At 39.2% G+C, this 251,079-nt stretch overlaps 2 protein-coding genes and 1 long non-coding RNA gene across 5 annotated transcripts; 1 reads left to right on the top strand and 2 right to left on the bottom strand.

The window, feature by feature from the left end:
- Nucleotides 1–19,149: 19,149 nt before the first annotated feature.
- RNF2 (ring finger protein 2) lies at nucleotides 19,150–111,123 on the bottom strand. 3 transcript variants are annotated; one of them, XM_057507947.1, is made up of 7 exons: nucleotides 111,103–111,123; nucleotides 30,683–30,771; nucleotides 27,225–27,385; nucleotides 26,249–26,464; nucleotides 22,248–22,520; nucleotides 21,266–21,437; nucleotides 19,150–20,974 (listed from the first exon to the last, which is right to left on the bottom strand). In XM_057507947.1, exons 2-7 carry the CDS (start codon nucleotides 30,767–30,769, stop codon nucleotides 20,873–20,875), a joined length of 1,011 nt encoding a protein of 336 aa, XP_057363930.1. In that variant the 5' UTR covers nucleotides 30,770–30,771; nucleotides 111,103–111,123; the 3' UTR covers nucleotides 19,150–20,872. The 3 variants fall into 3 exon arrangements, with proteins under 3 accessions (XP_057363930.1, XP_036768453.1, XP_036768452.1); XM_036912558.2 differs by lacking the exon at nucleotides 111,103–111,123 and adding an exon at nucleotides 64,067–64,206; XM_036912557.2 differs by lacking the exon at nucleotides 111,103–111,123 and adding an exon at nucleotides 55,980–56,015.
- A 130-nt stretch (nucleotides 111,124–111,253) lies between these two features.
- NIBAN1 (niban apoptosis regulator 1) lies at nucleotides 111,254–249,113 on the top strand. Its single transcript, XM_036912556.2, has 14 exons — nucleotides 111,254–111,501; nucleotides 172,009–172,139; nucleotides 174,705–174,836; nucleotides 178,053–178,167; nucleotides 182,270–182,437; nucleotides 223,168–223,283; nucleotides 228,781–228,885; nucleotides 229,194–229,356; nucleotides 234,154–234,341; nucleotides 235,580–235,741; nucleotides 237,213–237,323; nucleotides 239,127–239,234; nucleotides 243,004–243,115; nucleotides 244,784–249,113. Exons 1-14 carry the CDS (start codon nucleotides 111,447–111,449, stop codon nucleotides 245,893–245,895), a joined length of 2,778 nt encoding a protein of 925 aa, XP_036768451.2. The 5' UTR covers nucleotides 111,254–111,446; the 3' UTR covers nucleotides 245,896–249,113.
- LOC118926068 (uncharacterized) lies at nucleotides 216,721–234,141 on the bottom strand. The gene is made up of 3 exons (XR_005030309.2): nucleotides 233,397–234,141; nucleotides 221,397–221,459; nucleotides 216,721–217,840 (listed from the first exon to the last, which is right to left on the bottom strand). It is a non-coding gene; the product is annotated as an uncharacterized LOC118926068 (long non-coding RNA).
- Nucleotides 249,114–251,079: the final 1,966 nt, after the last annotated feature.

The following is a 251,079-nucleotide window of genomic DNA, read 5'->3' as shown; positions in this document are numbered from 1 at the left end:
ATCTTAAGTTTTGATAAATGCTTATCAGCATAACATATTTTGATCAATGAGTTGGGTATTATGCCAGGAGCCTAATTTTATTTACAAAATGTAAATTAAAGTTATTTTAAATATTTATGTGTATTAATTTCAGTATACAGGCAAATTTTCTGAAGAAATTTGTAGGTGGGAAGTAGTTTGGAATTGCTACGGTTCTGTAGCAACCTAAAGAGGAAATACATTTAAAATTCCATCTAACTCTACATTAGTTACCTTGTTTCCAGAACAACAGTATTGATTTGAGACACTGCAAAGATTGACTGCATCATAAAATATCAGTCGTATCACTCCATTAAAATTTGGTAAACACAAAAACTGGTTCTTACTCCACCATCAGGACATCAGTGTGTTGACTCTGCTGCTTGCTTACATTAATACTCTCTAATCATATATTCAGGACACAGAAGAAGTAACCAAGAGATGGGTTTGGGGGCCCCTGTGGTAGATTTGGGTTAATGCTCCATTTATCACCTGACTTCCATGACTCCACCCTATCTGTATCCCAGAAATTAGAACTAACTTAAAACCAGTTCAGTAATCCCAAAAGACTTAAGAATTTCTTTTCCTCATTGCATAATTGCTATGGTAAATGACCACAGGTTACTTTGGAGACAGCTAAAAGGAAGCTACATAATACATACTTGTGATGTTATGGCAGGGTCCTTTCTCTGGAAATACGATTTAGGCCTAGGATTGGGTAAGAGATCATGACTACTGTAGTGGCTCAAGTCGGTCCATTGGTTTTCAGTTATATTAATCAAACAGACCCACTTTGGTCCTTTAGATCACATGATAAATTAGTGAAGGCCAAAAAATCCGTGTGTCAAGACTATACTGATGATCCTGTCAGTCCTGCTGCCTATTATAGTAGCTTTGCCCACCTATCAAGTCTACCAATTAAGGGAACTGCTTGGTTTTTGACACACTGCAGTCTAGGCAATGCCCATTGAATCAGGGAGTCCATTTCAACTGAAACATCTCCCACTGGGATCCCTGGCCCACAGACATAAAGATTTTCAGTGGTGTATATCAACAGAAAGGACGAAAACCACATGATCATCTCCATAGATGCTGAAAAAGTATTTGACAAAATTCAACATCCATTCATGATAAAAACTCTCAACAAAATGGGTATAGAGGGCAAGTATCTCAACATAATAAAGGCCATATATGACAAACCCATAGCCAACATTATACTTAACAGCGAAAAGCTGAAAGCTTTTCCTTTAAGATCAGGAACAAGACAAGGATTCCACTCTCTCCACTTTTATTCAACATAGTTCTGGAGGTCCTAGCCACGGCAATCAGACAACACAAAGAAATAAAAGGCATCCAGATTGGCAAGGAAGAAAAACTGTCACTGCTTGCAGATGACATACTGTACATAAAAAACCCTAAAGAATCCACTCCAAAACTACTAGATCTAAATATCTGAATTCGGCAAAGTTGCAGGATACAAAATTAATACACAGAAATCTGTGGCATTCCTATATACTAACAATGAACTAGCAGAGAGAGAAATCAGGAAAATAATTCCATTCACAATTGCATCAAAAAGAATAAAATACCTAGGAATAAACCTAACCAAGGAAGTGAGAGACCTATACTCTGAAAACCAGAAGACACTCATGAGAGAAATTAAGATACCAATAAGGGGAAACACATCCCATGCTCATGGATAGGAAGAATTAATATTGTCAAAATGGCCTTCCTGCCTACAGCAATCTATAGATTCAATGCAATTCTTACCAAAATACCAACAGCATTCTTCAACAAATGAGAAAATCGTTCTAAAATTCATATGGAACCATGAAAGACCTCAAATAACCAAAGCAATTCTGAGAAGGAAGAATAAAGCTGGGGGATTATGCTCCCCAACTTCAAGCTCTACTGCACAGCCACAGTAATCAAGACAATTTGGTACTGGCACAAGAACAGACCCATACACCAACGGAACAGACATAGAGAACCCTGATATAAACCCAACCATATATGGTCAATTAATATATGATAAAGGAGCCATGGACATACAATGGGGAAATGACAGCCTCTTCAACAGCTGGTGTTGGCAAAACTGGACAGCTACATTCAAGAGAATGAAACTGGATTATTGTTTAACCCCATACACAAAAGTAAACTCAAAATGGATTAAAAACTGGAATGTAAGTCATGAAACCATAAAACTCTTAGAAAACAACATAGGCAAACATCTCCTGCATATAAGCATGAGCAACTTCTTCCTGAACTCATCTCCTCAAGCAAGGGAAACAAAAGCAAAAATGAACTCATGGGTCTACATCAAACTAAAAAGTTTCTGTATGGCAAAGGACACCATCAACAGAACAAAAAGGGATCCTACAGTATGGGAGAATATATTTGTAAATGATATATCCAACAAGGGGTTAACATTCCAAATATATAAAGGACTTACATGCCTCAACACCCAAAAAGCAAACAGCCCGATTAACAAATGGGCAGAGGATATGAAGAGACAGTTCTCCAACGAAGAAATTCAGATGGCCAACAGGCACATGAAAAGATGCTCCACATCACTAATCATCAGGGAAATGCAAATTAAAACCACAGTGAGATATCACCTCACACCAAAAGGATGGCCAGCATCGAAAAGACTAAGAACAACAAATGCTGGTGAGGATGTGGAGAAAGGGGATCCCTCCTACACTGCTGGCGGGAATGTAAGCTAGTTCAGCCATTGTGGAAAGCAGTATGGAGGTTCCTCAAAAAACTAAAAATAGAAATACATTTGACCCGGGAATCCCACTCCTAGGAATTTATCCAAAGAATACAAGTTCTCAAGATTCAAAAAGACATATGCACCCCTATGTTTATCACAGCACTTTTTACAATTGCCAAGATATGGAAGCAACCTAAGTGTCCATCTGTAGATGAATGGATAAAGAAGATGTGGTACATATACACAAAGGAATATTATTCGGCCATAAGAAAGAAACAAATCCCACCACATGCAACAACATGGATGGAGCTGGAGGATATCATGCTCAGTGAATAAGCCAGGCGGAGAAAGACAAGTGCCAAATGATTTCCCTCATTTGTGGAGTATAATAACGAAGCAAAACTGAAAGAACAAAATAGCAGCAGACTCAGACTCCAAGAAGGAACTCGTGGTTACCAAAGGAGAGGGGTGTGGGCAGGTGGAGAGGGATGGAGAAGGGGATTGAGGGGTATTATGTTTAGTACATATGGTGTGGGGGATCATGGGGAGAACAGTGTAGCACAGAGAAGGCAAATAGTATATCTGTGGCATCATACTAAACTGATGGACAATGACTGCATTGGGTATGGGTGGGGAGTTGATAATATGGGTAAATGTAGTAAGCACAGTTTTTTCATGTGGAACCTTCATAAGAGGGAATATCAATAATACCTTAATAAAAAGTAAAAAGATTTTCAGTGATGTTAGTTCTCAAAGCCTTGGTAAAGAGTCAACAGGGCTCTCGTGAGGGATATAGTGAGACAAGTGAGCAGATCACACATAATAAATCCTCTGCAAAACTTCCCCTTCTAAGTCTTTGATTTCCTTTCTCTATATTAAGGAATTTCTTGCATCTCACCTCTTAATTTAGGTCAGTCACTGCTGAGTCAAAATTTCTTTCAACCAAGTAAACAGAACCACACCAGGCTGTTGAAGCTGACAAACAGAGTCACAATCTCTGGTCTAAGTGTACATTTATCAGTAACCCAATTTGAAATGATGTTCCTTCAAGATCCAACATACCCTGAATCTATTGCACAGGTATTCACCACATATATGATCAGAAAATCACTCTCTCAGGTCACACACTACTCCTGGGACACGCTGGGATCTGAATAATTATGTCCTAGAGACAATGAGGGAATAGGGATAGGGCAGAGAGGCTGCTCTTTGTAAGGTAACTAACTCCTTGAAGTGAGATAACTAAGGGGTCATCTACCAAGGCAGCAAGCATCTAAAGGCATTCTTCCGTTTCAAGTGAGGCTCAGTGGACTTAAGGATTTAGGATATTCATTCATTCACTTAAATCCAAAACTTTAACTCCAATTCTCAAAATATCACTCTTTCCTGATCAGTGTGTCTACTCTCACTTAAGAGACCCAGTAAGATAGTGAGTTCAGCCAGTTTATGGAATCACTGTCTTACCCACCTATCTCAGCCTTAAAGTTACATAGGACAAGGGGAAAGGGAACAACTCATAATTTTAGTCTCCATATGGGGATTGACTATCCCTCATTAGGGAAAGGAATTCACAGCCCTGGAGATTACAAAGGCTGAGCATGTAAAAAGAAAGACAACGTCCATATTTCTCTACAATGCCTTATCATCCATGCCTATATTATCCCTTTCTCTGCTGCCACCCTTTTCCTACTCTGCCGAAAGATCCTTTTCTAGCTTTCATGAGGGGTAAGTCTGTTAACTTTAAAATGTGAGTAATTTATAAATGAATTATCACAAAACTGCAAACTTCTTCAACCTATTTTATGCAATTGAAGTGAAATGATAAGAGAATTTTAGATCACAGAAGCAGGAGACTATAGCTTGCCAAGTAAAAACATTTCCTAGGAAGTGACATATTAATTGGACTAGCTTGTCTTTGTGTGAGATTTAGCACTACACACTGTTTTCTTTTTCTTACTATACAATTAATGTTGGCTGTTTTTATTTTTTCCTGTTTTATTAAGGTATTATTGATACACACTCTTATGAAGGTTTCACATGAAAAAACAATGTGGTTATTACATTTACCCATATTATCAACTCCCCACCCAGACCCCAATGCAGTCACTGTCCATCAGTGTAGCAAAATGACAGATTATTTGCATTCTCTGTGCGACACTGTCTTTTCCGTGACCCACCCACCATATATACTAAACATAATACCCCTCAATCCCCTTCATCAGCCCTTCGACACCCCTACCCTTTGGTAACCGCAAGTCACTTCTTGGAGTCTTGAGAGTCTGCTGCTATTTGTTCCTTTCAGTTTTGCTTCATTATTATACTCCACAAATGAGGGAAATCATTTGGCACTTGTCTTTCTCCACCTGGCTTATTCACTGAGCATGATATCCTCCAGCTCCATCCATGTTGTTGCAAATTGTGGGATTTGTTTCTTTCTTATGGCCAAATAGTATTCCATTGTGTATATGTACCACATCTTCTTTATCCATTCATCTACAGATGGACACTTAGGTTGCTTCCATATCTTGGCAATTGTAAAAAGTGCTGTGATAAACATAGGGGTGCATATGTCTTTTTGAATCTTGAGAACTTGTATTCTTTGGATAAATTCCAAGGGGTGGAATTCCCAGGTCAAATGGTATTTCTATTTTTAGGAACCTCCATATTGCTTTCCACAATGGTTGAACTAGCTTACATTCCCGCCAGCAGTGTAGGAGGGTTCTCCTTTCTCCGCATCCTCACCAGCATTTGTTGTTCTTAGTCTTTTCGATGCTGGCCATCCTTTTGGTGTGAGGTGATATCTCACTGTGGTTTTAATTTGCATTTTCCTGATGATTAGTGATGTAGAGCATCTTTTCATGTTTCTGTTAGCCATCTAAATTTCTTCTTTGGAGAATTGTCTCTTCATATCCTCCATCCATTTTTTAATCGGATTATTTGCTTTTTGGGTGTTGAGGCATATAAGTTCCTTATATATTTTTGGATGTTAACCCCTTGTCAGATATGTCATTTACAAATGTATTCTCCCATACTGTAGGATCCCTTTTTGTTCTGTTGATGGTGTCCTTTGCCATATAGAAGCTTTTAAGTTTGATGTGGTTCCATGTGTTCATTTTTGCTTTTGTTTCCCTTGCTCAAGAAGATGCGTTCAGGAAGAAGTTGCTCATGTTTATATTCAGGAGATGTTTGCCTATGTTGTCTTCTAAGAGTTTTATGGTTTCATGACTTACATACAGGTCTGTGATCCATTTCGAGTTTACTTTTTTGTATGGGGTTAAACAATAATCCAGTTTCATTCTCTTGAATGTAGCTGTCCAGTTTTGCCAACACCAGCAGTTGAAGAGGCTGTCATTTCCCCATTGTATATCCATGACTCCTTTATCATTTATTAATTGATGATATATGCTTGTGTTTGTATCTGAGCTCTCTAGTCTGTTCCATTGGTCTATTGGTCTGTTCTTGTGCCAGTACCAAATTGTCTTGATTACTGTGGCTGTGCAGTAGAGCTTGAAGTTGGGGAGCATAATCCCCCAGCTTTATTCTTCCTTCTCAGAATTGCTTTGGTTATTCGGGGTCTTTCATGGTTCCATATGAATTTTAGAACGATTTTCTCGTTTGTTGAAGAATGCTGTTTGTATTTTGATAGGAATCGCATTGAATCTGTAGATTGCTTTAGGCAGGATGGCCATTTTAAGAATATTAATTCTTCTTACCCATGAGCATGTAATGTGTTTCCATTTATTGGTATATTCTTTAATTTCTCTCATGATTGTCTTGTAGTTTTCAGAGTACAGGTCTTTCACTTCCTTGGTTAGGTTTATTCCTAGGTATTTTATTCTTTTTTATGCAATTGTGAATGGAATTGTTTTCCTTATTTCTCTTTCTGCTAGTTCATCATTAGTATGTAAGTATGCAACAGATTTCTGTGTATTAATTTTGTGTCCTACGATTTGCTGAATTCCATTATTAGATCTAGTAGTTTTGGAGTGGATTCTTTAGGGTTTTTTATGTACAATATCATGTCATCTGCAAACAGGGACAGTTTAACTTCTTTCTTCCTTGCCAATCTGGATGCCCTTTATTTCTATTTTGAATAAAAGTGGAGAGAGTGGGATCCTTGTCTTGTTCCCAATCTTAAAGGAAAGGCTTTCAGCTTCTCGCTCTTAAGTATGATATTGACTGTGGGTTTGTCATATATGGCCTTTATTATGTTGAGGTACGTGCCCTCTATACCCATTTTGTTGAGAGTTTTTGTCATGAATGGATGTTGAATTTTGTCAAATGCCTTTTCGGCATCTATGGAGATGATCATGTGGTTTTTGTCCTTCTTCTTGTTGATGTGAATGATGTTGATGGATTTTCTAATATTGTACCATCCTTACATCCCTGGGATAAATCCTACTTGATTATGGTGGATGATCTTTTTGATGTATTTTTGAATTCAATTTGCTAATATTTTGTTGAATGTGCATCTATGTTCATCAGGGATATTGGTCTGTAGTTTCCTTTGTAGTGTTTTTGCCTGGTTTTGGTATTAGAGTGATGTTGGCCTTGTAGTATGAATTTAGGAGTATTCCCTCCTCTTCCACTCTTTGGAAAACTTTAAGGAAGATGGGTATTAGGTCTTCACTAAATGTTTGATAAAATTCAGTGGTGAAACCATCTGGTCCCGGAATTTTGTTCTCACGTAGGTTTTTGATTACCAGTTCAATTTCGTTGCTGGTAATTGGTCTGTTCAGATTTTCTGTTTCTTTCTCGGTCAGCCTTGTAAGTTGTATTTTTATAGAAAGTTGTCCATTTCTTCTAGGTTATCCAGTTCATTAACATATAATTTTTCATAATATTCTCTAATAACTCTTTGCAATTTCTGGGGTGTCCATAGTGATTTTTCCTTTCTCATTTCTGATTCTGTGTATAGACTCCCTTTTTTTCTTGATAGTCTGGCTAGGGGTTTATCTGTTTTGTTCATTTTCTCGAAGAACCAGCTCTTTCTTTCATTGACTTTTTCTATTGTTCCATTCTTCTCGATTTTACTTCTGCTCTAATCTTTATTATATCCCTCCTTCTACTAACTTTGGGCCTCATTTGTTTTTCTTTTTCTAGTTTGGTTAATTGTGAGTTTAGACTGTTCATATGGGATCGTTCTTCTTTCCTCAGGTAGGGCTGTATTGCAATATTACTTCCCTCTTATCACGGCCTTCGCTGCATTCCTGATTTTGCGGTGTTGAATTATTTTTGTCATTTGTCTCCATATATTGTTTGATCTGTTTTTATTTGGTCAGTGATCCATTGATTAGGAGCATGTTATTAAGCCTCCATGTGTTTGTGGGCTTTTTCATTTTCTTGGTGTACTTTATTTCGTTTCATACCTTTGTGATCTGAGAAGCTGGTTGCTACAATATCAATCTTTTTTAATTTATCAAGGTCTTTTTGTCGCCTAGTATATGATCTGTTCTTGAAAATGTTCCATGTGCACTTGAGAAGAATGTGTTTTCTGCTGCTTTTGGGTGGAGAGTTTTGTAGATGTCTGTTAGGTCCATAGGTTCTAATGTGTTGTTCAGTGCCTCTGTGTCCTTATTTTCTGTCTCGTTGATCTGTCCTTTGGAGTGAGTGGAGTGTTGAAGTCTCCTAGAATGAATGCATTGCATTCTATTTCCCCTTCTAATTCTGTTAGCATTTGTTTCACGTATGTATGTACATGCTCCTGTGTTGGGTGCATAGATATTTATAATGGTTCTATCTTCTTGTTGGATTGACCCCTTTATCATTATGTAATATCCTTTTTTGTCTCTTTTGACTTTCTTTGTTTTGAGGTCTATTTTATCTGATACAAGTACTGCAACTCCTAATTTTTTCTCCCTATTAGTTAGATGAAATATCTTTTTCCATCCCTTCACTTTCAGTCTGTGTATGTCTTTGGGTTTAGAGTCTCTTGTAGGCAGCATATAGATGGATCTTGTTTTATACCCATTCAGTGACTCTGTGTCTTTTGATGGTGCATTCAGACCATTTACATTTAGGGTGATTATCAATACGTTATGTACTTATTGCCACTGTGGGCTTTAGATATGTGGTCTCCAAAGGTTCCAGGATAACTTCCTTGCTGTCTAAGTCTAACTTAAACTCCCTTAGTATGCTATTGCAAACACAATCTAAAGGTTCTTTGTCCCCTTTTTTCTTCCTCCTCCATTCTTTATATATTAGGCATTATATTCTTTATTCTTTTTCTATCCCTTGACTGACTTTGGGGGTAGTTGATTTAATTTTCCATTTGCTTAGTAATTAACTGTTCTACTTTCTTTATTATGGTTTTATTACCTCTGGCGACAGCTATTCAACCTTAGGAACACTTCCCTCTATAGCAGTCCCTCCAAAGTACACTGTAGAGATGGTTTGTGGGAGGTAAATTCTCTCAGCTTTTGCTTATCTGGTAATTGTTTAATCCCTCCTTCAAATTTAAATGATAATATTGCCAGATAACATACTTTTAGTTCAAGGCCCTTCTGCTTCACTGCATTAAATATATCGTGCCACTCCCTTCTGGCCTGTAACATTTCTGCTGTGAAGTCTGATGATAGCCTGATAGGCTTTCCTTTGTATGTGATCTTATTTCTCTCTCTGGCTGCTTTTAATAGTCTGTCCTTATCCTTGATCTTCACCATTTTAATTATTATATGTCTTGGTGTTGTCTTCCTTGGGTCTTTTGTGTTGGGAGATCTGTGCACCTCCATGGCCTGAGAGACTATGTCCTTCCCCAGACTGGAGAAGTTTTCAGCAATTACCTCCTCAAAGACACTTTCTATCCCTTTTTCTCTCTCTTCTTCTTCTGGTACCCCCTACGATACAAATGTTCCATTTGGATTGGTCACACAGTTCTCTCAATATTCTTTCATTCTTAGAGATCCTTTTTTCTCTCTGTGCCTCAGCTTCTTTGTATTCCTCTTCTCTCATTTCTATTTCACTTATCGTCTCCTCCACCATATCTAATCTTTTAAAACTTTCCATTGTATGTTTCATTTGATACTGTGTTCCATAACGATTGGATACCCAACTGGAATTCATTCCTGAGTTCTTGAATATTTTTCTGTACCTCCATGAGCATGTTTATGATTTTTATTTTGAAATCTCTTTCAGGAAGATTCATGAGATCGGTTTCATTTGACTCTTTGTTTGGAATATGTAGTATTTTGCTCTGAACCAGTTTCCTTTAAAGTTTCATATTTGTATGTGGCACCCTCAAGTGCCCAGATGCTCTACTCTCTGGAACTGCTCAGCCCCTGTAGCAATGTCGGGGGTTGTAAGGGAGCAGTGTTGGTGCCTGTCGGGGGGAAAGAGCTGTTTCCTGCTATGCCTGTCTCCACTGCCTGAACCAGTGGACCAAGCACACAGGTACAAGCCTCTATGCTTTGCATTTGTAGCTGCTGTAGGCAGGGCTTCCCTATGGCTGGCCTGACACCAGGGCAGGGTTTGCTGGTTTGTGAGCCAGGTGAGGGCTGGCAGGGAGGAAGGTGCAGCAGGCTGTGTATCATGGAAGGGGCCCTTGATGCTGCATAGCCAGCCAGGGGGCTGGAGAGCCTGAAGATCATGAAAGCTCCCAACCTGCTGGGCAGAGTGTACCCAAACAATTTTGTCTACCTGTCCTTTCTCCTGAGCAGTAAGCTCTGTGCAATCCTTGCCCCTTTAGCAGCCCTCTCACTGTTAGGAAGTCTCTCAGACTGCCTGCCTTTCTTTTGTCCCAGAGCAGCCAGATATGGATCCCTGTTTTCCACAAGGGGCTAGAATCTCATTCTCTCCAGGTATTCTGTCTTAGCTTTCCAACCCCCCTAATGACCAGAGCACCATGCAATGTAGGTTTGTGCTCCCAGAGTAGATCTCCAGAGCTAGGTATTCAGCAGTCCCAGTCCTCCACTCCCTCCCTGTTCTGCTTCTGCTCTGTTTCTCTACCTCCTGCCCGTGAGCTGGGGTGGGGGGAAGGGCTTGGTTCCCGCCAGATCATGGCTTTGGTACGTTACCCTGTTCCATGAGGTCTGCTCTTCTCTCCAGGTGTATGCAGTCTGGCACAGCCTTCTTTCCTGCTGCTTTCAGGATTTTGTATTAATTATATTTTCACATTATATGCGGTTTTAGGAGGAGGCCTCTGTCACCTCCCATGCCACCATCTTTAATCCTGCTCCACAGTGTTGTTTTTACATAGATTATATCATACAACCTATAGCCAGGCTAAACGAGATTATTAATTTATCCAATGCCACTCTAAAGCAGGCAAGTGGAAGCCAGGATCCAATCTCAGGTTTACTTGAGCACTCGTGCTTTCAGCCACTTGATGATCTACTTTCATTAAAGGAAATAAAGACATATGTAAAATAAGTTTCATTGTAAACTTTTGACCAAAGGCAGTATAGTAGAAAATTCTGGTAGATTACAAAAATGTAGCTCACCACTGGTACATTCTCCATGTCTGAAACCCTCTTAACCAGTATACATACATGTGTAAAGTCCACACATATGCAAAAAGCATTCTTTTCAGCTTCATTCCCATTTTCTATGACCAAAATTTCCCAGAACTTAGTTTTGACAGCCACTGAAAACTACAACCCTTTGATGGTAATAGGTAAAACTCATTGAACTCCCAGATCTCTCTCAATAATGTTGCAACTTGAAAATCTCGTATGTCTGATAGGAACCAAGTGTTTAAAAAAAAAGTCTTCATATTTTCATTTTAGAGAAGACACTGCTAACGGGGTTAAGGAACCAAGACACCTGGCCACGGTTATACCATATTCAGGTACAGAAAGGAAACCAGAATGCAAGTGTTTTATTTCCACCTTTTTGGGGGGTACAGGGGGGTTGCCAAAGTAGTACATATACATTTTCCACAAGTTAGATTAATTCTTAGTGGAAGGAGTAGGCCAAGGACCCACTTCTTACTTCTAAATATGTACCAATAGTCCTGTGATTTTTCAGTTTTGAATTTTCAATTCAATGAATTTTAGGCATCATCTATTAAATTCCTACTATAGAATATAACTTTCTTATACCATTTTCAAGCTATCTGGTACTATGGTTTATCTTTATGAATGTGTGCACATGCCTTTTCTCCTTTCTAGAACTTTTGGACCTGTGTTCCTATGCTTGGTTTGCATGTTTGTTCTTTGTGATAGGCATTCTCTGGGTCCTTTCAAACTGGAAACTCAGGTCCTTCTCTTCTAATCAGTTCATCATTATTACTTAGTAATTTCCTTTCCATTTCACCTCCTCTTTTCCTGAAACTAAATTTATAGTTATATTTTGGATCTTCTAGATAAAGATAATAGTAAAAATCTACTTTCTTGAATATTGTCTTTTAAAGATCTTTGTGAATGTGGTTCTCATACATTTTTAAAGTTTTGAAATATTTGTTTTTCAACTTTTAATCCTTCATCAGTTTGTGTTAGTCTCTTTTACATGTCAGAGGCTTTCTTTAAATGTGATTCACGTCAACTTTATTACTTATTTTAGTGGTTTTATGTGCAAAAGTATGGTCTACTGGTAGGCCTTACTGCAAGGTGACTGAGAAAGAACATACTGTTTGGTTACCTTCAAACATCTTTATAGGTTTCTCCAAGAGGAATCTTCCAATCTTCTACCTAGTGCTCATCAGTTCCAAGCCTAACTGCCAGCATTCTGGGGACTTATATAGGAAGGGAACAGGGCCACATCACCATTAAATAAAGAGGCCCCTCCTGCTATGCCTGGTGTCCAAGTGTCACACAGCCCTGGTTCATTTTCTGTAGAGAGCCAATTGCCCTTCTGCTGGGACACAGGGTACTGATCTGGCAGTGCAGGACAGGATCCAAATACAGGTGACCTCAAACAATGCGAGGATTAGGGGCGAACACATGCATGTAACCTTTGACTCCCCCAAAAATGTTACTAGAGGTCTGCTGACCAGAGCCTTATTGATGAGTCCATAAACAAATATTCTGTGTATCTAGTACATTGTATTCTTACAATAAAGCTAGAGAAAATGTTTTCTCAAATTTCAAACTTCCGGTATATTGAAAAAAATCTGCATATAAATGGACCTACACAGTACAAACAGGCATTTTCAAGTCAGCTGTACTCCCTAAACACCCCCATTTTCATGTGCACTTTGCATACCTGCCGTTCAGCAATCCATGTCCCCTATTATGCCTTTGGATTTTGTAAGCTTCCTTTATCTTCTAAATCAGTTGCCACTGATTGTTCACCATCTATGTGAAAACATCTGACTTCCCAATGTGTTGACATTTGTTATCTCCACAGGCCTTGTCTTTGACCTGTTTATTCATTTAAAAAAAAAATTCCTTTGGTACCATCTTAATGGAGTTTAGTTCAAACCAGGTAGTTTACATTTTAACCTACTAACTAAACAGAGAAAGTACATTTTTAGGAAACAACCTTTCTTGCCTACTGAGCAGTACTTTCAACGTACTTTTATTACTGGACACCAAATGAATAAAATTCAGTCTAAGACTTTAAGCATCTTTTATTTTTTGCCAGATTAATTTAGCATAATTTAGTAGTAAGCTTTCATTTTTATCTTAGGAATTGCCTGTTGTGTCTACACCCATCACAATAAGTACTAGCCACTGTTACAGGCCCCACTGTGTTGCCTCAACATTTGTATGTTGAAGTCCTAACCCTGAGTACCTCAGAATGTGACCATATTTGGAGTTAAGATATATTTAAAGGGGTTATACAGATTAAATAAGGTCACTGGAGATGGGCCCTAATCTGGTGTGACTGATATCCTTAGAAGAGACTACAACACACACAGAAGGAAAAGCGGGTGAAGAGAAAAGGCGGCGACCACGTATGTACAAGCCAGAGAGAGGCCTCAGAGCAAACAACTCTGCCAACACTTTTATCTTGGACTTCAGTCTCCAGAACAGTGAGAAAGTAAGTGTCTATTGTTTAAGCCACCCGGCCTGTGGTACTTTGCTCATTTTCTCTATTGCTTTCCTGTTATTTATTTCACTTCTTTCTGCTCCAATTTTTTAATCCTTATGCATGCTGTTAGTTTGCTTTTTACAGTATCTTAAGGTGGAAAATTAATCACTGAGATCTGTTGATATACATATCTATAGCTATATATTTCCAAGCACTGCTTTACCTTTTATCCCATAAATTCTATCATGTGGTCTTCATTTTCATTTACTTCAAAGTATTTTCTTTGACCTTTTTTTCTAGTACTGTTTACTTCCCACTTATTTGTGAATTAACCAAATTTCCTTCTATTATTTCTAGTTTCATTCCATTGTAGCCAGAACCCATACACTGTACTAATTGCTCTTTTTAATTTACTGAAACTTGTTTTATGACCTAGCTTTAGCTTATGACCCACCCTGGAGAATATTCCATGTTCACTTGAGAATATGTAATCTGCTATTCTTGGGTGAAATTTTATACACCTGTTAGGTCTACTTGGTTTACAGTGCGGTTCATGTCCTCTATTTCCCTGTTAATCTTCTGCCCACTTTAACTGTCCACTCTAACAATGGGGTACTGACATCTTCAACTACTATTATCTACTATTTTTCCCTTTAATCATGCTAATTTTTACCTTATCTGGTAATGTATTTTAGGGTCATATTGTTAAATTTCCTTGATGACTCTTTCATCATTATAGCTACTTTGATTCTCTTTTGGTTACTATTGGAATATGTTTTTCCATATTTTCACTTTCAACCAATTTGTTTCTTTGAAGTTAAAGTTATGTCTCTAATGAACAGTATATAGCTGTATTATGTTTTTAATCTATTCTGTCAATATTTACCTTTCATTGGAGTGTTTAGTTCATTCACATCTGAAGTAATTAATGGTAGCAAGATTCACACCTACCAGTTTACTATGTTTTCTCTGTATTATGTCTTATTTCCCTATACCTCCACTACAGCTGCCTTTTGTAACTTTCTTGTATATCATTTTAATTTCCTTGTTTCTTTTACCATATCTTTTGCACTTTTTTTCTTAGTGGTTCTGCTAGGTAGGGGAGATGATTAACATTTTTATTTATAATAATCTACTTCAGAATAATACCAACTTAATTTCAATGTAGCCTTTTCTCCAATATAGCTGCATTCCTTCCTTGATGCTTTATGCTACTGCCATACAAATTACATCTTTATGATAATGCATAATGCTTTTGTGGTTTTCTTTTAAATCAGAAAGAATACTGTTATGGATTTAATATTTATATCCCCCCAAATCCATTATATTGAAACCCTAACCCCTAATGTGATAGTATTTAAAAGTTGGGGCTTTAGGAGGTAATTAGGTTTACATGAGGTCATGAGGGTGAAGCCCCCATGATGGGATTAGTGTCCTTTTAAGAAACCAGAGCTCTCTCTGCCATGGGAGGAAAAAATGAGAAGGCAGCTGTCCACCAGCCAGGAAGAGGGCCCTCACCAGGAACCAAACCTACCCAGGCCTAAATCTTGGCCTTCTCAGCCTCCAGAACTATGAGAACTTGTTTTTTAAGCCACCCAGTTTATGGTATTTTGTTATAGCAGCCCAAGGTAACACAAACACATTTATACTTTTATATTCAATTATGTAGTTAACTTTACCAATGCTTTGTGTGGCTTCACACTACTATCTAATGTCCTTTCACTTCTGCCTAAAGGACTCCCTTTAAGTATTTCTTGTAGGGGGTGCTGGTCTGCTAGTGACAAATTCATTTTACTTTTATGTGGGAATGTCTTAATTTCATTTCTAAGGAATAATTTTGTTGCATAAAGAATATTTGGTGGTTTTTCTTTCAGCATTGTCATTCCCTACCTCCTGAACTTCATGACTTCTCATAAGAAACAAACTGTTAATCTTAATAAAGATCCCTTCTATGTAATGACTTCTCTCTTGCTGCTTCCAAGAGTCTCTCTGCCTTATTTAGCATTTGTTGAGCTTTTCAGATGTGCAGATAATATTTTTCATCAAAGTGTGAAGTTTCTGGCAATTATTTCTTCAAATACATTTTGTGCCCATTACCTCCTCTTCTTCTGGGATTCCCACTACGCATGTTTATACACTTGATGGTATCCCACAGGTCTCTGCAGCTTTTTCTTCATTCTTCTGTTTTGATAGGATACTCTCAATTGGCTTGTATTCAAGTTTGTTGCATTCACATCTGCTGTTGAGCATCTCAAATGAATTTTTTCCTTAATTGTGTTTTTTCAATCCAGAATTTCTATTTGGTTCTTGTATCATAGTTTCCATTTCTATTGTTATTCTTTATTGGGTGAAAAAATTGTTCTCACATTTAGAGACACGGTTTCTTTTAGTTCTTTGAACATGTCTTTAAAAGCTGACAAATTATTTGTTTAATAAGTTCAATATCTGGGCTTCCTCACAGACACTTCTGTTTCTGTGCATGTCTTGTAAATTTTTGTTGAAATATATAAATATAAATATATAATGTGGCAAATCTAGACCATAGAATCCCTCTACCTTCTCAGGGTTTGTTGTTTGCTGTTTGTTTAGCCACCTTCCTGGACTAATTCTATAGTCTGCATTCTTTTCTGAGTGTAACCAATATATTCAGCTTTGTTGGCTTAGAGAACAGCTAATGATTGCACAGAAATTTCCTTAAATGCCTTCAAACAGTAACTCTACCAGCCTTGATGAAGTGCTCTGTGAATGTGTAAGGATACACCTTCAGCAATGCAACATGCAGCTTACAACTCTGCTTTAGAATTCACTTTCTGCTTGCAGAGTCTCAAATTCTGCCACCAGTGAGATGAGTGCCTTCATTTTTTTTCTTGGATATACATATAGCCATACACATGCATGTGGCCTTGTAGATTCCCAGGCATATGCTGGAGCTTTTCAAAGCCCATGACACAATGTCATTCCTCAGCTTTCCCTTTTGTCCCTTGTTAGCCCAAATTGTTATCACTGCCTCAAGAAGCTGCTATGTTAAATAAATGCAGCTATTTTTGAGAAACAGATGAGGACAGGACTGTTTACATATAATGAGTCAAGTCAGGTCAAATCAAAGACAAGTTCTGAGAACAGAGCTTCACAGTGAGGTACCATATAGGCAAGATATTGACAGTTCTCTGGGGTGAACTTTTTGGGGAGCTTCAAGAACCTTCCACTGGCTACTAGGCTGCCAGACTTTACAGCCACCACAGCTGCAAAGCTACTCATTTTCAGGGCTACTCTAGAACTGGGTAAAGGGGAATAGGGCAATTTAAAATGCTACAAAACTAACGGTTACATTTTTATTGAATAAATGCTCTTTAGATCATTGGAAACCTTTAGTTAATTTTTAGAGGTCTGAAAAAGTTGATTTTGACAACTTTACATGTTTTCATTGCTTTTATGGAAGAGAAGATTTTCAGAGGCCCTTACTCATTAATTCAGAAGACTTTTCAAGGAAGTCATTTTTGTAGTTATAACAGTTGTACACTAATATTCCTTTGTTATAATTATGTTTCTAAGATTCAGAAAAGCAAGCATTTCTAAGTAGAAATGTGATGGGAATTTGAAAAAGACACTTTTTCTCATCTGCCATTTCAATTATTTCATGTTTAGGTATGTATGTAAGTCAGAATCCTGAGTCTCAGTTTTATCAAATGTACAAGATAAAAACTGTCTTCCTCAGAGGGTTCAGAGGATTTAAAATGATAATGTAAACCATATTATAAAGCTTTAGCAATCAAAAGAGTTATGGTATAGAAGAATGAAATGGACCAATGGAATACAGAGCCCAGAAATAAACCCTCAGATATATGAACAATTTTCAAATAAGTCTGCCAAGACAATTCAATGGAAAGAGAGCAGCAGTCTTTTCAACAAATGGTGCTGGGAAAACTGGATATCCAAATACATATGGCCAAAGCTTAATTCTTTCTTCATATACAAAATTCAAAATGGATCAGACTTAAATATGAAAGCTAAAACTGTAAAATTCTTATTAGGAAATAGAGCAACATCTCCATAACATTAGATTTGGCCATGCCTTCTTGGATAAGACATCAAAAGCACAGGCAACAAAAGAAAAAAAATAGGCAAACTGATTTCTTCAAAATGAAAACCTTTTGTGCGACCAAGGACAGACACTATCAAGAAGTGAAAAGCAACCCACAAAAATTGGAGGCAATATTTGCAAATCATGTATCTAAGAGCGGTTCAATATCCAGAATATATTATATAAAGAATTCCTACATATCAATAACAACCCAATTAAAATGGGCAAAATACTTGAATAAATTATTTCTCCACAGAAGATATACAAAGGGCCAACAAGCACATGAAAATATGCTTAGGTTAGCATCACAAACCATCAGGAAAATGTAAATCAAAACCACAATGAAATAAAACTTTATATTCATGAGGGTACGATTAAAAACAAAAACAAAATAAAATAAAAACAAGTGTTGATGAGGATGTGGAGACACTGAAGTCCTTGTATACTGCTAGTGGGAATGTAAAATAGTACAGCCACTGCGGAAAGCAATTTGAGATTCCTCACAAATTAACACAGAATTACCATAGAATACAGCAACTTCATTCCCAGGTACATACTCAAAAGAAGTTGAAGCAGAAACTCAGACACTTGCATAAAAATGTTCACAGCAGCATTATTCACAACAGCAAAATGTGTCCATCAATCCAAGTGTCCTTCATCACCACATGAATGCATAAACTAAATGTGGTACAAATAATGGAGTATTATTCAGATATAAAAAGGAATGAAATTCGGATACATCCTAGAATATGGATGAACCTTGAAAACATTATGTTATGTGAAATAAGACAGACACAAAGGACAAATATTGTAGAATTCCACTTAGGGTCAAATTTGAAGAGAAAGTAGAATAGAGGTAGGTCATCAGGGGCCGAGGGAAGGTGGTGTGGGGGGAGCTACTGTTTAATTGGCACGGAGTTTCTAGCTGGAATGATGAAAAAGTCCTGTAAATAGACAGTGGTGACAGTTAACAATGCTGTGAATGTACTTAATGTCAATGAATTATACACTTAAAAATGGCTAAAATGGAAATTTGGTTATGTATATTTTACCATAGTAAATTTTAAAATGATAATATATCCAAAGGCTACCACCACATTGGTAAGCCTTTTGTTCCTCAGTTGAGATGGTGGTTATAGAAGTTACTTAGATTAACACTTTATGAAAAATTTGGTAGGTAGTGATGGTGAACAGTACCCACCCACCAAAAAACACACACACATGCACACATACACACAATACTACACTCAATGCTCTATCAAATACCTGTAACTGTATTTTGCAAATGATTATATATCCAATGAACTCACTGATATGGTGAGTTTACGTCCTCCCATACTGACAGACAGAAACGCATACATTCTCTAAGCACAAAGCTTATATTAACAAGTAACTTTTTGCTTAAAGACAAAACTTCAATTAATCACAACAGGAATTTAGTTATTTAATGCAACCACTAAGCTAATGTCACCAATAAAATCTAAGCAGTTATATCACAAAACCAGGGTTATATTCAGTGGACATGCATTAATAATCTATACAACTTAACATTACACCAGAAAAGGAATTGAATACAAAATCTCCCTTTTTTCTTGGTGGTCTTCAAATTTCATGGCACAGATTACAAAAAAAACTGTAAAAACAGATTTTAAATATTTTCAGTAAAATGGTAAAAAATTGAGTAAGCCTTTAAATTTTCATCATACTGAGCTGAAGATTTAAAACACCAAGCTGGCTCCAATCTGTCAAAATGACAGATAAATATTTACAATGACTAGACAAGGTTTTAGTAACAATGGTATGGGAGGACTACTCCCCTCTAGAAAAAACTCTTTAGGATTAATTTCTCAATGCAAGCTCTTTGTAAATACTGTGATAATATAAACTTGGAAACATACCTAGAATCAGGACAGGGATGAAAAATAACACACATCAACCTTATTTCTGACTTGTCATCATAAAGCCTTCTGGCTCCAAAAGTCCAACACTGTCCCTCAATATAAAACTAAAAGAAGAGTAGTAGAATGACTTTACCCTACTGGCTGACATTCTTATGCAGAATTATCTTTCACTATATCAAGGCAGGGCTTGAGCTCCATTAATTTGTAATTAGCAGAGCTCCAAATTTATAAACTGATAGATGGCAACCAAAATGCTAAATAAACTTTTCAAAAAAAGGCAAACTGCCCCCCACCCCCCACTGTTAGTTCTATGTGCCATGTCATTCTTGAAATGTATGTGGTTACCAATAAGAAAAGAATTAGGGAAGCTTTGAGCATATCTTGTACTTTCATCAAGGCTAAAGTGCAAAATATCTCCATATCTCTGGTATTTTAATAGGCAAAAAAACATCAAACACATATAATAAAGGAACTTAAGTGACAGCAGAACTAATACAAAAAAGACCTCTTTAAATATACTCTTGAAGACTACATAAGACCAATTTAATTTTTCTCTCTTCAGTGAAATCTATAAATGAGTCAAGTTCTCACATAACTTGAGATTTTGTTTGATTCTCTTTCCTAGGATCAGAAATTCCAAAATCAGAGGGAAAAAAATGGAAAAAATAACATTGCATGACAATGGACACTAAGTTCATAGAGAACCTTTTTTAAAAAATGAGATTTTATGGAAGAAAATACCATGAAAATAATAATCCTATGAGAATTGTTTTTAAGCACAGTAAATTTGAGCCTTGGTCTTCATGAAGATACTACAGCTTATATAGAAAACTATAAATATACAAGACTCCAGGAAAAAAGTCAAAATACTTAATTTCAACATTCTGTAGACCTAAAAAACTTCTGAGAGAAGGGAAAAGGATGGCCAACTGAATTTCACTTATGAATACAGAACTATGAAAAATTCCTGGGTCAAAAGGGTGCTCCAAATTGGAACCATATTTTGTGAAAACATACAACTTAGATATATTTAAAAGGAAAGAAAAAGAACTGAGTAACTGCAGTCCCTTCCAAAAAGGAAATCTTAAATTAAGGGGAAAGATTCTAATAGTGTAAACAAGTCTGGCTCAGAAAGAAAACTGAACATATCCAAGATTCTGTCCATAAAAGTAATGACAGTACATATTTAATATTAAAGAAATAGGCTATAAAAAATTCACTCTCAGAACTGATTTTAGTAAAAGCTCATTTGTGTTCCTTTGTGGGTGCATAATACAGTTCCATGGGTTTGTTCACTTTCCAGTATTTCTCACTGACCAATTCCAAAGAAAAAGAGCCATTTAAAACCTAAAACAAAAAAAAGAAAGAAAGAATTATAAAAACTGCTCAAGGCACAGTAATCATGAGATGGAACAAACATAAAAGTCCATCATTTCAAAAAATGTATCTTGGGATAAACTTGTCACATAAACTCATAAACAAATAAACAAAATATAAAGTTAACTACCTGCTGCATCTTCTCTTTCTTTCAGAGTCTCAGAGTCCTGTACCATTTTATCAGGCCCCACCCCACTACTTGCCATTCTCAGATGGTCAAAACGCTCCCAGTTTCAACAGCCTATACTTTTAAATACTCACAGTGAACTGCCCACTGGCTGTTGCTATGTAAATGGTATACTGCTTCTCACTGGCTGTATCAAGGTTCATCTGGTTTGATTCGCCTTTGCTTCGAAGTTCTTCTAAAGCTAATCTCACAGCCAGATACTTGGATAAGTGATCAACAGTGGCATTACCTGAAGTCTTTATGTATCTGGAAAAGTGAATTATTAAAAATTTCATTTCCAGATTAATAAAAATGTTAGTATCATAGAATACTTATCTAAAAAACTATATGAAATATAAATGTCTCAGTTACTGACAAAGTAATACCAGAAATTTATTCCCATTATCTAAGAATTTCTTATTGGAAGGTACAGAAGAGGGGAAAGTACACATTCACTATTTATATACCAGGCCAGACAAAAGCTCTTCCCACCATGCCACCCATAAAATATGATGTATAATGACAAAATCAAACAGAAGTACACGTAGTAGTAAGGGGAAAAAAAGAATATGCCCTTAACCTCAGTAATCAGGGCTCTGCTCCCTATTGCACCAAGAGGAATAGTAAGAATATGAGCAAATTTATTATTGTCTAAGAATCTGTTTTCTGAGCATAGAAGTGCTAATCTTGGGATTTTTTTTTTAAAGCATACTATTCACTGCACAAATAGTTGATGCTTATATGTACTCAATGGCAGACAGTATGCTGGAGATAAGAGTAGTAAAGTAGCAATCCTTGCCAGCATGAATTTTATAGTCTAGTATCCTTGTTAAGAACTTTAAATCATCCTTTTTTCTACTCTACCAAGGAGGATCATTCCTTTCAGATATGTAACTGTGGGTGAGAAATACATGAGGAAGAAAGAAAACAACAATTTAGGCAACCGGAGTACCCCAATGAATCCCAGCAATTCATGGAGATGACAAATATTGCCCTTGCTTCTTATGCAAAATTGCCCTTTAACCTCATATTAAACATTCTCAACTCAGATAATCTGAAACTAACCCACACACTTACCTTGTCTGTGCACTGTCATCCTTTTCCATAAGTGTGGGATGAGGCCTGAAGACTAACTCAATTTCACTGGCACCATCCATTACTGGATCAATTGCCACTGTTGCATTGTTATTATCAAGGTCAAGCCCAGAATCATCAGATGTTTTGGTCCGTTTGTTACTCGGTCCTGCTTCCTGATTGCTATGTGTGGATGCATTACTGCAGTGAGAACTGTCACCATTGTCTTCTGCTCCACTACCATTTTCAATCTGTTGTTTCTTGCCTCGCTGTAATCTAGTTAAGAAAAAAAAGGGGGGTTGTATGAAGTTTACATTTAGGCCTTTTCAATTCATCAGTTTTGAAACATGTTTACTGAACTTTAGAATTCTAAAAAAAACTTGATAACTGAATTTTCTCCAAATTAGGTAACAATATTTATTTCTCATACATCCCTGAAAGGTCTAGGTAACTCACTCACACACAGGCAAATATCTGTATGACTTAGCAAATGTTTATATTCACTTAATAATTTTCTTTATTAACTGTAGGAATTATTGACAAACCCTTATATTTTGATAATTTTTCTAGTAGTAAGATTTTAAATCTAAACAAAGGCATGATTCAGATAGGAAAACTTGAAAGTTCTAAGGGAAGATATTTATGCCTCTTTGATTAGAATTTCTTAAGGAAACAAGATTTAAGAGGAGCAGTACAAGCACTCCTCCATACCAACTTCACCAAAAGTCTGCTAATGCAATGCAAAATTATTTTAATAAGGAAAATGATATGGTATCTAAATACAAGCATAGATATAGGAGCAGCTCTCTAACAAGCTCAAATACCAGTAACTAGGCAAGGCGAATTGTGTATATATTTTATTTACTCATCAAAACAACTGTCAAGGCAGCTGACATTATCATTCTTTTATAGTTGAGAAGACCAAAGAAACTGGGGTTCAAGGCCCCAGGTTATAAGCTAGGAAGCACCAGAACTAGGATGTGATACACATTCTTTCTACCACATTGCCTCTCTCTCTACCTATATATTCAAGGAAAAAGGAGAGATACAGATGAAAAAGAAACATGAAAGAATGACTTGCACTTTTATGAACAATACCATCATTACGTGTTTATTGCCAGGACAAGGAAATAATAGCCCACTACTTAAGAAAGATGCTCAGGAACTAGTTTGCTTAAAAAAAAAAAACCTCATGAAATCTGTATCTCATTTCAAACTGAAGAGGGGATGAATAATATGTTAAATAGTAAAACTGATTCAAAAGGATATGAACACAGACAATGTATAATTATTCAGTCTTAAAAAGGAAGGAAATCCTGCACATGCTGCAACACAAATGAACTCTGAAGACCTACTAAGTGAACAAGCCAGTCACAAAGACAAACCCTGTATGATTCCCCTACACGAGATATTAAAAGTAATCAGAAAGTAGAATGGTAGCTACCAGAAGTGAGGAGAGGGGGAGGAAATGAAGAACTACCAGAATGTCAGCATCAGGAGATGAAAAGAAGTTTCCAGAAGGAAACCAGTCACACAACAGTGTGGCTACAACTCACAATATTGAACTGTTACTTAAAAATGGTTAAGATGGTTAAGTTCTGTGTTACACAACTTTTTTATCACAACTTAAAGAAGAAAAAAAAAGAAACGAACTGGCCAAATTAATGAAACGAAAAAACCTCAGCAGTGAAAATATAAGGACTATGTATTTCCTAAAATCCACAAATAAAGCAAAAGAAAAGTTGTTCTAATGTAACAGGGTTACGTCTGAATGCATTTATTTTTATCCCATACTTCTTTCTAAAAAAGGTGTGAGATGACACAGCTAGATTGATTCATTTCAGGCAGCGATCACAGAATGTTTGGATAATGGAAACCAATAACCTATTATATCTTCCTTTATCAAATCATATTTATAATACTACATATGATTCTAGAAGTAGCATTTCACGAATTACACCAAGAGACATGAGTGTTGTATGAGGAACAATAAAAGAAATAAGGAATGTGAATATTTAGCCTTTATTATTTGAAGAACTAGTAGAATCAGAATATGGAGTGTAGAATCCAACATAAGTATTCTGACAAAGACATGCCAAGACTGCCACATACAAGAGACTAATTTTAATTCAATATAAAGGAAGAACTTTAAAAAAAAATTCATGCATTCAAAAATATTTACTGAGCAGCTACCTTAAGCCAGACACAGTTCTATGTACTGGTGTGACAGGAATCAATTATACTGACACAATCTCTACCCTCATAGGAATTATATTATCCTAGCACAGTGGACAACAAAAACATTGTCAGAGAATAGTAGGTGCTGTGGTGAAAAATGCAGCACAGAGGGAAAGAAAGCATGGAGTTCCAAGGCAAAAGACAGAAACATAGCAGACACATGAAGAGAGAATGTGTGCCATGTGGATTATCTGGATAAAGAGGGTTCCTAAAAGAACATGAAGTACAAAGGCCCTGAAGCAGAAGCATGCTTGATGACTTTGAAAAATAGAAAGGAAGCTATAATACAGTTGTCAAATGAAAGGAGCTCCTCTCCTATCACATATTCCCTACCACTTAGAAATGTCAACCCAAAGGACTATCAGTAAAGGATTCTGCAAAGGGGATTCTTCTCCTGGTAAAAGATTAAACTGAACAACCATTAAAGTCTCTCCAACTCTTGGAAATGTATAACTCCTTTAAAATAAATACATTCAATATTTAACACTTTATTTTACTTTGTTTAGTGGTAGTTCAGTTTAACACAGTGAGAATGGAATAAGCCAATGGTTTAAGGTTGCACTTAGGAACCACTTCTGGAACTTTAAGAAAAACAATGCATGAATTCCAATCAAAGATTCGAATTGACTTTGTCAGGGATGATACCTAAGGCCCTGGAATTTAAAGGCTTTGCAAGTACTTCTGATGTTTTAGCCAAGGTGAGAATTACTAGATTAGAATGCCATCTCCTATTTTGCCATCTCCTTGAGGTCTGAATATATTAGGAGATGTCAGAAAGGAAGAGAGAATGGGAGTAACAAAGTGCCCACATTATGTAGGTTCTTGGAAGCCATCATTAGGGTCTTTTAATCTGAATGCGAACAGAAGATATTAGAGGCTCTGGAGTAAAGGAGAACCCAGATGTGACTTTTATTTTAACAGAATCACTCTGGCTGCTGTGCTGAGAATAGACCATGTCAGGGTAAACATGGAAAGTACAAAGGCCAATTAGGAGATTATTTCAATACTTCAAATGAAAGATAGTGGTGGCCTAGAGCAATCTGAATGTATTATGAAGAAAGCTAAAAACATATTTATTCACAGAATGTGAGAAAAATTAGAGATGTTAAGGGTGACTCCAAAATTTTTTGTTAAAGCAAGTGGTATTATGGACTTGCCATCAACTGAAGTGAACAACAATGAAAAGAAGTAGGGATAAGAATAAAAAATTCAGTATGGGACATGTCAAGTTTGAGCAAATGACATACAAAGGGAACCAAGACAATATGGTCTCCTGAAAGCCAGGTAAAGAAAACTATTCAAAGAAAATCCTTCTCAAATGCTGCTATGTAAGATGGGCTCTGAGAATCAGCAATTAGATTTCACAATGTGGAGGTCACTGGTAACTCCAATAGCGTGATTTGGGAGTTAAGGGTGAGGATGAAAACCTAACTAGCGGGAGTTCAAAATGGAACGGGAGAACCGGATAAAGTAAGCATAGACAAGTCTTCCAAGGATCTTTGCTATAAAGGGAAGAGGAGATATAGAACAGTAAGTGGAGGGAGAAGCATGTACTAAGAAGGGTGTTTAAAGACTCTACTGTTTAAAGTCGAACACCCTACTATGCCTGGAGGCATATATTATACCTGCATAAAAAGATAACCATGCAAAACTACTATTTGTTATTGCATGTTACCTTTTTCAAAATGGAGGCTGTTCAGTAAATTCAGTATTTTATAAAGTATTCAGAAAAATGGCCACTCTCTCTGGCCTGTTTTCCCACATACCTGTTCATGGCCTGTATCTTCAGTCCTTCCTCAATGCTGTGACTGAGTGCTTGCTGATTATTGTGTTTGTTGATCCTGGCTAATACTCTCTCTTGATGAGCTTCATATTCATCACGACTTGGATAAATTTTGCTGATGAGTGCATCAAAGTTTGGGTCTGGCCTTAGTGATCTTTTAGAAACTAACTTTTTCCGACATGTAGGACATTCTTTATTGCTAAATAAAAAGAGGGGAAGGAAGATGTAAATGATACCAGTATCTTTGGGCTTAAGACAAATACCTAGATTCTGGATCTTTTTTTTTTTTTCTGGTATCACTAATATACAATCACATGAGCAACATTGTGGTTACTAGATTTCCCCCATTATCAAGTCCCCACCACATACCCCATTACAGTCACTGCTTCTGGATCATTTTTATCATTCTAATATTTCACTAAAACAAAGGAATTTAAACTGATTAACCTGAATTTCCTTGGAAATCTTACTAGTGGTTAAGCATGAATCTGGTAACCTCACTCTATATCACTAGCCAACAGAGAAAAATGTGAATACTTCCCTTTGATCAGTTACATATAACCATTTTAGAAATAAAAACCTATTCTTCTCAAATATAAATTGCTCCTTTCTGATATCCATGCCATATAAGGAAAAACTACCCACTAATATATATATTAATTTGTATGCTATGAATTCCTAATTAAAATAGCATTCATAAGAATATTATTTTATGTGCTTCAGAAATAGAAAAACCATGGTTTCATCCTTTGTAATTTCCTCAAAATATTCATCCTATAAAGCTTCTAAAATTGTATAAAATCAACTGTTTCAAAACAAAGATTCTCCAACAATTAAAACCCAGACTTTAAAAAATTTCCAGTTCTCAAATGAACACTTACAGAGAACGTATTTCCCAAAACCCAGAGAGCACTGTTCTGATACAACTTAGGTACCTAGTGTAACTCATTTCAACATACCCACTTCTGAGGGCTGTGATAATGCAGTCTGCACAAAAACGATGTAAACACTCTTTAGTAGTCATGGTGTTCTTCAACATGTCCAAACAAATTGGGCACATTAATTCACTGTGTAGACTTCGAGGTGAAACCACAATTTCCAAGCCATCTGTTATTGCCTCCTATGGAAGAGTTACTCTAAAATTAATGCTATTTGTTTATTACAGACAAGTTCAACATGCAAAAGTATTGAAAATGACAAAAATGAACATCTATGTACCCATCACCCAGCCACCATCATTGTCGACTCACAGCTAATCTTGTTTTGGCAATTATCTCCCTCAATTCCCCTCCCTCAATTCCCCTCCCTCCTCCACCACTGCATTATAGAAATGCTATTGTTTTAATGCTGAAGATAACCTATTAATGTATTTGAAAGATAAATCAGCCCGGTATAATAAAAAAAAAAAAACATTGTGCAATCAGATGCCTTTGGTTCCAGTTCTTGGCATATTAACTGGCTTTGACTCTAAATGATTATTTTCATTGTTTCCTTACCTAAAAAATGAGAAATTAGGAGTAAGTGAACTCTAAGAATTCCTTTATCTTTAAAAAGCATACCATTTTGATAATAAATTATACATTTCATGCCATCCATTAAGAGATTTTAAGATTGTGATACAAGTATTATCTAAATAGAGTTTAACAGGATTTTTTTTAACCTGAAAAGGTCTTGGTCCACAGAAACGATTATACCAAGTGGTCAGGTGCTCAGGCAAACCTACAAACTGATTTAAAGTAGAATACATCTGAAGTATAACAATTATTAGTATTTCTAATTATGTCTAAAAAATGTGTCAGTGTGAAAATGCACTCGTTTCAATAGAATCCCAAGACACATCTCCAGCTGCAGAGAGATTAGTGACTTCTCCTTTCTTCACCACCACTACCCACCTTTCCCACAAGGTGGCCTTGAGAATAAAGACTACTGAGTTCTAAAGCCACCAACACTGGCTCCTATGGATTGTGGAAAAAGGTCTAGTTGGTGGCTACTGTAAAGGAAAAAAGAGGAAAAGAAAGAAGAAAAAGAAAAGGAAGAAATGAAGGGCTTCCCTCCTATATGTTAATGACATTTCCTGCTTCCACTGGCTCTCCATTATAATTGTGTTTTCTCTATAGGTACATAAATTGATGATCTCACAGAGAAAGACATAGAAACTATAGATACTGTCCATAAAGGACTCAAGTAAAATATATTTACATTTACAATAACTACCACTATTATAGAGTGTCTGTTTCAGCCTCTCTATATAATGTACTTCTAAGTATTTTATTTTACAGTAGTCTCCCCTTATCCACAAAGGGTAAGTTCCAAGACCCCCACTGGATGCTTGAAACAGTGGATAGTACTGAACCCTATATATACATTAAGTTTTTTGCTATCCATACATACCTATGATAAAGTTTAATTTATAAAACAGGCATAGTAAGAGATTAACAATAACTAGTAATAAAATAGAACAACTGTAACAATATATAATAATAAAAGCTATGTGAATATGGTCTTTCTCTCAAAGTATCTTCTTATACTGTACCCAAACTTCCTCCTTTTGTGATGATGTGAGATAAGATGCTTATGTGATGAGATGAAAAGAGATGAATGACATAGGCATTGTGATGCAGTGTTAGGTTACTATTGACCTTCTGACCAGAAGTCAAAAGGAGGATCATATGTTTCCAGACCATGGTTGACTGTCAGACCGTGATCAACCATAGGTACTGAAAATGTGGAAAGCAAAGCCACAGATAAAAGAGGACTACTGTACCTAATATAATACATACACAAACTTTTTATATAGTAATTATAACCTCATTTTATAGATGAGGAAACTATCACTCAGAAAATATGATTGACTTAGCTAGTAACCAAGTTTGTCCCTCTTCTTCTTCTTTATAACTTGCCTATCAAAATCCCAACCCTGGATAAACTCAACATCCACATTCTCCTGTGTGGGTATATGGCACTGTGGGGAAAGAAACGGGGAAACACACACGACTGCCAGAATTTCACCAGCCTCAAAGAAGTGTTTGACACTACTCAGCAACTGGTTTCTCTAACAACTCGTTTTTCCTTTCAGTACACTATTTTACCCCTTGTCTTCTACCTGCAGGCCTTCCTCCACCTGGATGTTCAACAGATTACCTTGCCTCAAATTTCATTAAGAAAGCTCTCTTTTTCTATGAAATCTTGATAAATCTGCATCTTTCTTGCTACAAGGAGAAAGCATGCCTCTTCATATCAAAGGTGTATTCCTTCTACCTTCTCAAGTATATCCTTCTTGATTATTATATTCACTCTCCGACTTTGCAATCTCTCCCTCTCCACTAAATTAGCCTAGATTAGTACCTCCACAGGTTGCTGAATAGTTAAATGTGAATGAAGCACTTTAGAGTTGGGGGCAAGGACAGTAGAGTGTCACTGCAGCTCTATGTCCCATCTTATAAACAAAATTTAAAACTTCCCAATTTCAAGTTCCCCTTTAGTTTGTATTCGATTTCTCTGCTCCTCTGCATAGCCAAACTTCTCTCAAGAACTACCTACATATTTTCACTTTTCCCTCCCTTCAACATAGCACAATCTACTGAAGTGCCTCTACTCTTGTCAAGGTCACCACCTATCTGATGACAAATTTAAGTACACTTTTGTAGTCATCCTATTCATCCCCTCAGTAATGCTGAATACGATTACTACAACATCCTTCCTCTTAGGTTTTGATCCCTCTCTCCAGCTCCCATTTTTCCTTACTTTTCTCTGGCTGTTCCTTCTCTGTCTTCATTGATGGTTCCTTTCCATTACTTAATTTCTAAATGTTGAAGCTCCTCTGGATGCAGCTCTAAGACCTCTGCTCATCTCTCTCTGGGTTATCTTATCCATTCTAATTGTTTAAAATGTACTGACAACACCTAAATTTTATATTTGGTCCAGACCCCAAAGTTAGCATCTCTGCCTGCCTGTCATATAGGCATCTCAACCTTAAAATGAATTCAATTTTAAGCATGTTTATCTCTTTCAAATCTGGCTCCTCCTCAGTCCTTCCCATCATTAGCTCAAAACAGTTTTCCCTAGCTCTCCCAGGCTATTATTTATTATAACAGTGGGGACTTTCCCTTTACACAACTTCTCAACCGTGTAATTCTATGGGTATTTACTTGTTTAATGTCTATTAAACTCCATTGGCTGGTGCTACATCTGTTTTATTCACTTTGCTTAGTACTTAGATTAGGACCTGGTACAGAGTGTACACTCAAATCATTTGTTCAATGAATGAATGAATGGTCAGACAAACATACACAAGTCAGGACCGCTTGTATATAAATTTATTATTACTGTTATGTTCTTTCAAGATTTGATTTTCTAAAAATGTATCCCAGTTTACATATGTCCCGTATTTCCCCTAAGTTACCTTAGTCTAACTTACCTGAGGTGTTCGTTGTAATTCATATAAACTGAGTTCCCATGTTTTGCTTAATGGTTGAGTTCCATTTGTCTGCACAGCCTGAGACATTGCTAGGAATACAAAGGATCAAAAAACTATTTTAGTATTTGACAGGGAAGTAAATCTCAAAACTGATTTTTAGGAACTGTGAATCCTGAGAATAATAAAAATAGAAATAACACTGGCTTCTCAAAAATTAAAAAGAAGTAAAGCTCAAGAATCTTTCCATTTATAAATACAAGCTATTTGACAGCAAGAGACTATCACTGATCTCTGAATGCTCAACAGCTGGCACATGGAAAGTACTTACTACTAAATGTATAGAAAATTATCTTAACCCAAAACAAGAAATATGTTCCCAAAATTCATGATCATGGAACTCAGAACTAAATCAGGAAAATTTCAGACTCCAGCATGGCCATCTAGTCCAACTTTTACCAAAGATACAAAATCTAACTCTTAGCACTAAACCACAGGTCATTCTGCCTCTACTCATAGTTCCCCTCATGAAAAATTCCCTAATAAATTAGCTTGTAATGTTCAGAAAGCTCTTCCTAGTAACACTAAGGCCAAAACTGCTTCCTATTCCTACCACTGCCCTCTGGAGGCACTCTAATTAAGTTTAATAATTTTTCCACAGTCTTTCAAATATCTGAACACTTATCATACCCCAGCTAATTTTTTTTTTCCATTTTGATTAAATGCTTGCCACTTAATCCTCCCACTGCTTGCCATTTGACATAATTTCAAGGTCTCCTCACCACCCTGACTCACTATTTCTGCCTTACCTTTTGTTACGAATGAACTGAACAGTGTAAGGCTAAATCCTCTGCTTGTCTTTGAGAAGGGGGATGGAATCTAGTATATACATGTGAGTAAGATGGTCTTAGGAACTAACTCTTCTAGAGCACAGGAAAAAGAAGGGCCTTCAGTTATTCAACTATGTAGTGTAGGTATCTATTATTAGCCAAGCAGAACTGCTCTAGGTCCTTGCCTCAGAATACATAACCTAAAAAGAAAGATCTGCATGTAAACAGCTCAACTACAATCTGACAAGATAACTTCTAAGCAGCAGTATGTAAAAAGCAGTATGGAATTACAAAAAAAAATCAGGAAATTTGAGGATTCAGGGAAGGAATTCAGCAGAAATGAAATAAGCCTTAAAAAATGAGAAACTACTACACTGGGATAGGGTACAAAAGAAAGAAAGAGGGTTCTATTTTAAGGCAGAGTAGACAGCAACAGGTATGCTTGTGTTTGGAGGCTACTGGAAGTTTTAATGAACAAGAAAGTAACAAAATCAAGTCATTTCACAGAAATTCAAGTATTAGGGTAGAAGGCAGAAGAATAGAAATCAGCTATCAGTAAGACCCATGAGGAAGTTGTTGCAAAAACCTGGGTGATATGAACTCTGAACAAAGCAGTTAAGCATGGACAGAAAGACAAAATTAGACCACTAAGTGATACATTCAACACTGGTGTAAGAAAGAAGGGTCAAACACATCTTTGAGAAAGCAACCATCCTTTACTGAGACAGAGCATTAGAAGAGAAATAGAATTGTTACACATACTGAGTTCCAGTATTATTGATGGAGCACTGAGGCAGAGTGGTCCAGCAGAGAGTGAGAAAGAAAAAAACCACACCTGCCCAAGGACACAACCTGCACATTCACAGGAGGGCATATATTCTACACTGGCATATACACAATAAAGCACATGATCTATATGTATCCAGGCAACTGAATTTCCCACTTTCAGCAGACACCATTTGAACAGACCAACTATCAAGAACCACCCAATCAGTAATTGGCTCAATTTTGCTTTGATAAATACATTTCATTGAAATTTTAGCCCCCTGTAAAATTCTACATACATTGTCTCTTTTTTAACAAAAAAACTACCTTTCCATATGAAGTTTCTCCCTTGCTCAAGGAGATTTTTGAAATAAATATGTTTAAACTTTTCAGATTTGAATGAGTGGTGATTTTTGTTTACAATTTTTACAATGTCCACTGCCATGAGGACTCACTCATTCTGGTCATTAGAAGTAGTGGATTACCAAACAAGCAAACATTCCTTGAGCCCCTTATACTTTAAATACAATTGCCTTTCAGCTTTATTATGATCCCTTATCAGTGTCTCCAATTAATCTGCAACCTGAATAATTTTTCACAGAGCTATGGCCACTAATCTGACCTCAGTTTACCTGTTAATCCTAGGATTAGTAGCCTTTGGCTCTTTTAGCATCTCTGAGTGCTTTGATTCCATTCTCTGAGAATCATAAATGGAAAAACATTTGTGGTAGAAACTTCCTGGTGAAATGGTGTCTTTTCATTCAGTCTTCATGAGGATTTAAAGATGGCACAGACTCTACACATTGTTATCTAGTTGACTTTTAGAGCTAATGGATACAAGAGTCCCATTAGACCGGACTCTTCTCTCTGAAGCAACAAACTTTGTTGTGAGTCTCTTTAGAAACCTTCATGAAGAGATTCTCTGAGAAAGAACACTTTATTTTAAGTAGGAGGCCTTTGTCCTTCATTTACGCGTTCTGGGGCTAAAGGTAACAGACATTAAATCATAGGCCCTAACCATCATTTTATAAGTACCACTAAATCCTACTGTAGTGACCCCTTCTCTATTGTGTATCGAAGTGGGTTTCTCTGTATTTAAGATGCAAACTTCTCCTGGCAGAACTCCTGCCCCTTATATATACACTCTTACAATAACCCTTAATAATTACTGTGCTAAGCTTGATGGCACAGTTTTGCCAAAGATAATTTTTAACTCCCTAAACTATTATTGGGATTTGTGGACATAGCTAAGAGAATATATCTAAGATAAGTTCTAAAAAAGAAAGGAGAAAAAGTACCAAGTATACAAGGGCCAGACTTTTTGACTGGTATACCAAGGCCTCAAAACAAAACTCTAACTGCAAAATAGCAACCCTTTTAAGATTCTCTAGCAAACGCTAAAGAATAGAAACCACTCAAAATATCTGAAACCTACCCTCCTTATGCATCCAGCACGATCATGTTTTAGCATCATTACCTGACATATATTCCCTCTGTTCCCCTCTAGTTCCTCTCCTAAAATCCTAAATAAACTATCCTTTTCTCAAGGTCTTCCCTAGAAAACAGCCAAATTATCCAATACCCGCTAAAATTACTATAATGATGGTAAAACCAAAGAAAACTAAATGAAGGCCCAGTTTAGGGCTGAACTAACAGTCCTAATGGAAGACTTTCTCAAACTGTAAGGCAGACAGACTAAGAGCTGTTACTGGATTTCACACGCTCTTAGACACTGGTTGTCCAGGCTTATATTAATGAATCCATTTATTTGTAGTCCCTCAGATGGATAAAAGTGGTTCAGAGCTGACAAATGACTGGAAAACGATTTTTTTTAAACTTGCTAAACATTCATCAGGGACTAGAGAGAGCAAGAAAAACAAGGCTGTACACAAAGGATGGAACAATAAAGAGGAAACATGAGAAACTGTACTTCAAAGAGTTCAATGTGTGTTATGGGACAGACCCAAGAGATAATGCAAAACTACCTTTTCTTCTCATTAATAGGCTAAGACCTAAAACAGAGACTTAAAAAAAACAAAAAGGAATGGAAAACTGCAAATTTTGATTATCTTCAACATGGAGCTGAACATAATAGAAGAGCTTTAGAAAACTGACAAACTACAAACTAAAACAAACATAGAACCTTCAGATAAAGTTTTCAAAAACAAAATCAAGAGGTCCTTCAGCCCCTAAGTATGAAGGACCTATTCACAGAGATACTGGCAGATTCAGCGATCAGAAAAATAACTGGAAGAGGCATTGTTCTATATTAGCAAATAAAGGGTGCGTGCTCACATGTGTGTGTGTGTACATATGTATGAACGAAGAGAACAATGGCCCCAAACCTTCCCAATAATGCTGCTCTGAAGATTACTATGGAATCTCATTTCCTGTCACTGAATTTAAGATGAACTACCTACAATAAATGGTCAGCTTCCTAGTAACTACCCATGCCATTATTTCCACCATAAATCCTACTATAACACAATGAATTTCTCAAAGAACCAGAACTACTCAGAGGGAATTTCTAAGCATTCCAAATCCTAACTGTGTCCCCAACTTATGACTGCTACCCTGGGGCCAACTATAAACAGGACACTCCTTTCTTCTGTCTCCAGAAAGTTCCTCCAGCAAATAATAGGAAATGTCAAATAAAATATTCTGCTGAAGTCTTGTTCCGCACATCAACAAATTATATCTGATTTGGGCATTTGTATTCCTGTGGCAAACAAGATTCAGGAAGTAATTCACAAGTTAGTTGTAGTTCCAGAACTTCCTGATAACATTTGGAAAAACTTAGGACCTCCATGGCTTTGAAAGTTTTCTAGTCTCTCTGTTTATATCTGTATTACAATCACATGTTCCTTTATATCTAGAGTCTTAAATGCTACTGATAGAGCAGGTAATCCTGAGATCAAAAAAGGGACAAAATCTTGTTGATAGCCAAAAATCACTCTCTCAATTTTTAAGAACATGTTAGCAGTGTAAATCTGAACGATAACGTTAGTAGCCTCTCCTGTGGCCTGGGCAAGGAGGGCCAAAAGATGATCTGAGAATGAAAAATTCCATTTTTTGTGTCAAGACACAATCCATATATACAGAAGAAACTGCCTAAAGGACACAATCCATGTGTATATAGGAAGCTCAAATTTCCACTTCTGACAGCTGCTGACAGATAAGCTCTTGAGAACTAGTCCCTTTGTGCTTTAGGTCAATACACAGTTTTATTTAAATTTAACCTAAATTCTACCTTTCCCCAAAATCATATACAACCTCTCCAGTTTTTTCTGAGAAGTTGTATTTCTGCCTATAGCTCCCCCTTGCCCAAGCCAAAAATGTGAAATACATTTACCTTCTGTTCTTCAGATGGGAATGAACTATGATTTTGATGAATAGTACTTGGGAGTCATCTCTGTATGGTTTTTACTAACATATAGATAGAGCAAAGGAAGAGGAAAGGAACAAGAATGGACAGTTTAGGTAATAAATACAACTTGAAATGCTGTTAAGTAGATCTGAAGTCAGTGAAGATGGGACATGAGTTGTCTAAGTAATCTTAAGGATTCTTTCCAGCAACAGCGATGTGCTTCCAGTAGACCACTGCCTGAAGACCCCTGCATCACAACATAAGGAAATCTAGGTCCATCTGGGGCCCAATCCCCAGTTATTAACACCTCAGTTATACTTTTGAATAAAAGAGATACCTGTGCCGCCCCCCAAGCCCCCACCAAAAACAGAAATGTTTCTTGCACAAAGTAGGTGCTCAGGTGTGGAGAGAATGTATTAATGAAAAGTTAGCATTAGTTTGGACAAGACAACTTCAGTAGTAGTGACAGAAACAGAAAATAAATCCCAGAAAAGATCTAGACATAAGCAGACTTTGAAAGCTTGCAGCTTCAATAACCAAAGGGGATATAGCAATAGGATATTCAAAATGCACCTTTAGGGACTAGAAATACCTGGCATTCATGCTGACTCTCCACGTCTTTACATTTACAGAAGATCACACAGTTCTTTTTACAGAGGCCAAGGGTGATCGCAAAAACTTTTTCAATGCAGTTCCTCCAAGAAGTGATTACCCACATAGCAAAGAGCAGAGGAGGCAAAAGAGATGAAAACTTTCTATGTATTAAACCCAAAAAGATTTAGTAAGTATATTTTCTTTAAACAAGAAAAAAGTTAGACGTCTGGTTTCTGGTTCCACATGTAAGTCGCCACTCCATCTTGACAACTACAAAGCTGACCAGTCTGCAAAGCAACTCTTCTTGGATCCACCCACAAGAGGAGGACACAAGGCACGCCACTGCCCTCAAGGTGCAGAGACAAAATACAGGGAGGCTCAGTTCACCACAGCAGACTTAGGAGCGAAAACTACAGTAAGAACCAAGTGACAAGTAGGGAAATCTGAACTGTAATTGAAAAACTGCTGGAGGCTCAGTACCGACAGGTCTGAGAGTAAAAAACTCCCAAGAGGACCCAGTCATAAGGAGTCCCCATAATATTGTAAAATTTACCTCCTGAAACTTGACCAGATTCCCATAATAAATATCAGGAAAAAATCCTCTCCTGCTTCCAGGAGAGGGAGGGGAAAAGGAATCATTTTTAAATATGCCAGAGCACTCTATTCTTACAAGGCCTGTCCTCCAGAAAAAGTAATTAGCCAGAACCTAACCTGACCTGGGGAGGGGAAATACCCAACTCGGCCCATTCTAGTCATCCTGTCCCACCTAAGGGAGTTGGGAAAAAAACTGAGAACCACTTGTGGAGTTCACAGTCCAGTGGCACTGGCTAATAACTAAAAGATGGAGACCTGACTATAGGACTACAGAGTCTTTCCCCTTGCCCCACACCTCACCGCATTACTAAGGGTGTATTTACAGCAGTTCCTTTTACCCAGTACATCACGTCTGCTATCTAAAAAAAATTACAAGGCATACCAAAAGGCAAAAAAGATAATTTGAATAGACAGAGCAAGCATCAGAACCAGCCACGGCAGGGATGCTGGAATTACCAGACCGGGGATTTTAAACAACTATGATGAATATGCTAAGGGTTCTAATGAATAAAACAGCGTGAACAAACAGATGTGCAATGTAAGCAAAGACACGGAAATCCTAAGAAAGATCCAAAAAGAAATGCTAGAGATCAAAAACACTAGCAGACACAAAGAATGCCTTTGAAGGGCTTATTAGTAGTCTGGATATGGCTAAGGAAAGAATATCTGTGCTAGACAATATATAAGTAGAATCCTCAAAAACTGAAAAAGCAAAAAGAACAAAGATGGAAAAAAGCAAAACACAATGAGCAAGTACTATGGGGTAAGTACAGAGATTTAACAGATGTGTAATGGGAATACCAGCAGGAGAAGAAAGAGAGAAAGGAATAGAAGAAATATCTGAAGCAACAATGACTGAGGATTTCCCCAAATTAATGTCAGACACCAAACCACAGATCCAGTAAGCTCTAGAGAACACCAAGCAGAAAAAAACAAAACAAACACAAACACAACTACCTCAGCATATCATTTTCAAACTGATTTCGAACAGCATATCATTTTGAACAGAAATTCAAAAATAAAAAATCTTGAAAGAAGGCAGAGGAAAAAGGTTCTCCTTGAGTAGAAAAAAATCGGTGCAAAGTACAAAGTATGCCCTGTGCTATGTATAAGAAAATAGTAATTCATCCTCCATTTGCCCCATGGTCCCAAGCACATAAGCCGTTGAGAATCATGCCTGGGCTTGCCTGGAGCCTGCTTGGGCTTACCCCACCTTATCTCTAAACATCCCTCTAAACATCCCACTAAACATCCCAACCCTCCCCCAACGCAAGAAGCCGAGCGGATCTGCCACAATAAAAAGCACAATGCTCTGCACCACGCTGCTGCCCTCTCTCTGTCTCTCTCTCTCTGTTCCCCGGCTCTCTCCCCCTCCCCTCTCTCTCCCCCCGCCCCAGTCTTCCCCCACCCCACCCCATCCCCCTCTCTCCCCCCCTCCCTCTGGGGCAGCCACTTTCTCTTTCAGATAATAAAATCTCCTGCGGGGCCGTGTCTCCTGAGTCGTTCTGGGTAAGGAGGGTCGCAGCGAGATACCCTTTCACTATGGACTTTTTACTGCATTACAGTTGCTTACATGTCTACCCCACTGACATTAAGTACCCTAACACATCTTACTACTTTCTGCTGCAGTTAGAAATGAGACTGCTTTGTAATGAGTCTACTTTCCAGTAAGTTAAATAAGTGAGGGAAGGCATTTAGAAAAAAAAAGAACCTTAAACGATACACCAAGGGAAAGAACTACTGCTAACTAATAAGGATCTTACATGATTTAACTAGAGATCTTTAAATTAGATAGAGACATGTACTCAGGAACTACGTAATAGCTTTCCAGGGGGCTATTCAGAGCTTGGATAATTCTAAAACACTTTAATTTCCAGAAAATCAATTTTCCTTAAGTATTTTTACACAAATTGATCTGCCTGAAAACAGGCCTATGTATCTGGGTAGGTCACTCTCTCCCTGTCCCAATCTTTTCAAGATTACATACCATTCATACACTCATTCAAATGCTGATCATCTAAGGGTACCAATGCACTGAACAAGGTGCTAGGAATAAGAGCAGTAAACAAAAGAGTACATACCATAACTTTTTTAAGTGCTGTTTTACAAAAAAGGGCATTGGGATAGATAATCAAGAGAAGAAAAGGAGCTATTTAAAAAAGAAGGGAGGGAGAGAGGTCGATCTGGAAGTAAAGGGGAAAATATACGAGAGGTTACAGAGTTGAAGAGAGGCCATATAAAGACCTTCCAAAGAATCAAATGTGGTTGAGTGGAGGCAAAAGCCACAGTGGAATAAGTTAAAAAAGGAAATCAAAATTGAAATTTTATGTCCTTTACAAATTGATACAATGAAAATACTACTTTATTGAAACACATGAGATATGTAATGAGAGAAATCTTTTTCAGGAAAATTTATAACCTTCAATTTTTAAATAATTAAACCATAAAGACTGAAAAAAATGAACTAAGCATTAGAAATCAGAATATGAACTTAAAGTAAAAGGGAAAAATCACTGTAGAAGTATACATCAAACAGAAACAACAGCTAAGAAACAAGAACTTGTTCATTAAAACAAACTTTACTTATGTGATACAGGCAATACTATAGCTAAGTTTCTGACAAAATCAAAAGGCAAAAAGTTAAGAAAATGCATATAGATATGAAATAGATTTTAAAATGACATTACTGGAGAGTGTTACATTCAACTTTACATGAATAAATAAATAAAACTACTACTAGTTAATGGTCTTACTAAGTTGGAAATAGATGGAACTACCCTTATGCTATACCAGAAGCCCCAGTGTTAAAAACTTTAGAAGATTCCTATTTAAAAGGTTAGGAGCAAAACAGCCTGCTCTACAATTCTGCTAATGTCCTAAATAATTCCACCAGAGGAGAGAGGAACATTGGAAAAGGAAGTGACAAAAGTATCAGCTGCAAATATGATTAACTATCTCATGAATCAAATGAGAAACTATTAGAACTAAAAAAAAAAAAAATGAAGAACTATTAAAACTAAAAAAAGAAAGCAGTAACATGGTGGCTTGAAAAGAGAAAAGCATGCCACAGAAGCCATAGATTGCCTATAAACCAGGAAAAAAACATTTAGAAATGTATTATTTTTCAAGAACGCATTTACAACCATCCACAACAGCAACTAAAGCCATAAAATATTTAAGAGTAAGTTTTATGAAAAACAGAGAAAACTCTACAACTTAACTGAAGGACATAGGTGAATTAGATAAGCATGCACATGAACATATAAATCCAATATAATAAGCTGCTAATCAAAATATCAACAGACAAACTGATTCTAAGGATCACCTGGAAAATGCACAAGAACACTTGGATATTTTGAAAAACTATTATCAAATATTAAAGCTTAATAAAAAGTAAGACTATGTATAGGCACAGACCTGATCATCTACATTTGCCTTCTTACAGCACTAAATTATGTTTTCTACCTTTATCTTGCATCTACCTACCACTTCAGCATTTTATTAAAAAATAATAATAATAAGGGAGAAATATGGGATTCACATATAAATCAAGTATAAAAATCAAACGAATAATCATTTCTGACTTGATTGTTTATAGTTCATGATGCGTGATCAAAACCGAAAGTTTCTGTGATATGACTGCCCTTGCACTGTTCACCACGTAAGAACTTATTCACTATGTAAGAACTTGTTCACCATGTAAGAACTTGTTCATTATGCTTCAGAAGATTGAACACTGTTGAGAAATAGGCTTGGGGTTGATTAATGACTGTGCATTGAGTCCCCTATACAGAACTTTATTGTTGTTAACAACCATTTGATCAATAAATATGAAAGATGCCCTCTCAAAAAAAAAAAAAGTAAGACTATGGTCTGAAGACAAATAGACTGATAAAACAAAATAAGGGGTTCAAAAACAGACATGAATTTACATAATTTAGGATACTTTAAATAAGAGGGATAACAAATTTCAAAAAATCTTTTTAATTAAATCAGATGTATCTAAATAAATGAGAAAAAATCCAGAAGGATTAAGCATTTTTTATAAACCTATACAAGATCTAAAAACAAGACGAAAAACAGATACCTTAAACTGTAAAATAATTCACTTACTTATCCTTTTAAAAAATTCAATAAATAAATCCTATGAATCAAGACAATATCTGAAAAATAGACACCAATGAAAAAGAATACACCAAAAGAACTGTCTCTGCTCTTTGACGAAGTCAAAAAATTAACTCACTGTACCATACTGGCTGAATCCTCACCTCTCAGAGCAGCCTGTATCTGTTAAAATTTTCAAAGCACTTCATGATGACTCTCTTAAGGAAATCTACCATAAGAATGGCCCATCACAGCACTGTTCATAATAGCAAAAATGTGTAAAAGCCTATATATGTCTGTCAATAAGAATATGGCTAATTAGGATATATCCCTAGTATAGAATACTATATAGCTGTATACACTGATATGGACTTCAACATATGTATACACCACACATTAAGTTTTTTAAAAATGTGTATGATCCTACCTTAGCAATTAAAAAAGAAATCCAAACACTTAAATGTGCATTTGTCATTCTGAGTCTGTTCAACTTGTTTCAGCCATATTTCCCATCTCTTATCAATCTTACAAAGCTCATTCTCATTAGAATCTTTTCACTAGCCCATTCCTCTACCTGGAACAGAATGCTCTCTTCCCCTAAGACTGTCCCATAGCTAGCTTCTTTATGCATTCTAACATAATTCTAACTTTGTCATTTTCTTATGTCTTCCCCCCTTTTTCTCCCACCATAGCACTTTCATAGCCTCTAAGCTCCTTAAAAGCAGGCTAGTTATCTACCTTATTCACCACAATATCCTCAGTACCTTGAACTGTGCTCAGCAGTAGTTATTCACTAAATATTTGCTGAAGAACTCAACAACGGTGATGAATAAAGAGAGGAGCTCAAATTAGGCAACCTTAACATTTCATACTTTCGTGACTAAGAAAAGTCACTTCAAATTAACATGGGAAAGGGTATGATAAAAGGAAGATTTATCAGTTGGTTTATTTTCTAGGTATAGAGAAAATACTATTTCTTCATGGCTAGGGTTTTCTGAACAAAGCAATCTGTCCTTCTAGGGACAAGTCTTAAAACTGAAAAAAAAGTGAATAGGTAAGTGAGAGATTTACCTCTCTAGAAGTATGTGTTTGTATCTCAGAGGGGATGAAACTATAAGATATGAGACTATGGAGACATTCCTGGGGTTGTAAATTCTACGACTTGTCTGCTCCCACCCCCATGACCCTGTACAAAACATTCATTTACAATCCAAAGATTAGGAACCTAGGCTTCCCCTACTACAACCAAGGAAAATTTATTCATCTAAGGGAGCAAAGGTCTCTCTCCCTCTGCCAGGAGGAGAGGTGGGCAACATGTAAACAAACCTCCTAGAGTCACAATTTTTGGGTTCCTCTCCTACAAACAAACATCAGGCTCTCACTGCATTACTCTGAGGGGAAGAACTGGGGCAAGGAGGAGCTGATGCAGTTATTTCGGTAATAATTAATCCATCCGTGTCCCAAAATTTTGTGTTTACTCATAGGATAATAAGAATACATATACCTACTAAAATATATCATTCTAACATACAGAATTTGGATCCTAAAACTTATCCTGGAAATTCAAGCTTTAACAAATTTTTGAAAATGCACATAAAAATTATTTTTTCAGGACAAAAGTACATTAATGCCTCACCTTAGAAACTAAAATTTCCATTCTAAGTTTTTTCATTAAAAACATTATACCTAAGTAATGTGTCTGAAATACTGGAAAATGTCTAGTTGCATACTAGTTCAATTACATTATGTATTAATCTTTTGAAGACTAGTCTAGGGACCTAACCTCTAAACATAACATTGTTTCTACTTAAAAATCCATTTACTAGTGCTTCGGAAACAAAATAATGTAGAGGCTCCCTGAAGTGGCATTGTTATCCACCCCAAACCTACAATCCTTAAATTGGTTGATAGGAGCATTAAAAAAATACATGGTTAAGTCTCTAGAGCTGAGATGTGGCAAAGAGCAAGTTTCATGTGAAAAAATCTTGAAGACACTAACACGGGTTCCCATTCAACTCTCAACCCCCAAAGAACCTCAAATCCCCTGACTAGGCCACACATCTGCTCCCAAGACCATTCTCTAGCTCCTCTAGCAGGAAAAACATATGCACTAAACCACAAATTCCTCAAGAATAAAAGCAGAGCATTTCATATTTTAGGGATGTCCTTATGGTTTGGTTTGGTACAAATGAGGTAACTAGGAAGAACAGTAAGTGATTTTTGGAACTAGACCAGCTTGAGTCTTCATCCTAATGCTGGCAGTTACTGTATGGATCCACAAACAAATCTCTGTCTCTCAAGGTTCATTTTTTTCCCTTTATCTGCAAAGTGACAAACATTTTCAGGGTCATTGGCAAAGCTGAATGAAATATTCCATACATAATAAGCCATGAAACTGAGAGGATATAATTTCCTTTACTATGTCAATAAACAAGCATTCTTTGTAAGCCTCCCAAAATGTAAAAGACTAGGAAAAAACTTACATACCCACTCCCTAACTTAAGAACATTTTTACATCAATCTTTCAAAAAGATTAAAAATTAAATTATTTTAGAAAGGAACTTAAGAATGTTCAGTTGTGCCTCATGTGGTTAAAAAAAAAAAATCAAGCAACAGGCTAATAATCCAAGACCACTTATTTAAGGCCTTTTCTTTTTTCTTTTTTTCTGCATGCATTTTTTATATCGTTAATGTACAACTACTTGAACAACATTTTGATTACTAGACTCCCCCTATTATCAAGTCCCCCCACAGACCCCATTACAGTCACTGTCCATCAGCGTAGTAAGATGCTATAGAATCATTACTTGTCTTATCTGTATATACTGTATTTAAGGCCTTTTCTATAACAAACAAAAATCGCCAGAAATGGTAGACTTGTCAGTTGCCTACTGCTAATAATTTGTACGTGGCTGAATATTAAGTGTAGTTCCTGGAAGTTTACGGGAAAAACAGAAACACTGGGTACAGACATTTCAGTCTCAAATGCCATTAGAAACTTGTGCATTCTTTATAAAAGGGGAATTAGATGACATAGAGGGCATCTTGAATACCAGCTTTGCAAAACATTCAGAGACATCAGATGGATATTTCTTGGATTACCCCTCCCCAAAAATATACACAATCTTTGAGGAGATTAAGATAATACAGGCCAGGTACTCTGCTCTCTGATCATTAAGGAAAAGGGTTAAAGCACAGAGAACCTATTAACTGCCTTTTACTTTTCTTTTTTTTAGGTAGACTATCAATAATCCAGGCTCAGGGAGACCCTAGTACATGCTGGGTCATAGTGAACTCAATCTAATTCTCATTAAAAGATTTAAAGTGTATATTTTCTATAGTATGGGTGAAAAAGTCATCCAAAAGGGCTGACATTATATTGTAAAATTTTAAGAAACTAAATTGTACTCTTACCAGAGTGTAGCTATAAACAAGCAGCCATGAGGAAGCTTCCAGACTAGATAAAAAATTTTCCCCAAAAAGGGGGGAGCTTTAAATATAACTTATTTTGAGTTAAGAAAACAGAGTTTTGTGCCTAAAACTGTTTATCCATTGTTTTAATCATAAAAACTGTCTAGTTTTTAGAGTATTTGAAATAGAACTACAGTCTAATATGAGAGATAGATAAATTATACTCCCCTCAAAAGGAGAAATTATTTAGGCAAATTGGGTTATTTAAAAATGCACATTTACAGTTTGAAGAATAATTGTTGCTGTGTTAGTTTATTACAACTGCTGTAACAACCACACATTTGGTGATTTAAAACAACAGAAATTTCTCTTATTTCTGGGAGGCAAAAATCCTAAATCAATTACCACTGGGCCAAAATCAAGGTATTTCCTCCAGATGTTTTATGATTTCCTTGCCTCTCCCAGGTTAGATAGAGTAACTGCTAGCATTCCTTGGCTTACAGCCACATCAATCTCTACCTCTGTGGTCACAATGCCTCCTCTACTTCTGTGCAGATAATCATCCCCTCTGCCTCTCATATAAGGGCACATGTAATAACATTTATAGCCCACCCAGATAATCCATGATAATCTCCTAATATCAAGAGCTTTAACTTAATGACATCTACAAAGACCTGCCCACCCCCCAAAGTAAAGTATTACAGACCACATGTGGATATATTTTAGGGACCCATTTTTCAGTCTACCACAATTGAAAAAGGTGAGGGTAACTATCAAACCAACTCCTCAGAGCCAACACTTCCTTAGGTCTTTATCCCTAAAACACAACTCAGAGATATTGCAGGTTCTGTTTCAGATGCCCACAAAAAAGTGAGTATCACAAAAAAGGGAGTCAAATGAATTTTTTGGTTTCTTAGTACATATAAGTTATATTTACACTATAGTCAATATTAAGTGTGCAATAGCATTATGTCTAAAAAAAACAATGTATACACCTTCATCAAAAAACACTTGATTGCTAATAAATGGTAACCATCACCTGAGCTTTCAGTAAGTTGTGATTTTTTTGCTGGTGGAAGATGCTGCCTTGATGGTTGATGGCTCCTTCACTGTAAGAGTGGTAGTTGCTAAAGGCTGCTGTGGCTGTGGCAATTTCTTAAAATCAAACAACAATAAATTCTGCCACATCACTTGACTCTTCCTTTCACAAAATATTTCCCTGTAGCACACAATGCTGTTTGATACCATTTTTTTTTATTTTGGTATCATTAATATACAATGACATGAGCAACACTGTGGTTACTAGATCCCCCCCATTATCAAGTCCCCACCATATGCCCCATTACAGTCACTGTCCATCAGCGTAGTAAGATGCCATAGAATCACTACTCGTCTTCTCTGTGCTGTACCGCCTTCCCCGTGCCCCCCCACTACATTATGTGTGCTAATCGTAATGCCCCTTACAACCCTTCTCCCCCCCTTCCCACTCCTACCCTGAGTCCCTTTCCCTTTGGCAACTGTTAGTCCATTCTTGGGTTCTGTGAGTCTGCTGCTGTTTTGTTCCTTCAGTTTTTGCTTTGTTCTTACGCTCCACAGATGAGTGAAATCATTTGGTACTTGTCTTTCTCCACCTGGCTTATTTCAGTGAGGATAATACCCTCTAGCTCCATCCATGTTGTTGCAAATGGTAGGATTTGTTTTCTTCTTATAGCTGAATAATATTCCATTGTGTATATGTACCACATCTTCTTTATCCATTCATCTACCGATGGACACTTAGGTTGCTTCCATTTCTTGGCTATTGTAAATAGTGCTGCAATAAACATAGGGGTGCATCTGTCTTTTTCAAACTGGGCTGCTGCATTCTTAGGGTAAATTCCTAGAAGTGGAATTTCTGGGTCAAAAGGTATTTCTATTTTGAGCATTTTGAGGAACCTCCATATTGCTTTCCACAATGGTTGAACTAGTTTACATTCCCACCAGCAGTGTGGACAGTTCCCCTTTCTCCACATCCTCGCCAGCATTTGTTGTTCCTATTCTTTTCTATGCTGGCCATCCTAACTGACATGAGGTGGTATCTCATTGTGGTTTTAGTTTGCATTTCCCTGATAATTAGTGATGTGGAACATCTTCTCATGTGCCTGTTGGCCATCTGAAATTCTACTTTGGAGAATTGTCTGTTCATATCCTCAGGCCATTTTTTAATAGGGTTATTTGCTTTTTGGGTGTTGAGGCGTATGAGTTAATATATTTTGGTGTTTGATAGCATTTTACCCAAAATAGAACTTCTTTCAAAACAGGAGCCAATCCTCTCAAACCCTGTCATTGCTTTATCAACTAAGGTGATGTAGTATTACAAATCCTTTATTGTAATTTTAAGTCTTCCTAGCATTTTCACCAGGAGTAGATTCCAACTCAAGAAACCACTTCCTTTGCTCATCCATAAAAGCAATTCCTCATCCATTCAAGTTTCATCATGAGACTGAACAATTCAGTCCAACTTTCAGGCTCCACTTGTAATTCTAGTTTTCTTGCTCTTCCCACATCTACAGTTACTTTCTCCAGTGACATCTTGAACCTCTCTCAGTCATCCATGAGGGCTGTAATCATCTTCTACCAATCTTCCGTGAATATCGATATTTTGACCTCTTCCCATGAACAGCAAATTTTCTGAATGGCATCTAGAATGGTGAATCCTTTCCTGTATGTTTTCAACTGACTCCCTAGATCCATCAGAGAAATCACTTATCTATGGCAGCTATAGCCTTACGAGATGTATTTCTTAAGAAGACCTGCAAGTCAAAATGAACTTTTTGATGAACAACAGAATGGATATTGTGTTAGCATAAAAACTGCATTAATATCATTGTGTGTCTCCATCAGAGCACTTAGATGACAGGTGCATCAATGAGCAATAATATTGTGAAAGGAATCTTTTTTTTCTGAGCAGTAGGTCTCAACACTGGGCTTTAAATATGCAGTAAACCATGTTGTAAACAGATGTGCTGTCATCCAGGCTTTGTTGTTCCATTTCTAGAGCACAGACAGGGTAGATTTAGTGTAATTCTAAAGGGCCCTAGGATTTCCAGAATGCTCAGTGAGCAACGACTTCAATTTAAAGTCACCAGCTGTATTAGCCCCTAGCAGGAGTCAGTCTGTCCTTTGAAGCTTTGAAGCCAGGTATTGACTTCTCTTCTTTACCTATAAAATTCCTGGATGCCATCTTCATCTAACAGAAGGCTGTTTCATCTCCACCTATGGTTTAACATAGCCACCTTCATTAATTATCTTAGCTAACATCTTCTGGATAACTTGCTATAGCTTCTACATCAGCACTTGCTGCTTCACCTTGCACTTTTATGTCATGCAGACAGCTTTTTTCCTTAAACCTCATGAACCAATCTCTGCTATCTTTAAACTTATCTTCTGCAGCTTCCTCACCTCTCTCAGCCTTCACAGAATTGAAGGGAGACAGGTCCTTGCTCTGGATTTAGGCTTTGGTTTAAGGGAATTTTGTGGCTGGTTTGATCTTCCTATCCAGGCACTAAAACGTTCTCTGTTACCAATAAGGCTGTTTAGCTTTCTTATCACTCATGGATCCACTAGAGTAGCACTTTTAATTCCCTTCAAGAACTTTTCCTTTGCATTCACAACTTGGCTAACTACTGCAACAGCCTAGCTTTCAGCCTATCTAGGCTTTTTGACACGCCTTCCTCACTAAGCTTAATCATTTCTAGCTTTTAATTTGAAGTGAGGTATGACTCTTCTTTTCACTTGAATACTCAGAAGCTATTGTAAAGTTACTAAATGGGCTAATTTCAATATTGTTGTGTCTCAGGGACTAGGGAGGCCTAAGGAGAGGGAGTGAGACAGAAGAGCTGGAGAAGAGCTGATTGGTGAAGCAGTCAGAACACACACTTGTTGCTTAATTTCACCATCTTACATGGGCATGATTCATGGTACCCCAAAACAATTACAATAGTAACATCAAAGATCACTGATCACATATTACCATAACAAATACAGTAATTTCAAAAGTTTGCAATATTTCAAGAATTACCAAAATGTGACACAGAGACAAGTGACCAGGTGCTGTTGGAAAAGTGCTGACAGACCTGCTTGATGCAGGGCTACCATAAAATATATCTACAAAGTGCAATAAAGCAAAGTAAAATTAAATGTGGTATGCCTGTATATGATATATTTCCTTAATTTATTTTAAACTGAAATATATCAGAAAATGCAATCATTTTAAATTACTTAGATTATCTCATTTTCCTATAAAACATTTTTTTCATGTTTCAGATTTGTTTCCATAAAGCCCTATTAAACAAAACTAAGAAACTCTCCCTCTTTTTTATTTTTGTGTAAGAAATGTACCTTTTTATTCTATGGTCATTGTCCCCTCTGAATGTAAAATAAACAAAGGTCACATCAAATCAACTCTCCTTATCTTTTGCATTTTTCTTTTTCCTCTTTCATTATATCATGCAAAATACAAATAAGCAAACAATTTGTTTCATAATTAAAAACACCACTTGCTTACAGGATACAGGTACTGGATTTTAGAAATTTACTGAAGACTAGACAAACCAAGGAGCAGTAATAAATTCTGAGTAAGCAATCCAACTGCCATTGTAACACTGCCTGCATTAAGTATCACCCCATAAAAACCACTTGCAGCAGTTTAATCTAAATCTACAACTGTAAAACAGACACTAATTTGTGTAAGCTACTAAAGACACAAAGTGTTCTTTATTGAAAAAGTTGTCATTGTACTAAACATCTGGAATACTCATCTAAATTACTTTTGGTAACCTAATACCTTCACTTAAAAAGGTATTTTAAAAGGTAATACAATCAATTTCTAGTTGGATGGTATCTTTCCACATTGTGGAACACAGAATAGACTTTCAAGGTTGATTCACCAAATCATTATTCAGTCCTAAGTTTCTGAGTACTGATAACAGACTTAATGTTTTTTAGTCTTTATATAATTAAGTATTGTTACAGGGAAAATAAATGCTTTAAGAATTTTTAAAGCACCATTTAAAATGGAGCTCCAGACAATGTAGTGTGATCTGTGTCATCCTACCACACTTCTCATCACTTGTCACTCCTCTAACACTACTCACACACACACACACACACACACACACACACACACACAGAGAGAGAGAGAGAGAGAGAGAGAGAGAGAGAGAGAGAGGAACTTTTGTAATGGACGAATTCAGCCTTTCCCCAAGGCCTCAGAATGCACCTATCAAGGTCTAATATTAGTCAGCACCAGTTTTAGCAGCAGTAGCCTTGTTTTCTTTCTGTCCCTTTGCCTATAAATCTTAGAAGCCAATAAGCTAATGAAACACAGTTGAGTTCAACAGTTTAGTAAACATTTGAGAGTTATGTAGGACATGAGACCCTCCAAAAGTTTATGAAATAAAGGGCCCTGAACATGTTTCAGAAGAACAATGCTGCAAGAGCAGAGAGGCAATAAAATGCCACAAGAACATCAAGAGGCAGTCAAACGGAGCAGAAATCAGAAAAGGTTTCCTAGAGAAAGAGACTCCGTGGAAGGAGAGTTGAAGGTCATGAAGTTAACCAACTGAGGAAAGGAAAGCAGTCCAATGTATGAACGTAATGTAAATAAAGACATAATTCAGCATGGTGTGTCTGGGAAACTCCATGTAGTTCACTATTAAATGAGTGAAAAGAAGGAGAGAGGGAGTAGCACAAAGTTAGACTGAAGAATTAAACTGTGGACCAGATGTGTCAGGATAAATCCACACTGGAATGACAAAGTCAGACAGGCATTTGACACAAGCAGATAAACTTTGACCTGAGGGAGGTAAGAATACGAGTTAGGGCTTGTGCAATAATCCAAATAAGAAATGCCTGCAAATGGGGCTTTGAATAATAAGGATGAACCAGCAGCAGAGCTGAAAAATAGGAGGTAAAATATATGGGATAAAGGAAATGAGAAAGAGGAAAAAGTAAAGTCATGAGCTCTCAAGCTTGTGGCTGTTTTAGATGATGCTAAAAAAGTGAGATAGCAAAACAGAAAACAGTATTTTTGCCACCTCTATTCAACATATTATTTAACATCCTAGCCTGATTAGGCAAGAAAAATAATTAAAATAAAAGGCATTCAAATTGGATGAATAAGTATTTGCTTACAGATGACATGCTTTTTTTTTTTAAAAATAATTATTTTTTATTGAAGGGTAGTTGACGCACAGTATTACATTACATTAGTTTCAAGTGTACAACACAGTGATAAAACATTTATATACATAATTCTAGGTTCCAGCTATCACCCTACCAAGCTGTTACAATATCTTGACTATATTCCTTATGCTATACATTACATCCGGGTTACTTATTTATTTTACAATTGGAAGTCTGTCCTTTTTTTTTTTTTTTTTTGTGAGGGCATCTCTCATATTTATTGATCAAATGGTTGTTAACAACAATAAAATTCTGTATAGGGGAGTCAATGCTCAATGCACAATCATTAATACACCCCAAGCCTAATTTTCGTCAGTCTCCAATCTTCTGAGGCATAACAAACAAGTTCTTACATGTAGAACAAATTCTTACATAATGAATAAGTTACATAGTGAACAGTACAAGGGCAGCCATCACAGAAACTTTCGGTTTTGCTCATGCATTATGAACTATAAACACTCAGTTCAAATATGAATACTCATTTGGTTTTTATACTTGATTTATATGTGGATACCACATTTCTCTCTTTATTATTATAATTTTTAATAAAATGCTGAAGTGGTAGGTAGATACAAGATAAAGGTAGAAAACATAGTTTAGTGTTGTAAGAGAGCAAATGTAGTTGATCAGGTCTGTGCCTGTAGACTGACTATGTGTTAATCCAAGCTAGACAAGGGCATGACATGCTTTTTTATGTAGAAAAACGTAGAGTCCAGTCACAAAAAACGGAATGCATAAATGAACTCAGCGAAGTTGCAGGGGGAAAAAATTATTAACACACAAAAATCAGTTGCACTTCTATATACTAACAATGAAAAGGATATCAAGAAAATAATTCCATTTATAAAAGCATTGAGAAGAATAATACTTAGAAATACATTTAACCAAGGATGCAAACAACTTGTACACTGAAAATTATAAAATGCTACTGAAAGAAATTAAAGACATAAATAAATGGAAAGATATCCCATCCCACATTCATGGATAACAAGACTTAATACTGTTAAAATGATAATATCACCCAAAGCTATCTACAGATCTACAGATTAAAGGTCATGAAATCCCTATCAAATTCCCAAAAATATTTTTCACAGAAACAGAAAATCCATTCTAAAACTCATATAGCATCTGAAGGGACTCCAAATAATCAAAATAATCTTGAAAATGAGTAAGTTGGAGGACTCGTACTTCCTGATTTCAAAACTTATTACAAAACTACAATAATCAAAATAATGATACTGGCATAAAGACAGACATAGACCAACCAATGAAATAGAATAAAACGCCCCAAAATAAGTCATCACATATACGTTAATTATTTCAACAAGGGTGCCAAAACCATTCAATGAATGGGTAACAAACGGTTCTGGGAACCCTGATATCCACATGCAAAAGACTGAAGTTAGATAGACCCTGACCTAATATATAAAAATTAAAATGGTTCAAAGATCTAAATATAAGAGCCAAAACTATAAAATTCTTAGAAGAAAAGAGGGGAAATTGTTCATGACATTGGATTTAGCAATAATTTTTTGGCTATGACACCAAAAGCACAGGCAATGAAAGAAAGAAAATCAATAAATAAGACTTTTTTTTTAATTAAAACTTTTGTACATCAAAGGACACTGTCAAGATAGTGAAAAGGCAACCCACAGAATGAGAGAAAATAGCTGCAAATCATGTATCTAATAAAGGATTAATCTCTAGAATATATAAAGTACTACAACTCAACAAAAACAAAATATAAAAAATATTTCTCCATAGAAGCTACACAGGATGGCCAATAAGCACATGAAAAAATGCTCAATAGCACTCATCATCAGGAAGATGCAAATCAAAACCACAATTAAATTCTGCTTCAAATCTGTTAGGATGGCTAAAAAGCAAAATTACTGTATTAAAAGGCAGGCAAATCTTTTTCAATTATGATGAATGCCGCCAAACTGCTATAGCAATTTACTCTTCCAGCCATTAAGGTCTGACATTTTTTTTTTAATCTTGCCCAATCTGATAGGTGGAAAATTGTATTTCATTGCTGTTTTAATTTGCAAAGCTACAATTATGACTGAAGCTGAGTATCTTTACACTGCCTTATTGGCCATTTTTTGGTCTGTCCATTACTTACTCATATCCATTTCTACTAGTTTTTTTTCTAAGTTAACTTATAAAAACTTTTTCTGTTAAGGAAATGGACCTTTGTCTGTCATGAGTGTTAATTATTTTCCCCCCATTTGCTTTGTCTTTTGTCTTTGACTACTTTAGGTCATAAATTTTATTTTTTATATATTTTTAACATATTTACCCTTTCTTCTATTGTTTCCTTGGAAAGTTAATCCACACTCTAAAACTAAAAACATCCACTATCAACCCACACTTCCTTCTAATACTTTCAGAGTTTCCTTTTATATATTTAAGAGGTTGGGGTTTGCCCCACTCTAGGTAACTGGCAATTGTCCCAACATCATTCATTGTTTAGTTCATCTCCTCTCCACTGATGAAGTTACCTTTAACTCATGGCAAAAATAGGAAAAGAGAAAAAAACAACTTATTCGTGTGAATATATACATTTATGCTTATACATGTGTGTATATGAAAACTCTCAAATGGAAGCTTAACACACTAATTTCTTAACACTGTCAATAAATGGGCTGCCTAACTCAGGTATACAGAGTTTACAAATCTCTTAATAAGGTTTTGGACTATGAAAGTAAATATTAGGCACAGTGTCCTCTTCTCCCTCTGCAACAGTAACAAAACGGTCACTAGGCTGCCTCTTCCTCAAAAGTGACGATGAATAAAGTTCCCCCTAGCAGTTTTTTCCCATGTTTGTACTCAGTCTCGCAAAATATTTGTCACCACTAGGTGGAGACAATTTGATAAAAGAATACTGGTCACGGAATAGGAGAAGCTGCAAATTTTCTACAAATATGCTCTAATGGTAAAGAAGCTCTGCTGCTAAATTCTTGGGTGAACTAGCGCTAGTCACTTTGGCTGAGGATCCAGTTTCCGTACTTGTAAATTTAAGAACTTTTATTAAATAGCATCAAAAGCCCTCTTAACTCCAATATTTTGTGTAATAAAAAGCTTACTTAAATGACCTTATATATAAGCCCACTGCCTAAAGACAGCCCTGTCCTCTTGAGCTAAGGTATTCTATCTTCAGAAACTTCCTTTGACTTGAATACCTCAAACAACCACAACCAGTAGTCTCTTCCAATCTTTTCTTTTCAAAACAGGTTCAAAAGAGACATACTGTGTATCAAGTTCACACATCTAGCATTCCAAGTCATAGCCAAGGCTTTCTGAACTTTTTCCTTGTTTTAAAGAAAACAACTGATATACTTCTCTAGGTCCATCTGGCATGTCTGCATATACATTTTAAACAACTGAGCTAGTATAGATTTTCCTCTGAATTGGTATCTTTTGTGCTAGAGGTTTGTGCATTTGGGCAGTTTGTTTTTTTCTGTTGTGTTGTGTCATGTATGTATGTATGTATGTATGTATGTATGCATTTTGCTCCATTTGGTTAGAACATTCCATTTTTGTTGATTTCCTAAATTCTTATTGTCTGTCCTAACAAGAGGTTCCTTACACTGGGACTTTACCTCCTGGTTCTCATCTGCCAGTCTGTATTTTGTAACTCTTTTAAGTATGATTCAGCCTCTGGATGCCTAAGGGTTTCCAGTCTACTGCTTCATCCAATTATGTGAATCTAATGATCTACTGCCAAACTACTGACTCACTAGTAGTTTAGACGTCAGCCTTTGGCATAAGAGACTCTCAGCCCTGAATGCACCTGACCTCTTTATCACAAACTAACCACACTCTTAGATAGGGACTACTTTTAATTCTCCCAGCGCCCTAAGACCACGATACACAAGGGATATTGATAATTTCCATAGGAGACAAAAATTCTGAGTTCCAAAGTAGAGCAAGGGAGGCTTCCAACTTCATTTCACATCCCTACCCAGATTGCAGGAAACTCAATAAGACAGCATATTGAGCTGGTAGCAGGAACCAACTTCCTATTGACTGTGGACTGCTGCTCTATGCCATCAGCACACATGCTTGGCCCCAATATCTGCAGCTTTAATGGCATAGGGAGATCAGTATCTCTCTCTTTGAGAGGAAGATGTGACACACAACTAAGGCATAAGGGAAAGCTTAAAGACTTACACAGGCTTATCATTAGTGACAAAGCTAAAAAGAGAAATCTAGTAGCTATCAAGTCTTTAATCCAAGCTTCGTATCCCGAATAGAAGTTAACAACTTTTGAAAAGTGGTACACGAAGGTTGTTAACCTTTCCTGGGAGGAGAAATGGCCATCGAGTACAGATTCCTGCTAAAATCAGCAAGGCACTGATGAAAAAACGAGTTTTAGCAAGCAGCAATGTGGGAGGTCACAGCAACATGGCCTTGTGTTGCTGAAAATATACCAACAGGGTCTACATTCCTGGGAAGGGCATCATCTGCTGAAAAATTAAACCGGTGGTGAGGTAGCAACACAGGAAAGAAAATTTGATAAAGTAGGATAAGAGAGAAAGATGAAGGCTGATTCCTTCACATTCTCCTAACAGTGACTGGAATACCCTTTCAGAAAGCAGCAAGGCAATTCAACTCCAGGCACACAAGGACATTCCTATTCTTTAACCCAGTAATCCCAGACCTGGGAAATAAGGCTATTAACAATAATAGGCAACATTTACAGTGTTTACTTAATCCTGCTTAATCCTAGCAACTCTATGAAGTGGCTACTATTATTGTCCCCATTTAATAAAAAAGGAAATCAAGCCAAATCATAAATAATTAAATAAATAAGCAAGCAAGCAATTTACTTAAAGGTCTCATAGTAAGTATCAAAAGCAAAACTCAAACCCCAGTCTACTAAGAAGGCCATGCATGCCCCTAACCACCACACCAAACATACTATTCTCACTACTACTACAATACTAACACTATCAGCAGAGATACATTCATCAGGAAATTCCCATTAGTAAAAATAACAACTATTAACACCATATGCAATGACTAATATTACTTGTAAAGTGATGAGAGAGGCCACTGATTTGCAATTGTGCTATAGTTACAGCTATGTAGAAGTTACATTCTACAAGGTAATAAGGAGTTGTTAGTTTGTGGAGAGGGTTTCCCCTCCATTTTTCAACCCTCATTATCATCATATTTCAATAAGCACAAATTTTAACAGTTTTAAAGCAACAACAGATAAGAACAGAGGAGTGAAAAATGTATTTCTGGTCTCCTACATAGGATAGATTTTCTCATGTGGAAAAAGAAAATGACTATTTTGGGGAATGACAGAAGTTGGACTCAGATTCAGGAGACAGTTCTCATTTTGGAGTGTTGAAACTTCCAAAAGGTAAAATGATTTAGCCCTTCTCTTCTGGCTTACCTCCTGGTTTCTGCAACTTGCATCAAATGGAAAAGAAAACAAACTTTAAGGATAGAAAGAAGTCCTACAGCTTAAATGTAAAGATTAACATACTTTTTGAGTTTCATGAAATCCACAAAAATTTGGCATAGCTAATATATACTGGAAATCGACATGACTTCGAGTGCATGGGTGGTGGTGGTGGCGGTGGTGGTGGCGGCGGCGGCGGCAGAGTGTGTGTGTGTGTGGTGTGTGTGTGTGTGTGTGTGTGTGTGTGTGTGTGTGTGTGTGTGTGTGTGTGTGTGTGTGTGTGTGTGTGTGTGTGTGTGTGTGTGATATCCATTAGGGCAGAGCTCTTTATAAGCAATTTAAAAATACATATTTAAACATGTATATTTATTTTTTAAAATTCTAAAACTACTTACTAGCAATTAGCTTTGATAATCTCAATGTGAGTTCTTCAAATAATGTTAGAAAAGTGGAAAACCATAATACCATACTAAAGAAAAACTTACGTAGCAAATCCGTTTTCTCCTAAGCAAAACTAATCTTACTGAACAATAAACAGAAAGAAAAACTGACATTAAGTTGATATAACAAATACTGCTTTCAAGCACTTTTTATACAGTTTTCCACCTATCTCTACTTTTTAACAAAATCCTGTAAGTGCATGTTCAACTTTTCTGAGTCCATACCGCCCCTGCCTTGACAATCTAATGAAATATAGAACTCTCACCACAGGGGGTAAAACATCACACAAGAGAACATAGACCCAAAATCTTAAGAGTATTCACGGACCCTTAAAAGATCCCTGGAGTGAAGGTCTACAACACTTGATCCACACTGTCTAAATAAGCATTCCAAAGCTTAAACAGGGAAACCAGAGGCTATCTATCTTCTCTAATTTCTTCTCAGTTTTTTCAGCTGTACTGCACAAGCTACTGCCATCAAAGACAATTACAGATTCATTCTTGAAAAGATAAAACTTATGGAGACAACCGGTACTGCTTGTTAATTACTTCAGTCTAGCTGCCACAATGAATGTTACAACTCCCTATAAACATAAACACAAAGCTGTAAAGAACCTTAGGATCCAGCCACAAGGAAATGATTAAATACACTATGGTATATCCACTTGAAATACTATACAATCATCAATAATGTTACCAAATTGGTTATGGCATAGAAAATGTGTGTGAAATCTAGAATTAGATTTTAAAATACCCATAAATTTAGGTCTCTATATAGAACACAGTTAAAACTAAGTTTAAACAAAATGAAAACCAAAAGCTAATATTTATTTCCAAAGGAAATACATAAAATTTAAGAGTAATTAAAATTGAATGTTGAGAGCATAGATCACTTTTTTTCTTTCTACTTATTTGAATTATCCAAAATAAAATAAATTTTAAAAAATTAATGACAACTGAAGATTATTATAATATTTGATACTCAACAATCAATATTTGAAAGCCTTTAACAACATATTTCCATTACTTCATAGGGAGATGGGGAAATGCTCCTAGAACAGTACCTCATAAAAACTAAAAAGCTATAAAAAAGGAGTCTTTCCACTAATTTAATGAGGCATGTTTTCTTCACAAATATGCCAATTACAACTTTTAAGATTACGGATAAGAGGATAAATTCATTAAAACTTCTAAATGGCTAATCTTGCTAAGTGTATTTTTTTTAATTAAGGTATCATTGATATACAATCTTATGAAGGTTTCACATGAGCCAACATTGTGGTTTCAACACTCACCCATATTATCAAGTTCCCCCCACGTACCCCATTGCAATCACTGTCCACCAGCACAGTAAGATGCTATACAGTCATTACACCTTTGTGCTATACTGCCTTCTCCCATGACCTACCAATATTGTGTGTGCTAATCATAATGACCCTTAATCCCCTTCTTCCTCCCTCCCCAACCCCCATCCCCCATCCCCTTGCCTTTGGGAACCGCTGATCCCTTCTTGGAGTCTGTGAGTCTGGTGTTTTGTTCCTTCAGTTTTGCTTTGTTGTTATACTCCACAAATTGAGTGAAATCATTTGGTACTTGTCTTTTAAATGTATTTTTTAAAATTTCTTATTGTTTCACTGTTGCTAATTTTTTTATTGAGGTACATACAACAAAATGCACAAACCTTAGTGGCTAAATGTATTTTTTAAAGCACAGATTTTTCTGTAATTGATATTGTAAAGTAACATATAAATACAAGACAATAGGTAACTTCAGTCAAAATAATAACAGCATCTGTTTCCCCTACTCCCTCAGGCCCTTGTCATTTAAACAATCTGCAAAGTGATACCTTGTTCCTACCTGTAAAACTGGGGTCTCATGATATAAGCAAAGTACTTAATCCTGGTGAAAAGAAATGAGGCATGCCATCCTTCAAAGACAATTATTTAAGGAGAAGGGAATAATACATCATCAGCCAGACTTGGAAAAAGCAGGGTTATAGGGCATCCACAACTCCTATAACACCAATTTTCACTTCACCCTAACAAGTTTCTTCTAAATATGGAAATTTATTTCAAAGTAGACACAGAACAATCCCCAGGGTCCATGCCACAGGTAACTGCTTTCTGTGTCTCTTCACATACATACATCCCTTATATTACAATGTGCTTTGCTGTTTACAAAACCCCTTTCTACCTACATTACCTCTTATGTATGATTTTACAAATAACCTATTTTTTTCAAGGATGCTATTTTTTTTTTCAATAGAAAGAAAACAGAGAGAATCCAGACCTAGAGGCCAAGTCTCCTGCCTTCACTTCTGAAGCTCCATCTATACACAACAGTACCCCTTCTGTAATACAGTAAGCCTCCTATAAAACATTTGGTTGGCTTCCAAGACAGACACCCCAGACTGAATTATACTCTATATATAGTAAATAGTGTAAACAGTGAGGGTTCGATGCAATTACTGGCATGGAGGCATTTAAAAAAACGCCTTTTTAAAAGTGAAAATCAATTGGTTAAGTTAAATCAACATAGTGTGTGCATGGTGGGGAGCGCTCTTCTAAAAAGTCAAAATGAAGTACTGCAGATTTGCACATTTTGTAATAGCTAACAGGTAGCGGTAATCAATAGGGAATAGAAAAAAGAGACAGAGTGGACAGTAAAAAGAACAATGTAAAAAGAAACTGCAGGATATTTTTATTTTTAGTAGATAAAAATACAGACTTCTATCTTTTCTTTTGCCCAGAAATAACTGTAAGACTTTAGAACATTAAACTATAAAATAATAAAAGAGTTAAAAGAGTATTTTATTCAGCCATCAAAAGGACTCTGCCCAAATTGCTGGCTCTACAGTGCATGAGAAATCCAAACTCCTTTTTCGAGATCAGCTATTGGTACTACACATTTAGATTAACCCATTATTTTAACCTTTTAATTCTCACATCTGTAAAATCAAACAGCACTCTACTCAAACTATTTCCTAATGACCTTGAAAGGAAGAACAATGATCAATATTTTAATCCCCATTATCTACTGCAAAAACAAGTATTTCTTGAGCAACATCTACATGTGCAGACTAGGCTAGACTAAAAGTGCACAGAAAGTGATGGTCTTTATAATCTAGATGAATAAAGCACAAAGAAATACTTATAATAATGATCAGAACTACAAGAGAACATTGAGGGATCTCAGACAAACAGCTTCCAAAGGAGTTGGGCTGAACACAGCAATCAGAGAGAATGAAGTTGGATTTGATCAAGATAAAAAAATTAAAATAGTTGTCATTAAGTTATCTAGGCAGAGAACAGGCAAATAGGTTGCTGTGTCATTTGGGTTCCCAGAGCACATTACTCATCTGTTAATTGCACTTAACACACTGCACAGTAGTTTGTCATCCCTACTTAGACTGTAAATTTCTCATGGACAGAGATCCTGTCCAATTCATTTTTGTATCCCTAATTCCCAGCTTAGTGTTTGGCACACAGAAGATAATCAATAAATGCTTTTTTTTCAACAAGCAAGGTGAGGACACGTGTCCTTATTTACTTTATTTTAATCTACACTATTTGTGCAGGTTAGTCACTGATTGTCTCTCAACTCCAAAATCATCACTCTAGAGACTACCCTATGGTGCTGGGGCTGAGACTTTGCAAGTGTATTTCACTGGCTCTCTTGTCTGTTAGAAGGCTCTGTGTTAGGCTTTGCCAATGAAGACAGTAAATGGAGACTGGAAAGCAGGAAGGGGTTGAGGAGACTTCCTTCCAGTTCCTGGCAGCAGAAATTGGTTCCAGACTCCAGTTTCCATTTGGTACTCTCAGAACTAGCCTTAGCAGCTGAACACACCTCCTCAAAGGTTCACAACCAGCCCAATGGAACTTCTCTGAGCTCTTAAATTGATTACTGTAATGTTTTCTTTTTGCTCTTATACCCATCTAACCAACTCTCTATATTAAATCCCCTCTATTGAAATTCTGAATACTAATACATTATTAAAAACAGTGATTCTCACTGTTCTTCGCTGAAGGGGAAAGTAAATAAAGTTTGGGGTTATTCTTATAGATAAAATGTATTTTATAAAGGGTAACTTAAAAACCTTTAAATTGTATATGTTAAGCTGCAGCATAAAAATCATTTAACTTTTGTGATTTAAACTATCCAGCTTGGAAAGGAAAAAGAGAGGAAATGAGATATATTTAAACAGTGCAGACCATCCAAGCACACCCACCTACCTCCTTCTACTAGAATACAAATCATAGAGAATATGTGAGATGGGGGAGCTCATCTGCAGTTCCTCAGTACTCTGAATTCCCACAAGCCTTTCCTAGTGTGAGAATAAGGCTATGCTTAATATGATTCTTATATATAAAGGCTTTTTTTTTTTTGCTGTTGTTTAGCATGGCTCCTAAATGCAAGCTATTTCATCTAGTGTTCAACAGAAGAAACGGCAATCTGTTCCAACCCTAAAGCTGAGCTGAACTTATTGGTATGTGCTTCTCCCTCCCTAAGGGATTTTCAAGCATAATTTTTCCCTACATGTGATTTTCATTTTATGTACTGACTTTAGAATCCAACCTCTTTGTAAAATACAACTCCACAGTATAGCAGAGAAACAAACCCCCCTTGCAGGAGAACCCATAATCAACACATGTGTTGAAAACAAATGACCAAAATGCTATGATATTTTCATATGGTCTGTTACTTCACTTAATAAGATGCCCTCATGAGACAATTTAATATGAGGTTAGTTCCAAAAATAATTTTTCACTATTGTACTTAATAAACTTTTTTTGGAAAAATTTTGACAAAATAGCAGATAGACAGAACATGCTAATCTATTCTCTGAAATGGGAGAAGGCAAACTCAAGCAACAGGAATCTTTCTCAGAATTTTCAGTAATGTATACAGCTGCTGGGCATGCAACAAGAGTATCACTAGGCCCAGACACACTAGTACACTTCAGCTGCCTAACAGCTCTAAGACAAAAGTGAGAAGAATTTTAAATCTCAAAGTCTCAGGTCTAGTTCCACTGGAGCTCCTTCCTCTGCACAGCATAGATAGTAGACCACCTACCATCTTAGCATCTATAATGTCAGCAATTCATCACCTACTTCCTGCCTAAAGACATACTAACACCAGCTTCTACTTAAGTGCCAAGAATGCCATTACCAATGTCAGTATGTTCACGTAAAGTCAACCAAACTGTACTCCTTACAGCAAAAGACATTAGAGGACCCATTTGACACAGCAGGTAGCAAAGGTGAAAGACTAGCAGGGAATCAATAGGATTATCTGAATTTACAGGGTAAATGGTACTTTGTACCCCAAATCATATGGGAATTTAGTCAATTAAATGCAAATAAACATTCAATAAGTTACTACCATAACTAAGATTTCAGAAAAGTGAAAAAAAAGTTAATTAAATAAACTGGTGTCTTTAGACAATGTCTTTCTTCCACAGTGTATATAATAAATGCTAATAAAATATCAAGTGTAAATCTGTGAGCAGAATTTACATTATCTCACAGTATTTTCCTTTTTTAACAAACTGCACACTCTAATGCATTGTTTAGTTCCTCCAACTTTAATAAGTCACTACAAAACTATGAGGTGCTTTAAGTCATACTAGAAATGCTGCCACGATTTTAATGAAGTGTACTTTAATGTAAACTCACTTCTCCTGCGGGAAGGCATTAGGATTCTTTACTAATGTATAGAAATGAAATTGTCACTGGAACATCTGGTTATATATTATTCATTAGACATGTATCACCTTTACTACACAGACTGGTTAATATAAACACAAATCATGAATAAATCAGAGTAAAGAGACAGACCTGACACCACAAACTGAAGGTCAGTAATAGGCAAATGAAATTCCAAAGATGTTTGCTGACCTGCTCTATATTTCTATCCACATGAACCTGGGAGCTACCGGTCTAAAAGCTACACACAGGCAGAGAAAAACTCAAAATTCTCTGTATTTTTAATGTTTGCATTGTCTACATTACCTTAGTGGTTCTAATCTGAAAATTTTCTATGCAGCATATTTGAGCCTATTTTTCAAGTACTCAAACAGGCTGGCCTAGTCAGGCAGTTTTCCTTCATAAATTCTCCATTTCACTCTGGCACCTACGATAATTAACCTCAAATGTGGATTCCACAAGGGCATCCGAAGGAAATAACTCAAACCTTAGAAAAAGTGAGGGGCCATATTTGCTCTGCTATCCCTGGAAAATGGAGTCTTATAAAACTACCCATTATTTTACTAAACAGTACGTTAAACGTGCAATCAAGATTTTAAAAGATACCTGTTGATTGTGACAAGTAGAAATTTCAGACGAAAAAGGGAAATGCAAGAGTCACGTTGCCGTTTAAATTCTTTATAAATCAAAGGATCAAATACTCAGTTTAAGAACCAAGATCTAACATCAATCTAAGTTACTAAAATATTCAACAACTACACCCTAATGCACATGGGGAAAGCAGATTATCCACCAATTACACTAAGTATCCCCGCTTATCATCTTGGAACTATCAAAAGATTATGTAAAGCAAATCACTCGTACGTTAGTTTTAAACATAATTCTCAGTCCAAACACTGAAACCGCGTCTTTTATTATTTTTGATTTTTATAAGAAATAAAGCAGCAAACCTATCCTTTTCATCCCAAATTTCTTTACACACATCAAGGAAACCTGACATTTTCTGACCTTTTTACTACGTAAAGGCCCACATTCTCTAAAACTTCTGATAGCGAAGCAGTAGATACCAAAAAAGACATCAAGTAAATAAACCGTTACGGTCTTAGCGGCCAAATAATCACAACGAACCTCGAAGTTTGAGAGACCAATTCTTACCAACAGCGTCTGCGGGAGCCGGGAGGCTACTTCAGCAGGAGGGAAAAGCCCGTGACAACCAGGACGAGGGCTCCCGGGCGACACGGGGTACCGAAGATCTCAGCGTAAACGACAGGATTCAAAATGCTAAGCTTCCATCGGAAATAAACCCAGACACCCCCTCCCCCCACGACTCCTCCCGGGCAACCTCGCGGTTTTAAAAAGCAGCAACTGGTAAGTCCTGAGCAGGCCGGTGGCACTCCAGGAATGTCTCAACCAGGAGGGGTCTCTCCGCAGCCTACGAGAACCCCGACTCCAGCACCCGCGGGGAAAGGGGGGCTGCGCACAAAGCGCCCCTGCCCCACCCCCACGGCGCAGGCACACACACCCCCGGCTGCAGGGAGGAAGCCTGGAGAGAACCCCGCATCCCTCGCTGCTCGCCCCGGAGGAGGGTTGCGGAGGTTGGCGACCGCGCCCGGGGCCGAGGGGCTCGCCGCAGCCCTTGGCCTCCGCGCCGAGCGGGCAGCGAAGGACGCTTCGCCCAGCGGTTCTCCGTGCACGAGGCAGACCCACCACCCCCGCCGAGACCCTCGAGGAAACGGGAACAATGAGAAGCCGCCTCCCCGCCTTCCCCGCCCCGAGAGCGGCTGGGGGCGGCAGCGCCATCTCCCCTCACACCCCCGCGAACACACACACCCCCCGGCCCCGGGGCCGCCGCCAGCCGCCCGCAGCCCGGCCGAGCCGACGCGCGTCCCGGCCCGCCGCTCCCGCGCCCTTCGCCCCCGCCAGCCCCACTCACCGGCGCCTGTCCCGGACCCGGACTCCGCTGGCCGCGGCCGGAGCGAGACTTAGGGAGAAGCCGCCGCGGCCGCCGGCGCCGCCACACAATATGGCGAGCTCCGCTTCCGCAATGGAGCTCGGGAAATACAACAGGGGCCGCTCAATATTCATGAGAGACCGAGGAGAAGCCGACTCGGCCAGCGCTGCGGGGAGGGCGGGAAGGAGCGAGCGAGCGAGCGAGGGGGAGGAGGCGCGGGCCGGGGACGTGCACGGCGCGGGGAGCCCGCGGCGTGAGGGGAGGCGGCGCCGCCGCGCGCCGGCCGGGAGGCCCCACCGCCGCCCTCCCCGGGCCGGCAGCCCCGCCCCCGGCGACGGCCGGATGACGGCCGCGCCGCCGCCTCCGCTCCGCCGTGCTCGTCGGCCCTCCCGCTACGCCTGCCCGGCCGGCTGCGGACTTTGGGCTCAGAGTCCTGCTCTCCGTGACCGCGTCCCGTGCTCGCCCAGACCCCGTCCGGTGGAAGTCCTCCCCAGGCAGTCACCTCCAGAACTTCACCCGAACTTCAGCGCTCTGCCTGCCGCCCCCGTTCAACACACACACACGCACACACGCTTTCCAGCCTTGCGGACCGAACCAGCAAGACCTAATTATTCCAGGGAAAATGACCTTCAGTTCTGGAGACGCCCGTAAGCATGCTAATGGTTTTCATCGCTTGCTGCTGTTTTATTCTTACCTTCTTGGTCCCTTCCAGTATTATCTTCTGGAGAATATAAGAATAGATTAAATAGATGATACTATTACCTAAAACACAACCAATTCGTCTACAAAAAAATTGTGTAAAATGCGCTTAAGTTGGGCTATACACTGAAGAAGTAACAAGTGAGAGCCTCCTGACTGCCGATGTACCGTTGGTGAGATGTCATGTTCTCCTGAATAGATAGTCAACCTTACCAGACAGTAAATGTGAAGGCACTTGTGGCATAAAGGACTAGACTGCCCGGGGAATTGGGTAAACCAGGTTTACGGTCTCCAATATGTCTCTTAATGACGCGACTTAAGTAAATTACGTAACTCCTCTGGACTTTCTGTTCCTCATTTACAAACTGAGGATAGCGTTGAATGATTCGTCCGTCCTTTCCAGCTTCTCAACTCCCTGAAACTCTACAAGCAAGGCCAAATAAATGGTACGAATTTACATAGGATTTTGGAAAACAAAGGGATGGATTCCACTTGGTGTGGTCTTGAGGACCTAGAATTTGAGTGACAGATAGCTTTGGATAGTAAAAGAACAGGCATTAAAGTATTAAAGACAGCACATTATGTACCCTACCTAACAATCCATTAAACAAGAGCAAAGCATTATTCTTTTTCACTGACTTGAAAACTTTCAGCCACCATCTATAAATAAGAAATGATAATTCTCAGACTCTATGAGCCCTTCAAGGTTAAGCTCTTCCAACACTGAAAAAAAGAAAACCAAAATACAGATGGTCCCCAATTTATGATGGTTCTGTATACCAATTTTTTTTACTTTACCCTAGTTCAAAAGCGATATGCATTCTGTAGGAAGCATACCTCAAATTCTGAATTTGGATCTTTTCCTGGTGCAAGAAGTATGCCATGTAATCCTCTTTCATAATGCTGGGGAGCGGCCTCACTGCAGTTCACAGTGAGCCATGTGATCACGGGGGTAATCACATCAATATGCTTACAACCATTCTGTACTCATATAGCCACTGTTTTTCACTTCCAGTACACTATTCAATCAATTACATGAGATGCTCAACACTTCATATAAACAAGCTTTGTGTTAGATAATTTTGCCCAAATGTTGGCTAATGTAAGTGTTCTGAGCATGTTTAAGGTAGGCTAGGCTAAGCTATATTTGGTGAGTTAAGTGGATTAAATGCATTTTCAATTTATGATATTTTCCATTTAAGATGCGTTTAGCGGGATGTAACCCCATCGTAAATCAGGAAGATCTGAAATCAGGGATGCTTCTACTGCTTTCTTCCTATAAGTGTCCCCATTCTAGAGATAGTGTAGTTGCAGAAACATCTCCCTTCTTAATTCATGATGACTGCATGTGTAGTTCCATTAAAGATGTTCATAATTCAGAACCTTTTGCTCTGGTTATGTTTATGAAAATAATGATGTGTGGTGAGATTAAGATCTTCCATGGATATTGAGAAAAACGATCATTTGTAGAAAGCACAGGAACTTTATGGATGAAAGTTAAATATAATTCTTAAAAATGATTCACAGGAGAATTAGTGGAAAAATGGAAAATTTATGGGATATCTAGATTAAATGTGATTAAAAAGCTAGACCTCAGGCTAGCATCCTTAGTAGGAAAGACAAATTAATGGAACTCATCTATTTTATCTCTCACTCAAAAACTTGGTGCTGAGAGTACTATGGGCGTTCCCTGACTAGTACCTGAAAGATTATGTTATGCTGTAGTAACAAACATCTCCAAAACATTCATGCCTTAACACAATAAATTTTATTGCTTGCTCATGCTTCATGTGGATTTATTTCCTGTTCCAGTTACTCCAGAAGCCACATTGACAGAGGGTCCACTATCTTATAGCTGTATTACCTAGAACACAGCAAGTGAGTCTCAGTGGCAAAGGAAGAAAGTGACTAAAGAGTCCCCATGCACTTTTCAGAGCCTCATCTTGGAAAGGAAATATATACCATCATATTTCATTGGCCAAAATTTGTTACATAGCCTATCCCATCTGCAAGGGGACCGAGTCCTTGAACAAAGTTCAGGGGGAGAACTGGGGATACTGGTGATTAATATTAATGTCAACCACTCTGATCCCATGAATAAGCTCTTATATATTATGAAAAACTCCAAGAAGTTTTATTCCATACACTGGCTCCTTTGAGTAGCTTCAAGAAAGTTATGCTTTCAAAACTAAATTCTATGTACTTGTTAAGAGTTGAGTATCGTGTAAACAGAATGGTTTTTTCATTTCCTTCCCCTTTGTTTTAATTGTGTATTAAGTCAGTGTCAAGTCCATAGTCTATTAATAGTGATTTGACATATCCAGCCTATATTCTTTTCGCTAATTTTTTGATCCAACATAAAAGATACCACCCTGAAAAACATTTCTACTAACATCCTGCCCCCCATGTTAAATATACTAATTGGAAGTGATAATCATATTTTAAGTAGGAAAACATTAATACTACATAATACAAGCATCATATAGGTGGATGACTAGATAAACTCTACTTACAAAGATTCTTTTCCCTCAAAACTTGAGTAGTACCCTGTTAATCACATGGTAAGTTGGGTAGGCATCTCTGATCACAAAAATCACCTCTTTACTGGTTTTCTGCTATGGTAACGTTACAAAATTAGGGATGAGTTCAGCTCAACAAACTTTTATTGAGTATCTACTATGTGTTGATATGTTGGCACATATAGTAGATGTTCAACAAATAGGTGTTAAGTGAATGAGAGACTGGGAGTCTTTTATTCCAATGTGTATATGAAATGTAATACTACATATGAGTTTGGCTTGTCTCACTTGCATCACTTATGAGCAGAAATTCCTCTCAAGATTGCATTTAGTCCCTCCAGAGGCTTTCCCTATTTAGGCAGTATGTCTTAAATGAAAATTCATGCCTGCCTATCTATATCCACCACATGAATATCTTTTCAGCAGTGCTCTAAATATCTGTTCTGAGATGAAGATTACAGGCCACCTGTACCCTGTTAATAATATACTATGTATGTATCAGCTTATAGAGTGCCATTATTTTTACTCCCATTTACATCCATTATTTCACTGAATCTTCAGTACAATCCTACAAAGGTAGGGCTTCTAATTTATAGACAAGGGAAATATGACTTTTGTAATTAACTAACTCTCCAAAACATTGTGCTCCTAAGTGGCAGAGCTGAGGCTCAGACCTAGGTCATCCAAGTCCAAGGGCAGGATACTTCCCATTATGCCTCTTGTACCTTCCACTGTGTGTTGCACACACAAATCCAGCTTTTTAATCCTTTCTAATTGGTAAGCAATATATGAGACAAACATCTCCACATCTGCTTCTCAACACTAGTATTTATTCCAATCCTCAATGTGGTCTGTATTTAAGAAGCTAGAGATGATGCTAAATAAAATATTATATGAACCTGATCCATTGACCAGGTTATGTTTTTATTTTCTTAGAAAACTGGCTTTAAAAAAACAAAATGAAATTAAAGCTAACAGGTTAAAAGACTGAAATAGCTTGAGATTTAATCACCATCTATCTATCTGCATATATGTGTGTGTGTGTGTATCTATATACATATATATGTATATATATATATATATATATATGCTTTTGTCAAAATATATCTTCTACCAAAATCTTTGTCATCTTTTAGATGTGTTTTCTTTGAAAGGGTCAAGTTAAGTAGGGACGTTGTAGAAAGGCCTAGAGAGACCTATAATTCAAGGTGGCTTCAGGAAGCAGGCAACTCAAGATTTACAACCTCTTCAGCTGAAAAAATATAGCTCTAACCACAAGCTTTAGTGAAGTTTTATTTGTATTTCAGTATACTGCATTTTGTGACATTTCCTTTGGTGTTTTAGTTCATTGTTCCTTTTTATATTCCCAAGACAACAGAAATGATTGGTGCTACTCTTTTAACTATTCAACTTAAAGGCGTTAAACAGATTAAATGAGACGAGCTACTTAGACTTTTGGAGAGAACCAAACAATGTTGCTATTTCTCTCCTATGGAGACGTGGAATGGTATTTTATATGTCCCAGATGTGGCTGCATTCTGCCTAACATCTGTTAGTGCATTTTATTAAAATAAAGAGCTAGCATGTGCTTGAAAAGTCAAAAGAATGAATAAAAGTTTTCATTCTGATGCAGCATGAATAGCTAGCTGTTCCTTTGTAGTTAATAATGGAGAACATAAATGGGAGATATTATTGTGACATCCAACTTCAACTATAAAATAAAGTGTGATTTAATAACTATTAGCTTTTAGTTTTCCAATATGAAGACGTTTGTTCCATTTAAACAAACTTTGTAGGTTTTTCCTTTCAAAATGTTTACGGCAAGAGATCAGATTTGTGCCTTGACACTGATCAAGGAACACCAAGAATCATCATGGAAACTAACAAGGAATAGATCAGTAAGATTGAAACTGAGAACTAAAATGGAAATTTCTCTGGAAAAGAAGGCTGGAACATCCCAGATAGGGAAGTACAAATGAAGAGTGCAAAATATTTAAATCAATTGACAGGTTGCTCAAACTGCCTTTGTGGACATTTAAATTTTTCACGCTTAAAACAAGCACAGTGCTAGAATGGTTTTATGTGGGGTGCGAGAATAGAGGATAAAGACATCTTACCTAACACATTTCTTGGAAATGTTTCTTTAGTGGAGAATTTAAAAGAACTGCCAAATCCCACCCATACAAAGAAAATTTTGTTTTAGACTGCATCAAGATCTGGAAACTGCTGCAGTATCCATCTGCTGAGACATTACCATTCTACAGTGTGCAAAAGCAAGCCACTTAAATATACATTGAATAACATACTGAAGTAGGTTTTAATTCAGGTAAATCTGAAAATCATCCTAGGTCAACCTAGAATACTGAAGTTTCATGAGTTATGTCCAGGAAGAGAGATTTCTTAAGGATTTTTGTCTGTAGGAAATTGTTTTATCATTTTTTAAATAAACATATTTCATTAATCATGCTTATTAGATCAAAATTGACTGTGGTTCCTTGAGAATTACAAAGTCTTCTACATATGGAAAAATATGAAATAAAGGTAGCTGCAAATGAACCTTCTCATCGTTGTATCCTATTATGGATGTATGGGTGGCCTAACTCTCCTTATTGTGTCTGTCTTTGACACTCACTCCTTCTCTGATACAATTAGTTCTTGTTCTAGGACAGTACTGATGTGCATTGTTAGTGGATTTCCAATTCCTTGACTTCTTGGCAGTTACACATTTTTAGCTTCCAGTCTTCACTCTTGGACTTCATCACATTAGCTGCCCTGATTTGACCCTTTCCTAAAATATGTAAGACTACTGTGGGCCTGACCTCAACACAGCTGTCCTTTCTTCCACATGATCCAGTTCTTAGCCGTTTGCCAACCTTTTCATTTCCTGACTTGGCTCTTTAATTAGGCTTGGCGTTATTCTCATCCCAGCCTTTAGCTTGGAACTTGACACACAGTGAATGCAAACTGCATTACAAGAAGTTGTCGCAACATAATCCGTAGACACTGTATCATTCATGGTACAGAAAAAGGGCCATCTCCATCAACAAATACAGAAAATACTGAGTTCTTGAGTGGGAAGAACAGAGATGGAATGAAGTTACTATAGGAACAACTACTCCAGAAACGATCTTGGGTCAGGAGAACTCATGTTAGAAATGTCATGTGATATTGTTGCAGATACCCAAAGAAGTCATGACCAAACGGAACGTTTATTATTGGTTGACTTTCAAGTAGAGGGTGTTGACTTTTAAAAGTCCTGTCAAAACACAGTAACATTTCAGACCAAGAGAAGTTTAAAATGCTATACATTAATCCTAACATTCCAGTTGGAACTCGAAATTGGACTAGTTCTCAAACCACACTTAGCATCTCTCTTCTGCATTCACTTGCTTAGATCAATAGTGTGCAAGTATATGCCCTGATGCCAACCACCCACCAGAGTAAGAGTAGCATGAAGGAAACATGTTATTATTCACCTTTCCATACCAGTCACTATTCATCTTTATGTGGGTCTCAGCACTTGACACAATGTAATATATATGTAATAAATATATACCTACATATATATGCCTAGCTCCTAAAATACATTTGGTATGCCTTTAAATAATAATAATTACAAAAGTCAGAAGTTACTAAAAATACTTGCTTTATATATTTTGCAAATAGCATCTAGTTTAATCATTACAATAAATTGAGAAATGCACATTTGAATAGATATAACTTTCTACCTGCCATGTTCATGCAATTATAATACTCATTTTTGGTTAGTATTTATGAACACAAATATTACATAGATTATTGATGTGCATGAAAAATGACACAGCCTCTTAAGAAGGTTATTTGGTAGTTATCTCTCAAAACTTTAAATATGTATATCTTTTAGCCTAAGAAATCCAATTCTAGGAATGTATCCTACAGAGATACACAAGTGTGGAAAGAAATATATACATGGATGTTAATTTTTGCATTTGTAAGAAACTAAATATAACCCTCATTTTTGGCTATGTATATTTTGGCATATCCATATAGTATTATATCATATAGTCATTAAAAAGAATGAGATAAAGCTACAAAAACTAATGTAAAAAACATATCAAAAGATATATTATCACTTAAAAAATCAAGTTTCTCAGCAATATGCAATAAGTACCATATATCTCATTTTTGTATACAAAAACATTCAAAAGAATATAAACCAAACTACTAAGAGGGATTACATTTCAGAAACCACAACTTTTAAGGACTTTTAGTTTCTAAATTATTTTTTAATTTCTGTGTTGTTTGAATATTTCATATTGGAATAAAATGTGTTTTATCATGAAAGTGGTAAAGATACAATTACATATAAAAAGTAAACTTATATAATGAAAATGAGAAAAATCACAGCATACAGCTACCTATTGTTAGCCAGAGGACTGAGGTAAAGGAAACAACTGCTCTAGATCATCACCAGCCAAAACAAATAGCAAAACTAGAACTTGGTAATTCTTTACTGTGTTTCTAGAGATCTAGTTGTGTAGTGGCCTTGAAAATCAGAGATTCAAATGACTTATTACTAAACCTCACTCTCCATTACCTTAAACATTCCTAACAGTGCATAGTAAGTATTTAGGCTAAACAGGGACCAACCAATGATTATAGATCCCTCAAATAGCAACCCTTTAAAAGAGTTCTAGGATCTATATAATTATCTTGGGATTCGATTCTATTCTCCTCCCACTAATTTATGTCCCCAGTCTCTGGGAGAAATATCAGGTGTTGCTTTCTAATTAGACTCCTTAGTACTGCCTCAAGAAATTCCTACTGATTTAGCATGTGATTGCTGGAAGAAAGTACAAATTTTAAGTTGAGAATCAAATATTTGAATTTCCCATCTTATATACCTCCATTCTGGGGAATTTTTATTTTCCAAACTCTTTGAGATCACCATGTGGTAAAAAGCTTGAGCAATATATTAGGCTGGGTACAGAAGACTTGACCTCCCTCCAAATCGGGCTCAAATGACCTGAGGGGTCACAGCAGGAACACTTGCCACTGCAGTCTGGGTACAGTGGGGGTGGGGCTATGCAGAGACAGCGGATCTCAGGGACTGTCTGAAAAGGACAGGTTGTTTGTCCAAAGTGGCCAAATGCTGAAGCAAGAATACAATACACAGACAAGGAAGAAGTCCAAGAGAGGAGGACTCAAGGTAAGGTTAAGGGCATGCACGACACCTACATGAAAGATGAATCAGGGGGTCTGAATCCAGGAACATCACAGTAGCTATCTTTCCTTCTCCTCCAATGGAGAGGGTGATAAGTCAGATGAGGAGAAGGGGTGAGGTACAACACGACTGCTGTGAGCTGAGGCTGGCAAAGGGACACCTCTGACGTTGACTCGAGGTCCTAAATTTGCAGTTGGGTCAAATCTGATGACACAGGCAGAACAGAATTGTTGAATGACAGCTGTGAGAAGCAGAGAATTGGTTAGGAAAATTAGAGATGCGGATCCAAAGAGCACACCATTACTGAGAAGAGCTCCTGAGATAGATGTGAGGACTCAGTGAGATGAGAAGAGTCAGGGACAGTGAGAGCTGAACATATGATGTTGGGCTTTCTCTAGGCTCTCTTATATTTTTCTGACCCTCTGACCCACTCCAGCTCAGTCTCTCTTGTGGCTTCTCATCATCACCCCAAATCCTATGTTTTAGGATGTCCCAGGGTTTAGTCTTAGGACCTTTTTTCCTAATTTATATCCTCTCTTTGGGTGATCCTGTGTACTCATGTGGCTCTAAATACTACCCATATGTTGACAACTCCCAATCTTCTCCAAACTTATGAACTTCTGTAAGTTTCTGGAAACTTAAGGATCTCTCTCCAAATTTATGTCCAACTCCCTATTCAGTCCCTCTATTTGGATGTCTAATACATGTCTCAAATAAAAAACGCCTAAACTGGGCCTCCTCTTTGAAATGTAAAGAACAATATATGGTTTTTTACTGCCCTTTTATTTTATTATTTGCTATAATATCTATATTGCTTCACTTAAACCCAAGGGGGTTAAAAGAATTACTATTTATAATTACATAAAACCACATAAATAACCCAAATGAAAAATTAATGTTTTAAGTGTATTTGCATACATGTATCTGCATAAATGTATTTGCATATATTTATACATTCCGTTAGCAAGAATCTACCATTAGCAAGACTCAATAATTCAAAGGACAGAAGACACAGACCCTCTCTTCCAAGAACCCAGCATCTAGTAGAGGACATAGGCACACACAAACTCTGATGAGGCTGATAAAAAAAAGTAATAGGAATAACTCTCTCCTGAGGCCCATTATTAATTATACCCTATGGAGCAGCATTTCTCATTTCTCGTAGGGTTCCAGTCTTGGCAATATTAGCTTTAATCCTGGAAATTAGAAGAGTTGTAGGTAAATTCACAACTGTGTTAATAGCCAACATCCTCATACACTCTGTATGTGTCAGGTACAGTGCTAAGTATTTTAGAAGCATCATCCCATATCATCTCTATAACAAGCCTGTGAGGAAGTTGCCATCTTTATTACCATTTTCTGGATTAGAAATATTCTAAACATTTAATATTTGTCCAATTACCTCAAGTAATAGGGTGGACAAAAGCATATCCTTAACCAGTCCTCTAAACTGCCTTCTCACAATTGGTGACCCTGGTTTAACTAATATAAAAGGCATTAGGTATTTTTAATATTTGAACTAAAATAAAGGAATAAATGTATGAATAATGCAAATAGTGAAATCTATTATGCTTTAGTAATAATCCCCAATTACTAAACATAATTGGATAAAAAGACTATAATATAAGAAGTCATGACATGGTGGGTTCAGTTTTTCAAAACTCATAAAGACACAGGAGCAGAAAGGATTGATCATTTCAGGTTTCCTGCTGTTTGCCTTTGGAGCTAAGCTCCTCGTTCTAAAGTACATTCTGTGTTTTGGGCCTTATTACTGAAACATAGAAAAGCTAAGATGGAAAAATCATTAGATTTGCAAAAGCTAAGAGAATAGAAATCAAAGCCTGTAGGAGTAGAGTCTTACAAATTTATTACTGGTTATGCATTGATTTATCACATATGGTGGGAATTTAAACCAGATGTATGTTTAATGGAGGTGGCCATCCCATGACAGACAGGGGAGAGGAATGTGACCTCAGTTTCAAAGTAGAGAATCAGAACTTATTGGTGGTTTAGAAATTTCCTTTTATGCTAGTTATATAATAGAGTTAAAGTTCTCCAATCATCTTTTCAAATTAACTGGGACTTCATTTCTTAATCTGGAAATTGTTGAGACTTAAGACTTTTGAAATGCAATTATTTTCATTTTGAGACAGACCTAAGATATTTCTGAGTAACTTTCACTTAATCTGAAGAAAAACATTCTTGGAAAATACAGCTCTGATATGTAAATATTTTACACATCCCCATTTGTTCCATCTCATCTGGAATTCAGACATCACATTTTAATAGCACATCTTTGTCTGCCATCTGCTTTTTAAAAACTGAAGCTTTAAAAAAATCTATTCTTTCAAGTCACATTTAAGTATTGAAATTAATTTCATTTTAAAGATATACATCTAAGAAAATTATTAAAAGATCTTTCTCTGCATTAGCTTAATATCTATCTATAATTATATAATCTCTATTTTTCAAGTCTTTAAAATTATTAGTGGAGAAAACATTTTTCATAATAAATGCTTTAATTGGAAATGGTCTTGGAACAAAAAAATATACAATATGGAATGACTTTATAGTCATTCCTCTATTTTGAGGGGAAACTTTTGAAATCACTGGCAAAGATGTCTTTCTCAAGATGAAATTGTGACTTAGTTTTTAGTTTAATCTTATAATACATTTATGTGATAATTAAAAAAAATAATTAGTCAGTTTAGACAGTTTCTATCACAGGAGACCAACCCAAGACAATTGATTATACTAAGGAGACATACACAATACACATATACATGTATATTGACTGCCAAAGATCATTAATTTGCTCAAAGCTAGAGTGATGATCATTGACAGTCTAAAAAAAGCCGTGAAGGAAAGTCTCTCTCTCTCTATGGAGTTACCAAGTAGAAAGTGAAACATGCCTAAAATAAGCTACCTCGGTGTCTCATCATATGTCTATAAACTGCCAAAACAATTTGTTCATTTGTTTAACTTTCCTCAAACATGCATTGAGCACTCATTATGTTCTGGACACTCTTATAGGCATTAAGTATTCTCTTGTGTCTGATTCTTTTACTCTATGCAAAGTTTTAGAGATTACCCATATTGTATGTTCATTCTACTTTATCACTGAGTAATAGTCCTTTGTATACACATGCAACATTTAAAAAAATCCATAAACCTGCTAATGGACACTTGTATTTACTTTCAGTTTTTTGCTATTAGGAATAAAGCTGCCATTAACATTCTTGGTCCTGTTTTTGTGAATGGGTATTTTCTTTTACTTGGATAAAATACCCAGGGGTTGAATTGCTGTATCATTAGGTGGGTATATATATTTTACAAGAAGCTCCTAAACAGTTGTCCAAAGAGTCTATGTTATTTTACACTTCCATCAGCAGTGAATGAGAGTTCCATTTGTACAACATGCTTGACAACAATTGATGTTGTGAGTCTTTTTAGTTTCAGCCATTTTAGTGGGTGGGAAGTGAAATTTTAATATGGTTTTAGTTAATATTCCCCAGATGACTACTGATGTTCCTTAAGTATCTTTTCATGTGCTTATTGCTCACTTGTATGTCTACCTTTGTGAAATGTCTATTCTTTGCCTATTTTTTAATTGGGTATCTTTTATTTGTAGGAGTACTTTATATAAGTTCTTTCTGAGATATATGTATTAAGAATGTTTTCTTTCATTTTGTGGCTTGCATTTTTTAATAGACTTTATTTTTTAGAGCAGTTTTAGGTTAACAGCAAGACTGAGCAAAAGGTATAGAGAATTCCCATATACCTCTACCCCTACATATGCATAGCCTCCCCCACTATCACTAACATGAAGAGAGTAGAATATTTGCTGCAATCAATGAACACATCATTATCAATTGACATGTCACTATCACCCAAAGTCCGTAGTTTATATTATGGTTCACTCTTGGTGTTGTACATTCAAGGGGTTTGGACAAATGTATAATGACATGTATCCATCATTATAGGTATCATACAGAGTGGTTTCATGCCCTAAAATACCCTTGTGCTCTGCCTAGTCATCCCTCCTTCCCCACCATTCCCGAACAACCACTAATCTTTCTACTGTCTCTGTAGTTTTGCCTTTTCCAGAATGTCATGTAGTTGGAATCATATAGTACGTAACCTTTGGAGATTGGCTTCTTTAACTTAGTCAAATGCATTTAAGATTCCTCCATATCTTTTTGTGGCTTGATAGCTCATTTCTTTTTAGCACCAAATAATATTCCATTGTCTGGATATAGCACATTTTATTTATCCATTCACCTATTGAAGGAAATCTTGGTTGCTTCCAAGTTTGTAGGATCTGAGAGCAGCAATTATCTAATATCCTAAGATGGGTTACTTTTAGTGTTGCATTTTCACTGTATTATCCCTGGACCTACAGGAAGGTTTTGTTAAATATTATGACCCTGATTTAGTTGGTTTATGGAGAAAATACTTTTATCAGTCAGGTTTTTTGGTTGTAAGCAACAGAAGTGACTTTGGCTGATTGAGTGGAAAAGTTTCACTAAAGGGTATTAAGTAGTTCACAGAATGGTTGGGAGGGTTGGAACATTACACTCAAGGCTGAGCTTGTAGGAAGAAGGCCCAAAAACATAGCCTATGAGCAAATCTAATGAGGAAAATGGTGCCAGCACCAGGCTCCAGAAGTTACGGTTTACCCCATTGCAGTTCTGTGCCAGGAAAGCAGCTGGACTGTTAACTACTCTAGTCATTAGCCCCAAGGTATTATTTGTGCCAAGAATTCAGTCTTGCAGCCCCTGTACTGCTAATGAAAAGTGAGAGACTGAATGTTACATCAATAATTATATAAAAACATTTTGCCGCATATAAGGCCAACCAAAATATCTGAAAAGCAGAAAGTCAGGAGAATAAGGAATTCTCAATTTCTCCAGCAAACAAAAATACCACATAATATATATCCTCAAGGAGCTCACGGATTTCTAAAAGAGTTAAATATATACACAAGTACTAGTAAAGCCATTCTCCTGTATAATATCAATGAAATGCTTTGGGAGGAGGGTGTAGGAGGCAATTTCAAACAAGGAGCATTTTGAGCTTTGGATCCTAAAGAACAAGCAGGATTTGGGCACGCAGAGAATGGAGCACTCTAGGATAGAGGGAACCAAGTGGCCAGAAAAGCAGAGTTAAATTGCACATTGTATTTGAGGAACTTATAATAAATGATCTACTGTGAATAGTGGAAAGGCTGTGGTAAGATACTGAACACTATTAGACCGTGTGACCCTTACTTAAATATGAGATTGGGTTCAGATTTTACTCATAAAACCTACTAGAGGTTTTTGAGGAAAGAGAGTAATGTGGTACTCAACTTCATCGCTGTGCTTGAGATGGATTAATTAGCCCAGGTTAGAGGAACACTAAGAGAAACTGGACAAATGATACAAGAGTTAGTTAGATTTTGCTAGCTTCTTCAGGGTCCTTTCTGTCCACAAGACTTGATCACTGGAGGCAGGAAGACCATTGATAAACAGATCAGGAATTGGCCAAAGTGCTTTAGGAATAAGGTAATAAGGACCTGGACCTGATGGTGGTAGAGGGAGTGTAAAGAATATACACACACTATAGAGACATAGTAGAGAAAGACAGTCTGAGCTGGTGTCAGACTGATTATGATAAGTGAGGAAGGGAAAGAAGTCAAAGAAATCTCCAGGGTGCCTGAGTACATCAGAACCTTCAGAACTAAAATTCAAGGGGCAATGGCCCTGAAGTCAGTGAATTGGCCTGGATGCTTCTGAAAAGAAAAACCCTTGGGCTCTGTTTTATTAAAATAGCTTTTATTAACTAGTGGAAAGAGCTCTAGCCCACCAGGAAGCTTGTCCCTCCCCAACACATGGAGTTAAAGAGCTTTCATTTGGTCTGGGGCAACTCTGTTCCATAGCAACTAAACCTAGCAGGACACACAGCCATGAATCAGGAATGCAACCCATAAGCCCTGATGTTCTGTTTCGTTCTCTCTAAAGATTCTGTCCTAGCTCTGCTGATTTGTCCCATCGTTCCTAATGCTCTTCTTGCCCCTAAAATCCCAAATTCTCTCATTTAAAAAGGCCACAACTTTTCAAGACTTGGGCCTCGGATAATGCTAGTACCAATAAGGGAAGGTCAGAGGGAGTGTTAGTTTATGAAAAGGATACAGAATTTTATTTTAGATGAGTGTGAATTAAAGGCAAAAATGTAAATTTTTAGCAGCAGATAGAAAACGAAGAAAAAGGAAATTAGAAATAGAGATACAGACTAGAAAGTCTTGATCAAAAGATGACAGTTGAAGTTATTGAGGATTTCAATGGAGAGAGGATACAGAGACACCTGAAAGGCTCTGCTCTGAACCTAGGGTCCCCTTTATGTGACACAGGGAGGAAGAAAGAGCAAGAGGGTCAGAGAACAGAAGAGTCAGTGAACACAGATGAAAGAAAATCCAGGAGACTGTAGCCTCATGAAAGCAAGCAGTTTCTAAAAAGGAAGAGGACAGTCAATATTGGTTAAAGCTTTTTAAGTTCAAGGGGTTTGCCTATAAAAGGGATGTCAAAAGAAAGACAAGAAAATAATACAGAAACCAATCAGGCAGACAGGGGATTCTTATCAAGTTACACTAGACAATTAAGGTTATAAAATAGGTTGCTTGTTTAAAAGAAAAAAAGGGTCTGAAGACATATCCTGTAACAAACATAGCTACTAACAAAGAAGCCTTAAATTTTAGGCCAAGTAAGATGGAAAATATGTTAACTTTTGTTGGATAAGTGATTCTGCAATGATGGGAATGTATAGAAAATGATAATATAGTCAAATGCATAGAATGCCCACTTTTGTATTTGTTTAGGGATATGCTTTGCCATTATTTTGATAACCTGTGTGTGTCTGTTGGTAATTCAAGTATTTACCTAAATTATGCTTTGTAGGTTTGAAAGTATTCTGTCAGATTTTTTAAGTATTTGAAGATTATGTAGAACTTGAAAACAGGTTGAAAATGTTTTAGGGGAATGTAATCATTTTAAACTTATAATTAATTGAATATTACCCTAATAACAAATAAAAATATGTTGAACTTAAAACTGAGGTTTTACTGTTAGAAAACACAGGGTAAAATCTTCATAACACTGGATATGGTAATGATTTCTTTGATATGACACCAAAAGTACAGGCAACAAAAGAATTAGATAAATTGAACTTCACCAAAAATTTTTAACTTTTGTGCATCAAAGGATAATACCAAGAGAGTGAAAAGACAGACTGGGAGAAAAATATTTTTATATTATATATCTGATTAGGGATGAATACCTAGAATATATAAAGAATTCCTACAACTCAACAACAAAACAAACCACCCAATTAAAAAATGTAAAGATGTTTCAGTAGTGGAAAGGATTTGAACAGATATTTCTCCAAACATGGCCAATAAGCACATGAAAAGACTTTCAACATCACTAGTCATTAAGGAAATGCAAATTAAAACCACAATGAGATACCACTTAAACGCAGTAGGATGGCATTTATCAAGAAACAAGAAATATCAGATGTTAGTGGGAATGTGGAGGAGCTAGAGCCCTTGCACACTGCTGGCAGAAATGTAAAGTGGCGCAGCCCCTGAGGAAAAGGGTTTGGCAGTTCCTCAAAATGCTGAATATAGTACTACTGTATGATCCAGCAATTCCACTCCAAGGTATACATCCCCAAACGTTGAAGCAGGGACTCAAACAGATAAAGGGATTCTGTTTGAGATGATTAAAAAGTCCTCGAAGTACATAGTGACCACAGTTGCACATCATGAATGTACTTACTGCCACTGAAATATATAGTTAAAATGGTTAAAAGGCAAATTTCATGTTGCATATATTTTATCATTTAAAAAATTAAATTAAAAAAAACCCCAGAGTTTTAGAATTTACAAGCTTACCTAGTTGAATACTGAGTTTAATAGAAGCAATTACAGATGGGTATTCCTTTCCAAGTCCATCTTCCCTGGACAGAAATAATCGCCAATTGACAGAGTTGTGAACGGGGTAAAGGTGCAGTTTGATTTCAGGAATCAAGAGATCAGTTTAAGTTGTCTGAAGGGAGCAGGAGGCAGAAATCAGAGGCTAAAATGAGTAACTCTGGGGAGGATATTGAAAGTATAAAATGGAAGAAATAGCTTATAATGAGAAGAAACATTTAAATTAAGTGATGATGGTGTTTTTAATTTAGAAAAAAACCTCTCCATTTCTGAAGAGGCAGAATGGGAAGAGACTGTAGATGATGGACAAAAGGGTAAATGAAGCAGAGGAGGAAAAGCAGAAGACACTGGAAGGAGGAACACTTATTTATCTAAGATGTGAAGGAAAAGAGAAAACGGAAAGATGTTTTAGAAATGGGAAGGAAGAAAGGTTCAAGAGCTCTCTTACTGATAACTTTGATCTCAGTAGAACAGGAGATTAAAGGTTAAACCATCTTTGGATAATTAGGAGTTCCAAGCATGTAAGCCTTTGCATGGCCTGTTCCCTCTGTCCTGAATGCTCTTCCCCAGCACATGGCTCACCCCTCAACTTCTTCAAGTTACCTTCTCAATGAGCCCAACCCTCACATCACATCTAAAATCTTCACTTGCTCCCTGCAATCCTGAACTCCCTTACTGCCTCCTTTTTCTTTCTTCAATAGCACTTAACAGCTTTAAACATACTACATAATTTACTTACTGTAAGCATTTTCTATTATCTGTCACTTTCCACTAGCTATAAGTCCACAAAGGCAGGAATTTTTGTCTCCTTTGGTTACTTAGAGTACTACCTGGTTTTGTGCTGAATAAATATTTGTTGAATAAATAAATAGAAAGGATATTGAATGGAGGCAAGAAAAAAGGAGAGAGTTTTTGGAAAAGTCATACCTGAAAGCAAGACTGATACTCAGGTGGTTCAAATCATACAACTGTACCAGCTGTTTGAAATACTGACATACTTTTCCATCATTTGGCAAGTATCTGTTTCCCATGAAACACTGGCTTCTCCCCCAGGCCCCTCAGTCAGCAATTACAGGATAAATACAGGGTGCCCTAGGAGCCTCTCTCAGATCCTGTGATACTATTCAAGGCTGATGCCTCTGCTAGACTTGTTAAAATTTTTGAATATTATTTCCAATATAGACAATGTCAATGAATCAGTAAGAGATGATGGAAAGGATTCCTGGGCAGTATAGGCCCTGATGAGGTGAAAAGTGTGAATTTAGAGGAAGACATGATAACAGAGTTCCATGACTTCCTCTAGCATCACTCATCAGCCTGGAGTCCATCACACATCAAGTGACAATAAAGGTGATCCAGAAAGGTCACATGTGATCGCAGGAGCACAGGGGCTAAAGATGGAAGGTGTTAGGAGGGAACTTCTTGGGGTCAGTTGTAATGTGATAACAGAATCCAGGTAAAGAGTTAAATATCATTGGGAGATAAATGGGTTATAGGAGTTGGGAGGGTTCCATGGGTGAGTTCCAGTCCAGAATGGTAGTCATCCTACTACCCAACTCATTTGAACTTTGGGGCTATAAGGGGAGAGAGACACTGCCAACCTCAATGATTCTATTTTCCACAATAATGTTAGATCATAGGGCCTTGTCATTTCCATATTAAGTTGTGACAGTTTATTATATCACAAAGGACGACGCCTGTGAGTGAGAACTGATCAGCAGGAGCTGAGCAACACTTGAGCAACAGAGATTCTATTTTCTTACAAATATCTCTAATTATAATAAGCTGAGGAAGAAATATTCTCTCCCTTTCTGCCCCCCACCCCATACAATCAGAGCTATCACTACATGGTTTCTCACAAAAATATGGTCCTTTCAACCAGTATACACTGTGGAGGTGATTATGGTCATGGACTGTCTTGAGCATTATAAGAAATAGCATCATCATATAAGACAAGGTAACTGCCCTCAAGATGTTGCTCATCTATTGGGAAAGACAAGATTGGTGTTCTTCAAACAATGCATGTCACTTATAAGATAGTGTGTTATAAATATGACTTGGCTTTAAATTCCATAAAACCCATGTAAAAACAGTGGGTAGTGCCTGCTAAGCATCCGCTGTCCAACTGGACTCTATCACCAGAAGGCACTACGGTTTCAGTTTCCCTAGAGCATTCTGCCTGCGGTATGTTCCCTTGCCATTGTGTTGTAAAGTGTTCAAACCTATTTCAAATTGAATGCACGTTACCATTGCTGTGATTAGCATCCACACAAGCTCCTGACCATACCACTCCTATTCCAAACTCCCTCTTTGGAAAGAGAGGCTCTGGTAATACATATCCCTTGGCCAAATAACCATTTCTGTACCTTTCCTTTCACCTTTAAAGAGGTTTTGGTTTGTTGTGTGTTTGAAATTTATTAGCAATCTGTAAGGCACAGTTCCACCTTTGATTTCTACTCTTAAATCATGCAGCAATCTGTGAGATTTTAATTTAATTTGTGCCTGCTTCTCAGTCTAGACACAGGTTTGCCTGCCTTGCATTAACAGGTGATACCATCTCTACATGAGAATATGCTCTTATTAAATTCATCTGTGGCTGAAAGTACCGTATTTCTGTGAGAAACTATGTAGTGATAGCTCTGATTGTATGGGGTGGGGGGCAGAAAGGGAGAGAATGATATATTTCTTCCTCAACTTATTATAATTAGAGATATTTGTAAGAAAATAGAACCTCTGTTGCTCAAGTGTTGCTCAGCTGATCAGTTCTCACTCACAGGCGTCGTCCTTTGTGATATAATAGTTGGTTGCTGTGGAGATGATTATCCTGTCATGGAGAAAAGAGAATTATGAATTTCAATGAAGAATGAGAAACAGGGGCAAAAGAAGTATGCCAAAAGCCAAGCATTTCATCCAGTTTAATTATCTCTTGCCTTTTTAATACATGTTACATCATAAAGCTGGATGTTGGGTCAGCTTAAATAATATAACTTCAGGGGTAATGACGAATAATGACAAAAGGAAAAATATTTTTTTTTTGCCTTTTTAAAAGAAAAGGCAAGATATAATGCTGACATTCTATACCGCGACAAGAATGAGTTCAAGTCAAAGGAAAGTCAACAGTACTAAATATGTTCTGTTGGGCCATACCATCGTGGTTTAGGTAAACAGTTAGGCTATTTGGACAGTTTCTAGTTCACATGAGCTGTTGAGCTGTTGAGCTGTTGAGGTAACATAGGCATCATTCAACAAGTAACACAGTATGCTGAGATAGAAAGAAAGAAAGGACTTTGCGTCAGAGCTGGACTGAATGTTGCTTACAAATCACAGATTTTAGGCAGGCCACCTGACCTTCTTTGAACTTCAATATCATCAACTATAAAATGGGGATAAATTTCTAGAATTGTTTTCTGGGCTATTCAACTAGTACGGACTCATGCAGCCACACTGCCTGTTTAGAGCCAGTGTCGGTTCTGATTGGTCATTGTTCTCATTCTGATAGGGTGGTGCCTGCTCTGTACTAGCTGTTAAATATCACCAGTGTTAGGACAGGATAGGGTATGCTGCAGCATCAAATTGTGAAATCCTAGTGGTGTAACACACTGAAATTGTATTTTTTGCTTCATAGATTCCAATGTGGATCCAGCAGCTGCCCTCCCTCTTGTAACTAATGGCTTCCAATCCAACATCATTACAGCGGAAGAGGAATGGGGGAGGCACACTGGCTTTTAACTTCCTTGGCCCCACAGAGACATACATTATTTCTACTCAATCCATTGGCCAGAACTAGTCACATGGCCCCAACCTATCTGCAAGGTAGGCTGGGAAATGTAGAGAAGGTTATGGAGTCATTGGTTAGCACTGTCTGCCCCATCACCCCTTGTTTTCTGAGGCTTAGATGAGATCATGTATATAAAGGATTAACAATTGTACCTGATGAACTAGATCAGACCACAAAGGCTGATCCAAGTTTTAGGCTTGGTGTGAAAGATGAGTTGATTGAGATCATTTTCATTTTCACCCAAAACCAGCAAAATATCTGAAGAACTGATACACAAGAAGTTGACCAAGGATACAGGGTAGTGCATGGTGAACGCAGCACCCCGGTGCCGCCATCTACACCTTGTTCCTTATGGAAGCATTTCTTAGGTTCAGCAGCTTCAGCAGTCCATGTCAGAAAAGAATTTGCCAGTCAGAGGAGCCCAGGCCAGAGGCTGTAAGTGGGGCTGGATAGAGGTAGTGCGGGGAAAGAGGAGAGAATTAACACATAAGGGTCCACACTATCAGCATAAAAGAATTTTTTGCTGAGCCACAGCTTCCTATTACATGGTTTATTCCTTACTCCATTCTTGCAACTGCATTAATAAGAACTTCCCGAGTTCATACTTTGTGGTAGAATTATACTGGGTGCTCTAGGAGGATGCTATAGAAAAAGAAAACCCAGCCTCTCCTCCTAAGGAATCTAGAATCTAGTTAGAGAAATTAAGTCACAGTCAGCAAACAAGTCAATCAATACATGGCAAAACTATACCAATGAAAGAAAGACAATTTAAAAGTTGGACAACATATAATAGGATGTTGATTTTGTGGCACAAATGGCAAAAAAAGAAAAAGGAAAAGGAAATGAATGAAGGAGAGAAAAATTACTAGGATATTTAGTATAAGTCAGGCAGCATTAATTCCCCACAGACAGTTAAAGAATATTTCATTTAGGTTCAGGTTACCAAAGCCAACAAATGCAGAGAATTTCAGATCACATTTAACAGGACTGGATTGGAGGAGGATTGGAGACTACTACAGACTTTTCAGCCCGGTTGCTCTGGACAAGGTAAATACTATGAATAGCCTGAATGCTTGTGGGAATGGAATGCACATGAGAATACCATGGGGCTTCCCAGAAATGTCTGGGGGAGGCTGGGAAGACAGAGCTGAAGTCGTGCAGGTACCCAGCTAGGGGCTAATGAGAAAGAAAAGCTAGGCATTAATGTATTCGTACAAACAGGTTATAGGACAATATATCTGAATTACACAACAATTGTAATCATTATGTGTTTATAGTTAAAATCTTAATATTATAAGCATTTTCAGAAATGACAAAACATATATGTAATGGACAGAAAAGAATTTCTCAAGTGTAGATAATGTGTGTTTCAAACCATACATTCTTTCAGTTAATTTTTATAGTATCTGTGTGAAGTAGGCACTGCTTTGCAGATGAAAATTCTGAGGCTAGGAGATATTAAAGTCACATAGCAAGTATCTCACTGAGTTGGAAAGAACCCTTAGTTTGTCTGATTTGAAGATCTGTTCTCTAACTAGTGTATTATATTGCCTTTCCAATTGTATGCCATCTATCCATGCTTAACCGGTTAATAAACTGATCCACTATTGTTGAATATTTAAGTTGTTTCAAAGTTTTTTGGGGATATCAATAATCTGTGATAATAAACATCCTTACACATAAATCTTGTACATAAGCTTTATGTACATCCTTATATATGACTTCACTCTAACAGTACATATTTCGGAAGGATGAACTCCTTAAAGAGGAAATACTAGTCATCAAAGAATTTAAACATTTTAAAGCTTTTGGTAACATTACCATCAAATGTTCTAACTGAAAAATTATATTAACTGTACAATATAATAAGTTCACCTATAATATGAGAGGGATGGTTTCCCTGAAACTACCCCCACCGGGGACTCTGTAACTTTAATTTTTTTTTGTCAGTAACAGCGAAACCTCAAAAATTCAGAGTTCCAACTATTGCCTAGATTTGTGTTCTTTTAGCAGCCCAAATTCCTCATTTGGTATTAGTCTTTCATACAATAAGAAATGTTGCATTAATTAGTTGTAATTCATTGCATACTTAGTGTTAGTCCCTCCTGAACAACAAAAACAAATTTATATTAAATTTTTCATGTTAAGTTCCTGAAATGTATTTAATTCAGGCCAGCAGCATTACTCAGTAGAAAACAGTTAATTCTCCAGGTCAGGACACTTTTGACTAATTCATATCTGGAATTCCTTCTACAAAGGAGGGAGAGGGAAAACAAGCTTTTAACTTCTTTGTAAGCATTAATTCATCAGGGACTCTTGTATTTGTGAGCCTGGGTATGAGTTTTATACATATGGACAGGAGCAAAAGACATCAGTGCTATTATGCAGTATGAATGGGATGTAGGAAAGTGAAGGAGTAATGGTGAGAAGTGACAAATTTTTAAATAATAATTAAGAAATGAGTTTTTAAAAATTTTGTATATTTCATTATGTCTTGGGAGAAATGAAAATCTGCCAGGATTCAGTAAATAATGTCTAGAAAATTTGCATAGCTCATCAACTAAAACAGAAATAAGGTTTTTACTGAAAAATAAATATTTCTTGGAAGTATTAAAATTGCTTAAAACTAGTGGCATGTTTGTTTTAGTAGTCTAATGTTATTTTCACTGTATCTGTTCAGCTGACTGAGCCACAGCACCAACAAGCTGCCTTAATTCATAATTTCAGATAAAGATACCCAGATTGCAAATGTGTATATTAAAGTGAAAAGCAATAGTGCATGACAAAAATCTCACTGCACAGGCTTTTAAGTCAGGAAAAATACCTGAGTTTATATCAAGTTCCATCACTTCCTAGCTGTGTACTCTGTGGGCACCGGGCAGTTGGGTAACCTTGAGCCTCATTTCCTAAACTGTAAAATAGGAATGCTTATTCTCACCTACAGCCAGGTTTTAAGGCTTAAAGGAACGAAGTGACAACATAACAGGTGGCTAAGAAGTGAAACCTATTTCAATGTTCATCATGTTCTTGATAGACTAGTGACCCTGATCTGTAATTAGCTAGCTATCCTGGACTCATCATAATTGAACTTCACAGTCATTTAATCTGCTTAGTTATAACAAGTTGTCATTCTTATGGTAAGGACTATTAGATGTGAAGTAAACAATCTGTGGTTTGTTAACAGTAAGCCAAGTCAGGTTCCAGAAGATAAAAAAAAGAAAATGGAGACAAAAGGTCCAGGAACACTAGAATAAAAAGTAACTCTTGGAAGAAAACAAGTTTCAGATTCAAAGACATATGCACCCCTGTTTATTGCAGCACTATTTGCAATAGCCAAGATAAGGAAGCAACCTAAGTGTCCATTAGTAGATGAATGGATAAAGATGTGGTACATACACACAATGGAATACTATTCAGCCATAAGAAGAAAAGAAATCCTACCATTTGCAACAACATGGATGGAGCTAGAGGGTATTATGCTCAGTGAAAAAAGCCAGGCGAAGAAAGACAAGTACCAAATTATTTCCCTCATTTGTGGAGTGTAACAATGAAGCAAAACCTAAGCAACAAAACAGCAGCAGACTCACAGACTCCAAGAATGGTCTATAGCGGTTACCAAAGGGGAGGGGTAGGGGAGGGCAGGTGGGGAGAGAGGGAAGGGAATTGAGGGGTATTATGATTAGTACATCTGGTGTGGGGCGGTCTCACCGGGAAGACAGTGTAGCACAGAGAAGACAAATAGTGACTGTGGCATCTTATTACACTGATTAACAGTGACTTCAGGGGGGCATGGGGTACTTGATAATATGGGTGAATGTAATAACCACAATATTTTTCATGTGAACCTTCCTAAGAGTATATATCAATACATTTATTAAAAAATTATAAAGAAAAAGCAACTCTTGGATAATTTTGAGAAAATGAGTTGTTTCAAGGCTGACATTTATTTGAAAGTGAGAAATAGCATTAGATATGTGCAGTGAATTTTGTGTTTTGAGCACACAAGGTTTAGTGCTAAAGCTTTTAATATACTTCATTTAATAGCCTCATAATCTGTTAAATAGCTAAGTGATTTTTATTTTTATGTATTTTATGCAAAATAAATAGCTATTTAAGTGCTTTTTGATGTGTGAAGTAATGTATTTTTTAACTGCTACTTGTAAGTGTCCTTAATTTAGTGAAATCTCCCCCTTGATGGTTGACGATTTTACCTCTCTGGTAAGGCAGAAAGTATTTTGTTTGTTTGCTGGTATCTATGGGTATTATGATGATCTTGTAAAAGCATGGTGATAAGGGATTCAATGATACACAAATACTTAAGATGAAGATTTATATTAATTGTTGTGAGGGGAAGAAAATTCTCTTTGTAAGTGGCACCAGAATTTATCTTAGGGAGGGACTTGTACTTTCAGAAATACTTTAACCAGCTGCTTGGGGTGGAAAGTAAGAATCTCAGCATGGTCAGCAGGAGACATGGGAACGAAAGAGGTAACATTGCTTGGTTCAAGAAAGGAACAGAGTCCAGATAAGCTAAGAGGGGAGAAAGAGAGGAAGCAGAGAGGGTAGCTGAACAATCTAACAGAGAGGTAAAGGATTTGCTAGAAGGAACTCATATTCTATTTTAAGCCATTCCTTTTCTGTGACTTAAACTCCCTCTGCCTCCTAGAATGTCCAGTAAAATTGGCTGTTCACACTTATTATTTGTGGAAGTTTTGTTTTTAAGGAAATTAGGGAAAGAGTTTGGGTTTTGCAACAGCCAAATGGTATGGAGCAAAAATGGCACATGTGGAACAGTGAGACCTTCTATTACCTGAATTAATTCATCAGAAGCAAAAATTCAAAGCAAAAAAAAAAAATTATTGCATCAGACAGTTGTTAAAAAAAGCAAGACATATTTTGTTCAGGATGACTGCAGTAGGAAAGAGACCTCAGTATATCCTGAGCTCAACTTCACCAAAACAAAATGTAAGAGGCTTTTTTTAAATATTAAATGAAACTTTATTTGAAAAATACTCTTAAAATTAAAATGCTATCCTTACTTGGATAAGGGAATTGTAGTATCAGTTAAAAAACAAGCTAAATCTAAAAAAGATAAATCAAAATTAGTTTAAAGACAGAAACATCTGGAGAGCTGTGCCATGGCAGTGGATGGTCAGGATGCGGCTGCTGTGAGCTGAGTCACACCTGCAGGTCACCCCTGCCCCTGGGCCCTCACAGTGACACCCTCCTCCTTCCTGGAAGGCCTGAGGATTCAGGGGATCCTGGGACAGGTTGTGGTCTTCATGGGCTGCAGGTGGAGCAACAGGAGCAGAAGGGCCACTTGGGGAAAGGCTGCAGGTGGGTCTGGGCGTCAGCCAGCATTTGTTTGATGGGGTCGCCTTCTCTTCTTAGCTTCATGAGGTTTCTCTTCTCTTCTCAGCTTCATAAGGTTTCTCTCAGTCAGTACGGCTGCCTTCCAGCTTTTCTCTGCCCTTTTCGAATGCAAGAGGAACTCCCTTTGGTAGAAGGACCTGATTCTCTCCAATTCTTTGTCCATGTCTTCAGCTATCTTGTGCAGCTGGAGAATCTGAAACTCGGAGTTCCAGTTACTGCAGAAGTTGATGAGTTTCTTCTCGATTTCTGCACACCTCTTTTCCTCCTTAGCAATTTTGCTCTCAAGTTGCATGGTACGTTCTTGGTGTAGTTCAAGCAGACTCTGGAGCTTCAGCTGAAGTAGTCAACTTTTCAGCTGTAGGATTTCACACCTCAGAGATGATTCCTCTGCCTGGAGGGCGGCTCTTTGTTTTCTCAGCTCTTCATTCACTTGCTTTTGTTCCCTCAATGATCTGGCTCTCTCAGGGCTTTGAGGGGACACAGGGGAGTCAGCATCATGCATGTCAGCCTTCAGTGCCACTTCTTCTGACCCGGGGACGGGGTGTTTGCAGTTTCCTGCTTCCCACTTTTGCTTGACTTCCAGGCTCCCGCCAGCCAGATGTCTTGGGGGTGGCAAGTGCAGGGACCGCGTGGAGCAGGGTTTCAGCCGCTGACAGCATCGGCTGACTCCTTCTTTCAGATCCTGCTCTGCACGTGCGTTCGACCCCAACAGTCCTTCCTTCTCCTCCTTTTCCCTCAGCTTCTGTCTGTATCTTGCAATGTACTGGGTGAGCACTTCTGCCCTCTCTGGAAAAGCAGTGTTTCCATTCCAATCATCCAGCGTTTTCTCTCCAAGTTGTTCTCCATCCTTCTGTGATGCCCTGAGGGTCCGTTTCTCATCAGTGGCCTTGGGAAGTGTAGGAGGCTGGCTCCCCCATCCCTTTGCCAGAAGGCCCAGAGTGATCTGAAGGGACAGCGTCAGGTGTGTGGCCTCCTTTGCCAAGCTCAGGCTCTGTAGGGTGGGAGGACTGGCCTCCCCTGCAGGTGGCCTGCAGGTGTCATCAGTTGGAGTCATTCATTCTGCAGTGTCACCACGGTTTCCAGGTACTTCAGGGTGGGCAGAACAGCTTCTGCCCTGAGCCTTGGTGCGTCGTGAATTCCATGCTCTCCTTGCCATCAAAAGCATCTTCACACAACCTGCCAGGGTCCCCCAGGGAACTCCAAGGAGTCCTGTGAGGCATCCCCAGCTCTCAGCAATCGCCAGGAGAGCCCCCCACAGGCGCTCCAGGATCAGCTGGCCCATGAGTCCGGCGGCAGGCAGCAGGCCCTCCATGGCTGCAGGGGCTCCCCAGCTCTGCCTCCAAGTGCCAGTGTCTGTGGTCAGAGGAGACTGAAAAGTACCCTGCAGAGTTTTGTCGCTAAGGTCAACAGGGGCCCTACCAACAGGGCAGGTCACTTAGGTGGGGGAGGGGAGGCGTGCCAGGTTCTAGAGCACTGCTCTCCCTTCCTGCTCTGACAGAGGAAGTGATGTCACCTGTACAGGCACACGTGCAGGAGGGAAAGGCCAATCCCAGCCAGGAGCTCTGACACTCCAGGCCCACCTGGCCCTGCAGCCGACCTGGGTGACAACAGAGCCAGGCCTGGCCCCTCTCTGCGTATGAGGGCCACTCAGGGCAGAGCTGCTGGGACCCATCCCGCTCAGGCCCTATCTCTTGATTTAACATTTTCTTTTGCCTCAGGGATGCCCACTGCTGCCCACCAGGGCCTGGGCATCTCCCTCCTCTGAGGCTCCCTCTCTCCGTATGTTTTTGTCCCTGTGGGTGTCATGTGAATGTGTTTCTAGACCCTCCTTTACAGGATCCTAGGAACATGATTGGGGCATGATTTCTAAAAGGCAAATATTAGGAAACAAGGCGAGTTAGGGGCTGACCACAGATGACAGTTACAGAATTTCACGTAACTTAGTGGCCTCCAGTTCATTAGACTCTCACACAGCCATCTTGAATCTCTCATTCGTAGGAGGCTTTTTAAATGCTTGGATGCACTAAAGGAAAAGTACTGAAGGACATATGTGGGAGTTTAGTCAATACGATTAGGCTGTGTTTGTCAACTGGTGCCCATTGGAGCTAAGCTCCTACCCTCCAACAGGGACTGGGAAACAGAGGTCATATCTGTCCTGATGGCTACATTTTAAAGGACTGGCTCCCAGGTTTGAGAAAGACATTCCTGGGTTGTAGAAGATAAATCTCAAAGAGACAGAGGAAGGGTTTACAACTGCAAACTTTTTAAAGTAAATGCTCTAAGAAAAGGGTAGTCAGGGGCCTATCATCAGTTTTTGGCAAGAACAAACAGTAAATTCTTTTGGCAGCATTAAGCTTCCTCAGGAAGGAACTTAAAGGAGATGGAGTTGTTACCCTAGGGATACAGGCCTGAGTTATTAGAAACTATGCTATTATTTCTTCAGGTCTTTTAGGGTAGAGGGTGGTTAAAGTCCTTAGAGTAGGGGGGTAAAAGTTGCAGTTCTTAAAGGCCAAGATTGAGCCCTAGTTTGCTCAAATTTTGTCAGAACCATATTACCACATGGGTAATAATCTCCCCCAAGTTTTCAGGAATCTTGGGGGAGATATTGGACTTTGAACTAGTGTAATTAATATCTGAGCTGATCAAATCTGTATTTCAATGGACAGGATGATCCCAGCTAACATCTCATGTACATGTAAAGTATTCCTGGTGTTGATTAAGCTTCATAGGTATACTTTATGAGCTTTGTAAATATACTACAGCTCCTTTAAAGAGTTATTAGGAGAAATAATCCTCTTAAATTAGTATGCTTTCATAATTAAATTTTGTTTGTTTTCATCCTCTACTATTTTAGGGCTTTGCCCATTTCATCTGAATTTACAAATTTTTGGCATAAAGTTGTTCATAATATTTATTTTACTGTTTTTTTATTATTTACAATTTCACAGGTGGTCTTTATTTCACAACATTTATATCCATTAAAATTGTTTTTGATACGACTTTTACTGTATGGTGCTATTTAAATGAAAAACAATTGGCAGATCCACAAATTGTGTTTTGTAATTTCTTCTACTTTGAGGAAATGTCAGTGTAGGAAAGTATTTGTTCCCAAGCCTGGGTCAGGGAATTTATATTGCCTAAACTTGCATTCTCACTTTAGGTTGGTTACATAATACAAACAAAGGGAGCTTCTGAATCACCTGTTGCCTTGCTCTCTAGAAGCTTAGATTTTGCACGTTTGCAAGTACACTTACTTTCCTTAGCCCTTTACTAAATCAATAAAATAAGCCAGTAAAAACAATGACCTAGATGTGGGGGGATCATGGGAAAGACAGTGTAGAACAGAGAAGACAAGTAGGGACTCGTACTATGGCATCTTACTATACTGATGTAGGACAGTAACTGCAATGGGGTACAGGGGGAACTCGATAATATGGGTGAATGTAGTAACCATATTGTTTTTCATGTGAAACCTTCATAAGAGTGTATATCAATGATGCCTTAATAAAAAAACAACAACAATGACCTAGATTAATGAATTCTATTATCATTAGGAAGGATAGGAAGATAAAGAAGCCAAGCAAGATTTTTTAGGAAATAAGGTAAATAAAAGGGATATTTCTACATGAGGCCTAAACAGTTCTAATAGTTTGGAGAGCTGCAAACACAATTTCTTTTAGGGGAAAACCAAGTCTATGTGGCAAACTACATTTTTAAAGAAAACACACTGATTGAGATATGTATTAATTTCTGGACTGACATAACAAACTACCACAGACTGGGTGGCATCAACAACAGAAATTAATCTTCTCACAGTTCTGGGGGATAAAATGTCAAGATCAAGGTGTCAGTGGCTAGAGTTTCTTCCTAGGGCCCTCTTCCTGGCTTGCAGAGAGCCACCTGCTTGCCGTGTCTGCACGTGGTCTTCCCTCTGTGCCCCTCATCCCTGGGGCACCCAGATCTCCTCTTCTGCTGAGCCCACCAGTCATATTGGATTAGGGTGTATCCTAACAACCCATTTTAATGTAAATACTTCTTTAAAGGCCCTGTCTCCAAATAAAGTTGTTAGGTACTAGGAGTTAAGGCTTCAACATACGAATTTTGGGGAGACATGATTTAGCCCATCACAAGATATAGTCACATACTATAAAATTCATCCATTTAAAGCATGAAATTCAATTTTTTAAGTATATTTACAGTTATACAACTATACCATACTCTAAGTTTAGAACATTTCCACCATCCCCCAAAGAAACCCTGTATCATTAGCAGTCACTCCTTATTAACCACCACCACCCACCCCTTCACCCCAGCCTTAGGCAACCACAGATCTACTTTCCTGTTTCTATAGATTTAGGCAAATCTGGGATTTTCATATGAATGGAATCATATAATTATGTCGTTTTTGTGATTGGCTTCTTTCACTTAGTATAGCGTTTTGTGGTTCATTCATGTTAGCAAATATCAATACTTCATTATTCCTTTTTATTGCAAAATAATGTTCCATAGTATTTCACTCATTGCATCTGAATGCTCCTCTTCTATCATCTGGGTTGAGCCTGCCCTTCAGCTACTATCTCCCCTTGCCTGATGACCTGTTTTTGATGTGCTTCTCTGGTTGCTTATGCTTTTTATTCTCCTTTCAACTATAACTGTGTGTAGAGGTACCCTTGTGACACTCCTGGGCCTGTCCAAATGTTCGGACAGACCTGTTTCCCACCAGGCTTTCCCATCAGAACAGAGGAATATTGTGTTTGGTTCACCCATCAGGCTGCTCTCTGGTTCTCAGATAAAGATTTGCCCAAGTGATCTCTAGCTCACAGATGCCTGTCTGCTCTACAGAGGTCTTAGCTAACAGATGATGGTTTCTGCACTCAGTTCTCAGCTCCGGTTTCCCAGTGGATTTCATTTCCTAGCTTCCTCTCTCTGGCAAGTTTCCAGCACATGAGCCTTAACAATAGTCCTAGTCACCCACAACTGCTGTTCTCCTTGCTTCTATTCCCTGATTACAAAAAGGCACACTACGTAAAAAGGAAGGACATTCTGATATATGCTATAATGTGGATAAAGACATTATTCTAAGGGAAATAATCCAGACACAAAAGGACAAATACTGTGTGATTCTACTGATAGGAGGTTCCTAGAATAAGCAAAATCATAAAGACAGAAGGTAGATTAGAATTCACCAGGGGTTTGAGTTAGGGGCAATGGGAAGCTAATGCTTAATGGTTATAGGGTTTCTGTTTAGTGCAATACAAAAATTTTGGAATTAGATAGTGGTTATGGTTGTATAACATGGTGAGTGCAATTAATGCCCCTGAGTTGTACACTTAACAGTAGTTAAAACGGTAGCTTTCATGTCATGTATAATTTGCCACAGTTAAAAAACCCAGCACAATAATACCTTTGTGCCCTTTTCCAGTGTCCTTTAGGGCTTCTCTGTTTTCATCTGTCTCTTAAATATTAGGGTTCAGCAGTTTGTGGTCCTGGGTTCTCTCCTTTATTATCCTGCCCTCTTCCTCTGGGGAATCTCGTCCAGTTTGCTAAATGATGACTCAACCTGTATGTTTAGCTCAACTCTCTCCCATGGAGCAGACCCAGGTTACAAAGTGATGACTTGAAATCTCCACCAGCTCGTCAATCTCATTATCCTCAACTGAACCCATTCTCTTGCTCCCAAAGGCAGTTGTTCCTTCCACACGTCTTTAGCCTTCTGTTCTCCACCAGCCAGTTTCCCAAACCAGACTGTCAGGCATGTCCCTGCTTCCCCACACCCAGCCTTCTCACAAAGCACTGTCTTACTCACTTCACCTTGTGCAACGCCCCACAACATACCCGACAGCAAAGCCAAGCTGCCAGTCAGCCCTGTATTTGACTCTGTGCCTTTGGAAACCTCTCTGTGCCTGGGATATCTTGGAATGGCTTTCTCTGCTTTGGTGTCTCTTCTCTTTACTCTCAAACTCTCTGCCTTCCTCAACTTCAAGAACTGGTTGAAAGTCCACCTTTTTCCTATGGCTGTTCATTACCTTCCTTTGCCACCCCCTTTTTTCTAGCAGAATAATCTGTCTTTCCTGCCTAGGGAAGGTGTTCTTGCAAATCATTGTAAATGGAATGGTTTTATAAAACATGTTGCAATTCACTCTAAATGCTTGTTTACTTGTGAGAGGGTCTTCCTCACTAGACTCTAAGATGTGGGGGCTGTGTCCAGCTCCTAGCAGGTGCCCTGGACTGGGGTAGGTGCTCCTGAAAGAGCTACCTGTCTGACTATATAAGCTTTCAAGAACTAGACATGTTTTCAACACCTGAGGTTCATGTACTTTTCAGCAAAGTCAATTCATTTTATGTTTTATTCTCTATTTACTTTTAGATATTGCTGAATGGCTGTCACCCAGCCCCTCAGAGCACTGGAACTACAGTGCCCTCCAGCTTTTTATGGCTGTTTCAGATGCTTTCTTGAGAGTTCTAACTTCATATATTAGTGGTTTTAAACCTACTGGGGCACCCTTAAACATGAATATTGCAACACAAGAAGAATATAAGCTAAGGGCTGAAAAAGATCTAGGGGATGCCTGAAATCAGTTCTTCAGTGCTTAAAAATGGCATCACTTTCTCATTGTCTGATTTAATGTCAACCTCAGCACTTTCTCAAAACAATAAATTACATGTGTTTTTAAAATTAAAATGATTTGCAATTAATTTTATCTCTTTAAATGTTGGACCTTTTTGTATTCTAATTGGAGATTGTAGGATTCTAAACCAGATTTGGAATTTTTGTTCCTGAATTATTTCAACCTTCTTAAAACTAGTTTATTTTTGATCTGTTGCAAATAGCATAGCTACTGTATCAGTAATGGTTCTCCTGAGAAACAGAACGAATTATATATCATTCTATAAAACTTAAATAAATATATTTGTATAAGGTTTGTGTGAACTGCCCTCAAATTCAGTGCAAGCATTCTGTCCTCAGTCCTCAAAATGACATTATAATCCTCATCTTGGGAAATGGGAAAACTAAGACACGGAGAGGTTGCCTAAATTCTCTGGTCAGATCAGAGTTTGAAGCCAGGAAGCTTGATGCCAGAACCTCTTCACTACCACGTTATGGGGAAATTTTTTCAACTGTCCTAAAATGCTGAGAGAATATCACTATTAGTAAATATGTAGTCAAATTTTATTTCATTAAAAAAAATAAGCAATAATACTCTTATGTAATTCAAAATTGAAAAGGTGTAAAAGGGTATGTAGTAAAAATCTTGCTCCATACCTCATCTGTCAACTGCCTGTTGTCCTTCCCACAGGCAACCAATAAACTTTTACGTACATATTAATTTCTCCCTCTGGTTTCACAAATGGTAGGCTACTATAAGACCCATTCCAATCTTGCTTTCCCCCTTAAAAATGTATCCTACAGATCTTTCTACATTTTTACAAGAAGTGCTTCCCCATTCTCTTTAAATGTTTGTCTAGATTTTATTGTATGGATATCCCATAATTTGTTTAATCTGTCCACTATTAATGGACATTTAAGGTTTTCTCCAAATATTTGTTTCTATAAAAATAATTTTCTACTTCTCAAATTTCCTGTTTTTATATTTAATATTTAGTTTGTCTAATCCACATTGTTTTAAAATTCATTTTTAAGTATATATAATACATTTATATGCTTTAAAATTTATACACATAAAAGAGTATATTGTAAAAGGTCTTTTCCCCTTCTTGTCTATCCCTGACCTTCTTGCCATAGTAACTTCCCATAGTATACTCTTCCAGAGATACTTGATGCATATACAAATAAGTATGTACAGATATTTCTCCGTATCCTCATTTTATATAAATGGTAGCATATACACATAACGTACCTTGCGGTGGTTGTTTCTTCTTTAACATAACATAGTTTGTGAATATCTTTCCATGCTAGAATTTAAAGGAAATTCTTTTTCTTACTGCTATAACAGTGTTTCAATTTTATTACTGCTCCAATATTTATTTAACTGGATCCTTGATGGACCTTTACCTGGTCTTCAAATCTTTTGTTTTTACAAATAATGCTACAGAGAATAACCTTGCACAAATGTCATTTTACAAGTGTACTAGCAATTTTACAGGACACATTCCTAGACTGGACGACAACCTCAAGGAATATGCACATTTGTAGTGTTGATGGATAATGCCAAATTACTCTTCAACGGTATAAATTTACGCTCTGGCCAGCAGTGTCTCAGAGGTCCCACACTTTCCACAAGAGATATGATCCAAGAAATAGTATCTCAGTGTAGTTTAAATGTGAAGTTCTTGGTAATTTGAACATCTTTTCTTATATTTAAGAGCCATGTGTTTGTCAACACACCCTATTAATAGCCTTTATCATTTTCTATATTGTCAGTGCTGTTTTTTTTAACATACTTAATGGAACTCTTTATATGTGAAGGAAATTAGCCTTTCATCTCTGTTCAAACTGCAAGTTTTCCAATTAGTTTGCAGTTTGAACAGAGCCATGTTTTCATCTGTTTTTTGACTTGTAATGTTTTTTTTAAGTGTAGAATTTTTAATGTTTGTATGGATTTATCATCCTTTCCTTGTATGGCCTCTAGGGTTTTTTTTAATGACACATTTATTTGATAATTAAATCAACATCTTTAAAACAAATGAGAAATTGAAGAAACTTTATAGTAATACAAAAAAAAGAACCCGATGGACATAGATTTATATTCTTATACAAGGTGTATGTAATGTGTACTTGTGTATTCTGTTTTATTTTCACATAGTCATTGCAACTTGCCTTACATTGGTTTATTCAACAATTACTCCAGCCATGTAGGGCCTCTAGGTTTTGCGTCAGACTTGGAAAGGGTTTGGCTAATCCAATATTGGAGAAAAATTCTCCCATAGCTTTGTTCAGTGATTTTAAAATGATATTTTCATCTATCTGGAATCTATTTTTGTGCAAAGTTAGAGCTTTATTATTTTTTCCAGATGGTTACCAGCTAATCCAGTGAAATCATATGCCAGTTAAAATGTTGTCAGCTATTAGTGACAATACCAATAGAAAACAGCTTAAACAATCAGTACATTTATTAGCTCACATAACAAGAAATTTGGGGGAAGGTCATTCCAGAGTTGGTTAATTCAGCAGTTCAATCATGACTTCAAGGACCCAGGTTTTTTCCACTTCTCAGTGTGTTGACTTTATCCCTTTATTAAAACTAAAAACGAGGGCTATGTCTCTTTTACATTGTACACAAATTAAGCTTATGGAATAAACATTCATTTCATTAGGTAACAAAATTTATGTAGAGTATCAAGTTTGCCAAATATTTTCCCGCTACAAATCAACTGCAGAAGGAATCTCATCTTCCAAAAGTTTCAGTCATTGCTTCCAATACAACAAATGTGGCTTTATTATCCCAACGGTGATATGTGGCTACACTTTGGAGTAGCATTTGGGTAAACTGGATACAACTCTGATGCAAATGGCCAAGAACTGCCTCAGCTCCTTAGAAGCCCTGCAGTTCATTTGTATCTGAAGCTGGGCCCCAGCGTCTCCCTGAGTTACGGTAGAAGCAGCGTCTCTGCTCTCCCCACAGGCCAGTCCACCCGGCTGTGCATCTTCGCTCTCCTGCATCATCAGATTCTTTCCTTCTACCGGATCGTTTCCATTAACAGGCTAACTTCTCTCTCGGCTCTCCATCCCCCTGCACCCACCAGTTCTCTTCCTCAGTCCGCACAAACATTTCTGGAAGCCATGTTTAACTCGCTAGTTTTTTGTCCTCGCTTCCCATTCTCACCTCAGTACACTTCAGCCAGGGTTTCATCCCCTCTCCCCCCTTCTCCACACTGATAAGGAGCAGTTCTCGCTGAGGCTGCCTGTGTAGACTTCCCTGAAACCAGACTCTGCCGATTTCTCTCTGACTTGCCAGGCAGCCCTTTCTCAGCCCCTTTCCAGCTCGTCCTCCCCCAGTGGCCTTCCTGCGGTGCTCCAGGCGCTCAGTTCTCCTCTCTTCTCTACTTGCACTCTCACCGGTGCCCCGGCTTCAAAATCAGCTGTTTATCAATGACAAGCAAATCCATACCTCCTCAAATGACCTCTGACTTAGTTCTCCAACTACCTTTTGGCATTTCCACTTGAGTGTTTAATAAAACGTGTCAAACTTAACATGTCCAAAGCAGAACTGATCATATCCCCATCCTTCAGATTCATTCTTCCCCATCACTGTAAGTGGCGTCTTCATTTGCCTGACTGCCCACATGCATTTATCAGCAAGTCCTGTAGGTAGGTGAAAATACATCTTGAGTGCAGCTACTGCTCCCCTGCTCCACTGCTGCACCCTAGTCTAGGGGACCGCCACCTGCCTGGATTGTTAGCACAGCTTCCAATCAGTCTAAGAGAAGCTCTTCTTTCTCACCCCAGTCCATTCTTCATCCAGTAGTGTGAGTGATTTTCTAAAATCGAAACTAGTTTATATGACTCCTCTCCTCAAAACCTTTCAAATGGTGTCTTATCATCCTGTGTAATAAAACCCAACTGCTTTTCCTGATGGGCAGGGCCCTCCAGGGTGCGGTATCTGCCCATCTAGCCTCACCTCCGTCCATTTTCACCCTCTTCACTCCAGTTGAAGCACTATGGCTAGTTTTCTTTCTACCACGCACCCCAAGCTTGCTCCCATCGCAGGACCTTTGCACTTGTACTTGGAATACTCTTCCTCGGTGCATTTTGCATGGATGTGTCCTCATCACTTAGGGCTCAGCTCACACGAGAGTTCCTGCAGGGTCCTGTGCTGAGTAATCTACTAAAATTGGTTACATTTCTGTCCATTCTCCATCACTCACCACCGCAATATTCTACATGAGTATTTTCATGGCAGCATTGACATTTAGTCATCATCCCCTACTGGAATACAAGCTCTTTGGAAGGCCGAGGCTCTGGCTGTCTTATGCTCTGCTGTATCCCTTTATCTGAAACAGTGCCAAACATTTATCCAGTAGTGGGTACTCCATAAATGTTTGTTAACTGATTTATTGCCCCTAACTCTGGGGCAGTCACTTCACCTTTTCTGATCTCATTTCCTTCAATATTAAGACGAAGAAGCTTTAAAAAAGGACATGTGACATTCTTCCTGGTTCAGTCCACAATGAGTAGGTCTTATAATGAATAGCAGTCACAGGAAATACCTTGTTGCACCAAAGATCTATATCAATTGCAGGACATTCACTCATTCATTCAACAAGCCTTTACTAAGTGCTGATCATAAGCCTGGTACTGTTCTAGGCATTGACAGCCACGTAATAGCCATCAAGTTTATAGTGTATCAGTTTCAACAAACATACAAACAGGAAACCCAGAAGGCTGATGTTACCCTTGTTCTGCAACTGGTTTTTTGTTACACTTCTTCCATGACAGCTTCCTCAATATTCCTTAGTTTATACTGGGCTCCCTCTAAGTTAAAGTTATTATTGCTCTGTATAGTTGTTTATTTCCAAGAATTCTAGCATTAAGTGATATGTTATGTGGCTTTAAAGCATCATGTAAAACATAGCCATTAAGGCTGCACAATTTCTGCCAAAATGATTGAGTACTAATTCAAATCCTGCCATGCTTCCTAATTTAATTGCACCATGATTTGAGCTTAAAGTTTGAACTTTATGAATCTAATTTGTTAGAAATGATAAAATGAGAGTAACAAATGACTACATTTTTATATATTCAGGTCATGATGTGCAGAGGGACTGCTAATTCTCTTGCCAAAATTTGAGGCAGCTGATTTTCAATCTGAATTGGAACTAGTGTATATGTAGAGCCAGTGATTAATCAAATGTCTAGAAGGGAAATAAATCACTTCCAAAACTGACTAGAGAGAATGAAAAATGACTAAGAAAAGAAAAGTGAATTGTTATATATTGCACTAACTGCCTTTTGCTGGCATATGCTGCAAATCACTCATAGAGAGCAACATGTACTTAAATTTGCTTTAATCAATTATATAAAGGGATAAAGTAGTACAGCTATGGAGTGTTTTAATTTTGCACATAAGCACTATATTTAAAGCTTTATATTGGTCAAAATGCTTTTGGTTGGGAACAAAAACAGAAATCCAGTTTAAACTGGCTTAACAAACAAAAAATGGGGATGATTTATTGTTTCATGTAACTGGGGACGCCAGGACTCAATGTGATGTCACTAGAGAATTCTTTTCTTTCTCCCCTTCTGGGAGACAAATGCCTATTAGCAGCCCAGGATTCATAACCTACCAGTTTATCAACCCCAGGAGCCACAACAGAGCAGTCCTAGGCAAGAAGTGATTGGCCCTGTTCGGAAACCAACTATTTTAAAGGCTCTCACATTTGCAGGTTACTCTTTTCTCCTTCAAAGCTGTTATTCCTACAATGAGCTGGTCTTAGCTAAATTTTAGGAGAATGTAATCTGATTAAGTGGATTCACCTTAAGGTTTTTAATGTGTAACCTAAATGAAAGGATAATTGATACAATGTCAAAATACAAAAAAAAAATTTAAGGAAGTATGGATGAAGACAGTTTTAATCAGGTACAATAAATCATGCCAACATAGAAGAGGGTATATTATTCTCATATATTAGTTATATAAATCTGGACATCTCTACCCACAGTATTTGAAGGTACAAGTATTTGGAAAGTCATTGGGCAAACACTTTGGGGTGGTCTGCCCTTGGTTCAGGTAGTAAAGAGGGCATTGTATGTATAGAACAGATAAGCAATAATAAAATTAAGCCAGCTTACATTTTTAAAAACATCCATGTACATAAATACTAAAAACTATTAGTGATATGATATCCTTCCTCACCTTGATGGACCAGTCTTACTTTTCCTGCACCCCCTTAGGGTTCCTTGCCTGTATGTCCTGCCATCTCCTCATTCAAGCACATCAGAATAAGACTAAGAGCCCTAGCATATTATTTTTCACAACTATTGAGACCTGACTAGGAAAATTAATGTGCTGGTGACTTGCACTATAAAGAAAAGGATGAACTGTGACCTCAAGAGGAAATAAGCAAAAGTCTGTACTTTACAAAATGGATTACAATTAATGTCAAAATGTGTGTTATGAACAGTAAGTATAACCTTTTATAAAATAGTACAATTCGCTCCCAAAATAAATTCAACAAGAAAAGTCTTTTCTGGAAGGGTAATTCATTTGTCAGCTGAGCAAAGGAGGCCTGTAAGAAATAGCTGAATAATGCCAAGTGATTATTAAACTAATTTAAGTGCAAGCATATGAATTTGATTTGGGCTAGAGTCGGCATCATTTCCCTTTATGCCATGTACCCTGGCCCCTCACAGAGTATCACGGCTGGTCCAGCAGGTGGCACTCTTCCCTTTGTGCACTGGTACTAACAAGTGGCCCAAATACAAGGTAGTTTAGAGCCTCACCTTCAGAAGAACCCGTAGAATCTGTTTATCTATGGCAATAATATGGTTACAACTTTTTACAAGGGCAACTGTGGTGGTCTGGTCTTTGTTATATTTGAAGATTGGTACTTACACATCTAATGCTCCTTTGGTTCTAGAGTTTGTAATCCTTCGCTGTAGGCCTTTATCGGTTTCTGTTAAGATACTTGGACTTCTGCTCTGTGCCTAAGGTCTTATGCAATGCTAGAGGCCTATATAAAATTGTGATGATTCATATTTGAAAAGCATGTTGAGCAAAAGCATTGTTTCTCAACTAAAAAAAGAAAAAACTTTTTCTAATAAAAATTCCACATACACTGCAGCTCCTGGAACGTCCCCTCAAAAATCACTGATGAGCAGAAGTTGGATTCTATCTTCTACATAGTGTCTCTAGAAAAGATTTTATATAACTTAGTTTTCTATAGTTTGTATTATGAAAACAGTTTTTTATGTTTTTCAAATATGCTGTCAAAATATAAATAGTATGTCTTTTCCCTTTTGAAATTGGTCCTAGTGCTCTGCCTGCTGGGAAATGTGATTTGCTGATCACAACACAAAGGTACTATAATAAGCATAAGAATAAAATGAACTAACACTGGTATGTTAATAAAACAGTTGATAAACAAAGAGTCAACAAAACACTTTTTCATTTATTACTTCTTGTCATGCTAGCTTTATTTGGAAAATGCTAAATATGTGCTAAGAATATTAATATGTATTAAGTGTGCTATATATATGATCTCATTTAATCTTCACAGATACCCATTTTGAAAACAAAGAATATAAAGCTTAGAAAATTTAAGTTATTTACCCCAAATCATGAGGCAAATCAGTATCAGAATGAAGACTGGAACTTCTAAACCCTTGAGACAGATAATATATTAAGTTATTGCAACAATCTTGCTAGCTAGTAAAGGAGTTTCATTTAAAGAAAAGCATAAAATGACTTTTGATATTTCATCTCCTTTGTACAACAATCTATAAGAGATGTTGTGGATAAGGTTAAACTTTCTGTCAAAATTGTACAGAGAAAAGAGGGGAAGGGAGTGTTAAGGAACAATGGGAGGGTGACAGAGACAAATTTAATTGATTTTGCAATTTGCCTGTGGTTAGCCCAGTCTTCAAAGAAGACTGTCCAACAAAGAACATAGAGAAATATGTTTTAATTAGCAAAATCTGTTTAATTTGTAACATGCATTACAGTAAACAGGTCAATGTTTTTAATATATATAAAGCTCTTTCAAGTCAAAATAAAAAAATCAATAGAAAAATGGAAAAGTACAAGAACAATCTATTTATAAAGGAACATACATAGCCAGAAAGTCCATGGAAAAAAAATAATCTTTCTTATTTAAGAGTTTCCAAATTAGAAGAGGGGTCCAAGATGGCAGCGTGGGAAGACCCTGAAATCACCTCCTCCCGCAGACACACCAACTCTACATAGAGAACATTCCTCCTGAAGAAGAACTGAGTAGTGAAAAACTTCTGCACAATAAGGGATAGAGACCACATACAGAACGGCAGGAGAGATGGAGACATGACAACCCTGGAAACCCCACCTCCAGTGTGATGACCTGTAGTAGAGTGTGATATCACTGAGGCATTTGAGATTTGCCCACCCTGGGTACAGAAAAAATAAAACCCCACTACGGTTTAAAGGACAACTAGAATATAAGTGAAGAAAAACCATTTACTAACCCTAGAATGTCTCCAAATGAGGGAATGTTGGAACTCTCTATGGCGTTAGAGGTGCTAGCAGGTGCCATTGTTTTTATTTACTGTAAAAAACAAACATGTACCAAAAAGATGAGAGATCCCCTTAACACCTGGCTTTGAAAATCTGCAGGACTTAATTCTGGGAGAGTCAAAGGGCTATAGGGAACCAAGACTCCACTCTTGAAAGGCCCAAGCACAAACTCACATGCTCCAAGACACAGCACAGATGCAGCAGTTTGAAAGGCACATGGTTCATCTATGAAGATTTAGTAACTAGTTTTATGTATGCCAGAGGGGCAGAGATCTGTAGGAGATTCTTCCAAGAAGAACTGGTGGGGGCTGTTTTACTTACTCTCCTTATAATTAGCTGGCCTGGTGCTGGTGGGCATTACTTCTGACACTCCACCTACCTTGGAAATACTGCTTGCCCTGCCCCAGCCATCGCTGTAGACCTGCCTCACCCAACTTGCCCGCCCCAGCAGGTGCCTTGGCAAAGCAACTTCCACCCTGCCATGTAGCCTCAGCTTGCAGCCCCCCAAAATGGCTCCTGTCTGGGCACAGGGATGAAGCCAGCCCTGCCCACCAGTATGCCCACAGCAGTCAGAGGAGGCACTGTAGCCAGTTGGGCAGGGAATCAGCCCCACCCACCAGCATACTGCAGCAGTTTTGGCCCAGCCATAACAGGAGGGCCCCTCTGGAGCACCTGGTTCTGATTACCAGGGAGGATTGTGATTCCGGGCCACACAGGACACCTTCTATCTAGGGACACTCCTTCAAGACCAGAAGACACAGCTGACCTACCTAATACATAGAAACAACATATATGCAATCACAAACCAAAAAGCCATAATAGATACACAAAAAATACCCTGATATCAAAGCCAGACAAAGATACTACAAAAAAAGAAAGTTACAGATCAATATCCTTGATGAACATAGCTGTAAAACTTCTCAATGAAATATTAGCAAAAAAATTAAAAATACATTAAAAGGACAATTCACCACAACCAAGTGGGATTTATTCTAGGGATGCAAGGATGGTTCAAAACCCAAAGATCCATCAGTGTGATACACCACATTAATAAAAGGAAGACTGAAAACCATATGATCATCTCATTAGATGCTGAAAAAGCATTTGACAAAATTCAACATCTATACATGGCGAAACTTCTCAATAAAGTGAGTGTAGAGGGAATATACCTCAACATACTGAAGGCCATAAAAGACAAACCAACAGCTAACAGCATGCTCAATGGTGAAATGCTGAAAGCTTTTCCTCTAAGATCAGGAAAAACGCAGGATGTCCATACTCACCACTTCTATTCAACAAAGTGCTGGAAGTCCTATAGCTACAGCAGTCAAACAAGACAAAGAAAAAGCATCCAAACTGGTAAGGAAGAAGTAAGATTGTGACTATTTGCAGATGACATGATATAATATATTTAGAAAACCCTAAATGCTCCACCAAAAACTATTAGAACCATAAATGAATTCTGTAAAGCTGCAGGATACAAAATCAATATACAGAAATTTGGTGCATTTCTACACACTAATAATAAACTATTAGAAACAGAAATTAAGAAAACAATCCCATTTAAAACTGCATCAAAGGGATAAAATACCCAGAAAAAAAATCTAACCAAGAAGGTGAAAGACCTGTATTCTGAGAACTATAAGACATTGATGAAAGAAATTGAAGATGACATAAATAATTGGAAAGATACACCATGCTCATGGATTGGAGGAATTAATATTGCTAAAATGTCCATACTACCGAAAGCAATCTGCAAATTCAGTGCAATATCTGTTAAAATTCCAATGGCATTTTTTCATAGAACTAGAATAAATAATCCTATAATTTGCATGTAACCATAAAAAAGCCCAAGTAGTCAAAGCAATTTGAGAAAGAACAAAGCTATGGGCATCACACTCCCTCATTTCAAACTATAATACAAGGTACCATAATCAAAATAGTACTGGCACATGCACACATGTACACACACAAACATAGATCAATGGAATCAATAAATGTAAGACTTGAAATTCCATCATAAAACTCCTGGAAGGAAATACAGGCAATAAACTCTTAGACATTGGTCTTAGCAGTTTTTTTCTGGATTTGTCTCCCCAAGTGAGGGAAACAAAAGCAAAAACTAACTAAAAAGCTCCTGCACAATGTAGGAAACCATCAGGAAAATATAAAGGCAACTTAAAGAATGGAAGAATATGTTTGCACATGGTATTTCCTATAAAGGGCTAATATCCAAAATATATAAAGAACTCATGCAACTCAACACCAAAAAGAACAAATAATCCAATTTTAAAAAATGGGCAGAGAACCTGGCTAGACATTTTTCCAGAGGAGACATATAAACATATAGACAGATGAAAAGATGCTCAACATCACTAACCATCAGGGAAATGCCAGTGAAAACCAAAATGAAATAGTACCTTACACCAGTCGGAATTGGTAGTATCATAAAGACTAGAAACAATGAGTGTTGGAGGAGAGGTGGAGAAAAGGGATCCCATATGCAGTATTGGTAGGAATGTAAATTGGTGTAGTAACTATGGGAAATATTATTGAAGTTCCTCAAAAAATTACAAATATCCTAAGACCCAGTGATCCACTACTGCGTATTTACCAGAAGAAAACAAAAACACTAATTTAAAAAGATATATGCACCCTCTGCTTATTGCAGCATTAGCCAAAACATGGGAGCAACCTACTGTCCATCAATAGATGAATGGATAAAGAAGAAGTGGTATGTATATACAATGGAATATTACACCACCACAATAAGAATGAAATCTTGACATTTGGGCCAACTGGATGGACCTAGAGGGTATTATGCTAAGTGAAATAAGTCAGATAGAGAAAGACAAATACTGTATGCTCTCACTTATATGTGGAATCTGAAAAACAAATGAACAAATAAGAAAAACAGAAATAGGCTCATAAATAGACAACAAACTGGTGGTTACTAGCGGGGAAGGGGATGAGGGAATGGATGAAATAGGTGAAAGTGATAAAGAGTTATAAATTTCCAATTACAAAATAAATAAATCACAGGGATGAAAAGTACAGCATAGAGGATATAGTCAATAATAGTGTAATAATGTGATAGATGGTAAGTACACTTATTGGGGTGACTATATTGAGGTGTTAGCATTTAAACGGAAACTTGAATGACGTGAGAGACCTAGAGAGACATTTTGTAATATAATTGTTACATTATTTGTATATAATTACATTTGTATATAATTGTTAAATCACTATGCTGTACACCTGAAACTAATATATATTGTATGTCAACCATATTTCAATAAAAAGAGAACTTCAAAATTAAATAATAGGATGTGATACCTATCTCAACTCACAAATTGTGGAATATTAAAAGGAATAATGAAATATTCTTTAATTCCTTAATATGTCAAAAGGAATAATGAGAATGATACTAATAAAAACAATGAAAGATATGAAAATATCCAACCTGATTGAGAGTAGGGAAAAAGGCATGCATACATTAGACAGGCGAATTGAGTTACATTTACACAATGAACTATCATTTACATATTCCAAATGGAAAATTACAGAAAATAGAGCATCAGCTCATTTTGGTAAATAAGTAATTATAAATAAGTTTATATATACTTATAAATTATAACTGTGCATATACTGGTGTGTAAATCTAGAGGAATCTACACCAAACTGGTAATTTGGATTACCTAAAGTTACACTTGCCAAGATCTGGGTGATTTTTATGATTTGTGAATTTTATCTTAATTCAGATTTTGAAAAGCTAATCATTTTAGTATGTGATATTTACATAAAAAGGTCTTAAGAACATTTTAATATAAAATACAGTGACACAGTACAAAAACTGAAGTTGGATAGGAAATTTTTAAACTAGCTGATTGGAATCATAGGGAGTTGAATTTGCTTCATAAAGTTATTGAATTGCATGGAGACTCATTGTTAGTGTGTGATTAATAAAATGATGCCCACAAAGGATTTGCAAATGTTAAATACTATAACAAAAAAATGAATTCCTTAATTTTTGCTGTAAACTGATTGGGGAAACTGAACTTTATTTGGGGAAAAAAGGGAGCAGAAGTTCTTTCTTAATGTAATATCAATGATTTTCAAGGTCCAATTAAAATTCTACTTTCTTTAGAATATTGTTTCCTTGACCACTCCCATTCTCACTGATAACAAAAATCCTAGGTTCCACATATTTAACACTTGCTATGCTCCTGGGAATATGTTAAGTGTTTCACAGACCTGTTCAAATGTAATTTTGACAAAGCCAGAGAGGTAAGTGTAATTAGCTCTATTTAACAGATAAGGAGACAGAGACAGGTAAGTTTAGCAACTTGATCAGGTCACATGGCTATCCCCAGGTTAGGATTTGAAGCTGGAACTGACGTGTTGCAAAGCCTGTTAATACTACACTATACAAATCCTCCCCTATACCTTGTTCCATTTGTGAATGCTAGAAATGAACAAAGAATAATATACCATAATAATCAGTCTTTTCTAACTATTGCCAAACAAGAGATGAGAAGCCAAAACTATACTGTAGCAGGAGATCCAAATTAGTTTTCTTCAATAACAAAGACAGTATTCTAAGGCACAATTATAGCAATTCATATAATGAAAGGAATTACTACTCTGAGAAGATACATACAGTTCTAAGAGCCAACTAGAATATTGAGAAAAGAGTGGAACATGTAATAGTTTAAATCAATGAGTAGTTATCTAGATAAGTTCTTTATTCATTGAGATCACGGCTTTCACTGAATCTGGATTCTCATGTTTTATATTTCATTCATTCATTTAGTCAGTAGTTATTTATTGAGCACCTACTATGTGCCAGTTGCTGTTCTAAGCATTTGAGATACATCAGAGAACATACTGGACAAAAATCCCTGCCCTTAAAAAATAATAATAACAACAATAAGGAATATACATACTAAAAAGAAAAACAAAACAAGAAATATCACCGAAAGAAATCCTTGACCTTATGGAGTTTATATTTCAGTCGGGAAAGACAGACAAATAATCATCAGGTGAGGTTAAGTGCTGTGAAAAGAAATAAGAAAGGCAGAGAGGAATGAGGGCTGGTGTTTAAATGGGGGCCAAGTAAAGCGTCTTTGAGATACTAGTATTTAAATGGAGATTTGAATGAAGGGAGAGACCTAGAGAATGAATCATGTGACTATCTGAGGGGAGAGCAACCTAGACAAAGGAAGAGCAGGTGCAAAGACCCTTAACTTGATTCGTCCTAGAAGAGCAAAAACACCAGTGAAAAGGCTGGTTGGGGGGAGATAGCAAGGGGAGAGCCGTACCCTACATGAAAGCAGAGAGGAAGTGGAACCTAATATCAGTCTTAGATTTTGTGGCTTTTTCTCTAAAGAAGGGAGACCAATTAGGAAGCTACTGTAATTATCCAGGTGAGAAATGATGGATTGAGAACAGTAGAGGGGAGGAGAAAGAGTTGGGTTCTGGATGTATTTTGAAAGTGGGACTGGGAGGATTTACTGATGGATTGGGAAGTAGGGTGTGAGATTGGTGTGAGGTGTGAGAAATCTTTGTGTTAAAATGCTAGCTCATTAACTTTGGAGGGAAAAGCCTTCAAAGTCCTCTGTGGGCTTGGCTCTTGTGTGTACAAACTATTTGCCCTTGGAGGTTAAGTCAATAGGAGTCACTAAAAATCTGACTACTAAGAATAGGAAGAAATGAGTGACGAGCCTTCTGTTCAAGCTGGTTCTTGTTTGGGAGAGGTTGCCAAGTTAAACAGTGGTTGTGGGAAAAGAACAAATGCCCTTTCTAATGAACTATTTCAAGTTTGTCAAGGAGAGGTGAAAGAATAGATTTTGATCAAGTGTTAAGAAGTTTCAGGGCTGGGCGCATATTGTAGGGCCCAGCCGAGGTTTCTCCTGAGGTTTTCAATTTCTTGTTATTTTTTCCTTTCGTTCCCCACCCTCTCCTTGGCCCAACTTCTAGGCTGCAGGAAGGTACAATTTTCCATTGGTTCTCGAACTTGGAAGGCATCTGAATTACCCAGAACGTGCCTGTGACACAGATTGCTGGGGCCCCCCTCAAGTTTTCAGTTGGGGTGCAGCGTGTGTGTGTGGTGGTGGGGGGTATAGGTAGAGAGGAAGGGAGCTGAAAAGTTGCATTTCTAACAAGTTCTTAGGTGATGCTTGAGAAGAACTGTTGCTTTGGGGACCGGAGGGTGTTAAAAGCCATGGGATCTTGGACCCCTCGTGGGATGCGAGGGGGCAAAGCTCCAGCTCCCAGAGCTTTCCAGTCACCAGGGAAACTGCCCGCTTACCCCAAGGCCTTTCTCAGCTGCTTGCCACGGGTGAAGATGAGAAGCCACAGCCGGCGCAGGGAAGGGGCGGGAGGGCCTTCCAGGCTGGCCGTCCCCTCGGAGCTGCCCGGGGCCGCGAGGGCGGGGAGACAGCCGGGGGCCAGCCCACAGATCCTCCGAGGGCGCGGGCCTGGAGGAGGCGCCCCAGGGGGCGGTGCCTCTCGGAGGAAGTTTGCGCTCGGGCTGCGGAGCTCAGTCCTCCGTCTCCGCCGCCTCCAGGAGCGAGCGGCGTGCGCCCACGGGAGCTGTCCGGCCGCGCGCGGTGCGGGCCTGGCCGCCGCGCTCAGCCTCGCCGCACCGGCGCCATGGGCGGCGCAGCCTCCAGCCAGCTGGACGAGGGCAAGTGCGCCTACATCCGAGGTACGCGCGCCGACCCGGGGCCGCGCGGCCCGGCAGGGGGACCACGTCGGGGCGGCGGCGGCGCGCCCCGGCCCTCCCCTCCCCGCTCGCCACCTGCCCGCGTTCTCCCGGCGGGGAGCCGCCCGCCCGCTAAGGCCGGGGTGGGGCTGCGCCGCCGTCGGCAGCGAGCGGCCCGGGGCTTTGGGGAAGCGCCGCAGCGGGAGAGGCAGGTGCGGGCCGCCGGGCGGGGCAGCAGCACCCCTGGCCCACGCCGCGCCCGCCGGGGGTCTGTTCTGCCGCCCCCACGCCCCGCCCCGCGGCCCCCACACTCCTCGCCCTCCTGTACCTGGCGCAGCACTTAGTTCCGAGCTCTTTGTGAACTGGCCGCAAAAACAAGAGCGGGGATATCCCTCGTTTCTAGAGATTCCCCTGGGGATTCCCGGCCTATAAAGCAGAATTTCCCTGCCGGTAACGTTGGCCTGGTTTTGAAAAACGCGGCGACGGCCCCGGCTTCACTGGAACTTGGTATCACTTGTGGGATGATTTCATCAGAGCAGAAAGGACCGTGTCACTGCGCTCCCAGGTTCTACGGTTCCCTTCCCTCTCCTGAGAAGGGAGAAGGCAAAAGAGGAACATTGGCATGTTTTGTAACAGTTGCTAAAGTTATAAATGGGGAAAAACTTATTTTGGGAGACTTGCAGACATATAGTAACTCAGTAAAGATGTGAGGCAGAAGAAAAGAAACCCAAACTGAACTGAAACTGCAGATAATCAAGGCTCTTTATCTCCTGGGTGTAGCTGATCTCTCCTTCCCAGCAACCATGCCCTCCCGCCACTACCTAGCGTTTGGTTATCTTGTGAAGTTAGTGATTTGTTTTCTGGCTTTAGAAATACCGTCTAAACCAAGCATTAAACTCGAGGCATAAAACCCTAGTTCTGTAAAGACATGGTTAAGTTCTTCAAAAGCGACCTCTTTCTGGTCCCTGAATCTTTTCATCTGAGAAGAGCATTTATTTAGTGTCCTTTTTCCCTAGTTGTTTACAGCCCCCACAACATTTAAAACTATTTCAAAAGGATATCAAATCAGGGCACTTGAGAGCAATGTAACTGCTTTTCCAGATTCCTGCTCTGGTGCTTTCAGAGGTAGAAGATGAACAACCCATCCTGTCGGGATAAAACTTGGTCAAGTATCCCTTTGCTTCTGTTTACTTGAAATGGGAAAAAGATGGATGGCTTATTTATGTTAGTAAAAGAGCTAAGCTAAGCCTGTCTTCGTTTTACGAAGTTGGCTATAAGGTTGTCATTTTCACCAGTGCGTAGGGGATTGAAAGAGCAATGTAGTAGAACATAGCCAGAAGGGGCTTGCATTTAGTTAAAAGCGAAATATGTTTATGGCATTTATTTTGTAAGACTTTATTTCACTGAAAGGCTTAGAAGCACCATGAAGTTGAAGCATGGCCATCTACAGTAATTACTGGAAGCCAGCCATGGGAGGGATTCATTTGCTTGCAGAAGACTATACGGTCATGACAGTTGTTGATGATGCAAGCATCGTACTCCTGTGTACGATGAGGAAACGTGTTACCGTTTTTATTCTGAATTTCAATTATTACACATGCAAAAGCATGAGATAGCTAGTGTACAGGAAGGACTTGTAATGAATGCATTCTGAATGAATAAAATGATAGCAGATTGTGTGACCCTGTCTAGTCTTGTTCAGTTTTATCTCCTTTATTTGGGAGGGAACTTTCAAGGTAGGGAGGGGTGGAGGGATGAGAAGGGTTAAAGTTTGAATACCTCCAGAGAAAATGAGACGTTGCCTCATTTGAGAATACTAGTCTTGCCAAAAGAGAAAAGAGCATTGGAAAAATTCATGGTGTTGTGAATTGTTAGTGCATGAGCAAATGAAGGTCATAAGGCTGTGATTTCCTGATGGTTTCGAAGCCCCAGATCTTTGGGAAAAAAAAACTATAGCCATATCTTCACTGCTTTGCCCATCCATTAGCCCATAAATATTTTCATGATTTGATTGTAAACAGAACAATTAAAAGTGTGATGGTAAAGTTTAAATCAATTTTTGATCTGTTTCTCATAAAGTAGGTGCCAGTGAAATATTATAGATTTCAGAGCTCCTGTAGCTGACAATAACTTAGATAAACTTCACTAACATATGGAGAATAGCTAGTCAGTATTTGGAGTAAGTTTTGTTAATTTTGTGTGTAGTTATAAGCAGCTGTACTTCTTGTATGCTAATGACTCTGAGGCAGCATTTATAACAACTGCCATTCAGTTTGTGTACCCCAAAACTTTGTGTTAATAGTGATCTTCATCACATGGATGTTTTGAAAGTGCATTGCTTTTTAGGATTTAGTACATCTCCAAGTAAAAGGATATCAAAAGTGTTAAGGAGTTGCTTCATTTCTTAACATGTTAGCTTTGAAAACTGCTACCACACTCATGTTTCTTACAACAGACTAAACTTTTAGGATTGTTTCTAGAAGACTTTTAGTAACTTCCCTTGATAAGATAGACATTTCTATTAATACATAATCCTGAGACCAACTTGTAATCACATGGCCTGTGTCATCTGTTAGCCTTCCTTTAATGAGAAGCAAAGCTCATATAATAATCCAAGCATCAGTGGTCAATTTAGGGCACATTTTTCTTTTTTATGCCTTGTTTCCATTTTCTTCTTTAAGCTTTTTATATACCTAAAAGTGAACTACAGCTTCAAAAATGTTATAGCTTTACAATGTGAACTATAGCCTACAGTGTTTTCCTGTTTAAGCAATCATTTTATTTCCTTTTCAAAATTAACATTGAATGGTTAGTGAATCAAAAGAAAACAAACCTGGAAACTCTCCCACATGAATCCTGTGGAAGGCCAGGAAAGTATTGGAAAATCAGTGGTGTGGCTGAGACCTGTGGGGTACACAGGTCCAGGGTGGGGGGCTGGTGGACACCTCTAAGCCTAGTAGCAGCAAATAGCAGTTAGGAAAACTTTCTTTCCCTAGATTTACTTTTGCATAATCAGTCACAGCCTGTAAAAGGTCCAGTGGCTCTTCTGAAGTGATGATTATCAGTGATCTGATGCTTATAAAGTGAAGAAATGAGTTTTGATTTAAAAACATGTATTTCTCTCAGGAGAATTTCCTCATATTTATACTGGAAGGCTTAACTTATGTGACTAACTGTGAAATTTCTGCTAGTAAGTGTCTGGAGTGAAGTTTCCATAGACAAGGTTCGTGGAGGATATGTTGGCAGCCTGCTCAACCTAGATATGTACTAACCAGTCCACACATTTGCTTATTCTTCAGTCATAAATTTGCTGGGTGTAGGAGATGGGCATAAGAACTGGTCTGATTTATCTCAATCATGATGTGTGATTTTAGACTACAATTTATCTGGCTATCAGTGGCAGGGTATTAGGTAGGATATGGAGTGTGGTAGACACTGTTGGAAGCCAACCTAACATGCTCTCCCCATTCCTCTTTCATAACAGACCCCCTGTTTTGTTTGAGTACTGAACCTTTTCCACGTAGCCCTCTGTTTTGGAGAAGCGAGCCCCGCCTGTGGCTTCTCGGGGGTGGGTGCTGATGATGGCCATGCCTATCTCCGTGGTGTGTTCTTGCTATTGATTGTGATGCAGGCTAGCCAGCGGAGCTTGGAGGGAAGTATCCGGGCTGCCTCTAAGAAAGTTTTCTTCCTTTTTAAAAAAGAGTCAAAGCAAAGAGATGAATCTTTCCCCCTTCCTTCTTTTGCACTTCGTTGCATCTGAATGTGATGCCTCAAACTGCAGTTTTTATCTTGATGAGGAGGAGGGGAGCCAGCTTAAGGACAGAGCCAACGCTTGGAACACTGCCAGGCTGGGTGGTCTCTGAGGAGAGGAGTTGGACCCTGACATACCTGGCTGATCTCCCTTCCCTGCTCCTGAGCACTTCTTATTATGTGACCTACCAAATCCATTTTGAGTTGGGCTGGTAGAGACTGCTGGTTATCCTGCAATATCATTCTCCCCTGCTTTAAAAAATAATAGAACCTCCAGATATTAGCTGGCCACACAAATAAAGGTATTTCTCAGCCTCCTTTACAACTAGATGGGGTCATATCATTGTGTTTTGGTTAATGGGACATAGGTCAAAGTGTTGTATGCTATTTCCATAAAGTGGTCTTAAAGAGAAAGGGTGTGTGCCCTCCTTTGTCCCCTACTCCACACTGCTGGCGAGACTGTGAACATGGCTGGAGCAGCCATCTTGGGCCATGAGGTGTCCTTTTTAAAGAGCTCACATACAGTTGAGGAAGAGCACAAAGAGCCTAGGTTCCTGGGGACTCCATGTAGTAGGATCTCCATACTGGCCCTGGACTACTTACCTCTGGACCTTTTAACAAGGGATAAAATTATCTCTTATTTAAGCCAGTGTTGTCTGTGGTATTACTGTCATCTACAGACAAATCTTATCTTGACTAATGTAATTGTCTTCTGTTACTTGTGCCTCAAAGCATCATAACTTCTAATAGGAATGCTGTCCTATTAGGGCTCCTGTAAGAAAAATTAATCCAAAGAAAGTAGGAAGTGGATAAAGATGATGCCATTAGTAATTGTCTCAGTTCCTAATTTGTACAAACGAATGGATTCTCCAAAGGAGAGAGAAAATGCAGCTCCCCAGGTGGGACTAGCAGGGATGGGAGAAAGAAAAAGGAGAGGGCCCTGTGTAAATAATGCACAAATGTATATTGATCACATCATATTTTGATGCAAAACTACCAAAGAAACTAGTAGGAGTTTCAAATTAGGAAAACTGTTATTGCAGATTGGAAATTTCTAGGGCACCAATTACTTTCTATTTCCTTCAGTCTGTGTGAAAGGATATGAAGACTTTGGGAAAATTAATGTGAATTCAGAGTTCCTTAGATACATCAAAAATAAAGACACCAGACTTGAGACAAAAATACATTTTCTCCTGTACTTTTGGAAGGAAAGTGACCTTCCTTCTTAGGTCCCTTAATGAACCTCTTGGAGTCATGCTAAATCACGATCTGGTCTTGAAGAAACACTCCTTTCTTTCTTTCTTTTGATTTTTTTTTAAATTGTAGTATCATTTGATATACAATCTAATGCTGGTTTCAAGTATACAGAACAGTGGTTCAACTGTTGCCCACATTATTAAATCCTCACCCCTGCTAGTGCGGTTACTATCTGTCAACATAGGAAGATGTTACAGGACTCATTGGCTACATTCTCCATGTGGTACTACCATCCCCATGACCAACTTATAATAGAGAATGTACCCCTTTTATCCCCCACAACCCCACAACCTCTCCCACCCCAACTCCTCCCCCATTGTAACCACCAGTCGTTTCTCAGTGTCTCTGAGTCTACTGCTATTTTATACATTTGGAACACTTCTTTTTTTTCTATGGGCATTGGCTACAGGGGGACCACATGCTCAAGTAATAGTAATTGCTTTATTAATAGTAATTCCTAAAATGACAGTAACCATTTTTTTCATTTTACTCATTTTTGCTGAGGACTACTGGACTGATTGTGGTTTTCCGCCACTGTAATCTTTGGGAAGGTCTGACCTGGGCTCCCAGGTGGAATACGGCAGCGGGAGCTCAATTTGTAATAGTAGTTTCTAATTCAATTAAAATAAACGTACTGTGGAAGTTTTACAAAATATACCGTGAGAGTTACAGCAGTAAATTTTAATCTAATTAGACATTTTATATTTTTTGGTCAGTAAAGTTAGGTAACACCATGATAAGAAATTTGCATTGTGAAAATGCAAACTGAAGTCAGCAGTGAAGATAAAAGAATAATAGCAAAGAAGGCAAAACAATAAAAGCCCACAATTTATCTGCTGCAGTCTGTTTAAAGCACTTCAGTAAAACATAGGACATGAAAGCTAAAATTCTAAGTTCCAAACTAAAACACATACACACAATCAAACAAAACCCCAAATGTAATACAGATATTTCTCCTTTTAAACTGGAAAATTCACTTAAAAAAGCAACGAGCAAGTCCCTGCCAATAAGAAAATGCAAGCCAGCTTATAAAAGTGCCTTTTTTTTGTACTGAATGTTTTTTCTCATTTAAAGAAACAAAGATTTAGAGGTAGAAAGCAGTTGATTCAGTTTTACAAATTGCAAGGCCTAGGACCCAAAGAAGTATATTTCTATGCTTGATATTGTTTGGATAATGATGTCTGTAGAATTAGAATACATTACTACTTTTTTCTAGGAGCCCTGAAGTGAGTTAAAAGAAGTCCATAGTCTGAAGGAATTTTGGAAGAGTAAATGTCTCTATGCCAAACCATTGGGTTTTTTTTTTGTATTGTTTTTTTATTTTTTATATTATTTATTTATTTATTTATTTTGGTATCATTAATTTACAATTACATGAGGAACATTATGTTTACTAGACTCCCCCCATCACCAAGTCCCCCCAACACACCCCATTACAGTCACTGTCCATCAGCATAGTAAGATGCTATAGAATCACTACTTGTCTTCTCTGTGTTGTACAGCCCTTCGCATGCCCCCCCTACATTATGTCTGCTAATAGTAATGCTCCCCCCTTTTTTTTCCCCCTTATCCCTCCCTTCCCACCCATCCTCCCCAGTCCCTTTCCCTTTGGTAACTGTTAGTCCATTCTTGGGTTCTGTGATTCTGCTGCTGTTTTGTTCCTTCAGTTTTTTTCTTTGTTCTTATAGTCCACAGATGAGTGAAATCATTTGGTATTTGTCTTTCTCCGCCTGGCTTATTTCACTGAGCAAAATACCCTCTAGCTTCATCCATGTTGTGGCAAATGGTCGGATTTGTTTTCTTCTTATGGCTGAATAATATTCCATTGTGTATATGTACCACATCTTCTTTATCCATTCATCTACTGATGGACACTTAGGTTGCTTCCATATCTTGGCTATTGTAAATAGTGCTGCGATAAACATAGGGGTGCATCTGTCTTTTTCAAACTGGGCTGCTGCATTCTTAGGGTAAATTCCTAGGAGAGGAATTCCTGGGAAACCATTGGTTTTTTAAAACCAATTTTATTTTAAAGTGAAACATAGGTTCAGTAAACCACCCAAAACAAATAGATAGCTTAATGAATCATTATAAGGCAAATATCCTTGTCACCATCACCCAGGTCTAGAAAATGAAAGAACTTCCCTAGCCATCCCAGAAGCCTCCATGTACAACATCTCAACCCCAACTCTCTTTGGTCTCCCAAAATAACCACTATTTTCAGTTATCTATTGCTGCCTAACAAACTACCACTGAAAGATACTGGTTCTTAAAAGAACTCATCATTTGCTTACAGTTCTCCTGCCTACCCTAAGGTTCAACTGGGTGGTTCTACATTTTATATTTCACAAGTGGTCATTCCTGTGGCTCTGTTCAACTGGCAGATTGGCTGGTAGCCTCACTGGGTAGCCTTTCTGCATGGTCTCTCTGGTAGAGTACCAGACTTTTTAAATGATGGGTCAGGGTTTGTAAGAGTGCAAACACGTCTAGAAGCTGCCAGTGCTCCTTATGGCTTAGTCCTGCAACAGCATAGCATTACTACGCTACATGCTATCATTTAGAAAGTCTCTGGGCCCACCCAGATTCAGGAGGAGGGGACTACCTGAAGCCATGGACACCATGAGTTATGCTTCATTAGGAAGCTACTACTGTACCAGAGTGCCACACCACTAGTGGTAGATTTTAAAGGACTGGCTCCCTTATATTTCCTTATGGTTTTATCACCCAACAATGCATTTTTAAACACTTCCCCTTACATCTCTGCTTTTTATATTATCTGTTGAAGAATCTGGGTTATTTGACATGTAGACTTTTCCAGAGTCTGGAATTGGCTCATGGTGCAGTTCCACACATGTCTCCTGTATTTTCTACAAATTGACAGAGTGATAGTGAGACTTGATCAGATTCAGGATTAATACTTTTGTCAAGACTATAGGTGGTGCTGTGTTCTTCATTTGGAGGCGTATAACATCTTGTCTCTTTGTGATGTTAGCAGCCATTGATGCTCATTCTCAGGACCCGTTAATGCCCTGGGGTTGAAAAATGTTGATATTCTAATTATATCATTTTTTTTTCACTTATTAGCTGGAATAATTTTATAGAGTTATACTTTCCCTATCGACAATTTTGTTACTTCGTAGTTCATATAGGAAAGGCAGGATAAAATCTTGATCTTTTCCTTTTATTTACCAGTTTTCAAGATAATTCACAGACTTCCTGTCATTCCCCAAGATGATCAATTAACTTAAAAAATATCATTATGAACTGATGAATTCCATTGTAATTCTTTATTGAAGCTCAAATTTCCCATCATTGTCAATGAAAGCCTCTTCAGCTGGCTGTTGAGTCCTCCTGAAAACATCCTAGTAGTATTTGATAAGCTTACCTGCCATCTGGTAAGTCAAGATATTCTAGATTCATCTTGTTTATTTTTTAATCTGTACTTGGAACAAACAATATCTTTATGACATCCTTTCAGTGAGAAATGGTATTTGAAGATGATAATTTGGGGCCAGGGAGGCTCATGGTCAAGACTGGATTGGGCGTTGTTTCTTGACCTTTTCCTTGGATAGAACTAGGAAAAAGTGCGTATTTTCTGTATTATATTTATATCTCCTTTCTCTTCATTCTCAAAACAAGGTGATAGAATTAAGTATCCTCAAATTCTCATTTGCTTTATATTCTAATACATACAACAGTCTCAGATACAATATGAATACAGCTACCATCAATTATGATTGTAGAAAACTATTGAACAAAATGTTTTAAGATCATTAACAAAATTTTTGTTTATGCTATCCCAATTCCAATTGTATTTTATTATTTTACTATGTCCTAGCATATAACCATTATATTATATTCTTTTTTCTCATTTGATCTTTATTTTCTTTAAAAGTAAGTATTATTTAATGCATCAGTCTTTATGTTGATGTCTCTCTAGTGTTTAAAGTTCATTATCTAATAGATTCCTCCCAAAATGCTCTTGGGGACATAAGTATAATGATAGACTAATTTTGTGTCTTAATGGTAACACTAAAGGTGAGTTTATTTTCATCTTTCTACTCTCGTGGGCTAGCTCTTTATGGTTGAAGGAGGACTAGGGCTGCAAAAGGTATTATAATCTTAGGTAAATCAATGTCTCAGAGGCTGAAAAAGAGGATTATCTCTTCTTTGATTCTCTTTATAAGAGCAAAGCTTTCCCAGATGCCTTACTGGCAGAGTCATCCTTACATCCCATTGATCAGAACTGGGTCACCCATTCCTTCCTCATTCATCACTGGCAAGAGTATGAAATTACCATGATCTGGTAAGACCAGTCCAGATTCACCCCTGAGCTGGGGCTAGGGCTAACATTCTTTGAAGCACATGAATATAGAGAATCATGGTTATCTGAACAAAGTCAGGTTCAGTTAGCAAGGAAGAAGCATGAATGCCTGTTGGTTGGTAGCCAACATTATAAATTTGATAAATGTCATGAAGGGAAAAACAAGGGTGCTGAGACAGAAAACTTATGGTCATGATGGGGCAAAGGGATGAGATATCTTGAGATGTGGTAATCAGGAGGAGAATAAGTTGCTATCCATGTGAAGAACCAGAAGAATATTTTGAGTAGAGAGAACAGCATATGGGAGGAAGGAAAGGAAGGGACTTAAATGAACTAAAGAAAGTGTGGCATGGCTGGAGTGTAGTGAGCAAGAGGGAGAGAGGTATAATGGGGCAGAATCTCTCATAGCACTTTTTCTGACAGGTGTATGTATGTTCATTTGTTAATTTTTATTGCCTGCCTACCACCACTAGAATGTAAGCTCCATGAAAGCAGGATCTTTGTTTTGATTCACTGCTATATTCTCAGAGCATAGATCAGTGTCTGGTACATAGTTTGTTGGCAATAAATATTTGTTAAATAAATGAATAAAAGCAGAAAACAATTTAAAGACTGTAATGAGCATCTTAAAATATAAGAGAATACTGATATAAAACAAGTTCAGGATGTATAGTGAAGAAATGACAATAATAGAATAAAAAATAGCTCTTGAAAATTAAAAATGTGATGATGAAAAAAATTTTAAATCCAATTGTTTTGGAAAATAAAGTTCAGGAAGTCTTGCAGAAAATAGAACAAAAAAATCAAAGAATAGAAGAGGCAGAATTTAAAAAAATAGTCAATCAAAACCCTTCAATATCTGATTCACAGTAGTCCCAGAAAATAGAGAGCAAAGAAAATGAAGGGGAGAAAATTATCAAAGAAATAATACGAGATCATTTTCTAGAATAAAAGATCATGTGTCCCTGGATTTATAGAGCCAAACAATTCCTGGAGCTCATCTAGAGCTGGGAATAGTTCACGTTCCGATTATCCAAAATAGAAAGAGCTTTTAATACAAAGGACTTTTTATAGTGCCCTCAGTAGTAGTAAGCAGAAATTAGCTCCAGTCTTCAAGGCTACTGGACCTGCTCTAATAAAAAAATGTAAAAGCAAACCTCAAAAGGATCAAACTGATCCTAAGTAACTTGATTGCATGCCTGAACACAGTCTAACATTCTTTACAGAAATACAGCAATGCACATATTCAACAATGTAAAGTTCACAATATCTAGCATCTAATCAAAAATTACCAGCCAAATGAAGAAGCAGATAAATCTCCATAACTCTGAGTAAAAAAAATCAAGAGACTTAGGAATTACAGACATAATAAAATTAGTAGACAAGGGGGAGGGGCGGAAGATGGCGGCGTGAGTAGAGCAGCGGAAATCTCCTCCCAAAACAACATATATCTATGAAAATATAACAAAGACAACCCTTCCTAGAATAAAGACCAGAGGACACAGGACAATATCCAGACCACATCTGCACCTGAGAGAACCCAGCGCCTCGCGAAGGGGGTAAGATACAAGCCCCGGCCCCGCGGGAGCCGAGCGCCCCTCCCCCCAGCTCCCGGCGGGAGAAGAGCAGGCAGAGCGGGAGGGAGACGGAGCCCAGGACTGCCGAACACCCAGCCCCAGCCATCCCGGCCAGAGTGCAGGGCGCTCGATACTAGGAAAACAGGGCAGCAAGAACAGTGAGCAGGCACTGGAGGCTGGGAGACAGAGGGCATAAGAAAAGCGCGCGACCATTTTTTTTTTTTTTTTTTTTTGCTTTTTTGCTGTTTTGTTTTGGTGAGCGCTTTGGAAGTCTTAAAGGGATAGGGACCCCAATACTAGGGAAACAGGGCAGCAAGAACAGTGAGCAGGCACTGGAGGCTGGGCGACAGAGGACATAAGAAAAGCGCGCGACCATTTTTTTTTTTTTGCTTTTTTGCTGTTTTGTTTTGGCGAGCGCTTTTTGGAAGTCTTAAAGGGATAGGGACCCCAATACTAGGGAAACAGGGCAGCAAGAACAGTGAGCGGGCACTGGAGGCTGGGCGACAGAGGACATAAGAAAAGCGCGCGACCATTTTTTTTTTTTGCTTTTTTGCTGTTTTGTTTTGGCGAGCGCTTTTTGGAAGTCTTAAAGGGATAGGGACCCCAATACTAGGGAAACAGGGCAGAAAGACCGGTGAGCAGAGGCCTGAGGATGGCACCGGAGAATAAAGAAAAACGAACGACCACCCCCTTTTTTTTTTTTTTTTTTTATTAAAAACTTTTTTTTTTTTTAATTAAAAAATTTATTATTATTATTATTATTATTATTTTTTTTGTGGTCGTTGTTTTGTTTTGGCGGGTGCTTTTTGGAAGTCTTAAAGGGGCAGGGCGGGTCACTTAATCCAGAGGTAGGGAATCCGGGATCTCTGGGCACCCTAACCCCTGGGCTGCAGGGAGCAGGCAGGCCCCTTACGGAGATAAATAGCCTCCCAGCAGCTCTTGCTCCAACGCGACTCCACCATTTTGGAATAGCTGCCCGAGCCAGGCCACGCCCACGGCAACAGCGGAGATTAACTCCATAGCAGCCGGGCAGGAAGCAGAAACCCTGTCTGCACGCAGCTGCGCAGCACAAGCCACTAGAGGTCGCTGTTCTCCCAGGAGAGGAGGGCCACAAACCAACAAGAAAGGAAGTCCTTCCAGCCGTCACTCGTCCCAGTTCTGCAGACTATTCCTATCACCATGAAAAGGCAAAGCTACAGGCAGACAAAGATCACAGAGACAACACCAGAGAAGGAGACAGACCTAACCAGTCTTCCTGACAAAGAATTCAAAATAAGAATCATAAACATGCTGACAGAGATGCAGAGAAATACGCAAGAGAAATGGGATGAAGTCCGGAGGGAGATCACAGATGCCAGAAAGGAGATCACAGAAATGAAACAAACTCTGGAAGGGTTTATAAGCAGAATGGATAGAATGCAAGAGGCCATTGATGGAATTGAAATCAGAGAACAGGAACGCATAGAAGCTGACATAGAGAGAGACAAAAGGATCTCCAGGAATGAAACAATGTTAAGAGAACTGTGTGACCAATCCAAAAGGAACAATATCCGTATTATAGGGGTCCCAGAAGAAGAAGAGAGAGGCAAAGAGATGGAAAGTATCTTAGAAGAAATAATTGCTGAAAACTTCCCCACACTGGGGGAGGAAGTAATCGAACAGACCACGGAAATACACAGAACCCCCAACAGAAAGGATCCAAGAAGGACAACACCAAGACACATAATAATTAAAATGGCAAAGATCAAGGACAAGGAAAGAGTGTTAAAGGCAGCTAGAGAGAAAAAGGTCACCTATAAAGGGAAACCCATCAGGCTAACGTCAGATTTCTCAACAGAAACTTTACATGCCAGAAGAGAATGGCATGATATATTTAATACAATGAAACAGAAGGGCCTTGAACCAAGGATACTGTATCCAGCACGACTATCATTCAAATATGACGGTGGGATTAAACAATTCCCAGACAAACAAAAGCTGAGGGAATTTGCTTTCCACAAACCACCACTACAGAACATCTTACAGGGACTGCTCTAGATGGGAGCACTCCTAGAAAGAGCACAGCACAAAACACCCAACATATGAAGAATCGAGGAGGAGGAACAAGAAGGGAGAGAAGAAAAGAATCTCCAGATAGTGTATATAACAGCTCAATAAGCGAGCTAAGTTAGGCAGTAAGATACTAAAGAGGCTAACCTTGAACCTTTGATAACCACGAATTTAAAGCCTGCAATGGCAATAAGTACATATCTTTCAATAGTCACCCTAAATGTTAGTGGGTTGAATGCACCAATCAAAAGACACAGAGTAACAGAATGGATAAAAAAGCAAGACCCATCTATATGCTGCTTACAAGAAACTCACCTCAAACCCAAAGACATGTACAGACTAAAAGTCAAGGGATGGAAAAACATATTTCAAGCAAACAACAGTGAGAAGAAAGCAGGGGTTGCAGTACTAATATCAGACAAAATAGACTTCAAAACAAAGAAAGTAACAAGAGATAAAGAAGGACACTACATAATGATAAAGGGCTCAGTCAAACAAGAGGATATAACCATTCTAAATATATATGCACCCAACACAGGAGCACCAGCATATGTGAAACAAATACTAACAGAACTAAAGGGGGATATAGACTGCAATGCATTCATTCTAGGAGACTTCAACACACCACTCACCCCAAAGGATAGATCCACTGGGCAGAAAATAAGTAAGGACACGGAAGCACTGAACAACACAGTAGAGCAGATGGACCTAATAGACATCTATAGAACTCTACATCCAAAAGCAGCGGGATATACATTCTTCTCAAGTGCACATGGAACATTCTCCAGAATAGACCACATACTAGGCCACAAAAAGAGCCTCAGAAAATTCCAAAAGATTGAAATCCTACCAACCAACTTTTCAGACCACAAAGGCATAAAACTAGAAATAAACTGTACAAAGAAAGCAAAGAGGCTCACAAACACATGGAGGCTTAACAACACGCTCCTAAATAATCAATGGATCAATGACCAAATCAAAATGGAGATCCAGCAATACATGGAATCAAATGACAACAACAACACTAAGCCCCAACTTCTGTGGGACACAGCAAAAGCGGTCTTAAGAGGAAAGTATATAGCAATCCAAGCATATTTAAAAAAGGAAGAGCAATTAGAATGGTCTAATGTCACAATTATCGAAATTGGAAAAAGAAGAACAGATGAGGCCTAAGGTCAGCAGAAGGAGGGACATAATAAAGATCAGAGAAGAAATAAATAAAATTGAGAAGAATAAAACAATAGCAAAAATCAATGAAACCAAGAGCTGGTTCTTTGAGAAAATAAACAAAATAGATAAGCCTCTAGCCAGACTTATTAAGAAGAAAAGAGAGTCAACACAAATCAACAGTATCAGAAACGAGAAAGGAAAAATCACGACGGACCCCACAGAAATGCAAAGAATTATTGGAGAATACTATGAAAACCTATATGCTAACAAGCTGGGAAACCTAGGAGAAATGGACAACTTCCTAGAAAAATATAACCTTCCAAGATTGACCCAGGAAGAAACAGAAAATCTAAACAGACCAATTACCAGCAACGAAATTGAAGCGGTAATCAAAAAACTACCAAAGAACAAAACTCCCGGGCCAGATGGATTTACCTCGGAATTTTATCAGACATACAGGGAAGACATAATACCCATTCTCCTTAGAGTTTTCCAAAAAATAGAGGAGGAGGGGATACTCCCAAACTCATTCTATGAAGCTAACATCACCCTAATACCAAAACCAGGCAAAGACCCCCCCAAAAAAGAAAACTACAGACCAATATCCCTGATGAACGTAGATGCAAAAATACTCAACAAAATATTAGCAAACCGAATTCAAAAATACATCAAAAGGATCATACACCATGACCAAGTGGGATTCATCCCAGGGATGCAAGGATGGTACAACATTCGAAAGTCCATCAACATCATCCACCACATCAACAAAAAGAAAGACAAAAACCACATGATCATCTCCATAGATGCTGAAAAAGCATTTGACAAAGTTCAACATCCATTCATGTTAAAAACTCTCAGCAAAATGGGAATAGAGGGCAAGTACCTCAACATAATAAAGGCCATCTATGAAAAACCCACAGCCAACATTATATTGAACAGCGAGAAGCTGAAAGCATTTCCTCTGAGATCGCGAACTAGACAGGGATGCCCACTCTCTCCACTGTTATTTAACATAGTACTGGAGGTCCTAGCCACGGCAATCAGACAAAATAAAGAAATACAAGGAATCCAGATTGGTAAAGAAGAAGTTAAACTGTCACTATTTGCAGATGACATGATACTGTACATAAAAAACCCTAAAGACTCCACCCCAAAACTACTAGAACTGATATCGGAATACAGCAAAGTTGCAGGATACAAAATCAACACACAGAAATCTGTGGCTTTCCTGTATACTAACAATGAACCAACAGAAAGAGAAATCAGGAAAACAACTCCATTCACAATTGCATCAAAAAAAATAAAATACCTAGGAATAAACCTAACCAAAGAAGTGAAAGACTTATACTCTGAAAACTACAAGTCACTCTTAAGAGAAATTAAAGGGGACACTAACAGATGGAAACTCATCCCATGCTCGTGGCTAGGAAGAATTAATATCGTCAAAATGGCCATCCTGCCCAAAGCAATATACAGATTTGATGCAATCCCTATGAAACTACCAGCAACATTCTTCAATGAACTGGAACAAATAATTCAAAAATTCATATGGAAACACAAAAGACCCCGAATAGCCAAAGCAATCCTGAGAAAGAAGAATAAAGTAGGGGGGATCTCACTCCCCAACTTCAAGCTCTACTATAAAGCCATAGTAATCAAGACAATTTGGTACTGGCACAAGAGCAGAGCCACAGACCAATGGAACAGACTAGAGAATCCAGACATTAACCCAGACATATATGGTCAATTAATATTTGATAAAGGAGGCATGGACATACAATGGCGAAATGACAGTCTCTTCAACAGGTGGTGCTGGCAAAACTGGACAGCTACATGTAGGAGAATGAAACTGGACCATTGTCTAACCCCATATACAAAAGTAAACTCAAAATGGATCAAAGACCTGAATGTAAGCCATGAAACCATTAAACTCTTGGAAGAAAACATAGGCAAAAACCTCTTAGACATAAACATGAGTGACCTCTTCTTGAACATATCTCCCCGGGCAAGGAAAACAACAGCAAAAATGAGTAAGTGGGACTATATTAAGCTGAAAAGCTTTTGCACAGCAAAAGACACCATCAATAGAACAAGAAGGATCCCTACAGTATGGGAGAATATATTTGAAAATGACACATCCGATAAAGGCTTGACGTCCAGAATATATAAGGAGCTCACACGCCTCAACAAACAAAAAACAAATAACCCAATTAAAAAATGGGCAGAGGAACTGAACAGACAGTTCTCCAAAAAAGAAATACAGATGGCCAACAGACACATGAAAAGATGCTCCACATCGCTAATTATCAGAGAAATGCAAATTAAAACTACAATGAGGTATCACCTCACACCAGTAAGGATGGCTGCCATCCAAAAGACAAACAACAACAAATGTTGGCGAGGCTGTGGAGAAAGGGGAACCCTCCTACACTGCTGGTGGGAATGTAAGTTAGTTCAACCATTGTGGAAAGCAGTATGGAGGTACATCAAAATGCTCAAAACAGACTTACCATTTGACCCAGGAATTGCACTCCTAGGAATTTACCCTAAGAACGCAGCAATCAAGTTTGAGAAAGACAGATGCACCCCTATGTTTATTGCAGCACTATTTACAATAGCCAAGAATTGGAAGCAACCAAAATGTCCATCAATAGATGAATGGATAAAGAAGATGTGGTACATATACACAATGGAATACTACTCAGCCATAAGAAAAGGGCAAATCCAATCATTTGCAGCAACATGGATGGAGCTGGAGGGTATTATGCTCAGTGAAACAAGCCAAGCGGAGAAAGAGAAATACCAAATGATTTCACTTATCTGTGGAATATAAGAACAAAGGAAAAACTGAAGGAACAAAACAGCAGCAGAATCACAGAACTCACGAATGGACTAACAGGTACCAAAGGGAAAGGGACTGGGGAGGATGGGTGGGTAGGGAGGGATAAGGGGGGGAGAAGTAGGGGGGTATTAAGATTAACATGCAAGGGGGGGTAGGAGAAAAGGGAGGGCTGTACAACACAGAGAAGGCAAGTAGTGATTCTACAACATTTTGCTATGCTGATGGACAATGACTGTAAAGGGGTTTATAGGGGAGACCTGGTATAGGGGAGAGCCTAGTAAGCATAATATTCGTCATGTAAGTGTAGATTAGTGATACCAAAAACAAAGAAAAAAAAAAAAAAGGGCAGTTCCTGTGTGGTAACCTCCAACGAGTTCTACACAAGGGTATAAAGGGCATATAAAAGTGTAGGCAAAGGGTCTGTTTGTGTTTATACAGAGGATCAAAGCCTAATTGGGCTACCCCAAAAATGAACTAAGATATGATATGAAAAAGAACTTCCAACATCAGCACTCTCTGGAAGACTCATGCCAGAAGATGATCATCAAAAAACCCCAACAAAGATCCACGCACTGCTACAGCTGTAGATGCACTCATCCCGCCCGTTCCTGGACTTGCCATGGGAATGAGGAAGGAGATATCTAAACTGGCCTGTGCATACAGTAAAACAACAAATTTGACTGGATCTATACTGTTGGAACTCAACCAAGAATTTGGAGAAGTGCAAATTGTAGCGCTCCAAAGTCTTACAACTACAGACTATTTACTGTTAAAAGAACATATGGCATGTGAACAGTCCCCAGGAATGGGTTGTTTTAATTTGTCTGATTTCTCTCAGACTGTTCAAGTTCAGTTGGACAATATCCACCATGTCATAGATAAGTTTTCACAAATGCCTAAGGTGCCTAACTGGTTTTCTTGGTTTCACTGGAGATGGCTGGTAATTACAGATATGCTTTGGTTATGTAACTATACTCCTATTATGTTAATGTGTGTGCGCAATTTAAGTAGTAGCTTAAAACCTATACATGCTGAAGTTACTCTACAAGAAGATATGCCAAAGAAATAATCAATCTTCCCATGTTTTCTTCCGCCTGCTACTTCTATAGCTTTTCTTCTTCCTTCCTAATTACAACCCTTAAATAGAATTCGTGCCTCGTATCAAATTTACCGAGTATCATAATTCTTCCAAGTGGTAAAGATACCTCAAGACAAATGCTGGGCATAGAAGCCACAGGGCATAAATATGCAAAGAAATAAAAAGCTAACCTTTTCAAACAATAAGGCTTCCCTCTCACTTACCAACTTCACATTTCCCTGTATGGCCCCGGAAGATGACTGGTTAGCCAGAGACGGGTAAGATTCCTCAAGGGAGGAACAACCTAAGACAGGCACAGTCGCAGGGGGGCCATCAGGTGAGAAATTGGGGATCAACAGAGGTGAGGCTTAGAACCTCACCCCCCCGTTCTGAGAGAAATCTTCTGCATACGTGGATGTTTTATTGCCCTGGTCTAGCTTGGATTAACACATAGTCTACAGGCACACACCTGATCATCTACATTTGCTCTCTTACAACACTAAACTATGTTTTCTACCTTGATCTTGTATCTACCTACCACTTCAGCATTTTATTAAAAATAATAATAATAAAGAGAGAAATGTAGTATCCACACATAAATCAAGTATAAAAACCAAATGAGTATTCATATTTGAACTGACTGTTTAGAGTTCATAATGCATGAGCAAAACTGAAAGTTTCTGTGATGACTGCCCTTGTACTGTTCACTATGTAACTTATTCATTATGTAAGAATTTGTTCTCCATGTAAGAACTTGTTTGTTATGCCTCAGAAGATTGGAGACTGACGAAAATTAGGCTTGGGGTGGATTAATGATTGTGCATTGAGCATTGACTCCCCTATACAGAATTTTATTGTCGTTAACAATCATTTGATCAATAAATATGAGAGATGCCCTCACAAAAAAAAAAAAAAAAAAAGGACAGACTTCCAATGGTAAAATAAATAAGTAACCGGGATGTAATGTATAGCATAAGGAATATAGTCAAAATAATGTAACAGCTTGGTAGGGTGATAGGCGGAACCTCGAATTATGTATATAAATGTTCTACCACTGTGTTGTACACTTGAAACTAATGTAATGTAATACTGTGCGTCAACTACCCTTCAATAAAGAAATAACAATTAAAAAAAAAAATTAGTAGACAAGGATGGTAAGACAGTTTTTATAACTATGTTCCATATGCTAAAGGAAAGGAAACATGGACATGATGAGGAGAGAAATGGAAAAATAAAAAAATTCTTGTCTCTAATCTGTAAGAAAGAGCAATATGACTACTGTGTTTTTGAAGTCTGTTGAAACATCCGTTGGAGAATGTAGCCGTACCATGGCTACCATTCTCACTAGATCTGGGAGAGGAACAGAGCAGTTTGCGTGAGGAGCTGCTGATGTGGGGCTGGCCTGCAGCCAGGACAGATGAGCAGGGTCAGCTCAGAAATGAAGGCACACTGTGGATGATCTTTTAAAGAGGACGTTGTTAGTAGTGCTTCTGTACCGTTACCTCTGGAACTCACAGAGAGGGCAAGTGACAATTTCTATATTTAGCTAATAAGAATCCAGAGGTTTTCCAATTTAGATTAAACGTACTTGTTTAAAAAGTTATTTCCTATTAAGTCATGCTGAGTGAGTGAGATAGATATGTCTGAATAATTGCCTAAACAAAACAGACACAGGCTCGGAGTAGAATAAAGATAAGTTTTTTTTTTATTAGCAACAATGGCAAATATGTAATATTTGGAGTATAAATATTTAAAATGGTTTCATTGGAAAGGATTCAAGTAGTAACATTAATTGAAGTGTATTGCTTAAATTTAAAGTAAGAATTTTAAAGCATGCTTAAGACTTTATATATGCATATCAACTGGGTTGTTAATTTTTTTTTTTATAGACAAGGATTTTATTTCATGGATTTTTTCCTTGTTTGTTTTTTTATTAAAGTATCATTGATATACACTCTTATGAAGGTTTCACAAGAAAAACAGTGTGGTTATTACATTCACCCATATTATCAAGTCCCCCCCATGCCCTATTGCAGTCACTGTCCATCAACGCAGCAAGATGTCACAGAGTCACTATTTGTCTTCTCTGAGCTACATTGTCTTCCCCATGACTCCACACACACCATGTGCACCAATCATGATGCCCCACAATCCCCTTCTCCCTCTCTCCCCACCTGCCCTCCCATCCCCCTCCCCTTTGGTAACCGCTAATCCCTTCCTGGAGTCTGTGAGTCTGCTGCTATTTTGTTCCTTCAATTTTACTTCATTGTTATACTCCACAAAAGGGAAATCATTTGGTACTTGTCTTTCTCTGCCTGACTTATTTCACTGAGCATAATACCCTCTAGCTTCATCCATGTTGTTGCAAATGGTAGGATTTCTTTTCTTCTTATGGCTGAATAGTATTCCATTGTGTATTTGTACCACGTCTTCTTTATCCATTCATCTACTGATGGACACTTAGGTTGCTTCCATATCTTGGCTATTGTAAATAGTGCAGCTATAAACATAGGGGTGCATATGTCTTTTTGAATCTGAAAAGTTGTTTCCTTTGGGTAAATTTCTAGGAGTGGAATTCCCGGGTCAAATGGTATTTCTATTTTCAGTTTTTTGAGGAACCTCCATACTTCTTTCCACAATGGTGGAACTAGTTTACATTCCCACCAGCAGTGTAGGAGGGTTCCCCTTTCTCCACATCCTCGCCAGCATTTGTTGTTCCTAGTCTTTTCTATGTTGGCCATCCTAACTGGTGTGAAGTGATATCTCGTTGTTTTAATTTGCATTTCCCTGATGATTAGCAATGTGGAGCATCTTTTCATGTGTCTATTGGCCATCTGAATTTCTTCTTTGGAGAACTATCTGTTCATATCCTCCGCCCATTTTTTAATAGGGTTATTTGCTTTTTGGGTGTTGAGGCGTGTGAGTTCTTTATATATTTTGGATGTTAACCCATTATAAGATATATCATTTACAAATATATTCTCCCATACTGTAGGATGCCTTTTTGTTCTGCTGATGGTGTCCTTTGCTGTACAGAAGCTTTTTAGCATGATGTAGTCCCATTTGTTCATTTTTTATTTTGTTTCCCTTGCCTGAGGAGATTCGTTCAGGAAAAAGTTGCTCATGTTTATATTCAAGAGATTTTTGCCTATGTTGTCTTCTAAGAGTTTTATGGTTTCATGACTTACATTCAGGTCTTTGATCCATTTTGAGCTTACTTTTGTGTATGGGGTTAGATAATAATCCAGTTTCACTCTCGTGCATGTAGCAGTGCAGTTTTGCCAACACCAGTTGTTGAAGAGGCTGTCATTTCCCCATTGTATATCCATAGCTCCTTTATCATATATTAATTGACCATACATGCTTGGGTTTATATCTGGGCTATGGGTTAATTCTTAACTAAAAATGGTAACTCCTGGTCTGAGGAATGATAATAATAATAATAATAATAACAAATGTCAACATTCATTGAGTGTCTGCTATGTGCCAGGCAAGTAAATGTCTCAGAGAAAAACTAACAGGATATCAAATGTTCTTCCAGAAATTCCAAGTCTTATCTCATAGCTTTTTCTTTAAGCAAAAGGAGTAGCAACTTGATAGTATTTGAACAGTGATGTATCCACTTTAAATGAGCTAAACCAGTAATTTATCCCTTGGTATAAAGTGAAACACTTACTAAACCCTTAATTCCATGTCTTATTCTAAATGATTTGACTATTTTTCGATGTGAATATTTTCAGTGGATGAGATGATAAATAACTTAGTCCAGAAATTAAAATTCATCTACATGTTAGCAAAGCATAGTATGGAATTTACAAATAAGTGAAAACAGGCATGCTAGGTCACTTTAAATTAACTTTAAGTAAAATGGTACCTTCAAGCATCTTTATTATAAGAGAATATGTTTATATTTGGGAATCAAGGCACAGAAGACTCATAACTGGAGCTCTCAAATTTGAAAAACAGCATGAGAATCTCCTGAGGACTTGATGAATCTGAAGCTGGATTCTCTATAGATTCTGGATCTGCCAACAGGTTGTCTTCAGTTTCCCATATGAAAGATGGGGGCAGTAGCAATGGCCAGTGAGATCTAAGGTCAGAAGTGAAGGTATAATTCTCTGATTTCCCAGTCCTCCTACTATGCTGATCAATTTGTTTTTACTGTCAGTAATGGTATCAGGCATTCCCAGAGTAAATAATTGGCTTTCAGACACTGCTGAATAATACCTATCTCACACATTTGTTCTGCAGACTAATTAATGTTTCAGAGTGTTTAAATACAATGCCTCTACAGAAGCAATGGCATTATAATTTGTTGGGACACTCTAGTATTGTAATTAGTACTAATTAGATTCTTTTCCACAGCTTGTTGGATTTACAAATTACTACAGCTAAGGTATTTTGCTTTATTCATTATGAAAGAGTCAGACACAATGGTTTAAACAGGAGCCTTTAAACGCTATTCTCAAGAGTCTTCACATGCCCCTCCCTTCAAACCAGAAGAGGACAATAGCAAGACATCTTTCTAAGCATTGTCCTGGGTGGGGGAGCAGTCCCTGTGGTGTGCCAGGAGCCAGCTCACTCTGAATGCCAAGAGCTGAATTGGGCATCCCTTCCTCACGCAAGAGTTTAGTGGCATCAAATTGGTAGCTTGAAATTAGCCATGGTTTGTTTTTGTTTTTGTTTTTTTGAGACTCGGTTTACCAGCACATGATTTCCAGTGTCCTTCTCTTCAGAGCATGGCATCTGGCCACAGCTGTAACCAATGGGCGGTAGCCTAACGCCAGATTTCAGTTGTACATTGGTCAGAATGGGCTAACTGCAGAAACCAACACCCCGTAAGTCTCAGTGGCTTGACCTGATGACACTGACTGTATCTCAGTCATGCACGGTCCAGTGGGACCCAGTGCGGAGTAGGGAAGGCGGGTGTGTTCATACAGGGATCCAGAGTCTTCCCATCTTGTGCACTGTACCACGGACGCATTTGGTAGTCTGGTAAAACCTAAGGACCTCATCTCAGAATAACAATTTTAAATGAAAAAAAAAAAATCATATATATATATATATATATATATATATATATATATATACACACACACACACACACACACATACAGGATTACAAAAGAAATCAACTTTGTTGAAATGCAGATACCAAAGCATATAGAAAATCTGTGATATAATAATATGTGTGTTTCTTTATTAATGCATTTAATGACAAGTTATCTCATGGCTGGTCAAATAACTGCTGTCACTTTGATGAAGTGCTACTCTGATATGCATCAAATGAAATGTGCTAGAAAAACACCTGTGATCTCTACTGATGACAGAGTCACAAGTACTTTAAATTCTACTGTGGCATTGGCTACATTTATGCTTGAAGGAAATGCTGAATTTTAGTTGGAAGTTAATGAAAATAAAAATATGTCCCCCTCTTCAACTTTTGTACCCCCTAGATTCTATCTGCAGATCCCATAAAGGTCCACAGACCCCAGATAAGGAACCTTTCTTTTCTAGAGCCACAAAGACCTTAGTTGGATACCCTGCATGTATTTGTAGATAAGAAAAAAGAGACAATGGCCGATTAGGTGCAAACATTTTATCAACCAGGCCTAGAGATAGCATACATCAGTTCTGTCCAACCTTTGAATCTCCACACATCTCAGAGTCCATCTGTATCTTTTCATTTGGCAATTCCAATAAAAAAAGTCCCATCCTTTGTTGGATGGTAGTACAGAATGGAGAATATAGTCAATGATTCTGTAACATCTTACTACATTGATAGATAGTAACCGCACTAGAGGGGGTGAAGATTCAATAATATGGGTAACTGTTGAACCATTGTGTTGTATATTTGAAACAAAAACAAGATTGTATATCAACAATATTTTAATTTAAAAACATCCCATCCCTCTGTTGGTCACCTCTTCCCTTACATCCCCTCAATATGTTGACCCTAACATTTTAATGAATAGCTTTTCTACTTTTAAGTGTATTCTCACTTTGAAGGGAGGCTGTATCTTTATCTTTAGGTAAGAAAAGTTCAAGTCCTCTAAACTTGACTACTGAGCACTTGAAATGTGGCTAGTCAGAATAAAGATTCAATACAAGTGTAAAATACACATTGAGTTTTGAAGACAGTACAAAGAAACGGATGTAAAATATCTCATAGTAATATCATTTAATAGCAGTTACATATTGAAGTGATACTGTTTTGGTTCTACTGATTCTATAATTTATTTATATACAAATGAAATATATTAAACAGAAAAAATGCATTAAAATTAACAATCTGTTAAAAATGTCAGTGTGCTATTAGGAAACTTAAAATTACATTTGAGGCTTATGTCTGTGGCTCACATGATATTTATTTTAAACTCCTGCTCTTGAAATAAAGATTCATAAAGCTGCAGAAGGGAATTTAGACATAAGCATCTAATCAGCCCCTTTATTGTAATCTGCGAGGCTGAGTTGTTCCTGTCTGCACAGTTAATAGCAAATATAGGAGTGGAATTTAGGTCTCCACACTCCTGATAACAGAGCTCTGTTCCTATTTCAACCAAACCAAATCAAACCAAACCAAACCAAACCAAACCAAACCCAAAATCTCCAAGCTTTTAGTTTTCAGTCAAACCTAATATGCTGTCATTCAGAGTCAGTACATAAAAATCCTGAAAATGGTAGGTCTTTTTTCAATCCAATGTATTATTGTACCCTAGATTTAAAACTTTTAAAACTTAAATATAGCTTCCCCTTGCTACTGAAGAATTACAGGCATAGGTGGGCAGTCATATTGGCTGATACTCAACTCTCTGATGAACCCTAAGAAGAGAAGCCCTGAGGTCACTCTCCCCTGGTCTCCTGCATTTTCCTGTGTTGAATATTTAAACTCATAAGGAAATGTTAAGCTATTCTTACCTCTTCTAGATTTTGTCTTAAAGGGTTGAAAACATGTGGAACCCAGTACTTAATATGACTACCCCTTGCTCCCAGCTGGGCAGTGGCAAAGTGGATAGCATTTAAAAGAAATAAATGATAGGCTTCATTTTCTTTTCTCCATTTTCTCTTCTTCTTGGCACCCACTCTGGACTCGATAGCTAAATTTAAGAGGATGCCTGAATGCTGATTGACCTTTTTGTTCCAGAATTTTCCTTCCCACAGGTTTTCCCCTGCTTCAACTCATTTTCCCTCTCTAAGACACCAATTTTCATAGAATCACATTTAGGCCATTGTGAACTTAAATAATATTAAAAATAAGAATTTAGATTTAAAAATCTTATCTTAATATATTGCCAATACATCCTTTCTTCTCCTTTTAAGGTATTTTAAATAATGTAAGTACTTCTTCAATCATACATTTGCTGTTGAAATTAAAATAACATAGTTACCTTCCTCCATGTTCTTTGGAAAATGTCACCTACATTCTGGAATGTTCCATCTTCTCTGAACTTGCGTTTCTCTGCAATTTCTGTGGTCTATAGAATTCTACATTCTGAGAAGAGCCATAAGGAGTGCATCCTGACCCATGGCAATTTTAGTGGCCCACTTACCAACATGTTTCATGTTTTGGCATTTCCTGTCTTTGATATTGTTATCTGGCATTTTCATAAGAAACTGTTGAGGCGTACCATAACCGGCTACTTGGCTTATTGCAGATCATTACAGATACTGACATCCACAGATGTCTGAGAAAGGCAGCACAAACTCTTACTTGTCTCTATATGGTTTTTAAGAAAATCTATGATGCCTTGAGTTGTGTTGATAACCCAATTCAGCAGTTCTTCAGGGATATTTTTTTAAAACGTTGCATTGTTAATTAAATGGCGAAATCTATGCATATGACATACTTTGCAAATGACTGTAAGACTGATTAAGATTTGTAATAACAACTTTCAAAATGGTATTTGTCATACTTGTCTGTTCATACATTTTCAGAAAAGTAGACAAAATGAGTTTACAAAGCAGATACGTCCTTCTAAAGCATTCATCATAAAATGCTAACTCCGCAGCTTTCTTGGTCCAACAGAACATCGCCTCTACGCGTAGAGCAGTCAAGTTCAGATTCCGGCCCGTCACTTGCTGGCTGTACAACCATCTGCAAGTTCTCTAACCTCCTCTAATCTTGATTTCTTCCACTGTTAAATGTGTATAATAGTACTGTCCCAGAAAGTGGTGGTAACCATTGTGCTAATTCTTAAGTACTTACTGCTGTGATAGGGAAACGGACTCTCAACAACTTTGAGCTGCTCTATCATTTACAATAATATAGCATGCTCATTCTAAAACCAAAGTAAAATATTTAAAATAAACTGTACATCAAATAAAACTTTTCCCTCAAGATCCTTCATCAACCAGTTGGAACCAGAATTGAAGATACATACAGCTTGTATAATTTGTAGAATTGAGATTCAATTAAAAAAGTACAGAAACTTGGTGCAGAATTTAAATTTGGGTCCTGGTTCAAATGCTCACCATGTGACTTTGAGCTTGTCTCTAGACCTCAGCTTTCTCATTAGTGAGAAAAGCCATTTAATTAAGTCTCCCCCAAAAATCTTTTTCAGGCTGAACTTAGAAAACTTCATGGAACATTTTTTTCCTTACAGTGAGGCATTCATTGAATCTCTTTCATGCTAGTCATCAAAATGTACCCTTTTCTGTCATCTAAGATAAAACAGACAAAACTACTCTTGAGGGACTTCATCATGGAGGTGGTGGTGGAGAGGAATAAAGTAAATAATAAAATGGCACGTGTAATAAGTATTATGAAGAAATAAAAAAGTGGGGAGGAGGGCAAAGGGTTATTCAGACAGGGTCAGGGAGGCCCTCTCTAGTACTGAAGGAAGGACCCAGGGATATCCGGGGGAAGCACAGCACAGGCAGAGGAAATAGCCAGTTCAAAGCCTCTGAATTTGGAAAGGAGCTTGTTTTGTCTTAGCAGAAAGCGTGGTTAGAAAGAAATGAGGAACAGGTACTATGGGAAGAGGGAGGGCAGGGAGGTAAGTGGGGTTCCATCACAGAAGGATTTATAGGCTATTGTACAGACTTGGGGTTTTACTCTGAATGAGAAGAGAAACCAAGGGGAGCTTTGAGCTGAGGAGTGACACAATCTGATTTCTCTCACTACTGTGTAGAGAATGTAAGAGGGACCCAGGAGGAGCGGGGGTCAGCTAGGAAGCAGAGTGACAGTCCACGTCAGGGAAGGCTCAGGCTAGAGGGAAGGTGGAGGTGGTGAGAAGTGGTTGGGTCATACGTACATTTTGAAGGTGCTGCTGACAGGATTTGCTGATATGGCCTGTGGCATAGGAGGAAAGAAGTGACTCCAAGGACGACTCTAAGATTTCATACCTGAGCAGCACGAAGAATGGGGCTGCTACTTATTGAAACAGGGAAGTCTGAGGGAATACAATTTGAAGGTGACAATGAAGAGTTCATTTTTGGACAGGCTAGATTTGAGATCCAAGTGGAGATACCAGATAGGCAGATGGATTAACAACAATAACAACTAATAATAATAACAACAATTGTCATTTGTTAAGTGAGGCCTTTAATTACCTGCCTGGAACTGTGTTAAGAACGTCATACACATTACCTTATTTAAATCCTCACAAGACCCCTTTGAGATGGGTACTACTGTCATGCTCATTTTGCACATGGCAAGACTGAGGCCAGGGAGATTAATTCTGAGGTTAGGGCCATATGTCTAATATTTATTTGATGGAGTTCTCCCTGAACCAAAGCTCTGTCTTGCAGTGTCACCATATCGGCACCACAGGAAGAGTCTGGGCCTTCGAACAACTGAGCTGAGCTCTTGCTCCCAAAACAAGTTTGCTATAGGGATTCATATCAATTGCCTCAACTTCTTTTTGTCTTAATTCTCATGAACACCTTGAAGGTTGTAGAATTCAGATCAGAAATATCATTTATTATTTAAAAGCAGAAGATGCTGATGACATACATTTAAAACATATTTTGCTTCTGAGGATTACAAATAATTTTTAGTGCCAAATACTGTAATTCAGGAGAGCCATAAGAACTGTCACCTGCTGAAATTATTGTTTTCAAAGGAAATAAGCTTGGATGCTGATCTATGTCCACTATTGTCCTCTTTTATAGCTGAATTAGGCATTTGGCCATGAATTCTCATTTCTCGCATGTCCTAACCTGAGAGTAGCTTCTTATTTGCAATGCAACGGAGCAAGTGAAGTTTTTCCATCTATAATATATCATGATAGCCTTTAGGTGCACAAGAACAGTATAATCATGATGTTCTCATTTACATAAGCATCTCCCTGACAGGTCATCAGATATCTTTATTGTTCTTGGGTACATTTCATGGGCTGCTGAAGGCATGCATAATCATCTCTAGCAATTTATCTTCTTACCTAGTTTAATGGCCCCTATTACAAATCAGGAGAATGATGGAGTGAAAAGGCAGTTTGTCCAGGGCCTGCCTGCTTAAGAATGTGGATTGAATTACAGTGGGGGAATACATTACATTAGCTGCTTCTCATTATTCAGTTACCTTTTGCAAATGTCATCTCCCTGGACTAAACAATCTAGGGTGGCCTGGGGAATAAAAATCTCACACCTTCTCACCAACAGGCTCAGATTCCTTGTTCAGCGTCAAGCTAGTAGGTGATGAACCTGAAACCATCAACTTCTAAATTAATGAAGACTCCTCTGCACTACCAGTGAGGCTAATACAGTCACTTGGGTGGGAAGGGGGGTCCTTATCTAAATAAAGGTTATAGATAATCCTTGATTTTAAATAACTATTTTGCAGATAGAGTGGATAAAAAATTATCTTGATTGGGTTATTTTAAATAGACAGTCCATTGAATTATCTCTTTATTGCTCCTTTCTTGGCCTCCACTCAATAATAATGATGGCAGTAGAGATAGTGATAGTTGCTTTCTGCCTGTTGGTGCAAGAGCCCTATTTATGGCTGGCAGAGCAGGAAGCCAAACCCAATTCGACATGATTTCCTATTAATATTATCATCTGTAATTTCCAGATGAAGAACTATGACTTAAATTCAAGCTTGTGATTTTTATGTGCAACTCAAGCCCCTTGGCATTGTCCTAGTTCAGTTTGACAGCTGCTCTGAAGGAGAGAATGATCACAAGATTAACAATTATTTTGTTTTGAGAAGGAAGTACAGTGTACTGTCTCCTTGGGTCATATTTTGTATAAAAAATCTATCTACTGCTACTCCACATTACACCATGAATAATTCCCTTATCACTAAGTATTCTAAAGCATGAGCTTTATTGGCTGTGAGGATGCTAGCTTCTATACATCCTATAATTTATTTGATCATTCTCCTCTTGTTGGACATGGAGGTCATTTTCAATTTTTCATTATTATAAATAATATTTTAGTAAGCATTATAATGCATAAATATTGATGTGCATTTCTGATTATTTTCTTAGAAGAACTTAGGTGTCAAAGATATGAACAATTAAAAAAATTATAGCTTGAAAATGAAAGACATACTAGATGTGGCATATATCAGCCACACTGAATTTCTGCATCTTCTGTAACACAGTAACTAATCTGACCTCTTGGTAGTAGAAATTTTCTTATGCATTTTCCTGCCCACTTTGTATTCCATTATCTGTCCCCAATGCTTGTTTGTTGAATGAATGGCTAAATGAATACACATTTGCTTTGAACTGGTATTAATTCAACCTAGAGTGCTTTTAGACAGAAATGTAACTGAATTAGCCCTTTCTAATTACTATATATACCGAAGGGTCTCTTGAAAAAAATTTCATGAGCCTATTTAATAATGATTATTGTATTTGACAATTCTTAAGGATCTTTTATTCCTAAGGATCTTTTCCTCTTGCTTCATATTCTTGAATATCTGAATTGTGCTTTTTTGGGAGTAGGTTGAATCAATCAATCAGAGAGTTCTTTTTCCATCCCCAGTATTTTTTTCTACACTACCACTATTTGGGGGCATTACTGTATATGTGACATAGTTAAAGGAGATTATGGAAAAGAAATAAGCATCACCTACTTACCCCTTTGGAGGAGAATTTAAAGGTCATTAAAACTCACCTTAAGCTTCTTTGCCCTTATAAGCCCGTGAGCAGCTATCAATTGCCCACTGGTAACGGGAAGTTCATTCTCTCCTAAAGCCAATCTACCCATTTTAGACTGTTATTTTGTTTGTGATCTACGCTGGAACTGAATTCTTCCTAGGTTTCCACTCCTGCCTGTCAGCTCACACTTAGCTCCTGGCCCAGGCTCCCTGCCCCCTCCTCTTGCCCAACCCCATCCAGTCCTCCCTTGTCTCTGGCCCTTGGTCTGCACCCAAACTCCTGTGTGCGAAAAAAGGGAGCTCAGTCTATAAGAATCTGGGATTCAAACCCAGGCCTGCCTGGTCAAAGCCAGACCTCTTTTATTTTTTCATTGTGGTAAAATATACGTAACATAATATTTATCATTTTAACCATTTGTAAGTGTACAATTCAGTGGCATTAAATGCATTCACAATGTTGTGTAACTATCACCACTATCTATACCCAGAACTTTTCCATCATCCCCAACATAAACTCTGAACCCATTAAATAATAACCTTTATTTTACTTTCTGTCTATGAATTTGCTTATTCTGGGCACCTCATTAAGCGGAAACATACAATGTTTGTCTTTCTGTATCTAAAGCCAGACCTCTTTTTACTACAGAGCTTCATTTTCTTTCTTCATTAAACTTAGCTTCAGAGCATCATTTTCCACTGCAAATGCATTTTGTCTGTTTGAACTTCTTGAATTCAATCAGTTCCAAGAGCTGCCACACTTTTTCAAAGATCTTGAAGGCTTGGATTGCATGTTAGTTGCTTCAAAAGAAAGCAAGGCAGGAGAAATGATGCATTTCTTTGTCTTAACTCTAAACTCCTCTGTAGGCAATTTCTCCTTCCTGTTGTACCAGATTCCCTTTTATGAAAATATGAGGAGTGGAGACTAAGTGTCCTTTACCCCAGATAGCAGGTATTGATCCTGCTTTTTAAAAGAAATGCCCCTATTCTTTCTCTAGTAAATTTGATAGTTTCTTTTAATTTGAAACATATGCTATTTACTATCTCTTTTTTTTTTTATTTTGAAATTTCAAACCATTCTATGTCAATTCTATTATCTCTCCTGGTATTAAAATGAAGCTCAAAGACCTGTAGCTTGTAAAATCTGCGTTCTTTCTTCCTCTTTTCTGTTTTTGAGAATCAGATCTACTCTTCCAGCACCTTTGCTAGTTGGCAAAAGCTTAGCAATTTTATTTGTGAATTTTCTTAGTATATTGAATTGTAGTTATTTTACAGTGTCCCGCTGCTCACTTTAAATCGCTTTACCAGTCTTGGTTGGCCTTTTTCTCTTTCATAGTTGATCTACTATTTTAAGTCCCAAAATCATTCTTTTTGGAAGAGGAGATGGGAACAAAAATAATAGTAGAGCAGTTCTTTCTCTTTGTTATCCAACAACATCATGTCATTGGTGCCAAACATCTGTTTTATCCTTTGTGGTTTTCCTTTTGCTCCTAACATAACTAAAAGAACACTTTTTGTTTTTATAAATTATAGGTATCCAATCTATTGGTCATTTTTTGAGGGGAGCGCCAGGCCTCCCTGAATTTTGTTTTGGGGAGGCCCTGTTTCAATTATTTATCCTAGTCCTATCGAAATCAGAGGTCATTGTGGACCCTTGTAGGAATGCCCATTATATCTCCCTTGGTGGAATCACCATCTGCGATTGTGTAGACAGAACTATAGGCTGTGTAGACAGATGGATGTCACTCAACATTCTTTCAGAGTCTCTTGCCACAGAGTCATTGTTCTGTTTCTGTTGAGCCTTTTGAAGTCTGCCTTCCTGAAGTCCAGGTTATTGTCTTACATCTTCAAGCACAACCTACCTGGCTATCAGACATGCCAGAATAGAAGTCTTTTATCTGTCACTGTTGGAATGCAGTTGGACAGTTAATCAAAAAGACAATCAAAGTAGCAAATCATAAAAAGATACATGTGCCTTGATTATCTTTTTAACTGAAACTATATTAATGAAACACATATATTCATTGTAACTGTGGGGGTGGGAAATAAGTTCCCAGCCCAGGGGCAAATTACCTTTGAAGTAGAAATCAGTCAAAGGGAGAAATAAAGTGGAAGAAACCCATTTGTTGCTTAGGAGTAGTCATCTATTTCTGCTCGCCTGTGTCTCTCCCCACCTGGCTGCAAAAAGGGACCCCACCAAACCTCTCCAGTCCAGATATACCCTCGCTCCCTCCACCCTTGTAATCACCTATTGATATGGAGATTCACTAAGGCCAGGTGAGATATCTGGAAATACTGCAACTTTACCCACATTCATTCATCAATCTTTTAACATAGGGCAAAGGTCTTTTTTCTAATTGGTTAGAGTTCCACATTGTCATTTTTGTATCATCTATAATTTTCAGTTTTGGAAGTTGAACAAGGTCTTGAAAAGCAATCTAATAACAGAATCCATCTAGATCCATTTTTTTTTTGTTTGGTTTTTAAGTTTTCAAATGGCATTTACTGTTGAACTGCTTACACTTATAAAACAACAGTATTTTTTAGAACTCTTCATCAAAACTTTCCAAAACATTCAACTTAGTTAACAGTTCTTTTCTTTTTGAATTAATATTTAGTTTGTTTGTATAATAAAATTTATTTTAAACTACTTGTCCACAATATCCAGTACAACTGGTGTGGATAGATTCAGAAGGAAACCCAATAGGTGTTTGACGAGCACACAGCCTGGCAGGGGGAGCAGAGGTATTAGTAGTCTATTGAACTTGAGCTCTAGATGCCTGTGCATCAGCAAGTATGTTTTGCAGACAATGAAAGCCTTTGGTGAGCAGAGGATGGCTGAGAGGGCTCTACCATATGCTATAATGACATCATTACTTTCACCCAAGGTTCATTATTTCACTTCACTAGCTGATATCTTCGTGGTTTAGAATTAGATCCAAATATCAGTTCCCCTAGTTATTTCTTGCTATAGAGTGATAAAATTGCTATCCAGTTCAGCGAGGACCTTGTAAGACATTCTGCTTTTAGTTTAGAGTCTCCATTCAAGTGTTTGGGTTGTTGAAGTTTCCCATCCCAAGTGTTTTGGGCCTCTGTGCCGGCATTGTAAACTAAATTAGGAACATATCATCCATTTCTCCCATTCAGCCAGATAGTCTGTTAATATCAAATTCATCAACAATATATCTTTTCCTCTAATTTAATCCTCATTTGAATGTCTCTTTATCATCGTTACCACCTGGGTTCATGGATTTTTGGACAGATGGTAAGTGATATTTCTTTACCTCCTTTCCTTACAGATAATTCTTTGGAATACTACCACTGGCAAGCAGTTACCATGAGATTGTATTTACCATCTTATTCTCAAATTCCCATGCTCTGGACTGGTTCCATGCAACTACAAGACCCTTGAGAGTATAATTTTGGGAACTTTTTCCTATTGTTTCCTTATAGGAGTCTCACAGCTCCTCCTGAATTACTCTTTTCCCCATGACATGACTGCAAACCTTTCTGGTATCTGGTTCCAGGGTTTTACATGAACATTGTTTTCTTTTTCTTCTATGTTCAATTTAAAGACCACCTGATAGTCTCCAAGACTTTTATCCCCTGTTCTCAGGAGCTGGATGCCAGCCCTACCCAAAGTCCATCACTGCAGTACATAAAGGCATCAAACAGAAAATGGCATCCTATTCACTGATCCTATTCCCCAATTGTCTCACTTTTCCAAAGTCCTAACTGTTGAAAGAAGAGGTACAGAAGTTCCACTTGTGCTCCTGGGTCTTTAAGTCTCCAGCCTGTGATTTCTTAGATGGTAGTGACCCCCTTTATCTCCTAGCAATCTGACTCATTCTCATGGAGATTCAAGGGCTGAATAGTGGATGAGTGGGGCTAATGTTTCAGTAGACTATTAGAGTCCAGAACTAATCCAAGAAAGATGGACAGGAAGCATGATTCACCATATCTTATCTAAACAGAGCCCTCAATACCCACAGCAAGAGTGGTGCCCATCACTCACCCTTTCTCTCCCAGGGCCATAGCAGGCTTCTTTATTCTAGTGGTGCTTGAATATCTCCTGGAGGTGAATCCTGACGCTCCACATACATAAAGACAGCAATCGGCAGTGTCTCTAAAGGTAACTGAGTAGCGGTTGCTGTACAATGTGACAGGTATAAACACAGTACCTGACTTTTCCACATTTGTTTTTGGAAGATCCTCCTACCCACTCTACCTCTGTTTTTGTGTTTTGCTTCAAATCCTGAGCCTTCTTTTTCTCCCTTTGGGTCATGTTCTCTCACAGTGGGCTACACTCTTTTGTATCAGCCACAGTGTCCAGTACAGTGTGCTAAAAAATTTCACTCTTAATAAAGATGTTTAAAGTTAATTGATTTGTATAAGATACCACTAACTATATGAGCAATGGTTTTTGAATAGTTATCTGCATTGTTGACTTACTGACTTGCTACACTACATTTCCTTAACAAGTTGCAAATATTCAAGCAGCAGGGTATGTGGTCAACTTCTAAATAGCATGGTTGGTTTTTTTTATGTATCATTTAGCATTAACATTTGCTAGCTTCATTAATAAACCCTAAATACAACCACTCTGCTTCTATTAAGAAAATAGAAATTTCTCTCCAAGAAATGGCACTGATGCACTAGTATATTAAATTTTCAGTGATCAGGGACCTATATTAATTCCAAACAGTCACCATTTTAAAAATTGAGTTTAAATGTGAATTAAAACATTAATAAAATTTAGATGTAGTCTCTTCTTTTCCTCTACTCTTTAGGACAAGCCCATTGTTTTTGCATTTTTTGGCCAAGGCAGGCTTCCCACAGAACTCATTCTGATCTAATTTTGTTGCTGGACTATTAGTCATGCTAATTTTGGAGGGATTCTTCACAGACATCTAAATCAAAATGTCTTGACTCAGGGTCAGGGAGTTTGAAGTGGCAGAATTTTGTGGCTATATACAATTTTCTGGTATCCAAAACTTACAGCACTATTATTAAAGGGCCTCCTAACCCCTTTCTCCCCCCAGAAAAGCCGAGCCATTTTTCTTGACATCTTAGATTACAAGAAAAAGTATCACTTTCTCTCCAAAATAAGCAAATCACTTAGGTCATGTTCGTATTGATGTTCTTACCCTCACATGTTCCTTTTTCATATTCTGGTTTAAGGATTTTCTGAAACATTGATTTTCAAGTTACATCGAGGTGCCCTTCTCACATTCTATGTGACATGTCACAGGTGCCGGCTGTATTGTTAGGGCTCAGAGTTACAGGGTTTGGGTGTGAGTGACAGCCTCCCACCAGTCATCACCCCGGTGCTAAATGTGGGCTTTTACTCAGGCACGTGGGAGAGATGTGATTCTTTAAAAATGGCAGCTCTTTGCATATGCTTACTGCACCTTTGTCTAAGATTAAAGTTTACCCATCAAGTATATTTGTAAAGATTTCTTGAAACAGGTGATGAAATCCAAGCCTTCTGTCTGTTTCATTTATGTTCTTCCTGCAGTGTTCCAGATTTGCCCTAAAGCTCAGTGGTTTTGTATTTTATTACCTACACAATGCATCTCCTCTCTTAAACTGAACACACATAAATGGTCTTTAAAAAAAAGCATAATTTACATGCATTCAGGAGGTGGAAAGATGCAGTAATTACTATGTTCTCTTTCTGATAGGTTATTGTATTTCTTGGCCTACGCAGCTTTCATTATGAACTCTGTTGGCTTCTTGAGAAATTGTTCAACAGGTCAATAATTTTTGTGCATTTGAGTCAGTGATAACTCAGGGACCTCAAGAAACTTTAAGTTGTACCACTTAATTTGTCTTTAAACTGCAGGCCCTTTTTAGGTACTATGCATTATACATGTAGTTTCTCTTGTTGGACTGTGAGCTGCGGGAAGAGAAGATTGGTCCGATTGGTCCTCTATTTCAACATAACCTCTCTTTGAGCTGTCTCCATATCCTTCCCTATGGTTAAAAGCTTCCCTCTTCTCCTGAGAACTGTGAACATCCTTCTTATAGGAGACTCACTTGCTCTCTGCACTTCTCTGTTGGAGCAGCTGACCCCATCAACCCAGCTATAACTGCAAATAGTTCAATTACAAAGTTGCCCATCATCTCCAACACTATTGTACATCTTTCCAGGTTCTAGAGACACAACTCATGATAGGAATAATAACTTCATGCAACTTGTTTCTTAAAGAGAAGCGGGGAGACCAGACCTGAAGTAGTTGTGAGGAGGTTAGAGAGCTGCAGAATGCATGGTTGGAGAATATGCTACAAATTAAGACAGATATGGTTTCCTCCATCTCCCACCAGCTGACCTGATGCATAAGCCCAGTTACAGATGCATCTCTGAGACTGTTTCAGGAACATAACAACAGACACCAAACTGTAATGTCACTTCGCATGGGACACATGGAGGCACTTGGTTTTTACTAACCGGAATAAAGTAATTGGTATTGTATATGTGTTACTGCCCCCGCCCATCAATTCAGAGCCATAGATTATGTCCCAGATTCTTTAATTAAAAGTGTTGACATTTTAGGTTTTTAAGTTTCCTAATTTAGGGCAAGACTTGTTGAAGTTGAGAGGGAAAGGACTGCCCAAGAGGTTCAGCTGGTTTTGGGTTACCTGCCTCAATTTCTTCTCTCCTTTCTTTAACCTCTCCCCTTAAATTTTCCTTCTTCTGTTTGCTAAATCTGAGGGAATTGTTCTAAGTGATGTCCAGAGTCTATGAAGTTCTCCAATGATATGAACCAGCAGATAATTGGGATATAAGAAATGGTAGACTGGGGTGGGTCCGCATGCCTTTCCACTTGTATCTATGTTTACAGTATATTTCCCCCTTTAACCAACCAGGAGATATAGGAGATCAACCCATTCAACCCATATCAAGCAGAATGAAAAAATGTTGATTTTACTATATCTTCTCCATCCAGAAATAGAAAGTGCCCTTTCACATTTTCACAAAGATTATTCTATTAACTGAGAATGCAGAATGTGCCTAAGCATTTTAACTCATGGAACTGAGAATAAGAGTCTTTTTTTTTTTTAAGTTTGTTATACAAACGTTTTGCTTAACTTCCCTTCAAATGCCTGCTTTAGTATCAAATTAATATGAATCATATTGTTGGAAGGTTTTAAGACAATACTAGTCCTCTCACTAGTCACCCACCAAAATAAATTAGGGTATACTAATTTGTTCTAATTAGGATCCTATATATTTATCAGGTGCTTTCATCAGAAAAGCATTTAAGTGCAACAAATCATAAATTGTTTTCTGTCCTATATTTTTAAGTCACTTGCCACTGAGTGGTGTAGGGGGAGTTTGTGGCATTACCTGAGTTGAGGAATTTCAATGCCAAGCCTGCAAAAGCACTTTGGGGAAATCTATTTGCTATACTGCTTCCTTACTACTACTCACAACTGCCAGTTTCTTCAAAACTGGGCATCTTACCGTGGATACGGAAATTCTTGGTTAGCCAGTGAGGTCCAGCCACAGTTCCGAAGGACCAGGAGGAGCTGCTCTGGCAATCTGGGGTGTGGCTGCTGGGGCCTCTTGCCACACTGGTCTCTGAATGGCCACTTACCCACCCAGTCCTTTCTCAGGGCAAGGGGTATCTCCCCATACTCCCAGGTTAGTGCAGGAGCTGGCCGCCCCAGCCATCCCCTTACTCTCTGTCTGCGGTCTTTGCCTCCTCACTGGTTTCTTCTCCTCCTCTGGGGAGAGGGTGAAGTCTGTCCTCTCTCACAAACACCATCATCACCATCTCTACCCTCACTACCAAGAAATCACTTCCTTTGAACTTCTGTGTCGCATTCCCTTGAATTGCCAGCCCAGCTCTCTCCTTTCCTTCACCACCAGCCTTTTCTCAAGAGTAGGAATTTATATGCTTACTGTCCTTATCACCCTATATTCCTGTCTCCACTCCACTATTTTTCATACTACCAGTGACCTCTAGCTATGAGATTCATTTGTCTCAGTCTTTCTTTTCCTCTTCTCCGCTATTGAGATAACTGCTTTCATTTGAATCTTTTTATAATTAAAAATTTTTTAAATCAAAATGCAGTTTGTATACAATATTATAGTGATTATAGATGAACAAGTTAGTGATTCATCAGTTATATACATTACTAAATGCTCGCCATGCTAAGTGTAGTTACCATCTGTCACCACCCAAAGATGTTACAATAGTATGAGCTACATTCCCCGTGGTGTATTTCTACTTTGAATCTCTTTTTTTTTACCTTGGTTTCCATGAATATGGGTATCCTATAGTTTTCTTTCTCCCTAGCTGGTCCCCCTCTTGTACCATCCCTGTTTTTTGTATTTCCTCTCCAAATTGGGAAATCCAAGATTATTCTAGGCTCTATCCTTTCATTTTCTTTTCTTCTTCTTGTTCCATCTCTTGGTATTGTGTATGTAACTCTCAAAGCTACACACCGATGAAGCTGATTTTCTTCTGAGCACTAAGTCTGAATCAGCATCTCTTTTCAGATTTTTTTTCTCTTGAAGATCTTCTCAGAGACACTCTCAGGACCTGATGCTGGCCACTGAAAGTTTTAATGTATTGAGCATTTTCCAGTGTGTTAAGAGTCTGGAGATACAAAGATGAATAGGGTATGTCTCTACCCCCCAGAGATTTATCTAGTGTGGGAGACAGAGATCTAAGTATGTGATAATAACAGTGGCCAGCACTGATTAAGCATCATCCTCGGTAGGTTTGGCGCTAAGCCCTTGAAGTAATCTACCCCAGGTCATCCTAGCCAGTCCTGTAGGTATCAGTATCTCCATTTCATAGATGAGGAAATCAATCGTGGGCAGAGAACCACATAAAACAAAAAGAGAGCGATAACCTCAAGGCTTCTCCCCCAGCCTCTCAGTTCTCCTAGTAAAACATGAGCCTTCTCGCCGAGGCTTCTTTTGTGGGATATATTTTACCTCACAAGATCCTTTCTACCTTCCTCTCTGCCTTCAGGTATTTCCCCTGGAAGCCTAACTCTCCTCCAATCTCTGAGAGGCTCGTCATAGCACTTAATGTGGTGCCAGCGCCTCCGGCCTTGGACCAAGCATGCTGCATCTCCGCTCTGCTTGGCCCCAGAGTGTCGTCTTCCTTATAGTTCTCTGGCTTCTTACACAGTTGCCTGTGAGAGCAACTCAATATCCCTGTGTTGAATATTGAATGAATGTTAATCAGGGCAAAAGATGTAAAAATTGTTGGAAAACTAAAGTCAAAATAATCCATAATCTTAGCCAGATGAAATGGTAATCAATTTACTTCAGGAGTAAATAAGCCAGCAGATGTTTGGTAATGTAACCTACTCCAAGTAACTTGACTTAGCTGCTGACTTTTAAAGATACAGTTTATCTGCTGGTCATGGATTGTTGGCCATGGCTTCTTGGGTAATCACTGGGGTGAACCCTAAAATTCTACCTTTAAATTTGTATTTCTATTTGACATCTAGGGCCTGTCAACCCTCTATAATTTCTTATCAGTAAAAAGAATGCTGTAACTTTAGAACTCCATCAAGATCATTAAATTTACTGAAGAGAGAGCTTAACAGGATTTAAAAATGTTAAAAATTCAAAAATCCTGGCTTTGTGCTGTCACCACTTGAAAGTTGAAAAATATATTCAACATGCTTTTGTATTTTTGTCCCAGTTGGAATTTCTTTTTTGATTCAGAAAGGAAGATCTCACTGGAAAGAAAAAAAAAATCAGAGAAACAGAGTGAGAAAGGAAGAAGGAAATGGATTCTTAGTTGATTTGACGTGGTGCAGGTGTAACTTGACACTCTCGGAGACATCCTGATCTCCTTAGCTCCATTACCTGCCACACACAATCCCCATGTTTCTGTGTCTGTCACAAGAATAAGATTAGATTTTAGCTGTGGTTCCTTCCTACTCTGAAGTCCTGTCACTCTCTCACTAGTCTGCATTTGCTTTCGACCGTGACCCCGTAAGCCCTTTCTCACAGTGTAGTTTCTTCTCCCTCTCAAGTTCTCTCTCAGCTATGTAAGAATTGTTTTTCATTCTGGATCCTAGGCCCAGATCAAAGCTTTAAAAAAAAACCCTTAGCTTTAGACTAATTTGGTGTTCCTGAATTCAGACTTTGGAATTTCCCCAACTAGTCTTTCTTTAGTCCCAGGAACCTATATTTCACCCACCCAGCAGCTGTGAACAGAGCTTGATCAAACCAGACTGAATTCTTACAAGCGTTTATTCTCTTTCTCACATTTTTCTCTTTAAATGCATTCCTAGCATTCCTTTTAATACATTACTTTAGACATTCCAGCCTCAGCCGGGTCAGCATAGATTATCTCCCCTTGTGTGAGCCAGTGATTTCCCCATGTACATTCTGAGGTCCTTCACGATTCTTCCCTTTCTCTTATCGTGACTTCTGGTAAGGATGGTATGTCCCAACTATTGACAATGTCAGGGAGGCCAGGTGGTTTCAGACCCTCTTCTCTGCATGTTATGCACAAGCACTAGCATTCACTAGGACATTTAGAACACAGTTTTGCTTGTAATCACATTTTGAATACCTCCTATAAGTCAGGTAGTTCCCATAGTTAGTGTTCAAACTATATGGTAGCATGAGTAAGATTTAACTCTTGTGTTCAGATGTCATTATAATACAGAAGGTACAATAACCACACAAATAATAAGAACAAGTGAATGCTCCTGAAATATTGATGAAAATATCCCCATATACAAAAGTCAAGTTCTGCTCCCTAACAGGCACTTGTGCTGAACATGAATTTATGATCAGTTTTTTCATATGCCCAGGGGTTCCGTGGAGACTCTAGTTAATGAAGCTGTTGTACAGATTAAATGATGTAGATGCATGTGAAAGTGCCCAGTATTATCTCCGGTATATGTAGGAGATCGGTAAGAGATTCTTCAATTGAAGTAATACAAGAGAAGAGGACTTGAAGGAGGGAGAGATCTGGTGGGTAGGTAGATCTGACAGGGCTTTGTGGAAGATACAGTGGTTAAGGGAGGTCAGACTGGTAACTCCTCAGGGCAGCAATCTTCCAAATTACTTTTTCTATCACTAGTATTCTACCCACTGACTGTGCTTACTATATTTTGAATGAATGAACTTTGAAGGATGGTTAGGATTCGGAAAGATTGGCTTGGATCTGGAGAAAAGGCATGCTAGGAAAAGAACACAGCATGAACATGGTCCAGTGCAGGCCGTGCTGGCAGAACAATAGTGTAGTTTGATCAGAGTGTAAAGAAGTAGATGTAAGAGTTAAATACAAGCTGAGAAGATTATGTGGGTATTTTAAGGGTTCCCAAGGTTAGACTGGGGAATTTGTGGTAAATTCAGTAGTAGTTATTCTCTCATTTCTCTTGTCTACAGCCAAATTTTGGGGGGAGACTTTTTTTTACCATGCTTTACCAGGGTTATTGAGAGTTTATCATTATAAATGTCATCTGTTGCATTTCTATTTTTTGTTGGAAGGGGTACAGGCAGTCCTTGATAGGGATAAGATATGCTAAGGAAAACAAATATGTAGACACAGGTAATAAGAAGGAATAAAGAGGCAGATAAATTTTTCTTTAATTATGCCCAAACTTTGTCTTTCTTACATACTATGCTAAACATTAATAGCTTTCAACCTTTTTTTAAAAAATTGTAAAATTCAAGACAAACCAAATATACAAAAGGGAAGAATTCATGATTTCTGAGTGAACTGGCATCAAAGAGGAGTTCAATATATTTGAACCTATGATTTTCCATATATTCTAGATTGTTTCAAATAATGCAGTATGGCTTTACAATTTGAGCCAGCCTTGTGCATATTCATCTCATAATTATGTGTTTTGTTTCAAATATGAGTATTCCTGAGCAAGGTAATACTACCATGCAAAAACAGCTGTCTAAAGGAGGGGAGAACCATGGAGAGAGTGCTGAAGACAAACTTGGCTGTGGTATTTCACTGACTTCTATGACCTCATTTCATAAGTGCCCCACTCTTTGATGTACCATTAAGAAAAAAGAAAGTGCTCCCAGTTGTGTAATGATCATCCTGCACTACACCTGGACTGGCCATTGTGGCTTATCATTGCTTTGACATTTCCTGCGTCTCTCCTGAGATAGTTGGCACCTGCGTCTACTTATAGTTGTATCACTTGGCATGAGGTACACCATCCTTTGCATGGATCTTTGTAACAAAGGGCAACTCAAGTTCCTCTATGTCTTGTTAAGGTCCCATAAAACAATGGATTGTTGTTTTGCAATAAAAAAAAGGAATTGTGGTAATTTTTCCAAAGATAAATATTTATTCCACTAATAACAAATTTATCCTGCAACTCCATTTCTAGGCCTTTCTATTTACACAGTAATTTTTGTTTTGATGTTGAATCAGTATAACCTTTTAAAGACATATAAAAATGGAAATTAAGTTTCAACACTAACCATAAACAAAGCTCAGTTATAGTGACAGCAGTACAAACAGCTTTGACTAAATTGGTGCCCACGCAACCAGGTCAGGATAGCAACTTCATGAAAGACAATTATAAGACCCCACTGATTATAAGATGTACTCTCAACTTAGAGATGTTAAAATGTGAAGAAAATGTGCATTTTAGGAGCAAGAGCATATGCATTTCCTTTAAAACATGCCGAGGAACCAAACTACCTCTTGCTGAAATATTGCTTCCATCACTAAAGACTGAAATGGTCGGGCTGCATCCCTTTGGGGTTCTGGTTTCTTGACGTGCACTGACATGTGTCCTAAAACCGGAGTGCACATTTGGTGATCACAGTCATCTTACCAAAGGGCTCTGCCAGGAGGGAGGCTGAAGCACTGAGCATCCATACTACTAAATTCTGTTTCCCAAGCTGGTGGGTTTATGTGTACAGGCATCTGAGGTCTACTTACCCTGCTTCCTTCCACCCATACCATGCACCAGTTAGGAGTTTATTTAATGGATAATTTTGTGCTTCTCTTGTCTGATTTAATTCTTGATGATCCTTATTTAGGAAAACATATAACTTATCTTTCTTCAGCCACTTTCATTCTTATCACTGAGCATGCTCATTTCATAGAATATGCCCCGCAAATAGAGATGTGGGAAGCTTGCCAAAAGAGATCACACTGTCAGTCTCTATCTTCCAGGCTGATGGCTGATAGATGCATCTATATAGTTTGTCAGGTTTCACTCTAAATTGAATTAATTTCAACCTTTCCTCCCAGGAGTCTACCTAGAGTTCAGTCCCTGAAGACATTCACTTAATTGCTGATCATTTGAAAGATGAATAGATTTGAGGCTTACCTCATTTTTCTATAGTCACTTACCAGTTAAAAAAAGAAAAGAAAACACTGAGTAGGATGTTGTGAAAGAGGATAAAGAAAAGCCCAGCAAACTGGATAGTCCTGAAAAGTCTGTAAGAGATGACATGCAAGGGACACATAGAGGTGGTTTTGGTTTCTGGTAGCCAAGGTCACTGGCACATGAAGAGGACAACTTCAGCTTGGAGCTGGGTGTCCCAATCCTTTGAATATCCTTTGGATATTCTTTTTGGAGTAGGAGGGTTCTTGGTTCCTGTTTTTGATCTGACCATATTACTCTCTGGAGGGTTGCTTCTGCTCTAATCGGCTAGGTACAGACTTATAGTTGGTTAGATGATGAAATGTGATCATGTTTAAAGCACCATGTACAATGTTTAGTAAAAGATAAATCTTCCTCTTAACATTTCATGATAATCTAATCTATCAGGTAAACTATTTAGCATTTCGAACTAAGCATTAGTGGAGCTGGCACAATTAGCCAGCACTTGTTTTATTGTATTAAGCAAAAAAACAAAACTTAAATTTATACTTTCAGAGGGTAGTTCTTGTGCAAATGAGTTTTATTTCTTAAAAAACTAAATGAATGCCTTAAAACTTACAATTTCTCCTCTTTTTGAGGTTAAAAGAATATTCCAGAAGTTGTTATTTACAACAACAAAAATAAGTGGCATAAACCTTCCTTTCAAACTTTTAGAAATCAGATCTAATTTCATTTAGTAAGTCAAAGGACAACACTATTTGGAAGCATTTATTTTAAATATTATGATTGTAGGCCACTTGACCATTTAGATGGGAATAAAAGTAATTATTTGTTAGATAGCCTGAATTTTTTTTTAATGGGATTTTCAAGGTGATAAAAACATTTTATATCATGAACATGTGATGGTTGTAAAACTACAAACATTTATCGAAACTCACTGAACTGCATTCTTAAAATTGGTGAATTTTATTTTATGTAAATGATATTTCAATAACAGTGACAAAAAGTAAAGTATTTTGTGATTTAGGAAAGGACTGGTTGGACAAACTGATACCAAGGTCATAGATGGGAACAGAAATTAATATTTTTACCAGAAGACAAATGTAATGAACTATTAAGAAAAGTGATTTGGTGTCACTGTATTTTACATGCTTATTAAAATTCCCAGTGTATCTGTATTCTTTCCACAGTGACATTATAATCATCTGTATGTGTGGGGGTAGATGAGACAGGGGTGAGGGGCTTAGGAGTGGGTGTGCCTCACACAAAAATGAAGGGAATGAAGAAGGTAACCAGTGAGCGCAGAGAATGGCGACAATCATTCCTTCCACTCCCATCAATTCACTTACTACACTTATGTGTGTATTTTAATAATATGTGCATATTTTAATTAACATTTAATATATTTTGAAGGAATCATGTTAAAATTGTTATATAGAAGCAAAAAAACAAGAAAAGAAACAGTCAAACCAAAATTGGAACTACCATATAATTACTTGTTTTTAAAAACTGGGACTACACACTTAAAATAACCAGAGCACAGAATCACAGTTTAGGTAAATCAGTTGTTTTTTCAACTGTTTTGAATGTTCCAGAAAATGATGCCAGAATTGATGCTGTGTTGGAGATTACTATTGATTATTACTACTCTTACAATGTTTGGATTGATTATACCACACTTTGGCAGTTAAAGGGACACCCAGTCGCCTTGATTTTTACATGCTAATTTAATGATATATAATGGCTTTATTTGGGCAATTGTGTGCTCTCTTAAACAGGTTTTTAGACCTATACTAAGCAGGATATTATTTTGTACTGTTTCTCTGGAGAAAGTTTCTTTCTTATATAAAATACATCTACAAAGCATAGCCTTATATAAAAAAAGAAGGAAAAAAATTCATCAGTGGATCCATTAGTCAATGATGAACACAGTTCTTGTTTAGTATACATTTGACCCTTGAGCAGATGGGTTTGAACTGCAGGGGTCCACTTATACAAGGACTTTTTTCAATAAATATGCAGAATCTGTGAATAAATATAAATTTCTTTTTCAAATTATCCTGTCATTTTTGATGTCTAGCATTAGTAATATGTAAAACATCTACAGTGTTTTGTATTATAGAAGACAATGTTGGTGTAGGTCCTGACAGACAATTCATCTTATAAGCAATGTAAACTTCCAGTATCAATAAATGCAGTACAGTACTGTAAATGTATTTTCTCTTCCTTTTGATTTGCTTAATAGCATTTTTTTCTAGCTTACTTTATTGTAAGAATAAGCATATAATACATGTAACATAGAAAATATGTAGTCATCAACTATTTCTGTTCTTGGTAAGATTTCCAGTCCACAATAGGCTGTTAGTAGTTAAGTTTTAGGGGAGTCAAAAGTGATCTGTGGATATTCAACTATGTGAAGAGTCTGTGTCCTTAACCCCTGTGTTGTTCAAGGGTCAACTGTAGTTCCTTCCAGTCTTTTTTTCTCTGCCCAGCTGGTTTTGTGACTTTGTTTATAATCTCTATAAAAGTCTATGTTCACTTTTTGTTGGTAACTTTTGACATGTAATACATATTAGCTCCCTTTCACAAATACATTTAACAGTCTCATTTCATTTAAAATATACCATACTCTACTTCTCTGATCTGATTAGTTTCTTATACTTTATTAGGTACATAATTAGATTAGGAAATACACTGCTTTTTTGATGGAAGAAAATTTTTCAAAATTTTTTGACTTCATTGTTAATAAGGGTGAATGTAATAACCACATTGTTTCTCTTGTGAAACCTTCATAAGAGTGTATGTCAATGATACCTTAATAAAAAAAAATTTATTGGCTTCAACTTTCATGTTATAACTTTAAAACAGTAGATAAACTATCAAATTTTGACAGTTAAGATATCTAAAGTCCAACTATTGACTTTTAAATCATTCCAGATGACTATATAATAGAAAAAAAAAAGGTGTTCTTATTCTACATTTAAAATGTTTCCTTTGGATTTTTAATGGCTTACATATGTTTTGGTGATTTGGGAGGTTTTATATATAATACACCTTTCTTCTCATCTCTCTTAATTATCTTCCTAGAGCCTCTTCAAATTGCCATAGAAGACTAATTGACTGTATTATGCATCTTTGCAATAATCTAGTGATAAGCTCTGAGTTTCCTTCTTAAGGCCCTTGATTTTCCATTTTTACACATCTTGTGGGTTTTCTGCTCCTCAATCCCCTCTTGTCGACAGCTTAAAACCACTTCCTCTTCTAAAAGTTTGCCTTATTTCCTGTCCATTCATTTCCCTGGCTTTGCTCGGCAGGTCTTATTTATTTAAAACCGTAACAACCAAGTTACATACATACTTTTTCCTTTTTATCTCTGGGTAACTGAATGAGGCGAGACTTTTCATCTCTTTCCCTTTTAAGAGAAGGCCTTCCCTCTGGAGATTATTTTTGAGTATGTATGGTTTGAAAAAAAGTTTTTTTGGTTATGGTTTAGTGTTTTGTTTATTCTTTATCTGGAGATCATTAAAGAACCTGTGACTCATAAAAGGCATTGTGTGTTCAGATATATTTTGTTCTCATTACCTAGAATGTTTACAGAATTTACCCTCCCCCAGGGAGTAAATGTGCAGCTGCTTTTTATTCCTCACCTGTTACCACCATTACCCAAATATAGACAAGTTCAAAGCATCAGAGAAACCCTTCACGGAAAACAGCAAAACAGATGACAAAGTAGTTCACTTCTTTTCTTCTTAAGGATCTTTCGAAATTATTTCTAGCATAAATTCGGATCTGTTTTGTTTTTCTAGTTAGTGGCAAATTTCTCATACTCAGGCTGTTTAAAACTGATTCTTTTTCCCTTCATTCCGAATTGGATTAAGTCAACCAAGTATTTTCCTGCTGCATAAACATGGTATTTATCTAAAATTTTCACCTCACAAGTTTCTTTGTAAATGTGTAGTTCTGATGATTTGCTCTCAGTGGAGCGGTAAAGTTCAGCTGAGATTTGGAGAAAAAGAATAAAATGCTCCCTCAGTGAGCAACTGCTGGAGCCCCGGGCTGCTGGGAGCTGGTCAGCCTGATTCATCCACAGGTCAGGACAGTCCAGTTTGTACCAGATATTGAAACACTTAAGACTGCTGATTATTATTAGTAGTAGTAGTAGTAGTAACATGTCTTATACTAAATCACTACATAGCTAAACCTATTGCTTTCGATGAATCTTTCTGACAAACCATTACTGATTTGAAGCCTTTCTGGTTCTCTAATGAAGGGAAAATGAACTCACAGTATATAAGAAACAGCAGTTGTGGAATGGAGTTTTCTAAAGAATTATAGAAGTCCTTCCAAGTTTAAATGCTGGTCTAAATGTTCCATTTGTCTGACAAATTAATTTTCCATTTGCTTTCCTCTTTTATCGGGGAGGTTGGGAAGAGAGCAGGGAAAATGCATTTCATATAGAGCTGATATTTCCAATACCAATTCAAATAGTTACTGAGGCATACTATACTCGGTCCTTGATGTCTCTAGGCTCTCAGGAGTCAAAGAGGAGAAATGAACTTTGAATGCACCACTGCGCTGGTGAGAAGAGCCATGTAAACAAATCATTATGCTAATATGGCAAGGGGCAACCTGGGCTTTCAGGTAAAGGCTGGTAAAAATACAAAAAAGAGCAATCGATTCTGACTGAGGTGGTGGGTGCAGGAAGTCAGGAGAAGCTTCAGGGTAGATTTTCAATTTGGCCTTGAAGATGAATAGGAGTTTGGATCTGTGGTTTCTGGGAAGAGTGAGTGGTAGAGACAAGGGTCAGAGATGTGCTGTGCTCACCAGCAGTGAGGAATGTGGCATAGCCAGGGCACACCATGCTCTGTGGATACAGGAGATGCTAGAGAAGTGAGTTTGGGACAAGATGAGTAGGACTGAAGAATCCTAGATGGCTTTTATCAGGGGAGGAAACTGATCAGTTATGCACTTCACAACGTTAATTTGCTGGTGGTGTGAAGAACAGATTTGCAAAGGGAGAGGTTAGAGGCAGGAGACAAGTTAGCTCACTGCAGCAATTGTTCTTGCAGGAGAGGAGGGTCTGAACAATCATTGGCAGCGGGGCTGCATTTGAGAGAGATTCCTGAGGTCAAATGGGCAGGATTTGGTGCATGTGGCACCAAAAGGAGGAAGAGAGCAAAGGATCACTCTGAGATTCTTATCGTCGGCACCCAGGTGGCAGTGACTCTGTTAACAGAGATAGAAGAGCAAGTTTGAAGAGCCTCTAAGGACTTCCACATGGATTTATTTAGCAAGAGACAGTCACAAATATATGGCAGTGTTCAGGAGAGGTTGGGGTGGCAGACACACATGGGAGTCACCTGGATATATAGCCTGCGCAGTGGGGTTGTGTTTCTAAGGGGGAGAGTGACTGATTAAGAAGTAGGTAGGAGGTGATAGATGCAGGAACAGATACCTTTTCCTAGTTTGTTCATAAGTGCTATGTGGGCTACCAGCAGTCTTAGATGGGGAGATTATATTAGAAAGCTTTCAGTTAGCCTCATAATAATCACAAATTCATTGTTATTCCAATCAAAATCCCAACATTGTTTTTCCGTGGGTCTTGATGTAATTCACCCTACATTCATGTGGAAGAGCATTAGATGAAGAATATCTAAGAAAATTTGAAGAACCAAATGGGAAGACTTTACTCTTCAGATACGAGAAATCATTTAAACACTATAGTAATTAAGACAGAATGGTACTCATGGCATAGGAATAGACAACAGACCGATGGGACAGAATAGGGAGCTCGAACACAACCCATTCAAATATAGAAGCTTGATATGTATCAGGAGTGGCTACACATACTGTGAGAAATGTGGACTACTCAATAAATAGTGTCAGAATGATTAATTATTACAGAAAAGTATGGATTGCTAAACCATGTTCTACACAAAAATTAATTGAAGGTTGTAAAAAGCCTTAATGCTAAAGCACTTTTAGAAGAAAATATAGAACATCCTTATGGAGAAAATAATAAGGATTTACTAAGCCAGACACTAAAATCACAAAGTAGAGGAAATAGGATAGTTAAATCTGACTCCATTAAACTTTAAAACTTTTGCTCAACATGATAATCAATGGGGAAAGACAAGCCACACATTGGGAAAAGACAACTGCAATGTTTAAATCTGAGAAGGATTCATACCTAAAGTTAATAAATAATCCTACATATCATTAAGGGGTAGACGTAGGGAGAGAGGATATGAATTCACAGAGTAAGAAACATGAGTGGTCAATAAATATATGAGAAGATGCTTGACTCACTAGTAATCTGATAAATGTAAATGAAGGCACCATTTTTCATCTACTAAAATAGATAAAAATGTGTAAGTGGGACAAACCTAGGGTTTTTAAGGATTCATGCTCTGCTGGTGGTATGTGAAATTTATAGCCACTTTGGAGAAAAATTTGGCAAAATCAAGTGCAGGTGAAGATGCTCACACTTCGCTACAGTATTATAGACACACAGCTCTAGAGAAAGTCGCGTATGCGCCATGTAAGTTCACACCAGCATTGCCTATAACAACAAAAAGAGAGGTAACAAATGAGATGTCCATCAACAAGGAAAGAAATAGATTGCAGTGTAAGAAGTACAGATAGCAGTTAAAATGAATAGACTAGAATAAATATCTCATATATGTATTATATATGATATCTATCTATCCACCATTGGTGGGTGGAAAAAAACAAGCTGTGGAATGACAGGTAGAATTTCAAAAATATACATAGCAATGCTTTAATTATGTATGGATACATACAAATATTCTAAGAGTCTAAAATAACTTACAGGAATAATAAACATCACTTTGAGCATAGTGGTGCCTTGTGTTGTGGGGCCAGGTAGAGGGGCTACAAATGTAGCTGTACTTTTGTTTAAATATATTTTGAGGCAAATATGGCGTATGCAGCTGCATAGTGGGATATATCTGTTTATTCTGTATCTTTAAAACAGTCCATAATTAAAGAAAACACAGACATTCACAAACTCTTGTGTTTAGTGTTCCATAATTCAATTTAGCTCTTGGCTCATATAAAGTGGAGACCAGAGAAATTTTGCTGAGGACATTTCAAATATTATGGAGATGAGGGAGCTCATCCATAGCAGTACCTTTAACCTTGACTTGGTGCAAAACATATTCCTAATAAGTAGATAAGAACATCTACTTAATTAGTGCACTTCCCAGGGAGCCTTATGGTATTAGCCAGCCAAGACTGCAGCTTTAATTGAGACAATGCCACTTAATTGGAACACCCGAATGAGATTAAGGGCTACTCAGATAAGGTCATCTCATTTCCCCTGCGCCCAGAGCTTTGCTGGGTCTCTGCCTTCTTGCTGGCAACCTCTGCCAACCGGGACAAAGCTGAGCCAAATGCTTTTACTGGCCTTCATAAATCACTTAATGGGATGTTTTAAATACAGATTCTACGTATTTCAAAATGTATCCTGAATCACACTGGCATGCTGATAAATTTAGAACTCATTACATTGAAGCACAAAACATTTGCCTTGCTTTTAACTTGTTGACCCCAAAAGTTTAATATGTGTACACCAAATAAAATAAACTGGTAATTGTGTTGGGACTCAATAATGTATTTAATTCATTATATCTGTATTAGGGTTCTCCAGAGAATCACAACCAATAAAAGGGAGGGAGGAATGCCGGGAAGGAAGGAGGGGGAGAGAAAGATTTAAAATAAAGAATTGGTGGTTGTGATTTGCCCAGCACTTTACAGTTCACAGAGCACTTCCACAGACACACATAATTAAAAAAAAGAACTGGTGGTTGTGGCTATAGAAGCAACAAATTCCAAGATCTAAGGTCAGTAAGCTGGAGAGCCAGGAATGTCCATGGCATAGTTCCAATCTGAAAATCAGCAGACGAGAGACCCACGAAGAGCTGGTGTTTCAGACCAGGTCCGAAGACCAGAAAAGACCCTCGTCCCAGCTCAAGGCAGGCAGGCAGGAGGAAATTCCATTTTAGTCTTTTTGTTCTAGTCGGGCTTTCAAATGCTTGGATGAGGTCCACTCACACTGAGGCGGGCAGTCTTCATTACTCAGTTTACCTATTGAAAAGCTAACCTCATCCAGAAAAAGCTTCACAGACACATTCAGAGCATCGGGCATCCCATGGCCCAGAAAAATAAACACATAAAATTAACCATCACAACATCTTTTTATCCAAATGTAAGATCATTTCACAATGCTTCTTGACAATGTGGCTTTTATTACCAAAGAGTACTTATATCCCTCCTTTAATATAAAAGAAGTGCTTTGAATTCCTCCAAAAAAAAAAATAATTGTAGTATTAGTAAAGAGAAAAACTCTATTAAAAACATTGACACTGATTTTTTTTCATAAATGTTCTCTTACTAATTAGTTTTGTGACTGTAGGCCAATTAATTTCTTGAATTAATGTCTGAAAATAGGAAGGGGTTGGTAATGAACATTATGATCCCATCCAGCTCTAGTGGCCTGTAATCTTTCATCTTAACATCAGTATATGAAAGTTGGGATGTGATTGGCATTGGCATGTCTGTGCTACAGTCCAGATTAACTCAAGTCACTTTCTTAGGTGTATTGTGGGAGGTAGTCTCAGTTTTTTACAGTTCTAACTTCATATTTAATTTCCTTCCTGCATTTTCCTTCCTACTAGTTTAGAGTAAATAAATCTTACTTGTGTGACTTGGACTCCAAGCAGAGCTCATCTTATGAGGTTCCAGTGCATTAATTGAGTGCCATGTGAACTCACTTTATAGAAGAGCAATTCCCATAGAAGAAAAGGGTGGTTTTAAAGAACGTGGTGCCATCTAAACAGTTAGTAGTATTGGGATTTGGGGTGGGTTTTTTTTAGAGCATCACATACAATAGCTTTTGGATCATTTTTCACTGTTGTATGTCACTAAAATTTAAAAATTTAGTAATTAACTGGTTCATGGACTGGCAATCATTAGATCATCAAAAAAGCAAATTTTGACTATGTGATGAGCTGTATTTTGCACTGTACTAGGTCAGACTTTATTACTGGAGACATTTGGGTTGTTATCAAGACAACTGTGTTGAGAGGAGATGGTGCCTAACCAAGTCAAGGGGACAGGAGTCAGAATCATTTCGGCAGTTCTTAAATTCTTGTGAGGATAAGTTAGAGCATGCTAAAATAATTTTCACTAATGAGTCCTTTATCTGCCTTGTAAATCATTTCAAAAAGTCAGCTGGCCTACAGAAATGTTGGATAGTTAATGAAGTTTTCTCTGGACCCTCCCAAGCCTAGCAAGGCCACCTTCCTTTTCCTAGCCAACTGTTTCCTTGTTACCTGTCACCCCAGACTAACAAAACATGAGCATACCTGGGTCCCAAGCACAGTTCTCTAGAAATGCATTACTTTTTCTTTTACATTAATGGCATAGATTTTTAAGAGGGAAGTATAAACTGTAATAATAGATAGCATTTCAAACAAATGCTTCTTCATGGCAAAAGAAAAGTGGAAAAGTGAAATAAAGAAAAAAGAAAGCAAGTAGGTAGGAAAATAAAAGAGAAACTTGGAGGAGGCACCAGAACCTATTATTTTGGAAGAAGAATCACTTAGTAAAATTCCTAGGCTTGTTTGCCTGCTTTAAATCTGGCCTGATTTCTTTTAATGTTCATGTTGTGTTCATTTGCACGGCTGCAATCTAAAAGCAAAGAATTCTTGCAGGATTTTGAAAAAATCTGAGAGCCTTTGATAAAATAGGTGCAGAAAAATAATTAACAACTATAATTAGACTAAGAAGAGCAAAGGGAATCTCATTTCAGTTTCTGAATTTCAGCTATGTATTTCCTTCAAAACTAAAAAGAATTGTCTACTGGACAAAAATATTATTATTTCTCCTGAATTCATAATTCTGGTGGTGCTTTCTGAAAAAGTAGCTGCATCAGATTGGTTTAATTTTCTTTTTTCACACTCTTTCCATCTCATTTTCGTAAAGAAAAAAAATTGGCCAAAACTGCAGGTTCCTTGGAGGGCGTTAGACAAAGTGGCAAAGTAAAGAAGATTTATTCTCATTAGATGTGTCATGAGAAAATTGGAGGCATGCTGTGAGGTAATGGCAAAATAATTTTGAGAGTTTCCAAGCACTTTGTCCAAATGAAGTAGAAAATTTAAGTTATGGCTTCCATCTGATTATGGCTAAGGAAAGATTTGTGCATAAAAGTATGCTCATATGTTTTTCTAACAGTACTACAGTATTGGTTTCTTACTCTAAAAATAAGGACGCCAGACTTAAATTCTGAAAGTTCTAGAAAGTTCTTCTTGAATGGCCAACCCGCAGTGGGGTTTTTATTTTTCCATAGAATAATAGGAATCGTTAACATGGAATGGTAGTGTATTTTTCCTCTCGTAATGTCGCCTCCCATTTCATTATATTAACCAATGAAGGTATAGTTCTGCTAAATATATAGTGCAGATGAGAGCCTTAATTTATTTCAGTGCTGTGGTTGTGTGTAGAAAACATTGTTTTTGTTTCTGCTAACCCGCTGGAGTTTGTTCCTAGCCCCTTATGTAGCATCTGTAAACACACATGGATTCATTGAATGTCCTTAGTGGGCCAAGCTTTATGGCCATACTAAAGATACTGAGCCTGCTTTTAGAATAGGGGCTGGGGAAAATTGATGGTCTCAAGTCCAAGGGCAAGTACACTGGAAGCCAAACTCAGAGTTTAGATCTGTATGAGTGTGCATTTTGAAAATGGGAAAACTGTTCATTGTTTGTCCCTAAGCATGTCTGCTTTCTATCCAGATGCTTTATGAATCTGAAGAAAGTCCTGGCATGACATCGATATATTTAATATAAGCTCTTGGGAGTGTTTGTGTGTGTTTCTTCTGTAGATTAATATTTGGAGGAAATCACAGAGAATGTAAATGGACTTATGTCTGTTATTTTTAACTCAAAGTAGAGTTTCTGCCAGGAAGGATGCAGGGACTTGCTGGCATCAAGGCAGCTCACGGAGAGTTTTTTACTTTTCCTAGTAGAGTCTGTTCAAAAACCTCTCACTCCAGCACCAATAATAGCTGTGCTTAAAAACACACACACACCATTTAGTTCAATTATGGAGAATCCAATTTGTCCCTATTCTCTAAGGCATTTACTAGAAGAAAGAGAGAGTCCTTGGGCATTATTCTGTGTAATTAGATTTTCACACCTTTGTATTGTGAATTGGGATTTCTGATTTCTCCACCCTAAGGTGCACAGTGATGGTGCTTAGAAACCTGAGACTAAAGCTGATGTTATAATCCGTCAAGGCTTTTAAGCTTTGATAATGTGAGGAACTCTGGAGAAAATATACTCTATTTTATAAGTACTAAAATATTTTATTTTTTATAGCCACTTCTCTTGTTCCCCCAACAGTTTTTAAGGAATTGTATCAAAGTCCTAGTTAACCCTCTCCTTATGTTTGGGTTTGCCTCAGTTTCCAGGAAATAACCACTTTTTATTTTATTTAAAAAATAAAGCTATTTTTTTAAATTCTGTATTTTTCTCTTTCATAGTAACAAAAATACTTCTAAAAAGAGTAATTTTCCCCCCTCTAGTAATGTCATAGAAAAAAACCAGAGGTAAAATGTTAAGTAAATAAAATGGATACAAAATATAATAATCTCAACTACTTCAAAAAATAATTGTATCAAAGATCAGAAGGAAATATAGCAAAAATAGTGTTTGGACTTTTTAAAATCACCTTTCTCTACTTATGAACTGCTTTTCCAAAAGTGATTGAAATGGAAGGAATTTGCGTATTTCAGAGATTTTAGAATACATCATAGTTGTATTGACACTGGAACGATGGGAGAACTGGGAGTAATCTATTCTGAACAGTATCTTTCAAGGAAGAAAAATAATGATAAACACTGCATTTGAACTGTAATGGGGTATGTGGTGGGGACTTGATAATGGGGGGGAATCTACTAACCACAGTGTTGTTCATGTAAGTGTATATTAATGGTACCAAAAAAATAAATTAATTTAAAAAATCTATTTCTGACTTAATTGCATGGTGCTTTAAACCTATGGTCCTGTAGGATAACAACCATTTCAATTTGTTAAGACTTGTTTTATGTTCTAATCCACAGTTATTATTTGCTAAAAAAAAAAAAAAGACTGTATTTGAGATGAACTACTACAGAACTGGAAAGTTAACAAAAACCTTCTCTAATGAGAAAATATACAAATCTTTCAGGCTTTTCAGGCTTCATGTAATTTCTACCTAGACCCTTATATATTTTCCATGTTTATACATCCATCAAGAAAAACAAAGAAGGCTTTTGTTTGTAAATAATTCCTCACATATACTTTCATGGACAAATTCATCTAAAAGCTTAAAAGGAATTAACCAGTAAGAGTCTTAATTTCAGAAAATGAACTGAGCTTCAAGAACATATATTTTTAATAATAAATATTCAATCTGAGGACTATGCCTTTCTCCTTTGTCGGGACATTTGGCATGGGTTCCTGATTATGATGCATTGTACTTTGCTTTACTTTTAAATATTTACTTAGCCATCCATTCAGTCAACAAATATTTGCTGATACTACAGTATACCCTGAGAGGAAAGATAAGCTATATTTAAACAGCTGTAGCAAATGTGGTGCACAGTTTTGGTAGAACACAAAAGGCAGGATTGTGTCTCACTGGAGAGAACCCAAAAGGCTTCTTCTTGGATTAGGATTGTCATCTGGTTTGAAGGGTCTGACAGTGGCTGGCAAGACATTTAGTGGGGAGAAAGAAGGGGTGAAGGCATGGACACATACAAGGGACTGGAGGTTTAGTTTGAGCAGAAATGGGAAATAAGGGCCATTGGGGCCAGATCATAAGGCCTTTGGTGCTAGACTAAGCGGTTTCTGCTCTGGGCGGTGGGGAACTGTTGAAGCAGTTTATGAAGGTAGTGACATGATCTTGCAGCAACATGTTAAATGTGATTCATCAGCCAGGATGCAGAGGACTGTGCTTCTGTGGCTTTGAAAAGAGTTTCATGGCAAGACTTGGTTCTGAAGGATGGTTCCCCCTCCAACACCTGGGCCTTGGTAACTTGTGCCAGCTTTCTCTTGAGTGGAGCCACGGTGGCCAGCTTGGATTCAGCCTCTCCTCTTCTGTCCCGTTAGCCCTGAACTCACTCCGGCCACTTCCCAGAATCTGTATCCACCACACAGACCAGGTTTTGGCTTATTTCCCATCATCCTCCAGGATCTGTGTATCAGCTTGGACACTCCCCAAGTGTCCTTTGTTCCTTTTTTAAACCTGAGAGTTACTAAGTTTTTTGCTCTGCTGTGATACTGGTGTAGGGCAGATTAGGAGACTTTTACAATGTCGTTAAAGAGATAATAAAGAATTGATTGAAGGCATCGTGGTTGGGATGGGAAAATAGGGGATGTATTCGAGAAATAATATTGAAATAGAAGTGGCAGGATCTGATGATTAAATATGGGCCTTGGGGAGAAGGAATCAAATGATAGTTTGTAGCCTGTATGAGTTCAAATGGTTTTAAAAGGCCAGAGATACTTTTCTTACTTTGCAGAATTGAACTGAAGCGAAGTGTTGGGACAGAAAGTTCTGAGAGATTCTTTTAGCTTTAGTTATGCACAGCCTGGTTAAGTTGGTTGTACCAACAACAATGCCCAGCACAGGCTTCAATAATTGTGTAGGCTTAGAAGAAATATGTTGGTATACCAAAATGTGGAAAAAGTCCTTCCTTTGGTTCTAGTCTTTCTATTACTGAGTAATAACCTCTTTTGAGTGAAAGTCATGGCACCATGTTTTACAAACAATTTAGGATAAGGAATGTGATACTAAACTTCACCGGCAGGGGACTGAAGGCAATTCTATACTCAATCCTGAAAGCTGTGGAAAACAAGCTGGTTTTAGCTGATGTTATTTTATGCAGCGCCTGTGGATTGATCCACTTATCTGAATGTTCTCACAGCAGAATATTAAATAATAATAGTCACATGTTACTGAGCAACTAAAGTGTCAAGCACTGATATAGGCACTCTTTTACCTGTAGAATATCTCAATCTTCACAAAAGGCTGTGAAAATGGGAATCTTATTTTCCCCATTTTACCAGTGAGAAAATTGAGTCTCAGAGAGAAGCTCAGTGTTAACACAGCTACTAACTCATGCTTTTTGATTTGGCTCATTATAGATAATGTTTTATTTACTTGGCTTTAATTCAGGAATGCACTGAGGGTCTTTAATGTGCTGATAAGTGTTCCTGAAACATCTGTGAAAATGTGGGCTGTTTGCTTCAAGCGTGCAATGAGTGAGTGGGACAGCTGTCCTGTATGCAGCAGGGCAGGATGGCTCCAGTTAAAATGATAGAAAACAACCTGCTTTTGGCTTCTCCTTGATTTCTTAGTTCAGCTCACAGACCTTCCTCTGCTGGTTGGCTTGTGTGCTCCATCATCACCATTATCATCACTGATATAACTACAATGGATTATTGAATATTTTCTATGTGTCAGCTATAGTGCTGAGCACTTTTCTGCATTATTTAATATAATTACACGATAACACTATGAGATTACTCCTCTTGCTGTCTTCCCTTTTTATGAAGTAACTCACAGGATGTCCCACTGTTAGTAAGTTGTAGAGATGGGACTCAAACTCACCTATTTGACTCCAATGTCCATCTTCCTAACCCAGTGGTATTTTGCCTAACACCAAGCTTTGCTCTACTTGTCAAGATCTCTTCCTTGGACATTCCTTTATTTGGTTTAGATAGACTTAATCTAAAATGTATATATGTTGTAGGCATCACTTTAGGTTCTTTTCCCCTAGAAATTGTGATGTCATTAGTTGTTTTAGTCATATTTTGAACCAGTCATTAGGTTAATTTAGGTTACCTACCCAAAGAAGCTGTAATCTCTTTTTTAATAAATGCTGCCTGGTGGATGCTGTGTTCATGGAGCCATTTGCAGACATTCAAATCACAGGAGCATTTTACTCATTCATTGGGAGTGGCAGCATCATGGAACCTCAGTAGAAGGAGGGCAACCTAGAGGGAGGCTTTGTGATGTGGCAAGAAGTCAGCTTTCAAAGCTGTGTAGAGCTCCTCATAAAATGACATCCACCTCCTTTCATTTACATCCAGGTGCTTGCAAGATTGCAAAAATTAGCATCAAAAATTAATAGGCTTCTCTTCTGCTAAACACAATAATGATCAGTCAGACTGAAAGGGCAAATCTTGTTAATTGTTTATATGTTTCAGTGAGGTGAGACTCAGTCTCATTGTGGGAATTCTCAAAGATGTCCCACCCCTATATAAGAAAATAATAGATAAGGATATACAATTTTATTTCTTATGTGCTGTGTAAAAGCTAATAAAAATAATAACCAATTAGATAGCTATAAAGCCTGCATGGATTAAAGTATTATGCAAATACTGATTAATAGTAATACCATAAACTCACAGAGCAAGTAAAAGCATGCCTGATTCAAATTATAAGTGCTTTTATTTGCATTTCTACAGAAGCTATTATTAGTGGGTCTCAAAGCACTTTACAATTAATAATTATTAAGGCCCATAAATATGACCAGAAAATGGCATTTTATCAAGGGAATAAGCAAGAATTCCCCTCTACCTCTACATATCATGGAACCTGAATGCCTTGAGCTAAAGTAGGAATCTTCATCTGCAGAGTGTTCATGTCCTAAGGGTGTTTTGGGCTATGATTCCATACCTATAGAGGCTGATAGCTAAGGATTCAAAGTTCTTATCTATGTGGTTAGAACTCTTCACTTATTTTTGAAATTTTACATGCATAATAGTTCTAAACCAATCTTGCCAGTATGTTACATATTAATATTTCTCCATGAATATATCAAATTTAAAAAACAAAAATTATGCCAAGCTCATATGAAAGTATTTAAAAATATTGTGGAATGTTATGTCAAGTTAATTTTTTTCTCAACCTACTATCTCATTCCAAGGACTGTAAGCTTGTACACCCAGTCAGTGGACCTGTATTTATTTCTAGACTCTGTAGCAAGTCCTTGAGAGGTTGTGAAGATTTCTAATCTGCTTCAGAACATGCCTTGCCCTTTCTTCCTGTTTCTCCTTCTCCTTTCTCTCCTTTGCAATTTCCCTCTTCTCTGAAAAGCTAAGCATAGGCTGGAAAAGCTCAAGAATATCCCCAGTGCCTGACACCCCCTCTCTCCTCCCATCTCGAGTCCTCATGCTCCCACCACGTGGCTGGTCGTCAGTTTAATTTTCTTCTGATGCTGAAAGATCGTAGTGCAGTTGTTGGTTGTTATGGTGAGGCAGCTGTGGACATCCACAGTTACACCTCAGCATCAGGGAGGCTCTAAGAAGAGTGTGAACTTGTGAGCACCTTCCTTTATAGTTGGGGACTCCGGACTCCTGGAGAGAATGAGTGATGACTGAGCTCGTACAACTGGCTTCTGTCTCACCAGAGTTGGGATCAGACTCGACCAGAACCAGACCCGTTTCTAGACTCTTAAACCAAAGCTTTTCCCTCTACCTCATTGTAATTAAATGATGCTTTGGATCACACACAAAAATTTTTTAACCAGAAACATGGGAGTAGAACTAGCAGAAACAATGTTGTTGATTTTATTCAGTTCTATGGATCAGCATGACTAGAGGTGGAGCCGCAGGGATTTGAAAAAAAAAAAACTGGAGTGATTTTTTTGGAGTTGAAACGGTAGGTCCTGGGATTATTGTTAATGTAGTTGAATGACCGGAGGTAGAGAGGAATGAAGAGCAAGTTGAAGTGGAGAGCAGGGTGGATGGTTGAGTTTATGACCATGGCAATGAGTTGTTGATTTAAAATGAAGAAACATTCTATTGGTTATCGGACGGATGGTCTTAGGGATGACAGTATCTCTCAGGATGATGTCAGAAGGGGACAGAGATGAGGCATATGCAGCATGTATCGAAGGTCTCAGGGAATGTGATGTGGCCAACAGCAGATCCCTGGGGAACAGTCGTGCAAGGGAGACAGGAGGAGAGTTTGTAGAATTATGTGGTTATGCGTTTATTCTGTGAGAGATGCTAACTTTTCTAAATCTTGATTTTCCTATTTTTCCAGGGAAAACTGAGGCTACTATCAAAAACTTCAGTCCCTACTACAGTCGCCAGTACTCGGTGGCTTTCTGCAACCATGTTCGCAGTGAAGTAGAACAGCAAAGGGATTTCACATCACAGCTTCTGAAGACCAAGGTAACCCTTAGACATTTGGCTTACAAATTTCTCCCACTGAAGAGGAAGTCATAATGTTTCTGAAGTAAACAGTCCTTTGAATGGCAGTTAAGAAAAAATCTGTTCTCAAATGATTGCATGCTCAAAAAACTCTTGTTTGCCTGAAAGTTAGAATATATGGCTTCTTATTGATGGTGGTATTCATATAAAAGGAAAGCTAGCATGATCCACTTTTATTATTAGTTTTTCCCACATTGATACTTTGATCTGCTGTAAGTGAAGTTCAATAAAAAAACTCATAATTTCAGTGCCTCATACAATGGGTATTTTTATTTTGATTATTGATGAAATATGATTTTTTTCTCTTAATCCCCTAACTTCTTCTTCCCCTTTGCTCCATTATAATAACTACAATCTCAACAAATACTTATTGATATTACTATGTGCCAGGCCTTATTCTAAGAACTGGGGAGTAAGACAAATTCTTTGCATTTTTGTTATATTTAGAAGTAGCAAACAGACAATAAGAAGGTAAACAAATAAATATCTGGTGACAATAAATGCTACAAAGAAAAATAAAGTAGAAGTCTTATTTTAGCGATGCCATCTGTGCAGATGACATTTGAGCAGAAACTGGAGTGAAATAGAGCAGGCTGTGCAAATATCTGTGGGAAGCGTGTTCCAGGCAGATGGAACAGCAAGTGCAAAGTCCTCGAAGCAGTCATAAGCACACCAGGAAGGCGAGTGTGGTGAGAGCGGTTTGAGCAAGGGAGAAGGGATGAGAAATGACTGCAGAGTGACAGGCAGAACAGACCATGTGCGACCCATAAGCCACAATAAGGGTTTTTACTTTAAGAACAATGGGAAGTTACTGGAGAATGATTTATAATTTTAAGTGATCTTCCTGACTTCTCTACAAATAGGCTATGGGGAGGGACAAGAGGGGAAAATGGGGACTGGAAGGAGAATGTAGTAGCAGCCCAAGAAAAGGATGATGGCAAATTGGACCACGGAGGTGATGGTAGAGGTTGTGAGGAAGGGTCCCAGTCAGGATGTACTTGAGGTAGAGTGGGCAGAACTCACTGATGGATTAGGAAGGACATGACAGAAGAAGAGAAAAATCAATGATGAGTTCTTGGTTTTTAGCCAAAGCAAGTAAGTGAATGGAATTGCCTTTTACTCAGAGGAAGAGTCAAAGGTGCTTAGGAATCACAAGTTCACCTTTGCCCATGTAAGTTTGAAATGTTTGTTTGACATACACCTGTGGGAACACTGAATAGGGAGTGTGTGCTTGGATCTGGAGCTCAATGGAGAGGCTGGGGCTGCAGAATAGAAATATGGGAGTCGATTAGCATATAAGTGGTATGAAAGCCATGGGGCATAATGGAGGTAAAACACAGAGAAGAAAAGAGGTTCCATAATCAAGCTCTGGCCCCTCCAACCTTTGGAGACCAGTGAAAGGAGAAGGATCCAGAAAAATGGGCTAAGAAGAAATAGCTGTGGAAGAGGAGAAAAATCAGGAAAGGATGATGTGCCAGAAGGCAAATAAAAAAGGAGTTTCAAGAAGGAGGGAGTGATAAGGAAGGCAAGTAAAACCTCTGCTAAGAGGTCGAGTTGAGCTGCAATTTAGCAGCATGGGTGTATAGGGACAATGGATTGTTGTCCCCATAAAAGTGATTCTCAAAATTTAGGGAGCTTGTTAAAAATGCAACATTTGACCTGCACCCCCAGAGATTTGGATATAGTAAGTCTAGGGTAAGGCCACATTTTTAACAAATATATCAGTTGATTTAAGTGGCCCCAGTTCAAGAAATGCTGCAATAAGAACTAGAAAGTCAGCTTATCTATGGTTTCATCTCATTTAAAGAGAAGGGTGAGATTCCCCTCTTACCTGTTAAGATAGGAGATGGTCTTATTGTCTGTCAGGAAAGAATAATTCAGGAGGGAATTTATTTCATCCCTTTGCCAGTTCTTAAAAAGATCAGCATATCCATCGCCTCTGCATGGTTCCTGTAAGTTTTGCTTGAAAGAGGAAAGATGAGTTTCTAAAGGCACTGTGATTTTTTAATAAAGGAAAAATAGATGTAAATTCAGCAACCTATGAAAGACAAGAGGCCCATTCCTATGTTTTAAGATAATAAGGGAATTGAAACATGAGGCAGGATGGGAATTATCCCTCACACAGTTAGCCCAAGGGGAGACCCGACTAGGAATCTAGCAGAGACTCCCCTACAGCACTCATACCACCAGGGTTGGTGAGAAATCTTCAGGCTTGTAAGTAGAGAGGTGGGTTTGCTGGCTGGCCTGCTTGTTCTACCAGAGAGCAAACACGGTTTCCAGCGTGGGTTCCCAGAGTGTTGGGGCCTGGGAAACCACTGAACACTGGCTCCTGGGACTGCACCTGAGCAGTTGACGTGGGAAGAAAGGGCAGCATGCAGGGAGGCGGGCGAAGCTGCAGTTTCCCCAGGATCTCAGCCCAAGAGATATTCCTAAAATACTCCTTGAAATACCATGGATGGACTCAGTGGTAGCTCAGTGGTATGTTATCTTTTATTGTGATAATTAATTGTATTCATCTTCTTTAAGCCACCATTGGAGCCTGGAACCGTTTTGTATGAAGGAGAGTTGTCACAGTTTGTGGAAGACATAAAGAAATGGAAGGAGCGATACATTGTTGTTAAAACTGATTTTGCTGTGGAGAGCTATGAGAACAAAGAGGTAAGATGTTTCCTTGTTACTACTGGTTCTTGCAATATTCTTAAACATTGAGTTGATTGGCATGCCCTCTCCTTCAAGACAGATTTGTTCAGTAAGCCCTGACTCATGTAGGCACTCATTTCAGTTAACAGATGCTTATGGAATGCCTGTTACATGCCAACTGTTATCTAAAGTTCTGAGCATGTAGCAGTAGATAAGATACACACTTGCCCTCTAATGGGCAAGGTAGACTTTGAACAAGTAACTGGAAGTGAGTGTGAACATAAGTTATTCTGAATGACCAGTGCAGAAGCTGTCCTAATGATCATTCACCCTCCAGGTCTTTTTCAGTCATTACCCTGATATCGCTTCCTCTCTGCTCTGTGTCTCCATGTCTTCGTACTCATAAACCTACATGACAGGTTGCCAAGAAGTTAGTTAATAAAATAGATCATGATTTAATTTGCATGGGTTCCTCGGAATTCAGAATATTTCACATACTTTATTCCACTTATACCTACAGATATTTTTTCTTTTAACGTTTTCCTATTTCTCTCATTATTTTTCTTATCTTTAAAATGTGGAAGAAAATGAAGCAATATATGTAAAGTGCTTTTTACCTGGGAGGACTTCAGTTTTTATTGGTTCCCATTTCTTTTCCCATGTAAGCAGGAATAGAGGAAAAGAACTCTGGGCAGAGAATTTGGCAAGCTAAATTTTAGGTGGGGCCTCCACTAGAGAGTTATGATCCCATTGGATCCTTCCAGATCTCATACTGCACACATTTTTAGTCTACATAGATTCTGAAGCTCCCTTTGAAATGAATAGCTGCTACTTATCTGGCAGAGGTAGTAACATATTTAAAACTCTGCTCTCTTGACTCCAAGTTCAAGAGCAGTCAGGACAACCTTCATGGATATTCTGAGCAATACCCCTGATGCTAAACCATTAGGAAGAGGCTTCAGGCTGACAGACCAGTAAGTTCCCTTCACATTTCTGATGGAAAAAAGAATTAAATACAGGACAAACTTAGTCCACAGGCTACCAGGCAGTGCTCCAGTATTCTCTTGCATAGTTTTATTTTTTTCAGCATTCATTAAGCTAATATTTTCTCTGCTTATTGACTTTAGGATTTTATTCAACACTTGCCTTGCTCTCAGAAGGAAATTATCAGCACACTACAAATAATAACAAATCACCTTATGTTTTGTATGACAACATTACAGTGCTCTCTCAGGGAAGTTTGAGAGGAGACAGTATAGCATAATGGTTAATATTAATCACACCTTTACTAGTTACTGTATATGTGTCCTTATGGAAGTCATAATCCCTTTGAACCTCAGTTTTCTCATCTATAAAATGGTGAGCTTGATCCCTTTGTTACAATGTTTTGTAAGCATTGCACAAATGAATGCACTGATGCTCTTAGCATCTGGCCAAGCCCCAGCAGAGCCTAATCTAGAGCAGTTGTGATTGCTACTAGCTAATCAGGAGGAAACACTCCTAGAGCTTGCTCTTAAACTTATTAAGATTCTTACCACATTTAGCACTAACTGGAGTTTCATTCTGAGTCAAATTTTGGTGTTTTTTTTTTTTAACTCTTCTCATTTTTTTAAAGCTTGCTCTCTCAACTTGCTATTTATGGGCTATACTGCTTTCTTTACTTTGCTCATCATTTTCAAATGAACTTGTTCAGTTGTTCAGATAGGATGGCTGAATTGGGTGATAACCAATTTTTTTTTTAAACCTTAGAAATTAAAAAAAAAGTGTCCCATGCAGTTTGCCGTAATTCCTCAGTTTTCGTAATATTCATTCTCTCTTTAAAAATGTATAGGAGGGTGATTTTTAAAAATTACATCTTAGAGTTGCACATTAAGTACCTATAAATTGCCTATTATTTTATTGAGAGTCCAGTTTTGGCTGGTACCTAAGCAGGAACAAATGAAGCATTCTCATTGGATAATCACTTCCTACTTCCTGTTGGCTTGCACTGGGGCTGCACAGACCCAGGTATGAATCCTGAAGTTGCCATGTACTCACCAGTGGGTCATTGGCAAATTATTTAACCTCTTTGAGCTTCATTTCTCTCATTTACAAAGTGGAGATAATAACTAGCTCATTGTGCTGTTTTGAGGATTAAATAATACAATGTTTATGAAATCCCAGATTGGGGCTTATAAACACAATTCATATTGGAGGCCAGTCTGAATGGAACTGCTCCTAGACATTCTCAAAACCACACCAGGTGATATTCTCTCTGATGTGCTTAAGCAGCTATTTAGTGGTTTTTATAAGTATGAAAACAACCTTCTTAGATGTGCAAGAGTTTGCTTTGTTTGGGCCACTTCAGTCACTATCTTACTGATGCAGAATGTGTTACGTTATTCTGATTTTGTTTTTCTGATCAACGTTGCTTTAATTATTCTAGATTTTGGAGCCCACCATTTCTTGGTTTCAATTCTCAACTTGCTTTTAGATTATTTTCGATATTTTTCCTTAAGCAACCACCCTCCCCCCACCCCAATCAGATGTACGTCCTTAAATTTTATCTTCTTTGTTTGGCCTTGTGGGTGTATCTGCTTAACACACTGCTTTGGGGCTTTAACATTTACGTTTCTCATACAGCAGCGCCTTCTGTCTGCTGGCCAGGATTTGTTCTGATATCACGATATCGCACTTCCATCACAGATCATTTTACTGCAAAACAGTCCCACGTCTGAGAGCAAAGTGGCAGCATATATTATCATGGCAACGTTTTTATGTTTTGATGAAAATCTATGGCAACCATTATTGCAGTTAATGTCCCACAGTCTCATGAGTCATCAAAGTCCAAGCATTTGGGGCAGAAAATGTCTGTGTGCTTCATCACCCTATGGTTATCAGGATGATTAAGGGGCCAGCATCAAAAATGGTAAATGTGGTGCAGAATTTTTAGAAGTTGCTGAGGTTATGTTTGGCCCATTTGAGAAACATACCCTACGGTAAATGTCTCTGAGATTAGAAACCTTGACATACGATGTTGTGATCATCACACAAAAGTAGTCAAGTAATACTTTGTAAGTAGCAAGTATGCAAAACATGTATTAATGAATAAATGGCTCTTACTCGGTGACACAGTATGGGAATTGCTATCTCTGAGTGTATGTGTCTGGGTCTGTCTATTTCTAATGTTCCTGATATTTTCCGAAAGTCCAAATAGGGGAGAAAAATTGCTTATTTATGCCTTTCCTTTTCCAGGCCTATCAGAAAGGAGCTGCTCCTAAAAGCCGAATTCTTCCAGCTGGTGGCAAGGTGTTGACCTCAGAAGATGAATACAATTTATTGTCTGATCGGCTTTTCCCAGACCCTATTGGTGAGTGCTGCATTCTTTCCCAAGGCAAAATTCATTAAAGTGTTTTGTTTCAGGAGACTGGTGGGTCTTACTGGGAGAGGGTGATCTCACTGTCTAGGGACATTTGTCTGAAGACATTTCTGTTTGTCACACAACCTGGGAGGGTGGCACTACAGGCATTTAGTGGATAGAGGCCAGCAATGCTGTTAAACATCAGAATGCCCAGGACAGGCCCTGACAATGAAGAATTACCCAGCATGAAATATCAGTTTGCCAACGGTGAGAAAACCTGGGCTAGAGAGACCTGCATTATCCAACAAAAGATGTAATTTATCTTATTTAGGTAAACATTTTCCCAATTCTGTAATACACAAGTCAGTTACTATGTTTCTGGCACATACATAATGTACCACTGACTGGGCATCTTGAGGCTTTGAAATATATTACAAGATTAAGCAGCACTACATAGAACAGCAGAAATAAATAGACGGGGCCTAGGCTGTGAAATGTACAGTCCCATCTTTCAGTAAGCAAGCTTGGACCTGTCAGGTCCAAATTTTAGGATGATATGCAAATAAATTATCCTAAATCAACAGAATACTTTTAATGAGCGTCATAGTAACTTATAGCTACTGGGTAAAAAAAAAGCATTGCATTAATTAGCATATCTGTAAATAATAGCTGAATGATGCCATGGAAAGAGCATAGCATTGCACTGAGAATTTGGAGGCTGGATTTTTATCTAGTTCAAACTGTGACATTTACCAAGTGTTCTCCTCAGCTCTTGCTGACCCTCTCTGGTTTCTGTTTCTCCAACTTTAGGGCCTTCAATTTAAAAATCTAGAAGGATTTTCCCAGTTCTAACATACTTTGCTTCTCATTCATTCCATTTCCTCCACGTAGAGAAAGTGATGGTCAGGATATAGACTAAACACATTTCATGGAGATTCATGAGCTGTGGGAAATGTAGTAACTCCATCTGGCTTTGTGTAAATCATACTACACAGTAATTACTTGGTTTTTTTAAAGAGAGCTGTGGTTCTTATTAATTAATGGGTATAATCATTTCATTAGAATTTGTGGAGAAGATAATCATTTTATCAATTGATGTTTTGGCACAGAATGCTTAGTATAGTGTTTTTAATACTATTATAGGATTAGTACATGGACCATAAACCTAGATTAACAAACTATTACTCAGTAATTCAAGCTAAAATAGTACTTTATGTGCACTATACATATTATTATATTTTCTTTCAACATCTACTTCTATAATTTCTTGATTTTGGAGCCATTGCTAGAAATGGGAATACCAATATGTTGACTCTTGAGAATCTCTCCAAAAGAACTTTCCAATGAAATTAGCCAAAACAGACAATAAATTTATTGATTTATTGATGAAATCATATCAGAAGGAATGAAAAGGGCTGTATGACTAATGGCATTTGGCCCAAGGCTTCACAGTGGGGTATTTCAATGACCCCTTTTATTGTATGGTGTGGCCTTCTGAGTTTTAAAAATAGAATACTCTACAGTGGGCCATTTGTGGTATCTTTGTCACTCAACTCAGAAAAATGCAAATTAATAGCATCTGGAAAATTGTAAAAGTTACATGGGAGATAACTACAAGCTAATAGGAGTAAATTTTATGGGTCTTACTTTTTAATGCAGAGGGTTGATGTTACTTTCACTTGTCTGTACAAAATTGTGACATCATGGAAAGGGTGAGGAGAATTGACTCATGAAGCCCTGCTAATCTGGAGAACTCACTGTATAATACTAATTCTACTTGAAAGAATAAAGACACAGTAAAGATGGGAGGAATTTAGCCTTATCTAAAAAAAAATTCTAGAGGGTAATGAATAACTATGTCTTCTTCACATAGTATTCTGCTACAAAAATGTTTCAATAATGCCCCCGTGTTTTGCTTAAGTGATTCACTGATTTGGCATTTTGTTCATTAGAACCCAGTTTGCTGCATACAACCTAAAACTCAAATTAAATACATGAGGTTTTATTATCTTGCTGAAAATATCTGGGTATCACAAGCCCAGGTCTGGTGTGGCAGTTCTGTAAATACCAGGGACTCTTTCTAGTTTCTCCCCCTTTACCTCTAGGTGGTGGCCTTTACTGACATAGTCCAACGTGGCTGCTGGAGGACCAGCCAAGGCTTTCTCTCCCCAGACAGTAAGGACAAAAGGGGAAGAGGCAGGGACATTCCCTCTTTAAAGGATATTTCCAGGACGTTTTATTGCCACTTCAGTTCACATCCCGTTGGCCAGAACTTAGTGGTTACGGCACACCAAATTGCAGTGGAGACCAGAAATGTAGTCTTTATTCTCTGCAGTCACTCAGTCAACTAAAAATCAGGGGTTTTGTTACTGGGAAAGAAGGGGAGAATAAATAATATGTTATAACCTGAGGTCTCTGCTACAGCATTCAGTCATTCATTCATTTGTCCATTCATATGTTGATTTGTTCTTATGTTCTTATGCCCCAGGAAGTCTATTCTTTATCTAAGCCAATCTCGATTTATTTATTTGCCAGCAGCAAAACTCAGTTCTGGAGCCTCCTTTATGGTTATGATCGATTTCTTGGTAACCTCAGTGCTTTCCGTGGCCCCTTAGAGGGTCCTTCCTCCCTTCGTTTCCCCAAGATTGGTGCTCATTATGTAGGCAGGGAGCACAGAGCCAATTTTTTCTGCTGCTTTTCTCCATGAGTCTGGAAATAAGCTGGACTCATTTAACCAAGTGCAATATCTTATGACTGGAATGCATGGAGGGGAGTAAAGTTTAGGTAGGAGATCTGAATAGTAGCATGTTTAGTAGGTTTAACATGAGTTTCTTGGAATTGGTTTTGAGGGAAATGGTAAAAAGTCCATTGTTAAAAGCTTTTAAATTTTCCTAGGGCAACATATCGCATGTGTTCATTCAATAAACTGCAGTTGAATGTCTACAGGCTCCATGACTGCACCATAGGCTGAGCCTACGGAGACACGTAGGTGCAGTTGCCACCCTCTGGGAGCTCCGGGGCCGTGGTTCTGCTTCCTCATGAGGGGAAGCACGTGAGAGCCAGTGGGGGAGCCTACATCACTCCTTGTCCCCCACCCTGAGTGCGGGTGTCAGCATGTGGTGCCAGATCGCTACAGTATTTCGGGAGAACGAGGGAGGGACACCCAGCTGCCTCTGCTGGCAGGGGGAGGTGCGAACAAAGCCCCTCCAGAAGCTTTTAATTGACTTTTGAAGGATCAACTAGAATTTTCTATGAGAAAACATGAAGGACAAGAAGAAAGAAAAGGTAATATGAACTGCAGAAACAATAGACAATATTGAGCAGAGACTGAGGGCGGGAAACCAGCTCAGAAGAAGACAAACACTAGTGCTTGACAGGGGAGGGGAGAGAAGGGGCTGCGGAACCACAGAGGTGACAAAGAAGAAACACTTTTTAAAAAGCATCAAGGACACCAGGAGAGAAGTGATCCTGGAAGTCAAGGGAAGAGAATGTTTTCAAAAGAAGGGGTGGTTTGCAGCAACACATGTTTCAGATCAGGTTAAAAGGACAGAGAATGAAAAAGAAGCCACAGGCTGGCAGTTTGGACGATATTAATGACCTCCATCCACAATTGGCCTTTGGGACTGGCGAGGCAGGAACAAGAGTGAGGTGAGAATAGGGGGTGAGTCGTGCAGACATCCAGTGCCAGTCTGCAGTGACAAGGAGGAGGGAGAGGGCGCAGGGCAGGGAACGGAGCTGGTGGAATGGGAGCTGATGGGGAAGGAGGGTGAGTGTCTGCCCAGGAGGACAGGCTAGCTTGAAGAGGGCCAGGGGGAAGCACAAGCCCTGACTGTGGGTCATTTGCCAATGTGAGGAAGTTGAGAAAGGCTGTCTGGTGGCCTTGGCTGTCACTGAGGAGTAGGAGGTGAGGCCACCTGCTGGAGGGAGACAGGAAGCTGGTGGAGGGAGCACGTGGAGCCTGAGCTCGTTTTCCATCACCCTGTGAAGCCATCTCACACCACCTTCCCATCCCATGGCCTGCCGCATCCCAGTTACCCTCACAGCCTCAAATAAGAACTTAAATAAAAGATGCACGTTTTAACACATCTTTGTGTCTTCAATATTTCCTTAGTGTCCAGTGAGAAGGAGAACGCCCAGCCCTTCGTGGTCCTGCCAAAGGAATTCCCAGTGTACCTGTGGCAGCCGTTCCTCAGACACGGCTACTTCTGCTTCCAGGAGGCCGCCGACCAGAGGAGGTTCAGCGCTCTGCTGAGTGACTGCATCCGGCACCTGAACCGCGGTAAGGCTGCCCGCTCTCCCCCCTGCGCTGCCTTTCCGCAGGTGGCCTGTCTGTTAGAATGGCCTGGGAAGAGCCGCAGGTGGCGCTGCCCCCGGGAAGGAGAGGGAAATCAAGTGAACCAGGGCTCCATCCACAAGGAGCGTGGCCGCCGTGCCGGTTGTTCAGCCAGGTCTGGGAGCCTCAGGCACAGGATGCGGAGCGGTTATCTGGTGGCCCGCGTCCACCTGCATGCAGAGTGCCATATTCATGCATATAATTTTGCATATAAATCATGCTCTTCCTCTTGCCTGATTTTTTTTTTTTTTTAATCCAAATGACAACAAAAATGTGCCAGTTGTTCCTGGCAAAATCCTAGTCTTTGTGACCTTTCTTGTTTATTCTCACTTTTATTTCTGAGTAACAGTTACTCAAACTTTAGGTCACATAAGAATCACCTAGAGAGCTCATTAAATGTGGATTCTGGGGCTCTGCCCTCCGGTATTCTGGTTCGCTGGGTCTGTGGCAGAGCCCTGGTTTGCCTTTCTAACCAAGTGCCAAATGCCGCTGAAGGTGCCAGGCCCGGGGCACACCTGGAGAGGTGCTGCTTCGGGCCACTTTGCCTCTAGGTATGGGTTTAATTCATACCGTTTCTATTTTCATTTCCTATATGATGTGTTTGATGAATTGGTGTGAGTGCTGTTTTTTCTAGACTCTGTGAAGCTTTCAGTTACAGATAATTGAGCTCTTTGTCCTTTAGCAACTGGAAAGGCTGCTAGTCAAATATTATCGTGGGCTCGCTCTGTACCAGCCTTGAAGCTTTGAGGAACAGAATGATGAACCAGGCCCAGTTCCTCTGTCTGGGGTCTACACTCAAACAGGGAGGAGGGGCAAACACGGGTACAAATTCAGAAGGTAACTTAATAGTTATCAAAGGTAAGGTGTTGCAGAGTAACTAGAGGCCACTACATGGGGAAGAAGGGCGTGCAGGGCTTCAGGCTTGTCAAAGGAGGCCTCCTTGAGCAGCTGGCATTTGAGCTGAGACACCTCATCCATCTACTCCTGTATTTCCAAAATAGGCTAATTTCATTATTGGCTTCAAGTTCTGAGGTTTCCCTGAGGGTGTCAGTCGCACTGAGCAAAAGTCAGTAGAGATGCATGTCAGCCTGCTCTGGATTTTAGCTGTGTATTGACAGAAGCTACTGGAAAAAGATACTGTCACTCTATTTTGCTATAGCGACTCTGAGTAACACTGGTCTAATAGTGGCTCATAACTAGTTAAGGACTTTATAACAATGATACCTTATTAATCTTGCCTTGTGGTTTTGATGTTTTGGAAACAAAGAATTGCCCGGCACTGGCTGCTCCATCTAGCTCATTTTTCAGTACACTTGCACCTCTGTGTGCAGGGCCTGGGTCCAGTACGAACATGCAGTTGGCACTAAACACAAGAAACATGAAGTTTCACTAAGCAGAGAATGTTCTCTCCCCAGCCAGATGGGACTTGCTTCATTCCCCCCCTTCCATGTACATAATAGGAAATTCTCTGGGGAGTTTTTGGATGTTGTGTAGCCTGCTTTTAGACTCCATTTATGGAAGATTCCAGTTAATTCAGATCCCAGCTCTGCTCTCCAGTATGTTATCAAAGGCACTAGGAAAATGAGGTCTAGTCACATTGCCTTGTTCTCCATCACATTCCTGTGTCCTGAAATACCAGTCTTCCTCACTGAGGCTTCATGCAGGCTTGATGTGATTTGGCGTCATTTCCAGGAGTTCTACTAGAACCACACAGGAAACAGTCCTTGACTGCTGTGGGCCCAAGATGCACCACCCGTCTTTACTGAATCGCTATTTTTGTCTCAGTCTCAGATCTGTTATTCACTGCAATCTTGAATAAGCCGACAAGAGGTTCCCCAAAGTCCCAGCTAACCATTATTTTTTCCTTAATTACTAGGAAGGCATAGGAAGAGGTGTAAAATTAGGGCTGTGATAAGGGCCAGAAACCCTGAGGGGGCTGCAGGGAGGTTCTGCTCTCCGCCTGCTGTTCTCGCTTTACGGGCTCTCAGGCCGCCAGGCACCTCCGTTGGAAACAGGATCTGAGACATTCTAGCAGCCGATGCTGGGCCACTATTGATCCCATTCACTCACAAGTCCTCAGGGATCTTTTCCCTCAGTTTTACTGATATATAATTGACACATAACATTCGGTTGGTCCGAGGTGTTGCATAGTGATTAGATATACGCATGTATTACAAAATGATCACCACAGTAAGTTTAGTTGACATCCATTACCTCACAGAGTTTTTTCTTGTGATATTTTTTTTGGGATGGGAACTTTTAAGATCTATTGTCTTAGCCACTTCCAAATGTACAATACAGTAATATTAACTATAGTCACCAAGCTATACATTAATTATATCCCAGAATTTACAACTGGAAGTTTCTGCCTTTTGACCACCTTCACCCATTTCCCGCACCCACTCTGCCCCCTGCCTTTGGCAACCACCCATCTGATCTCTGCTTTTATGAGTTAGTTTTTTTAGATTTCACATATAAATAAGATGGTACACATATTTGTCTTTCTCTGTCTGATGTATTTCACTTAGCATAATGCCCTCAGGGATCTATGAGGGAAGATAGTTTCAGTGCCTTTCTGGTAAGTTCCACCAGGGATGTCTGTCACTTGGAGTTCCAGGATACCTTCCTTAGTGCCCAAATCCCAGCACAACCCAGCCCACTTGCCCCAGGAGTTATGGGTTCAAATTGGTCTGGGTATCTGTGTCCATTCATTCTGCACCTGGAGCCACTTTTCCTGTTCCTCCCTGTGGGGTGGGTGGTTTCTTGTTTAACCCTGACAAAGGTCCTAATTATACCCTGTTCTTGGACAATAAGGCTGTGTCCTAAGGCAGGTATGAGCAAGCAGAGGGCTCTCTCTGTTCCTTCCTTCAAGAGAGGGTACTGCCTCTGGACAGGTATTTGAAAGATTATCTCCACTCCTTAAGGTGCTAAAGATGTTTGTGTTTGTGTGTGTGAGTGTGTGTGTGTTTTGTTTCTGGCACCTCTTCACTGAGCAGGCCTGAGAAAACTACCAGACTCATAGCCAGTGAAACACTCCACCCCAGAACACTGGACCAAATATCAAGCTCCTTGTGTGGCGTGTGCCTAGAGCACCTGCTGTCCTCTGTCTTTGGGAATCATACCACAGTCCCTTATCCCAGTGAGGACAAGCCACAAAATGGCCTGTTATAAAGCCAAGATTCTCCAAGATGGTCCTGTTTTAGACCAGTTTTTATTGTCCAAAATTCAGTCCTATTCTTCAGAGTTTTAGTTTGCAAAATACAATCATTGTAGTTACAGGGATTGGTTAAAACTTAACAAATATGGAGAGTCGTACACATGCAATATGGAATAATGATCATTATCAATGTGGCTCTGTCTTTTCAACTCAGGATACTCATTTCTTGGCATGGGAATTTGCAAGAAGGGGAAAAAGTGTTCCTGGTGGGAGGAACAGGATGTGTGGGGGCCAGGAAGAGAGTCAGAGATGGGCCTTCAGAGGAACTGAAAGAATTGTGTGGCTCATGCTTCGAGAGGAGAGGAGCCATGTGAGGATGGGGAGACAGGTAGGATCCAGGCTATAAAGGGCTTTGTGATGCCTCATAAGGGCGATAGGAGACCATTAGGGGTTTTTAAGCACATCAGTGACTCAGTCGTATATTCACTTTAGAAAGGTCACACTGGCTGCTGCCCGGGCAGGGGATGGGAGGGTGGCCTGCTGGGAGGCCAGGAGGAGCTTTGGCAGGCAAAGTGGTAGCCTGCTCCAGAGGTAACGATGCAGATGACTAGAGTGGCTGCAGAGGACAGATACTCAGGAAGCAGAAGCAGCAGAACTGGAGGACAGACGGATTAGGTGGGCAGTGGGGCAGAGGGTGCAGTCCCAGGTTCTGCCATCCAATGAGATGGGAACCTTGTGCAAGGAGGAGCACATTCCAGGGAAAGGAGACAACGTGTCCGGTGCTGCAGATACTGAGTTGGAGAACCCCGTGGACACTGGGTGAGGAAGCCTCATGTACAGATGTCTGGACAAGGCTGGAGAGCAGGTGCACATCTGGAGTGGAGACACAGGTGGGAGGTCAGCAGCCTGTGTGTGGCTATTAAAGCTATGGCTGACTGTGTAGGAAGGATGTAGCTTGAGTGCCCCTCAAAGGCAGACGCTGTGGTTTTTCTCTCTATCCCCAGCAACTGGCTGAAGGCCTGGTGCCTGGTGCCTGGTACAGGCTCTCTTAATATCTCCACCCTCCATCCTGAGGCATAGTTGCACATATGCCCATGTGTGAAAAAGCATGGAGCATGTATGTTGGTGCAACTCAAAGATGTTTGTACTCAAAATCAGTAAAACATTAGAATAAAATGGGTTGGTGCTTTGATGTTAAGTAAGTCCTCAATTAGTCACTCACTACGTGATTCTGTGATTTTACCATTGAACTGTTAGGCAACATGTTCATCAAGAATATAAATCCCTTGTGAAATTGAGTGACTGTTAGGCTCTCTGACCCACCCTCTCCATACAGATAGCTACTCAACTGCCAGTGTCTCTTCTGTATTTTATTCCAAGTTCACTGCTACCAACCTGCTTTGGGACTCACATAAAAGCATTCCCAGAGGCTTATGGTAGATCTTACTTTTTCCAATTATTGTCCTCTCCTTCTACATGTAACAGTCAGATAAATCACCTTTGAACAGTTTTTCATTAAAATCCTTCAGCAGCACTGCCATTGCTGAAAATGAAACACTTCATTCCAAAGAGACCAACTGTGTCTGCTTTCTTACTGTTTTTGAGCACAGACCTCTTTCCCCCAACCTTGCTGCCCTATCCCTCCCGCCTTCTCTGAGTGGGAATTTTACTTGGACACCTTTGGCCTTTGCACATGCCTGCAACACCCACTCCCCCTTTCCACCTATTCAAATTCTCTTTTGCTTCTTGAAGACAAGCATCCATCTGACCTCCGCCACGAAGACTACAGGGTAACTTCACTAGGGCCTGTCGTCTGTCCCACTGATTGGATTCTCACCGCATTCTGCCTTACACGATTCATGTTCATGTCTAGTTGTCCTGCTGCTCTAACTCTATCTCAAGTTCCTCGAGGGAAATCTCGTGTTCCCCTTTGTGTCCCCCTGTGCTGCTCACATGAGTGTCTAGTGTTTCATAAAATGGCTCGAAGACACTAATGAATTAATAGCAATACTCAAGGAAAGCTGATTTCAGAGTTTAAGTGCAATTTCAGAGATGACAATTATAAACGTGCTTTGGCCTAATGTGTTAAACAAATTGACATGAACGAGTAAAGGAATTTGTCACTATAAAGCCCAAAGGGTTTGGGGGAACAAAGGAGTTGGATGTTAGCGGGCAGCCATCGCTGGGCGGATGGTGATTCTGGAAAAGAGGTGGAATGCTGGCACAGCTGTGCTACATTAGCTTGAAGGACAGCCAGGACTGCCACCGAACAAGTGCCAGTTGTCCCCATTATCAGGATCACTAAAGTGGGGACAGTAGAATATCTGGGAAGCCTGAGGGCACCTGGGTTGAAAAAGATAGTATAAAAGAGCCTAAGGGATTTTGATGAAAAGAACACGATGCTCTAAAGATACTGCAAGCCTCTGCTTCTGTACAACAGTTCCATGCCCTCCGACAACTCAGACAGCCACTGGTGCTGGTGGTGGTGACTTAGGCTGATTGTGGAGCTGTAACAGTAATTGAACTTTGGAATTGGTTGCTGTCAGGGCTGTATACCATGAGCTCTTCTTCCAGAAAACCCGTACCAAATCAAACGCCTTCTTTGGATTTGGTTTTGATACCCGCACATTTTAGGTATTCAATAAATGTACTGAACTGAATTTTGAAATGGGAAAGAATCTTATGAATCAAAGTCGATTGAGCACATCCATTTTTTGGTGTGTTTATGTGAACATGTTTTATCCTCTCTACTACTCAATAGCAGATCTCAGATCTATTTTGACTCATCTTCTACTGGGAACAGTATCTCCTCAGCACATTATCACCTGGAAGCAAGTTCATTACTTGAGGGACTAGGTGTCTAATGTGGACATCAATTGATTTTACCTAAACTATACAATGAATTTTATTTTGTTATATATGAAAATGTACTTCTGAATTTGTGGCACCTGCTTGTATTTATAGATGCACAAATCTATGAGTTAGAAAATTCCAACTATGGTATCTTCTGGCTACTTTACTACAAATGAATAATGTTGACTGGACTAGATAAATAAAAGTACAACATCATTTTGTATGCTTTTCCTTATTAAAAAGTATTCTGTAGTGTACTTTTGTTGCAATGCATAAAAGCTTCTATGCATTGTAAACAAAAATGCTTGCTAAATGACTGTTTAATAAACAACTAGCTATCAATTTCCAGTTTTCATAGGAGTGTCCCAAACACCATTCTTTAACAGAATTCTTTCTGCTTAGAGATTACATTCTCTCCTCAAGTTGAATCTGTGCTTTCAGTCTCATATAGTTAGTTAATATTACAAGTTATAAATATTTCTCTCTGTCCCTTTGTGAATAAGTCATTTTCTCTTAAGACGTTATCACTCACATTCCCCTCTCTGATCCTTGCTTACTGTTTGTAAAATTCTAACTTTGGAAGGGACATTAGCGGTCACCTATTCCAACCCCTCAGCATTTGTTTGTGACAAGACTAGCATAGTGACTTGTCCAAGGTCACGGCTCATTAGTGGTAGAGGACCAGTTGTCCTGACACCCAGTAACATCTGCTTCAGTTAAACATACTTATTATCTTTTCAGCATTACTTTTTAAAAGACTCATTCATCTCCTGGTCATTTAAAACACACTTGTATTAAATCAAAGTACTCTCAAGATACATTTGCATGATCCAAAGAGAGGTAAACCCAGAGTAATTCACTTGAGGTCATCTGAGATCTGGGATTTTTCTGGTTTCTTGATAGGTAATACTTGTCTGAGTTTAACTTGATATTCTGTCCACCAGCTAAACAGGACTGTATCTTTTAGTTTAGATATGCTAAAATAATTGATAATGTAGTTTGTCTATTGGTTAAATTTGTGTAGTATAAAATGCAAACCATAAATGGTTTTGCACAGTTTAAATTATGAACAATTTGTAAAGGAAGTTTATACTGCTTTGAAGACATGAGTTAGAATACTTTAAAAAAATAGATCTAAAATAAACCAGACAGAAAAAGACAAATACTGCTTGGTATCACTTATACGTAGAATCTTAAAACAACAAAAGTCAAACTCATAGAAACAGAGTAGAAAAGTGGTTGCTAAGGCTGGGGGAAAACGGGAAATAGGGAGAGATTAGTAAAAGGTATAGTGCTTCAGCTGTAAGATGAGTTAAGGTCTGAGGATATAATGTAAAACATGGTGACTATAGTTAATAACATTGTATAATTGAAATTTGCTAAAAGAGTAGAACTTAGAAGATCTCACCCTCCCAAAAAAGATAAATATGTGAGGTGACAAGTATGTTAATTAACTAATGGGGGGAGTCCCTTCAAAATGTATATGCATATCACCATGATGTTCACTTTAAATATCCTATAATTTTATTGGTTAATTATACCTCAATAAAACTGAAATGCAAAGCTGAAATAACAGGTCTAAAGATGTTCATATTATTTATAATTACAGATTTACTTCAATTACTTGAAACTTTCACAACAATCTAAGAGTTAGAACTGAGAGACCAGGCCAGAGACTAGAATAAATAGAACTCCTGTCTCTCAGCCATTTAGCCTTTATCAGCAGAATATTAACATACATATATATTCTTAGGTTCATTTGTTGCCTAAAGCTATGTTGGCACTGAACTACTTCTGAATACTTCTTTAGACCTGTCAAACTCGCATTACCATTTCAGCGAAACCACTGATTCCTGCGTACCAGCACTGCACCCCCACTCCTACCATCACGTCCAGTGAACCAAGTAGCTCTTTTGGTATGAAGGTCTAAAAGTTGTACCATTATGGCAGTCAAGGGAAACAAATCAGAACAATAATAAAAAAGATTCAACAAGCAAGGAGTTGAAGTTAATGCAAGCAAATTTTTTTGTGCATTTTCGATTGGGCAAATTCTGGACAGTTTTTGATGTTATGACTGACCTTGGCAAACCTTGAATAAAGTTTTTTTCTTGTGGATGGAATATAGGTAGATTGAAACGTACTTACTAAAATGACAGAGCACATGGGATGGCTGCATTAAAATGTGGCTAGATCATCAAAATTACAAAAGAACTCTATTTGGCATATATTCCTGGACTTCTTCCAAAAATCAACAGTCAGGAGAGTTTGGAGAAAATTCTCACCAATTGTTACGAGGTGAGCCACAGTCCTTCTTACACTGTGAACAAATTTAGAGCATGTGAAATAGAAGAGAACTGTGCTGGGAGCTGTCTGTTGTGCATTGTATGAATTGTTTGTGGTTTTTAAAATTAAATATTGAGTTGCTATAAAAGAAAGCTTATGATGGATGTAGAAAGTGTAGAGAATCTTACCATTACCTCTCTTCTTATCTGCCCTTCCCTGATCCTTGTCTTCTCCTTTTGAGACAGTACCAACCTGAATTTTGTATTTTGCTTTTCTTCATAGCTTTATCATGTACGTTTAATCATTTTTCATGTTTTTACACTTTATCCTTTGGAATTTTATCCCATGTCTTCTTTCATGGCTTCCTTTTTCAATATTATTTATACTCCAGTGATTCACCCATGTTATGGCTTGTGGTTATATTTCATTGACTTTCATTACTGAACATACAGTGTTAAATAAATATCCCCTAATTTCTAATACCCATTTTCCTGTTGGAAAGCATTTGGGTTGTTTCCATTATTTATTACTAACAGTGTTACTCTGGACACTTGCTGTTGTTGCTCTTCCGTAGATATTTAAGTTTGATTTGGTTTACTAATATCTTAGGGAATGATCACATCTGTGTTGAGGGTATTTGCCCTGTAATTTCCCGATTTTGTATTGACATTTTTAGATTTTGCTTTCAAGGTTATTCTTACTTCATAAAATGAATTAAAACAGGTTCCCCCTCCTCTCTTTAACCTTTTCTATAATTTGGAATACTTTGTATAAGACTAGAATTTACTTTTGCTTTTGATATTTGATGGAGCTTGACTGTTCTTTTTGAGGGAAGATTTTAAACTACTAACTTAGGTTTTTAAACTGTTGTAGGATTATTCAGTTTTTCTACTCAAGTCAGTGTTAGTAGGTTACATTTTTCTAGAAGTTTACCCAGTTTGTTTATCTTTTAAAATTTTGTAGCATACCCGGAAGATGACTGGTTAGCCAGAGACAGGTAAGATTCCTCAAGGGAGGAACAACCTAAGACAGGCACAGTTGCAGGGGGGCCATCAGGTGAGAAATTGGGGATCAACAGAGGTGAGGCTTAGAACCTCACCCCCCTTGTTTTGAGAGAAATCTTCTGCATCTGTGGATGTTTTGTTGCCCTTGTGTAGCTTGGATTAATACTTAGTCTATAGGCATAGACCTGATCATCTACAATTGCCCTCTTACAGCACTAAACTATGTTTTCTACCTTTATCTTGCATCTACCTACCACTTCAGCATTTTATTTAAAAAATAATAATAATAATAAAGGAGAAATGTGGGATTCACATATAAATCAAATATAAAAATCAAATGAATAATCATATCTGACTTGATTGTTTATAGTTCATGATGCGTGATCAAAACTGAAAGTTTCTGTGATGACTGCCCTTGCACTGTTCACCATGTAAGAACTTATTCACGATGTAAGAACTTGTTCATCATGTAAGAACTTGTTCGTTATGCTTCAGAAGATTGGAGACTGTTGAGAATTAGGCTTGGGGTTGATTAATGATTGTACATTGAGTCCCCTATACAGAATTTTATTGTTGTTAACAACCATTTGATCAATAAATATGAGAGATGCCTTCTCAAAAAAAAAAAAATTTAGTGGCATAAAGTTATGCATAATATCCTCTTATTTTTTAAGAATGCAATTATGATACTCATTATTTTCTATCACATCTGTAGTTGTTCCCTATTTATTTCTAATATTGTTTGTACCTCCCCTTTATTTTTCTTGGTCAGTCGTACTGTCGATTTTGTCAACCCTTTCAGAAAATGCGCCCTTTACAGATCATTGCCTATTTGTTTTCTTATGCTAATTTCTGAAGTTATCTTTTTAATTGCCTTTCTTCTATTTCCTTAGGCTTTATTTTGCCGTTTTCTCTTTTTTCTCACCTCTTCAAGTACATGCTTAGCTCCTTGTGATTGTTTTAAAATGCTTGCAAATTCTTTGACCCTCTTTCCTTCAGAAAAATGGAGCCTAATTTTCCTCCTCTTGAAGTAGGCCAGACTTCGTGACTCATTTCTTACGGGTAGAGGGTGCAGAAGTGATGGTATGTGACTTTCAAGGATAGGTCACACAAAAAAAGAAGCTTCTGCCTGCCTTCTCTCTTTTAGGTCAGTCACTTCAGAGAACCTAGGCACTGTCTAGTGGGAACCCACAGCAGCCCTCTGTGGAGGACCCTGCAGAGAGAAACTGGGGCCTCCTGCCAACAGCCAGCCCCAACTTGCTAGTCATGTGGGTGAATTTCTTTGGGAGTGGATGCTCCTGTTCCAGTGGAGGCTTCAAATGATTATAGATTTGGCCAGCAACGTGTGACTGCAACCCTGTGAAACACCTCGAGCCAGAACCACCCAGCCGTGAGGCTTTTGAATTCCTGATCCACAAAAACTAGGAGAGAAGATAAATATTTATTGCTGTTTTAAACCTTTACCTTTTGGGATAATTTGTTTTGTTGGAATAGAAAACTAATAGACTCCATCAGCCTTTCTTTTGCTCTAATTTAAGTATTTATTATTGCTGTTGCTAAATACATATGTGCTATTTCTCTTTTGTTAGCCTGCGTAACAACTTCTCAAAGTAAAAAATTAGCCAACGCCCTTAACTTTCTCTCAAAAAAATACAGATAACTTAGAACACTTAACTTTAACACCACCCCTCTTACCCATAGGCTCTTGTTGACTTGACTTTTAATGATATCTTTTTATTTAACTCCAATATATTATTTTTGCTGTTTTATACCATTTTAATGTTTACCAAATCTTTACCACTCTCTGTGCTTGTTAATTTTTCTTGCATTCAGATTTTACATCTGGGAGCATTTTCTTACTTCCTGAGGTATATCCTGTAGAATTTTCTTTAGTTTGCATTCCCACTTTCTCAGTTTTTGTTTATGAGAAAATGTCTGTATCTTATTTTTCTTCTTAAAAGATATTTTACTGCATATGAAATTCTGGGGTAGCAGTTATTTTTCTATCACTACATTGAGTATTTTATTCCACTATCTTCTGGCTTCCATCATTAAAGTTGAGAAATTTACTATCAACCTATAATTGTTGTTCTTTTGAAAGTAATTTGATTTCTTTCTCATTCTTTTTTTTTAAAAATCTCTTTGTCTTTGGTACTCTGTAGTTTCATAAGAATGTGTCTTAGCTGTGGATTTCTTATTTATTTATACTGCTTGAGATTTGTTGGTCGTCCAGAGTCTGTGGGTTATTGTTTAATCAATTTCAGAAAATTCTTAGCCATTATCTCTTCTTCTCCCTCATTCTCTGTCTCATCTTTGGGAAATCTGATTAGATGTTTATTATATATTCTTAGTCTACCTTCTGCATCCTTTAATGTCTTATTTTATATTTTCATCTTTTTTTTTCTTTCTGAATTGTTTCTACAGATCTCTATTCTCAGCTGTATTTAACCTGCTTTTAAACTCATCCACTGAGTTTTAATTTTCTTACATTTATCACTTCTAGTCATTATTTTGGTTCTTTCTCTAATCTGAATAGCCATTTAAAACAATCTCATGCTTTTTACTCTCATTTTTCATTCCTTCCTTTATTTTCTAAACATGTTAAGCTTAATATGTTTTATATTCTGTGTTTGCTAGTTCCAATATCCAAAATCCTTGTGGGTTGTATCCTGTTATTATTTTTGCTGATTCTTGCATGGTATCTTATTAACTTGTGTACCTTGTAATTTTTTTCATTGCTTTAAGAAACTTAGTTTTTATTTTTCTTAAATTACATTCCTGGTAGTTTGGATTTTTATAATATGAAATAAGTGTTTGAAGCGATAGTCAATAAAATAGTTAAAAGGTAGAAAATGGTCACAATACACTTAGCAATTATATGATACAATTGAACCATTGATACTATTTTAGTTAGGGCACCACAACTATTTTTTTGAAAATAATCTTAAATATAATAGCAAATTCAACTGAGATATATTTTATTTATTGACTGAGTTTTGCATTTCCAATGTAAGCCTTTTTCTTTTCTACTGTATTATCTAACGAGCTCACTCTGACAAGCTCTACCTTGAGTATATGTGTATGGGTGATCTCCTCTAGTAAAGGTGAAATACTTCTCAACCCTTCTGCCTGTGTCCTTCCCTTCTGACTATTGTAGGGGAGGAAAAAGGTTTTGCTCAAGCCTCTTAGGGTCCCTGGCTGGGTCTGAAAATTAGACTGGCACAGACAGATTAACAGGAGAAAATCAACCACGTTCACCTGATGTAAGTTTTGTGTGACATGGGAGCCTTCGTAAGGAAACAAAGAAATGATTAAACCTGAGTGTTTTTTAGGCTGGATTTGATGAAGAAGGATAAGTCGTGGACAGGTAAATAGGCCACCGAGTTTGAGCTAAGTGTAGTGACTGGAGAAGCTCAGCAAGGCCTGTATGGATCCTCTCAGGGTCCCCCTGTCTCGGGAACAAGGCTGCCCGTCTCCTCCAGGTGCAGGGAGGGCACCTCTCACAGAGGCCTGATGACCTGCTTCCCGGGGAAGGTCAGAGAGACTTTCGTACTTCTGCTCTTCTCAAACACCTTCAGCTTAAGGCGCTCAATATGCCAAGGTGCCACATTTTGGGGTACCGTGTTCTGAACATTACTGTCTTCCACCTCTAACTTAGAGAGGCTATAAAATCCCAGAGGGAAACAATGCTTCTAACAGTTATTGAGTCTGATCCCCCTGCAGACAGCTGTCTTGGAGGCTGTGCTTAATGAGTAGGAACCTTGTGCTGCCTTTCAGGGTTACATAGATCAGTAACAGCACTTGGCAGTCAGTGATCATCAGAATCTCCTGGAGGGCCTTGTAGAATGCAGATTGCTGGGCCTTATCCCCAGAGTTTCTGAATCAGCGGTCTAGGTTGGGTCCTAAGGATTTGTATTTCTAACATATTCTCCGGTGATGCTGATCCTGATCCTCCTGCTCTGCTGATCCTACTTGGAAAACCACTGTGTCAACTCATTTAATCCGCAGAGCAGTCCTGTGAGGTGGGCACCGTTATTCTCATCATCCCCACTCTACAGATGAGGATTCTGAGGCAGCTGGGAAGATCGCTGGTGATGAGCACAAGACTTTAAACCGAGGCAGTCTGACACTGCAGAGCCCATGCTCTGTCTAACCCACCGTACCATGTGGCTTCTCGGTCAGCAAGTGCTCATTAAGAATCTAGTGTGTGCCCATTATTTGATTACCTGCTCTTTAAAAAAAATCTAATCCAATTCCTTAATCAGGCCTAGATGATTTGAGGCTACTCACTTCTTCCTGAACTTGAGACCAGTATGGTTAATTTCATAGTATCTGTCTGAGAGGGAAGTGAGCTGCTGTACGTTTGTTGAAATTCAGGTGGCGATTGAAATACAGAAGTTGTCTTTTCTCTGCTTTCAAACATGAATTGAGCCTTAACCCAGATGGGTGTTCCTGTGGTAAATCGTTTACTGTAAAAGTGCTCTCCAAAGTCAGAATTTTCTTGGCTTGTGTAAATATATAGCTGAGAATAATTTTGTGGGACATGTTGCAGGCGTGGGATTGAAAATTCATTGTACTTATATGTTACCATCTTCTGATGTTTTAAGTATTTAGCCTTCCCCCCCCGCCACCCTTTCAACATTTTCTTATGGTAGCTGGATTTCTATTCTTTATTGCTGGGGGTTAAGTCCTGACTTGACCTGATTTTTTTTTTTGGTGTTTTCTTGTGGACTGAACAAATTATGCTTCATGTGACCACCATCTGGCTGTTAGTAGGATGTTCCTATTTTAAGGGGCTTAGAAAGGGAGGTAAACGAGAAGGAAGTTGGGGGGAGCAATGACATCATAACACCCACTTTCAGACTAATCTACTCCCTACCAAGTTCCCTTTCCTGCGGGAGATCAGGGCATGGTCTCTGCAAGTACCAGCTAAGAAAAGAACTGAGACTTCTCTTCATCTGTACTTCCCTGTTCCTTCCCCGGCTTTCCATAGAAAGTAGAGGGCTGCCCAGAACAGCAAATGCCTAGGTCATTGGAAATCATTTTTCTTCTAGTTTTGTGCACCTATGTCAGGGATAAATGACACCTTAAGTTACAAGGTAGGCAAGAATTGGAATAAAAGAACCTTTATTAAGTATCTACCATCTCCAGAACACTATCTTAGATGATGGGTAGGGAGACACAAAGAACATAGAGCCACTCGCTGCTGGAAAAGAAGACTCAGTTGTAAGACTAGCCTGTTTGATTGGTCATGGAGAGCTTCGGCAATTATTTTCTGCTGATTTTCAAGGAGAGGTAGAATCACAGAACTGGAAAGTAGACCAGGAGCATCATTTTTTACTTCATTCCATCTCACATTAAGTCAACTCTTGCCCAGCCTTAGGTGGTTCTGTTCTAGAGAATATGGCCATTCAGGCCAAATGCATTCCTGTAACGCATGCTAACCTTGTCCTTCCTTCTTCGGTTCCTGGTGAGGAGATAATAGCTGAAGGCCTCCCCTCTTTCTTTCTTCTCCACTTTTTAAAACATCAAATTTGATCTTTACAAGTTTTGAGAACAAAAAGCCTGCCCACAAGGTTGTAGGCTCCTTCTGGCAATAGTGATGAGTCATTCTTGCTGAGAATGTAGGCAGTTTGCATTCGTCTAGCACCCATTGTCAGAAGAAGCTTAACATACACAGTGAGCTGTACTTCCTGGCACTATGTGCCCTAGTCACAGCCACAGAATTTTGCAACAAGGCTGTTTATTAAGAGCTCCCTGGCTGGCCTCACTGACGTTCCAGCCTTAGTACAGGTGCTACACTTTGTCTCTTTTGTGCAGATCCTGGTTAGCTAGTGACTTTAAACTGACCCAATTTACCCACATGTGTTCTGATGAAGGAGCAACAATATGGCAAAAAAGAAATATTGAATTATGGTTGATTGAAACAACTGCAAATCTTTCATTATTTTTAATACAGATACTTTGCAAGCAAAAGCTTCTTAGGATGGCTGGGAAGTTCTAAATAGCAATAATATCATTAATTTTAAGATAGGTTGATTGACATTGACAGTTGGGTTTGGTCATGATGAAGTAAAGGGAAATTCCCAGCGTAGGTGAGTAAGTTGCCATGGGACTGAGAAGGTGGTCTAAAATTTTTTCCATCTCTGGTTTCTCTTCTGATTTCTAGTTCCATATTTTTCAGTGTTCCATATTTGCTGGTTTTAAATGAACATGGTACCACTCTGTTCATACCATTTATCCTTTTACCAGTTGAGGAATAGAAGTTGCTTACGGTCTAGTTAAGATGTTCCTGGAAATGTAAATTTCCAAACAGAAGAGAAGGGAGCAGATTTAAAATGGAAATATTGTAATAGGCAGCTAACAATTGGGGTAGAATGGGCTGTTTTACATTATAATCTTGAAATTATATTTGTCTTCTTAATTTTCCTCCAGAGAATGCATTCTAGAGTGTGATTTTCACAGCCTTTTGCTTCTTTCTGCCCTAGAAATAAATCCTGCACCAGGAGCAGCTTACTTGGGACTCTGTAGTTTGATCTTCTGAAGACCTTAGCTTAGATGTCCTTCCCCTAGACAGCCTCCCTTAATTTATCAAGGCCGCCAGACAAAAACTCCTCTGATTTCCTTCCTTCCAGTCTGTCCTTCCTTCTCTCCTCCCTGTTCTTAATTCCAACACAGTACGAACCACATTATATCATCACTGATGATTGACTTACCTGACTCCTAAAACCAAAAGTTCCTCCAGGTGGGACCCATGCCTACCTACTGTTGCCTTGCAGGCCCTGGCACCAGACAGAACACAGTGAGCATGTGCACATTTTCTTTTCTTTAACTGAGTGCATGAGCATAGGGAGGAGGCCACTATTTGAAATTGTGTCTGGGAAGGATAAGAATAGCTCATAAAGCCATCCAGAGTGTATCAGAAGAGGGCCCATTGTACTTGAATTACCAGCAAAGTCAATTTCCTTGGAAGACTCAGCTTGCTTCCCTGACAATCCATGCGGTCAGTTACTGGCTGATTTTCCTTTACTCCAAAAATGCATCAACTTTGTAGCTTTTTTTCCTGCTCTTTATTGCTTCCTATCATTCCTGCTTAGTGTTTCTTCCTGATATAAAACAGTACATTTGGCTTATTATTTGATAAATCAGGAAAATCAATTTTACTAGTCAGGCTGACTAGTAAGACTAGCCAATCAAAGTCAATTTGTTGCATTGCACTATTATTTAAATTAATTGTTTTGCTGGCTGTGCCCCATTAAACATACTTTACTTTGTTTAAAAAATTCTTTAGTATTTTTAATACATCGGTTTTCATTTACATATAATTCTTTAGAGTCACATTGGTTTAACTGTAACTTTACTGTCACTTTTGAGTAAGTAACTTAACAAAAGAAGAACACAAACAACAATTCTTCCTGTCTGCAGACTTTTCCTCTAAGTTGAAGTAGCCAGGGGAGACAATAGCTCCCACCAGCCCTACCCTATTCAAACATGCAACTCACACTTGTTCACTAACTAAAATAATGCATATATAAAGTGTTTATTATAATAGAGCTCATAGAAGAAGAAAATGGAAATGAAATGTTTTGTATATTACAGCTTGTCAGATACGATTGCCAATTGTAATGGTAAAACATTAGCTATAATTGCTAATATTTATTGAGCACTTACTCTGTGTCAAGCACTGTACTGAGGCTGACAGCAGTTGTAGAGTTTGTATTATTATCTGGAGGACACTGAGTCCTGGACCAGTTAAGGAGACTGCCAAGAGGTAGAACTGTTATCAAGTGGTGGACTCAGAATTCAATCCTGAATATTTGACTCTGGAACTCATGCTTTTAACTGCTATGAAGTTAAGAGCTCAGGACCTGAAGGATTATATTCAGTCTTCCACATTTCAAGAGGGATTTTATAAAGCAATAAAATTAGCAACCAACTATCGCTTGTCTACTATTCCAGATAAAGTCCTGGGTGCTTGGTATATACCCTTTCAACCCCCATGACAATACTGAGGAGAATTAATTTTTAGCCCCATTTTGCAGATGAAGAACCAGAGACTTAGGGAACTTAAGAAATTTGTTTAAGACCACAAAACTATTGGAAAAAGCAAGCCAAGTCCAATTTGTATGTAGATCTGTGTTCTTGCTGCCTCAATATTAGAATGCATTCAGAGAGGTGTTGAGTAGAATGAGGTTAGGAAACCAGGTTGTATACACAGAAAGCTGGTTTTGTGTAGTCTCACAATGATTGAGGAGAGGAAACATCTTAAATATTTTCTGTCACAAAGAAGAAGGATCAGGCATGTTTTGTTTTGCTCCAAAAAGCAAAAGTATTCTTTGTAAATGCAGGCAGTTCAGATCCTGAAACTCCAATTGCAGTTACTTGCTTCTGGAAGTTTTATTTAATGAAAAGTAGAAATTGAATCTATAATTCAAAATTGTGAAAATTAAATTTGTGCTCACTTAAAGCCCCTGAGTGACATCTATTACATGCACCATCTAAATATGCCATCACAAATACCTAGGAATAAACCTAACAAAGGAAGTGAAAGACCTATACCCTGAAAACTATAAGACACTCTTAAGAGAAATTAAAGAGGTCACTAACAAATGGAAACTCATCCCATGCTCCTGGCTAGGAAGAATTAATATCGTCAAAATGGCCATCCTGCCCAAAGCAATATACAGATTCGATGCAATCTCTATCAAACTACCAACAGCATTCTTCAATGAACTGGAACAAATAGTTCAAAAATTCATGTGGAAACACCAAAGACCCTGAATAGCTAAAGCAATCCTGAGAAGGAAGAATAAAGTGGGGGGGATCTCACTCCCCAACTTCAAGCTCTACTGCAAAGCCACAGTAATCAAGACAATTTGGTACTGGCACAAGAACAGAGCCACAGACCAATGGAACAGAATAGAGACTCCAAACATTAACCCAAACATATATGGTCAACTAATATTCGATAAAGGGGCCATGAACATACAATGGGGAAATGACAGTCTCTTCAACAGATGGTGCTGGCAAAACTGGACAGCTACATGTAAGAGAATGAAACTGGATCACTGTCTAACCCCATACACAAAAGTAAATTCTAAATGGATCAAAGACTTGAATGTAAGTCATGAAACCATAAAACTCTTAGAAAAAAACATAGGCAAAAATCTCTTAGACATAAACATGAGTGACCTCTTCTTGAACATATCTCCCCGGGCAAGGGAAACAAATGCAAAAATGAACAAATGGGACTATATCAAGCTGAAAAGCTTCTGTACAGCAAAGGACACCATCAATAGAACAAAAACGTATCCTACAGTATGGGAGAATATACTCGTAAATGACAGATCCGATAAAGGATTGACATCCAAAATATATAAAGAGCTCACACGCCTCAACAAACAAAAAGCAAATAATCCAATTTAAAAAATGGGCAGAGGAGCTGAACAGACAGTTCTCTAAAGAAGAAATTCAGATGGCCAACAGACACATGAAAAGATGCTCCACATCGCTTGTCATCAGAGAAATGCAAATTAAAACCACAATGAGGTATCACCTCACACCAGTAAGGATGGCTACCAACCAAAAGACAAACAACAACAAATGTTGGTGAGGTTGTGGAGAAAGGAGAACCCTCCTACACTGCTGGTGGGAATGTAAATTAGTTCAGCCATTGTGGAAAGCAGTATGGAGGTTCCTCAAAATGCTCAAAATATAAATACCATTTGACCTAGGAATTCCACTTCTAGGAATTTACCCCAAGAATGCAGCACTCCAGTTTGAAAAAGACAGATGCACCCCTATGTTTATCGCTGCACTATTTACAATAGCCAAGATATGGAAGCAACCTAAATGTCCATCAGTAGATGAATCGATAAAGAAGATGTGGTATATATACACAATGGAATATTACTCAGCCATAAGAAAAAACCAAATCCTACCATTTGCAACAACATGGATGGAGCTAGAGGGTATTATGCTCAGTGAAATAAGCCAGGCAGAGAAAGACAAGTACCAAATGATTTCACTCATATGTGGAGTATAAGAACAAAAGAAAACTGAAGGAACAAAACAGCAGCAGAAGCACAGAACCCAAGAATGGATTAATAGTTACCAAAGGGAAAGGGACTGGGGAGGATGGGTGGGAAGGGAGGGATAAGGGCAGGAAAAAAGAAAGGGGGCATTATGGTTAGCATGTATAGTGCATGGGGGGCACGGGGAGGGCTGTGCAACACAGAGAAGACAAGTAGTGATTTTACAGCATCTTACTATGTTGATGGACAGTGACTGTGAACGGGGATGTGGGGGATACTTGGTGAAGGGGGGAACCTAATAAACATAATGTCCTTCTTGTAATTGTAGATTAATGATACCAAAATAAAATTTTAAATAAATAAATATGCCATCACATTTTGTTGTGTTAGAAGGACGAACTCCTCCAATCTGCTCCCTATCTGGCAGAATGAAAACAAAAATGATCTCATCTTCTTATTTCTGTCCTTCTAAGAATAAAGTGTCAGTATGTCCAAAGGAAGATAAAGTCAATTGATCAGATGGGAGAGGGGAATTGTCTTCGTGTTCAAAGCCTTCATAAAACAGAGGATATTGGACAAGTCAACTCATAAGACCAGCCACACACTGTGGTAATGGAGTGAGGGAGTCATCTGTAAACATCTATAAACAAAAAGTTGTTGGAGCTCCTTAGAGGAGGCATGTAAATGTTAAGTAAAACCTGGGGAGAGATTGAGCCTGATTAGGAAGTGATGTGAGGGGGATCAAGAGACCCAGGATTAGCTAGCCCAACGGCTGGCTCATCGCTTCCCATTACAGTCCTGTGGCTGAGGTTAACTGGGCAGGGGGCGCATTTAAGGTTAAACAGGCAGCACAAAGGTGTGCAGGCGATTTTCTAATTTGGGCTGTGGCATGGTCTGATGACTTGGTGCAAGAAAAGACCAAGTGACTCTTGTCATTCTTAACTCTCCTTGAATGGTGGACTAACTGGGGGTGCCCTTGGACCTGGGGAGAAAAGGGTGAAAAATTTGTTTTTCTTCCACATCAAAGGACATTAGGGCACTTGGTTTGTAATGGTACCAGAAGACTGCACAGTACTTGTCACAGAGGTGCCAGGGAAGGTGTCTTTGCAGGGCACACAAATTCCAGTCCAGAACACAGAGCCAGGTTAAGTATGTTGGACTGCCGTTGTCCATCCTTCCTTCCTTCCTTATAGCCAACAAATACTCACTGAGCACTTTTGTGTATTAAGCATGGGCTAGGTGCTAGGAATCCAGTGAAATACAAAGCCAGTAGGATCCCTGCCTACCTAGAGCTTACAAACTAGTAATAATAAAGAAAAAATTAATGACAAATATTGAGATCTGTGTGTAAAAGATGCACCACAAAATTATAACACAAGGACTTGATTTAGGTTGGTTCAAGGGAAGGTTTATGTGAAGTAACATGGTGAATTAGCTCTGAAGAATGTATGGTCTAGAGCATGAGTTGGCAAAGGGTCTGCATAGCCCTTGCTCTCAGTCTCTGAGTGTATGTGTATGTGTGTATATATGTTATCTATGAAAGCCAAATCTGGCCACCACCTGTTTTTGTGTGGAACACAGCCACACCATTCACCTGGGTTTTTTAGAGCTGTTTTTGTGATCCAGTGGCAGAGCTGAATAGTTATAACAGAGACCCTATGGTCTGCAAAGCCTAAAATATTTACTATTTTGCCTTTTATAGAAAGAGCCTGCTGACTGCTGGTGTAGAACATACTTGAAAATAAGAGCTACGGAATGTAGTTTGACCTATGCATTTTCAGGCAATGTGGGCCCTAGACCTTCATGACAGAAACATGTGTGGGCACAAACTGTTTGTACAGGATAGTATGTCTCTTCGCGAAGAAGGCTTTCAGCAGACAAGAAGCTTTCTCCAAAACTTGACATGGCGTATTTCAAATGAATTTTCTGCTGTTTTCTGTTTGTGGAGAGAGTTATGGCAATGCGTTCATAAGCTTTTTGATTGGAATCAGATGACTTTGGTTTGAAATCCTGGCTTTACCATTAGGAGCTGTGTTATTTACCCTCATATTACTCTTCTGTTTCCTCCTCAGTAAGACAGAGGTACTCATCGTGCCTACCCTTTATAGTTATTGTGAAAATTACATGAGATAATGCAAGAGTACTTAGTACAATGAATGACAGTAAATGCTCAATACATACCATACGTTTTTAAATATACAGAACTATTTTCATAAACTAGCCCATCAGTTTTTGTAATGTCATCCCAAAATGTTCATAGCTTTTGTTTGTTTTTTATTCTAATAAAACACATTTATTCATGATCTCTGAGGATAAATAAGAGTGGTGACATCTAAGTCACAATTTTACAGTGTTTTGAAGTCAATTTCATAATATTTTGAAATTTTTAGCGTGCTGAAAAATTTAAATTGCTTTTACTCTGGAAATTTGAGGGGTTTGCCTGCCATGTCTCCAGTCTGGGGGGGTGTATCCTTAACTAACTGCTAGCTCACACAGCCTGCAGCTCTGCACATGTCCAAGTGCCCAAGGTGGTGTATGTTCCTCCTCGCTGCTCCTTCAGGCTACAACCCTGGCCTGTGGTGATCCTGCAGCTTTAATTCCGTCTCCAGCCAACACCACAGTGTTAGGTCCATTTTCAGCTGTTTACGAGAGGGCTTATTCATCCAACCTTTCCTTATTTTTTATTTCTCTCTGTCGCCCACAGTCCTTGTCCTGCTCCAACCACTGCCCCACTCCACCTCGTCCCATCTCACCCCAGCTCATCCTGCTCTGAGATTCTGGCTTTAGTCCCAGTTTCCTATGTTTCTGATGTGCAGAAGTGCATGGGTGCTGACTGCTTATCATCTGGAAAGCTGTGCAGCCGAGGGGTGGCAAGGGTGAAAGCTGATGGCCTTGCTCACATCCACTCCGCTCTCCCCTTTCCTCTTCCAGACTTCAGTTCCCTGCTAAACAAGGGGTTCTCACTGGGTTGTTCATGAAATTGGCACTCAGCCCTTCCCTTAAAATGTCTGTTTGGTGGCCGGCAGTCACCCAACAGAAATGTGGTGAGCATTGCAAAGCACAGCAAGGGTACATGGCAAGTGAGCGTGCATACACTCTGTGGTTCTGGCCTCACAGCGCTGTGAAAATAAACATTGGCCTGATGGCATCGTCAAGAAAAAAAACAGAAAGGGTAACCCAGAAATCAGCAAGGGGATGTACTCTGCTTCTGCTTTCTGACCCTTCTTGGTCTGCTTGCATAGGTTACATGGTTGCTGGGGAAATACAAACACAGACTTCTGTTCTACGCACCCAGTGACATGGGAGGCAGAGGTATCAAATGAAGGTGAGAGGCTGGAAGGAACCTTAGAGACCATGCATTCCACCAACATCATTCGATACACAAGGACAGGGGCAGGTTGAGCACCTTACCCAGGATCACATGGAGAGCAGCGCTGAGAAATGTGGGTGGGCTGAGGACAAATTTGCAGGCAGCCGAGGGTTTTAATGAGCCTGGTGATTTTTTGAGACAAATGTTGTTTCCCCATTTCAAAATCCTCTCATCTATCCATCATCTATTATCCATCCATCCATCCATCCATCCATCCACTTAACTTATTCATCTATTGATATATACATATAAAACATACACATAATGACATATAAATTCAGTTGTATTGTAAATGCTAGGCTTTTTTTTTTCGTGCTTGCTCTTCCCTCTCATTCTCTTCATTCTTCCATAAACAGTATTAAAAACTCTGTATGCATCTTTCCATGGTTTTCTCCATGTACATACATGTGTTATGGTGTGGGGTTCACTTAAAAAAAAAATAGAACTATATAGTACATATGTTTTTACACTTTGTTTTTTTTCACTGAACAGGGCTTCCTGGAAATCTAAGTCAACTGACAGAATTCATTTATTAGTACGTACATACTGTTCCGTGGTCACTGTCCTACATTATTTAGCTGTTCTCTTATGGATGGCCTGAAGTTTGTTTCCAGCTTTGCTGCCCTAATTCACAGTGAAATAAGTATCCTTGTGCACACATCCTCATGTTCTTCTTCCTGTGAGGCAGGGCCCAGGAAGTGGGGCTGCTAGGCTTAAAGGTGATGTATTTATAATTTAGTAGATGTTGCCTGATTAATTTTCAGTGGGACTGTAAAATTTCACATGTCTACTCTGTATGAGAGAGCTCTTTTTCCTGCATCTCTGTCACCAGTATGCCTTTTTCCTCTTTTTTCTGTTTTTCGAGCTGATAGGGAGAAATGAATCCCCTTGTTACTTTGATTGCCCTTCCCTGACTACCAGGGAGTCCAAGCATCTTATCTGGACTTTATTGGCCATTTGGATTTACTTTTATGTGACCTTCCCATTAAGGCTGTGTTCCATTTTCATTTTCATCCATTTAATCATCTTCTTGTTCCCACTTCCTCCTTTTGGTTATTTTCTTCATAAGAGCTCTGTGAAAATTTACATATTAACTCTTTTCTATCTCCATTAAACACACTTTTTGTAAATTCATTATTTACCTGTTATCATTAACTATTCACATTCTCATTAACCTTTAATTATGATGTATTTTGCCATGCAAAGATGTCTCATTTTTATATAGTCATATATGTCCATCTTCTGTGACTTTTGGATTTCCTGCCTATGTTGAGATTTCCCCTTCCCCTAGATTGTACATGTAATTCCCTTGATTTTTCTTGAAGTCTTTCTGTTGCTTTATTTTATTTATTTATTTATTTATTTTTTTAGAGGGCATCTCTCATATTTATTGATCAAATGGTTGTTAACAGTTAACAACAATAAAATTCTATACAGGGGACTCAATGTACAATCATCAATCCACCCCTAGCCTAGTTCTCATCAGTCTCCAATCTTTTGAAGCACATCTGTTGCTTTATTTTTAACACTTGAGTCTCTAGTCTATCTGGAAATCATGTGTATATATACACTTATCCATGAGGCCCTGTTGAGTGAGAAAAACAAAATACAGAAAAGTATATCTAAAAAGATTAAAAGTTTCTCTTTAAATGGATAACAAATTGTGTTAGCACCACTTATTAAATCTAATCTTCCCTCCTGAATTAAGCTACTATATTTGCCATATAAAATGTCTAGAGATTCTCTTTTTTTCCCCACCGATCTGTTTAGTCCCATGTTAACACAACTTGATTCTATTACAGTAGATTTTTGTCATATGTTCTTATATCTGGTAAGAGAGATTTTCCCTTACAACTCATTCATATTATACTTTTCTTGTCTACTTTTAGCTATCTATTCTAATTTGCGAATTCATTCATAGTAGCTCATTATCCCCTAATGCCTGCTGGGATTCTAATTGCTATCACATTAATTTATAAATTACTTTAGAAACTATTATTAACTTACTATATGTCATACTCAATGGAGGATTTAAAAAATTCATTTTTGAAGACCAAACTCACACTGATGGAGTTAGAAATGTAATGTCTGCTTTGCCTGTGAGTACTAAGCTCAAGGCCGCAGTTAGGACACCAAGTGAAGGAGGGGAGGGAAAGTCACTAGCCACCGACAACCCACTGGGTGCCAGGCTGCGTGCCCAGTCCTTTGCTCATGGAGTCTCATATAGCCTGTAGGCCTCTTGGGCTCCAGAGGCCACTGCCTAACACTTTGTTGGAAGCCCTCATAACTACATAATTCTATATCTGTACCTAATATAAATTCAAAACTCTTGCTGCAGGTTGGTTTGAAGATTTCATTGCCTGGGTGGTTAGAAACAGGAAGTGCTGTGTGATGAGGACGGGTTGTGTTTGCTGTGTGGTTTGCCTCTGTGCTTTAGATTGTGCTCTTCCTTTTGCCTTGAACACCTGCCGCCTGCCACCCTCCCACCTATGCCGGCCCATTAGCTCCCTGCTCCAGGAACATGTCCCCACCCCCAGCCAGACGAACCCGTCCTCATCGGAGCTCCCAGGGCCTTTACTGTCTCTGATAGCGTCTATTACACCATTGTATTATGAATTGTCATGAATTCTTTTTACCAAACTTTGACCAAATTGAGCATCTGCCTTGTGGTTGCTTGGGGCACTGTGCATACAATGGTGAACACATGTGGAGTTTATCATTATTTCCCATGCAAGATTCATGCCCGTGAGCCAAGTCTTGTTCCCTTGTATTCAGAGAATTCTTCAGTGTGACTCATACATAGAATATGTTCAACCAATGTGTGGTGAGTGGGTGAATATACGATAAGGATTAGGCCATGGAGACAATAATTCTGGTTGAAATATCATTTTCTCAGTTCTACATCAGTCAATTACCATGTTGTTCCTAGCTTGTAAAATTTTTCAAATATACTGTTTTGTTGCTTTCTCCCTAAACGTCTTTGGTCAGATTTTTCCAACTTAGCCAGATGTATTTTTCATTAAATAAATAAATAAATATGGTAAGAGCTCTTACTATGTTTTGACACCATGATAAGCCCTGGTGATAAAATAGGGATAAAAAATAAGCCCACATCAATAGAACTTCCATTTTAAAAAATGAAGGTTGGTTCAGTTTCTCCACATGGTATGTAGGCTCATAATTTTTAATCTAAAAACATGAGATCTAACTTACAAAACAGGTAAAAATATCAGTCAGGAGCCTAACATAGATTTAATATTTAATACAGATATAATAATTACATTTAAATTGAGAAATGAATAAGCATAGTTCTGAACATTCTAGATTGTGGACTCAGTATAATTAGAAAAATATGAGAATAAATCAGAAATAATCAGCACTCTCAATCCTTGATTTTTGAAGAAAAATAAAGTTTTTAAAGAATGAATCTTATCAATATGATATACTAACTAGTATACTACCAATATAACCCAGTTTTCTTCTGCTTTATAATAAAATAAACATTTAATTTGGACATTTAATTTGTGTTGCCCAATATACTATCGGTCAACTAGAAATATGAGTCTAGATGAATACTTATATATTAACTTAATTAAAAACCATGTGGATTTACACTGGTCCAATCTACATTTGCTAGTCAACAAATACTTATTGAGCTCATACTATGTTCTGGGCACTCTTGGATACAGCAATGAGCAAAACAAAGATCCCTGTTCCTATGACACTGATATTCTAGTTAGGTTCCAATGTGGACACAGAAAATAAGCCCTAAATGTAATAAGTAAGTAAATTATGTAATATGACAGAAGGTAGTAGTAAGTGCTATAGAAAAACAGTGGAGGAGATTAAGGGGGCTCAAGGGTTCTAGTGGCACAGGAGTGAGGGCAGGCTGCTGTATAACAGAAGGTTATATTAAATATGCATAGAATTAAACAGGGAGAACTATGCCTCACCTAAAAATTAAGAAGTGTGGAATTATAGAGTGCTATCAGTGGAGATCCAGAACTTTAAGTATGAGTTTGAAAAATGAATACTATAGGGAACATTAGAGATACTTGTATCATCCAGCTTGAAAGAAAAGCCCTGGGAAGACACAATAATGACTTTCCAGTGATATTTCTAACTCCAGTGAAGTTGCCACCTGCAAAAATGTTCCCAGTTGTAACAGGAGAAATGTAGAGAGAACTGCCTGATAAAGAGAACTCCTGTATTCTAAAATGTGATACGTGGGAAAATTGCGGAATGTCTTCTGAATGACTTAAAATTTATTAATTTTAATTTGTAAACCCACATAAAATGCACTACTTAATAAATAATAGCTTTTTCTGTTATTAATAATGATTATAGGCCTGGAATAATTTATAGGCTGTTTCAGTCACTTCATAAATAATTGCTGTCATGTTAGCAGAGAAATGAACTAGACATTAAAAGTGCATTCAAGTTCTGCGATCCCATCGATGCTCCTTCACAGTAAAAATACCTTACAAACTGTGAACACTCAAGAGGCATTCACTTATAACCCACATATCATCAGAAGAGGTGTGCACACACATTTATTCCCTCTCTCTCTCTCGTTCTCATACATTCAGAAGCTTTGACACTTCCAACACAGGAACTGAGGTTTTGTCTTCATTTCTTCTTTCTCTGTTTTACTGGAAGGGAATTAGATCATTGGACCTGTTTTCCAAATAAAATCAGTTTATTACATCATGTAATTCAAGTTTGTAGCAACTACAAAGATGACCTACAATAGGAACAGGAGGCACCTAAATCCACCACACATTTCAGCTGTTTTCTCATTTTGGCAAAGAGTAAGAGAGGGGTGAACAATTTGTTGCTATAAATATAGCAGATTGTTGTACGGCTGTATCCTGTTTAGAAATGATCTCATCTAATATGTCTGTTGGTGGTTAGCAGTTTTCTGCCACATTGAGCAGGACTTTTATGATAGGGCATTGTCGTTGGACAACCCTCAAAGTTCAAGCCACAAGGATTCCTCGCTGCCCCTAAGACAGGGCTTATGAGTGAGATATAGTTGTCAACGGTCTTAAACTCTAATCTTAATCCCTGCGGAGAATTATGATGAATCATCTTATTATTTTTTGTGCATTATTCTGATCCTTACAAACTGTGCTCTGTGCTGTGTGTAATGATGAGTTAAAGTCAGGTTTCTTCCTTCTTTATTGAGTTAAAGTAGGAATATATGTGAACAGACCTCCTCTGTAATGCTGCTGCTTGAATACAGTTCAGGTGTGTTATTACTTGCTCTCTTTTATTGCTGCCCTCCTGTCTCCGTTCAGATAAACAATATAACTCTTAAACCATGCGCATTTAGAGCTGTGCTGTCAAATATGGTAGCCACTAGCTACATGTGGTTACTGGCTACTTGAAATATGGCTAGTCTGAAATGAAATGTGCTAGTGTAAACTACACACCAGATTTCAAAAGCTTAGTTCTCAAAAGAGAATATAAACTATCTCATTAATAATTTTTATATCGCTGACATATTTTGGATATGTTGGCTTACATAAAATATATTATTAAAATCCCTCTTAACTGTTTTTCTTCACTTTTATGATGCGGCTACTATAAAATTTTAAATTGCATATGTGGCTTTCATTATATTTCTATTGGGGAGTGCTGGTTTAGGGTCTCTTTGCCCTCCCATACCCCCTTTCATTACCCTGGTGGAGCCTTTAAAACCAGTATAATTACTGTCTGCAGGCCAAGGAGAGATTTATTTCTGCTTGTGTGTACGTGCATGCGTGCACGTGTGTGAGGGCACGTATGGAAGTTGTAGCATGTTCAGTGGGAAAGGTAAGGAGTAAAAGAAGAGGAAGAGAAGTGAACAGTTTTGACCAGCATTGGTCTGAGAGGCCATCCACTCTCCCATAAGGGAAGGGGGAATAGCTGAGTGCAAGTTAGTTTATCCCAAGGCAACTTTGCTCTTGGTTTTAAGATAGGATGAATCATGAAACATCAGACTCATCTGAATTCAAATGTAAATATACACAAAACTCTGTAGCTTTACTACAGAAGCAAACATGAAGTTTTAAGAATTGTCATTGTCATCGCTTTCGTTAGTTAACAGAGATAATCAAGAGCTGACCTGTATCCCAACTGATAGTTCTGATTTGGACAAAGGGTATAATGTAATTTGTTCTGCAGCATTTCATAAGAAAGAAATTTCCAGCTGAGATAGAATCATTTAATGGCCTTACAGTTTGGATTCAAGTAAATACCCAAACTAAAATGGCGGTTTTTCTGGAGAATAGGAAGATATTAAGAGATATCATGCAGCTTCTAATTTTTCAAGAAAAAGGAAAAAGGGTATTTCAGAGACCAAGCCCACATGACATTCTCAGTTAATGATTTAGTGTTTTATAAAAGACAAATGATTTAATGTAATCTTGTCATAGACCATGAAACAGCACACTTCATATTTTCACTATTTTATTAGCTCAGTTAATGAAATGGCCTCTATGGTGAGCCTAGTGGATATAACCACAAACTGAACTGTTATTCAGGTTAATGGAAGGGGAAGTGGACAAAGAGACTCAGGTCGGTGCTGTCTAACAGAAATGTAATGAAAGCCACATATGCAATTTAATATTTTCTAATAGCCACACTGATTACTTTCTGCAGCCCAGAGAAGGATATGTATTTGAGAGAGGGAAAATGCTTAGCAGGAAGAAAAGGATACTGTGGTCCTGCAGCTGACACTTGATATCCCCAAGTTGGAGCCCTGTCCTGGGAAGTTCTATCTAAATGTTCATAAACTAACTGTACTTACAGTTTGTCATAGAATTACATAGGTCGTAGCCAAAAAATGAGACCTGACAGTCAGCCTGTCTTCTCCAATGAGATAAATTAGGTCCAGAGAAACAAAGTAACTCACTTGAGGTGTGAAGCTTAAGTGACGAAAGTAGAAATAGCACTGCTTTGATTCCCACTGTATGGTGGTCTCCACTATTCCATGCTGCCTCCCTATTATTGAGTCAGTGATTTCTTTGTTCATTGATCTATTCTAGAGGGCACTCGGTGTCAGGCATTGGGCTCTGGCCTTAGGATCCAGTGATGAATATGACTCTTTGTTCAAGGACATGATAGCGTAAAGGAACACGAGTTCGTCCAGCTGTGTGGCAGGTGAACCCCAGCTTCTGATGCATGTCGCTGTGTCATTCATGACCTCCTTCGTTTTCATGGCCAGCAGGGGAGAGTAAAAATACTTCAAAGTTCATTCGTGACAAGCCCAACAGTGCTCCAAGATGGATGGGTTTTCCCTTCATTAATGAAAACCCTTGAAGGAGACAGGGGAAACCTATTCTGAGTAAACCACACTCAACAGTATATTTAAGGAGAGGAAAAAAAAGGAACGATCTCTTCAGTTGAAATCATACTGGAAACTGCTTGGTGGCCTCAGTGAAAAGCCAGGCTGCCACCCATCCTGAGGGAGAGAAAGGCTGTTTCTCTCACATCAGGTAATTTAGTTTACAAACACCGCAGTGTGGATCCTGAATGTCCGGACCATGGAACGCGCCGTGATTCGGCGGCTGCCTGAGGTTTTAAGAGGTGAGCTGCCACGGGACTGTTTTGACTCTGGAAGAGCAAACATGGCTCATGGTCATGAGAGGATTGGTTTAAAAAAAAAATAAGGCGTCAGATCAGCGTGAACCTGCCTAACAATAATAGCATAACATTTCACGATATTTGAGGCACAAGTACAAACCCTGCCCCAACTCACTTTTAATTTCTTACACATTCCTTTTTGATCATCACTCACATGGGTGAATATGTTACATTGCTTAATCAGGAGCTATATGTAATTTTATGATCTGGTTTTTGCAATTAAAATGATACCCAAACTACTTTTCCATGACACCTCTAGGTCATCCTAATTGTTGTTAGTGACTGCATGACATCCCTTTCAGTAATCCCATCAGATGTTGCTTAAACTTGTTATTAGCCAAGTTATAAAACAGGAGCCTCCGTGGATTTTACTGGAAATAATGGTGAATGCTTAGAGCTTCTTTTCATGGTAAAACCATGTATTTACTCTACCTGTAAAGTCAGCTTCTAAGCTCCCTTGGTGACTTGCCATCGGCTGCTGCAGTCAGGCGCTCAAGCACCCGAACAGCAGGATGGTTTCCGTGTGTCTGTGGCTTAAAGCAATCATGCAAAATCGGTACGTTGTGGGTTCAGCTAACCCAGAAATTAAAAAGAACTCTGTTGGCAGTGCGGCCCCATCTTGTAATACATCAGGAATGTAGACACTATTTTTATTGGCACATGACTGCTGAGGCTCCCAGTTTTTAGAAAAGAATCTGGCCCCTAGGAATCTGAGGACTAAGTTGTATACTGCCCTCCAAACCTGGAGGGGGCCATAAAATCAACCGATCTCACCTTGCCAACCAATGCAGGGTAAAGAAATGGGTTTCCAGGAGTCTGTGGCTGCCGGCCCTGCTTAGGAAAGGAATGGAGCGTGGGTCAGTTTAATTTTTTTAGGTCTTTGGGTAAAGGCTACAAACAAGGGAACTGAGATCTTTTATCCTAGACAAAGTAGTTACAACTCCTGCTATAGTTAGATGTTTTAAATGAGGTTAGGTCCTTTTTGAAGGTGAGTCTGCAGGAGACAAGAAACTTTTTTTTTGCCCATTATTTTTCATTCTGGTTTGATGACTTGATAAAATGAGTTACATATTCATATGATCTTGGGCAATGACTTAAATTTCTTTGATTTTCAGCGTTTTCTGTTCTTTTTTCATCTGGAAATGCTTATATCTGGCTTACCCGTCTCATGAGATTGCTGTGAGAATCAAATGAGATGTAAACTGTAAAATCTTCTGACAAGTGCAAGGTGGATCCTATTATTAATGATTGGTAATGATGAAGAGTGGAACATCTCCAGATAGCATCATCAGACAATTCTTCACTGTGGGTGTGTCAGACTAGGAGAGGATGAAACCATGCCAGTTAACCACAGTGATTTTTTTCTCTAACATAAACCTGGCCAAGTCATTCTGCTGCCTGCCTTTACTTGTAGAAAACATGCTCCTGTGGGTGTGGATTAGACTAGACAAAGGGTTCTGAGCTCACAAGATGAAGGTCAGCCATAGAATCGGTCGGGAAGACTGTCCCCCAAATTTTTTTGTGCTGTTGTGACAAATCATACCAAGACCCATTCATTTCCAAGAATATGAGAAAGTGTCATCAGAAGTGAAGAACAAGTCAACAGCTAGAGGAGCACCTTCCCTATTTATTTGAAAACTCAAGCTTGCTTTAAATTGTGCCCAGGTTGTGTGGCAAATTTTTGCCTGCAGGGAGTAAGCCACACAACTCCCTGCAACGTCAGCAAGAGCCACATGACCTAATTTCCGTGGTCTGAGCTGAACGATCCCCTGAACGTGTGCCCTGCCACAGTGCCTATAAACATTATATAGTGAACTTAGTGAACTCTTTTTAAAATGCATGTTTTAAAGAGGAAATTGGATAGTTCTCATTTGTTTTGCTTAGGTTTTAGGCTGTAATAATTTTTTCCTCCTGAGGTTATTTCAGCACCGTCTCCACAGGTTGTAGGGGATTGGGAATCGGTTCTATACTATTTTAGAGAACAAATCTGACCCATTGAAAGACATAAATATTTGTCCTGGGCAGACAGAAAATAATTGATCGTGTCATTGTTCTCTTGGCCTGACTCTGCCCAGGTTCCTAAGTCATATAGGATGATAGATGAATTCTTTCAGGCCCCTGGGCACATGTCCAATGAACACAGCTCTGAGGCACAGAGTATCTTCACGGTATTCAAAAGAAGCATTCTCTCCTCCCTTATCAGGAGATTGAGGACAACCATCCTCACTTGTTGGAAGAGACCAGGAGCATGGGTCATTTTTATTTTTATTTTTTTAGGCTTTGAAAAAAACTTAAGGTAAAGACAAGGAGACCATTTATGCAAAAGAAAAGGAGGCTGACGCATATCCATTGAGTACCATGAGATTCAACTAGGGTCACATCCAAATTTATGCCCAGACAATGACAATCGCTTCTAAAGCAGGTAGGGTTTCCCTTCAGGGTAGAGCTCTAGTTATTCGAGATAATTTCCTTATGAACCTGCGCAAAGTATTTCCTTATCCACGTACCTTTTGATAAAGCTTCATCATAATACTGTTTTTATACATCACTTCAAGTAAGTACGAGGGTTCATTTGAATTGTGTGTGTGACCAGTTAGTTCACAGAGGGGATGTTTCTTAACCTGATTATGAGGGAACAAGATCATCAAGACCAAGTCTTCTACTGTATCTCTTTCTTCTGTGTAATTTTTTTCCTCAAAATTGGGTCTGTAAACCACTAGGGACAGAATCACCTGAATAGCTTTTTAAATGAAGATTCCTGGGTCCAACCCCAGACCTGCTGAGCCGCATCTCTGGGGTAAGGTGAAGAATTGCATTTTTAATAAGTGCCATAGGTGATTCTGATGTTTGAGAACCACTCCCCTAATTTTGGGGAGAGGAATCATTCTCAAAGTGTGCCCCTGGACCCAGAGCATCAGCTCTCCTGGTAGCTTATTAGCAATGCAAATACTTGGGCTCAACCCCAAACCTACTGAATCAGAAAGTCTGGCTGGGTGGGTGGGGGCCCAGCAGTCTGTTTAGCAAGCCCTCCAGCTCATTCTGATGCTCACCAAAGCCTGAGAACCACCCGGGTAGTTTATCCATTCCCTTCAGTAGCTCTTTACAGCAGTAGGGAAGGGATTTATTAAGAGAACCTCATTAATTTGCGACACTTAGGTTTTGTTTTTTAATCCAGAAATCTCAGTTCAGAAGAAACTTTGAAAAGAGATTTAATCCAGCCCTCCCTCTAGTGTTTGAATCTCTCCTTCCCTTCCTCCCTTTATCCCTCTCCCTCCCACGCCCCCCCTCTCTCTTTGACCCAGGCACTGGGCTAGGGATAGAGGATGCAATGGTGAATGCAAACAGCAATTCCCTGCCCTCTTGGAGTTTACAGTCCAGGCGTATTTCAAATGATTACACTAAAAACTATGATATAATTATTTTAAGTGCTATAGTGAGGATGCACATGATGTCATGAGAGTGTATAATAGAGGGATTTGAGCAAGTCTGTATACCTTCCGCAAGGTAACTCAGCCCTGATGGAGCACTTCCTCTTAAGAGGAACTTTTGACATCCTGTTGGAGCCTGTTTCACTCAAAAATAAATCGACATTTTAGAAATGTGTTCTCTATATTGAGTCAAAATCTGCCGCACTCTGTTCTGGCCCATGCCATCCTGACTCTAGTCTCTGAGTCGACTTGGAACTAATCCAGTCATCTTATACATTACAGATCTTACATAGATGATTTCTTCCCTTTAGGTTTTTTTCTTCCCAAGGCTGTGAGATTCCTCATTTACTTGGTCTTCTTCAGAAGTACTCCACCTTTTTTTCTTTATTTTTATATTTTTTATAAACTATTCTGCTGCTGTTGGAAGTATATAATGATAAACTCAGAGGAGCGTATCTCAGAATCAATCCATCTATGACCGCCCTTGTCCTTGTTATATATCCTCCACATTCCTGTGGCCAACTGCAGCTGCTTTATGTACAACTGTGTCACACCACTGACTTGCACTGGGCTTACAGTTAAGTGAAACTGTGGGGTTATCTATTTATCAACCTACCTACCTATTGACTTATCTGTCTATATATTACCTTTTCCAAGGAACTGAAAATGTATTAAGAGCAGTGCCATAGAGATTGGCCTCTAGGATGTCAGTAACCTTTAACTAGCACCTGTCACTGAGGTTAAGTGTTTATGTTTATTTGCATTATCGACCAATCCATATTTCTTCAGTGTGTCAGTCCAAATCATCATTTAATAACTGCCTTGCTAAAATACAGATACAGGAAGTTTCCAACAGTCTACTAATCTACCAATCTGCTATGTCTACCTAAAGGAAACGAAGTTAGTCTGTCTCCACTTGTAGTTATCACCACTTCCTTTTTTCTGTTGACAGTCTTTTAATATTTATCGGCAACTCAAAAATTCATGAGATGCACAACTTTTAGCTGTATGAGGCATGCAACATTTTTCTGCATGGTTAAAAAATTTCTATCAAAACAATATCTTCACTAGAAACACCTTTATCCCATTTATTTAAGAAGTCTTTTATATCCTCTGAGTGAGTTCATGTATCTTTGTATTTTCACCTAGAGCAACACCATTATAGCTCCTCTTTGGGTCTCTGGATCTCCATGAAGTATACAATATATTTTGGCTTATTCCTCACAGATAGGATTTGGTTCATACATGAATATTGTTGTCTGTTAGTTCACAAAATACAATTCAGGAACTTCTAAGTAGTCCTGGGGATAGTTCTCATAAGAGTTAGCATTTGCATTTTGGGGATAAATATTTGCTTAGGTTTGTCATGAAAAAATGAGTTCTTACATAAAAATCAAAGCTTTTATTACCATTTCATTAGAACAGACACCATTTGTTTTTAATTCCAGTGAGGAGGTTTTCTTTTGTTTTGTGTTTTAATAATGTCATGACACATTCGCCTCGTCCTCAGTCCCCTCACTCATTGAGTGAGTGCTTTTGACTTGATGATCCCTATGGTATATTCAAACTCTAGAATTATATGATTTTGAACCTTAAGAAGGAAAGGAAATTTAAGATAATTTAAAAATTAAACCACAACACATATATTCATGTGCATGCATACACATGTACATGCATGTGAACTGATGGAATCCAAGGTGGTTAGATTGCATTAATATCAATTTCTGCTTGTGATACTGCACTTATAGTTTTGGAAGATATTCCCAATGGGGGCAACTGGGTGAAGGGTATGTTGGATATCTCTGTATTATTTCTTATAAAGTATGTGAATCTACAACTATCTCAAAATAAAACATTTAACAAATTAAAGCACAGAGTGTTGTAACAGAACTTTGGAAGTCAGGAGACCTTGCCTGACCACATGTTAACTTAAACCAAGTCCCTTAACCTTTCTGAAACCCAGTTCCTTTGTTAGCCTTAAAGTAGGAGTATTAATTCCTACCTAATGGGGTTGTTGGAAGGATTATATGAAACACTATGGGTGAACATCTCATATGGCTTATACTCCATGATAAATATTCAATAAATGGTGGTTAGTTTTCCCTGTGCCCCTTTCCTCTGTTCTGAAGAAGAAACTAGAGAAAACAGCCTTGCTGCCTCTCTCCTAGAAGAGAAATTGACCTGAAGCTGAAGACAGTTTAGAAGACTGCGTTAGTGAGAAGAACCCCTTAGCGGTATAGCGAGTAATGCTGTTACATAACTTTCACAAATCACTAGGCAGATCCGCTAACATGGCTTGGCGCTGTTTACCAATGAAATAAAATGAAATAACAAGGCAGCTTCCAAACCCACTTTGAGTCAGGGAGTCCCGACCCAGCAGCCAAAGTCAAAAATCAAGAATAAGTACATAGGCCTTGGAGCTTTGATATTTCAAGTTGACTCAGACATGCTGTAAATCTGCATAAGTGGGGGGGGGAAAAAGCGATCTCTATCTGGCCCCCTGAATAACTGTCCCCAAGGGGCCTTGAGAAGCTTTCCTTCCCTTGCAAAACCCTTAATCATGTCTCCCCAATATGAGTTTTCCATACAACTGTACAGATGAGAAATAGAGATTGAGGAGAATAAACATGTCTTGGTCCTAAGGATGTGCTTGTCGAGTGAACAGCCAAGAGCACGTCTCCCACATGTCTCCTAAAATGTTTAGAGTTTCTCAGGGCTCTATCCTTGCCCCTGGTCTGATGAATGGTTTTATCAGTGAGGTGGATAGAAACACAGATGGCAAGCCCACCAAATTTTCCAATAATACTGAAGTGAAAGAGAGTTTGGGGACAGAATGATAATTTTTTAATGTTTTGGCAGGTTCTGGGGGCACTGAGCTGATCACAGTAAGTTGTAATTTAATAGAGGTAATGTTGAAACATGTACTTCAAAATCAAAAGCAGTAGCAGAGGTTAGGAAAAGCTTATATTAGCCATGGTTTTTTACAAAAAGGTGTAGGGATTTTATTTGGCTACAAGAAAGGTATGAGTCAACAATAGGATGTGGGTGTATTAAAAAAGAGGTTAGGGAGCAGAAAAAGGAAAGTAATCTTTCCACTTTATATAATTTGCACTGGTTAGATAATACTCAGTGTGTTGTACTCAGTCTAGGGGCCAAATTTAAGAAAGATAATGATAAATCAGAATTGGTCACTAAAGGAAGGATGGAAAAAAGAGGGATCAGATATAAAAGATCACAAAAACATTATTTAAAGAATGGTTAAATAAGGAGATTCAGTTATCTTTTAGAGTTATCATATGAAAGAGAAGTAAACTTATGTATTTTGCTCTGAAAGGCAGAAATGGGATTAATGAGAGCATTCATGGAAGCAGATTCTGGCTCAATTGAAGGAAAATTTTTCAAATAATTAGAGCAGTTCAGTGACAAAAAGAACCATTTCACTAAACTGGGAGCTTCCTGTCCCTGGAAATATTCAAGCTTAGGCCAGATGAGAATCTGTCCGAGATTCTGAAGGCTCCCAGCATTGAACAAGAGCCTGGGGCAGGTGACCTTTACAATCACTTCCAACTGCCATAGTCTGTGATTTAAGTAAGTGTGAATGCCACGGCCACTTGTGACATGCCAGAACCATTTTTTTCAACTCTTGGCTCTGATTCTGACCAGCTGTATGACCTTCAGCTAAGAAAGTAACCATTTCTTGTTTCAGTTTCCTCATCCATAAAATGAGGAGACTTGGATTCAATGATGTCTGAGTTTCCCCAGCCCATCCGTCTACTTGAGCATCCTCATAATGACAGCATGTTGGAAGAGGAGAGTTTGGGCTAATACCTGCCCTTTTCTAAATTGGCTTGTAGGGGGAAGGCCTAAAGACCAAACGCCATTGTTGATTCTGGGGGCTTTTGAACTAAAGTCTCAATTGCTTGTTGGCAGGAGGGTAGGTGCTTGTGATCCTAGAATTTGTTCCCAGATCTGTGGCAGGAAGTTGATCAAATAACTGATAATCTGGTTTCTCTCAAACACCTGTATAATCTGGCTGAGTTCAGCAATGCCTTTGCAAACAGTTTAGAAGAACTGAAGATCATATTACCATTTCAATATAGCTCTATCTTGTATAACAACAAAGCAGCACTGAAGGAACAAAATAGCAGCAGAGTCACAGACTCCAAGAAGGGACTAGCGGTTACCAAAGGGGAGGGGTGTGGGAGGGTGGGTGGGGAGGGAGGGAGAAGGGGATTAAGGGGCATTATGATTAGCACACATCATGTAGGTGGGTCACGGGAGGGCAGTATAGCACAGAGAAGACAAGTAGTGACTCTATAGCATCTTACTATGCCGATGGACAGTGACTGCAATGGGATGGGGGTGAGGGGACTTGATAATATGGGTGAATGTTGTGACTACAATGTTGTCCATGTGAAACTTTCATAAGATTGTATGTCAGTGATACCTTAATAAAAAAATAATATAGCTCTTCTTTTACAAAGCAAACATTGTTCTTTATTTCCTTAAGGATCCAGCAGTTACTGTCGTGCTTTGCTTATAATCATAAACAATATCCATAAAGCAACTGACTGTGTGGCAGATACTGTTGTAAAAGTTTTATATAAATTAATTTACTTAATCAGTTGACATACTGAAAATCTAATGATGAATCAGTAGATTAGATCCTTTTTCTCTGTGGAAAAGGAGTAGTTAAAATCCAGTTTAAGTCTGTCTTAATAGTGAAGAGTTGAGAACTCAGATCCATCCCGTTCTCATTCTCTTAGGCTTTACTGCAGATGCTCAATGACTATCATTTCCTCTGTGGTCCATTTGATTACTAATACTTTTCTGCCTGTAAAGGTGCCTCATCCTTTGCCACTACTGCATTTTAGCCCTTCTATTGCTTCTTTGATTCCTCTCTGACACCCACATCATCGTCTCCAAATCCCATTTCTTCAGTTTTTCCAAAGATCTTTGAAAATGCAACCATCAGTGGGAGTTTCATGGTTTGCTCCGATAAAGATATAGAAGGTATGGGCAGGATTTCAAACACCTCCTCTAGTTACTGAGGTCAGCAGGGAAGAAATAAGTAAATTTATGCTTTCTGTAAGGACACGAAGGATTTAAAACTTCATTCCCAGGCTCGTGGGTCTGGCAATACTCACTTCATCCAAGTACCACATTTTCTTCCATCTCTCTTTGTTTCTTCAGGCTGGAAGTGAAAACAGCTGCAAAAAATAAGAGCACATGAGTCCATCTCAAATCTCAATGTAGTAATTACAGTTTCCATCTCAGTTGGTAAAGTTCCTCCCAGTGTACTGAACCCTTTATCACAGCCCCTTGCTGTCAGTTTTATGCTAAGACTTTAATTTGTGTTTCCAAACTTCTAAGATTAAACCCCAAATCAACTGCCAAACCAGAAAAAAATAACGAGGAAAAAAATACTTCAATTTAAAAAGTTGATTCTTGGGACAAGCCCTTTCGCTGATTTAGATTTTGACCAAATCTCTATGTTGGTACCAGAAATGTCAGTTACTGTGTTACATTTTTGAAGATGCAACTTCCAGGCTTCATGATACCTTCACTGTGAAGAATTTTGCTTGAATTCTCATAGAGGCTATGCCTTGAACTGTATTTTCTCTTTTCCAAGTGCCCAAGATAATATCAAAAGAGTCGCCTACAGCCTATTAATTGATGGTGACCTTGCAGAGCAGATTGATCCTCTTTTCGTTCTGCTCAGTCCCCCAGTCAATCATTCAGTGCTTTCCTGAGCAGTCTTGCTGTCTAAAGCTATGAAGGTCCCCCTCCCCCCCCAGTGATCCCCTGCCTTCAACTAACCAATCTTATACTGCCCTATAAATGCAGATCATATGCTGTTGGCAAGAGAACTTTGTGTCCTAATGGGGTGGGGAAGCAGGTGGTTTTCAATCACTTCACTTTGCCCATGTTATTTCCCCTTTCTAAGATTTGATTTCTTTATAGTTAGATTAGGTTCTTTCTAAAATTCATTTCTCTGCTAACATTTCTATAATCCTGTTATCATTGTATCCTCCAAGAGCTAGTTTTATATGTTGAAACTTGTCTAGGTTAGTTTGGGCTGCTATAGGAAAAATCATCATAGTGTTGGAAGTCTAAGATCAAGGCCCTGGCAGATGTGGTATCTGGTGAGGGGGAGGGGGCAGAGAGCAAGTCCCGTGTCTCTTCTTATAAAGGCACTAATCCCATCATGAGGGCTCTGCCTTCTTGACATCACTACCTCCCAGGGGCTCCACCTCCAGATGTCAACACTCTGGGGATTAAGGTTTCAACATACAAATTTTGTGGGACGCAAACATTCTGTCCATATCAGAAATGAAGACATTTAAAGTCATGGTATGATATGTGGAATTCTGGGAAGGCCATTCAGCCCCTGCTTACTCAACCACACTGAAAATACTACCATTTGATATTACCTCTAATGATTATCATCATTCATTTGCATAAATCAGCATATTTATTGATATCTTTTGACAGAAAGTTGATGGAGGTCACAAAGAAACTGGAGTTTTGTTCAAGAGACTGGGAGAGGATGCTTTGGATGGACTGACATGACAGAGTTAAGGAATGGTCTGCCTCAGTGTTGCAGTTAGTAGCATGAAGTCAGTAGGTGCCTTGGGGCCCAAAGGAAGCATATACAAGAGACAGAGACGGGGGTAGATCTTATTCTAGTCCTAACCAGTATGCCCAGTAACTGATAGAATTAATCAGCTACTATGGTGAGCAAGCAATGAAATGAAACTTGAGTTCAGTACTTGCTTAATTTTTCTGCATCTCATAATTCTATCCTTGTAATATTTAGGTGGTATGGGGTCTCTGAAGAACTACCCTTGAAGAACTATGGGAAAATGTAAAATAAGGTATTTTTCTTTGCTAAGTGTCCTTGCCTCTTTCTTCTAGATTATATGAAGCAGACAGCATTTGAAGCCCAAGCCTTTTTAGAAGCTGTGCAGTTTTTCCGACAGGAGAAGGGACACTATGGCTCTTGGGAAATGCTCACTGGGGACGAAATCCAGGTAACATGGGGCTCAGAATTTTGGATCCTTTTCTCTGCTGGGAGGTAGGAGGTCAAGGTCATAATGAAAAGTCAAACAAAAAATGTTGCAAGAATGGAAGATGTTCCAAAGGCCCTTGCTCTCATTGTCCGGAAGCATTTAAGCTATTGGGCACCCCCTCCAAGACCTCCAGACAGGGCACTAGGGAGAGTGGCCCAGACCACGGCAACTGCAATAGCAAGAATTGCTTCCACTGTCTTCTATAAAAGTGTTATTTTTTTCAAATGACCCCATGCTTCCAGACTAGAAACAAATGTGGGCAATGTGGCCCAGTGTAAAGTGTGTGGTTGGGGCTTGAGTTCAGCAGACTTGGATTGAATCTTACCAAATTAACCTCTTATAGTCTCAGGTTACTCCTCTTAAAAATAAAAATAAAAATAGGAACAATGAGATTTGCCTTACAGAGTTTGAGAACTGAATAAGGTATTGTTGGAAAAGTGTTTGGCACATAGTTTTCTTTATCTATTGAGTGATTCATAAATGAAGTAATTGAAGGAAACAATTTTTAAAAGGACTGTTTTCTATGCATTTCATTTACATTTTCTGTTTTGTTTTGTTTTGTTTATCCTCTGAGATCTAGTGTAATTTCCCATGACCTTCACTAAATACCAGTCATGGGCTAAGTACCACGGTTGGCTTGGTACCAGGGGCATTGTTATAAATCTCCAAGGAAACGGTGTCTCATGATGTGACCCCCATCTCCATGAGGACACCAATCACATGGCTGATTCAGCCAGGAAGAGGAGGCTGGATATGGGCATTATTTAATTAGAGGCACACAGGGTCCAAGAAAGCTATTCTTCGATTTCCCCTCATCTCCCAGAGTGCCTCTTCTGGGGGCCAGTGAGATTTGTTATTAGGAAACAATATTTGGAAGATGCCAGATGGTGCCTTGATTTTGCATGGCCATTAAACATCGAAAGCCAAAGACATTTTCTCATGAAGAGGGGGCTGTTCTTTGTTGCTTTATCATATGACTCCGAAGCTATTTTTTTGGTGGATTCTAAACTCGTTTATTTCCCAGCCTGAGAATTATTCTGGAACTTCAACCAGTTCTTGGTTTCTGATATTTTGGGGAAGCACATCCATTTATAGAGGACTAAGAACTAACTGTTCTTGTGCCGAAAAGAAAAATGAAAGCAGAAGGGGCAGCTGACGCATTTCACACTGATGGGCCTGTCATACAAACACATATATTTAGTAGATATACTAGTATTAAAATGCCTCTGCATGACACTTTTTAACATTCAAATCCCAGTTCTGTGTGGGCATTTTAGCACGCTCAAGTGCATGGAGCTGTGAGTGTTATTTCCATTTTGTAAATGAGAAGACTGAGGTAGGCAAATAGTAGTGAAGGGGCCTGCCCAGTTTTATTCACTGAACAATTATTTATCGAGCCACTGTATGCCACGTACTCCGCTGGGTGCTAGCCATCCACAGATGGGCAAGACAGGATAGTGGCTGTCCTGTGGAGCTGATAGTTGCAGAGTAACATGCTAAGTGACAAATGGCAAGGGAAGTGATGGCCTGGGACCCTTGGTCCAGTGAAAGATCAACACCAACCACAGGACCACACCAAGTTAAACATTTATTTAGCTCCTTCCATGTAACTATGGTGCTTGCTTAATTCTTTCATTTTGAAATCTCCTGTCGACTCACCTTCCTTCACGATACCCTTGAAAGCAGGTACATAGCATATATTTTTGGGGGCTTGAGTATTGAGTTTGTTTTCTTCTGTTGATGTTTTGCTTTTTGCCTTGGGCTGACACCTATGAGGTGCTGTAAGGTACAAGAGAACTAACTGACTCATCCTTCCCCATCGTGGTGAGGCAAGACATACCTACCAACATCCAGAGAACAAGGCAGCATTAGACTTGTGTGTGTGGGTGCAGACGTGGTTCTGCACATACATGGGCACCAGGAAGCACTGGACGCAGCAGTAGCAGGAGGGTGCTAACTGGGCAGGATGAGAGATACCATAAGTGGGAAAACCTGACAACTCAAAATAAAAAACCAGGGAAGGGATCAGTAAAAGCTGTGGAGTCATCACGTGACCCAGTGAGATGTTTTGCTCCCCTAGGAATGTGAGTAGCCTTGGTGAAATCACAGACTCATAAAACGTGTGATGAAAAGCATTTCAGGATTATTTGCACAGCACCCTCTGGGTGAGAAGAGGTTGTTTGGGGAAGTTGGCTGAAGTCACAAAGGCAGTCTGTGACCGAAGGGCTTATTTTGAGCCATGTCAGGCTCACTTTGGCAAAGCCAGTGAAAGGAAAAGGCTCCCCAAACTCTCCTGTGCAGGAGTCAGTGAGGGTGATCTCCACTGCGGCCTCTTCTACACGGGGCTGGAGCATTAGCTCCCTAGACTCACAGGAACAGAGGTCAGGGCTGGAGTGAAGCTACCAAGTCATTAAAATGGCATTTGATAACTGGCTTGACAATATGACATCTTTTGATTAGAGCACTGGGTTGATTTACATTTTTTTCATGTCTGCTAAGAACTTAATCATAACATTGTCCTAACCCACTCTACCCTCGGGGCCTGTAGTTAGAAGATTTTCAGCGTTATTCCATTATTATCTTCATAGTAATGACTCACACAGCAAGAATGGCACGACCTCATGGCGATGGATATTTTAGGCAAGTGTCCAGGCAAAGCAAATTCCTTAGAATGACTTGCCTGATGGACTATTAAGGTGAAAGAAAATATTTGTATATTGATAAAAACATTAGTAAAAATGTCAATAAAAATGTATCAAATGAGGTTGCGAGAGAAAGCGTTTTGCAAAATGTAAAATCTTACAATTATTTGGTATATTGATTATTTGTCTTTGAATTAACCCTATGGGCCAAGAAAGCAGTTCATAGTTCCCACAGAACAGAGTGGTTTCAAGACAAAAAACTATCCACATTTTAGGCCTTGTCTCTACTTTCCAAAGTTATCTTTTGTTCAGTGACCTTGAATGTGGCCATTTCAAATGGACTCTTTGACCCACAGTAACTCAGTAACACAAAGGGCATGGGGCCACAGCCTGGTTAGACCCTTAAGACCAGCCTCAGGAAGGAGGCCGTCTCTCTGGACCTCAAGCCTTCCTCACAGCTTCAGCACCTGGAAGGTAATGTGTGGTGTGGTCCTCAGGGAATGAGCCTGGATTTGCTGATTTTGATCAACCTAATGGTATGTTTGGTTTCTGATATGTGTAATGGAATTTAAAAACATCCACATCCCAGCAGTTAAATTTACACACAAACACACATCCTTTTCAAATTCAGAAGTGATTATTTTTCAGGTCCCTTATGCTAAAACTCAGTGGATCCTGTGCTGAGGAGAGAAGTTTGGAGAACGCTTTCAGAAGTCTGATTTATGTATTAGACTAGCTACTTTCCCTAGAATGGCCCTCAGGCTTTGGACCCTGCTTATGGAGAGCTGGTCAAGTTAGGGAAGCCCAGACAGGGCCCTGGGCAGGTATGGGGTGGCACAAGGTCAGGGCAGGGTGGGGCCGAGGGTTAGAGGAGGGTGACAGGATGTTGGGATGAGACACAGCTGGGCCTCAGCACCCAGAGGCTCCACCTGCCCTGTGGCTCTTCCCTGAGCCCCCTTCCCTTGAAGCACATTTCTATCCCCCTCCTTTTTTTTCCAGACATAATTCCTTTTCAATTCCCTAAGTTATAAAGTAGAACCAAATTTCTTGGAACATTATATGGGAAAAACTAGAAGAAAAGTATAAGTCCACCCAAGGGGAACATTCTTTTTCTTTGACCTTTGTAACATTCTCATCTTTTCAAACCCCTTTCACACTTAACGCTCCTATTCAAGCTAATCCCTGCAAAAAGATGAATTAGAGCAATGTCTATGATTCTTGAATTTAACACTTTTCAACTAAGATAGTATTTCCTGTTGATTTTAAGTTCTGGCTTCAACCTCCTCATGCTCTAAGCTCACCCTGTCCATGCCACACTTACATCACTCTTGGGCAGATGTGTTGCAAACAAGAACTTGCTCCACTGAGCAGGATGGGGACGGTCCATGAATTTTCAATGACCTACTTGAGTCTAATTGTTGGACCAGCTGATTTCCATGGGATCGCACATATCAAGTTCCTCATATGCTCCTCAAAAATGCTGGTTCACCTTTTGACTGCCCTCGGAGAATGGTTAAGAAAGGTACAAACATCCGCACCATTGAATTAGCAAGACTAGTGGAAACCCTATCCCCATTGTAAGTTTTGTCACACCATGAGGTTCCACGCTGCAGATAACAGGAGACCCACTGGCTGCGCTGACCCGAGCAGCCTTCCCCCTCAGGATCCCAGAAGCACAGCGGGGCTGGGAGCTGGCAGTGTTCCTGCTCAGCTCAGCTCAACTGTCACGTGCTGCCCCAGCAGAGCCCTGGTGAAGGGCAGAATCTAGTGAGCTCCTGAGTGTTTCCACTAGCATGCGGCTGAGCACTGACCTCCGAGAAAATCTTCCTTAATTCCCAAAGCTTAATTTGAATTTTTATGAGGAGGTCAATTACTCTGGACAAAATCTATTTTAAATTCATAGAACAGATGTCAAATGATTCTCTACTTTTCTGCCTGCCTCCATTCCCATAATTGTGCTTACTCTTTATAAACCTTGGTCTGCAGCCTGATACTGAATATTGAGCTGTGAGCCCCAAAAGACTCATGGTAAAAGCTGTTCCAACTTGGGGGTGGGGTGGGTGGGGTCTAAAGAAGGAGGGGCTGGTATTACACGGAGCCCTGTAATACTCGGACACGTAGAACACGGCTCAGATTCAAAAGAAACACTCTCGTGGAGCCAAGCAAAATTTTGGGAGTGATTTGGGAACAAAGTTTTTAAAAAAATACTGAAAATTTTAGGACCTCCCCCTCATCCATATCATCCACAAGTGTCCAGTTGTTCCAAAGTATTTGTTACTTCCCTTATTTTCCTAAATTTTTGAGAGGATAGAGGTGGGGTTCAGGAGACAATAGGCACAAAGAGCCTAATGACACTGAAATCCGAAGGAAGCTGCAGGAGGAATGATGGTCTCAGAGGACACAGACCCCGATTTAAGCCACTGAAGCCGAGCCTGACCCCCTTCATAATTTTGCTAAGGATGCCTTTATCCGTAATTGAAGTTTTTCCTCTTATCATAAATGTACTAGACTGTTCCAGTTTGAATATGAAAAATTCGAATTGGAGGAATTTGTCCTTTGCGGTGGGAAAACATCAGTAGACATTATTGTTCCCTGTGGATGTTTAATTTAAGAATGTTTACCCACTCGTAGTATCTCTATTGAGATTTCTTTAGCCTCAGAAGCAGAATTAAACCATTAGCCTATCATTTCATAAAGCTCAAGAAAGTCTTATGTAGCCAGGAGAGGGACGGCCCGTCGTGACATCTCCAGGTGGCCCGATGCTCGATCTATAGCCATCACCAACTCACTGGCTCCTTCCTCTCTTCCTCGTGCAGATCCTGAGCAGCCTGGTGATGGAGGAGCTGATGCCCACCCTTCAGACAGACCTTCTGCCTAAAATGAAGGGGAAGAAGAACGACAGAAAGAGGGCCTGGCTTGGTGTAAGTGATAAATTTGCTCTGCAACTGTGCTATGCCAAATGAACGCTCCCTTCCCTTCTCTTTTAGAGCAGTTTTTTGTTGTTAAATAATTCCTCCCCTGGGTGGAGAACTGCCTACCTCGGGTCTGCTCAGTCTCACTTACATGAGGCCTAATCCAAACAGGCTCAGACTTTGAAAGAAAGGTTAGAATGTGTTTGCTGTGTTGTTTATGCTTTGATAGTCTGGGATTCACCCTTGTCCCTCTGCTTGACTCTGTCAGGCACATACACACGACCAAGCCCCGATCTGTGTGCTGTTCTCTGTCGCAGCTCCTCGAGGAGGCCTACAACCTGGTTCAGCATCAAGTTGCAGAAGGATTAAGTGCTCTGAAGGAGGAATGCAGAAATCTGACGAAGGGCCTGGAAGGAACCATCCGTTCAGACATGGACCAGATTGTGAACTCAAAGAACTTTTTAATTGGGAAGATCAAAGGTCAGTGGCGACAATCCATGCTCTTACTAACTAAATAAGCTGTACATTTAGGGCTGTACCTCATAGTTGGAATTCATGATTTCAGAGGAGCATTAAATTGAGGGAATTGGGAAAAGATGATAAGAGTTGTAATTGGAGCTGGAGGTGCTAATAAGGGTCTGGACCTTCCCAGGGAAACTTCAGCAACACGAGGTGGGGGAAATGCCGTGGGCCTGGTGGTGGTGGTGTGCGTGTGCACTGTGATGCTGCCTGCACCCCCCCACGCGCTCCGCCATTGTAGCGTTTCTGATACTGGATTGTAACGGCTCCTACCCCGTCCCCCTCTCTGCCGTAAGCTCTCTAAGAGCAGGACTATGTTGTCCTGGTTCACTCAAGTATATCCCATGCCTACTAACATGCCTGGCACATACAGACTCTCTGTGAATATTTGGATGAATGAATGAACGGATTTTCTTTTAACAAGAAAAAAAGTTTTGTGGCTCAGAGTTGATAGATCTGGATTCTAGTCCCAACTCCAACATGGGCCAGTCATGTGTCCTTGGGGAGGCCGCTTGACTTCTGTCTGCCTCAGTGTCCTTGGAAATCAGGGAGGCCCATGAGAGTGGGGTCGGTAAATTGTGGCCCCTGGGCAACATCCAGCCTGCCACCTGTTTTTGTAAAAAACATTTTATTGGAACACAGCTGTGCCCCTTCCTTTATGGACGACCAAGTCACAGATACTCACTATTTGGCCCTCAGCAGAAAAAAGGCTGCCTGTTTCCTCAGGAGAGGCGTGAGATGGCCTCTTAAGGAATCTGACAGGATGAGATCCTATGGTTCTCCATTCCTCCCTCCCCACAAACACGCCGCACCAAACGTCACTTCAGAGGACAAATACGTGGCCCCCTCTGTGAGCTCCTCTGCGGTGCGCCGCTGTTTGCCTGCAATCCTCCAACACTGTCACTCTTCAGATTATTCACTCATTCAAAGAATATTTGCTCAGGGCTTTCTGAGCAAGGCCATGGAGCTTTAGCAGTTTCTCTCCAAGAGTCTAGAGTCTCACAGGGGACTGTGGCCTTGTGGATTGTCCTCTGCCCTTCACGCACTATTTGTACTGAAGCCCAGCTGACTTCAGGGCTTTTCTAATGGGCCCTGCTGAGAAGAGACTGGAGGAGGCCCACCTACAGCAAGGAGTGTGTGTGTCTCAATCCGGGTGTCTGTTCACGGGATTCCTTCCAAAAGCCAGATATAAACCAGTTCCAGAGTGTTTTGTGTTCACTGTTACCCATGTCCCTTACTGCTCCACAAGCATGGCTGGTCTGGAGTGGACCATATATTGAAGAACCTTATACAGCTTAAAACTGCCAACACACAACTCCTGTGCCCACATTGCTGTTATCTGGGGCTGAACTGGCCTAACTCTGACCGTTCTCAGGGCCTGCACTAAATCAGTCCTCTCTGTCTTACTTGAATCTCTGTGGCTCCAGTATATCCCACATAGGAAGGAAAAAGGTTCCGCCCTGGGCTAGTGTTCATTTCCTAAAAGAGGCCTTGAGAAATACCATTTGACCCAGTAATTCCACTCCTAGGAATTTACCCTGAGAATGCAGGAGCCCAGTCTCAAAAAGACATATGCAACCCTATGTTTACCGCAGCACTATTTACAATAGCCAAGAATGGAAGCAACCTAAGTGTCCATCAGTAGATGAATGGATAAAGAAGATGTGGTACATATACACAATGGAGCATTATTCAGCCATAAGAAGAAAACAAATCCTACCATTTGCAACAACATGGATGGAGCTAGAGGGTATTATGCTCAGTGAAATGAGCCAGGCAGAGAAAGACAAGTACCAAATGATTTCACTCATCTGTGGAGTGTAAGAACAAAGCAAAAACTGAAGGAACAAAACAGCAGCAGACCCACAGAACCTGAGAATGGACTAACGGTTACCAAAGGGAAAGGGGCTGGGGAGGATGGGTGGGAAGGGAGGGAGAAGGGGAAAAAGGGGCATTACGATTAGCACACATAATGTGGGGGTGGGCATTTGGAAGGCAGTATAGCACGGAGAAGACAAGTAGTGATTCTATAGCATCTTACTGCGCTGACAGACAGTGACTGTAATGGGGTATGTGGTGGGGACTTGATGATGGGAGGAAATTAGTAACCACAGTTTTGCTCATGTAATTGTATATTAATGATACCAAAAGAAAAATAAGTAAATAAATAAATAACCAGGAATAAATAAACAAACAAATATTTGACCAAATAAATAATAAACAAACAAATAAATAAAATAAAATAAAGGAGACCTTGAAAGGAAGTCATGATCGGGTCTCTTTAAGATGAGTGTCAAAAGCACATTTTAACCCAGCCTCCAGCTGCAAAACAAGGAAGTCGACTTCAGCCTCCATGGAGAAAGGGCTTGGATTTCAGAAAACACTTTGGGAGTATTAACTAGGAGTCTTTCCTTTTCCTCCCATGAACTCTGGAGAATAAAGTAACCATGGCCTTAGTTCTGCTCCACAGTTACTAATCCAGTAATTAGCATTTTTCTGCTCCTGCTGAATACAAGGACTATGAGGATTCAAAGAAGACAACATTTTACAAGTAGAAGACAAGAATCATGTCACAGATACTGAAACAGAAGGAAGTTTATAATAAATACCACAGGAGAGGCAGGAACAGAGAGCACAGTGGTTCCCAACCAGGAACCATTTCAACTTCAAAAAATTGCATAGGCTCCTCATTACAAGAGTCCCGTTTTAGTGTCAGTTGCTTAGAAGACGTGATAATGCCAACAGACACAGTAAGAGTGAACAGTCACTGAGCACTTCCTGAAGGTCACAGGGTTCTAAGCAGTTTGGACATGGTAAACTCAATCCTCACCATAACCCTAAGGTGTGATTACTCTTATGCTCTCCATTTTACAGATAGGAAAACTGAGGCAGAAATTAAGTAACTCACCCCAGATTCCAAAACCAGAGTGTGGCAGAGTCCCGCTTTCCCCTCTAATTCCTACACTTTCACTCTTACTGCACCCCTGCTCCCTCACGGAGGCCTGAACTTCCGTGTGGCTTATGAATTAATGTGTCACAGCACAGCGTTCTTCACAGCAGCATCTCCACAGCCTTGCAAAGTAGCCAAGGAGACCCATGTGGGATGTGAAATTTATTCCTCCATAAGGGAACACCGCAGACCACAGTTCAGGAAGCTGTGTGGTGGGTCCAGGGCATTAGGCTGTCCCCTGTGGGTGAGGTTTGAACTGGGTCCCACAAGGGGGAGTGGGACGTTCACAGGCAAAGGTGGAGGACGGAAGGCACAGGTAAAGGGAGCACTGAATACAGGCACGGAGAGGGGGCTGGAGCACAGAGTGGTGCATCAGGGAGGGTCAGGCAGAAGGGAACCCGCCTCCCCCTCCATGGCCCCTTCCCTGGGCCTCTCTTGCCCCACCCAGCAGGTGAAATCAGGCAGCTGAATCTTTACTGTATAATACCCATGTTCACGCTTACTCTGAAACTTCAAATTCAATGCTCTTCAAATAGTTCTTGTCTTACAGTTAATCGATAAATAATGCATTTATTCTCCTGGCAAACAAATCTGCATTTTGGTATCAGATGAGTCATGTTTAGAAGTCATAGATTGTTTTGTATCTGAAACATACAATTGAAAGGGTTTTTTTCCCCTAGTAATTCTATGACCTGTTTCATATTTTAATCCCAAATGATTTATGCATTATTCATAATATTAATAGTATTGGTCATCTCAGATTATCAGAATAAGAGGCAGTTTGATCCTCCATAACTGAAATGTTTCTCCAAATTGGAATAATAATGTGGCCATTTATTTCACTGTAAGCAACTTATTTGCCAATAAAAACTTAAGAAATACATCTCAACTGTAGTCCTGGATCTGCACATTAGGGTGCGATCTTGGTCAAGCCATCTAACATCTGCAGGCCTCTAGTTTTCTATTTGTGAAATGGAGAAATTGGGCACCCAGATGACTTTGAAGGTCTCTTCTCAGTTCGGTGATACTACGTCAAGGCTATGCGGCTCACCTCGCTCCACGAAGCTAGCCTTCCAGTCCATGGAAGGAGCTCGGGTTCCGCTCTCGGGCTTCCCTCCCTGGATGGCTGCTTCCAAACATGGCGCATCATGAGAATCGCCAGAGTGCATGAGAATAATGCACTTTAAAACATAAGAGCTTTCCAGGTGCAGTCCAGGCTTGCTGAGTCAGCCTCCCTCCTATGCCCTCCTCTTCTAAACCAAAGGGCACTATTTGCCTCTGGGAAGTGGGAGTATGGTTACATTTTTCACATCCCTTTTTAGGATTTCCTGTATTCTACATTTCCGTCACTGCATATGTTCTTAGGGAAATGAATAAAACTCAATAAATTGTTATATTCCATGTTTGTATATGTTGTACACCTGAAACTAATGTATGTCGTTTACCTTAATAACAAAACCAATAAATTGTGTTTTTAGAAGACAAATTGTGCTTCTGAAATGATGATGATTGATGGTAAAGAGGTGGGTCACTGGCATTTTCTTTTTTTGTGTTAGGAATTCCATGTTCATAGGGACCAAGCAGAAAAATGCACTTCATCCCAGGGCAGAGGAAAGCTCGGGTAGGGGACAGGTTCTGCTTGCTGGACTTCTGAAAGCAACTAGTAGTTCCCCATTCTGGTGGCTGCTGGCACAGGGTTCGCCGTGCTGGTCTGTTTTGCCCATTTGAGCTTGCCTTGGCTGTGCCTCCAGTGCCTTGGAACCCAACTTTGCTGCAAGTCATGGTTTTCTGGCTCTTTCCTACCTCAGCCATGGTGATGCAGCCAGCAGAGAGCAGCTGTGCGGAGAATGTGCAACCGTTCTTGGCATCCATTCTGGAGGAGCTCATGGGACCTGTGAGCTCGGGATTCAGCGAAGTACGCTCACTCTTTGAAAAAGAAGTGGATGAACTCAGCCAGAACTTCCAGACCACCAAAGACAGTGCACGGCTCAAGGAGGTAGGATCTGACGCAGGGGAGGTGAATGTGAACAGGCGCCTGGGGCTGCCTTTCCCTGAGCCTTGTGGGCACTCAGCCGTTCTTCCCTTGCTTCCTTCCTCCCACTGGTCTGCCCTTCCGTCTCTCTGCCCTACCTCCCCTCTCTGCTTAATTGTTATTCCTTTAAAACAGACACATTACAGATTGTGTGATGAGGGGCAGGTTTGAGGGAATGCTTTTGATCATTAGTTCCACTTCAGTGGAGGGCTTCATAAATCCTCATCATGAGTAATGTTTTTCTCTTTACAAGCTTGGGAATGGTCCCTTTAAAAATTCCTATTTAGAGAAACCGAGGAATCTAGATTTTTCCTTTCTGTGACTTGAAAGTCAAACAGTGCACACTAGACTAACCACACTCACCCTATGCTGATACCCAATTCTCCCTCAGGCATCCATTTCAGAACTTACCTTTCTATCTTTTTTTTTGCCACCAAACTCTCCTGTCTATTCCAGATCTCCAACATTGAATTTTAAAACTTGTTTTTAAATAAGCTTGGAAAACAGAATGTGTTCTGTTGGCAATAATACTCACAGGGTGAGAGTATGTTGATAATACTTAAGGCCTTTAGCAGACAAGGCCTGTCTCTGTCCTTTTGCTGGAAGCCCTCTGGCCTCATCAGTCAAGTTACCACTTGTGCAGACTGGAGGAGGGGGTCCCCAGTTTTTAACACTGGTTGCCTCTCCCAGGCCAGGCCTCTTCCTATCACCCACCTCCCCACCCACCAGCACCACAGAAAACCCCAGAGAGGGAAGCTCATGGACATCGGCAGAGCCCCAGAGAACTGTGGGGAGTCCAGGAACATCCTGAATCCCCTCAGGTGTCTAAGACAGTGCCACTCACTCAAGAAGGCTTTGGAGGTTCATGGATCCAGCAGCAATTCCCTGTGCCCAAGAGCCTGCTTGCCTAGTTCCTGAGCTTTGGAAGTGGAAGTGTGGAGTCCATCAAGAGCTTAAAAAGACTGAATGCCCCTAAATGCATGCTCCTGTGATCCAGTTTGTTCTACCAGTCTGCCCCCAGGGACCTACAGAAGGAGGGAAATACAACAGTTGTAGATGTTACAGATGTACTGAACCGAGAAGTGATTCACTCTAATAACATACACTGGATTGTTTAGAATTTGTGTGATAAACGTGTATGTAGTAGTGCTCCTGAGTCTGAGTATTTAATGCATCTCATTTTTCTCTTCACCAAAACGCAGCATCTAGACCAGCTTATGAATCTGCCACTGGATTCTGTGAAGATGGAGCCTTGTTACATTAAAGTCAACCTGCTTCAGGAACGCTTGCAGGACCTCAAGAGCCGCTTCAGATTCCCCCACGTCGATCTCGTGGTTCAGAGGACACAGAACGACATGCAAGAGGTGGGAGCCGCGGGGGCGTCACGGTGGGTGAGGATGGAGAAAGCAGAGAAGCAAGTGCTGGCTCGCGAGGCTGGTGTGCCTGCTGCTCAGGGAAGTGGGGCCCATTTCCTCAGCCATCACTCTGAGCCGAGGACAGGTTTTGTCCTTCCAGCTGGCTTCATCCTTCTTCCATGTTGATGACCATCACAGAGAAGAAATATCTCAGAGAAATAGAGTAGCATTCACTGATAATTACCGTATGGGTCAAATCAGTGCTTTTAACCTTGACTGCACACTAGAATCATCTGGGGAGCTTTTAAGAAATACTGATGTCTAGACTCCACTTCCAGTGACTATGATTTTTTTTTTTCGGTCATTAAAAAAAACTTCCCCATTCCCATTCCCACTGCTTCTAATATGCAGCCAGGATGGGAATCACTGGGCTTAATTAATTCCCTAACCTAGTTAAGAGTAAATCAATCACACTTTCCTATTTGGATGTCTTGAGTCTGCCTGATAGGTTCCCTTTTTTTCCCCCAAAACAACTTTTCTCCTGGAACAGGGATGAAAAGTACAATCTCTTCTCATATTAATAGTGCTTTCCAGATGAAGATGAATGTAGTCATTGAAGCCAAAAGGGCACGGTTCTCTTTCACAGATATTCCGGGGAACCCTTCTGTGGGGCTGGACACTGCCAGATCCACCTCAGGGAGCTGCTGGGGGACAGATTCTTAGCTAGGCTCACTCGGGCGTTGAGCTGGCAGTGAGAGACCAACCTGCGGGATGCCTGGGGAAGAAAGGAACATTTTTTTTCTCCAAAGTTATCGGCAGTTTTAAGTGATGTCATCTCATTAGCTAACTTCTGAGTTGTGAGATTTAAAGACAGACGAGGGGGAAAAACCGGGCAACAGGTTAAGAGATGCCCCTTGGAAATACCGAACCGTGGTGAAACTGACACCAGGCAATGCAGAGAGTAAGAAATCTGAGCTACTTCCGTTTCGTGACCCGGGAGCGTGTCAGCCACCGCCTCCACGGAGCCTGCCCCCTGCCTCCCTTGCCAGCATGGCAGAGAAAGGAAGAGAAGTGGTAGATGAAGGTGGTTTACATCCCCCTGAAAGTGGAGAGGAAGGACTAAAGCAGCCAGAGTCGCTGGGGAAGGCTCACCTCGTCTTGTCCAGCCCTGGCTGTGGGGACGCCCGTGGGAGGTGATGGTGCCTTTTCCAGTTGGAGCAGAAAGAGAAAAGAAAACGCGTATTCGCACTTACACGCGTGCGTGCGTGTGTCTCTCCGTGCCTCTTACTGAGCCCACTGTGGCCACGTGCCTATTTATTTCACAATCCGCAGAACAAAACAATAGGGGGCCCCCCTGTGGGGATGAGGGCCTCTTGCCCTGGGCCACCCGCAGAGGGGCCCCCCGAGGGGCCTCGCCCCCGATGGCCGCCCTTCCGTCCGGGCCCTGACGGGGCTGTTTGTGTGTCGCGTTGGTGTCTAGCTGATGGAGAACGCGGTGTTCACTTTGGAGCAGTTGCTGTCGCCTCATCTCCAAGGAGAGGCCTCCAAAACCGCAGTGGCCATTGAGAAGGTGAAGCTCCGAGTCTTAAAGGTAAAACTGTTCTCTCGTTTGTGGCATGCACGAGACAAGAATGTGGCCCTGTTTCTTCTGTTAGGTGGAAAATACCAAGTCTGTCACTCTCTCCCTTTCCCTTCACCTCGTCTCCATCTCCCCGCCCGGAGGGAGCCACTTGTTCCCCAGCACGACTTTCATGCCTGTTCTGCCACCTAGTGGCTGCTTGAGGGACCACAAGTCCTTAGCATCGTCCACCAGCTCGAAGTAACAGGTCCCAGCTTGCTTTCATAGCAATTGGACGCGTTTATTTGCAGCCCACTGTAAGCAAAGCATTGTGATAGGTATTGTATGGAATGTGAAAATAGGCAAGGCACAACCTCTTTCTTCAAAGAGTTTATTTACATTATAGTAAAATCCATTTAGATTGGCCAGCATCCTTTAGAAAAATTTAAATCTCATGGCAAAGGAAACAATACTTGAAGCAAAAGACACCTGCCCTATGAAATTGTTTTGATTTTTTAATGTGCTTAAGACTTAAGTACATATCAAAGTGGTTTTAATAATAGAAGCTTGTACATATATGGTATATTTCTAAAGCTTATTTCAAAACCTATCCTTTTTCATTTGATCCTCATGAAAAGCCTGTGAGATAATTGGAATATGTCCCCTTTGCAGTGATGAGTAAACTAAGAGCTAACCTAACTTACATAAGCTCAACAGGCTGTCAGTGCTGAGCCTACAGCTAAAACTATCCACTAGTCCACTCATTTTTTAACCTCCTACTTCCCCCACCAGTGCTTTGGAGCAGAAGATCAAAGTCCCACAGAGCCTAGGAGGTGGTCCCTGAATTTCAGACTTGATGTCTTAACAAACAGTAGAAAACTCTAGCGACAAAACCATTGTATTTAAAAGCAGTATTTAACATGGTAACAGCAATAATAAGGAACTTGCCATTGAGAAAGAAAAAAGTATGAATGCCCGTATCACCTCCAGTGTCAGGACACTTTATACCTATCAGGACAGCCCGTTTCTTCTCTGGACTCTTTGAGCTGCAAGAATACACTTTCTAATGTTAAGCTCAGGTTCTCACCTTGGGTAATTCTAGTTCTCCCCTCTTTGTTCATATCCTTATTCCACATTTTCAACTTCCTTTGATAGTTTGAAAAGAGCTGTAATTCTGCCTCATGGTACTGTCTCCTGTATAAATGCTTCATCTCCTTCATCATGCTTTATTTGGCCTGACCATTCTGCTCACATGCCTATAAATGTGCCCCAGTTTATCTGCGATCCCCTTAAAGTGACACCTAAAACCAAACTCCAGTCTCTAGGTTTGGGTGCTCTGTGCAGAACAGAGGGAAGCATCATCTTTCTTGTTCTAGATGTTAAACTTCTTTGGTAAACATACCATGTGTTGAGGGAGCCAGGAGCCAGGCTCTCACTTACCTCGTGGAAATCATTACAACCCACTAATCCTACTTTCAGTGTGTAGAGTGACGGAAGTAAGTGATCATGCTTCCCCTGGGCACACGCAGGACAGGGGCGAGGAAGTACACACCCACCTCCCAGTTCTACACGACTCAGAAGCTGCTGTTCAGATCTTGCTTCAGTTTCTATATCTCTGTGTGTGTTGTGGGGTGAGAGGGTAGGATGGGTTATTGTGAGATGTAACATCAGCCTAATTGCATTACAAGATCCGATCCGTGAGACCTTGGGCACACCAGGAGGGACCTCAGTAGTTAGGGGAGGAAAATGGAGTGAGTGCCTGAGCTTTAGTTTAAGCAGAAGTGGACAGATTGCAATGTTGCTATTCAGCACATGTTTCTATCTCTGTGTTGACAGCAATATGACTATGACAGCAGCACCACCCGGAAGAGGATATTTCAAGAGGCCTTGGTTCAGATCACACTTCCCACTGTGCAGAAGGCACTGGCGTCCACATGCAAACCCGTAAGGAGATGGTTATTCCAGAGAGCCTACTCTGACTGTCTGTGAAGTGCAGTCAAGTTCCTTTGCCGTGATGTGCTTGCAAACAGTAGACTAGACCGGGGAGGGGTTAGCAAACTTTTTCTGTAAATGGTCAGAAAGTAAAATTTTAGGCTCCACAGGGCATACTATGTTGCAACTACTCAGCTCTGCTATGGTGGTGCAAAAGCAGTCACAGACAGTAATACATCAGCAAACGGGCATGTCCGTGTTCCAGTAAAACTTTATATACAAAGACAAGCAGCTAGACTAAACAAAATTTCAAAAGGTAATGATCTGGCTTTTGGCCAGGCTCAGGGTTGCCATAGAACACCTGAGAATACCAGGTGTCCCTCACTGTTTGATGCGTAGGTCCAACATGTCTCCTGAAATTTTACCGCTACATCCAAGAAAGACCTTAAATTTAACATGAGTATTTGTTCAATCCAGTAAGTCAATTAATTGGTGAGGCCAATGAAACTGAAACCATTTAAAGCTGCTGTGAACACCAGGCACCAGTGAAGCCATGATTAGGAAGGTGTGACTTAGTCTGAGAGCAAAGTAATGGGCACACCGACAGTGGAGGCTGGTTCAAGGCTGGGGTTCGAGTCCTGGCTCCTCCATGTATCCAGTCTGGGGCCTCGAGCAAGTCACTTCCTCTTTCTTGGACTAGATTCCATTTTCTAGAAAAGGGATGTAATATATTTTGTCGTGTCTTTCTTAAGACTGAGGAGACTAGGATGAGCCAATTAACATTTCATGAGTGCCTACCATATGCCAGGTACTACGTTAAACACTCTGTGTGGATCATCTCAGTAATTCTCCCGACACCTCTGTAAAGTGTAACTATTTATACCCTCATGTCCAAGTGAGGAAACCTGGGAGATTAAGTAATGGGCCTGCTGTGGGTGGCCACCATTGCCTGCTCCCAACTCACTCTCACCAAATGCATGGCACGTGCTCAGTAAATGGTATAAATTGCTACTACTACTACTTGTACATTTCAGGAGTGATCATGAGCCTGGGCATTTCCAAGGCCTGCCCCCTCTTGGAGCAAATGACAAAGAGCTTTTCAGAATTTAAAAAGGGCTTTTTGGCAGCTTAGAGAGTCTCCAAGCATTGGAATACTAAATCCTTTGCATAAGTTATTTTAGTGTGGAAATTTCTTTGGTCATTTTTAGATTCTGTAAATGCTGTTTTTCTTCAGTCTCATTGGCATGACTAGTACCTGGCATTTATTTCTGGGGTGTATTTATTTCATAGAAAAGGGTTTGATTGAGTCAAGGGAGGACAGAATCTGTCGATACGATGGTCCCTTGGCGTGATGTGGACAGAAAAGCCCAGCCACCCCCGAAGGAAGGTTCAGTTCACCTCTGGATGTGTCTGCAGGCAGGCGTTCTGCTCAGGGTGGTTTTCTTTTTCTATCTCAAAGGCAGTTCGGGGCCTTGGAGCCGCCTCCCCCCTGAAGAAGGGAAGGGTAAAGAAAGTTTCCCTTCTTGTCTGTTCCCCTCTTTCTAAGCATCAGTTGTACCCACGCTGTAAAAGGCTCTTGTGATTTGTAATCAAGAGAGACTGGTTTCGAAAGGGACGGACACCCGGAGTTTTCAGTAATGAAGGATATTGTTTCCGTGTCAGGAGATTCTTAAATATCTGGAGTTACACAATGGATAAATAAGGGGATTATCTCCGTCATAGAAGTCTTTATTTTACTAAGGTGTGTTTCCCATGGTTCTTTCAATCACAGCTTCCCTGACCTATGCTACTCAATCCAAGCTGCACATCAGAATTGCCTGGGGAGCTTTAAAAAAAATTCTGATTCCCCAAGACCCACCCTCAGGAGTTCTAGTTTCAGGGCTCCAGGGAATTAAACATATGTCACAGTTCAATCAGTCCCTGTACAAGACCTGATTTATAAATCCAGACATGTCACAACAGTATGAACATCCCCAGAAATTACTCCTTTCCACACAGTTATTTAGTTGGTTGAAATTTTAAAGGTCTACTTATTTATCAGCGAACATGTATTAAAAATATGTATCCCATCTGATCCAGGCACTGTGCCAGGCCAATGTCCCTGCTGTCCCAGATTCACGGCCTAGAGGCAGCAGATCGCATCCAGTATGCTCCGTGATGAGCACAGCAGTAGCCTTATGGGGAAGAGCAATGCTTTGGGCTCTGAGGAGGGTGCCCAGCTCTGCTTACGGGTCAGAGAGGACTTTCTGGAGTCACATTTGCACCCAGTCCTGAGGGACATACAACAGTCAGGGGAGTAAGGAGTGGAAGACCACTTAGGGAGATGAAAGGGTATTGCAGACATGAGCCTGGGCCCCTCATTTTGCAGAGGAAGAGAGAGACGCGGAGCAATGACATGGCTTGCCCAGGGTCCCTCAGCTGATCCAGGACGGTGCCCAGTCTCCTGGGCAGTGCTCTTTCCATACGGTTCTCATCTGTGTGTCAATTCTGTCTCACAGACTCTCTGGGGTCATGGAGGCTCATGTCCCTCCAGTCCTTTGGCTTTGCTCCAGCGTGGGTATAAAGGGACCCCACTATTGCCCGCTGTGATCTGGTTCGGGGCTACAGAGCCCCGAGTCCTAGTACTGAGAGTTGTCTGAATGTGGTGGCCTCTGACCCTCTAGGCAAAAGGCATCAAATCCCACTGCTCAGTCCCTAGCTCTCTAAGAGCCAGGTATGGGGGACCCTCCTTGAGCACCCTCAGGTACAAAGATGACTCAGCAAATCACTAGGATATGATTTGGTACATTTTAATTCCTGTCCTGCCTCATGCTGATAACAGGCAAGCCTTTTGGAAACCCCTGGAAAGCAGGAAGGGTGAAGGGATTTTGCATTGTGCCTTGGTTGTCTTAAAGGGGAATCAGTGAGTGCCAGGACCAGCAGGGGGCAAAGAGGAGAATGTGCCTGAAGAGTCCTGGACGAGGGATGCTCCGCACCTGAAAAGGGGTCCCATTCTAATAGTCAGACATACAGCTAGTCTAGGACCCAGCAATCTCACACACGGGTATAGACTCAAAATCCTTAAATCCATAAAAGTCATGCACAGGAATGTTCATAGCACTTATATTCATATGAGTCCAAAATGGAAAAACCAGGAGTATGTATAAACAACTTAATTTTATCCACATAATGAATGCCTTTTATCAATAAAGGAATGAGCTATGTGGATGAATTTCAAGAACAAATACAAAATACAAATGTATGATCCAATTTATATAAAGTTCAAGAACCAGAAAAACGGATCTGTTGTGATAGATATCAAATCAGTGCTTATCTCTTGGGAAGTTGTAGACAAAAAAGCGATGGGGAGCTGGAAACAGTCTGTCTTGATCTGGGTTATGGTTACATGATATATTTATATGTTTAAAACCATTTGAGCTGTATTTTTAAAATGTAGGGGTTTTACTGTGTGTAACTTATACTTTGTTAAAATACTGTTGATATTTTTTAAAAAGAAAATATTTTGGTTACAATAAAAAATTTAATAAAGGAAAGCCCCAGACCCACAGACCAAGCTGTGAGACAGTCAGAATCTCTGGTATCTTATCTCCTAAGGTCCATAGAGCATGTGCCCAGTACAGGGAATGGTGCCTGGGCGGAGGGAAGAGAATGACTAATGGCTAAGCACCCCTTACTCCAAGGAGGGCATCAGGACGGGGTCAGCCTTTCCGTATCTCCTCTATGAACTGACGTCTCGTGCCTTGTCTTCTTTATCTTTATCTTCTTCTCTCTTGCTCTCCAGGAGCTTCAGAAATACGAGCAGTTCATCTTCGCAGATCACACCAATATGATCCATGTTGAAAATGTCTATGAGGAAATTCTGCACCAGATCCTCCTTGATGAAACTCTGAAAGGTAAGGAAGGTCTGCCTGGTGCCAGAGGGAACTCTACCCCGAGGGAAGCGCGCCTGGGATGGGACCCAGCCTGGCCAGCTAGGTTTTCTCAACAGGTGTGAAAGGGGAAGAGGAAAGTGACATTGGTGTGTTGAGGACACTGAGAGAAAAGGGGAAGAGAGGGAGGAATTTCACCTTGACCAGGCAGCCATGACTTGGCATACACTGTTTTGGCTCATTTGATATTATTTCTCTTTCCATACAAAGAACTCTGGGAGGTGGGAATTTTAGGCTTCATTTTTCAGGTGGGAAAACTGAGGTTTAGAGAGATTAAACCTGGAGTGTGTCATGTTTGAGACAGCAAAGAAAGGAAGGGCTCTTCATAACCACAGGCTCACAACCAACCCCTCCCCGAGCTGGGAGCAGGCGATTCCGGGAGCAGCGCCTGCCAGCTACGCCCTCAGCACATTCCTCGGCCGCTCTCGCTGGACAGAACAGACACAGTGTGATGGCATGGCACTCTGTGTCCCATTAGCACTCCAGCACCCACTGTCCTGTGGAATCTGGCCTTGCTTGGGACAGGAGTCTGGCTTGGGAACCTTTGAAAGAAATATGCTGGAGACGGCCATCCCTAAAACCATAAGCCTGAAACATATTGGGTCTCCGTGGGGTAGGGGTTTCATATCACAAAAAACCCTCCACAAAGACTGGCCAAGCATGAGCCCCAGGTCACAGTAGCTAATCCAATGAGATAAGGAATATAAAGACGTTAGCATGGTGTCTGCACCTCAGAGGGAGGGCCTAAGGCCATGCCAGTCCACCATGGTGCCTCTGGGCAAAATAAAAGAGGCTCCCTCTCTCCAGATACTTGACTGTTCTCTGTAAAACAAAGCCACAGCAGAGTGATACTGAGTAGGACTCTGCTGCCTGTTGCTGGAAGATGATTAAGCTGAATGCACAGAGCTACCTGGTCTCTGGTGTGAATGGCACCCCACTGGATGTGATATCTTGGGGCATATACAACCTGCACAGCCATAAGTGGAGGCCTGTGGCCAAGAATGTCAGTTGCTGTCCTTACTATTGTTTTTACTCTTCTCATGGTCTCTAAGACTGAGCTGGTTGTCCATGGGATTTTAATTTTGGACACTATAAGTCAATGGCATTCTCTGCAGGCTCAGTACTGAGTACCTGTTCACATTCAGGACTGAACTATGAGAAAAAACAGGGAAATACAGCCTTCTAAGGCCTGCTGCTGCCCTGGAGGAGTTTCAGATGAGGTAGACAAACAGAAACCACAATTTTAGCAATTAATTAAATGCGATGAGAGCCTCCATGAGTGATACAGATAATACTGTTAGATTATGAGGTCCTTTTACTGTATTTCATACATCTTTGGATTCCCAAAGCTTGTCCCATAGTTCATACTCAGTAAATGTTCGCTGTTTGGATAAATGAATGGAGGAATGAATGAATGAACACTACAGAGGTCCGGAGTTTAGAATAAGTTTGCAGGCTTTGGTCACCCGGGAGGGCTACCTGGAAGAGGGTGGATATGAACTGGAACTTGAAATTGAGAAATTAGGATAGCCAGAAAAGCTAAGAGAAGACTTTGGTTTCTGGATAATCAGAAAATCCAGTTTGGCCAGAGCAGAATGTTAATGGCATGCTTTTTTTTCTGGTGTCTCCCAGTGATAAAGGAAGCTGCTATCCTGAAAAAACACAATTTATTTGAAGACAACGTGGCCTTGCCCAGTGAAAGCGTTTCCAGCTTAACGGATCTAAAAACCCCTGCAGGGTCAAACCAGGCCAGCCCTGCCCGGAGAGCCTCAGCCATTCTACCAGGTGCCCTGGACACTGAGATCCCAAGTAACGAAGTGTTCCAGGAGTCAGAGGAAAGCAGGCAGCCTGGGGTCCCTGGTCCACCGGCCAAAGGAGAAGGCCTTTCTTTCCCTGTACCCAGCCCTCCCCCAGGTGGGGATGGCCAGGTGATCATTTCGAGCGTGGATGACCCCGTTGTGAATCACGTGGCTGCAGAGGCCACGGCAGGAGCCCCGGGCACACTGTCGTCGCAGCTGGAGGCTGGAGGGACTCCCGAGGGTGAAAGGCCCACCCGCGAAATGCCAGAGCCCAGCCCCACCTCCGGCTCCTTGAAGGAGATCAGAAATTTGTTGGCGGTGACCCTTGAAGTACCAGTGGAGTCCTCTGCCCTTGAGATTGAAAAAGATACAAATAAGGAGATCCCTGTTGCCCAAGAAATTGAAAAAGAAGAGGAAACGGCCCAGATCTACACAGAAACTAATCAAGTAGCTGCCTGCTGTAAAGACAACTATGAAGAAAATGAAGTCAGTGAGAAGGAGGCCGGTTCTCCCTCTCCGGAGGCCGAGGCCGGCGGGGTGGAGTCAGGGGCATCTCTGGAGGCTCAGCTGGCCTGTGGAGTGCTCGCAGAGAGCACCGGAGGCCCGGGCCCCACAGAGGAGAAAGCAGAGGCCGGGGAGCCCTCTGTCAGGGAGCTTGCAGGGCGGGCATCCAGCCCAGAAGCCCAGGGAGAAGGGGCTGAGCGCCCTGTAGAGGGTGAGGCTGTGTCACAAGATTGCGCCTCAAGGTCTGACCCTGTGTGCTCCAGTGAGAGTCAGGTCTCTGCGGAAGAAGCAGTGGCAGAAGGGAACCCCAGCCCGGCCCAGGCTGCTGCCCACGTTCACGGGTGTGAGTGGGTGGTCGAGAACGCTCCAAACACCGATGTCCTAGATGCACAGAAAGAGGATGTGAGTGAGAGCGCCCCAGAGCAGCCCTCAGAGGAGTGAGGGACAATCTGGCCAAACAGACTCAGACAAAGGGTTATGATTATGGGTACGCTTAGGGGGTCACATGAGAGTTATTTCCAAAAAAAAAGTATTAAGTATTTCCTTAATTTGTGTAATGAAAGCAGAGGAAAACTCGGCCATGAGCACCGAGGCAAATCTTTGTGGAACTGAATTGTTCTACCACAAATTATTGCTTTAGCGTTTTAGTAGGATTTACAAAGGTAATGGTGTGTTTGGGTGTCCGAGGGAGGGAATGGTGTCACAATGAAAACTAAGAAAGCAGTAGGAGCACGGTTTTTAATATATTCTGCACATTTTCTTCTAATGCACTTTAAGGATTTTTAGTTTTTTTGTAAGAATGCAAACATATACTGTAAACCCAGCCTCACCATCTACTGTACCAACATCACCATCTCTTAAGGACTCAGCATTCACCCACAGTCAGGCTGTAAGAAAGGGTAGGTGGTGCTCACCCGTTACCTCTGCTGTGTGCAGCCCCCCAGAGCCTGAGAGATTATGCCCCAGAGATCCCAGGGGAAGAGGAGCAGAAATGGAGGAAGGTTGTGGTCTACGGGACTGTCTGAGCCTGTTGCTAATTCTACTATCAACCTCTTTTTAATTAATCTTGTTGATTCTTATTAATGCATCACCTTTTGGGAAAATTAAGATGAGGCAAGAAAATTTCCTTGGCATGTTTCAGCCTGGAAGGCTTCCAGATCAGCCTTAGACCCGGCAGAGAAAGCTTCGCTGAATCACGGAGGGTAAAGCCCACCAAGTAAGCAAACATTATGGAACCGACTCCTCCGTGCCACATGCTTTGTTAGGCATCGTGTCAAAAAAAAAAAGATAAGGTACTTTGTCTAGTATGTTAAAAAGCCCAGGGGAATTTAACCTAAAAGGGAAAAAAAATGCCAATTTTCAAACCATGACAGCTTTCTGTCTTTCCATTGAAACAGTCCTGGCTCATTCCCAGAAGGGAATAAAGTAAGTGAATAAAATGAAGAAAAAAAAAGAAAAAGGAGGAAGGAAAGAAAAGGGAGAGAGAGAAAGAGAAAGAGCAATGCCAAGATGTGTAACCCCAAGGTCCAAAGATATCATCACCCAAATTGGATCGTTTGTTCCATCATCATTCAGCAAGTAAACTGACCCTATCATGTCCCAGGCGCCAGATACTTTGGAGGAAAAAATGCTGCTCCTTCTTCCCAGAACTTACATTTTCATGGAAATAGACACCAATACATCTTCTAAATGTTTTATGACCTACAATGGTTAACGTTAAACAGCTTATTGTCCTAAAGCTTGTTTTGATAAGATCAACAAGTTTATATCAGTTCTGTAAAGAAAGTGTCCTGCAGTTTAACTATTTAACCATGAATTAAAGTACCTCTCTCTTCTCCTTCCCATGAAGAATCTCTCAGATTTCCACGTAAAAATGATGAAAAAGAATCAGTATGAGGATACTCTCTCACATTGAATTGTTTCAACTTTTCTTAGGGTGTTTAGGCCCTCACATCTCTGAAGGACCTCCTTACAGGTTAAGAAGGTAGAGGCCACCTGCCACCAACCCTCCCACCCCAACCCACCCCCGCCCCTCGTCCCTGCAGCAGTCCCTCTTTGCATACTCACATCCTTGCATTTAGCACACAATATTAAAATGATGTTTACTTCCTGAGTCTTCCAGGACAGATACTAGGCTTTAGTCCTAGTATGTGCTTCCTGCCAGAAACAAAGCCTTAAATAAGGGTTCCCTGTCTTCTCTAGTCGCTCTGAAACTCCTAGCGTCTAGCATGGGAAATTACCTGTGGCCAGCTGCTCAGGAAATGTGAGAACTGAGCGTGCCACACGCTGTAACTGGGGCTACTTGGGGCTTGCTGTCAGGCAGGGAGATGCTTTTAATTGGGCTTTCTGCCTGTAGGGAGTCTTCCCTTAAATCAAGTCCAGGGTCCAAACAACAGACAGCCAGATGGTCAGATGCGCTGCCCAGCGATGCCAGGAGCCACAGGAGCAGCGCCCAGCCCCGCCAAGGACTGCCCTTCTCTCCCGGAAAATCGTAGCAAGCAAGGCGGTCCTGGGCCAGGCCGAGTCCCGGCTCCCTAGCTTCCTGCCTTTGCTCATCTCAGGTCTTCTTGAGGCCTCCAAAACTAAGAGATTTTTCCAGAGTACATTTTCAGTGCACTGGATAGATGAATATCAAGGGATGGTGCACTAAGTGGAAGAGTGTACTTAAAACAAAGAAGTGTTCTATACATATTTCTCAGAAGTTTACTAGACAAGGTGGGATGATTGTTTTGCTTGGAGATGGAACAGGAAACTTAAGTGCATTAGAAATATTCCGTATTCATTTAACTTGGTGAATGGAGTAACTTCATACCATGGATTTGTCTTGCTTTTTTACACGTACTTGTGTGGTTTCCGTGGTTTCCAGGTTGGAGCAAGGTTATTGTGATTTAAATCAGAAACATGAAAAGCCTCTGCCTGCTGCTCTGGGGATGGCTCCTCTAGGCAAATACATTAGAAATGCACAAAATCTCAAGACATGGTATTTGGCAAAATTTCCACTACATTAAACTAGTTACATTGCTATTGGAATTTCACAAAGAAAGAATTTTTTCCTTGAAAAAAATTAGCATGGCATTTTTTTTCCTCTGCAGCTTGGAGCAGAGACAGTAGTGCCTTGCATTATGCAGAGTTAACGCTCTGAATTTTCAAGAAAAGTCTCTTGGAGAACACTAGGATAATTCCAGGTTTTGTCCAAAAGCTTTATAAAAAGGCTGAGCTGAGCATGAAGAACCGCAGGTCTTTAGGCCCAACCTACACTTTACTTCAAAGATGTTCAAATCTGGTTTTGTAACCCTCCCAATCGGAGCCAGTGATTTCAAAGGGATTCACAATTCTTCAGAAAGATGATTTTATTTCTTTATAAAAAGTGCTAAATGATATGTGCTGCATAGCAATGTTAATATGGGGAAGGGAAGGACACCACTGACTAAGACAATAATAGAGTTTCACTAGGTAAAACCGTTGGCTACATGTGCCTTCTTACTTTACCATACACAGATGGGGTTTGGGGATTTGCCTTCTGAAGTCTGCAACTTCAAGAAAAAAATCTACACTGCGGATTGATAATTCTGGTCACTATGCAAAGCAAATAAAACACTTTGTAACCACATATTTACTCTGCCAAGTGCCTATATTCCAATAAAATTTTCATCCTTGAAGAGGTGTCCAGATATCCTATTTATTTGGAATGGGGCTGGTTTCATCTTCTGAGCGAGTGTCATTCCTGAACTGGGAGAAACAGCACTCCTAGATGAAAAGGTGAGTGGCTGTTGCTGTATATCGAACCTTCTAAGCCTGCTCTTTATTTCTTCTCCATCATGAACTAAAATCCAAAATCCAACTGCCTAAAGAGAGATACCCTGAAGAAAATTTTTATCAGGATCCCATCATGCCAGCCCCTACACAGTCTTTCCAGGAATCTTGAGTCCTCTGTGGATGCTGGTCTAGACCTGCAGACACAGTTGTGTTTTTCTGCCTCTGGTCTCTACACAAAGGAGTATGCATATGGTGAGGCAGTTCCAAGTGGAATTGTTGGGGTAGGAAAGTGGGTTTATGTCATGAGGAATTCCTACAAGATACTGAGTTGCTTTTGACTACAGGGGTAGTCTCTCCTGGTAATACCTCAAACCGCAACCCCTTCTCTGCTTGCTGCCTGGATCATGTTGGGGGCAGCTTTTCTGTACATTGGTTTGAGAAACATAAGTGGGGAAAAAGAAAGGTATTTCCCCATTCTTCAGCAGGCTGACTCAGTCTTGTTCTCGTGTCAGAAGCCAGGTTCAGAGAGAGGGAGGGAGAGGAAAAAAACGTAGCAGCAAAAGCTTCTTGAGACCCGGGCTCAGAACTGGTGGGACATCCCTTCTGCCATATCCTGTTGACCAAAACGAGTCACAAGGCTGGCCGAGATCCAAGGGATGGGAAGAGGTGCAAAGTCAGGTCACACTGGGCATGAGTCCAGGGAGGCCATTAACGGGGGCCATCAATGCAATAAGCCTGCCTCACCAGGATTCAAATTACTCCTGTTTGAGTCTAAAACCCAAACTCTTGCCTCTTTACTAGACTAACTGTAAACAGATGTTGGTTCCTCTCACATACTTCCCAATGCCTGTGTGCTGCCCTAGCCCCACTCATCATTAGGTGAACAAAATGTGATCATTCCCAACTCCAGTCCAGTCTATCAGAGTCTTGATTTTTTGCATTGGTATTGAAAAATTCTTTTTAGTATTTTTAAAACTTACTAACTGTATAAGAAGATCTAAGAGGTTCTTTTTCTCCCTATCACAGCAATAGAATTCATACTGGTTATGTACCACTTAGACTAATTATAACAATGAGCAACATGTTAATTATCTCAAGGTGAGTGAGAAAATTTGACCTGTGAACATAGCGTATAACTTCAGATAAACAAGCACAATTCCCTACAACAAATATGCCAAGGACAGATGTGGTTTTCTAGAGCACAGAATTGTAGTCTTTAGATAAGGCTCAGTCCTTGGGGAATAACTAAACACACACCCATTTTTGAGGGCAAGCTCTTTTCCCCTCTTAAAAGAACAAAAGAAAACAAAAATTCTAAACCAGCTAGAAATTCTATTTCTTGCGACCAAAATAAGGACAAGTCTTACCTAAAACTTAACCTACTTGGTCAGTGTTAGTTATTCTTTGTAAGTGCAAGGTAACTGATTTGTAAATAGTCCTAACCTGTCTCCTTTTCCTGTTAAAATATGATCCCCAGGACATCATATTTTTTAAAGCACTTGTATCAGATTTTTGCCCTTCTAGTTTTCTTGCTAGAATATTGTTGTGCCTGGTGACCTATGATTGTCTTTTAGATTTTTAATGAAGGCTGTATAAAAGGTCTTGGGCTTACAGCCACTTTACTCCACATCGTCTAGTATGCCGTCTCTCACCAAGGACGTTCTTTTTCTGTTTATCCAACACATAGGGCACATGAGAACTTACAAACTGCCCCCAGCATCATTTCAAGGGTTCTTTCTATGAAGCCTTCTGGTTGTTATGCTGACAACATTGATTTTGGCACTTAACTATGTACCACCAAGAAATTTCTAATGATTTCCTATGTGTCTTGACTCATACATTTTGGAAGACGGGGAGTTTTCTTTGCAC

This window comes from Manis pentadactyla, chromosome 9 (assembly GCF_030020395.1).
Source record: "Manis pentadactyla isolate mManPen7 chromosome 9, mManPen7.hap1, whole genome shotgun sequence".
NCBI lineage: Eukaryota > Metazoa > Chordata > Mammalia > Pholidota > Manidae > Manis > Manis pentadactyla.
This window is presented reverse-complemented; position numbering and strand designations above follow the sequence as displayed.

Excerpts from the sequence above, each read along its gene's own strand:
- RNF2 (XM_057507947.1), bottom strand. The coding sequence starts at position 30,769 with ATGTCTCAGGCTGTGCAGACAAATGGAACTCAACCATTAAGCAAAACA. Across the intron at positions 27,386-30,682 it reads AATTACAACGAACACCTCAG|GAGGCAATAACAGATGGCTT; the intron begins GTAAGTTAGACT and ends ACTCTTCCATAG. Across the intron at positions 20,975-21,265 it reads CAGCCAGTGGGCAGTTCACT|GTTTTAAATGGCTCTTTTTC; the intron begins GTGAGTATTTAA and ends TTTTTGTTTTAG.
- NIBAN1 (XM_036912556.2), top strand. The coding sequence starts at position 111,447 with ATGGGCGGCGCAGCCTCCAGCCAGCTGGACGAGGGCAAGTGCGCCTAC. Across the intron at positions 111,502-172,008 it reads CAAGTGCGCCTACATCCGAG|GGAAAACTGAGGCTACTATC; the intron begins GTACGCGCGCCG and ends CTATTTTTCCAG. Across the intron at positions 229,357-234,153 it reads TTTAATTGGGAAGATCAAAG|CCATGGTGATGCAGCCAGCA; the intron begins GTCAGTGGCGAC and ends TTCCTACCTCAG.